This window comes from Panthera pardus, unplaced genomic scaffold (genome assembly GCF_024362965.1).
Source record: "Panthera pardus isolate Hobbes unplaced genomic scaffold, ASM2436296v1 HiC_scaffold_5, whole genome shotgun sequence".
Lineage (NCBI taxonomy): Eukaryota > Metazoa > Chordata > Mammalia > Carnivora > Felidae > Panthera > Panthera pardus.
The window spans coordinates 2,874,628-3,154,781 of NW_026526980.1; the positions used below are offsets into that span (position 1 = coordinate 2,874,628).

Here is a 280,154-nt window from a genome sequence, read left to right on the forward strand (position 1 = left end):
AAGAAGAGACTGCTACTTCTGTCTGAGGACATCTTTCCAGACTTCTTTCTGTGCATACATCCTGAAAAAAAAAAAAAACAAAAACATGTAATATTTTGTGAATGTTTGCTCTTATATAACTGATATTTATACAGTTTCTATGACCCTATAACTTGCTTTTTTTTTTTTTTAATCTAACAATGTGACTTGGTCAAATTAGTGAAATTAATGTGTTCTTTAAAATGCAAGGGATGTAGGGGCGCCTGGGTGGTTCAGTCGGTTAAGCGTCCGACTTCAGCTCAGGTCATGATCTCGTGGTCCGTGAGTTCGAGCCCCGCGTCGGGCTCTGTGCTGACAGCTCAGAGCCTGGAGCCTGCTTCGGATTCTGTGCCTCCCTCTCTCTCTGCCCCTTCCCCACTCATGCTCTGTCTCTCTCTGTCTCAAAAACAAAAAATAAATAAATAAATAAAATGCAAGGGATGTTGGGGGCACCTGGGTGGCTCAGTTGGTTGAGTATCCGACTCTTGATTTCAGTTCAGGTCACGATCCCAGGGTCACGGGATCAAGCCCCACATCGGGCTCTGCACTGAGCATGGAGACTGCTTGGGATTCTCTCTTTCCCTCTCTCTCTGTCCCAGCGGCATGTGAGTGCACGCTCTCCCAATCTCTCGCTCTCTCTCCTCTCTCGCGCTCTCTCTCAAAATAAACAAATAAATAAATATTAAAAAACAAACAGAAGGGGCACCTGGGTGGCTCAGTCGGTTAAGCGTCTTTGGCTCAGGTCACGATCTCACAGTTCGTGAGTTTGAGCCCCATGTCAGGCGCTGTCCTGATGGCTCAGAGCCTAGATCCTGCTTCAGATTCTGTGTCTCCCTCTGTCTCTGACCCTTCCCTGCTCACACCCTGTCTCTCTCTCTCTCTCTCAAAAATAAATAAACATTAAAAAAATTTTTTTAAAGATAGGTATGATTAACAATACTCAACAAATCAGAAAATTAAGTTTCAGGGAAGTAAAGGAACTCCCGACCACCTCACGTGTGGAACGTTTTCCACAATTAGGTGTCGAACGAGTGGAAAGGACTGGTCGGTGGCCCTGCAACTGATCTGAAGCCAGTGCTGGAGCACCCGAAGGTCAGCTTGGTGCCTCTGCACACAGACCCGGGAACCAGACAGGCAGCAGGTGCTCTTAGAAGCTGGCGGGAGGCAGGGGGCAGAGTTCTAATCACCTGCTCTCAGCAGTCCCGGGGAGAGGGGGTGGGGGTTGGGAAAGCGCTCCCTCAGGAGGACACAATCTTCTAGAGCTGATGGGGAAAACACATCAAGCATTCAGTAAACACACGACCTTTGGAAAGGGGCTGCTCGGAACACATGAGCCAATAAGAATCACCTGACAGCAATTTCCTGCAACCTGGTTTCTTATCACACATCTGGCAGTCCGGCCGCCTTCCTCTGTTGCATACATGATTTGTCATTAGCCCTGATGGTGGAGGTAATGTACACTCCAGCATGCGTGAGCGAGCACCATAACCCTTGTGTCACCGAGCCTTGGGACAGCTGCTCGAGGGAAGAGGCGTGCAGGAAAGGGCCTTTCGTGCAGGCTTCACCCAGCACACCCGCTCGGAGGTCTGGGAGCCAGCTCTGCCATGCAGAAGCTGGGCGGCTCCTGGTAAGGCACGTCACCTCTCTGAGCCTCAGCGCTGTTGTGTGGATGAAGGAGGAACTGAAGGGCGAAGGGGCCAGCAGAGGGGCTTGTAAATAACTGAGACACGGAATGGGAAGGGACCTCTCCCCCATGCCTGCAGAGCTCTGCAAAGAAGGGCTGACTCTCGCTCCCCCTTATTCCCATAAATTCCTGTTGTGTTGCAAACTACCCCAAAATTCAGTGGCATAAACAATAACCCTTTTGTTATGCTCATGGATTCTTCGGGTCAGGAATTCAAGAAGGGCACCATGGGGCCAGGTTTGTTTCTGCTCTATGATGTCTGGGGTAGGGGCAGGTGGGGGGGGGGCGAGTGGAGGGCGGGTGGAGGGCAGGGGGGTACTCTTACAGCAGTGGGCTGAAGAGCTGGGTCCCTCCGGGGCATCCCTTCCAACATGGTTTCTATTGTGCACTGAATTGTGTCTCCCCAAAAGATATGTTCAAGTCCTAACCCCAAACCTGGAACATGACCTTATTTGGAAATAAGGTCTCTGCAGATGTAATAAGGCGAAAATGAGGTCATGCTGGATGAGGTGGGCCCTAATCCAGTAATCGGTACCTTCCTAAAAGGAAATTTAGACACATACACACAAGAAAGACGACCATGTGAAGACAGAGGCAGAGATTGGAGTAATGCATCTAGAGGCCAATGACAGCTGACAGCCACCAGAAGCTAGGAGGCAGGCGGGGAGGTAGTGTGGATTGAATGTTTCTGTCCCCCTAAATTCATAGATTGAAGCCCCAAAGCCCAGTGAGGCCGTTTCTGAATATGAAGCATTTATGGAAGTAAGTAAGGTTAAATGAGGTCATAAGGGTAGAGCCTGATGGCAGAGGATTAATATCATTATAGGAAGAAGCACCAGACGGCTTGCTCCCTCTCTCCTTGCCTACACAAAACGCGGCCTCCTGACGACAGAGAGGTCTGCCAGCCAAGAACTTCGTGCTCTCACCAACCCCCAACCACGGTGGCACCTCAGTCATGGACTTCTCAGCATCCCCCTCCCAAACTGTGAGGAAGTAAAGGTCTTTTGTTTGAGCCACGAAGTCTATGGTGTTTTGTTACAGCAGCTCGAGCTGACTAATACACAGGATCCTTCCCTAGAGCCTTGGGAGAGGGTACAGCCCTGGTGACTCTTGATTTTGGATTTGTGGGCTCCAGGAGCTTGAGCGAATAAATCCTCGTTGAGTTAAGCCTTCCCATTTATGGCAATTTGTTACCTCAGCCAGGACATTAATAGTTTTGTTGCCTACGTTTGCAGGGCCTGGAAGGAGGGGTGAAGATCAGATTCACCTAGGCCCACTGACCAGACAGTGTGCACGTGTGTGCCCCCCCCCCCCAGCATGTCGGGGAATGATTACTACCTGAATGATTTAGGATTAGCAATGATTATGGCTTGTAAATTCAATTAATCTTCAACAAAGCAGGAAAGAATATCCAGTGGGAAAAAGTCTCTTTAACAAACGGTGTTGGGAAAACTGGACCATTTTCACACACCATACACAAAAATAAACTCAAAATGGATTAAGGACCTAAATGTGAGACATGAAACCATAAAAATCCTAGAAAAGAACAAAGGCAGTAATTTGTCTGACATCGGCCATAGCAACTTCTTTCTAGATATGTCTCCTGAGGCAAGGGAACAAAAGCAAAAATAAACTATTGGGACCACATCGAAATAAAAACTTCAGCACAGCAAAGGAAATAATCAACAAAACTAAAAGACAGCCTACGGAATGGGAGAAGATATTTGCGAATGACATATCCAATAAAGGGCTAGTATCCAAAATATATAAAGAACTTACACAACTCAACACCCCAAAAACACAAAATCCAACTAAAAATTGAGCAGAAGACATGAACAGACATTTCTCAAAAGAAGACATCCAGATGGCCAATAGGCACATGACAAGATGCTCAACATCACTCATTATTAGGGAAATACAAATCAAAACCACAATGAGAAAAAAAAAAAAACCCCACTACAATGAGATACCGCCTCATATCTGTCAGAATGACTAAAGTCGACAACAGGTGTTGGCAAGGATGTGGCGCAAACGGAACCCTCAGTGCACTGTTGGTGGGAATGCAAACTGGTGCAGCCCGTATGGAAAACAGCATGAAGTTCCTCAAAAAGTTAAAAATAGAACAACCCCATGATCCAGTAATTGCCCTACTGGGCATTTACCCAAAGGATACAAAAATACTAATCCAAAGGGATCCATGTACCCCTGTATTTATTGCAGTATTATCTACAATAGCCAAACAATGGAAGCAGCCCAAGTGTTCATTGATCGACGAATGGATAAAGACGTGATATGATAAATATATATATTTATATAAACATACATTCTGACACACACACACTATGGAATATTATTCAGCCTTTTAAAAAGACTGAAATCTTGTCATTTGCAATGACACAGTTAGAGCTGGAGAGTATAACGCTGAGTGCATTAAGTCGGTCAGAGAAAGACAAACACCGTATGATCTCACTCATGTGAAATTTAAGAAACAAAACAAATGAGCAAAGGGAAAGAGAGGGAGAAACCAAGAAATAGACTCTCAACTATGCAGAACAAACTGATGGTTACCAAAGGGGAGGGAGGTGGATGGGGGAAATACAAGGTGGAGATTTAAGAGTACACTTATGAAAAAAAATAAAAATAAAATTTAAAGGGGTGCCTGGGTGACTCAATCAGTTAAGTGTCCAACTTTTGGTTTCTGCTCAGATCATGATCACACGGTTTGTGGGATCGAGCCCCACATAGGGCTCTGTGCTGATACTGTGAATCCTGCTTGGGATTCTCTCCCCCCCCCTCCCCGCCCCTCCCCTGCTTACGCCGTCTCTCTCTAAAAATAAATAAACTTGAAGTAAGTAGATAAATAAATAAATAAAATTTTAAAAAATAAAAATAAAAGCTTCTCAAAAAAACCTTATAATTGTCATTTCTTGGGTACTCACAGCATGCCAAGGATGATGCTAACTGCTTTACAAGCATTATTCTATTATCCTTTCCAGATAGGGAGAAGTTTAGTTGCAGATGTGAACCAGCAGCTGCTTCTGCCCCCAAGGCACTCAAAACTAGTGAGGGAAACAGGTAAACAGGTCTTGACAACCAGAGTCACAGATGCTCTGATAGGCGGAGTATAGCGGACTGGGAGAGCCCAGACTCTGGTCAACGTGAGCTGGAGGAAGAGGACTCAGGGAAGACTTCCTGGAGGAGGTGACCCCAATGTAGGATTGCCACTGGGTCATAACTTAAGGTAGGACCCTCATGGCCTAACATGGCAGGTCTGTGTCAGGCCTCCTGAATGGAAGAAGGGACAAAGTACTAGGGACCAAGGGCCACCAGCTTCCTGTTAAGGAAGGGTCCCGAGAGTCCTCGCCCGGGCAGTTCTAGCAGGTGGGCGTGGTTACGGCGTGGCGCCGGCCGACGCGCGCGGAGGAGGCGGGGCCGCGCCTGCGCAGGCCGCCTATTATGGCGGCCGCCTGAGCCCGGGGTTGAGAAGGCTCAGCCGGACTCCGTCCTGGTACTCGCGGCGGGTAAGTTCCTGGGAGAGGCGGCCGGATGCGGGGAGTGCAGGGAGCCTCCTGGCAGCGAGCCTGGCCTCGAGACCGGGCTCCCATGAACCTAAAGCCCAAGTCCGCTTGGTCTCAGTGTTCCCTTCCGAGCAAGGGTGTAGGGAGAAGGAGCTCTCTTGTCACGTGAGTTTCTGTCCCGGGCCCAAGCAGCCACCTCGGTTCCGGATTAAGAAGGGAGAGCGAGGCCGAACTATGAGTTTTGAAAGGGTTTCAGGGAGTAGGCAGGACGGAAAGAGCCCCGGGGGAGGAGGAGGTCCCTGGGACCCCTGACCCCAACTCTGGGCGGTGGCCCCTCCAGCTTCCCCGTCTTCACCCCTGGTCTGTATTATCCCACGCCTGGCCACCTACTGTCAGAGAAAGCAAACTGCTTTGGGGGGTAACCCTGACTGGGGAACCGCCGTAGAAAGCATGACGGCGTCTTAGTCTAGCCCCTACAGCTTGTAAGAGCCAAGGACACACTTGTCAGCAGGTGCTGCGGGATGAACCTGCAACCCCAAGGAAGTCGGAGGGGATCCCATCTGCAGTGTGGGTGCCCTTTCCCTCCTCTCCAGTGAGGAGAGCGGGTCGAGGCACATCCATTTGTAGCATTCCCAGACAGATACTCCAAGTCAGCTGTTCCCAAATGGAAAAACTTGTTGCCTTTCTCCATCTCCAAGCATGCTCGTCAAGAATTACGATTATTGCCATAATGACTGATACTTACTCTTTTTCTTTATTTGACCCAAACCTTAAAACTGATCCTCGTCTTGTTTAATCCTCACACAAGCCCCAAGGTATGTACAAGACACATCTATTCCCTCATAACTGATTCTAGAAGAAGCCCTTTAAAGGGGTTCCACTTCCTGGTTCTCAGTTGTAAGGCACATTTCCAGGAAGCCTGGGTAATTCGGCTTTTAAAACCGAAAATTCAACTAGCATTTAAGAATATGAGTATTATTTTGGTCCGTCTTTAAGAAAAGCTGATGTGTAATTGTAATATTACGCTCCTTTGTGGCATGTCATTTTTCCAACAAAATGGCACTATGGCAGGAAACAGCATCCTTTGGTTCAAGTTTGACTTTTCACAGCATCGTCACAGGGGATCTTTTTTTTTTTCTTCCAAAACTATAGGTGGAAGTCCTCAGTTTCCCCCAGGACGTCTTTCAGTGCTGGGAGAGCCACATCTACCTTTAAGACTTTCGGTCCTTTTTGGGGATCCAGCCTAACTTTTCCAGTCCTCATTGGCTGAGTGCTTCTGCCTGAGGATGGGGCATGTCTCCTCCATAACTTCCACTGGCATCATGAAATCATGCATCATTTTACTAGCTTCACAGCCTCCCTTCACAACCCACTTGGCTCTGTCCTGGCTTACACTGTCTTGTGGGAAGAGCCAGCATAGAGACTAATTTAACAAGGTGTCAGCTTTTTCACGAAACAACTTTTGGAAACTTTTGTGAAACTTTGGCTCCCCCACATCAAGTCCTTAAACCGAGGAACTTCTGTTACACGTGCTCAGATTGTGACAGTACGTGCATTCAGATTGCAAGGAGAGCCTGTTTTCCAGTTGAGGAAATGGAGGCCTGAGAGGTTTCATGACATGCCTAACACACACAGCTAGTGCACACACCTAAGCCAGGTAAGAAACAGTCCTGTCGGGGGTTATGGGCAGGTTTGGGCCGAAGGCCTGAAACCACCCCCAGGACAAGGAACTAACAGCTGTGGACCACGGACAATGCTCAGTGCTTTACGCCCCAGGACCCCTGCACAGTGAGAATATAGCTGGAGAAGCAGGTCCAGATAGGTGACGTAATTTCCCCCAGGTCTCATCACCACGAGGTGGGAGACTGGGGTATATACATGGTTCTGCTTGATGCTTTTTGATGAGATGGACCACTTGGTTTGGAGGGGGAGCCTTTCTCTTCTGGCCACTTTGCCTCAGGTGTGGTTTTCCAGACTTCAGTTGTTGCTGTGTTAACCTGCATAATTTCCTCTATCTACATATCACCTGTATAGTGAGCGCCCCTTGGTTGCTTTTCCTTTGCATCTACTCTTTTTTTTTTTCTTTTTTAAATTTAAAAAGAAAGTTTCAAAGCAACGAAGGGCATTTGGACAGCTAGGGTCAACTTCTAGAATAAAAAAAGTAAAGGGAAAATAAATGCAAAGCGCGAATTGAGTTGACTTTGTAAATCCAATACTGTTTTAGGCAAAACCAGCTACGAAATACATTTGCATGAGAAATGGGGATAGTTGACTATGGATGGAGTTTTAAATGATACAAAGGAATTAATCATCTTAGATCTGCTAATGGTCTTGTGGTAATGTAAGAACATGTGTTAGGAGACAGATGCCGTAGAGGAATATAGAGGTAAAATATCTAGAATTTACTCTCAGTTCAGGAGGGCAAAAACCCCAGTAGATCATTTGACCTCCTATGACAAGGTGTTGATGATCATTGGATCTAAGCAGCGGGTATATGCCTGTTTATCATGCTATGCCCTCAGCTTTCTAGTCTCTTTGAAAATTTTCACAGTAGAAGAGTTGGAAATTAAAAGGGAAGGATATCAGTATACATGGAAATTCGGATCCCTTGCCATAAATTAAAGATTACTGTGTGAACACAGTGCAAACAAAATAAAACAATTCTAGCTGGATTCTTTTCCCTCGCGAAGGCCCTTGCAAAGGCCCTGAGACTTTCTCCTTTAGGAAAAATGAAGGGAATTACAAAAGGAAGCATTTTCTCCTGGGGTAATGCAAAGCTGTTTAAGTATTTACACTGTTCCCCTTTGAGACCTGCCATCCCAAGGACCTGATCTTGCCTTCCAGGTGCTCCTGTCCCATGATTCCCGTGGAGCCCGGCCATGGTAGCTGGCCCCCACCCTGGCCATGGACGAGGTCACCTTCAAAAGTGACACTGTGCTGTCAGACGTCCACCTCTACACCCCGAACCACAGACACCTCATGGTGCGGCTGAACGGCATGGGGCAGCCTGGTAAGGCCCGGGTGCGTGTGGAGGGGCCCAGCACCCTGTGGACCCCGTTTTGTTTGCTGTTTTCTCCTACTCCTCTCTTTGGGGAGAAGATTGGGAAGATTGGATCGTTCAGCTGTTTTCACTCCACTTCTTTTTTTTTTTTTCTCCAAGCGTTTATTTGTTGAGTGAGTGAGAGAGACAGAGAGAGAGAGAGAGTGAGCCGGGGAGGGGCAGAGAGAGAGAATCCCAAGCAGGCTCCACACTGTAAGCACAGAGCCCAACACAGGGCCAGATCCCACAAACTGAGATGACCTGAGCCAAAATCAAGAGTTAAGACGCTCAACCAACTGAGCCACCCAGGCACCCCAACCTCACTCCACTTTTTTTTTTTTTTAATTTTATTTTTTAAATTTATCTCCAAGTTAGTTAGCATATAGTGCAACAGTGATTTCAGGAGTAGATTCCTTAATGCCCCTTACCCATTTAGCCCATCCCCCTTCCTACAACCCCTCCAGTAACCCTCTGTTTATCCTCCATATTTAAGACTCTCTTCTGTTTTGTCCCCCTCCCTGTTTTTATATTATTTTTGTTTCCCTTCCCTTACATTCACCTGTTTTGTCTCTTAAAGTCCTCATGTGAGTGAAGTCTTATGATGTTTGTCTTTCGAGGACTAATTTCACTTAGCATAATACCCTCCAATTCCATCCATGTAGTTGCACATGGCAAGATTTCATTCTTTTTGATTGCCGAGTAATACTCCATTGTACGTGTGTGTGTGTGTGTGTGTGTGTGTGTGTGTGTGTGTGTGTACGTGTACCACATCTTCTTTATCCATTCATCCACTGACGGACATTTGGGCTCTTTTCCATACTTTGGCTGTTGTCGATAGTACTGCTATAAACATTGGGGTGCATGACCTCACTCCACTTAAGCGCCCTCTTTCATAGAGTAAACTGTGCTTTCCTGAGCACCTACTTTGTGGAGGGGGAGAGGCACCAGGACTTGATGCTGGGAGTGCAGCAGGGGATGAGCCAAGCCCTGCCCTCAGGGAGCCCGTGGTCCAGGAGGGAGACAGGCTGGGGCTCCCAGTGGTGCCCCCACCACAGGCATTCTGGCCCCCTTCATCGGCCCCCTGCATCACTTGTTCGCCTCCGGCTCCTCCCACCCGGGCTCCCTGGCTTTGCTCTGCACACCTTCCCCCTGCTCCTCTCCCCCGAAGCCAAGGGGATCTTTTGAAAATGCATATCACGTCAGTGCCCTGATGTAGACCCTCCGGTGACTCCCTCTTGCTCTTAGAATACAATCAACTCTTTAGCCTGGCCCGTGTGGCCCAGCCTGACCCAGCCCTTGCCTGTGTGTCCACACTGATCTTTCTCTGCTCCTTTCCATCTTTTATGCTCTGTGTGCACTTCCTCCCTCAGTGCCTTGGCTCTCACCAGTTTTCTACCCAGAAGGTTCTTCCCTCCCAGCCCTGACTCCACATGTCATCTCACACAGGTCCTCCCTGACCACCCTCCCTGGCTTTGATTTCCCTGTATTAGCCTGTCCTTGGGTGCAGTGCTCCCCTTTCTTTTTTTTTTTTTTTTTATGTTTATTTATTTTTGAGAGAGACAGAAACAGAATGCAAGTGCATTGGGGCAGAGAGAGAGGGAGACACAGAAGCAGAAGCAGACTCCAGCTCCAAGCTGTCAGCACAGAGCCCATCGTGGGGCTTGAATTCACTAACTGTAAGATCATGACCTGAGCCGAAGTCGGATGCTCATCTGACTGAGCCACCAAGGTGCCTCTGTAGTGCTCCCCTTTCTTTGTGTCCCGTGTGGATCCTGAACTCAGGAGCCTGGGACTCAGATCGGTGACTGGCCTGGGGTCAGACAGCCTGGGGTGCACCCCTGCCTCCAGCCCCCCTCTCTGGTACCTGTGCTCTTACTGAAACTTGTCCCAGTAACTCTCTAGCCACCAGATGGGGACGGCTACTTGGTGTCCTTGTCCCATCCTCCAGATTTTTTTTTTTTTTAATGTGTATTTATTTTTGAGAGAGAGACAGAGCACAGTCAGGGGAGGGGCAGAGAGAGAAGGAGACACAGAATCCGAAGCAGGCTCCAGGCTCCGAGCTGTCAGCACAGAGCCTGACGTGGGGCTCAAACGCATAAACCATGAGATGATGACCTGAGCCAAAGTCGGACACTTAACCAGCAGAGTCACCCAAGCCCCCCCCGCCCCATCCTCCAGATCTCGAGAGGTGGAACAGTGTAGTGTGAAGGGCAGCAGTTTAGGAATGAGCAGACTCCGGGTTTGAGTCTTGCCTCAGCCATGTCCAAAGCTGTGGGGCCTTGTCAACCCACTTAATTTCTCTAAGCCTCAGTTTCCCCATTTGAAAAATGGAGCTGGTGCCACTATCCTCATAGCAACAGGGAGGGCTAAGATAATGAGAGCTAAGTGTTTTCACGGGAGACGCTCATCACGTGGTAGCTGCTCTCAGTGGCCCCAGCATCTGGGCTGGGTCCAGCGGGCCTTTGCTGTGGGCATTAGGATGCCTCCATCTGGCGTTTAAAACTCTGGGTGGAAATAAGATTTTCTGGAAGGAGGAGACAGCTTGGAGACACTCTCCTTTTGTGTTCGTCTTGCCTTTCAGTTTTCCTGTCCCAGTTCAAGCTTCTGTGGAACCGAGACTCTCGGACAGACTCAGGGCCCGAGGGTGATGGTCGGGGCGCTCTTCTTGCCGAGGAGACGCCGCCATCCGGGCCGGGCAGTGCCAGGCCCCCTCCGGGGAGCGGCCACAGTGACGCCACCAGCCAGGTGGAGCTGGGAACTCGGCTGGACGAAGACGGGGATTTGGACGTGGAGAGGAGACCACCGACTGCTTCGGACCCTGAGCCAGCAGGGCCTCCGAGAGACAAGGTACATCCCACGATTCTAACGCAGGAGGAAGAGGACCCACTGGCAGATGGAGCACGAGAGAGCAGCCCCCGGGATATCGTCAGAATAGGTAAATGCAGGTCCGGTTTGCGCTGTGGGTCGCACCGCAGTGCTGATCACGGCCCAGGGCGTGGGCCGTGTGGGGGGGGCTCTGTGTGCAGGCCCAAGTCTGGGTGCAGTAGGACCAGACAAGGGACCAGAGCCAGCTCCGCGGAAACTGAGAGCAGGTGGTGCCGCTGCCAGTAGGGGGAGCTGTTCAGGACACACAGGTCCCCTCCCCACTGCCCCCAGGGTACAGTCCAGGCCCCTGGGCGTAGCTCGCAAGGCACCGCACACCCTTCTATGCGCTTTCTCGCTGCGGGCCTCTGCTGTGCTCCACCTGCCTCTTGGAGAGCCTGCCCCCAGCCTTTGCTTTCTTAACACATTGCTAGTTGTTATATGTATCAGCTTAGCCATCGCCTCCTCCAGGGAGCCCTGCTTTTACCCCTCTTGCGTCGATGTTCTGATCCAACTCAGTGTGCTGGGGCCACGGGTCAGGGTAGAGTTTGTGGAAAACTTGGCCAGCAACAGGGAGCCATGGGAGATTCTGGAGCTGGAGCATGGCAGGGGGGAGAAGGAGGTGGACCAGAATTAATCTGGAGGAGGCTTGTGGGCTAATCAGACGGCCTGGGAGCTAGAGGCCAGCTGGGAAAGGGGAGGCGGTGACATGGCAGGAGAAGGGAAGGAATGAGTTCTGGCAGGCGTGCAGGGCAGTATCACGTGGTCACCGCTGGGCACGGGCTTGATGACACCAGGATTTCAGATCTTGGAAGCGGGCACATTAGAAACGCCAGGAGCCGTAGGGAGCTGGGGCCGGAAGTGAGCCACTGATGTTAAACACCCGTTGTGTTTAGACATTTTATCTGCATCACTTCGTAAAAAGGAGTCTTGACAGCCCTGCTCTGAGGGTCAGGGGGAGTGTGACATAGGAGGTGACAAGCTGAGGCCATGCAGCTGGGGGCAGTGAGGAGGTTCTGAACCCACGTCGTCCACCTCCACAGCCAGGACTCTTGCCACCCCGACACTGCTTGTTTTGGGGGGAAAGAACTCTGAGTTGAGTCTGTTCGTTGAGGTCCAGGGTCCCACAACCCCTGGCAATGGTGCAGGTTGGGGCCGGAGGGTCAGTTAGGGCCCTCTCAGAAGCAGGGCAGCTCTTCTCCATCCGCGCAGCCATACGACTCATAGTTGCTGAGTGTCTGCTTGGTACGAGGCCGACTGTTCTAGACCGTTCCGTTGGGGGTGATGTGTAATTCACACCAGAACCCTACTCCATGTTTTCCATGGATTACCTCTATTCTTCACAGCCTTTCCAGGGGTGAGCATGCTCATTTCACAGATGTGAGATTTGAGGCTCAGAGAGGTTGAGGAACTTGCCCCAGGTCACACAGCCAGTCAGTGGCAGGATGACGATTCACACTTAGGTCTGTCTACACCACAGCCTATGTTCTTACTCAATGTCACATGATCCGAACATTGGGAAGTTCTGTTCTGGGGAGCTGTTGGCAGGGAGGTTGGGGGGAACGCTACGATGCCTCATTTTGCTCTCACTCGTCACTTAATTGGCTTCCCTGAGCAGAGAGTGGCCGACTTGGTTGTTCATACTGAGGGTTCGGCCTCTGGCGTGTGTGTGTGTTTAACATGCTGAGAATTTACCATCTTGCAAACTGAGAACAAAGTCCCACAGCTAAGGGCCAGTGTATGGCCAGGTTCCCGGCCAGTCCATCTCACGGACCTCATGGCGGGGTCCCTTCCTTTCAGCAAGCGTCATTCGGTCCTACCTGCCCCGAGGGAGGGGAGTGCAAGGCAATTAAATTCGCTTCCAGCAGTAACCTCTTGTTCCAACTGTGACGTAACGGACCAGGTCTTGGACTCTGGCAACCGGCAGAGCTGGGCTTTGACCCCCCACCACCCTCACAAGCCCGGTGATCTTTTTGACAAGTGTCTTGCACACCCAGAGCCTGTTTTTGCACCTATAAAACAGAGTCCAGGATACTGCCTTTTGATGATAATGTAATAAATAATGCCCAGTAAGTGTCTGTACGGGGCCTGGTACAGAGCAGATGCTAAGCTGATGTCGGTCTCCTGACCACCCTTTTCCTCCAAGCCATAAACCAAGTCATTTTTTTCAGGGTGTGGACGTATCTGAGAAGCCGATTAAAAAATACGGAAAGAGAATGGTTTCCAGGTCATTTCAAGGGATTGTCAAAAACTTAAAAACTTTATCCATGGACCTGCTAGGAATCCACAGACCCAAGGTTCAAAGTAAATTATGGCCATTTTCTCTGCTTTATAGGTAAACTGAGACCCAAAGAGAAGAGGAAGAGGCAGGGCTGGAACTCGGGCTGTCAGCTTCTGACGCCTGTGCCTCTTCCCTTGGCCATGTTCCCTTAATCTCTCCAAACTCTATTTCCTCATCTGTAAGATGGGTGTAACCACTTCTAGTTGTGAAGAACGAGGAGATGGCTCGCAAAGAGCTCTTAGCACAGTGCCTGGTCACATCGTTAGCTTTAGTCCCTGGGGTCTGCTCTGAGTGCAGGGAGGGAGGCTGGCTGAGAGAGAGGGAGGTTCCCACAGGTCGAGAGACATAGACGAGACTCTGAAACTTTGTCTCAGCCCATCTGCTAAGCCCAGTTTCTCATGGGCATAGTGCTCAGCATGGGAGGAGGCCCATGGGAGGAAAGACGGGCCGCACCCAGGGGATGGTGCATGGTGGGGGTGCGAAGACTGGGGAGGGGGCAGGCCGGGGGCAGCCGACACCGAGGGTCTGGAGCAGGGCTGCAGAAACAGGACCCCAGGGAAGCCTCTTCCCTGCCACTCTCAGTTCCAGGTTCTTCAGCCTGCCAGAGGGGTCCCCCTGCCCATTGTTCTTTACACCGCGTCCCTGGGCACCCTTTTGGGTCCAACCGCACACCCGCCACTTACTAGCTCTGACCTCAGGCCGTCTGCTTCGCCTCTGTCAGCCTCCTTTCCTCATCTGTGAGATAGCACCCAAGCCCATTCCCCTGGTGGTTTTGAGGGTGAGATGAGAGATTGCCCTCAGAGCGTTTGGCATGGTGCCCGGTTCGGAGAAAAGGTGCTTTTTCCATAACTTTTACAACCACAGTGCTGCGCATTGGCCTCAGTGTGTTCGTCTGTAGGTGGGGTGGTGATGGCTACTTCACAGGGCTGTTGTCAGGATCAGGTACAACCTCGGTGGCCCCTGGCCTGGCTCAGGGGGCATCTGTCCAGTCAGTGTTCAGTGAAGGGACTCTGTTGTTGGTGGGTGGGTACGTGTTGGGCTTTGGTGGCCTGAAGTCCTGAAGGGTGCGTGTCGGGGCTAGAAGTGGCCTCTCCCGAACCACCAGTATCCTGTCCAGCCAAGGTGCCACCAGGCAGCGCATCAGTCATGCGTTCAGGGATCAGATTTTAAGTCTGCATGTCAGGCAAAAATCTTGGGTCAGATTTACCGTGGAGAAGCCCACAGAGCAGCGGCCCCGATTCTCAGGAGGAGCTCACACGACCGGTCTCTCCCCTGGCCCGGGGACAGGTGGCTGCCGCTTTGATTGAGCACGAGAGAGGTTGCCTTCTGTTCTGGACCCCGCTCGTATGCACGGCTCTCGGCTTTCACGGGACTCCCTGAGATGCCGGCACTCAGAGCGCGGGGACCCCCTCGCCTCCTCGGGCAGACCCTCACGGAGGGCGCATGGGGACACATCCCCGTGGGCCTCAGTCCCTGCTCCTGTTGTGAGTGTGTGGTCTGATCTGTGCAAGGCTGGCGGTCACACGGAGCTGCCCCACTGTGTGCATGCCCCCCTGCGCGCGTGCCGTGTGCATTTTCCTCTGGTGGCTGTCACCATCTTGCTTAGAAATATGGCAGCCGCGGGGCACCTGGGTGGCTCAGTTGGTTAAGCGTCCAGCTTCAGCTCAAGTCATGATCTTGCCATCCGGCAGTCGGGCTCTGTGCTGACAGCTCAGAGCCTGAGGCTGCTTCGGATTCTGTGTCTCCCTCTCTCTCTGCCCCTCCCCCACTCACACTCTATCTCTGTCTCTGAAAAATGAATAAACCTGAAAAAAAAATTTTAAGAAATACGACGGCCAGCTCTGATTAACAGCAAGGGTATTTGCCATTTTCCTTTTGCCCTTTGGTCTCATATTTCTGTTCTCTCCCCCTCGCCCCCATACCTCCACCGACTTTAGCTGAATATAGTTTGCGCTTGAGAAGACTTCTTATCATAGTTCAGCTAAGAAAGGATATAAGCTCCAAGTTACATTGTTGACTTCTAGTGTGGTTGTAAGTGTAAGAAAATACTTGGAGGGGCACCTGGGTGGCTCAGTCGGTTAAGCGGCCGACTTCGGCTCAGGGCATGATCTCGTAGTTCGTGGGTTCGAGCCCCGCGTCGGGCTCTGTGCTGACAGCTCAGAGCCTGGAGCCTGTTTCAGATTCTGTGTCTCCCTCTCTCTCTGCCCTTCCCCCGCTCGTGCTCGCTCTCTCTCTCTCTCTCTCTCTCTCCCCCCCTGAAAAATAAATAAATTTTTAAAAATTTAAAAATTAATGGGGCACCTGGGTGGCCCAGTCGGTTAAGCGGCCGACTTCGGCTCAGGGCATGATCTCGCAGTCCGTGGGTTCGAGCCCTGTGTCAGGCTCTGTGCTGACAGCTCTGAGCCTGGAGCCTGTTTCAGATTTTGTGTCTCCCTCTCTCTCTGCCCCTCCCCCGCTCGTGCTCACTCTCTCTCTCTCTCTCTCCCCCTGAAAAATAAATAAATTTTTAAAAATTTAAAAATTAATGGGGCGCCTGGGTGGCTCAGTCGGTTAAGCGGCCGACTTCAGCTCAGGGCATGATCTCGTGGTCCTTGGGTTCGAGCCCCACGTCAGGCTCTGGGCTGACAGCTCAGAGCCTGGAGCCTGTTTCAGATTTTGTGTCTCCCTCTCTCTCTGCCCCTCCCCCGCTCGTGCTCACTCTCTCTCTCTCTCTCTCCCCCTGAAAAATAAATAAATTTTTAAAAATTTAAAAATTAATGGGGCGCCTGGGTGGCTCAGTCGGTTAAGCGGCCGACTTCAGCTCAGGGCATGATCTCGCGGTCCGTGGGTTCGAGCCCCGTGTCGGGCTCTGTGCTGACAGCTCGGAGCCTGGAGCCTGTTTCAGATTCTGTGTCTCCCTCTTTCTCTGACCCTCCCCTGTTCATGCTCTCTCTCTGTCTCAAAAATAAATAAATGTTAAAAAAAATTTAAAAAAGAGAAAAAAGAAAATACTTGGAATGTGTTGTGACTCCTACCAGCTTACGGTTGATCAGGACAACAGGAGTATGTTGTAATGTAACATGCAGTTATCGAGCATCATGAAGTGCCGTGTGCGTGTTTGACGAGGTGGGCCCACGGCCCACGGTGACCCTAGTCTTCAGGCCGTGGGTCCGAGACACCCGGTTTTCTGAGCAGCCTCAGGGCCTGCACTGTGAGTGATGCTCACCCACCCGCTTCCGCCCCGACTGCTGCGTGGCCTGTGTTTCTGCCACTCTCTGGAACACCCGACTTCAGGGCCCATCTGGCCATGTTTGCAGATGCCATGCGCCTCGTCTGTCTGTGTTCTGTCCGTCTGCATTTTCACAGTGGCCCTTTCTCTTTTGGTCTCCATCCTGTCCAGAGCACACCATGGCCACCCCCCTGGAGGATGTTGGCAAGCAGGTGGGTAGGCCCCATCCACTTCCTGTGGCCCTGTGGGGTCTCCCCGGAGCCTCACGTCACCTGTCATTCCTGGTCCGTGTCTCCTCCAGGTGTGGCGGGGCGCCCTGCTCCTGGCAGACTACATCCTCTTTCAGCGGGACCTCTTCCAGGGCCGCACCGTGCTGGAGCTCGGGGCGGGCACGGGGCTGGCCAGCATCATCGCAGCCACCGTGGCACGCACGGTATATTGTACAGGTAAGCCCGCCACCTCGGGCTGTGGGGACGTCGTCTCTTCGCAGGGAGCGTGCTATCAGAAAGGGAGGAGCCGCTGGGAATTGGGCCTTGGCCGCTGTTGATTTTGCCATCCCGTTCTGCTGCTTTCTCCGGCCACACCCATAGTGCAGGACCCCTCACTCCAGGAGGCACCAGCTACCCCCCCTGAAAGCTCCTCTCACACTCCATCACCCTGGGAAAGAGCAGACGTCTCAGAAAACCGCGAGGAGCATGGTTTTTATAAGGCTTGAAAACAGGTTTATGGTTTTTTTCTCAGTTGTAGAAATCTTGCCTACGTGTTGTGGAAGCTTTCTAGGGCAGCAGATACAATTTACTCATTTTGTTACCAACCCCAGATCCATTCAACAGTGTGCAATTTATGCAGCTCTGGCCTGCAGTATGCCAGACACGGTCTTAGATGCAGGAGATCCAGGAGCGAATAGAACAGATGAAGTTGCTGTCTGCAGGGAGCTTTGCGATCGATCATTACATAGTTTTTTCCCTTGTGGTTTGTTTGTTTGTTTGTTTGTTTGTTTGTTTGTTTGTTTGGAGCGTACCTACTCCCAGACAGTAGCTGAGATCAGACTGTGTATTCTGTGCTGTGTGTTGCCAAAAGTGTTGAAAAATGTTTTTCCAAGAGCATTTTCCAAACTCATTAGAAATTATTTATAAATATGACTTTTAATGACCAGGTAATATTTATCTCTGGGCATTTTGGTGGTTGCCATGCGTTTTGGTCTTTTTTGTTTGTGTTTTTCACAGTTGTCCGTTGCACCGTGGTGAGCACGTTTGTGCCCCGTTGTCTCATAGTCCTCAGGCTGGACTCCTAGAAGCGGGCGTGACCCCTTATAAGCTTTTGCTACACATTGCCAAGGGATTTCTCTTTCAGTGTTTTATCTTGCAATAATACTATACCGGCGTGGAAACTGCGAAAATATTACAGCAAATGCCGTGTAGCCCTCACTCCCCTCCCCGCAGTGATGATGTCTTACTTAACCATAGTTCGGCGATGACGCCGGCAGCTCGACGCGGGAGCAGCGCTCTCGGCTCCTCGCTGGCCCACACACCCTTTCAGAGAGTGGGAACCAGCTCGTAAGAGGGCAGTAGCTCATCAGCTAGTGTCGCTGTGGCTGACATCTTCCACGTCTGCTAGGCGGGAAGGGGCATCTGCTGCTGTGGTCTGCATCTCGTTGACGCCCGGCCACCTGCTCACGGTGCCCATCTTTTGCTTCTGAGACAGGAAAGGAAGGTTGGGGGTCGCCTGGGACGGGGCACGCCTGGCAGATACTCTGTATCAGCCACTGCCGGGAGTCTGCGGGGCAGCCCCCGCCTTTGCTCCATCACTGGGTCGTGTCGGTTGCCAGCGAGCGCTTCTCAGAGTCAGGCCATAATGCCACCCGCGGGTGCTCTGCCCTGTGCCTGGTGCCCAACTGCAGGACGTGACCAAGCTGTCTTACCCCTGAGAGGGAGGTTTCCTGGCACAGAGAAGAGAGCTTGCCTCTAGACAGCACGCTGCAGTTTGCACGGCCTCTCGCGTGCTTCTGCACCTGCTTGTACCTTCACAGTGAGCCCGGGCATTCGCCAGGGAGCCGGGCACCAGTCTGTCCAGGTGGGCAGACTAAGGCTAAGGTCGGGTCATACACACAGCTACTGTCATGTGGGGCGCGGGGAGGGTGCCGGTGGTTCATGGAACAGAGTTTTCCACGGAGCAGAGTTGTGAGAGCTCCCTCAGCAGCTGGCAGAGGGATAATTGGGGGCCAGCCCCAGGCCTCTGGTCTACCACCACGCCCCCTCGGCCAAAGCTGCTCTCTTCTGTCCCATTTTCTGTGTCAGAATCCCACACGAGATCTATTTGGACAAGAACTGCCCTAAACACTGACAAGCCGCTGGACTGGTGTGTGCAGTAGTCCCTCGAGCCAGTGGCCCAGGGAAAGGGACAGATGTGTCCCTGTGCTGAGCAGGGCACTTCCCCCACCCACAACCAGGCTCTGCGCGTTCCTTGAGTCCACAGTGAGTGATGGGACAGAGTCTGGGCGTCCAGAGCCGTAGGCCAGGCAGGCGTCCCCAAACGGCCTTCGGTGCCTTCCACACGTGCGTTCTCCTGACGCATGTTAGGGGTTTTGGTAAGTTTTGGTAAAATGCCCACACCCCGTGCCCATCAGGGATGGATGCACTGAGTGTGCCTGGGTTGTGCTGAAATGGTGAGAGACACCGCCTGGTCAGAGCAGTGGGAGGCTCGGGACGCACGACGGCCGTGACGGCGAGTCACGCACGGGAGGGCACCCGCGGCTCGTTGGAACCCGCTGTGCGTCTCGATTCGTCACATCCAAACACCCGCGTCTGTGTCACACGCGCTAACCGCACTGCGAGCCCTCACCCCTTCCCTCTGGAGCGCGCACAGAGTCCGTCCCCACCAGCACCGTCAACTCTTCCCTAAGGGAAAGGTCATCGAGAAGAGCCTCAAGGGGAGCACACTGAACCGCGGCAGTGCGCACGCGGGAGACGCTCTCCTCTTCGTCTTGTGCCTCTCTGCAGTCATGCTGTCGTCCCAGCTCTCTCCAGGCAGAAACGGGGGGATGACAGTGTGGTGACGGCTGGGGTCTTATGGCCTGCCGTTCTGTTGTTCCAGATGTCGGCGCAGATCTCCTGGCCATGTGCCAGCGAAATATTGCCCTCAACGGCCACCTGACTGCCGCTGGAGGTGAGGCCCGGTGGGTCTTCCAGCTGGGGGGAGGGTTCTCTGGCAGGTGGGACAAGCACCTTGTACTGTGACACTGGGAGATGGGGTCTGGCCACTGCCCTTCTGGGCACCGCCCTGGCTTCCCAGAGCTTCACGTCTGATGACTCCGTCCTCATGCCCTGTCCTCCTCCCCGCATCCCCTGCCATGTCCCGCTTCAGCTCGCTCCCTCCTGGACATCGCAGTGGCCCCCACCTGGTCTCCCAGCTCCTTGTGTGGCCCGCCCAAGGTGTCCTCCGGGAAGCATCTAGAGTGACGATGGAAGCCTGACCCCTTAAGTCCCCTCTGAAAAAGCTTCAAGGGTGAAGTCTGAGCCCCTCTGCCTCCCAGCCCTCGTGGGCTGGCCCCTGCCTGCTCCCCCTCCCTTTTCCACTGACTGCCTCACTGGCAAGCAGAGCACTCACGTCGTAAGTTCCTCCCTCTGCCCAGACCGTCGTCCTCCTCCCCCCACCCCTCCCCCCAACCCGCAGAATCCAGTTCATGCGACGGAAGCAGCGGCCACCCTCCCCTGACTGTATGTGCAGACCCTTCCCGAGCAGCCGGGGGCGCTCTCCCACTGTCCGGCCGCTCCAGCCCACGGGCCTCAGGCCCTCCAGGTCTTCCACTGCTGTCTGAGTGCACACCGGACCCCTCTGCTTGTCCCGGATCTCGCTGGGGTCTGGCCCTGCCGTCTGCGACGCCTGCCTCACAGGGCTCCCTCTGTTCTGGTCACCCTAGCCTGTCTGAGGCTCCCCCCCTGGCCCTTCGTGCTGCTGCCCCTAATCATGCTCAGACTTCCAGACGAGGTCCCAGCTCCCTACCAGAGCCTGGCTTCGCCTTGAACCACTGCATTTTGACCTGTGTGTGACTGGGTGACACCCTGCTGGGCCACGGGGCCTGCCTGATCCCCGTCACATTGTTTGTCGAATGCCTAGTCAGCAAGGGTGGCATGGGAGGGGCAGGTGTGACTCACCTTCTTTGGAGCCTTCCCTGACACCCCCGCCTGAACCTGAGCTCCTCTCTCCTCCTCTGCTCGGCTTGTCCTCATCACAGTGCCCTGACCCCTGCCTTGTCGGTGTGTGCCCACCCGCCAGTCTCTCCTGGGCTGACGGTCCCCGAGGACAGGGACCCGTCTCATACACCTTTGTATTCCCCATGTCCGGTGCCAGACCTGATGCTTGGCGCTCCGTGCTGGCCAAGGGATTTTGGCCAAGGGATCCGTGCTGGATGGAGGGATTTCGGCGTAGAATGGGAAGGCTTATCTTCTTCCCCGACTGTTACTAGAGTTTGGACGTTCTGCCTCGTTTTGCTCTTGCAGGCGGTGTGGTTAAGGTCAAAGAACTGGACTGGCTCCGCGACGACCTGTGCACAGGTGCGCCCCCCACCCCCGTCCCAGCGGACTCACAGCCCCTTGGCCTAGCTCCCTGTGGCCTGGGCTGAGCTGCAGGCTCCCAGCTGTGCCACAGCCCCTCGGCCCACGGCCACTTCTCTCCGTCGGCTGATGAGTGTCAGCTCCTGGCACCTTCCACCCGCTCTGTCACTCAGACTGGGAGCGTCCCCGTACAGTAGGCACAGTGGCCCCTGAGCTACAGGTGAGGCCTGACGCTCAGGGCTGAGCGCCTGCCCAGGGCTGGGAAGCAGCCTCGCACACAGCACTCTGTCCTGTCCTAAGGACAGGGCCCCCCGGTGGGAGAGTTTTCTGAATTGATCACCTGGGCTGTGTCAGACCTACATGCTTGTGTGAACTGCCTGCTGTGTGTAAAGTGTCCTTTCCCGTCAGGTGTCAGGTGGGAGAGTCATTGCGTGTCGAGGGTCTGCCCATAGCCCCAGAGCTCCCCAGCCGCCCTTGAGGGCATGTCTAGTAATGCCCACTCCAGTGTGATGCCCTGGGAGGGGAAGCACCCTCTTCAGGGCCGCACAGCAGTTCACGGGGCAGCAGTGCCCGCCCCTCGGTGGGGAGGCAGACCCCTGGCAGCCACACGTGCCGTTGCTGGGTGCAGCCCTGCCTGCTGGTGCCCGCCGTTCCCAGCTGGCCCACGGGGGAAGGGCCGTGCACAGAGTGGCCTCTCCTCTTCCACAGACCCGGAGGTCCCCTTCAGCTGGTCGCAGGAGGATGTCTCTGACCTGTACAGCCACACCACCATCCTGCTTGCGGCCGAAGGTGAGGCGGTCCTGGTCGCAGAGGTGCCCCTGCCCCTCCTCCGCGGAGCCCTCCCAGCCCCCAGGCGCCCGCCGTGCCCGCCTGCGGTTTCCAGCCTGAGCACCATCGCAGGGGCACGTTTCTAGGGACTCGGTGCGGTGCCGGGGGTCCTCCCAGGGGCAGATCTGCCCGTGGTGGTGGGTTTTCCCCTCATGCCTGTTTCCTTCCCCGCAGTGTTTTACGACGATGACCTAACCGACGCTCTGTTTGAAACCCTGTCCCGCCTCGCTCACAAGCTGCAGAACGCCTGCACGGCCATTCTGTCTGTGGAGAAGCGGTGAGCTCCGCACCCCCCTTGGAGTATGCTCCTGTCCGCGCCGGCCCGACGCGCACGCACGGAGCCCCTGCTGTGTGCCAGCCCGTGCTGCCCTCCCACACGTGACCTTGTGTCATCCCCCGGCCCTGTGTGTACCTGCGGCCGCCCCCGCCCTGCCGGTGGAGAGGAAGGCTGAGGGGCGCCAGGGAGCCTGTCACGCTGGTCTGCGAGCAGACGAGCCCTTGAACGTAGCTGCACCATGGACGCGTGGCCACCACGCTGTCCAGGGCCTGTCTCTCTGAGCGTCCCCTCCGGGACGCCATCTGTCTCCTCAGCACCCCAGGCCTCTGTCCGTCTGTCCTCCCCTGATGCAGACGGACCCCTCCACCCGGAAGCCCTGGGGCTCCCGCTGAGGGAGTGGCATGTCATGGTAGAAGCAGACACCTTTCACACGGTTTTCTCCGATCATGTTGTAGACCATAACTTGTCCTGTTTTTTTTTTTAATGTGTATTTATTTTTGAGAGAGCGCAAGCGGGCGAGGGGCAGAGAGCGAGGGACAGAGGGTCGGAAGCAGGCTCCGTGCTGACAGCCGCCAGCCCGATGTGGGGCTTGAACTCACGAACCGTGAGATCATGACCTGAGCCGAAGTTGGACACGCAACCAGCTGAGCCACCCAGGGAACCCTAGTCCACAACTTTTCTGAAGGCAATTCAGGATATGTAGCAAAAGCCATAAAACCTGGGTGCCTGGCTGGCTCAGTCAGTAGAGCCTGCCACTCTTGATCTCAGGGCTGTGAGTTCCAGCTCCATGTTGGGTGCAGAGATTGCCTAAAAATAAAATCTTAAAAAAAAGCTGTGAAACCAAACGTACTTAGTGAGCCAGCAGTCCGGCATCTAGAAATCCGCCCTATGGAAATGACCATGGCTGTGTCCACACCATCCCTCTGGGCATATCGTTCATACCTAAAATGTCCAGGAGCCCCTTTGAGGCACACGTGACCACTGACAGCATGTGGATCCCATTTGGAGACTGGTTTTATAGACCACCCAGGGAGAACGCGAGACCGTCAGGAAAAGTTGAACCCCAACTGAATGTTGGAATGATAAAGAATTATCATTAAATTTGTTTTAGGTGAAACAAAGAAACAGAAGAGGCTTTATGTTTTTGAGATGCTTGTGTCCATCTTCGCGGGAGAAATGCTGTGCTGGCTGGCCTTAGCTATTTAATAATCCATTCTGGGTGTGCGAGGGGCCTCAGCGGCTGTGAGCTGGTGGTGGTGCAAGTGGGGCCGTCCATCACACTGTTGGAAATTCTTCTTAGTAAAAGATGTGGGGAAGCGAAGGGAAAGAGGCAAAGAATTTGAGTTTCAGGTCGAATCGTGTTGCAGGTTGGGGTGGAGAAATGGCCGAGCAGCTGGGCTGGGCGGGCTCTGGAAGGACCCATTTGAAGTCGCCCTGGCCCACCCCCTCCCGGCGGCCTTCGGCGCCCACTGCTCTGAGGCCCCTGCCCTTCGTCCTTTGGTCACATATGCAGCCGTGGGCACCCCACGCGCAGATTCCGTGCTGGGGAAGTGGGGAAGCCGGCAGGCGGTGTTCTGCGTCCGCCTCCTGCACCACTTTGAAGTCCAGGGCGGGGCCCGTCTGTCGGGCGGTGGTATCTCAGGCACCTGACTCAACTTTCCTGAGCCCCGGTTCCCACGTCTGTGAAGTGGAACCACCTCCCGGGCTCCCCTGCAGATTCGGGAAGGAAGCGCGCCCAGTGCTCAGCACCAGTAGGCGCGCGGTGAAGATCCACCGGTGGGGAGTGCGGTCGGGGAGGCGGCGGGAAGGCGAGGCGTGTGTGTGTCGCCTGCCTGTTTGCAGGCTGAACTTCACACTCAGACACCTGGACGTCACATGCGAGGCGTACGACCACTTCCGCTCCTGGCTGCGGCGGCTGGAGGGGCTGGCTGACGGCCGGCTGCGCTTCGCGGTGGAGCGGGTGGAGGCCTCCTTCCCGCAGCTCCTGGTTTACGAGCGCATCCAGCAGCTGGTAGGTGCGGGCTGTCACTGCCGTGCGCGACACCGCGGACCCAGGGCCCCCACACGCGGGCGCCGCACCCCGGTGCTGCCGGGGCAGAGGGGCGGCTGGCACCGAAGACGGCGGTGGGGTCTCCCCATCCTGAGGGGCCACCGTGTCTGCACGTGGGCCTGCGGGCCGTCTGTCGCCCTGGACTTACAGGGCGCTCTTTCCCCGCGGGCAGTTCCTGCTGCGGAGGAAGTGGGCCAAGCACAGGAGGCGGCTGGGGTGCAGGAAGTCCGCCGGGGGGCACGTGGTGGGGTTCTCGATGCAGGAGCCCCAGTGCTGGAGGCCACACCTTCGCCATGGACATGGGCTGGCCTCCCGGACTGGTCAGGCTTGTCTAATGGCCAGTGGCCCTTCCGACCAGGCCCGCTGGGTCCATCAGACTAGGCCTCTGAGGAAGCCTCCCAGTAGTGGTACACGGGCCGGGTACCGGGCCGAGCTCCTTCCTCCCCGGCCTCAGTTGATGCCGAGACCAGGTAAGTCACCACGCCAGGCAGCCACGGAGCTGGGGCCCGGCCGCTTCCCGTTACAGCTTTAAACCCCCCTCATGGAGGAAATCTGAGAAGTCAAAATTACCCTTGATAATAATGACTTACGTAACTGGGAGCTGCAGTCCAAAGGTCTGGGACTAATGTCTTTTGTTCTCCTTGCCTGTTGGCTGTGGGTGCCCCTTCTCCGGGTGCGTGGAGACCAGGTGGAGTTCTGAGGAGGACAGGGGGGAGGAGGGCCAACAGGGAGCCCGCCCAGCAAGCACGGCGCTGAATCCGTGTGGTTGCCGCACGCGAGGAGCCACCTTGTGTTTCTGGCTCCGCTGCCTCCGGGCCGCCCCCCACAGACGGCCAACCGTCCTCTGCCCGCAAGGACGTCGGGTTTCCACCGGGAGCTGGTGTGTGTTTGCACCTTCTCCGCCTGCCCACGGTAGGAGGAGAGGCACGCGGCCCGGAAAGTCAGCGGCCACGGGGCATGGCACTTAAGAGCTCCCCAAACGGGAAAGCGGTGGCTGGCTGACCCTCTTCTGGCCCATCTTGATTGTGTGACGTCCTCTCGTCCGTCCAGCTCCTCGCTCTCTCGTGGCGAGGCAGAGAGACAGAATCAGGAGGCGCTCCCCACCCTTGGGGCAGCTCGTGTCCCGTGTGCTGTCCTCCGTGGTGAATCACTTGCCTCTCTGACGTCGCGAGGTCTCCTTTGCGCCACTCAGGAACCCCCGCTTTCTCTGTTTGCTGCAGGAGCTCTGGAAGATCTTTGTGGAACCGGTGATGTGACCCACCGCATCCCCAAGCACGGCTTCTCGACTGTTCTTAGAGGACATCTCTAATAAAAAGCTCACGAAGTGATGTGCTTGAGATTTTATCGTTTTAAAAATGTGGCGCGTGTACGTTACAGGCCTCAAGACTGTTTTCTGGGGGCCGTTGCTGCCTCCCAGCAGCAGCCGGAGAGCGTTCTTGCTCTGGGCTGGAAGTCGTGTCGTTGCCCGTGTTTTCCGTGCGGCCAGCTCGTCATGCGCACTCCAGGGCCGTGTCGAGAGCTGCAAGCTGGCTTGGAATCAACATTCGCACCTTGATTCCACTTGAGTGGACTACTTGGAGGGCTCCTGGGGGGCAGGGGACCCAGGGCCCGGCCAGGGGCATTTAGTGCCCCCCTCTGTCACCTGCTCACAGATGTGTTTAATGTCCACGCCACACCGGCGGCAATAACACCACGCAGACTGAGGCAAAGCAGCCTCATTTCCTTCCAAGGCTGCCTGTGATCCATTCCTGTCCCTCTGGGTAGGCCCATTCAGAGGAGGCGGCAGGAGCTGGCCAAGTGACCTTTATTTTCTGTTTTAACTCTTTGTAACCGAAATCGTGGGAGCCCAGAACAGAAAGAGCCGCTCTTCCCCACCCTGTGTGGCTGCCCCGGGGTCCGTGCCATGATCTGCACCACAGCCTTCCCTCCCACAGCCCGGCTCCTTCCCCTCCTGCCCTGGGGCTCCCTACTCAGCTTCTATCACAGCAGCACATCTCCGTCTGATTTTTTATGTTTTTCTCTTTGGCCCTCCTGTCTCCACCCCTTCCTGTTGCTTTACAACCTTTCCCACCATCTCCCCCTCCTCCTCCTTCCGGTCCGGTCCCACTTCCTGCTGCCTGGGCCCTCCCTGCACATCCCGTTCCCGTATTGCTGCTCCTGCAGGCCTGGACCCCGGGCCCAGCATGTGTGCCTCCCTGCCTGCCCCACAGCCCAGATTGCTCCTGGCATCTCTCTGGCACCATTCGGGCACCAGATTAACTCACCTCATCCTCCCAGCCGGGACGTGACATTAGTAGTCTGGTTACATCCACCGAACAGTTGAGAAGACATCGGCTCTAAACAGAAAAAATGTCCACAGGTCAGGGCCCTGTCTGGCTTAAATATCCACATATTTCTGGCACACAGTCTGGCCCAAAGTAGGTACTCAACACAAACCGTTGAATGAACAATTAATAGGAACTGTGGCTGGGGAGAGGGTTTCCCAGTTGCAGACATTGTTACCTCCAGGGGCCCTTGGCAGTGTTTGCAAAGGTTTTGGTGGTCACAACTCCGGGAGGTGGGTGCTACCAGTCAGGGATGCTGCTAACATCCTGTAATGCACAGGATGGCCCCCAGGGCGGCAGCGCTGAGGGTCAGAGATCTGGATCAGGGAGAATGTTAGCTTGTTTAGGAAAAAAAAGACGGATCTCAGCTGAACATCTCAGCTGAACGTGCAATGAATGAGTCTCACCCTCCCCTCTGGGAGTGGGAAGGAGATTCACATGCATCATCTCTAAGCCTTACAAAGACCCTAGAGGGCAGGAGTGATCCCCACTTGACATGAGAAGTCTGGAGTTCAGAGCAGTTAAGCCACCTTCCCGACATCACAGAGCTGCCAAATGGCAGCGTCGGGCTCGGAGCCCACACTCTCCACGCTTTCCCGCGGCAGGTTTCCCCGGCCACCGGTGGCAGCAGCCCCAGCCCCAGGCCTGACGCGGATTCTGCTCCTTGACAAGACCCTGGTGCTTTGTGTGCGGTGAGCGGTTCAAGATGCATAGCCTTTGAGCTCTTCCCATTTCCCGAGGTTCTGACACAAAACCCTCCCTGATAAAATTGCCGTAATTAAACAGAGTCGCGAATCACAACAGGATACGTGAATAATGAGTCCTCAAAACAGAGCCCCACGAGACCGAGCCCCCAGCTGGCCCCGTGTCAGCCCTAACTGACGTTTTCCCAGCCCTTGTGGGGACAAGCCCATAAATGTAAGCGGCACCAAGCAATAGAGTCATCGCTCCTTTCACCTGGCACATTAGGGCGAGAAAGCACTCCGCCTGAAAGCTTCCTCTAAGTGGGGCCTGGAATTAATCTTGATCGGCTGTAATTCAAAGCATCGTCAGATTTTCACTTCTCAGAGTCAAAATTCACCCTTCTCACCCTGTTTTTATAGCTTTGCTTGAACCTCTAAGAGCTTGTTTGGCAGCAATATTTCAGAATCATGAAAACATCGAGATGTTCTGCTAGGGAAGTAATCTAGATAGACCTTTGGAGTTGTCTGTCTGTTTGTTTACTTATCTATTTATTTTGCACATTCTAACGTTTCCAGAGAATATACGGCCCCAGGGTGGGGACTTGGTTGGTCAAGCCTGCACGGAAAGGATTTGCTAAAACCAACAAACGTGGCCCCCTCGGTTCTCAAACTACTGTGTACACAAGTCACCCGGGATTTTGCCAACATGCAGATTCTGACTCCAGTCCTCCTGGACCTTAGCGAGCCACCAGGTGACCCTGGTACCGCTGGTCCAGCCACCACTGTGGGGAGTGGGGCTGGGACGCGCCGTTCCTGGTTAGGAGCACAAACTCGGGCTGGGCAGGCCCAGGTTCTGATCCTGGCTCTGCCCCCCAAACCAGCCAGACAACCTTGGATGAGTGGCCTAGCCTCTCTGAACCTCAGTTTCCTCATCTGTGAAATGGTAAGACTCCTGTCTTCACAGAGTTACTGTGAAAATTGTATTAGATAATCCACGTAAGATATACCAGGGGAGTCTTCAGTAGATGCAATACAATTGTTTGGTTTGGGAGCATTTTCAGCTTGTACACTGTGGCCTGGCATCACCACCTGCTAGAGAAATCTTTGTGAGCAATCTGTACCTCTCTCTGGTACAGAGAGGACCCTCTTTGTTCCTGTATCCTGAGGCAGTAGCTGGGCAAAGAGCAAATGTGAAAAGTCACGTGGAACAGGCCTGCCTTAAATCCGGGATCTGCGTTACACACGAGGGTCACCTTGGGGACCTGGAAGGCCCTCAGAGGAACAGGCAAGCCATCCTCCGCACCGCTGACCCCACGTCCAACAAGACATGCCATGGATTGCCAGCAGGGGGAGACGTGCTTCCTGGGGAAGCGACCTCAGAGACCAATTCTGCATACAGAGTAAAAAGAATCCTGTTTGCAGTGAGACCCCTGCACGCGGGGTGGCCTAGACTCAGGGAGCCGTAAGTTGGCGGGCAGTGACGCTGATGTGAAACGTCAGTAGGAGACCCGTCTCGCCGTCCGTGTGTCAAGGTGACCTACATACACCTTGGCTTTCAGCTCTCGCAGCCGTCTGTGCCCACCCGCGAGTGCAGGGGCAGAACAGCTGTGTGCGTGGTCCTTCCAGGGGGATGGCACTTCCGGGCGCATGGCGCTTCCTGCCTGCGTCCTCCCAGAAAGCTAACTCAGTTAGGTTGACACCTAGGCGGCTTGGGAGTAACTGCCAGTTGGAACCCCCCTCCGCCAGGTGGCCAATACACGTGCCCAGCAGACAGCTGCGGCACAGACACTGGAAGCAGCGGGGCTTGCAGCCCTGGATCCCGGCTCGAACCACAGAGACCTTCCAGGTTGTGCTGTTTCTCATGTGGCAGCTCAGTGCAGCGTCCCAAAGCAGGTATCAGCGGGGATCTGCTCTCACGACGTGGGCTAGCGATGCTGCCCAGCAGCGTGGGGCAGCCAGCTGGTGGCCTTTAAATCCGTGACCTCTTAAGGGATGTCACCGCTCTCTCCCGACAGACTGGTATCGGTCTGGTGGTTTTGTGCCTTTCAGCCCTCTGTTGAAGCCACCAAGGGCCGTGTCATATGGGAAGTCAGGGGGCAGGGCTGCCGCCACAGACTCTGGCCTCGGTGATGAAAAGCGCACAGCCCTGCGCTTGGTCGCCACACAGACCCTCCTTCTCATCAGCCCGGTCTGGCCTTCAGTCATGTGATTTCCTGACTGATGGGAAAAAAAGTGATGGGATGAAAGGAAGGTGTGGGTACAGGAAGAAGAAGGGCTGGGGGTGACACCCAGCATTCTGACTTGGATGACTGCGGCTTCTGAAGACCCACCCCTGCCCCCTCCACCAAGGGCAGATTGACCAGAAGGGCATAGTGAGCAGATGATGAGACTTCTGAAAAATATTTATGCTTCAGCATTTAAATGTAATGGAAAATCTTCCTGCTGTGAACATCTACGTCCTTGTGAATTTGGAGACTTGCTTCTCAGGCCGGATACCGGTCGTGGGTGCTAAGGCTGTGCTGGAACTGCCATGAGAGATCACTGCATAAAACCCAAACCCCTTTGCAAAGCCCACCAGACCCTCAAGGTCTAGTCTCCGCCTACCTTTCCAGCCCCATCCTGTCCGCCATATTGAATTCCCTCCTCCTCCCAGAATGCACCATGCTCTTAGCAGCCCCCACCCTCTGAAACTCCTCTCACCCAGTCCCTCTCCTTAGTTTCTTCTTCCCGAAAGCCTTCCCCAGGTGTACACAGCCCCTGAGCCTTCTACAATATGACCCTTTTAAAACTTGGTGTGATAACTGTCTGTTTCCCTGCATGCCTCCCTCATAGATGGTGAGCTCCATGGGGACAGGACTGGATCATTCCCCAGCCTAACACACCTGGCCATTCTGCAGATATTTGTCCACCACTTTCCCCATGCTGGATGTTGACCAGGCTGCCTGGGAAGCAGCAGGGAGCAAGACATCTCACATCCGTGCCCTCCCGGAGTCCAATGCTAGATGAGACAACAGGCAAAAAGTACAAATAAATACATAGCATGCATCACATGTTGGGAAGAACAGTGATCCAAAAACCAGAAGTAAGGCCAGAAGGGGGCTGCACGCTGCAGCATTTGCAAAAGCGCGTTCATGTACCCGACTGGTCTGAGCGCAAGCATTTTGCAGTTCTGTAAACCTGAAGCCACATGATGGCTTCTCTTCTGTCCAGCAGGAAGATAACCCCCAGGGGGACAGTGGTCTTGCCCCGCAGGACACAAACCAAGTCTGTGTCTACTATGGCGAGTTCAGCTTGTCGCTTTTCCCTGGGGAGGGTACACAGCCCTGTGTCTCGTATTCCCTTTTGAACCAGCATTGTCATCCTGCATTGTCCCTCGTTGGCGAATCACGTAAGACCGACACGTGCTATCGGTTTCAAAAGAACTATGTTTTAGTGGTTTCGGCGTTATAACCTGGACAGGGTTGATAAGGGCTGTGAAGAAAAGTAAAGCCATCCTGGGGCCAGGGGAGCATCCACCAGGGGCAGGGGAGGGGGCCCAAGATGGGAGGTAAATCCTGAGGAATGAGCCCGCCCTGCCAAGTGAATGAGTGGATGAGTGAATGAACGAACTGAGCAGAAACACAGTTTGCAGGGTCCTTGCTCGGGGCAGCCAATCGGAGATAGGAGGCGAGCGTGCTTTTGGCTTCCTGTCCGCCGAAGGGGTCTAGGGGTCATTTTCTCCTGGGGGTTGCAAGGTTTGAGGACGTTGGCCCCGTGGGGCGCTTCACCTCAGGGCCGGGTCCATGGAGGACCCTCGCCACGAGGTGGCGCCCCAGCCTCGTGAATTGACAGCAGGAACCTATTATCCACCCCCCCAACCCCCCACCCCCGGGCCAAGGAATTCAGGACAGTCATCAGTCCCCTTAAGCCACTGGCAGCTGCTCCAAAGCACGGGTCCCCAGCGACTCTTGGGGGACCCTAAGTAACCTGCTGCATATCATACATGTTGGCTCTGATTGCCGCCCAGTACCCAGCTAACCCCACACCTAATTCAGATCAAACCCACGTTTTTATTAGGCATTTACATTGATCTCATCTATCAGTATACCAACCCTGAACCCATTTTAGAGGTGGGTCAGCTGAGGCTCAAAAGCATACGTGGCCTGTCCAAGGCCACAGGACTAGGAAGTAACGAGGGAGGGGTCTATACCCAGGTCTGCCCGACGCTGTAATCAGCATTCTTTCTATTGCCTCCTGCCCAGAGTAGGGATTGCTTGAAGACAAGGAAGAGTGGAATGGATTGGAGGCTATGCTGTGCCATTGTCCTGGGGTAGATGGAAGGGTTTGATGTACTGGGGCTGAGACCCAATTCTGCCTTAGGCTTTACGAAGTGACAGTTTCGGAGCCAGGAAGGAACACGTCTTTGGGGCGGGAGTGTCTGGATGAGGAAGGACCGAGCTCAGAAATGGGCTCCAGGGGCAGGTAGTGGTGTTTCCAGCTTCAAAGCTCACTAAGAAGAGAGCCTGGGGCTGATAGTTTGGATGCTGGGGCCACGGACTAAAGGAACTGAGCCTTCCCCCTACATCCCCTCTCAGTGAGGGCCTCTGAGAGGCACTAAAGCTCGGTGCCTCTGCATCGGTGTCTGTGAAATGGGCACGCTAGTGGTACTTACTGTCAAGGTTGTACTTGATGTGCCTGTGAAGGACCTGGTACGTGAGCTGGCTTGGGGGTGTGGGGAGGTGCAAGACACCGTGACTGTCACCGTCACTGTCACCATCACCATCACTATTCTTAATTATTCGCTGCTGCATTGCTATTAACAGCCTGTTGCAAGGGGCGGAACCTCCCCAGCCAGGCACCATGCTCAGCTGCTAATGGCAAAAATGATCTCACTTGCCACACCACTGCGCCTCAGTGTTACTTGACTGACAGCATGGGTTATTTTGAGGAGAAAAAAAAAAAAATCAAACTCTTGAGTGCACCATCTCTGAAAGGTTTCCACGACAACCCACACCTGGCTGTTCCGGCGGGGAGGGGAGGGCGGCCTCCCAGGGGAAGAATCAGAACGAGACTCCAGAGGTGGGGTGGGGGTCCTCCCATTGCTGTTTTTCCAGCTGTTTGTACAGCCCTGGGCAGGACGGACGCTTTACAGGCTCTCTCTCTCTTAAAGCTCTCCACGGCCCCGCTGTGGTTCTCACCCCCACTGTGCAGATAAAGAAACTGAGACTCAACTCAATTGAGAGGTTGAAATGTGCCAACAGCCACTGGGTGATTTGGGCCTTTGTGGGTTTCACTTGTCGCACTGGAGGATCTGGAGGGCGCCTCTCGACCTCAGCACTCTTGACATCTGGGTCCCACTACCCTCGATGGTGGGGCTGTCCTGTGCACTCCAGATGTCTCCCAGCATCCCTGGCTGCAGCTGCTAGATGCTGGACTGGCTCCCTCCTCCTCCCAGTTGTGACAGCCGAACTCCCTGAGTCAGGGGAGGTGCTCAGGAAGTCAGGGAGAAACCCAACTGTCAACGCTCATCCGTTGGGCCAATGCCCCTTGCGGGATCACCCTGTTCTACAGGGCAAGGAAACAAGAGTCAGAGAGGAGTAGGGGCCCCCAGGGGTCCCACAGCCTGTAAGCAACAGGCTGGCTGGGAGCTCACGTGGGTTTGACCCGAGGCCGGCCGGGCGGCTTCCAGTATAGCCTCTAACCAGTCCAGACACCAGCGGTCTCTGTGCACACGGCACGGCCAGCTCAGCTCACTGTGCTGTGTCCCAGACGTGAGGACTGGCCAAGGCAGCCGAGAGCGCGCGCACTCCGGCTCAGGACCAGCACCACAGATGTCAGGCCTTGGTGACACACAGGGAAGTGGCGTGGGGGGGAGGGCTGTCATCTCCCTGGGGTCCAGAGGCCAGCGGAGGGGATTTCAAAGAACGCGGCTTCGATGCAGTGGTCCTCATAAGGAGGACGGGGAGTGAGTGTTGATGTCTCAAGCTCTGAGCACAAGCCACCACTTTCAGTCCCCTCAGCAACCAGCAAGGGGACGCTACCATCTGCCTTTAGAAAGCCAAGGTCAGAGAGGGTCGGAGACAGGCCCAAAGTCACAGGGCTGAGGGGCAGCGGTGGGTCTCGGACTGGAGTTCACCTCCGGAGCTGCTCCCGGGAGCCGGCTCCAGGGCCTGGTACCTTCTGGCAAAGCAACTCCATCTACCGCCTCCGAATTCAGCAGGAGACTGAGCATTTGCATGGACTCCAGGCCTGCAAACTCCCAGGGGGCCCGGGATTCGTTCTCAGGAAGCCTTTTTTGGTGGGAAGGGCCTTTGAAATATCAGTGAAGCAACTGTTTAGTTCCCACAAAGCCTGGTATCTCTGCGGGGTGTTCAGTTTGGAAAGACAGAAAAATAAAAGGAGACTGTTTTCTCTAATTTGTGTCAGCTAAGCACATACTGAGTCCTGCTCTGCGCTGGGTGCTGTGCCTGCCCCCCTGACGCCCCCCTGCCCCATAGATGATGAGTCAGGCCAAGGACCCGTCCCCGAGGAGCTCCCTGGCCAGAGGAGACACCCCCTGGTATAGATCATTTAACAGCCCAGTCCCTGACACAGAGTAAGCTTTCGGCCAACAGTTTTGGTAAGTGTGGGAGAATAGACTACGAGGGAACAGAGGAGTGAATGAGAACTTGAATCCTCTCGTCAAGTCGCGACCCAGCGACTGAAGTGAATGGGCTTGTGAATGCCATGAAAAAGGTGAGCACAGGCTGCGAGAGCACAGGAGAATGGCGTTTTAAAACCTTAGCAGCGGCCAAAGATGATGGTGGTAGAGGAGGAGGGAAGGGAGGAAGAGGAGAAAACTGCCCCCAAATCTGGAACACTGACAGCACCAAATTCTGAATGTGCCGCAACGGGAACTCTTGTTCACTGCTGGTGGAAACGCAGAATGGCTCGGCCCCTGTGGAACAGTCTGGCAGTTTCTTACAGCACTGAACATACTTGGGCCATACGATGATCCAGCAACGGCACCCTTTGGTATTCACCCGAATGAGTTGGAAACTGACGTCCACACAAGATCTGCATACAGATGTTTATAGCAGCTCCAGTCTCTCTCTCTCTTGTTTTTAGAGAGGGGTGGCAGAGAGAGGGAGAGAGAGAACTCCCAGCAAGCTTCTCACTTTCAGCATGAAGCTCAACGTGGACGTCGATCTCAGGAACCGTGAAATCATGACCCAAACTGAAATCAGGAGTCAGACGCTTAACTGACTAACTGAGCCACCCGGGCACCCTTCTGTTGTCTCTCTCTCGTTTTTTAAAGAGTTTATTTTTGAGTAATCTCTACCCCCAACATGGAGCTCTAACTCACAACCCCGATTTCAAGAGTCACACGCAACTGAGCATTGGGGTGCCTCCAGGCAGGCACCCCACAGCAACTCTATTCGTAATTGCCACAAGTTGGAAGCAATCAACATGTCCCTCACTGGGTGGATGGATAGACAAGCTGTGGCATATCCACACCCTGGAATATTATTCGGTGCTTAAAAAAGAATGAGTGACCCAGCCATAACAAGCCATGCAAGAGACTTTAAATGCATATTGCTAAGTGAAAGAAGCCAATCTGAAAAAGCTACGTACTGGATGATTCCAGAAAAGGCAGAGCTACAGAGACAGTAAAAAGATCAGTGGTTTCAGGGCGTTAAGGGGAGAGAGGGCGAGCCGGCAGAGCACAGGGGATTTGGGGGCAGCGAAACAAGCCCGTATGACACTGTAATGATGGACACGTGTCACTATACATCTGTCCAAACCTGCGAGTGTGCAGCACCAGAAGCGAGCTCCCGTGAACACTACGGACGTTGGGTGTTGATGTGTCCGTGCAGGTTCGTCAGTTGTAACAAACATCCCCTCTGGTGAGGATGTTGATGGGGAGGCTGTGCATGTGTGGGGGCAGGGGATGGGTGCATGGGAAATCTTTCTATCTTTTCCTCAATTTTGCTGTGAACCTCTTCTAAAGTCATTTTAAAGGGGAAAAAAAAGTAAGAAACAGACCCTAGCCGTGGTCAACCGGCAACGTTGGTGATGGGGGCGGTGGGAGCAGCCCCCTGCCGATGACCTGGCCCAGCATTCTCTACTTCTTTGCATGCTCGCCTGCCTCCTAACCGTCACTGCCTGAGACTCACCCCAAGGGCTCTCCACAGCCACCTCAGCCTGCCCAACCCAAAAGGGGAGAGCCAGAAGCGCTGGGGAGTTGACACCCTGGGCAGGCAGTCTTCGACCAGTGACTGGTAGTCGTTGGTGCGTGAATGCCCCGGGCCCTAGCCGTTTAGTGGGGTAACTCTGAAGTGAATGCCCTACCCAGCCAGCCCCCAGCACTCCCCAGCGGAATGCCACCCCAGCTGCCCCTGCGATCGCATCATTACCTACTCTTCCTTTCCTGTCTGACTAGCCCACCCCTACTGGCATCGCCTGGGTCACTTCTGTCCTTGTCTCAGGGTCTGTTTCTGGAGGGACCCAAACTATGGGAGTGATGATTCTGATAACGTTCATGACAATAGCTAATCTTTGTGGAGGACTCACTGCGAGCCTCCCGCTCTGCTGCATGATGCAGGGACCTTTCTCCTGTTTCAGACGCACGAGAGCCCGGGCCGGCCAGCAATACAGCCTCATCTTATGGGATTCTTCATTGTCACAGCCGCGATCTCCAGAGTTTGAGGAAATAACAGCCCTACGGCTCTGTCTCCTGATTTTCGTCTTCAGTTGTCTGTAGGGAGGAGAGGGAAGGATGGGGAGGTGTAAGGACTTTGGATCTGCTGGCCCTGGAGAAAGAGTTTGATCTCAGTTTGGTGAGGTTTCAGCAGGGAGTTGATGGACAGCTCCTGGGGGCCAACAGCTCCCCCAGGGAGGGGTGAGAAGAGTCAGCACCTTCCCTCAGCATCCTGCTTGACACTGTCCTTTGCATGCAGTGGAACGGATCAGTATTAATAGAGCACCTGCTGTGTGCCAAGTAGTGTCCTCAGAGATCTCAGAAACGCCATAAATGTCAGACATGCTAACAAAGTCCTCAAAGATCTCAGATGAGACGTAAATGCTTAGTTATTTTCTCCAGCAGTGGAGATGAGTAGGGGAGCCTCATTCCTCCGTCTGGTGCCCTGCAATGCCCTCCCATGTACAGGCAAGAAGAATTGGGGTGAGTGTGAGTGCACCTCCAGCCACAGGAAGAGGGGACCTAGAACGTACTGAGCACCTTGCATAGTGTTGAAACTACATACATGTTTTCCAACACGGGGTTTCTCAACCTTAGCACCAGTGATGTTTTGAGCAGGAGAACTGTTTGTGGTTAGGGGCTGCCTCCGGGAAGCCCTCCAGGGAATGGGAGTGGCACTGGGGGACAACACCATTCCCCTGTCACTTCAGCGTGTCCTGAGCTAGAAGGAGAATCTCACCATTGTGTTTCTTGGGAACTGGCAGCTCTGAAGTGCCCAGTCATGGTAATGCCAGTAGAATAAAGCTGTGACACATCTGTGATGTGTCAGATGCAGCAGCTGGGCGTGGCACACCCACCTTACGGGGTCGGGGTTGGGGTCTGGCCGGTAAAGGAAAGCCAGAGGCAGCCCCTGGGTCTTTGAGGAGACAGGTGCATGGGAATGAGTGCAGGGAAATCCCACCCAGGCCCCCTCTTAGCATTCAGGCCTCTGCACACATGTCATGTCCTTCCAGGTGACCCCACCCCCCCACCCTGGCCATCATGGCTGATGTCCTCGCTCTGAGGGACTTGGTGTCTCTCAAACCACTTATTGTTAAAAATTTGTTTCCTTAGTTCATGTTTGCCTCTTTTATGCTCTGTCTCCCAGCACCAGAATGGAAGCTCCGTGGAGATGGGACCTCAAACCCCCAATGCCTAGAACAGCTCAGGGCCTGGCACAGAGTAGATGCTAAATGCGTGTTTGTTGACTGACTAAATGGAAGAACAGATAAATTACTAAAGGAGGGAAAGAGTGAGCTCTGGGCCAGCCTCGCACAATTGGGCGAGTTGCTTGGTGAAGCCGGTAATAACAACAGCTTCTGGTGTGTGGGTATCCACCAGGGACCAGGAATGAACACCTATCATTTACCCCAAAGGGTGACCTACTGTGCTACATACCTTTTTCTTCTTGTGGCAAAATACACATAACACATTTACCATTTTAGAGTGAATAGTTCAGTGGCATGAAACACATTCACAATGCTGTGCAACCATCACCCCCATCTAGTTCCAGAACATTGTCAGTATCCCAAATAGAAACCCCATACCTATTAAACGGTCACTCCCCACTTTTTCCACCCCCGGCCGCTGGCAACCACTCATCTGCTTTCTGTCTCTGTGGCTTTCCCTATTCTGGATACTTCTTGTGAATGGACCCATACAGTGCATGGTCTTTTGTTTTCAGGATTCACCCACATTGTGTCATATGCCAGTATTTCATTCCTTTGTACGACTCAGTAATACTCCACTGTATGGACATACCACAATTTGGCCATCCATTCATCAGTTGATGGACATTTGGTTTGCTTCCACATTTCGGCCACTGTAAGCAGTGTTGCTATGAACATTCATATACAAGCTTTTGTTTGAAAACCTGTCTTCAATTTTTTTTTTATATCGACCTGGCATTGCAATTGCTGGGTCATATGGTGGCTATGTTTGACTTACTGGGAGCTGACAGACTGTTTTTCACAGTGGCTGCACCATTTTACATTCCTACCGGCAGTGTGTGAGAGTTCCAGTGTCTCCACACCCTTGCCAACACTTGTCATTTTCCGTTTTATTATTACGGCCATCTTAGGGACCGCGTGGTGGTGCCTCAGTGTGGTTTTGATCCGCTTTTCCCTAATGACTGATGATGATAAGCATCTTTTCATGTGCTTATCAGCCATCTGTATGTCTTCTTTGCAGAAAGGTCCATTCAAGTCCTTTGCCCATTTTTTGAATCAGGTTGTTTGCCTTTTGGTTGTTGGGTTGTAGGAACTCTTTATATATTCTGGATGCTAGACTCTTTTCTGATATATTATTTGCAAATGTTTTCTCTCTCTCTGTGGATTGTCTTCTCACTCTCTCGATCATGTCCTTTGATGCACAAAAGCCTTTGAGTTTGATGAATCCCAATTTATCTATTTTTTTTCTTTTCTTTTTTCCTTATGTCTTTGGTGTCATATTTAAGAAGCCATTGCCAAACCCTAAGTCATGAAGATTTACCTCTGTGTTTTCTTCTAAGAGTTTTGTGGTTTTAGGGCTTATATTTAGTTCTTTGATCCATCGTGAGTTAATTTTTGTGTACGGTGTGCGATAAGGGTCCAACTGTCTTCTTTCACATGTGGATGTTGTGGTAGTTGCTTTAATTGTTCAGTTCACAAATGGGAACACAGAGTCTGAGAAGGGGTAAATGACTTGTCCCAACATCACACGACCATTGAGAGGTAGAACTGGAATTCCCCACCAAGTCCCGGGCTGGTCCCCTTTTCCTCACACCCAAATGCCCTCTGTGATATCCCTATACTATTTTGTGAGCAGGGACCGTGGAAAGCACAGACCTGAGAAATAAGGCAGATATTCTAATCTGGCTCCAGGAAGGTTCATCCTTGTCTCTGGACCTCATTTTCCCCCTCTGTACAATGGGTGGCTGATCTCTAAGGGCCTTTCCTGCTCAGACTGCTGGTGCCTTGAGAGCTTCGTGCCCCATTGCCCTCATTTCCCTGCTCAGAGATGCTTTTCTGAGGAGCTCATCCTGGGCCTCAGCCAGCCTCTGGAAAACATTCTCAGCAACCCCTGGAAGACGCCCGCAGCATGGGGCTGTGGAAAATGCAAGGGAAGCTAATGTGAGAAGGGCCTTCACGTGCTGACAGTTTCCTTCACAAGTATCACAATGAAGCTACTTGAGAATCAGCTTGCAAAGCACCTGGCCATAAATATCCCTCTCACAACCCTCCTCAACCAGAAGCAGCTCAGCTCCTCCTGAACACTCAGTACCAAGGCCTAACCCACAGTGGATGCTGTGAATGTTTGTTTCCTGCAATCATCTGAGACCCGGGTTTGGCAAACTTTCTAAAAAAGGGCCAGGCGGTAAATATTTTTGGCTTTGCAAGCTGTGCGGTCTCTGTCAGAACTACTCAGCTCTGCCATAGCACAAAGGCAGCCATAGATGATGCATAGGTGAGGGGGGGTATCACTGTGTTCCAATAAAACTTTATTTATGCACAGTGAGATTTCAATTTCATGTCATTTGCATGTGAAAGAAAATATTTTTCTTTTGATTGCTTCCACTGTTTAAAATATAAAACCCGGGGTGCCTGGGTGGCTCAGTCAGTTAAGCATCTGACTCTTGTTTTCAGCTCAGGTCATGATCTCACAGTCATGGGATCGAGCCCCACGTTGGGCTCTGCATTGAGTGTGGAGCCTGCTTGAGATCCATTCTCGCTGTCTCTGCCCTCCCTGGCTCACGCGTGTACTGTCTCTCGCTCTCTCTCAAAATAAATAAACATTTAAAAAATATATAAATAAAATAAAACATAAAACGAATTTTATATCATAGCCTGCAGGTCATACAAAACAGATGGTGGGCTAGGCTACATTGGGCTTAAACCTTTGCTTTTTTGTTTTTCATTTTAAATATTTTTTCTTAGTGTAGGAGTAATAGATATTTGTTATAAAACAATTAGAAGTTAGCAACATGCAAATAAAGTAAAATTAGAATCATCCATAATTTCAACATACAGCTATAACTATTTATGCTAGTGGGCATTTATCTTTCTACCTCTCTATCTCTCTATATCAATGGTCTCCACTGTGATAGCCGGTAGCCGCATATGACTATTTGACCTGAAACAAAAATTAGATAAAATTTCAATTTCAGTTTCTCTGTCAACCAACACATGTGAATTCTTCAATACCTATGTCTGGCTAGTGGCTACCATATTGGACAGCACAGATACAGAACATTTCCACCCAAAGCAGAAAGTTCTGTTAGATAGCACTGATCTCTCCACATCTCTCTATATAGTCTTAACAAATACAGGACAATACTTCTTTGGTGAATATCCTTGTTCACTTAATATTTAGAGAGGATATTTCCATGCCATTCAAATACTCAATACTTATGTTTTATTGGAGGTATTCTGTTCGTGAAACAGACAGAGTGTCCCTTTAGAGTCTCTATGGTTGTACATTTGCTTCCAGTTTTTTGCCACAATAAACAAAATGATAGTAAACCACTTTATCACTAAGGCTTTGTACCATTCATTGTTTAAGATAAATTCATGGAGACTTAATTTCTTGGTCAAAGAGTAAGCCCATTTGAAAAATGTTTTTAATAGGAATACCCAGTTTCTCCCCAGGAAGGCTTTGACCATTTATAGTCCCATCAGCAATTCATGAAATTGTCTACTTCTTTGAAACCCCCACAAATAATAGTAGTTATAATGATGAAAGTTAGGCCATTTTGGTAGATGGAATTTTCCTGTCTCTTTATCTTGCCTTTCTTTGACAAACTTTATTTCCTCCCATGTTTATTAACCATTTTATTTCTTTGGGTGAGTTACGGGCAATAAAGAGGATTATCTGCATGGCTTAAGTTTTAAGGAAAAATTGCTAGATTTATAACCCTCCCAAAGTTCTGCAAGCAAGGTGGCAGGATTAACATACCAAAGAGATTGGCAAAGCTCTCTCAATTTCAGCAAAACCTTGGATCAATTTTCTGTCTGTTCCTTTGAATGATTCTTATTTATTGTTTCTTTTTGGTCCCTATGGTCATAGACCATACTAGAGGGCAGGTAGGGTTTTTTTTGTTGTTTTTTATTTACTTAGTTATTTGTTTTATATTTATCTTAGTTCCTTGATTTCTAGGAACACAGTCTTCCTTGCCTAACCAGAGACAGGGCAGCTTGGATTGCGGGAAAGCAGAAAGGAGGGACCTCAGGTTTCCGCAAGATATGTGCAGACTAGGGAAATAATTAGTGATCAGGATGAGTAGGGAAAACCAAGCCGTATTCTTTCTTGGCCTTTTAGGGTCTGGAATTTCCATTCATTCAATCACTGTGAGCACTTGGTGATCTCATGTTGTTCTGATGGGCAGTTTCTGTGTCTTTGACTCTACCACTGAATGAATGAATGCATTCTCTCTCCAAATACCTTTAGAAAACTCCTGGGCTATTACTCATTCACACATTAGTATTACCTAGCTTTGATAGGGCATTTTAATTTTTATAAGAGCACCTTCACCACCTCTACAGTCTCATTTGCAGCCATGAAGGAGGTACTACCACTATTGTCTTCATTTACTCTTGAGGAAATTGAGGATTGGATCGGTGGAGTGGCCCGACCTAGATCATGCAGACAAAACCATGGACTTCTAGTCCAGTGCTCTTAGCGTTGCCTCCAGCATGCAGAAGCCATTTGTCTTGCGGAGCTGGTGGGCCAGGAGGTGTTAAGTGAGGTGTTAAGGGGCAGCTCCGAGGGCTGATGGAGAGGGCCCTGAGCGCCCGCACTAGGAGGCGGAGAGGAGCAGGGCATCTTACGGATTCTGACTCTGGATCTAGGGTTCCAGAGCCAGAACGCGGGGAGCAGGTGGGACAGCTACACTCACCCGCAGACCCCAGGATCCAGGAAAGGGGACAGGAGGTAATTAAGGTCTAGGTTAAATCAACCTATGGAGCCGTCCTCCACCCCGCATTCGCTAGGCTCCCCTCCGGCCTGGTGGGGTTCCTCAGCCTCCTCCTCCACAGCCCCAACCCTCGCTCCCAGGCCCTCGAGGTCCCTCCTCCAGGCCCCCGGCTCCCCCGCCCCCGGAGGCCGGACTCTGCCCCCGCCCTGCCTTCCCCCTCCCCCCGGGGGCGGTGGCCCGTGGCGGGCGCGCTCATTGGCTGCGGCGCGAACGAGGGCCGGGGCCGGCAGCGCTGATTGGCCAGCGCGGCTCGGCGGAGCCAGGAAACCCCGCGAGTCGCTGGGGGAAGTGGGGCAGAGACCGGACGCACCCGGAGCTCAGAGCGCAGGAGCCTCAAGTCGGCGCCCGGCACACCGGAGTCCGCAGACCGGAGCCCGGGCCTGGAGGTAAGGGCCAGGCGCCGGGTCGCATGAGGCGGGCCCGTCCACCGAGATGGCGTTGCCCCCAGGGAGCAAAAACGGGGCGTCTTCTCCCAGAAACGGGGCCCTCATCCTCTCCAGACGCGGGTCCCCTCCCCGTAAAAGGAGAGGGTCTTTCACCTCCCAGAGAGGAAAATAGCTTCCAATTCCCAAAAGAAAAGGGCTCTTCCTCCGGGCCCCAGGCTCCAGAGGTAGGATTCCCCTGCTCGGTTTACCCCTTGCAATGGAATGTGCACCCCCCCCCCCAAAGTGGGGTCCAGCCTCCACGCGTATCTAGGGCCCCTCTCATCTCTTCGGAGATGGATGCACCTTCCGCCTCCCTCGGAAACTAAGTTTGGATCTCTTGTTCCACCCTCGCTTCGGAATGGTGGGGGTCTTCTCAGCACGTAGATAACAGGACCCTCCCTCTGTGGAAAACGAAGGCCCCCCCAGATGTGCTGGGAAATAAGCCCCTCCTTAAGACTAGGAAATATGAGGGCAGAGACTCAGTATGTCTCACATGAAGCCCCTCACACCCAACAGGGACCGCCCTGTGTACCCCACTTCCCAAACTGGACTCTGAGATTTGCCTTGGATGTGGAGGATTCCCTCCCCCTCCCCCACCCCGCCCATGGCCCCCTTCCCACCCATGATGGAGACATGGTTGCCTCAGACACCACCACAGTAAAAGCATTTGGGGGAGGTACCCTCTTCCTCCAACAGATGCAAGGTGAGGGCCTTTCCTACTCAGAAACAGGACAAGGAGCTGGCCACCCATCTGGACCAAGCCGCCCACCTGACTCCACCTCCCTCTAACCCTTCCAAGCCACTCCCCGCTCATGAACACCCTCCAGCCACTCTCCCTGCCCCTCCAGAACCCAGTCCTTCCCCGACTGTACCCCCACACCTCACTGCTCCACCTGTTTCCATCCCACCTCCCCTCTCCCACCCACCCCTCCACCCCCTGGGCCAGAGATAGGACCAGAGGATGTTGAGTAAGAATGAAGCCCTTAAAGTCAGGATCCTGAGCCTAGGGGCCCTTTCTAGTACCCTCTGAACTCTGACAGCAGAGATGGCCCCTAAAGGCAACAGGACCACCGCTAGTGTTCAGGATACTCTCCCCTGAGGCAGTCCAGGCTCCCTGGAGAAGGGAGTGTCAGATGCAAAGAGGGGGGCCCAGCTTGCTCCCTGGGGCTCCCCTTCCCTCCAGCTCCAGTGGGCACTGCTCAGTGGAACTCCCTGGGCACTCGGCCAAGGGAGGCAGATGCTGCAGGAACCATCCATTGGGCTGGAGACAATGTTGCCGTTGTTGGGCCAAGGGTCAGGGTGTTGGTGACTTGAGGGGGGCCGGAACCAGCTCTTATCTGGCCGGCCAGGGTGGAGGACAGGAAGGAGAAAGGCGAGGAGCTTTGCCTTACTCCTTACACCTGCACGCAGGATATGGGGTATGGAGAAATGTGTGTCCGGGAGGCCCAAAGAGGTCAGCCCCGGGGGGAGGCAAGTCTGGAGTGCCAAAGCCCCAAAGGGCTTCTTGGTTAAAGATCCGCTCCCTCATTTGACAGTTGAGCAAACAGAGGCACAAAGAGGGGAAGACACTTGCTCAAGGTCATCCGGCCAGTGGGTGGCAAATCTGGTCACAGTCTTTCCAGGGATCGTGGGGTGCTGGGGTCCAGGACACAGGCTCCAGTCCTCACGTTTACAACTGGGCCTGCTGGCACTGGCCCCTCGGCTTGTCAGAGGAGGCGCAGGGGCTCTGAGAATGTCACGGAGGTGGGAAGGAGCAGAGCTGGAACTCAGCACTGCCCCCCCACCCCACAGGCCACCTTGTAGAATCTCTTCCTGGGGGTCTGCACTTCACCGCTCACCCCATGTGATCGTGGCACTGAGCCCACCCTACAGCAGTCTGCTGTCCCCGCTCAGAGCATGGCTGCGTTTCCTGAGCCACCAGATGGGGCAGAAGCTGGAACGGGCAGCAGCAGCCTCTCCAGAACCACCCAGCGGGGCAACAGCGACTGGGTCCCTGCACATGGGAGGGTCTTGAGGTGGGGGCTTCTCTCTCCCCTCCCCCCACCCCCGCCACCTCCAGCTAAAGGGTTGGCTGTCATGCTCCATTTTAGAGCAGGGAGCCAGGTCCAAGGTGCCAAGGCGAAAGTTCAGAGCGTCAAGGGAACTGGCCTGCACAGGGGGCAAGAGATCTGTCTCTGGACCCCTCTTATCTGGGTCTGGAACCCAAATCTGCTCCTTGGTGTGTGATCTTGAGGAGATTATTAATCTTATATCCACATAAAATGAGCTAATCCTCGTCATGTGCGTAGCTGCTACCGCAAATGGGTGGGAGCAATGATTGTGATTTCAAGTGCAAAGTCATAAAACCTTTGTGTTTTAGGACCGCACACCATAAAGTCAGGGGGAGCCAAGAGTTGACTCCTGCCTCCTGTTGGCGGGGGAATCTTGGGCAAAGTCACTCCCTCTCTGAGCCTCAGTTTCCTTACTTCTGAATGAGGTTGTTGGCGGGTAGGCCTCAGAGGAGAGAGAGCTGTAGACCAGGCCTTCTCATCCTCAGCAGTGCTGACACTGGGGGCGGAATAATTGTCAGTGTCAGGGGCTGTCCTGTGCACCGAGGATGTTTAGCATCATTCTTGCCCCTCTAGCTACTAGGTGCCAGTAGAAACCTCTCTAGTTAGGCCACTAAACTGTTTCCAGCCATTGCCAGCTGTCCCCTGGGGGGCAGAATCACGCCCACCCATCCCACTACCGCAGGTGTCTTGCATACCCTTGATGCCTGACTTAAAACACATTCCTTCTCCTTGCTCGGTCGGGCTCCCTTCTCTGCTTTCTGCACGATGGAGGGGGGTGGTGTCCAGCCACTGAGCCTCCCTGTGTTAATGAGAATCTCAGTCCTTCATATTAAATAATACTTTGCTGGGGCGCCCGGGGGGGTCAGTCGGTTGAGTGTCCAACTTGAGCTCAGGTCATGATCTCATGGTTCACGAGTTCGAGCCCTGGAGCCTGCTTTAGATTCTGTGTCTCCCTCTCCCTCTGCCTCTTTCCCACTCACACTCTGTCTCTCTCTCTCAAAAATAAATAAACATCAAAAAAAAAATTTTAAAAGCCCTCTGCTACCTCCAGAGCACCTCCTGTGCATTGCTCTGGGCCTCCCATCTTACAGATGAGCAAAACCAAGCCTCACCGAGGTTACATGGCTTGTCTAAGGGCATTACTCCCTTCCCTGCTAGAGGTCAAAGAAATGTTGATTCCAGCAAGAGTTTCAGAAATAACCTGGTTCTGGAGCCTTCTTTGGAAGGTCATCTGGCCACCTCTTCCAGAACTCAAACTGCATGCCCTTTGGCCCAGCTCTCCTTCTTCTAGGAATGTTCACTCGTGTACACAGGTAGATGGACACAAGAGTAAAAATGAGCAAAGCACAGCACACAGAGGTTGACAGACTTGCTCTAGGTCACTCAGCCGGGAAATACGGGCTTGGGACTCAGGCCCAGTCCTGAAGCCCAGGCTGGGGCCCTTTGCCTTGACCCCGCCGCTGGAGAAGCCCAGCCCCCGGCCCCAGCGTCAGGCACATTTCTGCCTGGACCCGTCCCTTTCTCTGGGGAAAGCACTCAACCAGCAGTTCCAGCTGCTGAAACTCAGAGTTCTGGAGTCTCAGAGTTCTGGAGACAGGAAGCTGAGGCCCCCCCCGCCCCAGGCCCCAGGCCCCAGGCCGAATCTCAGCCTGGGCCTTGAGGGAGCTCTTTCTAAAATTCCCAGTGGGCCTGGGGGTTGGATGAGTGCAGCTAGACTGGGCTTCTACCAGCACGATGGCCTCACTAGAGGTCGTGACCACTAGACCCCTCAGGGTTTCATTTCCCCATCTTTGGCCTTTTCTGCTTCTAAGAATACGTATATACAGGTTTTGGTTTCAGTTCTTTGGGCTCATCAGCCTGGAAGTGAACTCCTCGGTCATGTGATTAGCCACATGATAATTCCTCTTTTGACCTTTTGAGGAACTTCCAAGAGACGCCATTTTCCATTCACACCAGTAGGTGTGCAAGGGGCCCAGTACTTCCACATCCTTACCAACGCTGGTTGTGTTCCAATTATATTCATTATTATTATTATCGTTATTGTTGTTATTATCACTGTTACTGCCGTTCTAGCATATGTGAAGCAATGCCTCATGGTGGTTTTGATTTGCATTTCTCTAGTGACTCATGAGCTGCTTGTTGGCTGTTTGTAGATTTTCTATGGAGAAACGTCTATTCAAGCCCCTTGCTCATTTTTGAATTGGGTTGTCTTTTTGTTGTTGAGTTTTCAGAGCTCTTTATAGACATGAGTGTATTTTTGTGTTGCGCATTTTCCTCTTGCATGGAAACATCTGCTCAGCTCCTGTGGGTCGGGCACTGTCTTGTGACCTTGGGATACCCAGGGGACTACAATACAGTTACTGCCCACAAGGGGCTCACGGTCTAGAGAAAAGCTTCTCAACCTCAACACTATTAACTGTGCTGTGGGGGGCTGTTCTGTGCATGGCAGGATGCTTAGCATCATCCCTGGCCCCTACCCCACCAGATGCCGGTAGTGCCTCCACCCCTGTGTGACAACCAAAAATGTGTCCAGATTTTGCCAAATGTCCTATGGGGGCAAACTTGTTCTCCCTGGTTGAGAATCACTGGTTTAGAGGCTAAGAGAGATCTGCGTATCTGCAATTTCAGTCATATCTCTTGTGCCTAAGAGGGTTCATGGTGGGCGTTTCAGGACATACTTGCTGGATGTTGGGTGGGTGAGTGGATGGGTTGATGGGCGCATGGATGCATGGACCCGACCACTTTTTGGTTGGATAAATTGATGGAGGAGTGTACGAATGTATGGATGAATAAATGAATGCAATTTACAAAGCCCAGACAGGTGCCCGAAATTCTCCTGTGGGCAAACAAAACACTGTTCTTCAAACTGGAATATTCTACCCCTTTCTCTCTGCCTAGCACGGTAGTTCTCACACTTGAGCATAAGAAGCCCAGACAGGTGCCCGAAATTCTCCTGTGGGCAAACAAAACACTGTTCTTCAAACTGGAATATTCTACCCCTTTCTCTCTGCCTAGCACGGTAGTTCTCACACTTGAGCATAAGAAGCCCCTGGAGGGTTTGTTAACACACAGATTGGTGGGCCCCACCACCAGACTTGATGATTCAGTAGAATCGCGGGCCTGGCAGAATGCTCTGAGCCTAGTTTCCATGTTCTTTGACATCCCTGCACCAGACTCCCCAACCTTGCCAATCTGTCTGTCCTCAGAGGTCTATAGGCTTAACTCCCAACGTCTCCCATTTAGGTGCTCACATTTACTGCCTTGAACTATTGTCAGCAGGCTGGAAGTCTGTCCTTTGGCCACACTGAGAATTTCTTCAAAGCTGCGACCCATTGTGTCCTAGCACCTTGCTGCTGAAAGCAAGGTACAGAGCCCAGCAGCATCAAGACATCTGGGTGCTCAGTAGGATGCAGACCCTTGGGGCTCCTGGGTGGTTCAGTCAGTTAAGCACCCAGCTTCCACTCAGGTCATGATCTCACGGTTCCTGAGTTTGAGCCCCATGTTGGGCTCTGTGCTGACAGCTCAGAGCCTGGAGCCTGCTTCAGATTCTCTGTCTCCCTCTCTCTCTGCCCCTTCCCTGCTCACGCTCTGTCTCTCTCAAAAATAAATAAACATGAAAGAAAGAAAGAAAGAAAGAAAGAAAGAAAGAAAGAAAGAAAGAAAGAAAGAAAGAAAGAAGATGCAGGCTCTTGGGCCCCTCACAGGCCTACAGAATGCAAATCTACATTTTAACATTATCCCAGGTTGGCATTCGGTGGGGGTTGGGGGAGGCGGGACTCATGGTCACATTCGAGTTTGGGAAACTTGTGCTAGGACTTCTCTATCGCCCTCACAACTCAGAAGCTAAGCCCGGCGTAGCTTTGCTGATGAGTTACTCCGGCAGCATCTGTTCCAAGGTAAATGGTATCTGGGCCGGAACATCATTCAGGCATTATTGGTCGGTCCTATCTTTGCCTTACCCACTTTATGGCCTGGAATGTCTGAACTGATGGCTTCGTGCAGGGGAAGACAGAGGCCCAGAGGGGTGGTACCTTGCTCAGGGTCGCGACTACGGTGAAGCAGAATGGAAACTGGGGAGGAGCACCCGGAGAGGCTTAGTGTCAACGGTGGTGAGACACAGAATCACTGGGTGGGAAGGCACTGGCCTGAAGCTGCTGGCTTTGCTGTTCCAAAGTGGAGAAATGGGAGATTGCTGAAAAAGTAGGCCAAGAACCAGAATGTAAGTGTATTCTTTCATTTATCCAACAAGTATTAATTGGGTTAGCAGATGCCAGACCCCAGCATCGTGTATATGGTATTGAGCAAAGAGAACAAGGCGTCACCCTCAGTGGCTTCTGCCTAGGTGGGCAGTCTGACGTTCATTCATTCATTAACGTGTCCATTTATTGTACAACTCTCATGTGTCCTGTGCATTACTAGGCGTGTGTGTGCGTGTGACGAGGGAGAGATGGAGACCCAGCTGCTCACTGGAGGATCCTCTAGGCTGGCTGTGGGGAGACAGACCCAGAACGATTGCCATTCAGTGAGATGTGTCCCCGGGGAAGGCTGGGGGCACATAGAGGCTGGAACTCAGAGAAACCCTGGGGATGCTGGGGAAGAAATTTCAGAAAGAAAGGGCAGGCAAGATGTTCTTGACAGAGATAACATGAACAGAAGCTCAGAGACTTTGTGGGAAACTGTTGAAATCTTCAGGGGGAAAAAAAGGGGGGGGGGTAAAACCATGAGTCCCGTGCAGATGCAAAAAGGAACACTTGTTCAAGATTGTTTTAGGCTCGTTCAGTGAGGGAACCGGCAGATGTTAGAACTGGCCCAAAGGCAAAGTCGACTAAAGCACAACTATGTATGTGGAGGAAAGGAATATTGAAATTAACTGCAAATGGCAGGGGGAAATGATTGGACAAGACAGAATTTGCTTGTGTATCCATTTCCTGCAACTTACAAAGCTTTGGGAAAAATAGCTCAAAGAGAGTGAACAGGGCTAGAAATCAGATAACCTGAAAGTTTGTCCTGTACACAGATAATGCATAATACTCCATTGAGGCATACTTTTTTCCCCTGTAAAACCTGTGTTCAGAGGATGGGGGGAGGTCTTTGGTAGAGCACAGCATGGGTGAGTGAGGAGAGGCGAAGCTGTTGGAGGGCCAGAGAGATCGTGGACATCCAGGTGACCCACGACAATGAGTGGACTTGACCAGAGACCAGTAGGGAACCACGGAAGGATGTTAAGCAAGGATGTGACCTGATTTGATTAGCACTGGAGAAACATCCTTCCGGAAGCTGGGTGGAGAGCAGACCCCAACTATAGGTGGCTTTTAACAGAGAAACCTGTTAAAAGATGAGATGATGGGGACATTGCCTAGAATAAGGCTTGGCAGATTTCTTTTGTAAAGGGGCAGATAGTCAATACTTGAGCCTTTGGGGCCATATAGTTACAGTCCAGCAGCCATAGACAATGTAGCGAATGGGGAGTCTATGTTCTAATAAAACAAAAGTGGGCCGGTGGGCCTGGGCCAGTTGTCCAAGAGTGGTAGTTGAGTGGCTAGAGCTGTCCATGGTTTTGACAGGCCTCCTGCGCCTAGATGTTTAGAACCCATTGGCAGCTCTCCTGGGGGAACCCAGGGACACCTTCTCCCATTTGCCTTTAAGCACGAGCTCCCTGAGGGAACCAGACAACCCCTGGGGCAGATCGCTGGCCTTCAAGCAAAAGCTTTTAGGACCTCAAAGCTCCTCTGGGGCAAGGTTGACCCAACAGCCTCTTACAAGCAGCCAAAAGAGCAAGCCACCGTGGCAGGGCCGTTCCTGGGTGGGAACAGAGCCTGCCTCCTGTCTCCTTGGCCAGAGCTGTAAATAGCTCTCTGCTGGCTTTGCAGGCTGAGCGCCCTTCTGGGGACAGGCTGGAAATGAGCACACGAAGGAGCACTTGTGCAAATTACTGCCTGCATGCGGGTTTGCGCGCCTGGCGTCCTTCCCCAGGCCTAAGTGCACAGTCCTCCCCGGGGCCGAGGGCAGGGCTCACAGAAGAGCCACACACACAAGGACATGGGCCTCCTGACCCGGGGACGGGGTCCAGGAGGGATTCAGAGCTGGGCTGTCAGAGTAATGAGAAGCCAGAGGGACAAGAGGAAACATTCAGAGGACCCTGGAACAGAGTTTCAGCTTAGTCTCTGCCCACCTAATGGCAGTCCGTCACCCATAAATAGCAGGCAGCTCGTATTTGCCGAGAATGCAGTGGCTGCTAGGGTTATTCTAAGGGTTTTCTGTGTAGTTGCTCATGTCATTGCGTACAACAACCCTGGAGGAAAGGCCGGTCAGATTGCTGAGGTGGGCAATGCAGGCCCAGAGAAGATGGCACACTCAACCTGGCCCTCAGAGTAACAGCAGCTTGTGTGCGGAGAAACCCAGGCTTACAGACTCCGAGGCCCCAAGCCCTGACTCTGAGCCATGTGGATGCCACTGGATGTGCCCTCCCGATCCCAAGCCCCACCCCATCCTTGCCCTCACCCTTGCCCTCCCCTTCCCTCCCCTCCCCTCCCCTCCCCTCCCCTCCCCTCCCCTCCCCTCCCCTCCCCATGCTCTCTGACCTCTGCTACTTCTCAGTCGAGGGTAATCACAATGTCTTATCACTTGGGGCGCCTGGGTGGCTCAGTCTGTTACGTGTCTGACTTCAGTCCAGGTCATGATCTCACGGTCTGTGAGTTCAAGCCCCGTGTCGGGCTCTGTGCTGACGGCTTGGAGCCTGGAGCCTGCTTCAGATTCTGTGTCTCCCTCTCCCTCTGCCCCTCCCCGACTTGTGTGCGCTCTCTCTCTCTCTCTCTCAAAAATAAACAAACCTTAAAAATTTTTTTAAAAAACAATGTCTTATCCCTTGACCGGCAGTTTGGGGGGACCAGCTGCTGTGTGGCAAATGAGAAAGCAGAATTGAAAAGTCAGAAACTCTGAATAAGACCTATGGTGGGCAGAGAAAGTCCAAAGCACTTCCTTCAGCAGCCACCGCCCACAGACAACTCGGACTATTTGTGGTGACTGATCCCTTTCGGCCACGTGCACCCCCTCGCTGGCCTGCTGTAAGAGCGTGGGTTGAGGTCGGTTTCTTGGTTGCTCCTATGGGGTCCAGGGAAAAGTCACACACTCAGAAAGCAGCTGTGTCGTGCCGGCTTGCTCAGGGTGCTGGAGATTGTGACATCTGGACCTCAGTTTCCTCATCTGTAAAATGGCAGCAACAATACGTCTTGGGGCAGCATGTTGCTGGTTATTGGGGGGATGATAAAGGCGAACATGGTTGAGTGCTCTCTACCTGCCAGACACCAGGCTCCGTTTGGATAATCTCCCTTAACGCTCTCAGTAACCCAGATGGTAAGGTTGTCTTGTGTGCATGAAGGCAGAATCAGAGAGTTTTAAAATCTCTTTACGAAGGTCAGAGGTAGGAAGAGCCAGAAACTGGACTTGATCCCGAGACCTGCCTGGCTCCAAAACCCGTCTTCAAACATGTTTCACTGGAGACCTCCAAGGTTCAGAGAATCAAAATCCCGCATCCCTCTGTTCCCATGCCTTCCTCTGCCCAGTCTCTATGCGCTCGTTCTGTTTTTCTTTTTAACTTCATTTATTTATTTATTTTGAGAAAGAGAGAGAGCGTGCATGCGCATGCACATTTAAGTGGGGCAGAGACAGGGAGAGAGAATCCCAGGCAGGCTCCTTACTGTCAGTGCAGAGCCTGACACGGGGCTTGAGCCCACGAACCGTGAGATCATGACCTGAGCCGAAGTCAGATGCTTAACTGGGTAAGCCACCCAGACACCCCTGTATGTGCTTATTCTGTTTTTAAGTGATAATTAATTCATTTTCCGAATCGGCAAAGTAGCATGTGGTAAAATACTCAAGCGATACACCTCGGTTTACAGAGAAAAGTAAATTTCCCTCATCCACATCTCTTGGGCCCCTTCCTCTCCCTAGAGGCAGCTCCATACTTTACACAAGGTCACCGTTTTGTGCTTTGTTCTTTATCCTTAATATATCATAGTCATTTCACACATGTGCGAATATTTCCATGGGATAAACTCCTAGGAGTGGAATTGCTACATCAAAAGGTGTGTGTGTGTGTGTGTGTGGGTGTTGTTGTTGTTGTTGTTGTTGTTGTTGTTGTTGTTTTCCCAAATACTTTGGAAAGTATTTTGTGTACAGAAGCCAACCCCGAACAAAAAAGAACAGCTCAGTCTTTTTTCACGAAATTGGCAGTCATATGACCAAGAACCAGGTCAGCAAGAAACAGCAAGTTCTTCGTGCCCTTCTCAGTCGTCATCCTACCCCTGTGGTGCCCCTTCCGGTCCCTCCCACCCTTCCTTGCTCTTCCGTAGTTGCACTTGTCCCACCTGAGGATACGTCCTTTGTGGCAGATTAGTTTTGTCTGGTTTTTGCCATCGTGCTCCGTTGTGTCTACCTTCTTTTGCAGACCATGACATCCGCAATCTATCCATGCCGCACCTTGTAGCATCGTCCATTTGTTTCCTTTCTTGGCCAGTAGTCCAGGGTGTACATAGTGGTTTTTAAATTTTCCCTACTTACTGGGGCACCTGGGTGGCTCAGTCGGTTAAGCATCCGACTTGGGCTCTGGTCATGATCTCGCAGTTCATGAGTTCAAGCCCCACATCAGGCTCTTTGCTGACATCTCAGAGCCTGGAGCCTGCTTCAGATTCTGTGTCTCCCTCTTTCTGCCTCTCTGTTACTTGCACTTTGTCTCTCTCTCTCTCTCTCTCTCTCTCTCCCAAAAATAAATGAATGTTAATTTTTTTTTAATTTCCCTGCTTACTAACTGAATTTTATCATCTCTTTTATGTGTTTCTTGGTCATTTGGATTTGCTGTTTTCTAAAGTTAGCCTGTTCATATCTCTTGTCCATTTTTCTTTTGAATTGTCATTTTTTTGATTGCTTTGTAGGAGTTTTTGTCATGCTTGGTAAAATTGTCCCTTTGGCAGTTATAGGTTTTGCAGATATCTCCTACCCTGTGGTGTGATTTTCATTTTCAGTGGTGACTTTTGGCAATAGGAATTTTTAATTTTTATGTAGCTCACATTCCTTTATGGTTAATGCTTTTTGTGTCCTATTTGAGAAACTCGAGGTCATCCATAGTTACTCCCCTCTTATCTCCGAAAAGCTTTCAGATCTATGTCTCCTACCACCCAGGGTTGATTTTTATATATTGCATTAGGGAGGATCACAACACATTTTTCTTCCCATGGGGATAATGCAACCAGCCCAATATCACTGCCACTTTGTCAGAAACCAAGGGGTCTGTTCTTGTATTCTCTGTTCTGTTGCATTGGTATGTTTGTCTTTACCCCACGTTGTCTTAACTACAGTAGCTTTAGAATATGATAGAATGTGCCAGATTGCCCGCCGAAGAGACTTACCAGTCAACACTTCCAACAATTTATCAAAAATGTATGGAGAGCCCAGTGTGGTGCCAGACAGTGTGATGTTAGGGTTATTGTTGTTGGTTTTTTTTTAATGTTTAATTTTGAGAGGGCGAGAGGGAGAGAGAGAGAGAACAAGCCGGAGAGGAGCAGAGAGAAGTGGAGACAGAGGATCTGAAGCAGATTCTGTGATCACAGCGGTGAGCCTGATGTGGGGCTCGAACTCACAAACCGTGAGATCATAACTTGAGCCGAAGTCGGATGCTCAACTGACTGAACCACCCAGGTACCCCAAGGGATATGGTTTTAAGTACAGCTTAAAGAGTGTTGCGGTCTTGTAAGCAGTCAGACATGAGCCAAATAATTGTAGAAACAGAGGTGCCATGTAAATGTGGGGGTGCCACCAAAGGGAGAGGGAGGCCTGTGGGTTCAAGAGTGTGTGAAGAGGGGGATTTCATCTGGTGAGACAGGGTCAGGGAAGGCTTCCTGGAGGAGGTGCATCATGAGTGGAATAGGAATTAAGGAATCAGAAGCAAAGGAAAAGCATTTGGGAGTAGTGGGAACAGCATCTGCAAAGGCTCTGAGGCAGAAGCCTGCATAGGACAGACACTGGATCCAGTTGGCAGGACTCAGAGGGAGGGGAAGGTGATATGCGTGGAGATTAGAACAGTGAGCAGGGCCAGGCCTCCAGGCCTTTGAACTGTGTTCAAGGGCTGGGTTTTATGCACCAAGAACAATTACCCTGAGCAAATAACAAGAGTCTCCTTGAATCTTCCAGATTAAGAGCAGTTCCAGGAGCCCTTTCCGCACCCCTGGGGTGGCTTCTTTACAGGAGGAAATAGTACAGCAACCTCCAGAGCGACAGCTCGGTTCCCTCTAGCCCCTGGCACCGAGCGTCTCGGTTTTGCCAGCCGTGCAAGCCCAGCCCTCCCACGTGGGTCTGCCTGGGTTCTGCCAGCACGGTGTCAGGTCTGGAGCCCTTCTGCCCCCAGCCTGGCAGCCGCGTCCTGCCTGCTGGGCCCTTCTGGGTGCGCCTGGTGCCGTGGGCCGGAATTCTTCCTTCCTCTTGCTCTTCATCATCATCTCTGCTCATCACCCTGGCGGGCGGTGCTATCCTCACTCCACAGATGAGAAAACGGAAACCAGAGAGCTTAAGTCACTTGCCTAAGACCACACAGCATCCAAGGGACAAACATGACTGTTTCCAGCTCTCTGTCAATTTAATTTCTCTTTTTTTGAATGTTTGTTTATTTTTGAGAGAGAGAGAGAGAGAGAGAGCTCAAGCAGGGAGGGACAGAGAGAATGGGACAGAGAATCTGAAGCAGGCTCTGTGCTGACAGCAGCGAGCCCCATATGGGGCTCAAACTCGTGAACTTCAAGATCATGACCTGAGTCAAAGTCAGACGCTCAACCGACTGAGCAACCCAGATGCCCCCAAATTTAACTTCTTAAACCCGAGTGGTACTTTATGTTTCTTTTCAGAATAAGGAGTGGGTCAGACTGATGAGGAAACTCACCTGAGTAAGTGCCACACTGTTCTGAGTCAGGCTCCTTGCCTGGGGCTGCACTGATGGGTTCCTAGGCCTAAGGCCCCTGGTCCTGCTCTTGACACCGATGTTTTAATTTGGTCTCCAGTGTGGGGTTCTGGTTCTTTCTGCACTAAGTCGAGTAATTGAGAGGCTTTTAATCACGAGATATGTCTGCTGGGTTTTTGCAGGATCGGGAGGTGTGGAGGAGATCTGAATACACCAGCACTCAAAATCTCATTAAACGGGCCCGTCCCTGTTTGGGGACGGCAGATCCAGACAGAGCCGACAAGATTGATGTTGTTTTCATGAATCCAGGCATCTGTTGTGTTCCTTGTGTGTTTCCAAGGCAGGAATTTGTTGGCAAGAGAATAAGGAAGCCGGGAGCTTCGGGAAGGTTTCAGAGCCCAGAGAAGATGGTGTAGATTGTGAATACGGATTGGCTTTCCCCTGTGCGGTGGGATGTGTCAGGGGGAATACAGACTGCCCTGAGTCCCTGCCTCTGGCCGACCGTGCTGCCTGCATTCGGCACACTCCGCTTACGGAGCATCTGCTCTGTGCTGGGCAGGCAGTGTGCTGCAAGCACCCTCTCGGGAGCCCCCGGACGACCCTGTGACGTGATTTCAGACTATTTCGTGGAGAAAGAGCCATTACAAAACTTGCACCAGCTCCCCAGAAACCAAGTGTGGGAACTGGGGCTGGAACGGCTTCAGCAGAAGCGCTTTGTTGGTTGGCTCACGCCCACGTGGTATTGCATCGCCTTGGCGGGGGTGATTTGCCTTTGTCCCTTAGGGGGAGGGGACTTCAGGGTGCCTGTGGGGCTCAGCCAGCTGAGCGTCCCGCTCCGGAACTCAGCTCAGGTCTTGATCTCAAGGCTCGTGAATTGGAGCCCCACGTCAGCGAGGAGCCTGCTTGGGATTCTGTCTCTGCCCTTCCCCTGCTTGCGTGCTCACTTGCTCTCTAAATAAATAAATAAATAAATAAATAAATAAATAAATAAATAAGAGGGGATCTCCACCGGGGCAGCTGTACCCCGTCCCTCCCCCCATGCCAGAGGACATTTGGCAAGGTCTGGAGACATGTTGGCTTGTCACAGCTGGGGCGGGGGACGGAAACATTGGCACCCAGAGAGTAGAAGTCAGGATGTTGCTAACCATCCAGCAGTGGACAGGACAGCCCCCACCGCACGCAGCAAAGAATGATCTGGCCCACAAAATCGAGGCTTTTGAGGTTGAGAGACCCTGCTTAAGGGGCACGCCTTTTCCATACCTTTTCTAGAGTTATCTGAGGGCGTTTCTGTTGGGGAGCTCATCTCTCCCTAGCACCTTGTCCCTGGCGATTGCTTCTCACAGGGTTTCTGGGTCTTTCTCTCACTGGGTTGCGGGAACTCTGCCTTGGGAGTCGGTAAAATGCTTTAGGTGACGACAGTAAGGAGAGGGCAGCGGAGCCCGTGATGTTTAGCTCAGTGTAGGTTTTAACTCACCCTTCCGGATCTTCATTCCAGAGCGCTTCCAACGGTACAGACTCGCCCCTGTGTTGTGGATGAGTTGAGAAAAATGAAAAATCCCCCACAGGGACCTGAAACCCTGAGTTCCTGCCACATCGCATTCCTACCCTCCTTCTGGGGACGAGGAATGCTCATCAACTCTGGCCGGGCTGCTCAGCACGGCGGGCCGGAGGTCCTCGCGGTGTTCGTGCAGGGGTGTTGTGTGAACGCCTGTCTGGAGGGAATGAGCAAGCCCGCAAGCCTCTCCGTGCCCTGTGTGTAGGGGTCGTGCTGCTCTGCCCAACGGGAAAAATGCTTTCCCGCTACGGTTAGGGAGAGATTCGCCTGGTGCAGGCCTTGGAAGGAGCGAAAGTTCTGTCGTAGGAGATCCTGGGCTGTAACTGAATTTTCCCCAGGGGCTGGTAATCTTTAACCTGGAGAAGGTTATAAAATGAGGCATGTTCCCCCTCCAGTGCCACAAAGTCCTGCCGAGGCTCAGCTCAGGGCCGCGGGGACCCCTCTCTGCATCCTGCCCCCAACGTGAGTGAGCAGAGCCATGTGCAGGGCTCAGGGGCGTCCGTGCAGGAGGCGCACAGCCCTCGCCGTCGGGTAGCTTCGTCACTGGTCCGGAGGCAGCTCAGGGCTCTGCTTTTCACAGGCAACTAAAGGGCGCACGTAACGCCTTGACTAACCTCCGTTCCTAGTGCTTTACACGTATTGTTATCTAACCCCCAGGGTAGGTCCTGGTCTCATCCACATCTTGCAAACGAGGAAACTGAGGCACAGAGCGCCTAAGTCACTTGCCCAAGATCCTACACGGTTGAAATTTTGAAATTTCCATCTGAAGTGATCAAAGGTTCAAGGACAGCCTGGCCCAGAGGGGCAGCCGCCTCTGGTTTGGGACAGGTCCCCGTCATTCATTCGTCATCACCGGGCTCCCCTTCTCACAGGGGTTTACCCCTCTCTGCTGTAATTCTCCATTCCTCTGTCTCCAGCACTAGACCATGAATCCCATGAGGATACAGGCCTTCCATGTCCCTTCTGTGTCCCCAGCATCGTCCCAGGATCTGGCATAAAGTGAACATGGGGCCAGTGTTGGTTGAATGAATACATGAATACATTATCTGGATTAACGCTTTCGCAGAAGTTCTTGACAGGGTTCTGTGTGTATTTAGGACCCAAATTTGCTCAGAGGGATTTCTTTTGTTTCATCTTTCCTGTTTGTTTTTATTTCCCCCAATAAGCTTTTTGTTTTGAGATCATTGTACATTCACACGTAGTTGTAAGAAATAATAGAGAGATGCCGTGTGCCCTTCACCCAGTTTCCCAGTGGTCGCATCTTGCCAGAAAATCGATATTGACGCCATCCACTGAGCATACTCAGATTTCTTCTGTTTTACGTGCCCCCACCTTGTACGTCTTTAAACAACAATGATTTCCGCCCCCACGAGGGGGATAGTTAAAACCGAAAGGTGACAGCATCTCAGGGTGACTCAGGGCTTGGGTCTGGGATCTTCAGAGCTAGAGGCTGTGGATGGTGAGGATGGGCAACCCTGCAGGTGCCTGGTTACCTGAGATCAGTAACCTGTCCACAGGTTCGAATCCTAGTCTGGCTGCTTCCCAGCAGTGAAACCCTGATTAACCTGTCTGTGCCTCCACTATAAGATGGGGTAATAACATCATATCTTCCTCAATGGTCGCTGTGGGGATTAAATGAGGTAGTACACGGAGACCCTCGGAAGAGTGCCTGACACAGAGTAATTGCTCGGTGGACCCCTGCACTATCATTGCCATTATTTCTTTAAATTGAATTGATTTGCTTTATTCACAGAGTTTTGCTCCCAGGCACCCGTATCCACACACTGATGCAGTTTTAGACCCTAGGATCTGGAGTGACTCAGCAGGTGCCTTCTACCCATGTGTGTTGGGAAGTCACGTGACTCTGAGCCTCAGTTTCCTCCTCTGGAGAATGGGCATGATATTAGAACCCACATGAGATTTTGGTTGTCAAGGACCCTCAAGAGATGGGACCCATTTTTTAAGAGCTAATTATCTAGCTCTTAAAGGTTTTAAATTTGAGATTCCCAGTCGCTGCCTCCACTTTGATAAAAGAGGGGCTCGTGTTCTGGCAGAATGGGCAGTTGGAGGTGGCTGTGACAGGTGCACTCCGGAGGCTGAGGCACCCCCAGAGTGACTTAGGGATCTGACCTCGCATCACGTCCAGGCAGGAGCTCCCAGGCAGAGAAGGAAGAGAAAAACAAGTCAGGCCACCACATCCTGAGTTCCAATTTGGGGACACAGCTCCGTGCTCCCTTCTTCACCCACCTGCTGCTCTTCCCCAACCACCTCCCCGTTCCCGACGCATTGCACAGGAGCACAGGGCCCCGCAGGCTGTGTTCTGTCCGTGCCTGAGCTGAGCCCGAGCCGCTGGGACTGGGGCCACTGGCATCCACCCTGTGACCAGAGCTCTTTGTTCTGAGTGTCCTCAAGCTTTGCTGGGGGATGGCCTTCACCAATAAGAGTGGCATGTTGGTGCCACAGGTTTTAAGAGAAAGTTGCCGAGTGTACATCTCCCCACTTAAGCTGGCACCGTGGCGGGGGCGGGGGGCACTCCTCAGAGATTTCTGTTAGAAGACCGAATGAGAAGCAGATGGTTGGTTCCTACTGGCTGGGGTAAGAGGCCGGCGCCTTGCCGTCATTTCCATTTTCTGCAGGAGCCAAGTGATTATTGAGATGGCACTTCTCCGCCTCTGTGGAATCCCCCCATAGCACTGTGCTCGTGATTCTGCAGAAAAGCCAGGCAGCCAGACAGACGCGGGTTCAAATCCCGGCTGCCACTTATTTGCTACCAGGGTAGGGGTGAGTTTCACCTAAACTTCTCTGAGCCTCAGTTTCCCCATCTGTGCAATGGGAATGAGTCTGGCTTGAGAGGGAGGGATGCTGTGTCTCAAACGAATAGCACTTGCTGTGAGCTCAGGCACAGCAGCTATTCGTGCGGGAGTTTGCCCCAGGGATGTCCAGTTACCTGCTGTTCCTCGGAGCACAGCCGTGGCCCCAGGAGAGCGGGCAATCAAACAGGCACAGAATCTCAGAACCTGCAACCTGGTGGAGGCGGGAGTGGGGGGAGACCTCTGAGCCCATCCAGTCTCCCCAAGCCCCTTCCCTGATGCTCGAAGCCCCTCTCCTGCAGCCTAGAAAGGACGTCCAGCTTCTGTAGCGGAACCCGTTCCAATATAAGAAGCTTTGTTAGTTATGGACCCGACCTCTGCCCATTCCGGTTATTTCTCTCTTGTTTTATAAGTGATCCAAGACGGCCACCCTAGCACAGACAGTACTGGGACTCGAGTCTGAGTCTCACTGCGCAGCTCACGCCCACGACCTCCGGACCTTGTTACCTCTGTCATTCAGGGTCCTCTCGCTCGTTCCACCCTGCCCAAGACTCAGCAGAGGGCCAGTATGACCTTGCAGGGGAATCCTGGGGAAGAAGGCTGCCCTCTGCCCATGAGCTCTCCAGAATTCGGGGAGTCGGAAATCTGACTGTGTCCCTGGGGTCCGGGCCAGCCCGTCTTGTGTGCAGACGCTGACCAGCTGGTGGGACTGTGGCAGGAGAGGTGGGGGAGTAGTGCTCCCAGCAGCCAGCTGCCCTGGGAGGTAGACACAAGAGCACTGATATTGGACAGGCCTCTCTGTGTTAACAAGACCGCCTGCTTTCCCAGAGGGAAGCTGCCTGGATTGAATGATCATTTGTTGACATTAGGTTTCCCTCGTACGAAGTCAGCCTGCTGTTACCATCCCCAGACGGGTGCACATCCCAAGAACTCGGCAACATTCAACACATAATTTATATTGCACACTCACTATGAAATTGAGGTGAACAAGAGAGGTGAAGCGCTCGAGTTCCGGGCAGGAAGACAGCCGCATCCATGAACAAATGAGAGAAGAGTGAGTGGCCACGATGAAAATAACATTCGGTGACGTGTGGTAGTGGGGATCAAGGAAGGCCTCTCTGAGGGAGGTGATATCTGAGCCGAAGGAGGTGCCAGCCATTCAGAGATGGGGGACTAGGGGGCACAGCAGGTGCATGGTGCAGGTTTGGGGAGACTTTGAGCTTAGTGCCTCCAGCAGGCCCCCAGGAAAGTGGATTGCACACGGGGGCCACAGTGGAAGCAGGGAGACCGTTTAGGAGGCTGCTTGGGGCAGAGGTGGCTAGGATTCAGGTAGAGGTGGAAGGGAGGACATCCTGGAATTGTCTGGAGTGGAGTCAGGCCACGAGGGCAGGAGTCAGTGCCTGAGTTCAGACCCCAGCCCGTGTGGTACATGTATGAGCTCGGGCCCTGCTCCCCTTGTGTGTGCGTGTTAAGGTGGAGGACATGACGGTTTGTAGATCGGAGGTGATGAGAAGGGGGCCTCCCGGACTGCTGGAAACATTCTTTGAGATAACACCCTCGTTTCTCAGCGCTGGTAAGCAAAGTACCACCGACGAGGTGGCTTTAAACAGCAGGAGTTTACTCTCTCCAGGTGCTGGAAGCCAGAACTCCAAAGTCAAGTCAGCAGGGCTGTGCTCCTTCCAAAGGGGTGTGCTCCTGCTGCCAGAGGGAGGACAGAATGCTGCTGAGCTCACAGGTCTCCAGCAGTAGCTTTGCCCCCTCTCAGCCCATGGCCCCTAAAACATGCCGTATCATAGTTTGCTGAGAGGGGAGAGCAGGGGGAGGGGGACTGGGCCAGCCAGCAGGGTCAGCCAGAGAGGGGGACAAAGTGGGACGACCTCCCCGGCTAGAGCGTCTGTCCTGAGAACCGCCTGGTAAAGCAGGTATGACCTTTGTTTTAAGGAAGCCGCCTTTCAGTGACCTGCCAGAGCGAAAGGGACGTGACCAGAAGAGACAATATTTGATGCAAAGCTTGCTTACTCTCCTTGCTGTGGCAGGCGGTGCCCCGAGAGCTCTGCCTCCACCGGATGGCTCCCACAGCGTGAGCCTCTAAAATTTAGCGGCTTCAGACAACGAGTGACCATCATCTCCTGCACTTGTGAGGGTTGGCTGGCCTCACCTGGCCCTTTTGGCCTATGGGTGGGGAGTCTCTCATGCACTGCTGGGCCGGGTACACCTGGGGCTGGCATCATCTGAAGGCTCAACTGGGCTGGACCTCCAAGGTGGCTTATTCACCCCCAGGCCTGGCACCACGGTGTGCCTGACCTCTCTCTCCTCATGACTTGGGCTTCTCATGGCTCGAATGTCTCACAGGACATCTGTCATCCCGTGGAGGCAGGCAGAGGCCATGCCTGGACTGGCACCACATCACTCCCACCGTGATACAGCTTGATGGCGAAACAATTCACATACCCTACAGTTCACCCCTTCAAAAGCTTTATGACATTTAGCTTGGGTTTGGCGATATGACATTATCAGTGTTTTTAAATCGTGATCAGATATACACAACAAAATCTGTCATCTTTCAGTGTACAATTCAGCGTCATGAATTATACACACAGTGCTGGGCAACCCTCACCACCACCTGGTTCCCAAACCTTTTCACCTCCCCAAACAGAAATTCTGCAACCAGTAAAAGCTAGAGCTCCAGCTCTAGTAAGGTCTGGTAACCTTAAATCTGCTTGCCGTGTCTGGGACTTTGCCTGGTGAACATATTTCATATAAGTAGACCATACCCTGTCCTTCTGTGTCTGGCTTCCAGTTGGGAGGCCACGGGGGGGGCGCCCTGGGCGCTTGGGCATGAGTGGCAGGTGGGAGTTGGGAGAACTGGGCAGATTCTGGATCTGTTTCCAGGTGAAGCCAGCAGGATTTCTGATGGGTTAGAGGGGATTCAGGAGGGGGGCCATCCGGAAGGATGGGGCAGCCTGGAGCCTCGTGCGGATGCCTGAGTCCCGGTGCCGTGGACCGGCACAGCTCTGTTGCTGTCGCATAATTTCTGCAGGGCCCTGATGTCCATGGCAAGTGATATCCTGCTTTCCAGACAGAATGGTGATGCAAAATCACTTAAATTTTTTTCTGTTCAAATGCAAGATCATTTCAAGGGAAAGGGTCTTACAAGTAATGGCAAATACAGGAAAGTTGAGCAGACTGCAGGTGCCACGTCTGGAGAAACGTGCTCCTCTGGTGTTGCCGACATGTTGGCAGAAAAAGGAGACAGTGTCTGCTTTGGGAAAGCGGCAGGGTGCACGTGTCCCCTTGAAAAACCAAACTCTTCACAGAAGGGAGCGAGGTGGACCGCCGGTTTACCAGGAAAATGGGACAGATCTGTGGCTTTGAGGCGGCAGGTGCCTGGATCGCAGGTCAGCGGCCTGTCTGCAAAGGGCCAGATGGTAAATGCCATCAGCCTGTGGCCCCGCGGTCTCTGCTCTGCTGCTCGCGTAGCCCTTAAAGGCAGCCACAGCAGCCACAAATGATCGTATGTTCCAGAAGACGTTTATTTCGCAAAAGCAGGCAGCCGGCCAGAGCCTGTAGACCCCCATCCTTGAGTCTGAATCACAGGGTGGAGAGCGTCCTCTGCTGAGGCCTTCAGTGGACCCCAGACTCCAAGCTGGAGCTGACTGTCTGGGGGTGAACGGACGAGTCCCGCTCTGCCTGGACTAAACTCCCTGCCCCCGTGTTGACCCACTTTCTCCTGCTGAGCATTTCCACCTGGGGATTGGAACCCAGTTTGACCTGGTTCAGTGCCAGAACACTAATGTACTTTTTTTAACCCATGTGGAAGCTCATCTCCTCTTTCCACACCTTCGGAAACCAAACTGAACACGGATCAATTTTCGAGTGCCTCTGGTTCTCTGTATTAATGCCATGTCAAATTATTCAGCAGTTGTTTTCCTATAATTAAACGTCTAGACGCATTCGGCTGCTGACTGAGGCTGTACCCACCCCTGATATACTTTCTCTGTGCATATTATTGGAGAAAGCCAGAGAGGTATCTCTCCTCCAAACATTTGAATGAACCAATAGTAACACGTCATTGCGATGATCCAGAAAATACAAAAAAGTCGACTGCCACCCCAGAGATAAAAGTGCTGAACAGAAAATAGATGTCTTTCTTTCAGCCTCGCTTCCCCATGTATTGGTTTTTGGTTTTGTTTTCGCGCCTTAACGAGATTATAGCCAGACTGCCCGTGAACCTTCATGGTCTTTTCTCTCTCGTTGCGTTGCTTCAAAAATCATTTCCCTGCCTTTTCAAACAGTTTTCGGTAAATAATTAAGATATCCTATCACAACTTACTTGAGGGATCGTCTACTGTAGGTTTATTGACATTGTTTCCAGTTGTTCGCTCTTGTAAATTACACTCCTGTGGCCCTCTCTGAGGTCCTTTATTCAGGATTATTTGCATTAGCTAAATTTCTGGAGGTGGAATTATTTGGGGTTAAAATATTTGTTATCTCTTGATTCTTTGTGGCTACATCCTTTTCCAAAAAGGCTAGACTCAGATACTCCTGGAGCAACGTCTGTTTGGAGAGCCAGGGGTGATATTCTGATGCTCAGAACCGGAGATCAGAAAGGCATTAGCATAACCCCGGGTTGGTCCGTTGGTTTTTCCTTCTGGGCATAATTTCCAAGAAAGGACATTTACTCCATACCTAACGCACGCCCTTCATTTCACAGAGCAGTTAAGAGAGGCCTCATAGTTCCTGTGGGGAACAGTGCTGTTTCTTGAGTGTAACTGTATACCAGCCATTTGCCCACATTTCTTGGTAGAGCCTCTAGACCCTTTGAGTTAGGACTTTGCACACAGTAGGATATCAGTAACTTAAAAAAAAATAGTTGTGGGGAAGTTTCTTTTCTTCCAAGTCCTCGGGTCTCTTATCTGTAAGACAGGAATAGTAAGAATCCATTCAGCAGACACTGACCGTGGCCGTCTTATGTGCCAGGCCCTGTAATGTCTGCTGGGGATGCACCACATCCCTGGGGAGTGGGGAATGGCATGGAAGGTGTGCATTCGGATGATACACAAATATACACGTGGAAACTGTGGTCAAGTGGGAAGAAACCATAACACAGACCACTCTGAGAAATTACAGTGGATGCTTTTATTTCCATGAGGTTAATAAAGCAGCTTCTCTGAGGAAATAGCATAGGATGTTTGAGGTCTGAGGCATGCACGGAAGTTGGCCAAGCAGGAGTGAAGGAAGCAGTCTAGGCAGCAAGAATAGCCCATGCAAAGGCCCTGAGGCCACAGAGCTTTGTGCTTTCTAGGAATCAGAGGCAGGGGTTGCTTGGGCAATGTCTCAGAGACCTTTTGAAAGCCTGGTAACCCACGCTGAGCTTTGAAGTGCCAAGCCAAGAACGTGGGAGCAGGAAGGGGACTGTCCCAGCAGTAGATGACCTTGGTGGCCTGAAGGAGGCAGTGGAAATGAGGGAGAGAAACGGATGAATCAGAGACCTACTTCAGAGGCAGATCTGGGTTCCCTTTCTTCTCTCTTGTCTGGTTTCATCCTCCAGCTGATGATGAGGTTGTTCTGGTCAAGTTCAAGAAGTCAACACTAAAGTGTGGTAGGCTTTTATGCCAGTTGGCAAAGGGGCAAGAGCGAAGCCTGCATTTCTGCAGCAGCAGCCACGCTGTGGACCAAAAAGCAGGCTGGACTGAGCCAGGAGTCAGGGATGCTGGCAGCTCCAGGGCGTGTATCTCTTGGCGTTTGGCCAGGATCATCCCGGGACCAGCCACAAAGTCGCCACCACCGTCTCCATCCCGAGTGAGACAGCCAATTCTTGTATGTCACAGGTGAGGTCAGATTTGGCCTGAACGGGAGGGGCAAGCAAGGGCCGGCGGGCCATCCCACACGTCAGCCCGTGAAGGAGCAAAGCCACCACTGTGTCTGACAGGGAGCCGCTCTAAGTGGGTAGTGGCCGGACTTGACTGGTCCCTCGAATTCACATCCCATTGGGACCAAAGAAGGCCCTCTGGTGGGGGCATTCGTTGTCTGGTTTGTTATCAATTCTTAAGGTCCCACGCTGGTGCAAAGTTCAGAGTGAGCTGCATACTTTTTAGCTAATGCTTACATGATCTCATGTATTGATTAATCAGGTTGTTTAAAATTAAGTGCCACAAGTCAAATCGTCTTCTCTGGAGTTTAATTTTCACAGACCCGTGTGACTGACGTGTTGTAATAGGATATTCGGCATCTGTCGGCGGCTACGCGAGGGGCCAGGTTTCTGGAAGAACTTTGGTTCCAACGCCAGTGCCTCGGCTAGCTAATCAGCTCTACGATCTTGGGTGTGTTCCCCAAACTGCCTTAGCTTCATGTTCCCCCCGATAGCTCGTAAGAGTACTGCTTCTCAGAGTCGTGAGAATAAGTGGACTTAACATACGTGAAGGAAGTAGCTAGAACAGGCTCAAGCATACAGCAGGTCCTCACTAAATGGCAGCCAATAGCACTAAGGTTTGGACTCATTCCAGCTATCTGTAAGCCAAGCTGCGTTCTCCAGTAAGCCACACGTGGCTTCTGAGCACCTGCAAGGTGGCTAGTCTGCACAGACATGTGCTGTAAGCATAAAATACACATGGGGCTTCAGGGGCGCCCGGGTGGCTCATTTGGTTGAGCATCTGACTCTTGATTTCAGCTCAGGTCATGATCTCACAGTTGATGGGATTGAGCCTCGTGTCAGGCTCTGTGCTGTTAGTGCGGATTCTCTCTCTTCCTCTCTGCCCCTCCTCCGCTCTCTTTCTGTCTCTCTCAAAATAAATAAACTTAAAAAGAAAACTTTGGAGCCAACCATAAGAGACTCTTAAATACAGAGAACAAACAGGGTTGCTGGCGGGGTGTTAGGTGGAAGGAGGAGTTCAATGGGCAAGGCGCCTTAAGGAGGGCACTTGTTGGGATCAGCACTGGGTGTTCTGTGTAAGTGGTGAATCAGGAAATTCTATTCCTGAAAGCATTATTACACTAAATGTGAACTGACTTGGATTTAAATTTTAAAAAAGAAAAGAAAATGAAAAAAAACCCTCATATCATAAATAACAACTAATAAAGTACACATGGGATTTCAAAGAGGTAGCATGACCAAAAAGGAAATACTAAAATTTCATTAGTTAGTTTTCATATTATCTGCTGGAATGATGATATTTTGGATATATCAGGTTAAATAGAACATACAACTCATATTAGTTTCATCTGTTGCCCATTTTTTTGTAATGTGGCCACTAGAAAATTTCAAATTGCTTCTAAGACTCTCATTTATCTTTCTTTTCGACAGCACTGGTCTAGAGGCATGATTTAAGAAAGAGGAATGATTAAGAAGTGGGAAAAGCGTAGACTTTCCAGCCAGAAAGATTTAGGGGCTTATCTGGGTAGCACCACGCTCTGTATGCCACTAGGGAAGTCCCTTACCCTCAGTGCGCCTCAGTTTTCTCATCCGCAAAGTGGGAGCAGACATCCCTACCACAAAGAATTGTTTTGAGGCTTCAATGAAATCATATACGTGAAGTGCTTAGCTCCACCGTCGGCACACAAGAAAGGTGCTCAGATGGAAACAAAGGTCATAGCTTTTGTAACAGGTGCTGGGGGTGTTTAGTATTCAGGGGGGGCTGAGTTGACCCTGGTTTGCCTTGTCCAGCAAGATTACGTTGGCATGCTGTTTTCACCTCCGTTGCCACATTTGACCTTCAGAACGACCCTGGGAGGTACCGTCAGCCCCTTACGGAGCTGGAGAGACGGAGGCATGGGAGCCTTTCAAGGTCTGAGCAGGAACTGGAAACCAGATGCTTTCCTGCCAACCCCGCGCTTTCCTGAAACTTGCAGAGCTTCCCAGAAGCGGGTTTCACTTTCACAGGGCGTCCACCGCTGTCCCCTGATCCAGAGAGAAAACTAATACCTCATGTGCCCCAGCAGCCTGCAGGGCCCCCTTGCCTGCCAGCACAGGCGGGGGGCAGTGCGTCATCGGAGCCGACTTGAAAGGCGGGAAGCGCACCCGTGGGCCTCTTGTTCTCCAGCCTGGTGGACAGCAGTGTTGTGGCTTGAGGCAGATAAGAGGGGGCTCACAAAGCCACGCTCCCTGGACACCTGGGCACCCGCTGACGTCTCAGACCAGCCTGATGCCCAGATGTATGCGCTGCTGGGGGCTCAGGGGACAGTTCACCACACATGCTGCTTTGCAACTTGCTGTAACTTAAGATGTGCAACACTCTCTCTCGTCAGTACAGAGAGAGCTACCTCATTCTTTGTCTCGGCCGAATGTGATTCTGTGTCATGACCCACTGAAATGTATTCAGCCAGTTCCCATGGATGGACATCTAGGTCGCTTTCTGTTCATATCAGTGAGAAAAATTCCTTCAGGTACACCGATGCTGGGAAAGAGTGGTTAGTGCATTTAGAAGTTTGTAGATCTGGGGGCGCCTGGGTGACTCAGTCTGTTAAGTGCCTGACTTCGGCTCCGGTCGTGATCTCAGTTCGTGGGTTCGAGCCCCGTGTTGGGCTCTGTGCTGACATCTCAGAGCCTGGAGCATCCTTCGGATCTGTGTCTCCCTCTCTCTCTGCCCCTGCCTGCCCTCCCCTGCTTGTACTCTGTCTCTCTCTCTCAAAAATAAATAAACATTAAAAATTTTTTTTTAAATATGGGGTGTCGGTTCCCCCACACCATCAACATGGCCAGAGAGTTCATGGTAGGAGGTCAGCGTGGAAAAAGCAGAGGGAGGGTTTGGTGGCAGCTGGGAGGCCAGTCAAGAGGCTGGGGCAGCCATCCAGCTAGGAAACAGACAAGAGCGAGAGAGGAGAGGGTGGAGGCCAGAGCTAGTGTGGAAGTAATACCCAGGACGTGGTCCTGAGCGAGGATGACAGGAGGGAGGAAGCGAGCGCGGGTGTCGGGTTTCCAGCTTCGGCAAATTGGGTCTGTTTACTGAGGTGCTGACACAGGACAGGGAGTAAGCGTGAACCTACTGAGTTCAATATGCAGGACATCCTGGGGACGCCTGGGTCGCTCAGTCCGTTAAGCTTCCGACTTCGGCTCAGGTCATGATCTCATGGTTTGTGGGTTCAAGCCCCGCATTGGGCTCTGTGCTGACAGCTCAGAGCCTGGAGCCTGCTTCGGATCCTGTGTGTGTGTCTCTCTCTCTGCCCCTTCCCCATTAGCACTTTCTCTCTCTCCCTCTCTCTCTCTCTCTCTCTGAAAAATAAACATAAAAATTTTTTTTAATATTCAGGACATCCTGCTGGGGGGTGTTTATACTGGCCTAGGGAGGAAGATTCAGGGATGGTGAATCATTGGTGGAAATCATGAGTGCACATGAGATCTCCCTGCACTGCGTGGATGGACGAGTGAGTGGCTGGCTGGATAGATGGACAGACGGACGGACAGGTGGATGGGCGGGTGGAAGAAAAGATGGATGGGTGGGTGGGTGGCTGGACAGATGGACAGATGGGCACATGGATGACAGACATCTAGACTTGATTCTGTTTCGACTGAACCATATGAAATTGCTCCCTTTGTTTTTCAAAAATAACAAAATACTTAAGTTTACGCAGGCTTAAGTACTCGAGGGGGAAGGTACAACATGATGTCCGCAATTTACTTCGAAATGCATCAAAAAATGGAGAGGATTAATGGATGGGTCACAGGGTCGAGACTGGTAAAATGTCATCGTCAGGAGCTGGGAGGTGGGGGCTGTGGACAGGTATTCAGTGGCAAATTCAACTTTTCTGTTTGTTGGAAATTTGCACAGTAAATTCAGGGACAATGTTTTTCCAAATGTTAGCAGTTCCCCGTGACTTCACTTAATATTTCTCCCTCATTTGGCCAGGAGAACCTTCTGGGTTCCCATCTGTGGATTGGCCTTATTCTTCCCAGAGCTGGGGGCTGGGGGTCAGCGTTTCTCCCTCCCAAAGTTAATGCTGAGTTGCCCTAATGAGGCGATTGCTGCACCAAGTTCGTTGGTATCTGGCTTGTAATAATTATAGATTTCCTCTGCGATTTGATCCCATTGGTTGCCACAGCAACAGCGGTAATAGCTCAACTGAAGTGCTGTCACGGTGATTTAGAACCAACATGTCTCTTGCAGCCTCCGGTCCGGGTGCCCCCACCCCCTTGCTGTCGTCATGGCAACTGAGGAGCAGCACGTGACCAAAAGCTCTGTGTCCCTCCTCCCCCGCCCCTCCCCATCTTGCACCCTTCCCCACTTCTCAGCCCCCTGTGGATAGGCATTGACCCCAGCTTGGGCTATACTGGGGGGGGGGGGACTAGAGTAATCAGTGCTCCAGAACCCCCACCCCGAGAGAGGGTCAGGTGCATTGTCAGAGCCAGAGCCGCCCCCCCTGGCCCCCGGGGGTCTCGGAGATGACTTGGTGGCCCTCAGAGCCCCTTCCTGGCTGTGGCCATGCCATAGGCGGGATCTGCTGGGGCGTCCCCACCGGAGTGCCGGTGGGGGGGTGGGGTTGTCGTTTAGGAATCCAAAGCCTTGGATCTTTGCTTTGTACTCCAGGGGTCCTGAAAGCGAATGAGAGAAAAATCTAGGAAGAGCATCCTGGAAGAAGGGGCGGGGACAGGGACCCCATTTCAGAAGGTCCCAGGTCAGGTGGCTCATTCTTCCGGTCTAAACTGAGCTGGGCTTAAAATGTCTTTTTAAAAAGGCCCTGTTCTATTTTTCTCTGTATTTATCTCTTTTTTTTTTTCCTGTCTCTTTGTTTCTTTGAGGATCTTTTCCTTTCTGTTTCTGTCTGTTCCTATCTGAAAACCTCTTTGTGAGGCTACCTCTAAGCCTCTCACTCATTCCCTCCCCCCTCTTCACCCCCTCTGCATCCCCCTGCCTCCAGCACTTGCTGGGAACCAGCTGAGAGCATCCTTTGCCCAAATCTGCTTTGCTTCTCAGGCTCCTTTCCTTCCTCCCATATCTGAGCCCATGTTCCGGGGACTGGCTGGAAGTCCGGAGCGTCCTCCGGAGGGAGAGCTGGTACCCGGAGGCATCTCTTAGGATGATCCCGGCGCATCTCATCCCTGGGACTCTGCAGAATGGCATAGAGGAGGCGTTTTAAGCAGGCGGGAGCTGGGCTTGCCGCAGGACCCCGACTGCCAGGCACTGTGAGTGCAGACGTGTGTCTGTGTGTGTGCACGTGCCCGTGCACACACGTGTGTGCATGCGATATGTATTTGCACACATCTACTGGTATGTGGAGGTGTGTCTCAACTCGTATCGGTGGCTGTGATCTGTGGTGCTGGGTGTGCAAGTGTGTGCACACGTGTGTGCCCATGCATATGTGTGCAAGTACGCCTGTGTGTGGCTTTTGGTCTGAAGGACATGCAGATGTCCATGACGGATTTTTCAAGGATGCTTAGCCGAGAGAACACAGTGGGATGAGCCCCTTTAAAGTGGGAACAAAATGAACAAAAACGGCACGAAAATGATAAGGGATTTGCTTCTGCCGGTGGGCTCGCAGAAGGACCACCACATGCGTTTGCCTCCGTCCCCAGGAAATGAGGTGAGGGTCACCTTGAAAAAGTATTTCTGCACCCACACACGTGCACACGCACACGCTCGGGAATGGAAGGCTCAGGGGGGTCGCCTTCGGGAGCACCTCGCTTTGCCCTCGTCAAGACCGGACTTTGCAGGGAGAATCTCTCGCTCGCCAGCCCGGATGGCTCGTGCCAAGAGCTGGCCCAAGGAAACTCTGGACGGCGACTCCCCCCCCCCTCGTGTCTTTCACTTCTGTAGTCAATTAGAACTTCATCTTGGGTTTGTTCACGCCCCGAGAGGTGGCGAGAAGGAAGCAGGTTTAGAAAGCGTAATTTCATTTGCAGGGCAAGATGTGGGAACCTGACAACTTGCCTGGCAGCCACGGGGGTCCTTCGTGCTTCGCCTGACCCCGAACACTGGGGGACCTGGTGGCCGGTCGCTTTGGGTGGATGCTAACTGCAGGCTGGGCACGCCCGGGGCGCCTTGGGGGAGAGGACGGGTCTAGACACTGGCACGGCCTCAGGAAGGCTGCAGGCCAAGGATGGCACTCTGTCCCCCGCTACGCCGTGACCTCTGTCTACACCACCTTGGTCCACCTGCCAAAGCCCTCATCACCTTCCAACATCCACTGTCACTGCCTCCGGGAAACCGTTAGTTAACTCAGTCAAGTAGAGGTGACGCTGAACGCCCTCCTCTCCCTGCCCCTGAATACCTCGTACCTCTGGCTTACGCACCCCACACACCTTTCCCCATTTGCCCACGAGCTGCACTTTATTTTACAAGGACTTCGAGAAAAATATCAACCAAGACAAAATACACACAGAGCAACTGGCCCGGACTCTTACAGCGTCCAGGTCATAAAAGGCCTAGCGGCTGGGATACGGTTGCAGGTTAAGAGACAGAGCAGCCGTGTGAGCAGATGCAGCGAGGGGTCCTGGGGTAGCTCCTGGAACACAAAGGACGGCCACGAAGGACGTCATGGGGGCAAGTGAGCGAATCTGAATGTAGGCTGTCTCTCAGACAATAGCATTACGTTAGTGATAAATTACCTGAACATGAAATACTTGTATGTCAGATCATTTGTACTGAGGGCACATGGAACGTCCTTGTCCTTCTGTTGTTGTTGTTGTTGTTGTTGTTGTTGTTAACAGAGGATGCTAATAGTAATTATGTTAGAGGATTGTTCTGAAAATTATAGGTGCCGTATCCTGTGTAAAGAGCATAGCACAGGATCTGGCCCAAGGTAGGTGATCGGTAGATGCTTGCTGTTGCCGTTGCTGGTTACCTAGTGTCATCCTGGCACCCTGCGATGAGTGTGCCAGAAGGGTCTTTCTCTTCTGCACCCAGAACTGCCTTCATGGGTTTGCGACCCAGGTGATCACACAGGACCCATGCTCAGAAGAGCCTCACCCCACGCTTGGTTTAATGCCCTCCTGTTTCCATCTCGAAATTATTTTTTTTAAGTTTATTAATTTTGAGAGAGAGGGGAGGAGTAGAGAGGGAAGGAATAGGGGAGGAGCAGAGAGAGAGGGAGAGAGGGAATCCCAAGCAGGTTCTGCACTGTCAGCACAGAGCCAGATTCGGGGCTCGAACTCACGAACTGTGAGAGCATGACCTGACCCGAAGCTGACACTTAACAGACTAAGCCACCCAGGCGCTCCATCATCTTGAAATTCTTAATCCTTTCTCGACAAGGGGCTTTGAATATTCATCTTCGCTCTGGGTCCCACAAATCACCCAGCCAGTTCTGTCTGCACAGGCTTTTTATCAGACCCCACTGGGAAGAGCTCTTAGACTAAACTCCCTGTTACCGCATCATAGCTCAGGCGGGCCCAGGCACATTAGGCACATTCCAGCCGTGACACCGCGTGTCATCAGCCTGCACCACCCAATACGGCAGCCGCTCCCCACATGTGACAATCAAGCACTTGCAATGGGGATCTAGTCCCAGTAGAGACGTGCTGTGCGTGTAAGAAATTTATACCGGCTCTTGAAGATGTTGCAGAAAAGAAAAAGAGTGTAAAATATCTTATTAATAATCATACTGATTACACGTTGAGATGATTGTATTTCTAGATTGTAGGTTTAAATAAGATACGTTATTATATTACACCTGCTTTTACTTTTTCTTTTTTTAGATTTCAATTTTAAGTAACGTCTACACCCAAGCTGGGGCTCGAACTCACAACCCTGAGATCAAGAGTCGCAGGCTCCGCTGACTGAGCCAGCCAGGCGCCCCTGTTTTTACTTTTTTGATGTGGCTCCTAGAAAGTGTAAAACAACTTCTGTGGGTTGCACTTGAGGCTTGCGTTATATTTCTGTTGGACAGCACTGCCTCCCGCCAGATTACCTGTCATGACTGTCAACCAAACCAAGAGATGACAGCCCAGTGAATCAATTTCCAGGCTTTTTTTTTTTTTAATGTTTATTCATTTTTGAGAGAGAGAGAGGGAATGAGTGGGGGAGGGGCAGAGAGAGGGAGACAGGGATTCTGAAGCAGGCTCCATACTCTCAGTGCAGAGCCTGACCCGGGGCCCGAGCTCAGGAACTGTGAGATCATGACCTGCGCTCAAATCAAGAGTCAGACGCTTAACTGACTGAGCCACCCCGGCACCCTAATTTCCAGGCTTTTAACCAGACTCCAGGCCTGATGCTCTAGCTTTAACCCATATCTCCCCCACCAGAATCCATCAGGCACCTCTCTCTGGGGGGGTCACTGCTGCTGGCCAGCCTTTTTTTCTTTTCCTTTCCTTCTTAAAATGCCCCCAAGATACTTTTATACCCAAAGAGTTGGTCGAGTGGCCTAAATAGATTTGCAAGGCAGCACAGTGGCCCCAGGAGCACTGAACTTGGGATTGGAAAAACTGACTCAGGAATTAAAATCCTGAGGATTTTAAGAGATCAGCTCTCCTTTGTGGGGTGAGCCTGGGCCCTTTGCTTATCTTCCCTGTGCAGGGACACAGAGCAGCCCTCGCTGCAGAGTCTCACAGACCTGGGTTTGCAGCCTGGCTCTGCGTCTCACGAGTCGTGTGACACAGGACAGGCCCCAGTGCCCTGAGTCTCTACGGGCACACCAGAGGAGCCAGCCTCTTGTGGGTTTTTTTGTTTGTTTTGTGTTTCTTTCCCCACCTTAAAAAATTTTTTTTAATTTATTTTTGAGAGGCAGAAAGGGAGACAGAGCTTGAGCAGGAGAGGGGCAGAGAGAGAGGGGGAGACGCAGAATCCAAAGCATGGTCCAGGCTCTGAGCTGTGTGCACAGAGCCCGATGCAGGGCTCAAACTCAGGAACCATGAAATCATGACCTGGGACTTGCCCTGCCCTGAGGTTATAGCTCCTCAGAGTGATCAAAACAGAACCTAGACAGGCAGTGTGTTTAAATTCTCTCGTGGCCCTTTGGTGTCATGAGTGGGATGCTCACACGCTTGAAAAGCAAGCCAGCTGTGGAAGGGTGGTGGTCTCAGTCCTGAGCAGGTGGATGGATCCTCAGCCATCTTGGTGCCCCCCCGCTGTCCCCCTGGCCATAGTGGCCACAGAACACAGGCTGCCTCAGTGGGACCCCGTGGTCGGGCATTCAGCTCCATGGGTGTAGGACACGTTCATGGAGCTTTCTCTGTGTGACATGGCACTAGGCGCTGGGGGTGCTGAGCCACATCGGTCGCTTGCTGTCAAGTTACACTGATGGTCCTCATCACAATGTGAAACTGTCTTATCTCTTGTCGGTTCCTTCCCTGGAAACAGAAAGTAGAGAGTGCTGTCCGGTTCCACCTCCCCCACCTGGTCCTTAGGGTTGAGTACTCTGTCTTCAGGCAGTAGGCAGTCAGGCAATGAATGAATGAATGAATGAATGAATGAATGAATGAATTTCATAGGCTAAAGGGAGAGACAGAGATTGTCACATTACAAGTGAACCGGGAAAGAACATGCATATAAGTTTATGGATAACGTACACATGGTAGGGGTTGGCAGTTGTTGAAAGGAGGCAGTGGGTACGGACAGGTTCATCATGAGTATTTGAAATTTTTTCTTAAAAAAAAAAGTTAGGTGCTGGAGAAATTACAGACGAGTGGCATCTAACCCTGAATTGATGAATCAGGAAAGCTTCCTGGTGGAAGTGGCCAGAGGGGCACTAGGAAAAAGTATGCCAGAGTTAGGGGAATGTAAACAGGAGGTGGGGGGCAGGAAGGACATTTCAACAAACAGTGGCGTGTGGGTGACGACCTGGGCACAGGAAAGAGCAGAGTGTGAGCAAGTCAGTGTCAAGAGGGCAGGGAGGGGCAGGAAAGACAGGTTTGGGGCAGGGAGGACCGTGTGCCCAGCCAAGCAGCAGGCCTTTATTCTGGGAGTAGTGGAGAGCCAGGGAATATTCAAGTCAGAGAGCATCTGGGTAGCTTTGCTATGTGAAACAGTAAAATGGTTTCATTCAAGCCTTCTACCTGTTCCCCCAACCCTTCTCTTTTCCCCTGGAAGATGTCCAGGGTTTTTGTTTGCTTCAAGGAGTATCCTTGTAGAGATCCGCTTTTTTTAACTTAGCAAGATTGTTTTCCCCTAAAGGTATCAAAAAGTCATAAGCGGGGGCATTTTTCTCAAAGGGAAGGAAGGTGGAGACGCCTCCTGATGAGAGTCAGACAACCAGGGAGGTTTGGACACCTGAATGGGTTTCCCCACCATCAAAAGTGCCAAGCCAGGATAAATTACATCACAATTTTATTCACTCCGTGTATTTGGCTCTGTGTGGACAAAACATAGGGAAAACAGTTGTCTTTTGTGCGTTCATTTGGTTTGGGACAAAAGGGACACTTTTCTGGCCTCAAAAGCCCAGCTCTTTCTTTGGTGCCGTGTTGTCCTCTGGGGGCCCCACTCCTTTAGCTCATAAGCTAAAGGAGGCACTGGCAGCTGTGTGGTTAATGGCTCCCGCCGGCTGCCCTCTGGCACCCCTTGAGGAGATGCCAGGCGTCCCCAGGTGAACAGATTACCTTTTCTGTCTCGGAAAAATGAAGACCAGCTGGGGAGGTAGGGCTGGGCATGAGGACTTCCGGAGTCCTTGTTCGGCCGAGGTCACGTGCTTGACGGCCACTGTGGCCACATCAAACGCAAGGGGTGAGCCTGCCTGTGTGGTTGGAATAGTTCTTACAGAAGGTGATGAATCGGGATGCCTTTTCATTACTGTATCCTTGGACCTGCCCTCCCCTGCCTCACCTGTCTAAATATGTTTGAAGAGTTTGCCGGAAAAATGAGGAAACAAGAAAAGGTAGACAAACTCTTTTTCACAGATTAATATTCTAAAAGCTCAGCAAGCCGGGGCACCTGGGTGGCTCAGTCGGTTAAGCATCTGACTCTTGATCTCCGCTCAGGTTTTGATCTCAGGGTTGGGAGTTCAAGCCCCACATTGGGCTTCACCCTGGGCAGAAAGCCTAATCAATCAATCAATCAGTCAATCAGTCGCTCAGCAAGCCTTCTCCATTACCCAGAGCTGTGGTCCTAGATACTTAAGGAACTCTAAAAATTCCAGTTCTTCCACTGAAAGGACCTTCCATTGCATTGGGCTCCTCGTAGAACTGGGGCCTCTGCACCCTGGAAGGGACGGCAGGGACAGGTGTCTGGGCGTAGGGGAAGGGCCAAATGTGGCCTGAGGTTGGAACTGTCAATTAGGGCAATGGTAGGCCCCTACCGATGAGCATGTAGCCAAAAGATGAGAGTCTTCGGGAAGGCTATGGACAGTGGTAACTGTTGGTTTGAAGTTCTTGGTTCCTGTAAAAAATATCTTTATCAGCCTGAGTTGTCTGATAAGATTTCTGGGTGAGGACAGAAGCTACCAACCTGCTAATGTGGCCAGGTCTTGGCCTGCAGGCTGAGCCAGCCCTGGTTCTAACCCAGCTCTGTAGTCTTCAGCTGTGTGTCCTTGCGCAAGTGGCAAAACCTCTCTGAGCCTCCCCCTTACTTGAAAAACAAGAAGAGTACTACTTGCCTTCCGGGATCAGGCGAGACAGTGTGTTGAACCTTGACCCAGGAGGCTTTCCTCTCCTGAATTGTAGCAGATCCCCCCATGCACGTAGAAATGAACGATCCTCTGAATTACTGAAAAGTGAAGACAGTCCCAAGGGATGGTGGGAACAGTGTCAGGTGCACTTTGTAACTCGAATGACCCAACAGCGTCTCCAGGCCGCCCGCCCTGCAGACCCGCGAGGGAACGAAATGGCTCCATTGTTATGTCCTGGGCCTTAGCAGTTCCTGGAGTCCTTAAAATGCTTCGTTTTCTCTGCACAGGAAACGTATCTCCTCCAGTCGTGCTGACCTTATCTGTTTGTCGCTGGTCCTCCCACGGGAAGCGAGAGTCCCGAGAACAAAGCGGGACACAGGTCCTTGTTCCGCATGGCGTCTGGGGCCTTAGCACTTGCGGAAGTGAACAGACATTAAGGGCCGGACCTTTCCCGGCTTTGACCCGCAGTGGCGTCTGCCGTGTTAGCACAAGCATCCCTTCCGACCAGATTCAGTTCCTTCCGTCCTTCCCCTTGGTAGGCTCGGAGACACACAGCAACTCAAACGCTTGCAGACGCTTCTTGACGAATCCTTACTGCCTCCAGAACCAAGGGTCTGCGTCCTCCCCTCCTGGAGGGCTCCGATTTGAAGCCTTGCCTCTTCTTTTTCCCCTTCACCCTGCTCACAGGCTGAGGGCTGCCCGTCTCCCAGCATCAGAGTGTTCATGCCTCCTGCACTTGTGACTTAAGTCCACCTCATCCTTCCTGGTGGAGGCTGGCGGGCGGGGCAGGTGGGCGAGCTGCGAGACACAGGCATGAGGAGGACAGAGGAGGTTGGGGCGCAGACCAGCTTCCCTCTGGTGGAGCCTGGAAGTTCAGGCTCATAGCAGGGCCACTGTCTGTGCCAACAGCTCTTCCTCGCACTTCAGGCTGTGCAACTAACCTTCCCTGCCGGATAGAGTGTTCTTTGGAAGCCGAGAAGGTGGTGTGGGTCCTGTGTGTATCCTTCGGTCGGCCCTCACCAAACCAAGAGCCTCGTGACCTCGTGGGTAGATTTCATTCTTCCCATTTCGCAGCTGAGGAAACTGAGGCCCCAATGAGTCACGCGGCTTGTCCAGAGTCACCAAGCCAGTACATGGCACACCCGGACCCAATTTATGGCTCACAGGACTCTCTCAGCTGCCCCCTCTGTCTTTTGCAAGAGTCAACACTTGCCTGTTCCCAAGAACAGTATTGCCCTCCCCTCGTACAAGTCGCGGAGGACTGTGTGATGCCCCAAGAGGCAGGTTATAGGAAATCACGCATGCGGCGTGCAGAGAGCAAGGGAGCAAGGGCTGGGGCCCACACTGCTGCAGAGGCAGCTGGGGGGGGCTCGAGGAGCTGGATCTTCTGTCCTAGCGTCATCCATCACGGCCCCATGAATGAGGCCCTGCTAGCCATCTGCACTGGCCCAGGGCTGCGGCTCTATTGGTTGCCATGGCGACCCCTGGCCTTGACAACGGAGGCGCCCTTGGCTAAGTGTGTTGTCTTGTCCCACTGAGTCTGCGGAAAAGCCGACAGCTGGGGCTGCAGACAGGAAACGAGTGTCCCACACTTCTGCCTGCACTTTTGTCTTGGCCCTGAGAGCAGACAGAATGAGAGCATCTTTGGGGGCCCCAGAGAGGTCTGGGGGTCCATTTCTAGCCAATGACGCATGCAAAGCTTTCATGCTCACAGGGCCTGTGGGGCAATCTAGTGGAAAGGTGCGTCAGACACCGTGTTCAGGACGTTTATGGAGCACATACTATTGATTCAATGATTCTTGCAGCCAGGTACTGCTCTGGGACTGGGGATACAGCAGGGACCCAAGTCTCGGGTCTCAGTTCACACTCTGCTAGCCCAGAGGTTAGGTTCAAATGGTATGATCCCCATTTTGCAAAGGGGGAAAATGAGGCACAGAGAGGTTGCTTAACATGCCAAGGACACACAGCAGGTCAAAGAGTCCAGTTTCACAGTCAGCGCCCTGAGGGCCACCTCTCCAAACGGCCCTCACCGGATTCTTTCTCCCTGCATTTCTGAGGCGTTTGCCTCTCAAAGTCAGAAACCCTCCGTTTCCGGAGACCTGGGGATGATGCAGGCCTGGGTCAAGTGTAGGGTCCACCATCCACCTCTTATGACGGTGGTTCCCAGCCTCACTTAGGGAGCTTCACCAGCGCCCAGACGACACCGTCTCGCCCAGGAGACCCTGGTTTAGGTGTGGTGGGTGGAGCCCGTCACAGGCGCTGTGGTCCTGGAGGTTCTCGGGAGCAGCCGAGGATAAGCACCACCAGCCTTGAGCTCTGGGACCCAGGAGGAGCCCATCAACCTTCTGAGCCTGCCGTCCTGCAGATGGCTGAATTGCATTTGGAAGCTATGTCGTGTGTAGTAGGTGAGCGTTAAACAGCAGCCAGTGCTTTGATGACTTTTACTCTCCCTCCAGAGCTTTTTTTTTTTTCCTTTCTTTTTTTTTTTTTTTTTTTTGCCCTTTCCCTGCGTTCTGGTTTCCCCATTGATTTAAAACTGCCCTGGCCTCGCCCCGTCCCATCCCACCCTCCAAATGCAAATGGCAGATAAGAGGGAGCTGAGAGAACTAATTAGCATTTTAATTAAAGGAAAGGGGACGGGGAGAGGTGGGTGGGCCTGGAGGGCTGACTGTCTGGTTGCACCAGGGTTTGCGAATTGTTTCCACGGAGGCACACGGTAAGAAACAGCATTTCTTGCAGATGCCTTGCCTGCCGAAACAAAAATCCCCCTCCCTCGCCTTGCACTCGGATAGTTCCTATTCTGTTTAGTTGATGGGTTGATTTAAATTTCTCTTGCACTTCTGATCACGTCAAGGAGGGACGGCCCTGGGGGAAGCTAGCCTGCCTTAACACCGACTGCCGACTGCCGTCTGTCTCCACTGGTGCACGTTGCCCAGGGCGTGGTGGAGAGAGCAGGGAGACAGTTGCTCACACCGCCTCTGGGCAGGACTAGGGGGTCCGGAGCATTGCAGCGAGGAATCCTAGCCCTGGGGTTCTTGGCCACGTGCCTGTCAGATGGTTCTCAGGATCCGAAGGGGCTGTGAAAGCCATGTGACCCAACACGTGGGGAAACTGAGGCCAGGGGAGGGATGTGTCTTTGGAGCCAAACTGGAACAGTGGTGGGCAATCATGTATGTGATGACTTCAGACTTGGTGGGGGGCGGGGAATATTATTGTTAAACTGTTTTAACACAAATTTCAGACCCGCTCCCTAATTTTGTATTTTTAATTTTTTAATTGTTTTTATTTATTTTTGAGAGAGAGAAACAGCATGAGCAGGGAAGGGGCAGAGAGAGAAGGGAGACACAGAATCCAAAGCAGGCTCCAAGCTCCAAGCTGTCAGCACAGAGCCTGACACGGGGCTCGAACTCACGGACTGTGAGATCATGCCCTGAGCCAAAGTCGGACGCTCAACCTCCTGAGCCACCCAGGCACCCCTCTGCTCACTATGTGAGTCCTCAGGTGCACCTTAAAAGGCAGATGTTGCTGTCCGTGTTCCACGGCTCGGATGTGCTGAGTTCACTCGCTGCATATATTGACTGGAGAACTGCTAAACTCTGGGTACCATGAGACGAAAGAAAGGCCTGATTCCCTCTCTCTTGGGGCTTGCATGTTTCTGAGTGGGACTGGAGTGCTCCAGGAAGGAGAGTGATGTGAGATGAATTATCCCTAGAAAGGTCAGGGACCAAGTAGAAAATGATGGAAGGAAAGCAGGAGAGGAAACCGAGAGAACACCGAGCTCAGTGCTCCAGTCCAGGAGGGACCATATTGCTCATGCAGAGCGAAACCCCTGGCACCCAGCTCCCTGCCGTCACCATCAGGGAAAGGGAGCCTTCCCTTGTGACTGCCGAGCATCTGAGAGGCTCCTGAGCAAGTCCCCAGGGAGACTGTGCCCATCTGTCAGGCCCCTTTCCTCAGTGACCCCCAAAACTCCCATGGACGTCAGGCATCGAGCTCTAGACCCGAGGACTGCATCATCAGCAGAGAATACAAAAGACAGGGGCCAGTCAGAGACAGAGGAAACTCAGTTGTCTCAAGAGCCTGTGACCCGCCAGGCTGTTCACATCAGTTGCGCCTAATTCCCAGCACAACCAGGAAGAGAGGCATCACCCTCGAATCCTGTAGATAAGGACACTGAGGCTCAGAGTGTTTTCATGAGCTTTACTCTGTTAGCTACATTAAGACAGCAAGCTTTGGGGCACCTGGGGGGCTCAGTTGGTTAAGCGGCCAACTCTTGATTTCGGCTCAGGTCATGATCTCACTGTTGGTGAGATCGAGCCCCGTGTTGGGCTCTGTGCTGACGGCACAGAGCCTGCTTGGGATTCTTGCTCTCTGCCCCTCTCCCGCTCACGGTCTTCTTCTTCAAAAAAAAAAAAAAGACAGCGAGTTTCACAGCTGAAGCCCAAGCTCCAGGCAGAGCACACACGTCTGTAGCATCCGTTACAGGGCACATGACAGACATTGCTAATGCATCACAGCTGGGTGCGGGTCCCCAGCTCACCTCCAGCACCTACACACGGTGCCTGGCCTGTCACGGGGCACTAAGTGAGTGACTTAGCTAAGTCATTACCTGCTAAGTGGATAACTGAAGCGAGCGGGTAAATGACAAACTGTAGCAGGCAGGAATTCAGACGCAGGCTTGCGTGACCTCAGTGTACAAGACCTTGTCTTGTCCCCTCCCACCTGTAAAAGGGGACAGCCAGCTCCCTAATTCCCTCGTTTGCTTTTTTTTTTTTTTTTTTTTTTTTTTTTTTTACAGAGGTCTAATTCACATAACAAGATTACCCATTAACCAGTATAAGTGAACAATCTGGTTCCCCTTGGCACATTCACCGTGTTAGGCAGACGTCTCCACCAGCTCCAGAACCTTCTCATCACCCTGAGCAGAAACCCCACCATCCCCACTTCCCAGTTCTGCCTACCACTGATCGCTTTCTCTCCCTTTGGATGCACCTGATCTAGAAGTGCCCTGCACATACCATCAGTGTGTGGCCTTTCATGTCTGGATTCTCCCACTGAACATCATGGTTTTGAGGCTCATCTGTGGTCTCTGTCAGTACGTCATCCCTTATTATGGTGGAGGAAGGCTCTGTGGTGAGGCTGCACCCCTTCTGGGTTACCCTTTCGGCCGTTGGTGCTCACGTGGGCTGTGAATAGTGCTACTGTCGATGTGCACGTCCCCGTATGTGTTCGAGCTCCTATCTTCCACTCTCTGGGCTGTACGCTTAGGAGTACAATTGCTGGACCATGTGGGAAAGCTTAACTTTCCGAGGAACGTGTAACTCTTTTTTTTAAATTTTTTTTAATATTTGTTTTTTGAGACAGACAGAGTGCAAGCAGAGGAGGGGCAGAGAGAGGGGGAGACACAGAATCTGAAGCAGGCTCCAGACTCTGGGCTGTCAGCACAGAGCCCGATATGGGACTCGAACTCACAAACGGGGAGATCATGACCTGAGCCAAAGTCGGAGGCTTAAGCGACTAAGCCACCCAGGTGCCCCTCTTTTTTGTTTTTGATGTTTTTTTATTTTGAGAGACAGAGAGAGAGAGAGCAGGGGAGGGGTAGAGAGACAGAACCCCAAGGAGGTTCTGTGCTGTCAGCACAGACCCGATGAGGGACTCAGACTCACAAACTGTGAGACCATGACCTGAGCTGAAATCAAGAGTCAGACACTTAACCAACTGAGCCACCCAGACGCCCCAGAACCCCTAAGTCTTAAAGACTGGAGGTGTGGGAGCTGGTCTCTGGCTCCCTCCCTATCATCCCTCACCCAGAAGGTGCCCTCCCACATGCCTGGGGAGCCTCCCTCCTCAGCTCACGGTGACCCCCCTGCATCGCACTGACATGTTGAGTGCTTGTTCCCTGCCCCCCCCCCACCCCCCACCCAACTCCCGGACCTGGCTGAGCAGGACCCTTGTGAATAAGACAAGAGAGCTGGGGCTCCTCCCCCATAGAGGGGGTCTCCAGGAGGCCCTGCGCCTCATCTTTTCTTCCAGCGCTCCGTGGTCTCGTGTGCTGTTCACCCTCCCCGTGCACCTGACCCTCCCCGTGCACCATTCCACATCTCGTCACACCAGAGCATTTGCCCAGGCCTCACCTCCCCTTTCCTCGGTGGCTACCAAAAATCTGCTCCCCTTTGAAGGGGCAGCTCTGGTGACATCTCACTGGCATCACCACGCACCTGCCAGAACGCATCTGTCCACGTTCCCACAGCGCCTTGCTCATACAGGCAAACGTCGTGATTTCACCCCGTCTTATACAGAATTACTCGCTGACAGCGAACTGGAAAATTTTTATACACATCTCTCACCGGGTTATTTTAAGGATTTATCTCCATGAAAGGGAAAGCAGCCTCATACATTAAATTCTCCCATTCTCCCCCCTCCCCAGTACTCCCCCCCCCCAGCCCCGCCACTGAATCATGAGTTTCAGAAAGAGAGGGGCCTTTTTTCCATCTCAGAACTTACCTAATGCAGTGCCTTGCCCGTAACAGGAGCCTAATTAATTGTCGTTGATTGAATTAGCGGGCTGGAGAGAGTGAGCGCGTGACATAGACTCTTCTGATTGTTGGAGGCGTATCGTGCTAAGAGCTCCCGTCTGATGGAGATCGCGTTTCTGTTATAAGGTCAGTCTCAAGTGCAGGCCACCGAAATGTCACCACCATATATCTCCCGCGGTGACATTTTGTAATTGAAAGTGCTGCAGGTGTCACTCCTACTCTGGCAGAGCTTTCAAATGTTGATACGCGAGTTCTCGGAGATTCTCGCCGTTGCAAACACATGTTTAATGGAAATTGGATTGTGTGCAGCCTTAAGTAGTCCCCTTGGAGACAAATGGTTTTGAACAAGAGTCAGCAACCGCTCTTTCTACACAGTTACCTTGCCGCTAAATCAACAGGCCCGCTTTGAGTTGGACGTGCCAGAATAGATAAAAAGAAGAAAAAACGTCCACTGAGTGATCAAGGAAAGAATGGGTTCTCAGTTAATTTATGGTCACACGGTCCACGCCCGTGCTTTCCTCTGGCGAAAAGCAGCAAAAATTGCCTCTCCGAGCTAGACCCTTTGTAATCATCAAGGCCCAGTATATACTGTGGTCAGGTGTTGTGTTACCCGCTGAATTATTCGATGCTGGAATGAGTGAAAAAGCGAGGGCTTCAGGGTCAGACAGTCTCAGGCATCCCTGTAACCAAGGCCAAGAACATAACCCGTGCGAGTTTCCAGGCCCTCACCTCTGAAATGGGGAGACACCCTCCCTGCTGGATGGTTGGGATTGGAGGGCATGAAGTGCCCTTCAGAGCCTCCCCAGGCCCTCAGACTACTGTCACTGCCACTCTGGAGGCATCCCAGATCCCTCACCAGGAGAGAAGACTTTATCCTAGCCACCCTGTGGCTTAATTCCCGCTGCGGTGCCCAGAGGAGAGACCATCAGCAGTCCCATGCCTCCCAAGATCTGGGGCTCGTCAGTCTGATACTCTAACCGCGCTGTCAGCCAGACTCTGTTTGCAAGCAATAGAAAACCTGGAAACTCAAGCAAGCTAAGGAGAAGAAGGAGGCGGGGGAGGTGGGGTGGTATCTTTCTTCTGGGCTTTGTTACCAAGGACGGGTAGAAGCGAGCCCTTCTCCCTCAGTCCTGATGTTTCCTTCCGAATCCATTTGGCGAGACGTGGATGAGCCTGATGTTCCCGGCCCTCCCCCTCCACACCGGCTCACCCCCAGGGAGAGCGGGGCTCGGGTCTGCCCCAGCACTGTTCAGCAGTGAGTGCCGTACATGTGGCCACACTGGGCTCCAGGCTTGAGATGGAACCAGGGAGCCTCAGCGTCCAGGGTCTGCATCCTGTCTGGCAGCTGCACTCTGTGGCACGTTCGGTCTGCGTGCCCGCTGCCCTCACAGGGTGGAAGGTGGCCGACCCCACCACGCCCAGGACGCTGGCCTATCCTGGTCCGGTGAGCCGCAGCCAGTGGGTCCCACGGCACGGACGCGGCCGCCAGGTCTGCTCCCCTGCAGACAGAGGGGGAGGCTTCTGACGGCGGGGAGGCATGGTGTGCGGAACAGACACCCCAAAAAGTACCTCCTGTGCCCACTTCCCAGAGGGCACCTCCGTTGCCTCGTCTGTGAAGATGATGGCGTATCTCCCGGGGCCCTGAGGTGAAACAGGGTGCTATCTGCAGCACATCTAGGTTCTCAGGGCGTGATGATGCTCGCAGGGCAAGCGCTGCTCCTGACTGATCCCTGTGCCCAGTGCCCAGTGCCCACTGGGCGGCTTGCACAGAGTAGGTGCTCCGTGCATGTCCACAGAATTGGTGCGTCCTCAGGCCAGTGCCATCCGCCTACGCTCCTTTGTTCCGTCTTTGCTTCTAATAATACAGCCCGACGTCCCATTAGCTCTGGGGGCACTGGGTTGGGAGTCCTGCCAGCCCGTCCTCCTGAGCCTGGTGCCAGATGCCCACACATTTCCTCACCCGTGCTGCGAAGCCCGCCTGCCACTTCCAGCTGGCACTTCCTCCACACTGTCATCGAGTTGGTGCTTCGTCGCAGAGTGAATGAGGGACACCTGTGACTCAGTGACTCTGGGGTCACACAGATCTGTTTACAGATCCACTCTTAACCTCTCTGTGCCTCAGTCTCCTCGTCTGCAAAAAGGGGACCACAGAGCACTGTTGTGGGCACTCCTAACAATAACGAATGCTAATTGTGCCGCACGCAGAGCCGAGCGCGGTGTGCAGCTGCAGAAAGGAAACGGGGTCTGCGAGTCGGGAAGGGCTCCATCACTGTTCTGCCTGGGGTGGCCTGGGGTGGGGCGGGGGGAGATGATAAAAGAAAACAAAGTGGGGGGCTTGCTCCAGGCCCACAGCGCAAAGGGCGACTAGCAGATCTAGCCAGGGAGCGCGGGACTGGGGAGCCGTCTGGAGGCAGCCAACAGACTGGTAGCGTGGGGGCCGAGAACCCTCCCTCCGTGGGTTTCAGAACAAAGCCCCGCATCCCGAGAGCCCCCTCCGTCCCCAGCAAACTCTAGACAGTTGGTCACGCTGGAGACATGCACTCCCCAAAACGGACCATCAGATACTGCTCTGGGTCCCAGGATTCCCAGACAGCCCCGGGGAGACCAGTGTTCTGTTGGGGGGCAGGGCAGGGGGGCTCCCAGCTGCTCTGAATCCTCTTCCATCTGAGCCCCACCCCCAATCTCACCGAGTGCAGTTGCTTGTCCCCCCCGTGGATGACGCGCTGAACTTATCAGCTTGCCTACAGAGGGCTCTCAAGCCAGCTCTGTCCCCTTTCTCCAGTTTTCCATCTAGGAAATAGGCATAATGACCCTCCCTGCAGTGTGGCCAGGGTCCCATGAAAACACTTGCGAACGGGTTTGTAGTTCAGTAAATTTCTGCACCCAACGGTGGGTCTCAGACTCGCGCCCCAGAGGTGGAGAGTCACGTGCCAGCCAGGTGCCCCCCTGCCTTTTTCAAGTGTATATTCAGCATGAAAGCAAAGGATGTGATGTCAGAAGCACCTTCTCCACAACGTGGGAAATCGCGGGGCATGGGATTCTTGGCTGCAGGGACGAGCCCTTGGCTGGTCTGACTGTGCATTTCTGTTTTCTTTCAGGGTGAAGCGTGTGCAGGGAGCCTCTGTTCCTGAAGGAGGGGATCATGGCTTTCATGTTGCTCACCCGGCGGCTGGCCTGCACCTTCCAGCACAACTACCGCCTGCTCGTGCCCAGTAAGCCCTGGGGGGTCTTGGCAAGAACTGGCCCTGATGGGAAACACAATCCGGGCTGGGAGAGCCCTGGCGGGTGAAGGGACCAGCCAGTCAACGTTCTGGGGCTGTTCCCTCTCCCCGGCCACACACGCAGTAAAACCGTCCCCATCACCACCACCCCCGTCTCCCATCTCCGCCACATGCTCCTGTCCCTGCGTGGACAGCTCTGGGTCGGGCAGGAAGCTGATGCGGCCTGGAGGTGGTGGCCCCAGCAGCCGGGAGGCTCCAGGCTGCCCTCACAGGGACTGTTGGGGGAAACACAGCTGAGCTTGCTGCCAGAAAAAGGGAAGGCTACAAGCATCCTTGTGACTGACCTCAAGGCAAAGTGTGCTTCCAGGGCCCTGGACAGGAGGCAGCAGCCCCCTGCTGCCCTGTCCCTCACCTCTGCTCACCCGCACCCAGCCGGCCCGCGGCACCGCTGGCCGCATCTCTCCGGGTCTTCTGTTTCTCTCTGCCTCACTGAGTTCAGGCGGCCTAGCCAGGCTGGCCCCATCAGCAGTCGCCCTGCCGGTGAGGTCTCACGATAGACCTCCCTCCCTCCTTTCCACGAGGAAGGCACGCATGAAGCCCATTTTACAGGGGAGAAAGCTGAGGCTCAGAGAGGCAAAGTCACACGGCCACTTGAATGCAGGTCAGTCTGGCTGCAGATGCCGGGCTGTTATCCCTCCTCCATGTGCCTCCCTGGGGTTCTGGGAGACACAGGGGCTGGCCGTGGCCTCCTGTGGGCACCTTGTACCCCCCCAACCGCATCTGTCCCAGCTCTCTCAGAGCCCCGTGCTTTGCCATCACGATGTCTCTTTGTTAGTCTCATCTGCCTTTTGAAGACAGAGTGCTGCCCACAACCTTGGTCTGCATCTTTAATGCTGGGGTTTATATCCTGGGTGGGGTAAAAAAGCAGGCATGCTCTCCCATACACACAGGAGTATTAGCAGGTTTTACTTTAAAATAAACCTTTCAGGAGCACCTGGGTGGCTCAGTCTGTTGAGCGTCCGTCTTCGGCTCAGGTCACGATCTCGTGGTCTGTGAGTTCAAGCCCCGCGTCAGGCTCTGTGTGGACAGCTCAGAGCCTGGAGCCTGCTTCGGATTCTATGTCTCTCTCACTCTCTGCCCCTCCCCTGCTCATGCTCGCTCTCTCTCTGTCAAATATTAAAAACAAACAAAAAAAAAAAACCATAAAAATATTGAAATAAATCTCTTAACTTGGGATGATTTTGCAAGTACAGTGAAAGTACTAAGACAGTACAGACAGATCCCATAGGCCCCAGTGTCCCCCTGGTTAACAGCTTACATCACGAGGATGCTCTTGTCAATAACTAAGAAGCTGACCTTGTACATTATTGCTACCCGAGCTCCAGACTTCTCTGGGGATTTCACCAGGCTTTCCCTTAGTGCCTCTTTCCCTCCCAGGATCCAGTGCGAGTTCCCACAGTGCACTCTGGGGTCCCAACTCCCCGGTATCATCCGGTCGGTGACCGTGTCTGTCTTCCCTTGTTCTTGGCCCTGATCGCCTCGAGAAGTGAGTAGGTTTGAGGTTTTGTTTTATTTTATTCAATTATAAGAGAAGCATCTTAACGCTTACCCATTATTATGTTAAAAATGAACCCAAACCGACGCATGATGCCCAAGTAGTGTGCCCCTAGCGGGAGGGAGAGTCGGCCATAACTAGTACTGCTCACACCCGCTGGGGGCGGAGTGCCGTACTAGGTGCTGGGGACGCTTCACTGACAAGAAAGCATGGCCTGTGGGGCTCCGCCTTTGTAGGTCATTCTCAAGGACATCCCTTCCCAGGGAGACAAGCAGGGGAGAGCCTTGAGTCAAGGCTCCTACACCTGGGCCACATTCCACCCAGTCAGCCTCCCCCACGGGCAGAACTCTGAGCCTCTGTTTCTTATCAGGCAAGTGGGTCTCCTCAGGAGACTGAGGGCAGTGCTGGGGTCCTACTTGCTTCGCACACTTCTCTATCAGAAGGAACAGTTCAGGGGCGCCAGGGCACTCCGATTCTCTCAGCAGGCACGCTTGCTCTCAAAACATAAGTAAATATTTTTTAACAATGCAAACACCCTTCGTTTATATTTACACAAGCATGCATAGAAAAAAAGAGACAAATGACTAATCAGAGTTATCAGGTCTGCATTTTCTTGGCAAGAGTTAAATCTTTTTTTTGGCACACTTGTGCCAGATTTAGAGATAAGAGGTTTTTTTTTTAATTTTTATTTTAACGTTTATTTATTTTTTTGAGACAGAGAGACAGAGCATGAACGGGGGAGGGGCAGAGAGAGAGGGAGACACAGAATCTGAAACAGGCTCCAGGCTCTGAGCCATCATCAGCCCAGAGCCCGACGCGGGGCTCGAACTCACGGACCGCGAGATCGTGACCTGAGCTGAAGTCGGACGCTTCATCAACTGAGCCACCCAGGCGCCCCAGAGATAAGAGTTTTTTAATACTAAACCACGGTGTTGGCAAAGATAGAGGAGCATGTGTGTTCATACACTGCTCATAGGTAAGTAGCAATAAGGAAATAGTTTTTTGAGGTGTGTGTGTGTTAAGGAGGCTCCACACCCAGTGCGGCAGGGCTTGAGCTCACGACCCTGAGTCAAGACCTGAGCTGAGATCAAGTGTCCGACACTTAACTGCCTGAGCCACCCAGGTGCCCAGGGGAAATAGTTTTAAAATGGTAGGTAACGTTTAACCCATTTAGTCCCCTGGGAGAGGAAAGCAGAGACTCAGAGAAATTCCGTAACTTTCTCAGAACCTTGGTGCTAGCAAGTGGCTGAACCTGGCTTTGAGCTAAGCCTGGCTGGCCCCAAAAGTTACAACCTTAACCACTATGTTAGTTATTTATTGCCATATAACAAATAGCCCTGGGGCGCCTTGGTGGCTCAGTCGGTTGAGCAACTGACTTCGGCTCAGGTCATTATCTCACAGTTTGTGAGTTTGAGCCCCACATCGGGCTCTGTGCTGACAGCTCAGAGCCTGGAGCCTACTTCGGATTCTATGTCTCCCCGTCTCTCTACCCACCCCCCATGCTCATGCTCTGTGCCTCTCTGTCTCTCAATAATAAATAAACGTTAAAAATATATGTTTTTAAATAGCCCTAACTTAGCTGGTTAAAATAATGCACATTTATTATGTCACAGTTCCTGTAGTCTAGGAGTCAGGGCTGTGGTCTCATCGGAAGGCTCACCGTGGAAGCTGGGGGTTCCGCTTCCAAGCTCACTCTCGTGGCGCTGGCTGGATTTGGTTCCACATGGACATCTCCACAGCGCAGCTCACAGCCTGGCACCTGTGTTCCCCGGAGGGAGGGAGGGTGCTTCAGCCCACCACCACGCCCACAGTGTTTAGGTGTTTGTGTGGCATCTCCACCCATCGACCGCTGTGGAGCCCTTAGACACGGTGGTGGCTCGTGTATCAGTGCTCCCAGCGGCATTGTTTGTTGCCCCTCCCTCACAATCACTGATAATCTGATGTCAGCAAATAGAGCGCAGAGACTGGGAGACTGGACAGCAAAGCCGTTATGTCCGGGTGGTGAAATTACCGATACCTTCCTCAATGAACATGTTCTCAAAAACTTCAGTGGGGTGCTGCCTCCATGAGAGCAGGTGAAAGAAAGGGCTGGAAGTTTGCTACTCAGTGACGACATAGTGCACAACTCCCCTCTGGCCGTACCGGACCTGCGATGCATTTGGCAAGAGACCCGAACAGCCGAGACAGTTCCCGCCCCCTTTGGAGAGAACAGAGTGCCCAGGAGAGTAACTGAGAAGGAAACCCTGTATCATCAGGCACATCCTCAGCCCGCAGTCTCCCTCCCGGCAGGTGCAGACATAGATTGTGCTGAGCGAAAGGACCGCCAGAGTTTTAGAAGGAAACGAAGAACCACTGGAGATGGACCGTCCCCTACATCTCCATCATCCACTGCGAGGGGCCTGTCTCCTCCTTTCCAAGTCCGTGGCCGTGTCCCTGCTCCAGATGCCTCAGCTCAGGTGAAACGAGATGCCGCCGTCTCCTGAACGACACCAGAATGGAACTCTGTGTCCCGAGGCTGTGGCCTGCGATGTGTCTGAGGAATTACGGCAAGCTCATAGGACAGTGAGGCTTGTCCTTTTATCCGGCCATTACTGCAACACTGTCCTTCTCAGAGCTAACAGAAGGTCTCCAGGAGCCTAAGAAGCGAAGTTCTCCATGGAGTGAGGAAATACCAGGAACAGGGGGACGGCTCCCCCTTCACAACAGCCCCCCTCCCCCAAGCACAAATTTAAAAGGTGAAGACCACCCACAGGCAACAGCTGGTCTGCCACGATTGTCGTTTGCATGGGACAGCCCCTTGGAGAAGGACCCCCACACCCCAGCTGACCAGACTGCACGGCAGCCAGAACCCGCTCCGACATCTGCTGGAATGAGGGAAAACGAGGAGGAAAAACAGGAAGAAGGAGGCTCATGTTCCCAAGAACAGTGACACCAAACAGGATGTGTTTGCCACTGAACCTGCAAGAAAGTAAAAACAGGAAAGCCAGCTGGAGCAGGAAGAGTTACAGCCCTCACGTGGGAAGTGGCCCAGAACAAGAGTGTCAGAGGGGAGAAGTCCTAGAAGTTTCAGTCCTCGGTTTCAAGGAGTGCCCATGGATTCTTCTGAATCTGGGACAAGAGAAACCAGACAGTCCTTCTGGAAAGGATATCTGAGACCCCTACAGAGCAAAACTCATTAGAAACTCCTCATTCTGCTTGTGATGGAGTTGACTCCACCAGTGAGATTGGGAGTCGCTGTGAGATGGTGTCCCTGTATGTGTGGCAAAAACTCACACCTTCACGAAGGGATCAAAGAACTCTTTATAAGTATCCTCAGAGCCAGGAGATGCTGACGAGCCCCCCGAAGGAGCCTTGAGGGGCCCCAAGCCACATCGAATGCCATTCACATACTGGGGAACTTTCCTGTTCAGCAGAGAAAACCGGCCGAGCTTGTATCTGGCAAGTCAGAAGAGCGTTGGCCATGTCTCCAAAGTGAGCTGCCTCCTGGGTACTAAAAGAATGTTGCCCTTTACGCTGGTTCCAGTGGCCACACCATCCGCTGCTACAGTGTTAGGAGAGTGTGTGCAACAGCCTCAGCTACAAGAGGAGTTCTCTGCCTTCGTTCTAGATGGCGAATCCTCTCTGCGGGAAAAGCAGGTGGCACTGTGGTCACCTTCAACCTGAAGAACAATAAATGACTTGAGATCTTTTTTTTAAGGTTTATTTTGAGAGAGAGCGTGCACTCACGCAAACAGGGGAGATGCGGAGAGGGAGGGAGAGAGAGAGAATCCTGAGCGGACCCCACGCTCAATGCAGAGCCCGACGCGGGGCTCAGTCGCACGGACCGTGAGACCATGACCTGAGCCACGATCAAGAATCGGGCACTCAACCTCCGGAGCCACCCAGGCGCCCCACGACTTGAGATCTTTGAACGCTGTGGCCCTCGGGCTGTCAGCTGTCTTGCCACAGTTTAGGAAGGTGCCCCAAAGGTGCTCACGGTCAGGCCTCACATTCTGTAGCATTAAATGCACGGAATGGATTCCTGCTCTGGGTCCTCCGGAGGGCCCCAGCAAACCGAGCTTTGTGCGAAGCGGGTGCATGACCTTGTGTTCAGTGGCTGCAGTCCTGATCAGTCCACCCATGCCCACAGCATCCGTACTGGTGACCGTGTGTGGGTCTTTGAAACTCACGATCTCACAGTGACTGTGTCGGATCCTAGGAACAGCGATGGTGACCACTTGCCTGGAGAAATGTGTCCTTGTCTGTGAGTTACGTTGCCACGAGCAATTGCAAGTTTATGGAGGACACACAGGCAAGACTGTGTGCACGACCTTCCCTGAAAGTATGATTTATACCGGCTGATATGATGCCAGCATTCAGGCTGTGAGGCTAAATCCGCTGCAAAATTTCCACTGTCCGTGGCACGGTTACGCTCTGATATTCAGCGTGTGTAGATCATTCACAACCACATTTGCTCACTGACCACACGAATCCAAATGTTCAAACCCTGATACGTTGCTGGAAGACTTGTGATGCTCTTTCTCGCTGCTGGGAGAGGATCCAAAGAGGATGAACAACATGCTGAGGATATGGGGATAACACAGAACCGGTTCAGGAAGCTTCTGGCCTCCCCCGTCTTGGGAAGAGGGTTCCAGCCAGGTGTGCCTCCAGTATGAGTCTGGGCACCTGTATGGGATGATAGGTTACACTGCATGTTCTTCCTGGAGGTCTATCAGACGTAAACAGATTCTACGGAACGACACTTCTCCGGGACAGCGTGGAATATAGCAATTTAGGCTACTGGTATTCTCCAGATGTTTATTAAAGATACAGATCTTAATTGGTTAAAAAAAAATAAATGGGGTGGACAGCTGGGGAGGGGGAGATTTTTTAAAAGAAGAGCCGAGCACCCAACTCCGATCGAACTTGACCTTGACTTTGGCCTGGCTCACATATGGAGCCCTTGCTGTTTGGGAAAACAGCATTCATTTATTACTCTCAGTATAAAGATCAAGAGAACGTTAAACGCATCTGATGGCTGTTTCTATAGCTTGGAGTTAAACATTGACTCCAGTTGGTCAAGGCCGCGAGGGTGGCCGGCCTCGTTTCAGAGGCAGAGGGCTGGGCTGGACTTCCCCACCGTGCCAGCTCTCCCGGCTGTGCTGCGTCGTTCGTGAGTGAAAATGCCGGATGGTTCAGTATAAACGTTTCATTTCAAAGACCGGCACAAGATGACGTGAACAGTGTCACTTATACTCGGAGCGTCTGGGACAGGAGAGGTCAAATGTTCGGCCTAGCTGCCTACTTGCTGCGTGACCGTGGGCAGATAAGTTGACCTTTCTGGGCCTCAGTGTCTGCTTCCGTAACATGGGAGCAATCACAACATCTACCTCCCAGAGGGGATTCAAGCTTAAGTGAGGCAATCCGCGTGCAGTGCTCAGGACGAGGCCCGGCACGCAGAGTCACATGCCTCTCTCCTCATGTGACTTGATGGAAGTGATCCCAGGGAATTTAAATTGTGCTCTTTCTTCTCATGGCTTACAGCACTATATATTATCATTAAGAGAACATTCTTTGTATTGGAATTTGGCTATTTTCCTCTACAGGAGGTCAAAGTTGAGATAGTGTAGGAAAGGCAAAAGTATTGGACCTGGGTTCAAATCTGGGCTCTGCAACTCACTAGCTGTGTGGCCTTGGGAAAGTCGCTTCACCTCTCTGCTCCTCATCTATAACCTGAGAACCATCACTCGACAGGGCTGTGGATGGATTAACACAGATGGGAGATGGGAGTCTGCCTGCCTAGCACGCAGTGGATGCTGAATCCGTGTTTGCTACCCCGTCTCCCCTTGTTCGATAGCACGAACCCAGCAAACGTACTGGGCTGTGGTTTCCAGGATCTCTGCCCAGAGCCCCTGGGCCCTCTTCCATCCACACCCGCGAAGACTTGGCACATGGAAGGAACCAACGCAGCTCTCGGTACAGACCTGTCTGCCTGGCACCTGGCCCTCAGCTTCCCCGTCTCGTGCCTGACCCGTCCCCAGTCCCCAGGGACGGGTTCTCGCCCTCTCTCCACTCCCCGCCCTGCGTCTGCCCGCAGCCTCGGCATCCCCATATTTGTAGCTGCACAAGACCCCACTCACCCCGTCATTCCCCTGAGACCCTTTCAGCCGCAGCTCCCACTGGGACCTGCTTCCGGGGCCAGCATTTCCATCCTGCAGACCCCGGGACATCTGACTGCCGCCGCATGGCGTCAGGACACTTTCTGGAGAAGGAAGAGAGGACTTGCGTGTCCTCATTGGAGGATACCTTGCAAAGTTTGAACTTTGCACTCTCCCCCTTACTGGAAACAAAGCAGGATCAGCACCACTTAAGAACTGTTTTTATCCAAACACACGTCCCCGTGTTATGCAGGTCTAGCTGGAATCGGTCTTGACCTGTAGCCCTGAGTTCTGGCCAAGGAAGAAATAAACAGCTTAATGTAAAAAAGAAGTCATCAGTGTGTTCCACGACCTTTTAGCTCTCTGCTAATGGAACAGACTCGAGGGACTCCCTTTTCATTTTAAGATCAAACAGAAGACAATAAAAGCCGGCTGCCTCATGCCTTGAAATAAGGGCAGCGCTGGATTTTAACTGGACTTTACGTTCACAGGGTTCCATTGTGTTACATAATTAATTCAAAAACCCTCTTTGATATCCAAAGCAATTATGGAAAATTAAGAATGCATTTAAATAGGTTTTTTCATATCATTGCTTTGTATAGCTTGGCACACTGTGTGTGTGTGTGTGTGTGTGTGTGTGTGTGTGTGCGCGCGTGACAGAGAGGGATGGAGGGAGAGACCTATCCTAGAATGATTCTTCTCTGAGTTTTAGTTTTCTCTCTTATGTAAAGGAAACAATAATACATTGTCTAGTTATTCCCCAGTCTAATGGAAGGTGGCAAGAAAGAGGAAGGAACATTTCCCAGTTGCACATATGTCCTGGGAAGGCCAAAGACGAGCAGGGACGTTGAAGGGATTCTGGGGGTTACTGACGGTTAGTCACCCCACACTTACCATGGTAGGTTCTCCACAGCTGTCTTTCAGTAAGGGATCAAGCCTGGGGGGCGCCTGGGGGGCTCAGTCAGTTAAGCATCTGACTCTTGGTTTTGGCTCAGGTCATGATCTCACCATTCTTGGGAAAGAGCCCTGTGTTGGGCTCTGTGCTGGCAGCTCAGAGCCTGCTTGGAATTCTTTCTGTCTCTCTCTCTCTCTCATTCTGCCCCTCTCCCACTCACACTCTCTCTGTCTCTCTCAAAATAAATAAATAAACTTAAAATAAAAACATTTTAGGGGCGCCTGGGTGACCTTAAGTGTCCGACTTCAGCTCAGGTCATGATCTCACGGTTCGTGGGTTCGAGCCCCATGTCGGGCTCTGTGCTGACAGCTCAGAGCCTGGAGCCTGCTTCGGATTCTGTGTCTCCCTCTGTCTCTGCCCCTCCCCTGCTCACGCTCTCTCAAAAATGATATGTCATTTTTAATTCTTTTTAAAGAGACTTGGGATTAAGACTGCCCTTTACTTCAGCAACATGCTGAGCTCGAAAGCCTTGTGGGTCTAGCCTGGGAACTCCCCTCTCTACATTTATTACCATGCAAAAGTGGGAAATGGATCTCAACCAAGTGACTTGTACCCAACACTTTTTTTTTTAATAAAAAGCATCTGTAAGTGGGGACCACCTGTATTGAGCCATTTGATTATTCACTCCCAGGTGATTTCTGAATGTCACAACTCGGGGCACAACTCAGGGCGAGGTGATGCTGGCATCCAGCCAAACATCCTCCAGGGCACAGGACGACCCCCCAACAGAGTTATCTGGACCCAAATGTCAGTGGTGCTGCTGAGAAACTCTTGTCTCTATGTACTTTTGGATATACACTTGCATACGGATTAAATTTTGACAAAATTTGGGTAGTTTTTATAATCTGACCTTTCACATGCTAATGCCACGGGCACCTTTCCATGTCCATAAATATTCAAACTGCCCACCTCAGTCCCATGAACAGATACCTGATGTTCCTTGTCCACGAAATGGTGGAAGGTGTCATAGTCTGTTTAGCTGCCCTCCACTGTTTTTTTGTTAAAAGATAGTACTAGGTGAATATTTTAACCTACATTTTTGTGTACTGGTCCCATCATTCTCTTAGGATGAACCCTGAAATGAGATGCCTCAGTCGAAAGGAATAGGAAGGCAGCATCAGCTGGTACTCACGCCAACGGGACATGAGAATGCCTGTTTGCCTACAACTTCACTAGCACTGGGCTTTCCTGTTTTTTAGAATCCTCAATGTTTTGGTGGTGCCCAGGTCTGGCCAGACTCTGTGTGTGTGGGTGGTCTGGCTCAGATGGGGTTGAGGTCCTGGCATGGCCTCCGTTGGGGACGTTGGGCATCTGTTAGGGCAGAATTCTCATACCTACCGTCTCCAGGGATCCTCATCATCTCTCTTTACTGCCAGGCTCCAGACACATCAGTCAGGCCGCAGCCAAAATCGACGTCGAATTTGATTATGACGGGCCCCTGATGAAGACCGAAGTCCCTGGGCCTAGATCTCGGGTGAGTTGAGCACACTTGAGTGGTGTTCTTAAGAACAGAGTGAGAAGGGTCCATGAGGCAAGAACACAGCCGAGCTTAGAGACCTGTATTCTTAGCTGCTTTCAGAGAGCTTACCACTAGAGTTCCAAGACATTCTGCCATAACAAGTCAAAGAAGGCTTCTCGGAGGAGATGTATCCGTTATTTGTTGTCACAATACTGCTGTGTAACAAACGAGCACAAAACCTCCGTAGCATACAGCTTGCTGCTGCATCTAGGGTTCACTGGGAGTTAGCCAGGCAGCTCTGGTGGGTCCGTCTATGTGCCCGTGGGATGACTGGCCACTGTGGGATGATCTAGGCTAAGCTTGTCTTGGCCAGTGCAGTGACGTGGCGCTGCTCCATATGTCTCTAGCATCCTCCAGCAAGCAGGGCCGGGCTCGTCCTCACGGTGATGGCAGAGGTGACCGCACGAGGAGTCTCATGAGGTCTAGGCTCCACTCCAGTCTGCCACCACTCCTACCTCATTCTCTTGACCTTGAAACCAAGCCAGATGGCAATGCTAGATGGCGGAGGGCGAGGTAGCAAAGGCCCTTGGTCTTGACCTTGAAGGATAAAAAGGAAGAATTCACCAGAGGAGTGCATTCTGTTGTAGACCCAGTGGAGAGAGCTGTGCAGGGTGACAGGACGTGGCATATGAGACACACTGGGATAGATGTTATTGTGTGAGATGGGAGAGGCACAAGACGAGTCTGATGAGGGAGGCTGGGACTCCTCCTCAAAGATACTACAAAGCCTGCATATTACACCCTTCAGGAGGCTGATTAACCTTGACTCTGTGTTGTGATGTACAATACTGTTTCTAATGTTTGCACCTAAAAAATAGCAGTGTAAACCTTTTTAATACACACTGGCTTTTTTCTCTGCAGGTTTTGCAGATTTTTATCCGCAGTGTCACTTTTTTTTTTTTTTTTTTTTTTTTTTTTACTGTCAGAAGATGCCCCTTTTTGAAAAATAAGATCAAAACAGAGGAAGGCAAACCATAAGAGACTCTTAATACAGAGAACAAGCTGAGGGTTGCTGGAGGGGAGGTGGGTGGGGAGAGGGGGTAAATGGGTGATGGACATTGAGGAGGGCACTTTTTGGGATGAGCACCGGGTGTCCTGTGTAAGCAATCAGTCACTGGGTTCTACTCCTGAAGCCAAGACTACACTGCACGATAACTAACTTAAGAATAAAAAAATTAAAAAAAAAAAAGAAATTCAAAAGAACATGTATATAACTTACTGAGATGAACGTGAGAGTTTAGCAGTTTTGTGGGCACAAAAGTCATTTGGCATCTATATCTTCCAGCAACAAGCAGAAATGAATTTTTTAGAAGATGACAGTGTTAATTATAATTACTATATACTCCTTAACCTACCGTGTTTCTACGTGACTGTCCATTCTTATTGAAACTAACGTAAAAATGTTAGTTTCTAACTAGTGTTCTAACAAGTTTCTAACTTGTTTCTTCCAGTCTTCATTTCCTTGTGAAGACCCCCCATGTCATGTAAAACTTAGATTTGTATGCTTTTCTCCTGTTTAAAAAAAAAAAAAAAAAAAAAGATAGGCCTTTTGTCATTGCAACCACTTTATAAATCCAGAAATCTTTGTATTAATGCAAGTGATTATAGTTGTTTTGATAGTGTTTTGCTAGCAGAAGGAGAGACTTTTTCATGCATATTTCTCTGGAGGAGAGGCAGATTTTCATTTCATAGTGGAGAAGTACCTGGAATAATTTTTTATATTCTTGTCATTGCTATTGGTTGACTTTAGGCTGGATTATTTTTAGAGATTAAATACTTGTAATAGCAAAGCAACTAGGTCCCAATTCCCAATTTATAATTCCCAATTTCTATATGTACATGTGGTTTATGGAGTGTTTAGATTATCATTACAAATCGTTCTTTGATGTGCGAGTTTCTGTTTTCAATTGATTTTATATTTTCTAACAGGGTGTTAAAGCCTTTTTCCCCCCAAAATAAAAGGGGAACCTATGCTTTTATGAGCACCAGATAAACCCCTTGTGCTTAAATTTTTTTGTGTGTTAAATATTTTAGTTTATTTTATTATTATTTTCCAAGTTGCTAAATCCCTGCTATCCTGGTAATGTAACTGGCAGGAATAGTTTCCTGCCAATTATTTATATTAAGCAATTTTTAAATATTTATAATATTGTTGGCTAATTGACTGTGAAGTTATTGGTATAAGTGGTGGGGGAGGGGGAGACGCCCCAAGACCTGGGAAGATATGAAAGACTTGAAGCTAGTTGGGCAAGAGTGTGTCCTTGCTCTAATGCTTTGTTATTCTTGCCTGCAGGAGTTAATGAAACAGCTGAATATGATTCAGGTAAGTGAGGATGAGCTCACCCTCCAAGCTTCTCGGTTATGACTTAGCTGAGAGACACACTTCCTCTGTGCTGGCTCTTTAAAAAAAAAAATGCAACTTTGTTCTAAACCTTTTTTGTTTTTTTGCTTCTAATTTCCCTTGTGAGTTCTTCTTTGACTCATTTGTTACTTATATGGTGTTTAATTTCCACTTTTTGGTAAGCTTCTCCTTTCTGTTACTCATTTCCAATTTCATTCTGTTGTGGTTGGAAAATATATTTTGCGTGAATGCAATCCTCTCACTGAGGCTTTTATATGGTCTGTCTTGGAAGATATTCCCCAGGCACTTGAGGACAACGTGTACTCTACCACTATTGGGTGGAGTGTTCTGTAAAAGTGTCTGTGGGATCTGTCGGTTGAGAGTGTTGTTCCAGTCCTGGTTCCTTGTTAATCTTCTTTTTTTTTTTAATTTTTTAATGTTTATTTATTTTTGAGAGAGAGAGACAGAGAACTAGGAAGGGCAGAGAGAGAGGGAGACACAGAATCCTAAGCAGGCCCCAGGCTCCAAGCTGTCAGCACAGAACCCAGCGCAGGGCTGGAACCCACGAACTACAAAATCATGACCTGAGCTGAAGTGTGACACTTAAATGCCAGAGCCACCCAGTCTCCCCTTCCTTGCTAATCTTCTGCCTGGTTGTTCTATACACTATCAAAAACCAAATATTAAATTTGCCAGCCATTCTCTTATAACTATATTTTTCTTCTATGCTGCCCATTTTTGCTTCCTGTATTTTGGGGCTCTGTTATTGGGTGCTTACATGTTTATAATTGTTATATCTTCTTAGTGGACTTCACCTCCAGAAGCATTTTTGTTTCTTTGTTTTACAGGTGATTTTGTCTAATTAGTATAAACCATTTCAGCTTTCTTAGGATTGCTGTGAGAATCATGTACTCTTCTCCATCCTTTTATTTTTAACATATTTGTATCCTTGAATCAAAAGTATGTCTCATGTAGACAGCATATAGTTGTATCTTTTTATCCAGTCTGACAGTTTCTGATTTTTTATTGGGTTGTTTCATGTGCACACAGTTAATGTATTACCTATACGGTGGTATTTACATCTTCCATTTTACCTTTTGTGCTCTCTGTGTCTCATATTTTTTGTTCCTCTTTTTTTTTACATTCAGTGGATATCTTCTAATGTACCATTTTCATTTCTTTCATAGTTACTATATATTTTTCAGTTTTCTTCGTGGTTGCTCTAATGCTTACCATGTACATCTTAACATCAGAATCTTCTTCAGATTTATATCTGAACCTTCTGTTGCTATAATATATAAAACACATACAGAAAAATTCATAAAATACTAATTCACAGCTTAATAAACCATTATAAAGCAAACCATTCATGTAAGCAACCAAATATACCCTCTGTGTGACCATAGAATGGACAAAACATGGCTTACCTCACCAGTTCAAGCTTCATCCCAAAAGATGGGGAGTCTAGGGGATTGTAGCGATCCTGAACCAGTCTCTACTTTCCCCAAGAATGCAGACGCTGTGCATTTTTTCTGCAATTACGAAGAGAGCCGAGGCAATTACCTGGTCGATGTGGATGGCAACCGGATGTTGGACCTTTACTCCCAGATTTCCTCTGTCCCCATAGGTAAGAGCTGGGAAATCCGCCCTTGGATGTATGTCCTCTCTCTGTTAGTTGTGGCCGTCCTGACTTTAGTTGCTCCCTCCAGCAGGCCCATCCCTGTGTGTTGCCAGACTCTTTCCTCAAGGGCAGAGAAAAAGAACAAGTCATGGGTAGAGGGTCTATCATAGGGACTTTAGATGTCTTCTCTTATTTATTCTTCCTGGAAAACCCGCAAGGTGAGTGTTTATTAATACCCCCATTTTGTTGATAGATAAGCAAAGCTCAGAGAGGGGATTGATGCAGCTTGCGGGGGAAGCATGGCCAGGATGTGAACCCAGGTCTGCGGGACCACAGCCTCCAATGTCAGCTGTCTTAGGTTAGGTCTCTTGGAAGAAGAGCCTGAGGCAGGGGTTCTGTGCAAGTCGCTTATTAAGGGCACACTCTCAGGAGACTGGGGAGGCAGGGAAAGGCTAAGAAGGATGAGGTTTCAGCCAGAGACTAGCCACAGCCTGATCCCACAATGGGGGGTGGGGGGGTGGCTCTGGAACATGAATTGCACCCTAGAGTTGGTCCCAGACTGTGCCAAAGAGGCTGGCCTTTTTGTACCCAGTGCTAGTCAGTCATTGCCCATTAGCTGCCAGAAGGAAGCGCGTGGCTCATCTTTTGGGCCAAGGAGCTTCCATTCACCAAGGGCAGATTTCCAGAGAAGGAGGTGGCTGGAGCCATTCCCGACCCCCACGTGGGCAGCCAGGAGAGGGGTGGCCGCCTAGTCAAGGTGAGCGGTGGGGGGCCACGGCCGCGTCTGCCTCACCAGGCTCACCTCCAGGCTCGCTGCCGGAGGAGGGCACGGCAGACGTGGGGCGCGTAGGGCTGATTCAGACACGCAGGTTGCGGCTGTGCTTAGTGGTCTGTGGGCTAAGCGTCTCGTCTGGTGAAGCCTGTCCCTTGGTGCGTGATGCCAGCCCCTGTTTATTTCCCGTTAAGATGCGATTAGACACTAAGGTGACTTGTTCTTTTTGGGAAGCCCGTCATTCAGAGATGCTTTGGCCTCTGAAGGTGTCTGGGGTTCTGTGATTTGCACAACCTGGTCCGTGCTCTGTGTCGGAGTGGAAGGGCCAGGCTTATCGGCCACGGGCTGCAGGCCATTCTCTTCCCAGCTGGCTCCTCCCTGCCCCCCCAAGCCCCCGAGGGCCTCCCTCACTTCTCAACCCCAGCCGGCCGCCAAACGTGTGGGGTCCTGGGGAACAGGCCGGCACAAGTTGGGAAAATACTGGGAGCTGTGAAAGTTTTCTTGCGGCCATTTTCTTCCCCTATCTCTAGTCTTTGATGGAATTTTTTTTCTAACTGGTCACTACTGGGGATGTGCCAGATGCCTGGCACATTGCTAAGCACCTTACATGTTATCCCGTTAGACCCCTGCAGCAGCCCCATAACATCGGGCCTTTCATCATCGTCTCCACCTTGCCCACGGGGGCCAGGTTTCAAGAGGCCATGGGGTCTGCCCAGCATGTCCAGGGAGCCCAAGGATTTGAACCAAACAGTGTCTGCCTTCTAAGTTTACTCCTGTGATAGCCACCTCGCAGACGGCCACCCCTGCCCTGCAGTGCGGGGGTCCCACGGCTTTGAAAGCTCAGGCGTGGATTTTCCTGATCCATATGGACTGGCTTTGCTCTCATCTCTCCTTCTGAAGCCACTAAGACAGGCTGCATCTGTGACTTAGTAAGATTTCCCTGGAACTGGCTTATCTACTGAGGCAAGAAAGTCATAAACACCCAGGCAGCACAATAAAGAACCAGAACTGAAGGCCTCTGGCCACAGTATGGCTGGAAAAAAACCCACAGAAGCCTGCTTCCTTGACTAACAGACACCCTGCAGCTGTGGGCCCAGCAGGCCAAGAAGTTGGGTGGGAGATCAGAGAGGCTGCTCACAGCTCTGTCCCCTGGGACACCAGGTCCCCTCCCCCCCCCCCCCGGGGGCCCACCCTCCTCCCACCAGGCAGAGTGAAACCACAAGGCTCTTCAAGCCCCTTCACTCTGCGATGCCGCAGAGGAGAAAGTCTGCCCGGGGTGACACTGGGGCCTCCCCTCCCCTCTGAGCTTGCTAGCCTCCTCTCCTCTCACAGGCGAGAGCAGGCCCCAGGCCCAGAGCCTCGGGCGGGCCTCTCTCCTTTCAGAGCAAGTGTATTTAAACTAAAAAGTGAGTTGGTTTAAAGAAAATAGGTCTCTCCTGTTGCAAAGGTTCCAGGCTCTCGCCGTGTCACGCACAGATCCCCACGTCATTATCGTTCACCTGGTGTCCTTTGAGCGGCACATTTGGCCACTGCCTTGGAGGGTCTTCCAGTCTGGTCTCCTGACCTCTGTGGCCCCCGCGCCCCCCCACAGACTTGGCCATCCCGTGGGAGTCACAGCCAGCGTTGGGAACGAGGAACAGAAACTCGAAGCACAGGCTTTGAGGCCGGGGCGCTCTGGCCCCAGTGAGTTTCCCTCCTTTCCGATAAAGGCTCCCGCTGACAGAGTATCGCGGGCTTTCTCTTGGTTTAGGGCTTCTGGCGCGTGTTAGGTTGCTTTTGGGCCTGGAGATATTGAAGCGTCATGGTTAAGATTTGTGCATTGGTCTATATTCGCGTGCGGAGGGCGAATTCATAGCAGGGCAGTTGCTGAGTCAAGGGGTATCCTAAGCCCTTTCGTGCTGGGCAGTCAAGACAGCAGGGCTCCAGGAAGCAGCAAACGCACGAAGGGTCAGGCGTGCATGTCACGGGGTTGCAGACTGCATCATTGACGTGCTCGGTTCCTGAGCAAACAGGTATTGCGATTCGACTCTAGCAGCGGCCCTGGGAAGAAGGTGAGGGCCACGGTTCATCACACTGGCCCGGGGAAGAACTCCCAGCCCCGGTCCTGAATGTGCCTTAACCTTGCGTTCACTGCCTTGTCTGGGGTTCTAGCCCGGTAGGGCTCACACCCGGGTTTCAGGATCGACGAGAGAATTTGGTGAAGGTTTCTGGCGGCAGCCTGAGTGATTCTAAGTCCAGAGGTCTGGGTGGACCCGAGGAGTGGGTCTTGTTGTCTGCAAGAGATAACAGGGCCCCTTGTGAAGGGAGGGGCAGGCTGTGGGGGAGGGGCACAGGGACCCTGTGTGCCGTGCGGGCCTCTAACCAAGACCCTAACCGTGCCCCCTCTCTGCAGGCTACAGCCACCCCGCTCTCCTGAAGCTGGTCCAACAGCCTCAAAACGCGGTGAGTCCCGGGTTACACAGTGTTCATGGAGATCCAGAGTGTCATTGGGCAGCCTTGGGAAATACCCCATTCGCTCACTCATTTATTCATTCATTCCACAAATGTTTATTGAGCACATACTATATGCTAGGCACTTGAAATGCTTGGTGAGCAAAGCCACACAGTGCCCACTCCCACAGAGGCAGTAGGTTACCACACAGGTAAGTAGCGAATTGCATCCATATTAAGTGCTACAGAGAGAGGCAAACAGTGCTGTGTGGGCACGAAACAGTCACGGTGGTGACAACGGTGGACATTTTTTGAGAGCATAATATGTGCCAAACGCCATGTTCACCACTTCACAGCTGTGATGTTGACAAGTCTGCGAGGCAGGTTGTGCTGTTATCCCCATCCTACAGATGAGGACACTGAGGCACAGAGAGGTTAAGTATTTATCCAAGGTCACACAGCAGGAGGAGGTGCTGGGAGTTAAACCCACAGGAGCTGAGGGTTTGGGGGATTGCGGGGGGCGAGGGGGGGTAGGGAAGGATTCCGAGGAAGTGACCTTTGAGCTGAGATTGAAGGAGGAGGTGCCTCCAGGGCCCCTGCAGGGAGAGGGGAGAGGGTGGGAGAGCAGCTTCGAGGCTGAGGGGTAAAAGAGGACAGCGTGGCCAGAGCCAAGCCGGAGGGACCTGACAGCGTGCAGATTTAGGGACCACACAGGCTGATGTCAGCCTCGGCACTGGTGATGGTTACAGAGGTGGTTCTCTGCAACGGTGGGGGGCCTCCAGTGCACCTGCTGGCCTCACCTGCTCGGTGCCAGCAGCGTCCCCTCTTCAGCTCTGAGAAGCAAACCTGTCTGCAGACATTGCCAGGTGCCCCTAGTGGAGCGGAGGGGGTGGAGGGGCCCCGAGGCGAGCACCCCTGCAGGAGAGGGGCAGGAAGCTGCTGATCAGTCACACTGGATATAACCCGCGCAGAAGCGCGCATCCCCTCCAGCCCCGAGCGCACTGCTCAGTGAATTGTCTCCCTTCTGCTTTGTTATCACTTCCTTAAGGAGCCCTTTTAGACACAATTTTCCTAATTGTTCCCGCCGTCACGCAGTCTTAATGCCGCCACATTTCCTGTTACTACCGTCGCAAATGACCGCCGGCTTAGAGGCTTGCAACAACACCCGGGTATCTTGGCACGGATTTTGTGGGCCAGGGGTCTGGCGGGCTCTGCGTAGGGTCTCACAAGGCGCACAAGAAGCTCTTAGCCGAGGCTCTGGGGCAGAATCTGCTCCTGTGCTCATGCAGGTCCCTGGCACCTCGTTCTCATGGTTTCCGTGTGGTCCCTCCGTCCTCCAGCCAGCAGTGGCCGGTCCTCTCTGCCTTCCTCCTGTTTCTGCTCTTAGCTAAGGGCTCATGTGGTTGCACTCAACCCACCCTGAAAATCCAGAACATTGTCCCCATCTGAGCTGATCAAGAACCTTAATCGCATCTACAAGTTCTGGGTCCCGGGATGGGCAGAAATTGTGCCATCTAGAGCACCCCTCTGCAATATGGTAAACGCATACCGTGTAGACAGTTGTGCTCCCCACACCACAGGGGGGGAAGCGGTTTCTCACCCCAGTTGGGAATGCATGAATTGCACCTGGTCTCCCCACCATGCACCCCTGCCCGGATGCCCTTCCCCTAACGGCAGACGTGCGTTTTCTCCGTTCTTTACCCGCGTACATGGAACCATAGCATGCGTGGTCTTTAGCATGCCCAGTGGCTTGTTTCCCTCGAAGTCCGTCTGCGGGGTCCATCCTTGTGTGTGGCCGCAGACCGTGCACTCTCAGGGCTTCACGGCCTTCCATTGTGTGCACGCACTGCCAGGGACCACTTCATCCTACTGCCGACGGGCCCTTGGGCTGCATCCTTCTAGAACGTCGGAGCACGTGTGCTCCAGGGAACACGTGTGCTCTGGGGAACACGTGCATGCACGGCCACGGGACTCAAGGCCAAGCCACCCTGCTGCCCATGGCCGTGCGCGCACGAGAGCGGCTTCAGCGGCTCCTGCCAGCGTCCCCAGCTGCTTGTGGATGTTCCTGCCCCCAGTAGCGTGTGAGTTCGTTGCTGCTGCACATCCTCAGCCACACCGGGTGTCCTACCCAGGGTGGCACAGGGAGTGTGACTCCTAAAAAGAGGAATCTAAGACAGCAGGGATTGGGGGGGAGGGGGGGGAGCGGAGCATTGGGAGCCCACTCCCCGAGCTTAAAGCCCCTTCTAACTGGCAGAGTTGAAAAGAATAGGAAAGAGCTACATTTCCCTTCTCACAAACGGCTGTGCCCCGCTGGGGAGGGGCTTGGGGACGCACAAGTTCAGGAGCTGCGGGAGCAGAAAGGGCGTCCCCCTCTGAAGGTCCCCCTCTGAAGGTGCCTGGCGAGGCCGCTGGGGCGCGGGTGTGTTTACATCCAGAGCCTGGCTTTGTTTCGAAACGTTGTGCGGATCCCAGATGCCTCGGCAGTTGGTGCTGGGAAAAATGTGTCAACAAACATGTCACACACATTTGCAGTGTCAGCTGCCTGCAGAGGCAGAATCATCCCTGAAAACACGTGACTTTGGGGATTCTGATTTCAGGGATGCCCTGCCCCCACCTGTCTGTGCCAGGAACCTGGGAGCCGCTTCATCCTCCCTTCCTCCCACCCACCTCTCAACCCTCACCCTGTCGGGACCTGTCGTGACCTTGCGTCTTCCCAGTGGCCCCTGTGGACCAGCCCCCCCCACCCTGTCAGGCCCACGCTCACTGCCTCCAAACTGCACCCGTGGCCCCCAGAGTGCGCCCCACCTCCCCCGCTTCAGATGCAAAGCCCTTTGCGGTCTGGCTCCTGCTGCTTCAGCCTCGTTTCTTGACATTTGTTCAGTCATCGATTATTGATTGAATACCTACTGCGTGCCGGGCACCGTTCTGGGTGCCAGTGAGGTCACGGTCTAGATGGATTGGGACCACAGTCCCTGCTGACGTCATTCTGCTGCAGAAGTCTGGGCTTGGGCAAGTGAAAGGAGTCCCCCGGCACGGTCTTAGAGAAGCCGGGTGCACCCCGGGCATCAGGCTGGGGGACCATTGGCCGACATGTTGCGTCTTGCAAATTCTTGGCTAGGGGTGCACTCACTCGGTGATGATGGTAATTTGCAAGTGGAGGGCAGGGTCCTGCCAGTCCCGTGAAGGGGCTGATCAACCCATTTGTCCCCCAACCACACCACCCTCATACTCCAACATAATTATTTCACGTGGCTGCAAAAATGAAGGCACGACCCCTGGATCCAATTTCTGGGCTCCAGTTACAATTTCTTATGTCACCAGGGTCACTCGTGACAGTGCCCACAGTTTGCACAGTGATCATTTATCTGTACGATGGTCAGTGCACAGTCATTGCGCTGAGTGATGGGTGCAGTCTGACGTCCGTGACATGGGGGAGTGTGGACCTGGTCAGGTAAGACACGTGCCATCACCGTGACCCCCAGGCCTTTGCGCCTTCCTGACCATTCATCTAGACTAAGTTGCTGCCTCAGCTGCTCTGCCGTCTCACTGGCTGCCTACAAGCACCAAGGGAGGAGCCCGCATTTTGGCAGATAAGGACTGTGAAGACCAGAGAGGTTAAGTGAGTTGCTCCAGGTTGCACAGCCGCTTCAACCAAAGCCCATCCCCTTCACACTGCACTTCAGGACTGCTGAGCCTGACAGCAGAGCTTCTAGAAACCTGTCCTTACTGGATCCCACTACCCAAAGTCCCAGATACCTTCTGTTCTTAATGTCACACTTTGTCGAACAGGAGCACCACCCCCACATCTTCCGCGGTCCCAGATAGGCAGTCAGGCGGCCAGCCCGCCATCCCAGCCGTCCCCTCCATGAGCTGCTTCCCCCGGAACCGGTGCTGGCAGTTCGCCTCGACCCTGGTCTCACAGTGAGCTAGATTTCTCAGGAGCCGCAAGGAGATGCCTGCAAAGGCCCCCAGAGGCCAGCCAAGTCTCTGGGTTGCACCAAGCAGACTCGGATCCAGATCCAGCATCAACATCTACAGGCGGATGCTGCCTGCAGGTCGGGCAGAGGATGGAATCTGAGGTCAGCAAGCCCGCTTGGAGCCATGCTTCTGCCCCTTCCTTGTCTGTGTGACTCGGGGCAGGTAGCTTGACCTCTCTGCTCCTCACTTTCCCCAGTTCTACAGCGAGGAGGGTTACCGCCCCCCGCTACTTACCCTAGACTCACCCATGTGGTCACAAAGCAGAAAAAGCAGCATGAGTCTGCCCCAGTTTCTAGCAGTCCAAGGCAAGTTCCAAAGCCACCAAGGAGATCGCATTCTGGGGCCTTCTGATGCAGTGAAGCCGCTGTTCGGATTTGCACTGGGTTTACTGCACTGATTATGTCCAGGAGAGAGGTACCCGAGCAGTCCCTAGGCCCAGTCAGTCCCTCCCACTTTTGACGGGCGATTCGGCTGTGGGCTAGTTTCAGATTCACACAGCAGGTGCAGAGACAGTTCCCACCTGTCTTTCCCCAAGTTCACCCAGTGCCCATACCGCCCTCTCCACAGCACCTTTGTCAAAAGTAGGACATTAACGAGGGCACGTTATGTGGTACAGACCGCATTCAGATTTCCCCACTTTCCCCAGTAATGCTCATTGTCTGGTTCCAGGATCCAGTCCAGGGTGCCACATTGCGTTTGGCACAATCCGTTCTCATAACCAAACCCACCTGCTGGTGATCTTCCTTGTTTTTTGTTTTGTTTTTTTAAGTATTTTATTTATTTTAATTTTTAATGTTTATTTTTTATTTTTATTATATTTTTATTTCTTTTTAATTTTTTTAAATTTTATTTTATTCCCCCCCTCCCAAATTTGCATCCAAGTTAGCCACCATGCAGTGCAATAATGATTTCAGGAGTAGACCCACCAACGCCCCCCACCTATTCAGCCCATCCCCCCTCCCACAGCCCCTGCAGCAACCCTCTGTTTATTCACCATATTTAAGAGTCTATTATGTTTTGTACCCCTCCCTTTTTTGGTATTATTTTTGCTTCCCTTCCCCTATGTTCATCTGTTCTGTGTCTTAAAGTCCTCATATGAGTGAAGTCATATGATATTTGGCTTTCTCTGACTGACTCATTTCACTTAGCATAATACCCTCCAGTTCCATCCATGTAGTTGCAAATGGCAAGATTTCATTCTTTTTGATTGCCGAGTAATACTCCATTGTGTGTGTGTGTGTGTGTGTGTGTGTGTGTGTGTGTGTGTGTATGTGTGTATACACACCACATCTTCTTTATCCATTCATCCATCAATGGACATTCAGGCTCTTCCCATATTTTGGCTATTGTTGATAGTGCTGCTATAAATGTTGGAGTGCATGTGCCCCTTCGAAACAGCATCCCTGTATCCCTTGGATAAATGCCTAGTAGTGCCATTGCTGGGTTGTAGGGTAGTTCTACTTTTAGCTTTTTGAGGAACCTCCATACTGTTTCCCAGAGTGGCTGTACCACATTCCCACCAGCAGTGCAAAAGAGATCCTCTTTCTCCACATCCTTGCCAACATCTATTGTTGCCTGAGTTGTTAATGTGAGCCATTCTGACAGGTGTAGGGTGGTATCTCATTGTGGTTTTGATTTGTATTTCCCTGATGATGAGTGATGTTGAGCATTTTTTCATGTGTCTGTTAGCCATCTGGATGTCTTCTTTGGAGAAGTGTCTATTCATGTCTTTTGCCCATTTCTTCACTGGATTCTTTGTTTTTTGGGTGTTGAGTTTGATAAGTTCCCTATAGATTTTGGATACTAACCCTTTATGTGATATGTCATTTGCAAATATTTTCTCCCATTCCGTCAGTTGCCTTTTGGTTTTGCTAATGGTTTCCTTTGCTGTGCAGAAGATTTTTATTTTGATAAGGTCCCAAGAGTTCATTTTTGCTTTTGTTTCCCTTGCCTCCGGAGATGTGTTGAGTAAGAAGTTGCTGTGGCCGAGGTCAAAGAGGTTTTTGCCTGCTTTCTCCTTGAGGAGTTTGATGGCTTCCTGTCTTACATTTAGGTCTTTCATCCATTTTGAGTTTATTTTTGTGTATGGTGTAAGAATGTGGTCCAGGTTCATTCTTCTGTATGTCGCTGTCCAGTTTTCCCAGCACCATTTGCTGAAGAGACTGTCTTTATGCCATTGGATATTCTTTCCCACTTTGTCAAAGATGAGTTGACCATACGTTTGTGGGTCCATTTCTGGGTTCTCTATTCTGTTCCATTGATCTGAGTGTCTGTTTTTGTGCCATCCTCCTTGTTTACCATTGTGCAGACCCCTCCCAGACTCTTCCTGACCCGTGCCCAGGGCACTCTGGGGGAAGACAGCTCTAGTCTTATTCCATCTGTGCTCCCATCTGTGTCTTTTCTGGAATGATGGACACATGTCATTATCCATTTGTGAAAACCTGTAGGATGTACTCCACGAAGAGTGAACCCTTATGGACAGCTGTAACCTTTTTAAAAAACACCATTTTAGGGCCACCTGAGTGGCTCAGTTGGTTAAGTGTCTGACTCTTGACTTCAGCTAAGGTCATGATCTCACAGTTGTGTGGGACCGAGCCCCATGTTGGACTCTGCTCTGACAGCACAGAGCCTGCCTGGGATTCTTTCTCTCCCTCTCTCTCTCTATCTCTACCTCTCCCCAGCTTGCACCCGCACTCTTTTTCTCTCTCAAAATAAACATAAAAAAGAAACCCACCATTTTATACTCCTGAAACCAATACTACATTATATGTTAACTAACTTGAATTTAAATTGAAAGAAAGAAAGAAAGAAAGAAAGAAAGAAAGAAAGAAAGAAAGAAAGAAAGAGAAAGACTATTTGACTAGCCGCAGAACATCTCTTGAGTTAGCGTGCTTCAGTTTACTTAACCTGATGTTGGCATTTTGAGTGTTTCTCCTTTTTCAGGCTACCTGAATAATTAGATGCATAACCTTTGTCCATGGTGGAAATTGTTTCTTTAGAGGAGGTGGAGAAATGAGCTTAGCCGGGTCAGAGTATAAAATGCTGGGAGCCTCACCCCACTGAGGTCAGCATCTCCAGAATTGAATGCTATCCTTCAGCCTCGCTTTAAAGCAAGTATTTGTGCACCAGCCCATGGGGAGATTTGGAGCCCTTGATCCTGCGTGGGCCTCTGCGTGGGCCCTGTCGTGTGGGCAGCCAGTGGCCGTGCCTGTGATTTGAAGCCAGCAGGCAGGGCCCGGTTCTCTCCAAGAACGCAGCTACCTGAGTGTGGGACTGCCCCTTGGCCAGAGGCTATTTTAAGGTAATTTCGGCCAGGGCCACCTGGGTGGCTCAGTCAGTTAAGCATCCAACTCTTGATTTTTGTTCAGGTCATGATCTCACGGTTCTTGAGTTCGAGTCCCATGTCAGACTCTGCACTGTCCACTCGGAGACTGCTTAGGATTCTCTGTCCCTCCCTCTGTGCCCCTCCCCTGCTCGCTCTCTCTCTCTCTCTCTCTCTCTCTCTCAAAATAAATAAATAAATAAACTTTAAAGAAAAAAAAAAGATAATTTTGGCCAGCATTTTAAAGTGAGGTGATTTCCCACTAAAAGCTGCATTTCCCTTTTCAAATTTGGAAGCCCTGGCTCCCTTGGCCCAAGTTTCTGCTCTGAAGTGACAGTAAGGGCTGACCGACCCTTGGCCAGCTGGACAGGTTGACCTCAGTGGCCACCATGCCCCCCTCCCTTTTGGGTTATCAGAAGCAAGTGTCCATTTAGAATCAGGCGTGCACTGTTGATTTCCTTGCCGAGGGAAATACATCTCTGGACCCACATCGATGAAAATTAGAATAAAACATCAACATGTAAGGAGTCAGGTGATCTTTCTAACATTGCTTTTCTCACACTCAACCCATTCCACTTCTGAAGGGCTGCAGCTGGCTCCTTGATCAGACTGCTCTCCTAAGCCCTGCTCTGGGTAGAAATTCCAGAGCCACCACTGCCTCTTAACGCGCTTTTCCCCATTTTTTTTTCAAATAGAATTCGCATGCAATAAAACACATCCTTTGTGCTGTATAGCTCTGTGGGTTTCACCAAACACACAGTCATGTAGTCACTGCCAAAATCGAGGCACACCCAGACACCCGCATTCACAGCAGCACCGTTCAGTCACTGGGAAGGTGGAAGAAACCAGAGTGTCCATCAGTGGATGGAGAAATAGATTAACAAAGTGTGATCTATCCATGCAGTGGAATATCACTGAGCTCCTAGAAAGGAAGGGCATTCTGACACCTGGTACAACATGGATGAACGCTGAGGACATGATGCTCAGCGAAAGAAGCCAGTCACCAAAGGATAAATGCTGTGTGATTCCACTTTTATGAGGCACCCGGAGTCGTCAGACTCACAGAGCCAGAGAAGTAGAGGGTGGTTGCCGGGGCTCGGGGGAGGAGGGAACGGAGTTAGTGGTTAATGGGAACAGAATCTCAGTTTTGCAAGATGACAAGGTTCTGGAGATGGATGGATGGTTGCACAACAATATCCTTAACACTACTGAACTGGATGCTTAGAAATGGTTCAGATGGTGGGCGCCTGGGGGGCTCAGTCAGTTGGGCATCCCACTTCCACTCAGGTCGTGATCTCACTGTTCAAGAGTTCAAGCCCTGCGTCAGGCTCTGTGCTGACAGCTCAGAGCCTGGAGCCTACTTCAGATTCTGTGTCTCCCTCTCTCTCTGCCCCTCCCCTGCTACTGCTCCCTCTCTCTCTCTCTCTCTCTCTCAAAGATAAACATAAAAAATAAATAAATAAAAAAGAAATGGTTATGGTGGTGGGGCGCCTGGGGGCTCAGTCAGTTGAGCATCCGACTTGATTACAGCTCAGGTCATGATTTCACAGTTCAGGAGGTCGAGCCCCGCAGCAGACTCTGCTCTGACCATGCGGAGCCTGCTTGGGATTCTCTCTCTCCCTCTCTCTCTGCCCCTCCCTTGCTTGCACATGCGCATTGCCTCTCTCGCTCTCTCTCTCTCTCTCTCACTCTCTCTCTCTCTCAAAAATAAATAAACTTAAAAAAAAAAGAAATGGTTAAGTTTGTTAAAATTTTATGTCACCTGTTTTTTCTTTTAACCACAATTTTTAAAAATATCCAAACAGCAATTCATCACCCAGACATTACCCCAAGCCCATTTGTACTCAGTCCCACCCTAGCCCCTGGCAGCCAGGAGCTGTTGTCTGTCCCTATAGTTTTAGCTTTTTCAGAATGTCCTATGAAGGGGACCATACAGTGTGTACTCTTTTCCTTTTTTTAATGTTTTAGTTTTATTTTTGAAAGAGAGACAGAGCGTGAGCGGGGGAGGGGCAGAGAGCGAGGGAGACACAGAATCCGAAGCATCTCCAGGCTCCACGCTGTCAGCACAGAGCCCCACGCGGGGCTGGAACTCACAAACCCTGAGATCGTGACCTGAGCCGAAGTCGGACGCTTAACTGACCCAGGCGTCCCCAGTGTGCAACTCTGATTCTGGGCGCTTTCACGCAGAATCGTGACCTTGAGACTCCCGTGTTCGTCCACGTCACCGCGTGTCAGCGGATTGTTCGGTTCCGTCGCTGACTGGTGTTCCGCAGTGTGCAGGGACCAGTTTACTTATCTTTCCCCCAGCAGAGGGACATGTGGTTTGTTTCCAATTTGGGGCAAATAAAAATAAAATCCACTGTAAACATGCACGTACGTTCACGGCTTTGTGTGGACGTGTGCTTCCAAAGTTTCGCGTGGGTAAATACCTCGGAGGAGAACTGCCCAGTGATGGGTGTGTGTGTGTGTTCATCGTTGTAAGAAACAGCCCTGCCAGCTGCCTCCCAGAGCCAAACTTGGTTCCCTCCGGCTGTGACCGGGGTTCTGGCGGCTCTGCTCCCTCACCCATTCCTCCTGTCGTCCACTTTTTGTTTTTTAGCCATGATGATGGGTGGGCTGTTAAAATGATCATTATAGTTCGGTGATAAAATAATACTATAATTATAAAATTCTAACTGAATCCTAATTCACAGGAAGTTGCAAAAAATAGTACGACGTGTACCCCCCCCCTTCCCCCAGTGGTAGTATCTGTAACTGCAATGCAATATCGCAACCAAGAAACGTCTCCGTCTGGGGCGCCTGGGTGGCTCTGTCATTTGAGCGTCCGACTTCGGCTCAGGTCATGATCTCACGGTCCGTGAGTTCGAGCCCCACATCAGGCTCTGTGCTGACAGTTCAGAGCCTGGAACCTGCTTCCAATTCTGTGTCTCCCCCTCTGTCTGCCCCTAACCCACTCACATTCTGTCTCTAACTCTCTCAAAAATAAATAAACATTAAAAACAAAAAAAAATTAAAAAAAAGAAAGAAAGAAAGAAATATCTCAGTCGTCTTTTACACCCAGAGCAAGCCCAGGGGATTTCTCAGGAGAGTGCGGGGAGGTCGGCCGATCCCACCCCCTAGGAAACACCATGAGCCTGTGTGAACACACCCGCTGTGAAAAGCTTGGTTGGTCTTTGGTCGACAGGGAGTAGTCACCTGTAGTAGTCGGAGAAGTCACCCTCGGTGTCCTACCTTTTTGCAGAGCACTTTCATCAACCGACCTGCCCTCGGAATCCTTCCCCCGGAGAACTTTGTGGAGAAGCTCCGGGAGTCCTTGCTCTCGGTGAGTCCCCGGGAGCAACCCCATCCCCACCCCCCCCACCCCCTGCCCTCCAGCCCTGCGGGAAGGCCAGCCGATCTCAGGGAGGCAGTGCCAGCACGGGGAAAGGAAAGGACCGAGATCCATAAGGGTAGAGGATGCCATGTGTCTGCTTGGGTCTTGTTCTTGTGCTGTTTCTTTCCTGAAGAGTATTTTCACTTTTCCTTTCAAAGGAAAGGAAGGGACTCCTTGTGCGCAGGAACAAAGGATCCAGGGGAAATGAATATTTGCTCCACGATAGGAGCATTGCGTGTGATTCATCCCTCCCCTACGGTTCGGTTTTAGTTGTTATGATGATTCAAATCCTCCTGAATCTCAACTTCCTACCTGTAAAACATGGGCACCTCGGGGGACGGTGGTTGCACCGGGCAGGACAGTCTGGGCTTTTCTTCATGCTGTTCTCCTCCGTCCCCTCCAGCCCCAGGGCCTTCCTGGGCTTGTCCTCCACCCCCTGGAAGAGCCTCCGTCCACTCTCCCCAGTCCCGCTGCTCTGGGGGACGGTCCTGGTTCCCCCCCCCCACCCCTGCCCAGCCTCCCCCAGCCCAGACTGTACCCCTGTGAAGGCTCAGCTCCTGCTTGGGCAAGCGGGAGTCCAGATGGAGCGAGCCGACCGCCGTTTCCCTCCCTGCAGGTGGCTCCCAAAGGAATGTCCCAGCTCATCACCATGTCCTGCGGCTCCTGCTCCAACGAAAATGCCTTTAAGACCATCTTCATGTGGTACCGGGTGAGGTTTGGGGCATGATCATGTGCACACACACATGCACGCACACACACGCGCACACGCGCCCAGCCCCCAGCCACACACTCACCCCTTGTCCCGCTGTTCACCCCGCCTGGCCACGGTCAAAATCCAGAGAGGGCCACCGCCTGGACAGGGCTCTCCAGACGACCCCTGGCGTGTGGTGCAGAGAGCCGTCACCCGATGCGATGACACGGGTTTTCCTTGGCATCACAGACCCCATCCTCGCAGCCCTGGGTTGTTGTGGACAGAGTAATAGCACACCTGTGTATCCGTGCACTTACTTTGCTGCAAGCCTGCTGAACAATCTCACGTGTTAGTACCCAAGCGGAACGGTCGGCATCTGCAGTCAGCCTTGAGAGAGCACTTGTGGGGGTTCTGAGTGCAAAGTGGAAGCCCCGCGTCCCCCGGAGCGACTCAGATTGTGTCTCTTCTGTTTTGTCAGAGCAAGGAAAGGGGCCAGACGGGTTTCTCCAAAGAGGAGCTGGAGACGTGCATGATCAACCAGGTAAGGGCAGCGGGCCCTTTGGTCTCAGCTGCGGGGGGTCAGTCACCACAGTCCCTCCAGCTGGCCCTGGCTGGCCCTGGCCTTCTCAAATAGGAGGGGTCTTACGCAGCTCGGTGCCGGTAACCAAATTCCGCACCCAGACTGGGCGGCTTACACGACAGACATGTATTTCCTCGCGGTTCGGGAGGCTGGAGTCCAAGGTCAAGGTCAATTTGGTTCCCTGGGGCACGCTCTCTGCCTGGCTTGTAGACGTTGCCTTCTCGCTGTGTCCTCACGTGTGTGGGAGAGAGAGCGAGAGAGCAGGAACTCTGGGGTCTCTTCCTGTAAGGACACTGATCTCATCACAGGGGCCCCACCCTATGACCTCATCCAACCCTCGTCACCTCCCAGAGGCCCCTCTTCCGAACACCATCACACTGAGGGAGAGGGCTTCAAACTGGAAAGGACACAGTCTGTCATACAGAGAGGTCCATTCCCCTCATGTCAAGGCTGAGGGGAGCCCTTCCTGACCAGCACTCCTCAGTTTCCCAGGACAACTGCCTGACTTGGACTGTTTAAGGAGCCTTTAGTGTATTCTCTAGAATAATTCAAAATGTCAACACAAAGGTATGTACCAGGGTGTTCACCCCACTGGTGTTTATAGTCGTGATAACCAGAAAAGATTGGAAACCCGCCTTTACAGCCAGTAACAGGGAAAGAGGACTTAAGTGTAGGGGTTCCAAATGGAACCCTAGCAGTTCACAGAGGCAGCAAGGCGGCCAATGCCGGAGGCGAGGGGTCGAGGTGGGTACATCCCAAGCTCACCAGCCAGCAGGCCTGTCCTCCCGCTTTCAGCGAGGGCCCCTCCCCGCTTATGATTTAGGCAGAAATGTCTGCTGCTTAAAAAAAAAAAAGAATCAAGAGCCACTGAACTCAGGTACCCCCCTGCATGCATCCACAGTATTGTGCAGAAATAGTCACAGAGGGTTTTTCTTGGCCCGGAGACACGCATGCCGTAATTTAGTGAAAACAGGAGAATGTAAATTACACGGACGCTGTGCTGTCAACCATGTAAATAAATGCACAGATTACTGGAAGAAATCCCGCTCACATGTTTACAGGCCTTGCCTCTGGGCGGTAAGGTTGGTTTTTTTTCATGCTTCCTTAAATGTTTTTGTTCCTAATCCACCTCTTTCGGGCAAATCTACCCAGCCCTTTCTCTGTGTTCATACAGACCTCCGTACACTTAAGTATTTTCTTTTTTTTCTTCTGGCCATCTTTAAAAACAGTGGATGGTGCCCTCCCTCCTTCTCATCTGATACCCGCGGACATCCTAGTCCATCAGCACTTTTAGACCCCATTCCTCACTTTGAGTGGCTGCATTAGGGGACAAACAAGGAAAATGACGGCGGGGGGGGGGGGTATTCCAGAGTTTGCTGGGGCTGGGGGTCCTGGTGCTTCTCCCGGGGGCGTCTCAGGGACCTAGAGGAGATCAGCCAGCCTGAGAAAACACTACGTGAGCCTCCCAGCGCCTCTGGGCCCCGTGGTTGCCTCGGCGGTGGTGTCCCTGGTAGTGTGCCTGAAGCAGCTGAAAACCCATCTGATTCCCTGGCCAGGTGGAGGGTCAGGAAATAATGCAGCTGTGCCATTCGCTGGGGAGTCCCTGCGTCCCTCCTGAGCCCAGGGGCAGCCGCTCCGGCCCCAGCCCCACAGACCCCTTCCAAAGCCCTGGGGCATTTCCAGTGAGACGGCTGGTCCGGCCTCCTGTCCCAGGAGGCACCAGGCCCACCTGGAGCAGGGAAGTCAGGGCAATCTGCAGGAGGAGGAGTTTGCAGAGCCCATAGACAGGCTGAAAACTCAACAGCCCCAGCAGGGCCGAGAGATGGGGGCCGAAAGCTCAACAGCCCCAGCAGCCCAGGCAGGTGACATCAGGGCAGAAGGCGGGTGTCAGGCCCTGGGGCAGCCCGGCTAGACGAGCCTTTGTGTTTGACTACAACGGGCCCAAATTATGTGGAATTTGTGAGAAGGCAGAAGTTTGGAGAGTTCAGTGAAATCTCTTGATTAAAAAAATTGGGGGGCACCTAGGTGGCTCAGTCAGTTGAGCCTCCGACTCTTGATTTCAGCTCAGGTCATGATCTCACTGTTCCTGAGAACAAGCCGTGAGTCAGACTCTGATGATGGTGCAGCCTGCTTGGGATTCTCTCTCTCTGCCCGTCTCCTACTCGCATTCTCTCTCTCCCTCTCTCTCTCTCTCTCTCTCTCTCTCTCTCGCAAATAAGAAAAACATACACATATAAAAAATTAAATTAAAATTTTTAAAGAATTTTACTGGAGCACCTGGCTGGCTCAGTCAGTAGAACATATAACTTTTGATCTTGGGGTCGTGACTTCAATGAGCCCCATGTTGGGTGTGGAGCCTACTTAAAATTAACAAAAGAAAAAGTCAAAAAAACCTTTACTTTATTGACAAAACAAAACGTCTGTGGGCTGGACGTCTCAGGACCCGGTGTGTAACTTGTCTGTGCAAAGGGACTGAGGTTCTTCTGATGGACTTCTGTGGGTGTGTGGGGACCACAACACGGCCCTCCAGTCCTCACAGCGGTGACTGATGTGACCACTGTCTCTTGGTCCTAGGCCCCCGGCTGCCCCGAGTACAGCATCCTCTCCTTCATGGGCGCGTTCCACGGGAGGACCCTGGGTAAGGAGGGAGCAGCGTGACCCCGAGGTGGCTGTTAGATAAGAGCAACCACAGTAGGCGGCTTCGATCTTCACCTTGGCAGTTTCCACCTAGCGTCTCTCACGGACTCCACTCTATTCTCTGAGGGGGGAGGATTGTTAGTCCTGCTCTGCAGACACGGAAAGGGAGGCCCAACAAGGAAGGAACATTCTAAGGCCCTCCAGGGGCAGAGCCAGATTCGAACCCTGGCCCTGTGCCTTCGCAGCCCGTGCTTAATCTGTGATGAATCAGAAAGTCAAGGGCGCACGCATGCACACACAGGTTCACGGGGTCAGCTTCGGGACGTTACAGGAACTGCGGGCAGCGGCTTCCCTGGGTGTTGCGAGACGTGGCCTGAATTGCCCGTGATCCCCTTTTCCAAGACTGTTCCTCCTGCTTCCCTAGGGTGCTTAGCGACCACGCACTCCAAAGCTATTCACAAGATCGACATCCCTTCCTTCGACTGGCCCATCGCACCGTTCCCACGGCTAAAATACCCTCTGGAAGACTTTGTGAAAGAGAACCAGCAAGAAGAGGCCCGCTGTCTGGAAGAGGTAACAGCGGACCCTGCAGATTTCCCCTCCCTGTCTCCTTACCCCCGGCTCCCCACCACCACCGCAAGGCTCAGCTCAGGGGAAGAAGAACACAGGGTTTATGTGGGACCCGCGTGGTGCTCCCTGGGAGGGTCGTAGGGACAGAGAGGCACATCAGGAAAAGTAAGGGGGCACCTTGATTTTTCCACCTGGCGTCCGTCACCCCATCTGTGGTACTGATGTCTGTATTTAGGTTTCTTTGGGGGCAAGCTTCACTGACTGCAGAATAGGAGGGAATTTATGAGAATATGAGGCAGCCCGTAGGAAAAGTGCATCCACAGGACCCTGTTGTCCACTGCTTCTCAGCCTCCTTCCAAGTCCTGGGGCTCCCTGGGGGCTGAAATGGGGCCAGGGGAGGGACTGGGGACAGGGAGCCCCCTCTTGCCATGCCTCAGACACAGCTAGCACCCCTCCTTTCATCTGTTCCAAATATTGGGGTTCCGTGTTAGACACTGGAGGATTCTGTTGCGGGGAAAAGAAATTGGAAGCTCTTCAGGTCTGGAATTTGAGCTCAAGTGAGGCTGGTTTGAGGCTGGTTTGCCTCTTAGACACATCATCATCCTTTTCAATCAATTCATGGTTAACACCTACAGGGGGTCTAGTACAGACCTGTCGAACAGAGATGTGAACCCCATGTGTGACTGCAGTGTATCTAGTAATCACATTTTTGAAAAGTGAAAGGAGGGGCCCCTGGGTGGCTCAGTCGGTTAAGCATCCAACTTCAGCTCAGGTCATGGTCTCGCGGTCCGTGAGTTCGAGCCCCGCATCCGGCTCTGTGCTGACAGCTCAGAGCCTGGAGCCTGTTTCAGATTCTGTGTCTCCCTCTCTCTCTGATCCTCCCCCGTTCATGCTCTGTCTCTGTCTCAAAAATAAGTAAATGTTAAAAAAAATAATAAAAAAAAGTGGAAGGAAATGGGTAAAATTAATTTTAATAACATTTTTTAACATTTATTTATTTTGAGAGAGAGAGAGAGAGAGTTTGAGTGGGGGAGGAGCAGAGAGAGAGAATCCCAAGCAGGCTCTGTGCTGTCAGTACAGAGCCCAACATGAGCCTTGATCTCATGAACTGCGAGATCATGACCTGAGCTGAGATCAGGAGTCAGACGCTTGGGGCACCTGGGTGGCTCAGTCCGTTAAGCATCCGACCTCAGCTCAGGTCATGATCTCAGGGTTCGTGGGTTCGAGCCCCATGTCAGACTCTGTGCTGACAGCTCAGATTCTGATCAGATTCAGCTTCCGATTCTGTGTCTCTCCCTCTCTGTGCCCCTTCCCCGCTCACACTGTCTCTCTCTCTCTCTCTGTCTAAAATAAGCAAACATTTTTTTAAAAAGGTGCTTTTCTGAGTACCCTGTCACTGTTTAGTTAATTATTTTTAATTCACTAACACATCACTTATCTACCACCAAGTGCACTCATTTTAGTGTCTAGTTCAAAAAGCTTTACCAAGCAAATATACCCATAGAACTACCACCCTGATCAAAGGCCTCTTATCACCCCACAAAATACCCTCAGGTCAATCCAAGGTTCAACCCATGACCCCCACCCCCTACCCCGCTCCGTGACATGACCGATTAGATTCCTATCATGAGAGGTGACTTTTGCAACAGTTCTTTTGAGCAAATACACGCCTCAGATTCTGCACGGAAAGGACTCTCCCGCCAACAGTAATATCACACTAAGGATACAGCGATGGCATTACCAGCAACGGCCACAGCTACGCCGTCCTGCACGCCGGACCCCATGCTGCATGGTTTCACTCATTCGCTCTGTGACCCGAGCCCTTAGTTTCTGTCCCACAGGTGCAGCAGCAGGCCCAGGTAGGGCACACTCCCACCCACAGGGGCGGCCCCGAGTGGACACCACAGTCCTCACCGGAGTGCACACGAACACATACTCAGCATCGTTTCAGGGAGTCGTGGAACCCACATCCCCATCGGCGGATGCCGCTCTAGGGCTCCCGCCAGCTATGGTTACTTCCCCCTTGGGAATGCAGGTAGAGGATCTGATCGTAAAATATCGGAAAAAGAAGAAGACGGTGGCCGGGATCATCGTGGAGCCCATCCAGTCTGAGGGCGGAGACAACCACGCATCTGATGACTTCTTCCGGAAGCTGAGAGACATCTCCAGGAAGGTCAGTGCACAGGGCCGGGGCTGGATGGGGCCATGGGCTGTTTCCAACGGTTTTCCCAGAGCAAAGTGTTAGCCGCGGGGTCCTTGTACACGTCCAGGTGGTCAGAGGCTGCCTGGTGGCCTCACAGGTAGAGGCATCGGAAAGTAGGGAAGGAGGAAGGGAGGGAATTTCTCCCTAAAATCTCACTGCAGAATCAGCCTCCACCCTGCAGTGTTAGCTGGGCACTTTCCCACTCAAGAGATGCCTGGGAAGACCTCAGCCTCCTCCCTGTTCTCTCTAGAGAGCCCACCTCATCTCTCAGCCACACCCAACAGACACTAGTGAGCACACGTTGGTGCTTCCGTGTGTGTATTTCAGTTTGTCGTGCACACGGAACGGGCACGTCCGGCCAGTAAGATGGGAGCTGCTCTCAGCACAAGTGCTCGGGAACTAGCATTGGGGTGGGGGGGGCGGTGACAGAACTGGCAGACAGGACAGCCGGGGCCTGGGAGGCACGTCTCGGCCTCTCTGCTGGGACAGCAGGCCGGCGGAGGAAGTCAGCCGGCCGACTCCAGCCTGAGCCGAATGCAGTGTCGCTGTGCTCTGGGGTTCAGGGCGTACCTGACGTCACGGTTCTGTTTCAGCTCAGCAGTCTGAGGACAAGTTGAAGCTCAGACCTCAGAGCCGCCCAGTTTCGCTTCGCACGGCCCCGGAACGGGGGCTTGGTCACAGAGGCGGGCTGGGTGCGGGGTTCCGGGCTGGTTGGCGGTGGTGGGTGTTGACTTCCTTCTTCTCTCCCATCTTGGTCAGCACGGCTGCGCCTTCTTGGTGGATGAGGTCCAGACAGGAGGGGGCTGCACTGGCAAATTCTGGGCCCACGAGCACTGGGGCTTGGCTGACCCGGCGGACGTGATGACCTTCAGCAAGAAAATGATGACAGGAGGCTACTTCCACAAGGAGGAGTTCAGGCCCAACGCTGTGAGTAGCAGCCCTGCCCTCGTCTCCTCGCTCAGGACCGCTCCCTTCTCCAAACCAGGAGCTGAGTGGACACCGGACGGGTCCCAGAGGTCTCCTGACGCCCGCTGTTTACCAGTGTAACTAGCCAGCGGTAGTGGTCGCCCAGCTCTCTGCAGGGCGGCTTCCTAGCAGCTCACTGTCCGTCTCCTGATTTCCCTGTGCACCTACAATGATAGAGCTCATCGCTGCTGCTGTGGACCGAGCCTTTGCCATGTCCTGGCCCAGTTCTAAGTAGTCCTCGTGTACTTGTAACCCTCACAACAGTCTAACCCAGTAGATGCTATTTTTTCTCTCCTAGTTTAGTAATGAAGACTCAGGCACAGAGAGGTTAAGTAAGTTGTCCCAGGTCACACAGCCTGTTCGGTGACAAAGCTCAAACCTGGAGCCCATGCTCTAAACCACTACACTGCACTGCCAGATACACATAGGAATTCACACACACACACACACACACACACACACACACACACAGTTACCAGGGCCCTGGGATCCTTTCTTCTACCAATCCTGCATGTAGTTTCCCCCCTCAAGATTGCCTCATGATCCACAATCACTGCTGGAGCTCTGGCCATCACATATCAATTCTAGGCAGTAGGAAGGAAAAAGGAAGGAAGGACAAAGTAGCCCCCTTCTTGTCTTTATAAAGCAGCCTTCCCAGAAATTTCACAACATTTCTGTTTCTAACACGCTGACTGAGATTTGCTCAGATGGCCACTCCTATCTGCAAGGGGGAGCTGGGAAGTATGTTTTAGTTGGCTGCACTGACACCCCGAATAATTGAAGGAGGGATATATAGGGTGGTCATTGTGGGTCAGCCTGCCCTCAATCCACTCCTGACTCCACTACCTACGGGCTGTATTTTTCCAGGACAAATCACTTAACCTCTCAGAACCTCGGCTCTTTCTCCAATTTTAATATATGTGCTGCCGAAGCGAGCACCCTCGGCTCTTTCCCTATAAAATGAGGATTGTAGTAGTTCAGATCCAGCTGTCTCGGTGTCCCCAGGACTGAGGGACTGTCCCGGGCATGGACCAGCTTGGTCTCCCTAATGGCAGTGCCGGGCTGTGGGGTAGCTGTTGTGGAAGGAATGCACTGAGCTGCCGTGTGGTATCCTCCCTGGCCCCGGGAGATGCTCCCTGGGTTAGTTTCTCTCCTCCTAAGCGGGGGACAGGGTGTGTCCGGGCGAAGCGGGGCCCCTCCAGGGTGCGCCTGCGTGCGACCCTGCTGACGCCACGCGCCTCCTTCTAGCCGTACCGGATCTTTAACACCTGGCTGGGGGACCCGTCCAAGAACCTGCTGCTGGCCGAGGTCATCAACATCATCAAGCGGGAGGACCTGCTGAACAACGCGGCCCGCGCCGGGAAGGTCCTGCTGACGGGGCTGTTGGACCTCCAGGTACCCCTCCCAGACCCCCACCCATGGTTCCCCACACACCCCCAGGGCAACATCTGAGCCTTGTTTCCGTGGACCCCGCACCACCCCCATCCCCAGCTCCTGAACACCTGGCTCTCCTCTGACACCAGGTTCCGACATTTGTCCTTTGAGAATTCTCGCAAACACGCCCCACTCACAGCGTCCCCGATGCGTCCCTCTTCCCTTGTGGGTCCCATCCTCCATGTACTGCCCCCCCCCCCCCGCAAGCAGCGCTGTGCAGTGGGAGACTCTGCAGGCCTCCGAAGGGACTTTAAATGTTCTAGCAACCAGACTGAAAGTACAAAAGGAGGCAAAGCTAGTAATAATGTAGTTTACTTTAACCCCTTCTATCCATACTACGATTTCAGCCTGCCACCAATAGAGGAAATAATTAATGTGGTTTTTCATGTTCCCTGCTTTTTAAAAATTTTCTTAAATGTTTATTTACTTTTGAGACAGAGACAAAGACACAGCATGAGCAGGGGAGGGGCAGAGAGAGAGAGGGAGACACAAAATCTGAAGCAGGCTCCAGGCTCTAAGCTGTCAGCACAGAGCCCGACGCAGGGCTCGGACTCACAAACTGTGAGATCGTGACCTGAGCCGAAGTCAGGTCAGACGCTCAACCCACGGAGCCACCCATGTGTCCCCATATTCCCTCGTGTGCACCTCAACTTGGACTGGCCACGTTTCAGGCCACGTGTGGATCCCGCATGGGACAGCATAGCTCTCAGTTATAATCAGGTGTCTTCGTACTTTTATTCTGTCTGCCTAACCTCCCCCCGCCCCACAAATCACCCCAACCCACACGCACGCCTGACTCTCCTAGACGGGGTGCAAGCTGTCGGGAGCCATGGTGCTTCCGGGACTGGCCAATCCAGCCCAGGAGTTGGAGGACAGATGACCTTCTTCAGATGGTTACAAAGAGTCCTTCTGCCGGGGATCTGGAGGATCCCATGACCTGAGCAGAACCGCCAAGGGGTGGTGACAGTGGTTGGCAATAGTAACAGCTTCTAATTATTGAGCGCCTGCTGTATGCCCTGCCTTACCAGGGGCTGTCATACACTCGGGTTACGTCCGGTAGTGATACTGCGAGTGTAACCCCTGTTGTCCCAATTTTGCAGATGAGGCATCTGAGGCATGGAGCGGTTACTAGCTTGTCCAGAGTTACACGGCTTCCATGTGGTGGCCTTCGGGTTGGAACCTGATTCTGGTGGACTTCAGAGTCCATGTTCTTTGCCAGCATTTACCTCCCTGATATGATCAATGACCTAGTAATTATTATTTCCATTAATTGAGAACTTGCTAAGTCTGAGGCCAGGTGGGGGTGGGGAGGGGCAGGCACAGGACATGGTTCCAGACACAGAGCAGTGGCAGGAGCTCTGGGGACAAACCCCACACCCCAAGATAGGGATGCCAGATTTAATGAATTACAATACAGGGCTCTCAGTTAAATTTGAAAAACGGCAACGGATTTTTTTTTTTTTAGTATAAGTATATCCTGTGTGCCATTTGGGACATACTTACACTACATTATGAGTTGTTGATCTGAAATTCAGATTTAACCGGGTGTCCTGTATTTGTTCTGGCACCCCTAGCTCAGAACAGTTTGAAATTAGGAAAACATAATTATCCTCATTTTCTGCACTTGATCTTAGCCCAAAGGCTGAGAAATGATGTTTATCCTCATTTTCCGGATGAGAAAAGGGAAGCCCGGGGAGGTGAGCAGCAGCAAGGAGGCCAGGCTTTAACCCCAGTTCCGCCTGATTGCAAAGACGCTGCAGGGGTCAAGTGTGGCTGTTAGAACAGCTGAGACCTCCCAGTGGCTGTGGGTGCGTGTGCTCTGCGTGGAAGTTTTTTCTTTCTCTTCTCTCCGTCTGGATTTACATTTAAATTGGGGGTTGGGCAGAGGCCAGGGATAAACGGCAGACGTGGTCGTCTGCCCCTGGGAGTGGCGTCTTGCCACCCCAGCAAAGCGAGGCCCAGGGCGGACAGAGCGCCAGAAATGTTTTCTTTGTAGGTCTCTTAAATGTCCCAATTAATGCCAGCCATCCTTAGTCATGAGAGCAGGTCCTAAGCACCAGGCAACTCGAAAGGCCCTGGACTAAGGCCCCTGGCTTTGAAAAGGGGTGTGGATAGTATTACCCTAAGCGGCTTCCAGATGCGAGACAGTGCCACAGCTGAGGGTTCTGGGAGAACAACACCCCATTGCCAAGCCTGGCACGGTGCCTTGGGAGGCCCGACTGGTTCATCTCAAGGGATGCAAACGGTCAGGGGTCCCTAGCAGGGCCTTACAAAGCTACAGGCGAGGAGGAGTTCAGATTACAGGATCCCCTGAAAGAGTGGGTGAAAGAAAAGGATGCCTGTAGGGGTGGGGCAACAGTCGAGGCCCCACCATGAGGAGGGGTGGGGAGGGAGCTCCACGTCCTGCGCCGCTTAATCACGTCAGCGGTCACCAGACACACGCATGGGCGTGTGTGTCCGGGTGTCTGAACAGATGAGACCTTGTCCCCAGAGACAACACTCTGGTTAGAAGGGAGGAGTATGTTCAAAGCACAGGCTCCCAGCAATCAGCAGGGGCCAGACCAAGCAGAGGAACTGCTGACGTGACTTCCGAGCCTCAGATCCCCCCCACCCCGCGGACACCAAATACTCCCTTCTCCGCTGGTGGAATGAGAATTCAAGACCATGCGTGGCACGTATACGGGCCTCTATTGCCACCAGAATGTGGCTTTGTCTCCACTTTCTACCACGGGTCTGCAGGGAGATGACCTTGGCCCCCCGGGCTCTGCCCCCACTGCCCTGAGATCATTTGGGCTCATCCAGCCCTGTTCATTATCCTTTGTGCGAACGATGGAGCGGAGGAGGACCACAAGCTTCCACACCAAGTGACTATGTTAGCTTCCTCAGGCTCTGGAGCACATGAGCACAAACTGGGTGGTTTAAACCATTCTCTTACTGTTCTAGAGACCACAGGTCTGAGATCGAGAGAGCAGCGTGGGTGTTGACTCTTGCTGCAGGCTCAGGGCAGGGGTGGGGGAGGGCCCATGCCACGCTTTCTGTCCCAGCTTCTGGTGGTCCGCAGGCCTTGGTGGCATCCAAAGGATTGTGGGTGCCCCTTTCCGGCCTCTGCCCCCAGTGTTCCCCTGTGTGCCTGTGTCTCTGTCCAGATTTCCCTCTTACATGGACACCTGTCCTTGGAGTTAGGGCCCACCCTCGTCCAGCATGATGTCCTCTTCACCTAATTGCATCAGCAAAGACTCGATTTCAAAGTAAGGTCACCTTCGCAGTGTCCAGGTTGACATGAATTTGGGGAGGGGGGCACCGTTCAGCCCAGGACAGCTCCCAGCCTCAGGCCCTGCGGTGAGACTGAGCTGCTGCTTCTAGAAGAACCACCGCTTTTCTAGAAAAGGAAAGTAAAGATGGCCGGTGTCTCCCAAGCACCTGCCGAGTACCAGGCCCAGCACTTGATGCAGGAATCTTGTCTCACTAAATTCCCACTGTGGCCCACTGGGGGCAGTAGCATTTACATCTTTCAGTTTGCAGAAGAGGAAACTGAGGCTCAGGCCACTTATGTGACTGGCCCACAGGTGTCCAAGGAGAAAGAGGCAGAGTGGGTTTTGAACCCAGGACTGGAGGTCTCCAGGGCCCGAGCCCGTGACACCGCAGCCGTCCTGGCTGGTCCTGCAAAGGCCGGAAGGCCAGACCCAGGGGGACATTTGAGGAAGCTCCCAGCTGCTGCATGGGTGCCGGGCTCTGACGCCGGCCTGTCTCCCCGCTGCAGGCCCGGTACCCCCAGTTCATCAGCAGGGTGAGAGGACGAGGCACTTTTTGCTCCTTCGACACTCCCGATGAGTCCATACGGAATAAACTCGTTTCAATGGCCAGAAACAAAGGTAAGTCCACCAGGAGTGGAAGCTGAGCTCCATCAGGGTCCTCCCCACCCCGTCCCCCGTCACCTGGGACGGGCGCTGTGGGGCAGGGGGCGGCAGGGGGACTGGACAGCGTCTGAGTGTTCTTTCTCAAAAGAGAATGTGGGCAGCAGGATTTCTTTATGCACTTATTCACTCGGTAGATACGCACTGAGAAGGTGAGTTGCAGTGACACAGGAGAGAATCGTGGTCGTGAACTAGACCGTCGGGGCCTTGCCTTCATGGAGCTCCCGATCTAGCAAGAAGGGGGCATGGAAGACAGTTTTCATAAACCATCGGTTGCAGTTGTGCACCCTAGGAAGCAGGAAAAGGGGCTAAGGATGGAATAGCTGGGGGAGGTGTCGGGAGGAGGAAATCAGGGGAGGCATCCTTGAGGAGGAGGCGTTTTACCTTAAGTGTAGCCGCGTGAGCAGGGTTGGCCAGCTGAAGGTGGGGAGGGGCATGTGGGCAGAGGAAGGGATGGGCGCAATTACAGGAGGCAGGGTGGAGCCGACAGAGGTGCGGAAGCCTCTGGAAAGGAGCGTGAGGAGGGGCGTGAGGAGGGGCTTCCAGGCGGGGAGGTCAGAGGGCGGATGTGTGGCAGGCACTCTGCTCCGTGTCGGGATCCCAGAGGGGCAGGGGTAACTCGCCTCCTGTTCCCCGTGAGAAACGGAGTTTCAGAGGCGCCACGAGACCTTGACCAGGGCGCTTTGAGATCAGCAGGTCCGTCCCTCTCGGGTGACAGTCTGCCCCTCGCACGAGCTGCCCGCCTGCACTTCTGCGTTTACCTGTTTGCCGCTTTCCGTCCTGGCTCCTCCACGAGCTCCTGGAAGGCAGGGGCTTTGCCTCGGGACTTAGGTCTCAGTGGGCCTCGCCCAGGGGCAGCAGAGCAGGTGTTGGAGGTGGGAGGGAAGGAGGGAGGCAAGGACAGATGGACGGACGGGAGGTGCCCCGTGTGCGGCTCTGAGCCCAGGCGGCTGACCTCCCTCCTTCGTCCGCTTTCAGGCGTGGTGCTGGGAGGCTGCGGGGACAAATCCATCCGATTCCGCCCCACTCTGGTCTTCAGGGATCACCACGCACACCTGTTCCTCAACATCTTCAGTGACATCTTAGCAGGCTTCAAGTAAAGGAGCCATCTCCCCTGCGCTCTGAGAAAGCCCCGATCTCAACAGTTGTCAAATTGATTAGTTTGCCTAATTCATGTTTTCACTTAAAGGATCAGAGGCGAATGCGTGACCTGTAGGGTTCTTTGCAGGGAGGGGATGTCTGTGGTGGCTTGGGGGGTGGGGGGACGGGCGGGAGGGGCTGGCTTTGATTCTCCTCCCTGCAGAGCCAATGATGTACATTGGTGTAAGCCCAGAAATTCTGCTTGAGCCCTGGACATAGTCTCAGGCAGGGCCATGAGGGTTCTGGCCATATATCTGCCCACCTCAACCCCAACCGTTTCTTTGGAAGCCAGGCAAGGGAATGACAGCTGCTCGCGGGACTTTTGGGCTCCGGTCCCTCTCAAGTGCCATATTCTGTGACCGAGGATGCTGACACCCCTCGCCCTGGCAGACATGCTCTCCCCTCCCACCCAGCCCTGGAGCTCTGAGCAGGTGCCGTGCACAGTTCATTGACGGACGGGACAGATCGTACGGGGGCAGGAGAGCAAGGACATTAGGATTGAGCTGTGGTCTGGGAAGGGGTCCTGTGGCCTCCTTACGTACGACTGGGGCCACCCTGCTCGGTGCATCTGGGGACCCTCTAAATTGTGAATTCTGTCCTTGACGGGCTGTTGCCTTGGAGAATCTCTGTGCCATTACTGGCACTTCTTACTCACCAACCCTCTGTTCCCCACACTCTGTTCCCTCTGTTAAATGTGAACCCAGACGTCGGTGGCGGGGGAGAGGGGACGGGACTGCAGCCCGAGCATCCAAGGGGACACACAGGAGCCGGAAGGTCAGAAGCACAAGCCGGTCTCCCAGGAGCGGCAGAGCCACGTCCTCCTGTCTCCCCGGGGCATCTGGGGTCTGACCTGTGGACCCCTCGCCCGGGGGGCTCTCTAGCTTCTCCTCACCCACTCCTGCTCCACTTGTGCGCGGCCCTTGCCGGACTCCATCACAGGCAGTCAGTTGCTGAGCTAGGTGTCTTCCTCAAGAAGCACCGAGAACACTGGGTGCCAAAACTCCCCCAGAAACCAGATTGCCCGCTGGTTCAAGGTGGCATCCTCATACTGGGCACTCCAGAGGACAGCTGTTCCTGACATGAAAGGGCATGTAGATTTCCAGGCGGAGGATACTGGAATGCTTAGTCGGCCTGTGGCTGAGGCTCAGGGGCCTCTTCTGGAGGCCAGGCATTCTTGGGACTCGTTGGACTTCAGATGCCCCTAAAAAGAGCATCTGGCTGTCCTGCAGCCGTGCAGACTCGGGAAGCCTGGCTGTCCTCCCGGCCCACCCCCTGCTGCCTGGCCGGCTGGCTCGGGACAGGGGCATATCAAGGTTCCCAGTTCGGCACTTTGTTCTTTCAATAACTAATCATCCAAAGACCTCAAAGCGGTTGTTTTTTTGGTTTTCTGTCGTGTGTCAGGCTATCTGCTCTGCCAGCAAAATGGAGGTGTCTGCTCCTCTCTCTGCTGGATGCCACTCGTCTGTTCACTCGTCCCTTTAACCGGTCACTCCTTCATGGGACTGTCCTTATGTACCTGCTCTGCCCCAGGCCCAGTGCAAAGCCCCAGGAATACAGAGGGGAAATACAACATGGTCCCTCCTCTCGAGGGATTCACATGTCATCGGGGACAACAGACTCTTAAGTCAGTAGTCAAAGCAGAGGGGCAAGTGCTGTGCAGAGAGGAATGTACGGGAACGTCAGGAAATCAGAGGGAGTGTCCGTCAGGGGCGGGGGTTTTCAGGGGGCAAGTGACCTTTGAGCAGGGTTTTGCAGAACAAGCAAGAGTTCTCCAAGCAGACAAGGCAAGGAAGAGTGTCACAGGAAAGGGAACACACTTTCAAAGGCACCTCAGCCCACAGTCTCGCACCTTTCGCTGGGGATCCAGATTCTCAATATCCCAAGGCAATATCCCAAGATTCAAGGCCTTATTTAACAAGCCAGATGCAAACCAAACCATAATTCATGTATTGGCACAAGGACGCTTTCTCTGGAGGACTTTAACGTTGGGTGCAAACATTCAGTAAGGTTCCTGGGGTCCCAAAGGTTTCCGAGCCAGGGCACGACCAGAAACTGGGCTCTCTTTGGTGGAGAGAGTGGCCGTAGACATTTTGTTCTCTCCCACGGGGCAGTCATAGAGGAATGAAATCGTTTTATCTGGGAAGTCATGTCCAGACTTACTCCCTCCTTACCAAGGGAAGTTACTTCTCGTGAAACTTTTTAAGCCATTTATCAACACGTTCTTGTTGGCTCAGGGCATAGTCGGAGTTCCTGAGGCATCTTCTTTTCAGGGTGGGGGTAGAGCTGGAAGGACTTCAAAGCAGAGGACTCTCGGCAGGGCTCAAGATGGTAGAAACTGTGGAGAGGGGGGTAACAACGGGGAGCCCGGCCGACAGGTTGCTGTCCAGGGCTGGGCCCGCGGAGCGCTTCTGTGGCCGACGGTCTGGGAACGAACCCATCTCCCATCAGTGCTGTAGACTTTAGTAACTATCTCTAGGAAGTCTTTTACAGAAAGCAAGGTCCTGTAATAGCAAGTCTTAGCACATCCTCACTTTTATTGTAAATGTTTTTTTATAATTTTTACTGACAGTAACCATGCAAAATTGTGCACATTAAAACATCTATATATCTATACCTATCTCTATACATATATATATAAATGTATACATATACCAGCTCATGGTAGAGAAGCATAGCTAGGGAGCACCGCCCACTAATGCATTCAAATCTTGTTTACGGCATTCTGTTGACAGTGCGAATAAATGATAAAGAAGTTAACACGTCACAGTGTAACTGATGACCATACGCACAATTCCGTGAAATTAAATGTTTCCTGTGTTAATCGGTATTCTTAAATTTAAAAAAAAAAAAATTTATAATGGAAACAGAGTGAATGTGTCCTTTTTGGGTTTGGAAACAGTTTTGTTAAATAATTGTTTGACAAGCACACATTAAGCACCTACTCTGTACCTCTTAGGGAGGTCTTGGGGGGTTATACTCTACCTGCCCAAGTCTGCCTGTACTTAGGACATACTGTGAGGCCACTATTTTCACCAGGCTTCATCAAGGACTTACCATGTGACGGGGGCACAGGGATGGACAAGGCGTGGTCCTTACGCTCAGCTCATCTTTGGTGGGGCAGAGGTCACAGCGACACGGGTAGACCCTGGACGCTGCACATTAACAAAGGGCGGGCCCCGAGCTGGGGTGGAAGTTGGTCCCTGAGTTTCATCTTCAGGGTCAAGCAGGAACTGCACCAGTGACTCGGAGGCAGGATGGAGGGCATTCCAGACCCCGGACACAAAGGCAGGGTGAGGGCAGGCATCCCAGGGTGTGGATCAGAGAAAGACCACAAGAGTCAGAGACCAAACAGGCAGGACTGGGCCCCAGAGGGGCTTTGGGGCCACACTGCGAGGCAGGGGATTTCCACGCAGGGGTGCAAGAGGTGCAGGTTCGGAGCAGGGGGGAAATCCAACATGCCGAGGACATGAGGGACGGAGAGACCGACACACCAGTCAGGAGTGTCCAGGACCCAACCTGGACAGGGACCGTGGGCTCCTGCTCCCAGCTGTCAGTGACCCCGGTGTGGCTCTGACTTTTCTCACCTGCAAAATGCATGGTTTGGATTGCATGGTTTCCCAGGTTCCTTCCACCGTGGACACTCAACGCGTCTATAAGATTATCGTCGAAGGCAAGGTTTACTATTACATGTATTGTTTAGGGGCGCCTGGGTGGTGGCTCAGTTTAGTGTCCGACTCTTGGTTTCGGCTCAGGTCACGATCTCACAGTTTGAGTTTGAGCTCTACGTTGGGCTCTGTGCTGACCCTGGGATTCTCTCTCTCTCCCTCTCTCTGCCCTTCCTCTGCTCGCTTGCTCTCAAATAAATAAACTTTAAAAAAATTTTTTTAAACAAAACAAAACGTATTTTAAAAATAATCACATATTGGGGCGCCTGGGTGGCTCAGTCGGTTAAGCGTCCGACTTCAGCTCAGGTCACAATCTTGCGGTCCGTGAGTTCGAGCCCCGCGTCAGGCTCTGGGCTGATAGCTCAGAGCCTAGAGCCTGCTTCCGATTCTGTGTCTCCCTCTCTCTCTGCCCCTCCCCCGTTCATGCTCTGTCTCTCTCTGTCTCAAAAATAAACGTTAAAAAAAATAAATAAATCACATATAAACGGGGCACCTGGGTGGCTCAGTCGGTCGAGCGTCCGACTTCAGCTCAGGTCATGATCTTGTGGTTCGTGGGTTCGAGCCCCGCATCGGGCTCTGTGCTGACAGCTCGGAGCCTGGAGCCTGCTTCGGATTCTGTGTCTCCCTGTTTCTCTGCCCCTCCCCCTCCCCGCTCGTGCTTCATGTCTGTCTCTCAAAAATAAACATTAAAGAAAAATTTTAAATAATCACATACAGTAACAATTATCGTTTGTTGACCATCTCCTATGTGCAAGCATAGGCTGCAGGTGCTTTATAATTTTCATGACAAACCTATGAGCTGTGCCTACTTTTTTTTTTAATGTTTATTTTTGAGAGTGTGAGTGGGGGAGGGGCAGAGAGAGAGGGAGCCACAGAATCCGAAGCGGGCTCCAGGCTCTGAGCTGCCAGCACAGAGCCCGACGCGGGGCTCAAACCCATGAATCGTGAGATCATGACCTGAGCTGAAGTCGACATCTAACTGAGCCACCCAGGAGCCCGTTGTGTGCTTACTTGTAAGATGAGGAAACAAGCTCAGAGAGGTTGGGGGAACCCGCCCCAACCATTCAGCTCGGGAGCTAGGATTTGAAACCCAGACGTAGGAATTATGGCACACTAGCGTATCAACAGATGCGTGTGTATGCGCGCACAGCCAGCTTTGGATCGGGTGAGGGCAGGGGCTGTCCGCCACCCCAGGACCTTTCTCACAGCCAGCCTGGCCGCCAGACTTGGAAGGCCCATCTGAACTGGTCAACATCAGTGTGAGCTCTTAGCATACCTTCTTAGAGCCGGTGGGTGATTGGAAGGCACCGAAACCTCAAATACTCCTCGTTACGAATGGTCACTGTGGGGCACCTGGGTGGCTCAGCTGGTTGAGTGTCTGACTCTTGATTTTGGCTCAGGTCACGATCCCAGGGTCGTGGGATGGAGCTCCGTGTCAGGCTCTGCACTGGGCATGGAACCTGCTTGAGAATCTTCCTCTCTCTCCCTCTCGCTCTGCCCCTCTCCCCTGCTCGCTCTCTCTCTCTCTCTCTCAAAACTATAAATAAAGCCAGGCACTGCTTCCTATTTTCTGTTCTCCTTCCATGCTGGGGAGGCAGTGGAATGACCCGACTCTGCTACTTTCTAGCTGGGTGGCCCATCACCCCTCTGAGCCTCCTCTGTAATGCTATCCTGCTAGCCTAGCACGTATCAAATGCTTCCCTGGACCAAGCGCTATTTTAGGTGGATTCCAGGTACTAAGTCCATCGTCCCAACCCCCTTAGGTGGGTACTTTTATTGCCACTGCTTCCCCGATGAAGAACCCAAGGCACACGGAGAACTTCTCTGGCCACAGCCACAACGTGGCAGGGCATAGTGCCTCCCATGATTCCACACAATGATACATTTCTGTCAACCTTCCAGTTCCTGCTCACAGCAGTAAACGTACTTCCCAATGCAGATACAAGCCCCACGGAGTCTCGGAGTCTCGGAGTGTATCTCAACTGTTAATCAGTAAAATGGATGTTTTGTCTCCAGAGTTGGTAAAACATGGCCCTGCCTGATTAATCGGACAGGATTTTACAGTTGAATGCCACGGGAGCAAAACAAAGCCATAAAAGTTGGACTCTGCCTGGGACTCAAAGGGACCCTGTTACTTTCCATTTGGGGACTCACAAGTCCTGAAGTCACAGAGCAGCAGTGAAACGAAAGCCCCCAGCCCTGGCCATCTGGGCAGTTTTCCCCCGGCTGCCCCCACCCCCACAAGCGGCTAAGTCCCCCACATCGGCTCTGGGGAGTGCATTCAACATGGTCGCTGAATGGTAGATATGCGGCCCTGTAACATGGAAGTCTCATCTTTGATCACCAGTGCAGGTAGGACACCAGCTCCCAGCTGTGCACACCGCAGATGTCCCCAGCTAGAGCTGACCTCCCCGCGGTCTGGGGGACCATGTCTCAGTCTGCCCAGGGGGCTATGACAGAATACGAATACCACTGCTGGCCTACAACCCACTCGCGAGCTCCCTGGGTGCAAACTGAGACTGGCTCCCATACAGGGAAGGCAGAGAGAGGCTGGAGAGAGAGGAGGCCGCTCCAGTGGGCAGGCGGCAGGACTCACTAATACCTGCAAGAGGACTTAACTCACGAGGGGCCTTAACTTACAAGGCTTGTCTTGGGCGGCTGCAAGATAAGGCCTCCACACCCACCTGCCAGAATCTGAGTTTATGTGGAGGCCTTAACTGGGTTCAGGCATGTCTACCGTGCAGATGGCCTCAACCCCACATCACTGTTTCAAGACTGTGTCCTTGGGCAGCTTCCGGAAACAGAGAAGCCAAGTAGAACCTACATTCCAAGGACAGGGGAAGGGGTGGGGAGCCTCCGATTGCCCAGGGCCAGCCTGAGGGTCAACTGGCAGTCATGCCTTCTTGATGACCTCCCCAACAACCATAGACTGGGCAGCTTAAACATTAAACACAGATTTCTCACAGTTCTAGAGGCTGCAAGGCCATGATTGGTTGGTGAGGCCCCTTGTTATGTCCTCATATGGCCTTCCTTGGGGCACGCGCGCACACACACACACACACACACACACACAGAGCCTCTTTATTCGTACAGGCCCTGATCACACGAAGGGGACCCTAATCACCTCCCAAAGGCTCCACCCCAAACACCATCACATTGGGGGTTACGGTTCCAACACAGGAGTTTTCAGGGGTGGGGGGTAGATATACATGTTCAGTCCACAGCAAGTACTGTACAAAAATGGACATAGCACAGACCACGCCATTCCCTGCAGTTAAATTCTACACAGCCCAGGGCGTGCAGGCGGGTCTCAGCGGACAGGCAGGAAAACCACTCTAGAAGGGACAGGCATAGCCATGTCACCGATGCTCTCCACAACGGAATGATTCCTAATGTCAGCCCAGCTTCCAAGGCCAGCATGGGAATTCACGGTGGATTCACCTAAAAAGCTGACTTGAGAGATCTCGAGCTTTTTACAGCATTTTTCACTTGTTAAGACAGACAAGATGTTCATCATGAATACTTAAAAATAGTATTGGAAGGTTGTAACGTTGAAGATGGGTATCTTCCCTCCATTCCACCCCCCCCCCACACACACACACTTCACCCTCTCCCCAGAGGTAACCACTGTGAACTTGCAGTGTATGGGGGTTTTTACAAACACAAGACCACACAAAACTCTATTGGTTCTGTGACTTGCTTTCTCTACTGATCGCAGTTGCCATGGTTACCTTTCCACATCAGCAGATACTGTTCAAGCTCATTCTTTTTAAGGGCCATGCAATATTCCATAGTAAGGCTCTACCGACATTTATTTAACTGTGTCGCCTACTAATGAAAACTGTTTAGGGGCACCTGGGTGGCTCAGTCGGTTAAGCTTCCGACTTTGGCTCAGGTCATGATCTCACGGTTTATAGGTATGAGCCCCACATCAGGCTCTGTGCTGACAGCTCAGAGCCTGGAGCCTGCTTTGGATTCTGTGTCTCCCTCTCTCTCTCTGCTCCTCCCCTGCTCACATTCTGTCTCTCTCTCAAAAATAAATAAACCTTAAAAATTTCTTTTAAAAATGTTTATTTCCAGTTTTGTCATTGCTGTTTGTTTTGCTATTAGGAACACTCAGTGAACATCTTCGTATGTCTCCTTGGGTATTTCTATTAGATTATTATTTTGGATTTGTTGTCAAAGTGGGGGAATCACCCATATATCCATCACCTGAATCTGAAGACCACTTGCATTTTCCGAGACACTGCTTTCTCATCTGCTGCACGGCTTTTGGGAAGGGTAAATCCCACGCAGGGATTCTCAAAAGTCAGGGTGCTTTGGAATTACCTGGGAAGCATAAAGATTCAAACTCCCCAGCATCTACCGGAATCCGTCCTTAGGGACTCAGCACAGGTTTTGCTAGTTTTGCTGGTGTTGACCCGGGGAGTCTGGGCGGCTCCCAGGGACCGCCCTCGTGGTGCTGCTGAAGTCCCGCCGCGGTCAGGTGGAGATCGCGATTCCGGCTCGGAAATGAACGCATGCATGATGCCTTTGCTGTGTGTGCCCTCTGCTGGTACCGTGTGAGCAGACACACATCGCAATGGAGGCTCTCTCATGCCACAGCTGGTGGGCTGGTGAGGACGGGGTTTTCACCTCCCAGGGTGGTGATACTACGGAGCAGTGACTGGCAACCCAGGCTACAGGTAAGAATCGCCCGGACAATGGCAACGGCTGGTCGTGGGCCTGGGCAGCAATATTTTTAAAAAGCTCCCCAGGTGATTCTGCACACGGAACCAGAGCTGAGAATGTATTCTTTAAGGGGGGGAAAAATTGGCCAGGGAACACAGAGTCCACAGAGGCAGGAGTTACTCTGGTGTTTTCTGTCTACTAGAGTCTGTTTCAGAAATAGACTGAAATAGACTAAAATTCCAGCCTGGCTGCATTTCAGAATTGGCTTCGAGACTGTCAAAAATACAGATTCTGGGGACCCACCCCTGACATAACTAAAATCTCTGGGGGTGACGTTCACTCAGGTTAATAGCTTAGAACTAGACCGACACCAGGGACTATTTGAGTTAATTCTTATCTTTAATGAGGTCAAAGTCAAATCGTTAATACCGCCTGAGACATTTTATAGGCAAAGACTGTCTTTGGGGAAAGGGGTTCACAGTCTTTGAAGGAGCTGGTAAGCGGGTGAGGGAACAGTATGGAAGGAAACCAAGAGCTACATGTAATTGCTATGTAACTGACTCTTCTCTATACAAGTGAATCTTCACTAACAACTTCTTGAGCATAAAGAATACCTGTTATACAGAGAAAGAGGGGAGGGGAGGGGAGGGGAGGGGAGGGAGGGAGGGGGGGAGAGAGCACACATGCCCAAGAGTGCTCTATACAGACATTGGGGAGAAAGGTTTCCAGACAGAGGGAACTGCCAACGCAAAGACCCTGAGGCTGGAGCATCCTTGATTACTGAAGGGACAGCAAACTGGATATGACTGGCAGTGGTTGAAGACAGAGCTGTGGATAAGACACAGCTGGGGACAGGGGTGGACCCAGACCACGTTAGACCTTGTAGGCCACGGTGAGCACTTCAGTTTTTACTGCAATGCCGTGGTTTGTTTGTTTGTTTATTATCACTGGCTGCTGTGAGAACAGGCTCTAGATGGGTAAGGATAATAGAAGCAGCAGGCTGCAACAACCCAGGGAACATACGAGGGCGGTGTGGATCAGAATGGCAGGAGGTGGACAGGGTGAGAGGTGGTCAGCTTCTGGTTGTAGTTTTAAAATAGAGTCAGCATTGGGGTGTCTGGGGTTAAACATCCACCTTCACCTCAGGTCACGATCTCACAGTCTGTGAGTTCGAGCCCCGCGTCGGGCTCTGTGCTGCCAGCTCAGAGCCTGGAGCCTGCTTCGGATTTTGTGTCTCCCTCTCTGCCCCTCCCCCCGCTCATGCTCGGTCTCTCTCTGTCAAAAATAAGTAAACATTAAAAAGAAGTTGTTTAAATAAAGTCGCATAAAACAAGTCAATGGAACCACATGCCATTTACCTTGAAGAAAGAGGCCCCGGGGACGCCCAGGCTCTGGGTCACTGCTCAGTGGGGGTTCTCCTGTGTGCAGAGCCGTTGTGTCTGGGAAAACCATAGATATGCCCAGGCAGTGGGTGCCCAGTGTCCCCAAACATCTGAGGGACACAACCACACACTCCCCAGACTTCAGTCTCCAACCACAGGAATGAATTCACACCAGCTGGCATTTAAGAGAGAATTCAAATCCATGATCCTACCACCTTTCATTTGCATCTTTAACTAAAACTGAACACAAATTAAACAGTGCTGTTTTCAGGGCACCTGGGTGGCTCAGTGGGTTGAGCATCAGGCTTTTGATTTTGGCTCCAGGTCATGAGCTCATGGTTCATGAAATCGAGCCCCACGATGGGCTCTGCGGTGACAGTGCAGAGCCTGCTTGGGATTCTCTCTTTCCCTCCCTCTCTGCTCCTCCCTTGCTCACACTAAGTAAATAAATTTTAAAAAGAAAATAAAAAGTGAAGGACCAACCACATCCACTCGGTGGAATATTTTGCAATTTCTGAATTTGTTTTTGCATAAAGAGTATGATTTGAATGAGGGGCGCCTGGCTGGCTCAGTCAGTAGAGCGTGCGACTCTTGATCTTGGGGAGTTCGAGCCCCACGATGGGTGTGGAGTCGACTTCAAAAAAATAAAGGACACCTAGGTGGTTCAATCGGTTAAGCATCTGACGTCAGCTCAGGTCACGATCTCATGGCTTGTGAGTCCAAGCCCCACATCAGGCTGTCTGCTGTAGGCACGGAGCTCACTTCAGATCCTCTGTCCACCTCTTTCTGCCCTTCCCCTGCTCGCTTGTGCACTCTCTCGTGCTCTCTCTCTCTCAAAATAAAGATTTAAAAATATTAAAAAAAATAAATACACAAATTAAAAAAAATTTTTTTTAAGGAGGATTTGGGGCTCCTGGGTGGCTCAGTCAGTTAAGCACCTGACTTTGGCTCGGGTCATGATCTCGCAGTCTGTGAGTCTGAGCCCCGTGTCAGGCTCTATGCTGACAGCTCAGAGCCCAGAGCCTGCTTCAGATTCTTTGTCTCCCGCCCTCTCTCCCGTTACCCACTCACACTTGGTCTCTCTCTCCAAAAATAAATAACTTTCCCCAGTTTTACTGAGATAGAATTGACATATAACATCGTATCAGCTTAGGATATACAACATAATGATTTATGCACATATATATTGCAAAATGATTATGACAAGGTCAGTTAACATCAGGCATCTCACATAGTAATGAGGTATTTTTTTTCTTGTGACAGAATATTCTTAATGTGTTTACAAGTAAGATAGCTATGTTACATGAAGCAAAAAAAAAAAACCAATTCCAGGTACAGGATAACATCTATGTTTTTAAAAAGCCTGAAAGCACGGTAAGATACCACCTCCTGCCCATCAGGAGGATGTGGAGAAGCCAGAACCCTCGTGCATGGCTGAGACGGGTAAAAAAGGACATGGCGGCTGTGGGAAAGTTCGGCGGTTCCTCAAAAACTTGCACACAGTCACCGTAAGATCCAATATTTCCGCCTGTCCGCCTGTCGGCATCCAGGAGCCCCAAAAGAAGCGACAGCAGGGACTTGTGCGCCAAATCTGACAGCAGCACTGTTCCCAACAGCCAAAAGGTGGAAACTATCAAAATGTCCATCAACAGACAGATAAGCAAACTGTGGTCTACACTGTGGTTATCCAGCCACGAAAAGCAATGAGGCTCTCACACAGGCTACAGCATGGATGCACGTTGGAAACATCATGCCAGGTGAAAGAAGCCAGACACAAAACCACAGTGGGCGATTCCGTTTACGTGGAATGTCCAGAAAAAGCAAATCCACGGAAACAGAAAGCAGATGACTGGTTACAAGGCCGGAGGGAGGGGGAGATGGGAAATGACCGTTTAATGGGTACAGAGTTTCTCCTTGGGATGATGAAAATGTTCTGGAAATGAGCAGATGTGATGGCTGCACAACGTTGTAGGCGCCCTTAATACCACTGAAGTGTACATTCAAAAATGGCTGAAGGAATACATTTACATGATGTGTGTTTTAACACAATAAAAGACTGGAAGTCCCCACAATAAAGCATCTAGTCACTGACTTCTGAGTGGTGGAACTGTTGACGATCACCTCTTCCTTCCTCTTTATTTTGCTACAGACTGTGAAACAAACATCTATTACTAACCACTAATCGTGCACACAACTAGCTTTAGCTTATAAAAGAACGCACCAGAACACAGCTCGCCTGGTTTTATCCACCAGAGCCTTCGGACAGGAGGGCCCCAGGCCACAACCTTGGCAAAGGGATGCTGCGCTCGCCTGGCCAGCACCCTCGGCCGCGGTCACACGACCCGCCTCTACCTGGGCTTCTTCCCGTCCTTTCCTGCTGCTGAGGCCCCAATGGGGGCGGCACAGGCCTCGGGTAAGCCCTACTGACTGCCTGGAAGCTTTTCGGCACACGTCACCTTTGTACTGACCTTGACATTTACCGTTTATTTTCACACCCATGCCAGGAGACAGGATTTTTCCCTTTCTCAGATGTGAAAACCAGGGTTGAGAGACACGGGGACTCCAGGACAGGCAGTCGAGAACTGACAGCACCCGCGTCTGCTCAAGCCACGTCCTGAGCTTGCTCTGCCTCACCTCCCTGACTTCCGATTTCGCAGCACTGCCCTGCCTGAGTGAACCGGACACAGCTTCCTCCGAGAACCAGCTGTGAACTTCTGGCCGTTATCTGACTAAATGTCACACAAATGCAGTATGGATTGGTACCAAGGGCCTCTTTCCAAAACGCGATCACTAGCTTCTGTCTTAGGACTCTGTGCATCCCAAAAGACGGGTGCCCAGAGGCCCTGCCGAAGTCTTCAGGTGCCCGATCCCCTGTTTCATCCTCGGCCTTCCTGCTGGAGACCCAGCTCCCAATTCACTTGAGGGAGTCCAGCGTCCCAAACACCTGCGCGAAACGCTCTCTGTCCACGATGCGTCCATAGCGAAGGGTGAGGTAGAAGGTCTCCTTCCCACTGTACTGCTGGATACGCACAAACAGCTCCTGGGCCCGGTCCTTGGTTTCCGTCATGGGGATCACGTCGGCCACGGGGCAGTCCGTGTCCTGCCGCCGGCCCCAGAAGGTCAGGTGCGCCACCCGCAGCACAGTGCCCGCCTCGTTCACATACAGGATGCCCACCAGCCTCCGGAAGAAATAGCTCATCCAGCAGAGCATGGCCAGGGCAAAGCCAGCCACCCCGCCCGCGACACACAGGGAGCCGAGCGTCACGAAGCCCTGCGAGTACCAGTAGCAGCCAGGCGGGAGTGCCAGCACCGTGAGGGCCGTCTGTGCCACCTTCAGCCGAGACAAGTACCCGAAGGCTCTGATGGCGTCAAACCGGTAGACCATCTGGAAGTTCTCTGTCTCCGCGCCTGCCGCTTTCTCCTTCAGGGTGGGGCATCCGCTCCCCACCCACCTCCCCGGATCCCGGCCGGTGACTGTGCGGCACCACAGCCCGCAGACAGGCCTTCTCCACAGGGCCGGGCCGGGCCGCCGAAGCACAGCGCGGAGGAGGGCAGCCTGGAAGGGAGAAAGGAGACCACTGCTCTCAGGGAACTCAGCCGTGCTGATCACGCGACGAACGTTTGCAGAGCATCTCACCCACAAGCTCCCGCCAACCCTGCGAGGTTGCCTTTACTGCCAGAGACGGAGGGACAGAGAAAGCCAGATGCTTTAACTCACGTGATCTTCATACAAGCGGTGCAAGACAGGCGCTCCCTGCGGTTGACCCTTGAACAATGGAGGCGTGAGGGACGGCCACCCCCATGCAGTCAAAAATCCACATGTAGCTTTTGACTCCTCAAAAACCTAACTACTAATAGCCTACGGCTGACCAGGACCTAAACCAATAAGTCGATTAACACATATTTTGTATATTGCATGTATCATACGCCGTATCCTTACAGCAAAGTCAGCTAGAAAAAAGAACGAGATTACGAAAACCGTAAGAGAAAACACATTGACGGAGCTGTACTGTATTATCCAGACCATTCAGTTTACGCTGTTCACAAGATGAATCGTCTGTCAGTACATAAATCATAACTGCCTTACAGGATACGAAACATCAACAGGTGTTTTGTTACCTGCCAACACTAGACACAAAAATAGAAAGATAATAAGGGAGATGCCTATTTATTTATAAGTAGGATGATTCAAGGACTGATAACAAAGACGCACTAGTAGGATCCTTTGATGGTGGCCTAGTGTAACCCTGTGTAACCATACGGCTGTTTCACAGGGGCCTCGCCTATACACTAAGGAATGAATGGTTAGAAAGTTTTCGTGGCCTACCGTGTCCCAGTTGGATTCATAATACACACTACCGGAAACACTGTTTTTTAAAAAACCACTTAGCTGTGACGATAGACTGATATGCCGTCTCTCCAGTTAGGAGAGGGGGGCATACTGGACCCCAACGTAACTCTTTGAGAGCAACGTGACAAAACAATAAGACACATCATTAATTTTATATTAAATTATCACCCACCTCATGCCTCTAAGGACAGGCCATCCACTTGCGGGCGAATCTTGCATATGACGTCCTACCCAATGAATACCCAGGCGATGATGCAGTCCTACACAGTTCCTGCCGTACAGTTACCAGATTTTCACACGGAGACACTCGCGCGCGCACACACACACACACAACAGGTCAGTTTAACCGTACGGCATGACGACTATTTAGTATTCATTACGTGGAAGGGGTCTTTGTCCTCGTCATCTTTATGCTGAGCAGGCTGCGGGCGAGGCAGAGGACAGGCTGGTCTGGCCGTCTCGGGGGAGGCGGAGGCAGAGCTAGAGGAGGTGGAAGAGGAGGCAAGAGGGGCAGGCACACCCGGTGTAACTTCACGGACACACCTTGTAACTTCCGTTTGACTTCTCTGCCTTTTCATCTCTCTGAAAATGTTTCTATAGGGTACCAGCCCTTCTTCCACCACTTGCTTTAGTCTCAGTGCCCGTATCACAGAAGGGTCCATGTTGTGAAAGAAGTCAAAAGCCGTCCTGAATAATCGAAACCCTTCTGCCAGGTTGTCTAACGTCAACTTGTTTTCTGGCGCCGCTTCTCGCGCATCTTCATCCGGCACCGGTCCGGAAGCTCTCGCCTCCGCCGACTCACCCTCTGTTAACTCCTCTGGTGTGGTGACTCTGGGCGCCTGAGGTGGCAACTCATCTACTGCCTCTTGGGCGGGGGAAGCTGCTTCCCCTGCTATCTTGACATTTTTTAAGCCAAACCTCTTTCTGAAATTATCAAACCATCCTTTGCTGGCACTAAATTCTCCAGCCTTGGATCCTTCACCTTCCTTTTGCTGTAAGTGGTCATACAATGACTTTGCTTTTTCTCGAATCGTGTTAGAGTCTATAGGTATGCCTTTCCTATAGCGATCCTGCACCCACGTAAAAGCTGCATTTTCAATACGAGATAAAAAGCTGTCTCGCAGAAAGTGCAATGTGCTCGCGCCTGCTGGCGTAGCTGCCGCCACAGCCTCACGGATTTCCTTTTCCTTTTTTACAATGGTCGTTACGCTGGATTCATTCATCTTGAAATGACGGGCCACTGCAGCCGCAGACCTTAATCTACGGTACATGTCAAGCAATTCGACTTTTTCTTGTAATGTCGTGACCTTTCTCTGCCTCTTGGGAGCGCTTCCAGAATCACCAGTGGTGTTTCGTATGGGTCCCGTGGTGTTATTCAAGGTTTACAGTATTGCACTAAACATGATGAAAAATATGCAAGAACCACGGGATCACTTTTTACAGCCATTTGAAATTTACGAGTGACGAACTGATCTCGCAGAGAGGATTAGCAACACACAGTTTTAAGCTTGGAAATCACAACACTTGAGATCACCACAGCAAGAGGAGGTGGCTATGATATTCTTACAGTCGTAGAGTATGTACTGCAGTTAATTTTATGGAGTTATTTAATAGTGCATCTTTGTTTCCATTTCTCTCAACTATGAATGATGCCATGTACAGTCTGTACATTTTGATAAACCTTTTTGTAACAAACTTGTGTATTATACTTCATGGAAGTAAATGATAAACTAGCATCTACATATATTTTATGCATTCGTGATACATCTTTTTTTTTTTTTTCCAGTATTCCTAGGCTATGCAGTTCATCTGCTGGTTTTCTCAAATTGGAGCAAATCTCCAAAAAAAACTTCACAACATATATATTTTTTTAAATCTGCGAAGAAGTGGGCCCACACAGTTCAAACCCGCATTGTTCAAGGGTCAACTGTACTTTACCACGGAGAAAACTAAACCCAGAGAAGGCTAGAAACATACCCAAAGACACACACCCGGTGAGTGTGGCAGAGTCTGACCCCCAAACTGGTCCTATTTCCTTCAGGGAGTTCAAAGAGGTACAAGAAAGGCGACACAGCCTCCATTCATTCAGCACGTATCTAGGGACGACCAACTCTGGGCTAGGCACTGAAGACGTAAGGCTATATGAACGTTTTCCCCAGCAGGAAGCCAAACAACAAATGTCCAAATGGGTAACAAATCTCTGCGATACTTATTCTGTCAGGTTAAAGCACCATCTTCGGTGCTGAAGGGAACCGCTGATTTCTTAGCCCTGTTTGGGGGAGGGGGAAGACCAGAGCAGGCGGGGATGGGAGGCGCCAACCCACAGCACAAGGTTTTTATTAGGTGCGCCGTTCTACACCCTGAGTAGGGCAGCGACAGATGCTTTGGACTTGGGGGCCAGTCACTAGCTGTAGCTCCTTGTGTAAGTTACTTCACTTCTCTGGGCCTCGGTTTCTTCCCCTTTCACAATGGGGGTTCACAACATACCACAAGAGATCATGGTTTCAAAGCTCTCAAATGCATTCAATGGACCCCAGGTTTGTGATGATCGGAGAGTGCCCTGTCGGCCCACGTGGCCCGGGCGTAGAAAGGCGCGGCACAGCAAGCCTTAACCCACGCCGGAGCTCCCTCCCGCGGATCCTCCAAATCAGAACCCCAGAAATCCGCCTGCCTGCCTAACCTTGACCACGACCCCCAAGGCGCTTCACCTCCCGTACTTCCCCTCACCCGCCTCCTTACCATCGCGCGGATACCTGCCGCCGGAAGTGATTCCCCCCGCCCCCGGAACCTCTAAGAGCGCCTGCTCGGCCGTAGGAGGTCGGCGTGTGGACGCATTGCATTCTGGGATTTGTGGTTCCTAAAGACCAACTGACTCTAGTCCCAGACACGTGGGAATGGATCCTCCTTCTCCCGGCGTGCCCTGTGGCACGGGGGCCGAGCCCGGAAGTTCCGGGCCGAGTTCCTGGTTGCCAACGAGTCTCATCAAGTGCGGCTGGAAACGGGGGACATGGCGGCGTCTGGCCCGGCGCTATGCCTCTTCGACGTGGACGGGACCCTGACCGCCCCGCGACAGGTAGGCGGCACCCGGCCGGCTGGCGGCAGCGGGTGCAGAGCCGCCTGCTGCTCACATTTGGGGCCGACGGCCGCCCAGGGTGGGGGTCGAGGGGCGGCTGAGGGCCGCCTACCTCCTCGGCAAGGCTGAACTCCGTTCTGGGTGCCTTCCAGGGGTGAAACGGAAACTCGAAACACATCCCCAAGACCTCAGGGTGCTCGGAGAGATGAGACGGGCTGAAAACCCTTGAAAGCAAACAAAGTGTATGGGGTTGGAAAACGCAGTTTTGGACTCTCACCGCATGCCCTGAATTTGAACCCCAACTCAGCCCTCTTACCAGCTATGTTCCCTCCTCAGTCCTGTCACCTATGAGCTGCATCTTGCATCCTAATAGGAAAAACATAGGTTTCCAGGTCAAACAGACCTAATAGAGTCTCAACTTCACTCTGTTGACAGCTGTCTGACCTAGAGCAAATCACTGAACCCCTGAGTGGTTTTTTTGTTTGTTTTTGTTTGTTTTTTATTTGTTAATTTTTAATTTACATCCAAGTTAGCATATAGTGCAACAATGATTTCAGGAGTAGATTCCTTAATGCCCTTACCTATTTAGCCCATCCCCCTGCCACAACCCCTCCAGTAACCCTCTGTTTGTTCTCCATATTGAAGAGTCTTTTATGTTTTGTCCCCCTCCATGTTCCCGAAATCCCACATCCCTCCCCTTCCCTTGTGTTTATCACTTCTGTGTCTTAAGTCCTCATATGAATGAAGTCATATGATATTTGTCTTTTCTGACTGTCAAATTTTGCTTTTCCGCTTAGCATAATACCCTCAAGTTCCATCCACGTAGTGGCAAATGACAAGATTTCATTCTTTTTGATTGACGAGTAATACTCCATTGTATATATATGCCACATCTTCTTTATCCATTCATCCATCGATGGACATTTGGGCTCTTTCCATACTTTGGCTATTGTTGATAGTGCTGCTGTAAACATTGGGGTGCATGTGCCCCTTCGAAACAGCATCCCTTTATTTCTTGGATAAATACTTAGTAGTGCAATGGCTTGGTCGTAAGATAATTCTATTTTTAATTTTTTGAGGAGCCTCCATACTGTTTTCCAGAGTGGCGGCAACAGCTTGCATTCCCACCAGCAATGAAAAAGAGATCCTCTTTCTCCACATCCTCGCCAACATCTGTTGTTGCCTGAGTTGTTAATGTGAGCCATTCTGACAGGTGTCAGGTGGTATCTCATTGTGGTTTTGATTTGCATTTCCCGGATGATGAGTGACGTTCAGCATTTTTTCATGTGTCGGTTGGCCATCTAGCTGTCTTCTTTGGAGAAGTGTCTATTCATGTCTTTTGCCCATTTCTTCCCTGGATTCTTTGTTTTTTGGGTGTTGACTTTGATAACTTCTTTATAGATTTTGGATACTAACCCTTTATCTGATTTGTCATTTGCAAATATCTTCTCCCATTCCGTCGGTTGCCTTTTAGTTTTGCTGATTGTTTCCTTCGCTGTGCAGAAGCTTTTCATTTTGATGAGGTCCCGGTAGTTCATTTTTGTTTTTGTTTCCCTTGCCTCCGGAGACGTGTTAAGAAGTTGCTGCGGCCAAGGTCAAAGAGGTTGTTGCCTGCTTTCTCCTCGAGGAGTTTGATGGCTTCCTGTCTTACATTTAGGTCTTTCATCCAGTTTGAGTTTATTTTTGTGTCTGGTATAAGAAAGTGGTCCAGGTTCATTCTTCTGCATGTCGCTGTCCAGTTTTCCCAGCACCATTTGCTGAAGAGACTGTCTTTATTCCATCGGATATCCTTTCCTGCTTTGTCAAAGATGAGTTGACCATACGTTTGTGGGTCCTTTTCTGGGTTCTCTATTCTGTTCCATTGATCTGAGTGTTTGTTCTTGTGCCAGTACCATACTGTCTTGATGATGACAGCTTTGTAATACAGCCTGAAGTCCAGGATTGTGATGCCTCCTGCTTTGGTTTTCTTTTTCAAGATTGCTTTGGCTTTTTGGGGTCTTTTCTGGTTCCATACAAATTTTAGGATTATTCTAGCTCTGTGAAGAATACTGGTGTTATTTTGATAGGGATTGCATTGAATCTGTAGATTGCTTTGGGTAGTATTGACATTTCAACAATATTTATTTTTCCTCTCCAGGAGCATGGAATATTTTTTCTTGTGTGTGTGTGTCTTTTTCAATTTCTTTCATAAGCTTTCTGTAGTTTTCAGTGTATAGATTTTTCACCTCTTAGGTTAGATTTATTCCTAGGTATTTTATGGTTTTGGGTGGCAATTATAAATGAGATCAATTCCTTGATTTCTCTTTCTGTTGCTTCATTGTTGGTGTATAGGAATGCAACCAATTTCTGGGAATTGATTTTCTATCCTGCCACTTTGCTGAATTCATGAATCAGTTCTAGCAGTTTTTTGGTGGAATCTTTTGGATTTTCCATATAGAGTATCATGTCATCTGTGAAGAGTGAAAGTTTGGCTGATTTGGATGCCTTTTATGTCTTTGTGTTGTCTGATTGCTGAGGCGAAGACTTCCAATACTGTGTTGAATAACAGTGGCGAGAATGGACATCCCTGTCTTGTTCCTGACCTTAGGGGGAAAGCTCTCACTTTTTCCCCGTTGAGGATGATATTAGCATTGGGTCTTTCATATATGGCTTTTATGATCTCGAGGTACGGTCCTTCTAGCCCTGCTTTCTTGAGGGTTTTTATCAAGAAAAAATGCTGTATTTTTTCAAATGTTTTCTCTGCATCTGGTGAGAGGATCATGTGATTCTTATCCTTTGTTTTACTGATGTGATGAATCACATTGATTGTTTTACAGATATGGAACCAGCCCTGCATCCCAGGTATAAATCCTACTTGCTCGTGGTGGATACTTTTTTTAATGTATTGTTGGAATTGGTTTTGGAATCAAGGTAATGCTGGTTTCATAGAAAGAGTTTAGAAGTTTAACTTCCATTCCTATTTTTCGGAACAGCTTCAAGAGAGTAGGTGTTAACTCTTCCTTAAATGTTTGGTAGAAGTCCCTTGGAAAGCCATCTGGCCCTGGACTCTTGTTTTTGGGGAGATTTTTGATTACTAATTCGATTTCTTTACTGATTATGGGTCTGTTCAAATTTTCTATTTCTTCCTGTTTCAACTTTGGTAGTTTATATGTTTCTAGGAATTTGTCCATTTCTTCCAGATTGCCCATTTTATTGGTGTATAATTGCTCATAATATTTTCTTATTTATTTCTGCTGTGTTGGTTGTGATCTCTCCTCTTTCATTCTTGATTTTATTTATTTGTGTCCTTTTTCTTTTTGATCAAATTGGCTAGTGTTTTATCAATTTTGTTAATTCTTACAAAGAACCAGCTTCTGATTTCATTGATCTGTTTTTTGTTTTGTTTTGTTTTTTGGTTTCAGTAGCATTAATTTCTGCTCTAATCTTTATGATTTTCTGTCTTCTGCTGGTTTTGGGTTTTATTTGCTGTTTTTCCAGCTCTTTAAGGTGTAAGGTTAGGTTGTCTATCTGAGACCTTTCTTCCTTCTTTAGGGAGGCCTGGATTGCTATATACTTTCTTCTTATGACTGTCTTTGCTGTGTCCCAGATGTTTTGGGGTGTGGTGTTATCAGTTTCATTGGCTTCCATGTACTTTTTAATTTCCTCTTTGACTTCCTGGTTAGCCCATTCATTCTTTAATAGGATGTTATTCAGTCTCCAAGTGTTTGTTACCTTTCCAAGTTTTTTCTTGTGGTTGATTTCGAGTTTCATAGCGTTGTGGTCTGAAAATATGCACAGTATGATCTCGATCTTTTTGTAATTGTTGAGGGCTGATTTTGTCCCAGTATGTGATCTATTCTGGAGAACATTCCATGTGCACTGAAGAAGATTGTATATTCTGCTGCTTTAGGATGAAATGTTCTGAATATATCTGTTAAGTCCATCTGATTCATTGTGTCCTTCAAAGCCATTGTTTCCTCGTTGATTTTCTGATTAGATGATCTTTCCATTGTTGTAAGTGGGGTGTTGAAGTCCCCTACTATTATGGTATTATTATCTATGAATTTCTTTATATTTGTGACTAATTGATTTATGTATTTGGGTCCTCTCACATTTGGAGCATAAGTGTTTACAATTGTTAGGTCTTCTTGGTGGGTAGACCCCTTAAATTATGATATAATACCTTTCTTCATCTCTTGTTACAGTCTTTATTTTAAAGTCTAGATTGTTTGATATAAGTATGGCTACTCTGGCTTTCTTTTGTCAACCAGTAGCATGATAGATGGTTCTCCATCCCCTTACTTTGAATCTGAAGGTGTCTTTAGGTCTGAAGTGTGTCTCTTGTAAACAGCATATAGATGGATCTTGTTTTCTTATCCATTCTTTTGCCCTATGTCTTTTGATTGGAGCATTGAGTCCATTGACATTTAGAGTCAGTACTGAAAGATAGGAATTTATTGCTATTATGTTGCCTGTAGAGTTGGAGTTTCTGGTGGTGTTCTCTGGTCTTTTCTAGTCTTTGTTGCTTTTGGTCTTTATGTATTTTTTTTAGGGTTTGTTTTGTTTTGTTTGTCTTTTCTCCCCTCACAGAGTCGCCCTTAAAATTTCTCGGAGGGCTCATTTAGTAGTCACAAACTCCTTTAATTTTTGTTTGTCTGGGAAACTGTTTATCTCTCTTTATATTTTGAATGACAGCTTTGCTGAATAAAGAATTCTTGGCTGCATATTTTTCTGATTAAGTACATTGAATTTATCCTGCCACCCCTTTCTGGCCTGCCAAGTTTCTGTGCATAGGTCTGCTGCAAACCTGATCTGTCCTCCCTTGTAGATTAGGGACTTTTTTTTTCCCTTGCTTCTTTCATGATTCTTCCTTGCCTGAGTATTTTGTGAATTTGACTATGATATGCCTTGTTGATGGTTGGTTTTTGTTGAAACTAATGGGGGTTCTCTGTGCTTCCTGGATTTTGATGTCTGTGTCTTTCCCCAGGTTAGGAAACTTTTCTGCTATGATTTGCTCACATAACCCTTCTACCCCTTTTTCTCTCTCTTCATCTTCTGGGACCCCTATATTTTGATGTTGTTCCTTTTAAATGAGTCACTGATTTCTCTAATCCTTAAACCTTGCTCTTTTGCCTTAGTCTGTCGCTTTTCCGCCTCATGCATCCTGCCGCCCTGGATCCATTCGAGATTGCAGCTACCTCAGTTACAACATTTTTTATTTCATCCTGACTAGCTTTTACTTCTTTTATCTCCACAGAAAGTGATTCTAAACTATTTTCGACTCCAGGTAGTATTCTTATGATCGTGATTCTAAATTCTGGTTCAGACATCTTGCTTGTATCTGTGTTGGTTAATTCCCTGGCTGTCGTTTCTTCCTGCTCTTTCTTCTGGGGTGAATTCCATTGTTTCCTCATTTTGAAGGGAGAAAGGGAATTAATGAGGTTAAAAAAACTAAATTAAAAAAATTAAAATTAAAAACAACACACACAAAAATCAAATAAATGATGCTAGATCCTAGGTGTGTTTTGGTCTGGGTATTGAATTGTACTTGATAGATTAGAAGAAAAAGGGGAAAGAAAAAAAAGGAAATCGTTTGAAAATTTGAAAAAAATGAATACACTGAAATGGAATAAAATGAAATGATGAAAGTAAAATAGAATTAGAAAAAAAATTACACAGAAGTAAAAAATACAGTAGAAAAAATTAACGAAAAATATTTTTAATAAAAATTGAAAATGAAGTTTCTCTCTGCTGAGTTCTGTGGTTCAGGTTGTGCAGGGTGTTGTATTAATCCTCAAATCGGTTTTCGAGTTGTGCAGGATAGTTTAGTGTTGATCTGGCTGTGTTTCATGGATGCAAGACACAAAAAAACTTACATGCTGTTCCGCCATCTTGGCTCCTCCCATAACGCCCCCCCAACCCGAGTGGTTTTAAATGGGGGCATTCCCAGTTCCATATGGTGTTGGTGAGGCTCGAATGAAATCGAACAAATTCACTGAAGTATCTTGGCTACGATAGGCTGGGTTCAGTAATAATAAATAGTAGCCGCTAGCACCCCTCCCCTCTCCACCCCCTTCTCCAGTAGAAGTGATCAAGGAGGCCCAGATTTTTGCAGACTGCCTCCTGAGAGCCTCCTTGGACTCCCGGAAGCTTGCTTCCCACTTCCTGATTTTGCTGCTACAGGCATGGATAGGTTTCAGTTAAGGTCTGCGTTTGTGGTGAAGCTCACTCTGACCTCCTCCTTGCACAGACTGGTCACTGAAGTGACCTCACTATCTTCACATTGTATCCCTACCTTCTTGATTTGGGCTGAGTGGTGGCAATGGTGTGCTCCACATTTCCACATTAAATGCATGTGGTTTTAGATCAGTTTGCCTTTCTGGCCCGCAGGTTCAGTGGATCTAGTGGTGATACTCAACTGCCTTGTTCTTCAAAGGCTCCTTTTGACACAGATTCAGCAACCAGCCTGCACTTGTGGACAGCTACAAGTTCTTGCTGGTCCAGAGCCAGAGTCAGCATTTCATTGTTCCTAAAGGGTCAGATAGCAAGAATTTTTGTCTTTGACAGCCATGTGGTCTGTAGTAACTAATCAATTCTAATGCAAAAGCAGCCATAGACGACAGGTAGACCCGCTTCATTCGGTTCCAATAAAACTTTACTGATTTGTTATGAAAACAAACAGCTGCTCCATTTGGCCCATTGGCTGTAATGGTCTATGGTTCACATTCCAAACCTTTTTAGAACCTTCTCCCTCTCAAGCCGTCTCCCTCTTTTACCCAAGTAGGATTTTTTTTTTCTTTTTTTTGAGAAAGAGCATGAGCCAGGGAGAGGGGCAGAGGGAAAGAGAACGAATCTTAAGCAGGCTCCCTGCTCAGTGTGGAACCTGATGGGGGCTTGATCCCACGACTCTGGGATCCTGATATGAGCTGAAATCAAGTCAGACACCCAACTGACTGAGTCACCCAGGCACCCTCCAAATAGGATAATTTTTGTTACCATTTTAAATAAAGGAAACTGAGATTCAGTGAAACCATGATCTCGATTTGTCACAGCAAATCTGGTACAAGTTTCTGGTCTACTGGGCATTGTTCTTTGCTAAGTTTCCCATTTTCTGCCATTGCTGTAAGACGGATGCTGTTCTGGCTCCTGGTTCTGCCATTCCAGAAGGTGCTTCTGACTCCCAGAAGGAATCAGGATAGATAAGCGTGCAGTATGAAATAGCAAAGAAACCCACAACGTATTCCCTTAAAATACCTGAAATATGATATTCTTGGCAGCAAACAATTTTAACACTGAAAAAAAAAGTCTTAATTTAAAAGAAAATTGTTTCTGTGTGCTGGGTGCTCCAGGTAAAAACAAATATACTTTACCAACAGATCTATTCATTATACAACCTTTCCCTTCCTCAATACACATATTCTCCAACACTGATAAGCACATTACAATCCGGAAGCAGAATAGGTTATCTTGCAGCTGCTAAAGGACGGTATGATGCAAACAGGTAAAATCTAGTTTGAATGGAGTCCAGAGCCTTGCACATATCACTGTTTAAGTAGAATCTTCTTGGGGTGAATACTTTCCTAAGGACTGCCACACCATCTAAAAACAGTTGAGGGGCACCTGGGTGGCTCAGTCGGTAAGCATCTAACTCTCGGTTTCAGCTCAGGTCATGATCTCACGGTGTCATGAGTTCGAGCCCTGCATCGGGCTCTGTACTGACAGTGGAGAGCCTGCTTGGGGTTCTCTCTCCTCTCCCTCTCTCTCTGCCCCTCCCCCACTCACACTGTCTCTCTCTAAATAAATAATTTTTTTTTATTTGAAAAAAAGAACTAAACATAAAAACAAAAACAGTTGAGACTCAGAATAAAAGTCTGTGAAAAGAAGGGAGGCACAAGCCTGAATGGGAAACAGTTGTTTCCCAGCTGTGTGTTAGAAAACATTCAGGCACCAGAACCACTGAAAAACTAGTATACAGCCATATCCCCACCACTTAAATTCAACACTGATTGACATTAACTGTCTTTCTACTTGTTTATTCCGCGCTGTACCACTCCTTAAGCCATAGTCATCATGGTGCTTCACCACTAAATTTTTCATCCTGCATCTCTTGAGGACATCTGTGGTGACCACAGGGGCCATCGTCACACCTGGGAAAATTATCACCAGTTCCCTCATCTTATGTAATGCCCCAGTCCAGCAGTTGGCAAATGTTTTTCTGCACAAGGCCAGATGGTAAATAACTCGTTGAGACTGTGCAGGCGATGTGGTCTCTGTCACAACTAATCGACTGTGTTGTGGTGGCCACAGGCACTACACAAATGAATGGATATCGCTGTGTTGCTGTCGTACCTTGCAGAACTAGGCAGCGGGTCGGTGCTGGCCGCTGCGCCCTATTTTGCTGAGTCTTCTTTGCTGCCGTCGGTTTTCCTTTCTTGTCCCCAAAAAAAGTCTCTCATAGTTGGTTTTTTCAGAAGGTGAATTTTTTTTTATTAATTTTTATTTATTTTTCTTTTTTAATTTTTCTTTTTTAATTTACATCCAAGTTAGTTACCATGTAGTGCAACAATGATTTCGGGAGTAGATCCCTTCATGCCCCTTAGCCATTTAGCCCCTCCCCCCCTCCCACAGCCCCTCCAGCAACCCTCTCTTTGTTCTCCATTTTTAAGAGTCTCTTCTGTTTTGTCCCCCTCCCTGTTTTTATATTATTTTTGCTTCCCTTCCCTTATATTCATCTGTTGTGTATCTTAAAGTCCTCGTATGAGTGAAGTCATATGATATTTGTCTTTCTCTGACTAATTTCACTTAGCATAATAGCCTCCAGTTCCATCCACGTAGTTGCAAATAGCAAGATACCATTCTTTTTGATTGCCGAGTAATACTCCATCGTATAAATATACCACATCTTTTTTATCCATTCATCCATCGATGGACGTTTGGGCTCTTTCCATACTTTGGCTATTGTTGATAGTGCTGCTGTAAACATTGGGGTGCGTGTGTCCCTTCGAAACAGCACACCTGTATCCCTTGAATAAATACCTAGTAGTCAGAAGGTGAATTTTTAACAGTCTTTGACCTTAATCTCAAGCTTTTGAATCTTTCTCTGTTTATTTTGTCCAGGGTGATTTATAAAGAATTCCTTGTAATTGTCAACACAAGAGTTATTTGGGAACATCACAACAACTTTGGTGTGTGATTATTTTGCTCTAAAGATGTCTCCTACAATGGGTAATTGAGATGCCTGTTGTGGTCACAAGCAGCTGGGTCTTATTTCCTGTCAAAAAAATATTTGCTGCCACTTGGAAGTGAAAGGGTGTCTTCTACAACCCATTCACATTGCAGACACATGTCTGATGGCCACAGTGCCTTGGAGCTCATCACTGTGCACAGGGGTTAAGATCACATAAATTGCAGCTTCGGGCTTCTGTTTGAAGATGGAAGTATTGCATTTTTTTAAAATTTATTTTAACATTTATTTATTTTTGAGAGACAGAGACAGAGCATGAGCTGGGGAGGGGCAGAGAGAAAGGGAGGCACAGAACCTGAAGCAGATTCCAGGCTCCGAGCTGTCAGCACAAAGCCCAACACGGGGCTCGAACCCACGAACCCCGAGATCACGATCTGAACCGAAGTCGGACACTTAACCGACTGAACCACTGAGGCGCCCAGAAGTATTGCATTTTTAGTATTTTGCAATCCAGGGAGTCTTCCCCCACTTCTGCCATTCTGACCTCAGGTGAGAGTAAGCCAGTTGGCCCGGGGTGGGGGGTGGGGGGGTGGGTCTAGGACCCATTTTCACAGTCACTGACTCACAAAGGCCACCAGTGCAGTTCTACATTGTGTGTGACACATCAAGATTCCCCTGAAGATACAGAAAAGACTCTGTTACAAGCCCTCTGTGCAATTTGGTTAGTCCTATGTGTGGATTACTCTAAACCAGTTTGTTTTGTTTTGTTTTTAAGAAAAAGAGAAGATGGAATTCCAGATGTTTATGTACTGAATTTAAGTCATTTTTATTTTTGTTTTTAATTTCTGGTAACTTCATTTCTAAAGATAGAACTGTCAGGGGCGCCTCACTGGCTCACTCCTGTGAGGGGTGCCTGGCAACTCTTAATCTCGGGGTCATGAGTTCTAGCCCCATGTTGGGGGCAGAGTTTATTTTAAAAAAATAAAAATAAAAATACCCATGTGAATGTACAATTCAGATTGACAAAAAATAACAAAATAACTTTTTTATTTTATTTTTTTGCATTTATTTATTTTTGATAGAGACAGAACACAAGTAGGGGAGGGGCAGAGAGAGGAGACACAGAATCCAAAGCGGGCTCCAGACTCTGAGCTGTCAGCACAGAGCCTGATGCGGGGCTCGAACTCACAAAGTACGAGATCATGACCTGAGCCAAAGTTAGAAGCTTAACCAACTGAGCCATCCAGGAGCCCCTAACAACATTACTTTTAAAACTTAATTGTGATTTGTCTTAACAGAGATGTCTTTTCATGTGACTTTCTAATTTCTTTTGAATTAGTGCACAGTTTGGATTTTAACCAGCATAAAATTATACTGTTGTGACCACTGTTTATACATAGGAGCTTTTCTTTTAGGAGAGACTAAAAAAATCTAGTGATTTTACTCTCATGGCTTTTGTTTTTGCTTTGGTTTTGTGTAGTTATAACAAATCAATTCTCAACGTCCTCTTTAATTGTGTTGTGTTATTTTCGTTAAAATCAGTCACCTACATTCGTAAGTAGAGCGCAGGGTAACATTTGTAGGAAGTGCGCTAGTCCGTGTCCATTGGTTTGGAAAAATCACCACTTAAGGCTGAAAAAGCGAGTCATTGCACAGGACTTAGAATGAGTCTACTCGTGTTTCCAAAAACAAGACCTATTTATTTTTCTGCATACAAACAAGCCTAGAAATGCAGAGAGGACTAGCCAGAACAGCACACACCGGCTGTTTATGTGTTACTTGTGTGTTTTAGGTAGAAATAAGTAAACGTTAACAGGTTTTTTCTGGTGAAAAGCTGATGTACTTGGACTCGTCTACAGACCTAGAGCCTGAATTGGTTTGTATGAACGTAAGGATTGTGTCCCTCCAGGTTTCGTCTCCTGATCACTTTACCGCTCACGACTTTTTATTTTCCTTCTTGAAACGTAGAAAATCACCAAGGAAATGGACGGCTTTCTCCAAAACCTGAGACGGAAGATCAAGATTGGAGTGGTGGGCGGGTCCGACTTTGTGAAAGTGCAGGAGCAGCTGGGAAGTGACGGTAATGTCGACATTGCTGATTGCATTTGGTAGAAGATTAACTTCTTAGGAGGCAGTTAGGGCCTGTCGCTGTTAAGTGTCACCGGCCCGAGGCCTCCTCCCCACATGATTCCTTGTTGGGGGGATCATTCTCTCTGCTTTCTCTTTCCTGTTTTTAATCCCATGAGTAAATTTCTGGAGTCGGTGGTGGACCTCTTGGTACTCAGACGCGTGGGGCGTTTCCCCAGAACTTCCAGTGTCTGTGTCATTGCCCAGAATGCTTATGTTGTCCGCGTCCACTCTCCCAGCTCTGCTCAGACCCTGTCTCCTGACTGTCCTTCTCACCCGGGTGTTGAGGTGCCCTCTGGGTGTGGGGGCCGTCTGTTGCCCTAACACGGTGTTTCCCAGAGTTCCCTATTCATGAGTCACCCAGGCTGCTCCCCTTCTTTTGAACCAGACTCTCTAGCACAGGACCCCAGGAAGCCGGGCATACTTATTGGCCCCTTCACTGGAGACTATGAGGTCCGTGGGGCCTGGGAATCGTATTTCAGCTGCTCCCCCCGGATGGCCTCATGCATAGCCCCCCTAGCGCCACACTCCATGCTTGTTGGAAACTGGCTGCTTGTCTGTTTTTCTTGAAGACTAGGACTATGGATTATTCATCTTGCAGCCCGTGTCTCTAGGGTGCCTGGACTGTAAGAAATAGAGGATGGAGAGCTAGATGAATCGATCATCTTTTGGACACTGTTGACATTTGGGCCAGGTCCTTCTCTCTTGTCGAGGGCTGTCCTGTGCATTGTAGGGTGTTCAGCAGCATCTGGGCCTTCACCCGCTTAATGCCAGTAGCCCCTCCACCCCCAGTGTGACAACCAGAAATGTCTCCAGACATTGCCAAATGTCGTCGAGGGGGCAAAATCATCCCCGGTTGAGAACGAGCATTTTGGCTGTAATATCTTACAGTCAGCATCTGTGTAAGCTATATTTACAGGCTCAGTCACTGTAAGTATAATCTGTGCGTTCTCTTTAAAACCCTGTTCTGCTTATACTTAATTTTTCCTGTAGATGCCTTACTTAGAAAGCCTGTAAACAATTTAACAGGGGCACATTAAGCCCCAGAAATCCTGTTACCTGGCCCTGATGGCCCTTTCTGCCTCTGGCCAGATTTTAAACCACAGGCTCGAAGAGGTTTTGTGTCAGGGTTGGGCCCTGTCTGTATATTTCAAAGACTGTAAGTCAAAGCAACAGAATCAAAACATCCACAAGCTGGAGAAAGTTGACGGTCCAGCCGTATCAGAATCACTGGGGAACTTGGTAAAATACAGATGTGAGGGCCCCACCCAACTCATGGTACGCAGGAATCCGCACTTTAACAAGCACCTGAAGTTTGAGAGCCCATTTAGATTTGCATGAGTGGTCTCCAAATCTGACTGCTTGTAAGAATCACCCAAAGACCTTTTTTTAAAAAACAATCTGATTTTAGCCTCGCCCCTGCATATTCGTGATCAGAAATCCCGAGAACAGGGGCACCTGCGTGGCTCAGTCAGTTGAGTGCCCAACTCTTGATTTCGGCTCAGCTCATCCTCTCACGGGATCTTCATAGGATCAAGCTCCACTGTCAGCATAGAGCCTGCTTGGGACTGATTCTCTTTCTCCCTCTCTCTCTGCCTAGCGCGTGCATGTACTCTCTGTCTCTTTCTTTCTCTCTCTTTCTCAAATAAACTGTCAATAAATAAATGTGAGCAGATCCTGGGAATCTGCGCATTTCCATTGCCACCCCAGTGATGCAGATCCACAGTGAGGCTTGAGGGCTGTCACGGACGCCCATCTTCCCGTGTACATAAGAGGGGGCTGAAGGCAGAGATGTGAGAGGGCCCACCACGTGTGCAGTCTCTAGCCTGGCCACTGTCTTTTGCGTTTGTAATTGAGAGTCTTCTAAAAAAAAAAAAACTTGAGGAGCTCTTTCCCCACTCGCCCAATCTGTGACGACGAGGTATTCTTTTACAGTCCTTACTAGAGTTCAGCAATCTTATTGGTGATGCGTGTTAAGAAATAGAGGAGTGCCTGGCTGGCTCAGTCAGTTAAGCGTGCGACTCGATCTCAGCTCAGGTCTTGATCTCAGGGTTGTGAGTTCAAGTCCCATGTTGGGCTCCACGCTGGCCATGAACCCTACTTTAAGTAAAAAAAAAAAAAAAAAAAGTGGGAGTGGCTCAGTCAGTTGAGCATCCGACTCTTAGCTTCAGCTCAGGTCATGATCTCACTGTTGGTGAGTTTGAGCCCATCTTCGGGCTCTGTACTGACAGCATGGAGCCTGCTTGGGATTCTCTCTCTGCCCCTCCCCTGTGCATTCGAGTGCTCTCTCTCAATAAATAAACATTAAAAAAAAAAAAAGGGAAATAGAAACACAGCCTTCAGTTCATCACGTGCTGTTTTCTTTTGTTTCGGTTGCAGTGGTTGAAAAATATGATTATGTGTTTCCAGAAAATGGCCTGGTAGCATACAAAGATGGGAAACTCTTGTGTAAACAGGTACGTTCTTGAATATGCAAACAACTACATGCTACTGTTAAAATGTTTTCTAAAAGGATATTTGATGTTGAGTGCTTCTGGGGAGATGTACCTGGGAGGTGAGGCACAGGGAAGGAATGAATCTCCACCCCGTGTTTTTTGTATCTTGCATGTTGAACCATGCGACTCGCATATTCCAAACGGTTAACTGAATTTTCGTAATTGTTTTTTTAAGGATAGCTAATCGAATATTTTCATTAGTGATAGCACAGAGTAAGGCAGGCTCCCTTGCTACAAGCATTTTTGGAGGCACCGTGTAGCTCTTTGTAATAAGATCGTCTGTTCAGACATAAGAGAAGGCCAGAGTGGAACAACAGTGTTCTCTGTCAGCGTCTGTAGATATTTTAATTGGATAAAAGCAGCAGTAGTGTACTCTTTGGGCCTTCCATGAAGCATTTGAAAGGTAATGAGTACAAAAATCTTGAGTAATGAGACAGAACATGCTTTAATTAAAGCCCCTCAGGGTTTGCTTATACGGGAAAGAAGGAAAAAGGCAGCGTGGGTGTGTCACCCCGGCCGCCACACCAGCCTCGTGACCCTCAGCGGTAGTGGCTGAAGACCCGGGTTTGCGAGAAAGTAATTTTGAAAATGGCCTGTCTCTGAATCAAGTAACCCGTCTTTCCTTTGTCTAGAACATTCAGGGTCACCTGGGGGAGGCCCTGATCCAAGATTTAATCAACTACTGCCTGAGCTACATTGCGAAAATTAAGCTCCCGCGAAAGAGGTGGGTTTGCTCTCAGCAGACAGGCTGAGCTAGAGGCTGAACTAGTGTCCTTTGGGGGCATGGTGCCGAGTCAGTCCCCGGCCCTGTGCTTAGGAGGGAACTGCTGGAGACCTTCCAGCGGAAGTGAGGACAGAAACGATGGCATCTGCACCTGGTGGAAATCTGACACCAGGTGCTTTCCGAGGCTGTGGGGAAGGCCTGTGAAATAGCTCCCAGACGCACGAGTCACCTGGGGGCCCAGCCAGACCCCGCACGTGGCCGTGTTTGCTGGGTCCATGGTGTGAAATAAAATCTGAATCAGTTGCTGTCATTTGGACACCCGAGCTCACATGCTAAAGTGCCTGCACTTCCGGCTCCTGTGGTGTCTGGGGCCCGCTCCTGCGCGGCGGGAGCCGGCTCAGCCACACTCCCCCCACCCTCACCCTCAGTCTTTCCCACACCCCTTCCCTCCTTGTTCTGACCTCAGCAAGCATCTGATTTGGGGACTTACCTCTCACCCTGGATACTGTGCTCACCTCCATTCCCATTTTTAAATAATACCAACAGTAATGTTACATGCCCGCAGTTAAAACACTGGCAGAAAATGAACCCATAGGCTAACAGTGGCTGTTGCTTGGTGATGTTATGGGTGTTTTCTTAGAAATACGTTCATTTTCTTTTCAGTTTTCTGCCCTTAATACGTAACACCTTGATGATGAGGGGGAGAAACGTTTTTTAAACGGCAGCTGAATTTCAGGGCATGTGCTTTGGGAACTGCTCAAAACCACCAGAATCCATGAAGCCAGTGCCCCTGCCCAGCACCTCCACTCGGGGCAAGGGCCTTCCCTTTTCACATCTCCCAGAAGGGCCTACGGACGAGACAGGCTGGGCCCAGCGTAGTCCTGGCCACAGCTGGGTAATGGCACGTGGGACTTCGTTTTCCTGTTCTGTATGCTTTTATGTATCATGGCAATTCTCCATAGTAGAAAGTGGAAATATAACGTATCCCAGGTCAACTCAGGCTTTCCTTTGGGTTAAGCATTAAGAGAGGCTTAAAAAAGAGGAAAGGATAAGGCATAATCCTGTCCTCAGAGGGGTTGTCATCCCAGTGAGGGAGACCCACGTGCACAGCTGTCATTCCACTGACGCAGGAGGTGCCCCCTCGATTGGGGAGCAGGCCTGAGACCACCTTGATCAGCATTTGCCCACCCCTCCCATCAGCGCTGCTGTATGCCCCATGTGGGTCACGTGGGTGCAGTAAGACTGTACAGGAGTCCAGATCTTCGGGGAGGAATCGCACACCAGAAAATGTGCCGTAATCCTGGCTTTTGAGAACAGAAGCCTTTCTCAAATGCATCAGCCTCCCTTCCGTGGGAATGAGAGGGATACTGTGTCCTTGAGTTGGGGACAACTCATTGAGCTCTTTGACGTTTAGGACCCACAGCTCTAGGGTCACCCCTGGGAACGATTACCAGGGTACACGTAGCAGATACAGGCACAAGGCTGGTCTGTACCAGCTCCAGGATGTATGGCGGGGGAGGGGCGGGGGGGCTGCTGGAGGAAGCATCTTAGATGCACGTGTGTGGTTATGTCATTTGCCTCCTGTGCAGTTTGAGCACAGCCAGGGAAGGGATGCAGTGATGAGATTTTGCCACATTGACTTTATGCGATGAGTATTCATTGCTTCCCAGCTTGCAAAACCTGGCCATCTGATTTTCTCGGGACCCCTTAGAGGTACCCACAAGGACTGCCTCAGCCCCTTTGTGAGGCTCTGAGAGGCACCCTGAGTCACATAGGGTCTCAGGAGGCAGCGCTGGCCTTGAAACAGCCCTCTGCTCAACACTGGGCATGTGTCCCCGAGATTTACAGGTGGCTGGTTTCTCAAGATCAGGGCTGTGCACAGAAAATGGAAAGGGTCCGGGGAAAAGGTGTCAGAGGTTCACAGGCGTCAATGTTTAGAACTGGAAGTCATTTCAGAGTGCACGGTTTGTCACAGAACACTTAAATTCCATCCTAAGAATATAAAAGCTCATGGGTACTTGATTTTCTAAGAAACTATCTTGAGATGGAAATTGGAAACATGGTGGGGGGAAAATGGGGTTTTTTAAACATCTTTATTCAAAGTAACTAAAGTTACTAAACAACCATTTAATAGCAGTTGGCCACGGGTGACCCGTGTTTCCTTAGCTGATCACTGAGGCTCACTGGGCAGTTCTCAGAGCCTTTTCCCATAGGTTTGCTTGGTCAGATCAGTGGGTTCAACGGGTCGGTAGCAAAGGTATCTGATACATGAATTTCCAGACTCCTTGGGGGACTTGAGAGATGGTAATCATTTTCATAGCTCTTTATTAACGGTGAAATTCACTGTCCAACAGAAATCACATGAGTCACGTGCAATTTTAAGTTTTCTGTAGCCACTTTAAAAAAAAAACAAAGGAACAAGTGAAATTAATTTTAATCATGTTTTACTTAACTCAGTATATCTAGAACATAGTCATTTTAACATATACTCAGGATAAAATATTTCCAACGATGGTGACATTCTCCATCTTTGAAATCTAATCTCAGCTGGGATTGGCCACACCTCAGGGCTTGGTGGCCCTGCCATGTGGCTAAGCACAGCCTGTGAAATGTTGATCACACCAGCCTCTGCCTTCTGGAATTCCTCACCCGTTCTTCCATCTATAACATTGCCCAAGTATAACGTATGTCTGGCCCTGTCTTCTCTAGAGGCACTTTCATTGAGTTCCGAAATGGGATGTTAAACGTGTCCCCCATTGGAAGAAGCTGCAGCCAAGAAGAACGCATGGAGTTTCATGAACTCGATAAGGTGAGTCCCCCTGACCCCGCCTGGACTGATGTGCAGCCGTGTGGCCAGCGGCTAAAGGGTGCCTTCTTCTAAACTGCACTACGATAATCGGTATCTCCGTTTTTCTCAGAAAGAAAACATAAGACAGAAGTTCGTAGCAGATCTGCGGAAGGAGTTTGCAGGAAAAGGCATCACGTTCTCTATAGGTATCATGCATGCGGACGGGCTTCAGGAGCGGGTAATGTTTCCTGTGGGATTGCCGTGGGCCAGCGTGCTCTTAAAATAAGACTGTGCCCAGTTTGAAGGCAGGTGGGAGGATTTCGGGAGCGGTCCTTCGACAAGGAGAAAACGGCTCCTGTGTGATCAGCCCTCACGGCGGCTTGCCCGGGCTGCTGGGTTTGGTTATGAATTCTCACCTGGCCGGACCCTCCCCTCGGCCCGAAATAGAGCGATGCTGGGTAGATTCTGGAATATAGTAAATTTGAGTATCAGGGAACCTTGGCAATCAGTAGGGTTGGTTTTACAAATCAAGAAACCCAGGACCTGGAAGGAAACGGGACTTGTCTGAGCTCACACAGGTTTTATCTACACGGGCAAACTGGCGTGCGAGCGTTTCTGGTGTCTGATACAGAGTTCTGCCTGTGGCGCTGGTGTCTTGGCCTTGGGTTTTGGTGGGATGCGCCCGTCAGAGGCTCTAAGGAAACGATTTGCTGGCACTCGTGAGTCATTACTTAAAGCCCCCTCATTTTACCACCTCTTGTAGGGGTACAGCTTTTGGAAAACTGGAATTGCAAAGGGATTATGTCTGATAGATGAAGGGGTAGGTTTTTTAAATATCCTTGAGGTGTGAGCTGTTCGTCTCCCTGACAAAGGTCTGACGGGGCTTTCGTTGCCCTCAACACTGCCTGCAATCCCCGTCCACGTGCTTTTCCTTTCTCCTGCAAGATGATCTACACGCCGTCTGCTTCTGGGCACTGTCCACCGAGAGCGAGCGCCTGTTAAAGCTCGAGTTAAAAGCTGAATTAAGCTGTTACCGGTTCTTTCGCCAGCTTGCTTCACTCAGACCCACACGCTTGGCGAAGCACTTGAACACAGATGCGTGCCTTGTTCTGAGCTGGCAGTTTGTCTCCCTTGTAGATTTTAGGTGAAAGCATGTTGGGAAAACAACATGTCGCATGATCTAGAACCTGTCCCTAAGTAGCAAACAAGGGTGGTAAAAATCAACCTTGGCCGTCCAGTTGCTGCTGAGTAAACAGCATGTTCTTTTCAGGGCCGGGCCCTTAGCCTCCTTTCTACCTTTAGCTTTTGTGTTTCTGGCCCTACAGGAGGCCAGATCAGCATTGACGTCTTTCCTGATGGATGGGACAAGAGGTACTGCCTGGGACATGTGGAAAAAGACGGCTATAAGACCATCTATTTCTTCGGAGACAAAACCATGCCGGTAAGTACCGAAGTGTTTTTTGGGGTTCGACTGTCCGGGTTTGGCTGGACAAGGGCACGCGCACAAGCAGGCTTCTTTCTCTCCTCCGCCTTCCACGCTGATCCAGCTCACACCCGGTGACGACTTCCGTCCTACGTGAGGGGTGTGATTAACCGCCCTCCCCTTTGTGCTCGGACACGGGACGCCTCGATGGAGGCAGAAATTGAGTGGTTTTGAGTTCAGTACTGCTCGTTTCACATGCCTTCCAGAACACCTGCCCCAGAGCCACTGTCCAATCCTTTGTGCGTTTCAAAGCCCTGGGCTTTGTCATTTTTCCACTGCATTTTCCTGCCAGGGACGTGCGTTACGAGTTGGGGGCAGGAATCCTAAATGGTAGGAAGACAGGGACTCTCATGCGTCTGAAATTCAAGAAATAGCGCCAGGGATGGTTTAGAGCTGGGCATCACAGAGGTTTTGGGGAGCCACCCGGGGCTATGGGAAATCCCGGGTCCGGACTGAATCTAAATCAGGACCGAGAGCAGTCAAAGGCCACCACCAGCAGGAGCAGCACGGAGGAGGGTTTCCCCAGAGCCACAGTGGCGGCAGGACAGGTGGGCCTCGAGGAGGGCAGAGAGGTGTAGAGGCCCCAAGAGAAGGCTCAGCACCGGCCGTTCACTCCCCAGCCCCAGGCCCCTCTATGGACACCTCCCTTTCAACCCCTGTCCTGCTCTGTGCCCGTCTGCGTCCCTGTGCCGCCCGGTTATGGGAGTCTCCTTGCCTGATACCAGAGGTCCTGTTTCGGGCTCTGTGGCCATCCTGCACCCAGCCAGTGCCTCACAGATGCTGCATATGTGGAGGTTTTATCCCTGTGGTCCCAGGTCCAGAACACTCGCTGCTCTGCTGAGGTTTTTCTGGGATGGACCTCCTGCCTTTTCAGCAAGGCCCCCACATAGTTTTCCAGTGTGCTTCTGGGCAGCACGGTCTCGCGTCCATCTTTCTAAATGATAAAAGTGGGACTCAGAGTGTCACACGGCTAACGACCGAGCCAGTGGCACCAGAACAAACCTCCTGCTGTTTAGGCCTGTGGGCTTTCCGGTCCAACGAGCTGCCGCTCCGTCAGGGTGCAGGTTGTGCAAGACGCTGTCCTGGTCCCAAACCACATGGCGCTGCTTGTCGGCAGCTGTGCCCTCTAGCCCGGTTCTTAGGGACAGAGAGGCGTGGCTCATGACTTCTTTTGGTGACGTGCTTTGGACATAAGCTTTGGAAAAAAGTCTCTGACTTCGACGTGTTCGGAAAAAGCAGGCTCGCGAAACTGCACGTAGGATCTGAGGGGGGGCCGGGGGCCTCTGCAGCTGTGCAGCTCGGTGCCACTCCGTGCACCCCAGGAAGAGAGCCGTTCGGACAGGTTCTCATTAGCAGTGATGCTTGTGCTGTGGGCGTGGCCATCCGAGGCATCGGGACTTTGCTGAATGGAACCCAGGTCTTGAGATAACCGGGAGCGTGCTTTCTTCGGGGAACCCTTCATTTTCTGTTCCGTTGAGCTGCTGTGCTACCACACCTCAGTTGTGCTTGCTTGGTTTTTAATCCCATCTACTTTTTAAAGGTGGATACTATTTACAAAGGTATTTTTCCCCCCTCGATTCTTTTTTACATTTACACCCAAGTTATCATAGAGTTCAAAAGTGATTTCAGGAGTAGATTCCTTAGTGCCCTTTACCCATTTAGCCCATCCCCCCTCCCACAGCCCCTCCAGCAACTGTTTGTTCTCTTTATTTAAGAGGCTCTTATGTTTTGTCCCCTTCCCTGTTACATGATTTTTGCTTCCTTACTTTTATGCTCATCTCTTTTGTATCTTAAATTCTTCATATGAGTGAAGTCATGTATTTGTCTGTCTCTGACTAATTTCGCTTAGCATAATACCCCCCCGTTCCATCCACATAGTGGCAAATGGCAAGATTTCATTCTTTTTGATTGCCGAGTAATACTCCATTTTATACACACACACACACACACCCCACATCTTCTTTATCCATTCATCCATCGATGGACATTCGGGCTCTTCCCATATTTCGGCTGTTGTTGAAAGTGCTGCTATAAACATGGGGGTGCACGTGCCCCTTTGAAACAGCACACCTGTATCGCTTGGATAAATACCTAGTAGCACAATTGCTGGGTCATAGGGTAGTTCTGTTTTTAATGTTTTCCGGAACCTCCATGCTGTTTTCCAGAGCGGCTGTACCAGTTTGCATTCCCACCAACAATGCAAAAGAGATCCTCTTTCTCTGCATCCTCGACAACATCTGTTGTTGCCTGAGTTGTTAATGTGAGCCATTCTGACAGGTGTAAGGTGATCTCATTGTGGTTTTTGATTTGTATTTCCCGGGTGATGAGTGATGTGGAGTATTTTTTCATGTGTCAGTTGGCCATCTGGATGTCTTCTTTGGAGAAATGTCTATTCACGTCTTTTGCCCATTTCTTCACTGGATTCTTTGTTTTTTGGGTGTTGAGTTTGATAACTTCTTTATAGATTTTGGATACCAACCCTTTATCTGATATGTCATTTGCAAAATATCTTCCCCCATTCCGTTGGTTGCCTTTTAGTTTTGCTGATTGTTTCCTTTGCTGTGCAGAAGCTTTTTATTTTGATGAAGTTCCAACAGTTCATTTTTGCTTTTGTTTCCCTTGCCTCTGGAGACGTGTTGGGTAAGAAGTTGCTGCGGCCAAGGTCAAAGAGGTTGTTGCCTGCTTTCTCCTCAAGGATTTTGATGACTTCCTGTCTTACATTTAGGTCTTTCATCCATTTTGAGTTTATTTTTGTGTCTGGTGTAAGAAAGTGGTCCAGGTTCATTCTTCTGCATGTCGCTGTCCAGTTTTCCCAGCACCACTTGCTGAAGAGACTGTCTTTATTCCGTTGGATATTCTTCCCAGCTTTGTCAAAGATTAGTTGGCCATACGTTTGTGGGTCCATTTCTGGGTTCTCTATTCTGTTCCATTGATCTGAGCATCTGTTTTTGTGCCCTCACTTCTTAATTAATATACCGTTATCGTAGAGCATTAGAAAAAGTGTGAGGGGGGGCGCCTGGGTGGCGCAGTCGGTTAAGCGTCCGACTTCAGCCAGGTCACGATCTCGCGGTCCGTGAGTTCGAGCCCCGCGTCAGGCTCTGGGCTGATGGCTCGGAGCCTGGAGCCTGTTTCCGATTCTGTGTCTCCCTCTCTCTCTGCCCCTCCCCTGTTCATGCTCTGTCTCTCTCTGTCCCAAAAATTTAAAAAAAAAAAAAAAAAAAGTTGAAAAAAAAAAAAAAGAAAAAGTGTGAGGGAACACCTGGGAAGCTCAGTGGGTTGAGTCTGACCCTTGATTTAGGCTCGGGATGTGATCTCACGGTTTGTGGGATCAAGCCCCTCATCGGGCTTCTCGCTGACAGCAAGGAACCTGTTTGGGATTCTCTTTCTCCCTCTCTGTGCCCCTCCCCTCCTTGTGCACGTGCTGTTTCTCTCTCCCAAAATAAATGAATAAACTAGAAAAAGAAGAAAGAAAAGGAAGAGAGAGAGGAAGGAAGGAAGAAGGAAAGGTAGGTAGGTAGGTAGGTAGATAGGGTGGGTGCCTGGGTGGCTCAGTCCATTAACTGTCTGACTTCGGCACAGGTCATGAACTCGCGGTTTGTCTCTTTGAACCCCGTGTCGGGCTCTGTGCTGACAGCTCAGAGGCTGGAGCCTGCTTCAGATTCTGTGTCTCCCTCTCTCTTTCTCCCCTCCCACACTCACGTTCTCTCTCTCTCTCTCTCAAAAGTGAATGAACATTAAAAAAATAATAATAATTAGGGGTGTTTGGGTGGCTCAGTTGAGCTTCCAACTTTGGCTCAGGTCGCAGTCTGTGAGCTCGAGCCCCATGTCAGGCTCTGTGCTGACAGCTTAGAGCCTGCTTTGATTCTGTATCTCTCTCTCAAAAATAAAAAATAAAAAACATTTTAAAAAAAAAACTTTTTTTAAAATGAAGAAAAAGTCTGAGGAAAGAAGAAAATCTAAGTCACCTGTGACCACAGCTGACCCATCTTTCCTCTTTGCAAGAATATGATCCCAGAGCTGGAGTCTGCATGCTCATGGTTCAATTTTCTGCTTTTGTTCTCAGTGCATATTTTATTTCCCCGCGTCCATGAATGTTCCTTGGAGTTTTCAGGGGCTGTGTGACCTTCTACCAGGGAGACATAGTTCATTTGCCCTTTCCTCAGCACACACACTGGGGCCGTGGGGGCCGACGTAGCCAACGCTGTGGGGACGTTCTTGCTCCATTGTCTGCCCTCTGACGCAGTGATTCCCTGGAAATGGACATTAGCAGTTCGGCCATCTAAACCTTTCAACACAGCACATCAGCTCTTGGAACTTTAGGCACAGAACAATCCAAATACTAGCTCTCAATTTCTTCTCCTATTCTGTGTCTCATGACAGTCATTTGGAAAGCTGCTTTCTTTCTCTGTATCCAGGCAAGTGTTTTTGCTGGCTTCTAGGGAAACGGCTTTTCACAGACAGCTCTGGGATCAGGTGCTGTTCCCCAGCCCAGGCTCAGAGGCCTGCCTAGCAGCCACCGCCATCTGATGGGATCTGGTGTCACACGAAGCCCCCCTCGCCACCTGCCCTGCTTGGAGCAACCCCAGAGAGCAGGGGAGGAAATGCGACGTCGGCCTTTGCTTGTCCAAATGTTGACAGTCCTGGGGAGCCCTCCCTCCTGCCCATCAGCCCCAAAAACCAGGGTCTGTTAAAACTCAGCTGCGAGTGCAGCCTGGCGTGCCATGGTCTGCTGCAGGGAACGGGATGGCCGGGGCCCAGAGAGACCTACCCCACAGCCCTCTGTGAGGCTTCCCCAGGAGGCTGTGCTGCTGAGCCCTGCCCAGCCTTCCCGAACTCCCAGGGAGACAGCTCGTGCTGGCTTATCACTTCCTGGCTTCGGGGCAGCTGGAGCACGAAAAACTTGATGACTTTATAGCTGGGCAGATCCATGCAGGTGATGGAGTCGTCTGTCCGCTCCTGTACGTGGGAAGGGCAGACACACAGCGGCAGGATGGGGAAGAACCCTGCCCACCTGCAGGAGGGGACTGACCACAAGTACACGGTGGTCCGTCCACACAGCAGAACACCCTACAGCTGTGGAAATAGCGGATGTAGACCCATCGCTGGGATTTTTTTCTCAGCTGAGCCCAGTAAAGTATAAAACAATGCAAGTAATAGTTTTGTCTCAAGGGGGTAATAATGTCTCCACACTTGCTTGTGAGTATATAAAGGGAATGTCAAAAGACACCCAAAAACGCAGATTACAGACCTCCTGAGGGGTGGGAACAGGGATGAGAGAGATCTTACCACTGTGACAGTGAGCTGGTTTTAAATTTTGAACTACGTGAATGGGCTGTTGAAAAATAAAGCTTTAAAACACCAAACTGAGAAAAAGAAAAAAACAAATCTTTACTTTCTAAAGCACTTTCTCAGTGTCAGACGCTGAGCCGGGCACTTGGATGTTATCTCCTCCAGTCCCTGGGCAGTCTGGCAGGGACGGGCACAGGGTCAGCAGCCTAGTGGCTTCCAAAAGCCTCTCTCATCACCCTCCCACACTGCCTCCAAAATGCTATTAAATCGTGCAACACTCCATTTTCCACAGACGTTAAAAAGGAAAATGTGCCCCTAAGCTTAAAAGAAGGCCCCGCAGTGCGGTGGGACGAGGCAGCGGGGCTTTGAAACCCAAAAGGCCCAAATCTGGCCCCTGCTGCCCGCACAGTGACCACACACGTCTCTGGGTGTCCATGAGCCACCGTGCCCATCAGCCCCATGGGATGCGGTTCCTCTGACACAGTGAGAGGAAAGGGAGGTCCTCGAGCGGAGGGTGGCTACCCCAGGGCCGGCACAGGACAGGTAGCCCGACTGTGTCTCTCCCAGCAGGGGAGGCAGCCAACCAAGCGCTCACCTGGCATGAGGTTGCTCGAAGAGATGGGGGCCTGCAGGGTGGGCGACGCCTGTGAACCAGCGAACCTCGAGTTCCCGGTCCGGCTTCAGACGGTATTGCCATGACAGTGGACTTTGGCCGTGGCCTGGGCGTCCTCACCGTGCCTGGCATCTCCAGTGCTCTCCAGATGCCAGAGGGCTGGTGAAGGCACAGGATGTGTCCTGTGCATAGACCTGCCCTACTGCTCTCGTGTTTCAGTGTGAGATCTGAGATCCAGGTCTCAGGCAGGCGTGGGTTAGCATGGGGAGGGGAGTCCCTCGCGCCCAGAGGGGCCCCAGGAAAACTGCTGCTCCCTGAAGTCTGATGAAGGAAGGGGGACCGGGTTATGGGTTCTCTACCCAGATACAGAGGTGGCACCAGCTTTCCTATGGGAAGAGAGGAAGCAGGACATTGGGCAGGGGCACCACAACTGCAAGCATTTGTTGGGGTCCCTGCTCACCTGCCTGCCTTCTGGACACCAGAATCTGTGGTCCTGTTGCCCCTGGGGACACAGCCCCTGGTTGGATGAGCCCTGAAGGAGCAGCAGCCCCTGCACTGGCTCTTCTGTTGAGGGGGACAAGGTTCCAGGCCCCTCAGGTGTGTCCCCCGATACAGTCACTGATGTCTGCAAAGGCCGAGTCTCCCGCATGCCCTTTTGTGCCCAGCCCTGTCACACAAGTCTCAGCCCCATTTTGTGGGTGAGGGGGTGGACCCGAAGACCCTGAGGGTCACCCTGGGGGCATGGGCAGGACAGCGAGCCCACTTTCCCCTACACCCCAGGCTGTGGTTAGTCACCAGATTCTACCCCGCCGGATCACAACCTGGAAGTACATGGGAATCTCCTGTTTTCAAAACATCGTGACCACGGGGCCAGGCTTTTTTTTTTCCCTCCTTTTAAGCATAACTGTTAACTCTTGTAGGAAACATGAGTACAGTTATCTAAGGGCACATGTTTTTTCAAATAGATCTGACCGCTGTGACTGTTTCTATCCCCTCTAATCATTACCCCATGAGAAAGCAGCCTCATACCGGTCAGGTAGCGTGCACTCGCATCCGTCTGGCTTCCCGTGCTGTGGCCCAGTGGCCCTGGAGGTATTGATGAAGCTCCCGCAGCAACGGTCACCCCAGCCAGGGAGCGCTGCTGCCCCAGGTCTCTTAGAGCAGAGCCTTTGTCGTGTTGGCCTCTGTACCCATGGGACCTAGAAATCTGATCCGTGCTTGTTAAACTGATGTGCAGCAGGGTCCGGTCTGTCGCCACCACCGATGGGCCTTCACAGCAGAGACCCCGGGGAGGTCCAGCCGGCTCCGCCCCGCTTCCTACAGAGTTGGGCCCGCCGCCTTGGACGTTCTTGATCCGTTCCCTTCTTCAGCTGCAACGTCAGGATAATCGGGGTTCACCACGACGGTCCACGGCGTGTGCAGAAATGGGGCTGGGTGGCTTGGAGACCAGACTTGGACGGAACGGGGCAGGCACTGCCTTCTGCTTTTCTGTATCATCCTCCAACCTTGGCCCTGGAGGGATTTAAGTACTAATGGGCTGTTTGCACTCAGCTGTGGCCTCTCTTTCGGGCTGTCAGGTGACACTGTCTTTTCATCCCTTCCTGCTTTGTTCCTTTGTCTTCTTTCAGAAACTGGTCTGGTCCTGGAGCCCCGGGAGAGGCTGGGCCTCCTCAGCAGGAAGGCCTGTAGTGCCAGTACGGATCCCCGCTTGGGGTTTCCACTCCTCTGGAGCCTGTTTCAAGTTTTTCTGTTTGAGAAGAACGTGTCCATGGGGGAGGAGCAGAGAGAGAATCCCAAGCGGCTCCACACTGTCACTGCAGAGCCAGACGTGGGGCTCGAACTCACGAATCATGAGATCGTGACCTGAGCTGAAGTTGGTCTCTGAACCCACTGAGCCACCCAGGGGCCCTGAGCCTGATCCTAGAAGAATTGTAGCAATTCTAGCACACTAGCTCAGTGTTCCACTTCTGCTTCTCCTGACCTCCCTCTGACGGGTTTGCAAGCTCTGTGCTGCCCCCAGGGAGGACCCCCCCACCCCCTCATACCTCGAGTCACAGAAGAGGCCGCCAGGTCCCCTACAGGAGAGGCATTGAAGTCCGGAGCTTGGTGTTGGCGCGTGGACGCTCCTGCCGGCTTCGCTGAGCCGAGGTGGCTGGGAGGGCCGGCGTGCTCCCGTGGTGTTGTGACTCTGGACCTGGTCCCATCGGGCTACTTACGCAGCAGCAGGGCCCGTCCTTCCACTCCACAGACGTCTCCCTCCCCCACCGGCAGGGCCCCTGGAGAGTCGCCAAATTAGCCATCTGTCAAGTGCACGTACTGCCCCGCGTGGATGTGGTCTCTGAGGAGGGACCGACGTGGCAGCAGCAAACCCTCCGGGCTCCAGCGGCCGCTCCCCCAGGCAGTGGCGTCCGCCCGCGAACCCTGGCTGTGTGGCCTCCCGCCTGCTGTGCTTCCTCTTCTGCGCCCTCCTCTCCCATCCGTTCTCTGGCAGGAGAATCTGGAAGGTGACCCGATCGTGTCCCCAGGTTGCCGCTTTCCGGGTGGCTTCACAGAAAATCCCGAGTCCTCACCTCCACCCCCCGGGTGGGCCACAGGCCACGGAGCCACCTTCCCAGACATGGCTCGTCCCCTCCCTTCCTTCAGGCCAATGCTCACGGGGGCCTCCCTTGTCACCCAGGTTCCCTTCCCCTCTCTTCTCTGCCCTACAGGCTCCATCTCCTGTCCCCTCCCGGCCCCAGCTGCGAAGGCGACGGGTGTAGGTGCTCCCCAGGCTTGTTGGGCTCAAGTGTGAACAGGGACTCCTCTCACGTGAGTGAGCGACAAGAGAGCGAGCGTGTCCCAGGTAGATAGTTGGTTTTTCTGGATGGCGCCCGAATCTGTACTGTGTCAGCTTCTTCACGCTGGTCTTTACCTACCGTGCTGGTCCTGAGGAGAACGGGACTGACTTTAATGCTAAGAATTCCACCAACCGGTCTCGCGTGGACTTGCTGGAGTAGCCCATGCTGCTGTGAGGTCAGCCATCTGAGCGATCCGGACCCCTTGACGGCACCCGGGTTGGCAAGGCGGGCGCAAGACCCCGGCAGGTCCCCCCGTCGGCACTGGGCAAGGACAGTCCCTAACGTGGCCCCAGGGCCTCCTCACGTGCCGCTTCTGCCTGGCGCGCTTTGGGCCCCGGCAGCAGCCCCTCCTGCAGCCTGGGGGAAACGAGCGCAGGGGTGACCTCGGTGTCCGTCAGTCCTTTAAAGGGAGGTCAGATTCTCCTGTACAGTCTTTATGAGAAAAAGCCCTTTTTTCTCTCCACTTGTTTTCATCAGATTATAAACTAAGTGATTTTCCTAGGTTTTGTAGACTGTCCAATGTCATGAGGAAAATGGAGGAACTTGCAGGAGAACAAAAGCAGGGGCTTTCCTGCAGCTCAGGGAGGGTGGGAGCGGCTGGACTACGGGGGGGGGGGGGGGGGGGGGGAGGAGGGAAGCAGTGGGGGAGGGGGCGACCCACAGCACGGGGCCCCCTAGCCTTGCCCTCAGCTCCTAGTGGCGCCCCAGGCGAAGCAACACGTGGACGCCTAGGGCCGCAGGAGCCCCAGGCAGCTGCTGACCTGGTGACCGCCCCCACTCCCCACCATTCCAGCAGACGGGGGGGGGGGGTGGCAGGGCCAGGCCAGTCAGCAGTGCAGCTGACCCCCAGTCAGCAGTGCAGCAGGGATCTGCACCCGGGCCTGGCTTTCGCTCCAGCCACAGGCACTGTTGAAGTTTAAACGGATCGAAGTCACCTGAACCGAGTTCCCCCGTCGCCCCGGCCACGTGCCGCCCAGTGCTCAGTTGTCACCTGTGGCTGCTGCAGGCTCGGAGACGGGCGTGTCCACGTGGTCCCAAGTTCTAAAGGCAGCACCGCTGTGGGCTGTGTGTCCTTGTGACCTGCGAGGACAGCTCAGGCACGGTCCGGGCAAAGGACGGCAGACGGCGTGCTGTCACCCGTGCTTGCTTTACAGAAAAATAAGCCTCACATCTGCCCCGGAGCATCGCGATTCCTTTCAAAGGCATAATTACACGTTCCAAGCTAGACTGCAGTTCAAGAGGAGGTGACGAACCCCTTCTCGGCAGTGACGGTGCTCATGCTGTTCCTGTCCCGGGAACCGGGGACTGCCGTGAAGGAGGCCCGTCCCTTGTTTCTCCCGCAGCCCACGCCCGGCGGTGCCCACATCTGCCTTCCTGTCTTTGCAGGGCGGGAACGACCACGAGATCTTCACTGACCCGAGGACCGTGGGCTACACGGTGACAGCGCCCGAGGACACCCGCAGGATCTGTGAAGAGCTGTTCTCCTAGCGCCCTTCCTCCGAGGGAGGGCAGGGGTCCTGCCGACAGGCCTCCCTCACATGCCAGGCTCCCCACACGGTCCGGCCTCGGGTACCCCCGGTCCTGGCGATGCCGGAAGGAGCCAGACTTGTCACGAACGGCCTGAAGGAACACCGCCAACCAGATTTCGCCCCCAACCCCGAGACTCAGACCCTCCATCCATGCGATCATGGTACTTACGGTTTTCTGGGGACACTTGCCCATCATCCTAGGATGATACAAAGAACGGATGTGCCCGGCCCCTCCCTCTCGATGGTCTTGTGCAAAACGTACCAGGCGTTACTGTCTGGACCCCCGGTGTCAGTACCGCAAGGGGGATTTGGTGGTGGGAAAGGACAGGATGTTTACAGCCGTCCCACCCCGGGACTGAAGTTGAAAATCACCTCCCGGAAGTGAAGCTCCTGCCCGGGGGTCACCTGGGGGTGGAGGGGTGGCAGGGGAAGGGGGGGTGTTGAACCAAGGGCTCCATGGTGGCCGCTAAGTGACCGCTGACCCCAAGGGCCTCATACCTCAGCTGGCCTGGGGCGCAGGGGAGCCCGGATTCACTACACTCGGGGGAGCCCACGGCTTCTCGGACTTTTCCAGTGCGAGGGGGACGGGAAGGGACAGGCGGTCCTGCCCCCACGTGCAGGCCCCGGGCTGGGCTGAGAAAGACCAGCCCCGGGCATCCTACTTCTCCCTGCTGTGCCCGGCAGGCTCCCCAGGGGCCTTACCTCGACTTTCTCAGGGATCACAGAAGAGCCTGGAGGGTTCCCGGAACGCGAGCGGCCTGCTTCTCTGCAGATCTCATGAACCTGCATGCCCGCTCTCCGGCCTCCCCCACACAGTGACCTGAGGGGTGGGAACAGCCCGGTGGTTGGGCCCGTGACCCTCACCCCTGCTTTGGACTTCAAGTGGAAGGCAGCCCCAGGGCCCAGCGGAACAGGCCCTTCCAGGGAAACGGTTCACATGTCACCTTTTAGAACCTGGACGTGTCAGGACCCACAAACCCTCAGTCCACTCCAGTCCACGGCACAACCTCTGCACGGGGCCCGCAGACCTGACCGGGCGTCTGCACACACACACCCCCACCCCCACCCCCACCCCCGCCAGGTGCTTTCATCTCCACCAAAGCGGCTTCCGTCCAAGCCTGCTGGGGACCCCCGAGGCCTGTCTCCGCACAGTCCGGTTGGGGGCAGTCTGCCCGCACAACCACACAGGGTGACGTGGCACAGTGGTTCCCAGGACACAGCTACCCCGTGGCACCTTTTGTTGAATTTTGCAAATGATATTGTAATGACCTTTCACAATGAAAAGAAGCAAATTAAAGTGATTTTATTGTTTCCTATTTCTCATTCTGATGACTTTTTCTTCCTTTGTCACACGAATGGCGAAGTGAACGCTTAGCTGTGGTATCCTCTCGGATTCAGGAAAGAAAGCCCAGCCCGTGCAGATCCAAAAGCCACCGTTTGTGACACTCTGGTTCCCGGTGTTTCTGCAGGGGCAGGGCTTCGCGCATCCAGGCCTGCCGGCATGAGCTTTCCTGCCCAGGGGTAAGGACCCACGATTCCCTGGAAGGTCCCTTAACTTGCTACAGCAAAGCGAGACAATGGAGTCTCTCAAACTTGTCCTAACCTTTTTAACTGGAGAGTCCTGCCCGGGTGCCCTGAGGCCGGCAGCTGGGCCCTTCACCTCCCAGGCCTTCCCTCTGCACTGCCGCCTGCCCTCCCAATGCAACGGGGACACATAAGGCAGAACAACGCGTGCACGTCGCTGCCGGGACTCAATCCCTGGCTGTGCCGCAGACCAGCCGGGGGACTCAGGACCGGTTCACCCCAGCTCGTCTGCTCGTCTGTCAGGTGGGGTGCAGCCCTACCTCTGTGGGAGACTTAAAGTACCTGCAGCCGAGCTACTACTAACTGAACTAGCCCCCAGGAACCCTGCAGGGCAGGCACTGTTAGTCCCCCCCCCCCCCCCACCCCAGGGCCGGGCAGGGTGGGGAGGGGGGTCCCTCAGCAGGCAGGACGGACACCATCACAACAAACCCACATCACAGCTGAGTGTTGAGCAGGAGGGAGGCAGAGGTTGGCCCTGGACTCAGCGGCCGCGAGGAGGGCACACTCGGGGCTACTGGAGGGAGAACCCCCAAGAAGGCCGTCCTCGCCTGGAGGGAGGCGCCAGCTCTCCATCCCGAGGGAGGGAACGCGGGTCTCGGGGTCCGCAGGATGCCCTGCGAGGTCTCTCCAGCCAGCCGGCAGGCGGCCCCTGGACGACAGAGCTGGGCCCATCTTGCAGATTCGGGCAAAGCGGCGGAGGCCCTGAATCACTTCCTCTCCAACCGCTGCTTCCTCCTGCTTAACCACTCTTGTCCTTGGCCCGTCGGGCCACTTGCCCCCCCAGCCAGGCCCCGGGCTCCCTCCCACCACCGCTCAACCCTTCACTCGGAGCTGGACTGGGGCACCCTCTCCAGGCTCAGCACCCCCGTCCGATGTCGAGTGCGGCGCTGGGACACGTCTCCTTGTTGTGAATAAATGCCTACTTCAACTTCTCCCTACCCAGGTTCAAGGGGCTGACTGGACGTTTCCCCAGTACACTTTGAAAATCAGTACCACAGTAAAAACATCCACTTCTGCACTAATAAAAATGATCTACCCGCCCTTTGGAGACGCTGGCCGGGCAAGACCGTCCCAGCCTGACCCAAAGTCCAACCCAGAACGGCCCAGCCTCCGCCCGTGGCCCTGCATCTCCCCGCTGCGCTCCCGGACAAGGAGACCACAGGCTTTCGCACCTCCTGCTTCCCGACTAACCTTTGTCCGCCGGCCCTGCCTCTCCCTGCTCCTGCTCACGCGGGAGACATCCAAATGCATCAACATTTAGCCACAGCTGACGCAGTCAGTGGCATTTTGCTCACGCAAAGCCACCCTCTGCTGCTAAGCCGCCCTACGCTGGAGAATGTGATGATTACAGAAAAGGGGATGATCCCACTCTCTTATTCAGCAGCCACAAAAGCCAGATGGTGGAGCAGGGGGGTCAGCCTCGTTTGGGAAGACGCCCTTACCTGCTGGCTTCAAGAAGCCGGCCTCCACCCTCACGGACAACACCCAGCCTTGCACAGAACACACTTTATTGAGACAGAGGTGGCAGGCGGGAGGAGAGAGGGAAGGACTCCCGGACGCCACCCCAGCTCGTCACCGGCACCGGCACCAGGCTCCTCCCAGAGCTTCTTGTAAATGGAGACTCTGTGTCCGATCAAGAACGAGAACGCGTCCGCCAAGAGCCCCGACCGCCAAGGCGAGGCCAAGACCAGGGACACCCCCGGGGGTGGGGTTTAGACGCAGGCTCTCGACCTCTGGGAGCCGGAAGGTTCTTGGCAGAAGTGGTTCAGGAAGTGTGGTGTCTCCAGGGGGCCTGCTGGAAACAGGCTGGAGGGCAAGGGCCACCCTGGACCCAGCAGAAGGCAGAGGCAGCAGACCGAGGACCCTTCGAGGGGCACGACAGGCCAGGAAATGGCAGATCCACCGCTGACCGCAGCAGGCTGTTCGCATGCACACAGCCAAAAGCTATTTGCCAATTTTCAGACAGCTCCCACCGGTCATGAGCAAAAGAGTTCTATCTTGCAAAGGAAGCCATTCCTACGCTTAAAGACAAATCCATCCACAGACCGAGGCACTCGGCCTCGCCTCTTCCACAACCCATCGGCCGCCCTCCCTCCTTTGCAACATCGCCGTCTGCTTCCAAGCCAGCTTTACAGGGTTCACTTCTCTGCAACTGACAAAACGGACCTTTCAGTACACAGAAGCCACATATTTCAAAACATTATCACCCACCCAGCTATTTCTATTTTTACATCACCCTTAGAGCCAAAGCAAGCCACCGCAAAGAAAATCCTCAGGACTTGTGTATGGAAAATATCTACAAGGGTTCGAAATGTCGGCAGCCAAGTGCAAACAGGGTTGGCCCTGGGTAAAAGCCTTGGTTATTAGAGAAGAAAACAAACAAACAAACCCTCAGCTTTTCTTAACACCAGTTTTCAGGAAAACCCCACCACCAAAGGGGCATTTTCTCCTCCAAGTTTTGACTTTACCAGGCTGTTGAGAAGCGAGCCACCACGACCGACCGACTCTGTTCCGGAGGGTTCTGGACCGAGCTCTGATTTTAAACAAAGACCCGCCCTTCTCCCACCCCCACCCCGACCCACCCCCTAAACGACCACGGCTGTGAACTGTCTGCTAAATTGAGGGTAGGAGGAGAGAGGATTCAGCTGAGCACGGCATGGCCGAGGGGAGGGCTCAGGGCTCCTGGGGAAACTCTTTTCCCAGGCACCCAGTTGGGATTCTTCCCGCTGCAAAGGCACCAAAGACCCCCGCTCTCGTGCCGTGCCCCCCCCCCCCCCCCCGCCCGGTGAGGCCGGCTCCCCTAGAACAAACCAAACAGACCAAGAGAAAAGATCCCGCTTTGCTGAGGGCCAAACACAGACACATGGAGGGTAGGCGCAGGTGGGAAACGCATAGGGCCTCCCGTCAGCCCCCGGGGCGGGCTGGATCTGGGGATTCTGAGCCTCCAGCCCAGGGGCACAAGGACTCTGTGGGCTGGGGAAGCGCCCACCTGACCCACCCCCAGGGCTGGGGTTGGACCATCCACTCAGCCACCAGCGGGCACCCCTCCTTTTTCCATGCTTTTAATGCTTTTCAGATGGTGAGAGGCTGTCGGAACGGTCCGAGGCTGTGCTGGTGGCCGAGAGCACGCCAGTGTCTGTCCCCATCGCCCCTTCCTCTGGAAGATGCTTGAAAGGGACCGTGCTCCCCGCTCTGAAGCCCCATCTCAAGCGGTAGACCGTCATCTGCAGTTTGGTTCTGCCTCCTCCTCCCCGCCAGAGTCTCCCGCGAGCCCAGGAGAAGGGATGCTTCCGGCATCTCCTAGGAGCTGACGACGTGGCCGGACCAGGTCTCGTGCTTGGTGCCCGGGGCCAGATGGGTGATGACCACCTCCACGGCCTGCAGCTTCTCGTTCTTGGGGGGGATGGAGCACATCTTATAGGTGACCTCGTCGCCTTCCACGGGGACATACTCCCCCTCCACGCTGTGGGGGCAGGGAGACAGCGTTCAGTGCCCAGCGCCCACAAAAGCCTCACTCAGCTCCGTGCTGCACCCAGGACCCCAGCCCGAGCTTTCGGAGCACCTGCCCCTCCTGCCCTGCCACCAGGGAGCCACCGTGTCTCTGCATGACCAGGTCCCCCCAGCCTCCCCGCACGCTGAGGCCCAGACCGAGCTCTGCCTCTGCAGGAGCTCATACTGTCCATCGCATGGGTGTCACGGGCCTGTGGACACAAGAGCAGGGAGAGCCGGTCTGGGCCAGAGAGAGAACAAGGCCGTCAGCGTCACGGTTGAGAGCCACCCTGGTCCCAAGGGAGCCCCGGGACCCCAGCTGCGTGCGTCTCTGCCCTCCCGCTTCCCAGACACCCAGCAAGCCCGAAGGCAAGTCCCTTCCGTGCTGAACGCGAGTTCCAGGAGGGTCCCCTCCCTGTGACCGTACTCCCTATGGGACACAAGTCACCATCTCACCCACCCTGGTGAGATGCCCCCCGAGGACACCTCCAGCAAGAGGAAAATCCCCTTCAGATCCTGGAACTGGCTTGCCTTGAGGGAAAGCGCACGTGGCCAACGGTGCTTCCCTCTTTGGTCGGGCCACCAGGATGCCGCATGTCCATCTCTCTGACTCGCCCCCGCCCCCGCCCCCGCCCCCGGTTTTCCTTACTGATTTTTCATGGTGCACTGCGAATATCCTTGTAAACCACTACAGATCCCTTCCGGAAAGAGGCGACATGAAGACACATTTTCACAGCCACATACGCATTCACGCACCCATCAGATGCGTGGCTTTAACACCCTTCTGCTGTCTGTACTCTCCGGGAGCCTGTGCGAGGCCTGACGTGTAAGGACTTTGGGGGGGCAAGAGGTAAAGGAGGGATAATTCTCCCCTCACAACAGACATTTGCAACGGTACCCTATCTCCAAAAACGGGGTGTTTATATATTGCCCGGTCTGCCGTGTGGCGTAGGACTCGGCCTGCCACAGACTAAAAGATTGGGGGTGCAGAGGCCAAAGAACGGGGCAGGGGCAAGGCGGTGCCCGATTCGGTCCCCACATAGCTGAAGGCTGACTGGGGGAGGGAGCGAAGCACGGGCCGCTGGATGCCTTCCAGCCTCAAGGCCGCGGACGTGCGGGCCCCGCCTGAGCCTCCCAAGGGTTTCCAGACACTCAGGAAGGAAGGACGTCAGTGAGCAAGTCGCAGGAGAAAGGGTCCAGCTCCAAACTTCCTTCCTGGAGCAGAGGGGCTGGGCAGCCCCCAGCCTCACTGAGTGGCTCCCCCAAGGCAGGCAGGAAGCCAGACTCTGGGTCACACGCACTCCGCAGCTCAGTGACACCCCTCCCATCCACCGGACCCATCCCATGGTTCTCAACAGTCTCTCCCTCTCTCCCTCTGTCTCGCTCTCTGTCACATACACGTGCAGACTGTCACCTGCAGCCTCCCACAACGCCCCACCCCCGAACAGTCACACACAGGTCACAGGCAGAGGCTCACGCCCTCACACGCAGCGCCCGTCAGTCACACACTCCCCCTGCCTCCTTGCCCAGCCCCAAACCGCCCAAACCAGCCCTGACTCACTCAGAAATGTGCAGGAAGATGTCGGGGCCACCATCGGCCGGGGTAATGAAGCCGTGGCCCTTGGATCGACAGAAGCATTTGCAGACTCCTTTGTAGACAGGACCTTGCGAAGCCCGCACCGTCCTGAAAGAGGGGGGAAAGTGTGAGTGGGGGCCCCTACCAGCCCTCCAGAACAGCCACCCACTCTCCTGAGGCATACCCAGCTCATCCCAGTGCCCCCTTAAAAGCCGTGCCCCGGACAGTAACCAGGGCCATTATGTACAGCTGTGCAGGTTGTGCACTGCACAACTCTGGGAGCCATTCACAAAGACTCTAATAAGAGCGACTCTCTGATGACCCCAGCAAATTTTCTCAGGCCTCAGTTTCTCTATCCAAAAAGCAGGTTAGACTAAAAGCTCTCCGAGCATCCCTCTGAAGACTATTAGTGACAGCAGCAGCCTCTACAACTTGGGCCTGAGATCTACAGCTCCCAGGCACGGTGCAGGTCCTTTGCAGCACTGTGCCCCAACCTGCTGCTGTCCCCATTTTGCAGCTGAGGAAGTCAAGGTCCCACAAAGGAAGAGGTTTGTGCGTGGTTAAAACCCATTGATTTAAGACCCCAGTGATTTCCTACTTGTTATGAACCCCAGCCTGCTACAGGCTCAAGGGGCCTGGGGCATTGTCCTCCAGAGTTTACAGGGTGCCTCACCAGTCCTTACCCCAACCCAAGTCTCCCCATGTGACAGACCAGGACACTGAGTCACAGAGATGGTCAGATACAACGACTCTGGCCCTGGGCAGGAGGCTAGCCTGAGACTCACGCCGAGAAGGTCCTCGTCCGGCGGGTGGGCAGCGGGCTCGGGACCACGTTGCCCCGGAGAGGGGATGGTGACCGATCTCGGGCCCGCTGGCTGTCCAGCAGCCCGACCGAAGCCTGGTGTGTTGGGGGCTGTGGCGGTGGAGGTGGCTCAGATGACATGGCTGACCTAGGAAGACACCGAGGGCTCTCAGGGGCTCATGCCCTGCAAGGGGGGACCCCGGATGCAGCCCACCCCCGTGTCTGACAGTCTCCCATCGGAGACCCACATTCTCGGCTGCGCAATGCAGGCGCGAGGCTCACTCGGCGTGGAGGTCACCTTATCCGGCAGCAGGCCAGGCTCGCCCCAGCTGGGTCAGGTGCCTCCTCGGCTCCCGCGGCAGCCGCGGCCTCCCTCGGGCATCGCTCTGCCAGGAAATGCCTGCTCGCCCCACATCACGGATGCCATCAGTCCCCTCTGTGCCCCCGGGAGGCAGCACAGACCCCGGCACACTCAGGGCACTTAGTCAATACTCGTGAAAGGGAGGGAAGGAAGGGGGCGGGGAGGGAGGCAGGGCAGGCGGGCAGGGATCCTTTACTGCCAGCTACCTAGGTCACACTCCAGCTACTCAACAGCCTTGACCTGCTAAGTCAAGCACTTAGCCAGGCACTGTGGTTCCGGAAGGCGGAGGTAAAAGAGGGCAGAGCACACAGCATTCCCCCGAGAAACTCTGGACACACACCTGAGAGGCAGAGACCCCAGGTCTGGATCCCCCAGGGGCCGTCACAAGCTTGCATCTAGGACAGTGGGCCTGAGGGACCCTCAGTGGCAGGACCATCGCCAAGACAGCCATATCCACCAGGCGCTCAGTCAGTTTGCACCCTGCCTGGGTCACTGGCCGCCAGGAACTCCAGTTCCCTCGGTGACCCTTAACATGTATCAGAGGTGGGATCAGACCCGGCTGGGGTCTGGGGGGAGCGGACTCTGGCACTTTTGCCAAGAGCAGGACGTGGCCGTTGCACTGAACACGTGACCGACTGCCAAGGCACCCGCGCTACCTCGGCCTGGGCTCAAGGTCACCAGGAAAGAAAGCAAAGCTCAGGAGCCAGAGGAGCTTGGGTAAGTCCTTTCCACTCTCTGGGACCAATTTCCCCATCTGCAAAGTGGGGCAGCCGACTGGGCGTCCCCCGACACCTGCAGAGGACACGAACCAGACAGAGCAGGGCCCCGTGGCAGGGATGGCAGGGGAACCCCGAACTCCTACTTCACCCAGGCACGCCACAGTGGGACGGAAGCAGGGCCGATGGGCTTATGTGGCTCACACAGGGTTTTCACACCGAAAACATCCCAACCCAGGCTTCCCACTACTCTTGGAAAAACAAAACTCGAAGCTCTGACAACCTCGAACCCCCGTTCGCCACCCCTGCTTCCCTCATTTATACGGACTCAGTAGCCCCAGAGCACTGGGGTTTCAACCTACATCACCCAGCAGAGCTGCCTCTGCCCGCAACCCAAACCCCCCAAGGAACAGGCCTGGTTCCTCCCCCCAACCTGTCCCCCTCCCCCTGAGTCTCTCCTCAGTCCCCCACACAGCCGTCTGGCCTTAGTTCTGCCTGGCTGGGAAGGGAGAAGGCCGGCTGCCTGCCTGGAGGAAGTGACATAGTTACCTCCTGACCCTTCTCTCAGCTGCAGCCGCCGCCAAGGAGGACGGGGGAGCCCCCACCTCATGCAGGCCCCGGCTGCTCGGCTGGGGGGTCAGGGCTCCAGCACCACCCACCAATACAGGTCATAGAGTCCTGGAATGTTCCAACGCTTGGGGTTCTGGGAAGGGTGCTGACCCAGAGAAGGGAGCACCTTGCCCAGGCCTCCCAGGACAGCAGATGGGACACCAGGGGGAGGGAACAGCCCTCTCTTCTTCCGTCCAGTCTCCTTCTCCTCCTCTGGAGTCAGGCACATCTGACCTCACACCGCGGCCATGAAGTTGAAATGAAATACTACACGCTAAGCACTCAGCACGCTATCTACCCAGAACAAGTGAGCAGGGCCTATCAGCTAGGACTGTTATAAATGCCATCATAAGGTCATTCAACAAACAGGTGATCAGTGTCAGGCCCTAGTTCATGGCACTAGAGACACAGGGCCTGAGTCTGGAGTCAGAGAATAAACAGGTAAATAGACACATGAATGAGATCGCTACAGATTCCCAGAAGGGCTGGTAAGAAATACACAGGGAGACAGAGTACCAGGGTGGAGATGATTCTCTAATGAGGGGAAAGCTGGGTCCTGAACAGTAGAGTCAACCTTTCAAAAAGAGAGGGAGGCTCTTCCAGGCAGACAGAACAGCCTATGCAAAGGCCCTGTGGTTGGCAAGAGCCCACCCAGGTGTGGCTGAAGGCCAGCAAGGGGGCAGTGTGGTGGGCACCAGGGACAGAGAGCCGGGAGAGGGCCGGCTGAGGAACTACAGGGATCAACAACATTGTGTGCGTCTTCCTCTCCTCACACCCATCTGTCCATCTGTCAGTCCCATGCCCCTTACCATACCCACCTCCCCCTGAATTAATGCAACAGGCTCAAATTAGGGGCCCCTTTCTCTCCATCCCAGCATCCCCGAATCCCCAAATACACCCAACCCTCAGAGATGCCAAGAGCAGCCCACAGCCTTGGCGGGCAAGGAACCTGAGGGCTGCACAGGATCCCTCCACGTCCCTAGGGCCCAGAGCTGGGGCCGGCATAGAGCACGATTCTCTCCTTAAATTCTTGTTTTGTTTTGTTTTAATTTTCATTTTCATTTTGAGAGAGAGAGGGAAAGCGTGAACGGGAGGGGCAGAGAAAGAGGAAGAGAGAATTCCAAGCAAGCTCTGTGCGGTCAGCACAGAGCCCAATGCGGGGCTCGAACCCACAAACCATGATATCATGACCTAAGCCGAAATCAAGACTCAGATGCTTAACCTCCTGACCCACCCAGGCGCCCCGAGCAGGGCTCCCTTCTCAACCAGCCCCAGAACCAGGAGCATCGGCTGGCGGCCACTGTGCGCTCGGTGTGCTCCAGCTGGCACGGTCCAGCGGGGGTGGGGACCGTCCCGCTCACCTGGCAGTGTTAGAAACCGGGATGGAGGGGTGCGGGGAGATCCCGGGGCCTTCACCACCCCCTGCCTGCCTCTCTCCGGCCGTCTGAGCTGGAGGAGAACAGCTGGGGCCTGGCCAGGAGCCAGCCCACCCCCAGGGCCCAGCAGTGAATGGCCTCTGTGTGGGGGAGGTCGGGTCAGAGTCCAGCTGTAAGGAAAACAGCTGGGGGAGGGGGCAGCCAGTCACCCAGGAGCCAACCCAGCAGCCGCTGCTGCCCCCCCCAAGCACAGATGGGGAGAGGGGTCCCGAAGCCCGGCCCCACACCCCCCAGCACAGCCCAGGGCGGGAGGAGGCAGGGCCGCGCTCTGTGACCAGCGCCCTCCTCTGTGACCAGCGCCCTCCGTGAGCAGCCCACACACTCAACTCCCCCCAGCAGAAGCAGGGTGCAGACAGGTGCCCGAAGCTCAGACCTGGGATGGGCCTCCGACCTGCAGCAAACTCGGACCAACGTCCCTCCTGCCAAGGCACATCACAGCCACTGTGCTGTGTGCACGTGTATATGTGTATATGCACACGTATATGTGTGTACACACACACGGGCATGTCACTGCCTGTGTGTGCACACTAGTGGACCAGCGGGGGCCGCACGTGCCCCCCTACTCCCCGAGCACACTGGCCACTTAGGGCATCAGAGGAACAGGGCACCTGAGGACGAGGACGGACGAAGGCTGCATCCTTTCCAAGTAACAGTTACTGGGCCCCCCACTAGCACAGGAAATGGAAACCAGGACAGCTAATTCCTGCCCACGGGAGCTTGGGCTCAGGGACTGGAGCCCCACAACCACCAGGACAAGAAGAGTGTGCTGCAACCGGGAAGTGCTCACAGCACTTGACGCATCACAGCTCATTCATCTCCATTTCACTGATGGCAAAACCGAGGCACAAAGTGTCCAGTAACTTGCCTGGGTCCCCCAGCTAGTAAGTAAACTAGTGAAACCCACAGTATGTGGGACAGTGAAAATGTTATGGAGAAAAAGCAAGCAGGGGAGGGGGGCGGGAATGAGGGTTTGCATTTCAAAGCAGGTGGTCTGGGGGGGTGCTCCCCTCCCACTCCCCCCCCCATCAGCTCCGGCCCCAGGTCCTCAACAATGCTCAGCCAGGGGAGGGGGGACCCAGGGTCTAGAGGTGGGGGAGTCAGGAAGCCACGCCCACCCTGGCTGCCCTCAGGGAGGGGTATGTCAGCAAGGCCTCCAACCAGATCCCAGGAAAGGGTGGAGCAGGGGGCCTCAACCCAAAATAGCCTGGGAATTTTCCACAGGCCAGGCAGGTCCTCCTCTTAGGTTGTCAGAGTTCAGCCAGGCACCAGAATCGGGCCTTCCCAACCCGCCCCCCATCAACCCCCTCACGTATCTGGGGGCTCCAGATAACCCTACATTAGCCCCCACCTCCTGCCCTCTTGCCCTGAGAACCCAGCAACCCATCAAGGATGAGTCAGTCTTAAGCCAAAGAGCGGGGTGCTTAGTCCAGGGAGTGGAGCCTTGGCAGTGTTTTCAACCATTCACACTTTAGTGAGAGGGAGTTCGCAATTCATTTCCCAAGGCTCCATTCTTGGTAGCTTTCACACATCTGAGGGTAGGAAGGTGGAGATGTGGGGGAGCAAGACCTGGGTCCAAGTGGCATGCTTCGTTCTGTGTGGCTCTTGGCAAAGCCAGACCACACCAAGCTTACACCGGAAAGCCTTGTGTGGGTTTCTGGCTGGGGGGAGGCAGACACCCAGCTGCAGGGCCAGGCCACTGCTGCCGCGTGGGGAGGGCTCCAAACTAGTCCACACAAAAGGAAGGGGGCAGGGCACTGGGGCCAGGCGGAGTAGATGCGTCCCCACATCCCCGCACAACAGGGGGAGGTGCTTTTATCATCCCCATTTTACAGGTGGGGAAACTAAGGCACAGAGAGGTGCTCACACTTTAGTGTCCCCACAAGTCTCTGGGGAGGGGGACAAAATGCAGAATCTGATTCTGAAGGTCGAGGATGGGGCCCGAGACTCTGGAATTCAAAAGTGCTCCGGGTGAGCCAGGTGCCACTGGTCCACAGAAGGCACAGGAACCCCAGAGTTGGGGGGGCTGACGACCTGCCCACCCTCACAGCCAGTGGGTGGCAGGGCCCCGGCTGGAACCAGGTGGGTGAACGGGAAACTGGGGGCGGAAAGGGGTGAGGTTCTAGATGAGTCAGCCAGTTACTCCTTTGTCAGCCCAGGTTCCTCCTTTGTAAACTGAGGCTGAGACCCGGGGACTCCCCTCCAGAGCTCCAGTCCAGCTGGGCCCCAACGTGGGGGAACTGAGGGGCAGGTCAGCTCGGCTGAGGCCCAACAGAAGGGTCCCAGGAACCAAGAGAGGCCCCAGGAGGGGGCCTGAGGCTGGCCTCCGCCACATTCCCTTCCATTGTTCGGGAGAGAGAGCTCCCGCGGGGGAGGGAGAGGATGGAGGGGATGCAGGGGAGGGGCGGGGGAGGCAAGGGGAGCTGTAGGGGAGGGGCGGGGAGTGCGGCCGGGGGGCAGGGTCGGCCTCTGCTGGAGTGCCAGCAAGCGCCCGGGGCCAAAAGAGCTGGCTGCAAAGACAAACACAAACAAGGCGGAGGGTGCCGCCCGCCCGCGGAGAGACGCGGCCCCGGAGTCCCCTCCAGGCCGCGCCCCTCCGGGAACTGCTCTCCCGCACTCCCCCCGCCCCCCACCCCCGCCGGGGGCCCCAGAGTGCCGGGAAGAGGCCGGAAACCCGAAGGACCGGCGGCCCCTCCAGCATTGCCCGCCCCACCCAGGAGCACCCCGACGGCCTCGGCAGGACCAGCACCCCCCACCCCGGAGAAGGTCCCCCAGCGCCGCGCCCCGCCCCCACCCCCGGGCCCGCCCCAGCTCGTAACCAGAACCCCATCACCCCCAGGTCACGTATTCCCACACGGCATCCTTGCCTCCACCCCACCAGCCAGCGGCTAAGGCTGCCGACCCGAGTCTCGGCCTGACTCTACTCTTTGCTCCCCTATGTGACCCCTGGCGAGAGACCTCACCGCTCCATGCCTCAGTTTCTTTATTTGTCAAACGGGAGAGTAATGCAGCACCCCAGGCCCGCGAACGTGGCGCAGACGGTGCCAGCTACAAACGGCTCAGCCAACAATAGTTGAGTCGCTAATGGTGAAACTGTCGGGCATGGGGCGACCTAGAATAATCCCTCCCATTCCAGTCCCTGCTGATGGCACACAAACGAAAAGCCCTGACTCTGCCACTCCACGGGACAAAGGAAGACCGTCCGCCTCCCAGGAGAACGCACCCTCGGCCGTGCCCCAGGGCCCCCAGGGCCCCGCTGGGTCTGGCTCAGCTCCACGACGCTACAGGACCCAGCTCTTGCCCTGGAGGGGCTCCGGCGCCACTTGGGGGAGGTGGGGGCGGGAGGGCAGACAGGCGAGCACTGAGAGCCCGCGGTCACCAAGGCCGCCCCGAGAGCAGGAGCGCAGATGGGGAGGGCCCTGGCCGAAAACCGCCGGAGGGCGGGGGGGGGGGGGGGGGGAGGGGGGCTCTGCGTTGAGTCTTAAAATGATCACTTCAAGACAATGGGGCGGGGAGCTCATTCCTGGCAGGGGAACTTGCAGGGGCAAAGGCCCTGGGGGAGGAAGGTCGCGGTGGTGGGTACCAGAAAGTCCTGTGGACAAGTTTGGGACTTAGACAATTAGGGCCATGAGCCCGTGATTTCAAGCCAGGGGGGTGATTTGAACCGATGGTTTTTACAAGTTCCCTATGGCTTCCGAGTGACGAAAGGGCAGGAGGAGCAAGAATGGAGACAGGGACAGAGAAATATCACAAAAGCAAGTAAAAAATACGACGGTAGCCGACATTTCTCCCGGGACTGGGTTAGCCTCCTCCTTCTACTCTCTCGCACCCCGTTATGAGAGGGAGAAGTTATACCACCGGTCTACAGGTGGGGAGACTGAGGCTCCGGGAGGCCTCCTAGTTGGAGACAGCTCCACCAGGGGGAACCGAGGCCCTGCGTGGAACCGGCTGATCCCCGATCCGCCCACTCCACACACACATCCACGCCCAACCCCAGAGAAGACGTGGGGACCGGGGGCTTCCTTTTAAAAAATCAAAATACGACGTTGTATTTCCGGCCTGCAAACGGGCGGCCGGCGGGGCCTGCGGGCAGGGAGCCTGCGGGCGCGGGTGAAGTTCTTCTGCTCCGCCCAGAGGCCCCCCATCCGGGCGCAAACGCTCCGCGAGCGGCCGGCGGCTCCTCCTCCCCTAGATGCCGCCAATCGCACGGCGCCAGGGCGGCTCCCCCCGACCGCCCCCGCCTGGAGGGCTGGGGTCCCCCCCCCCCCGCCCTCCCCGCCCCGCCCGGCTGGGAGTCGGCGCCCCCTCCCCGTGCCGCGCCCCGCTCCGGTCCGCGGGTCCCCCACCCACGCTCCAGCCCACAGGAGAAGGAGGGGGAGGCATTCACTGCACGCCGCGAGCGCTGCCCGACGCCAGCCCCCAATCCCTCCCGCTGCTGCCACACCCGCCCCTTCCCGGGCATGAGTAACCTGCTTTCCCCAAACAGGCCGCGGCGGCCGGGCATTTCCTGGGGGCCCAGAGACCCAGCCCGGAGCCCCCTGCCGGCGGCCTGGAAGACCCTGCACGAGGGGCCTGAATGCGGGCCGCGGCCGCAAGGAGGCCGAGGTCGCGTCCCGGCGGCTCCTGGGGCCCCGGGGTGGGCACCCCGCCACACCCCTTCTGGGGGGCCCGGAAGAGCTCCCTACCTGCGACCCGCTCCGCTCCGCCGGCTTCTCGGCTCCGACTGCAAGAGGCTCGCTGGGGAGGGGGCGTGTTCCGCGGGGCTGGCCCGCCGAGGCTCCGCCTCCACAAGCTCCCAGCCAATGGGAGCCGGGGCGCCGGATGGCCAGGGGGCGGGGCGCGCGGGGCCAGCCCCGACGGGACCTTTGTGTCCGCCCGCGGGACTGGCGGGAGCGCGGCCCCTCGTCCCGCGCGGGAGCCGGGAGGATGCCCGCCCGTGCTGCACCTACGGTCGGAACATTCCCCTGAAAAGTGGAGGTCCCGTTCAGGTCCCTCCCCTAACAACCCGCGGCAGGTCCGGGCCTAGCTGACCTCTGCTCCAGGATCCGCCAGGCCCGCGGCGCCTCCGTTTCAGCGGAGAAAAAGAGCTCCAGGAACGATGAGAAGGAATAAAAAGAGAGGTAGAACGGAAGGGAGGAAAAGAAAGGGGGGGGAAAAAGGGGAAACTGTTCATTTGTTCTCTTGTTTTGTTCTTAATTTGCATTCCCTCCTTGAGTCCTCTGTGTCTGCAGAAAATTGACAATACTCTCCTTTTACAGGAGAGGAAACTGAGGCATGGAGATAGGTGACCACACCCCGTCCCCTGCCTGGCCACTGCAAGTCCCTGCAAGAGGAGCCCCTAAAAGCCAGCCCAGCCCTGGACCGTGGCTCAGGTTGGTGGAGGGGCAGGGAGGAAACCCCTTAACTGTCCTGGGCCTATAGTCGCAGGGCTGGAAGTGGCACTGCTGGAGCCCACCAGCTCTGCTTGCCTCTCAATCTCTCCCTCTCCCTCCCTCTTTTCCCCTCCCCACGTGCAAAGACACCACTGAGGACACAGCAAGAATACAGCTGTCCCCAAGCCAGGAAGAGGGTCCTCCACCAGGAACCAAATCTCGGGCATTCTGAACTTGGACTTCCCAGGTTCCAAAAACGTGAGAAGTCACTTTCTGTTGCTTACGCCACCCAGTCTGGTGTTTTGTTATGGCATCAGGAACAGCCTTCTCCTCAACTAACCACAGAATTTTTTTAATTTTTATTTTTTTAAGTTTATTTATTTTGAGAGAGAAACACCACCATTGGGGGAGGGGCAGAGAGGGGGAGAGAGAGAGAGAGAGAGAGAAAGAATCCCAAGCAGGCTCAGCACTGTCGGTGCAGAGCCTGATCCAGGGCTCGAACTCAAGAACGGGAGGTCATGACCTGAACCAAAACCAAGCGTTGGACACTTAACCAACTGAGTCCCCCGGGCACCCCAGCCTCGGAGAATCCCACACCTGAGTTTGGTGCAGTTCCCGTCTGCAGTCATTCACTGGGGTATCATCGGTGCCAGGCCTCCGTTTGCGGTGCTGAGCATCCAGAGTAAAAAGTGCCCACCCAGTTCCCGCCCTGGATGGCAGGCAGGTTGATAAGGTAGGGTGTCAGGTGGTGGGCTGGATAAGCATCCCTGGCTCAGTGAGTGCCCTGCCCTTGGCCCTATCAGAGAAGACGGGTCCGTGGAGAAATTCTTTCTCCCAACTTGCCACAGCTTGAGCTTCCTGCAACCAGAGACATCAGCCCACTATCATGGCCGCATCTCATGGCACTGGCCTAGTGGCCAGACTTGAGCCAGCAGCAGATGAGAAGATCTGGCCTAACTTTTCCACCCAATAAAGACCAATCATCTGTCCAGCCATGTGACAAATAGTTATTGCACATGAGCTCTGTTCTAAGCCCTAGACTAAACAAAACTCGTGTTCGTCCTGTCCTGCCACCCCCCGTCCCCCAGAGGGTTACAGTCTAATTAGGGGAAGCAGATGTTAAACCAGTAATCACAATGGTATAAAGTCCCGCTGTATCCATAGCAGGGACAGCATCATGCTGGAGAAGCCAGGAGAGTCTTCTCTGGAAAGTGCTGGTTGACCTGGGGTCTTCTGGAAGACCAGGAATTGAATAGACAAAGGAAAGGACATTCCTGAGGAAGGTTAGCACACGTGCAAAGGCCCTGAGACAGGAGTGTGGTGGGGCTAGGACACGAGAAGCGACGTGGACAGAAGTGATATGGCCAGAGCCAGAGGGGGCTAAGTGGATGGGTCTCAATTACAGAGCTTCACTTTAAGAGTGACAGCAGCCTGGTAAGGTCTAAAAGCAGGGATGAGAGGGAGACTCCTCCCCCCAAAGTATAACTGTCCACCCATCTGCCCCCCATTCCTTCCCACCATGACTTGGTCCTCTACTGTCTCACCAGAAGCAGTGGCCTCCTCCCCTGCCTTATGCCTCCCTTGATATCCGTGACCTTGCTTGTTTTCTGTGCAGCAGCCAGAGTGAGCTTTCAAAAGTATAAATCTGACTGTTGCTAAAAAAAAAAATTATTTCTGACCCTTGCTGAAATGGTAAGACGGACTTTGTTCAGCACTGTCGCGATAGGGACAGGGGCCCCTGCAGTGGGGTTTGCATTCAGGGAGAGAGATGGGGCTCACGTCCACATACAGGGAGGAGAAGATGTGTAGCCACAGAGCAGGGTCCGGGAGTGTGAGACTGCTGGGAGGAAATAGCAGGGGGAAGGGGGGGGTCTGGCTAAGCTGGCCTGGCAGGATTCTTGCGGAAGACATGGGCGGTCACACATCCCCTGGGAGGAGGCAGGGGATGAGGAATTTGGTCAGACCTAGAGGGCAGGGAATTCTGGCTAAACCAACTTGTCAGGATTCTTGCCAAAACTGGACTCTTACAGGGACAGGGTGGGAAGCTCCAGCTTGTGCCCAGGCGAGCCGAAGGCTCAGAGGAGCCCAACTAAAGTCTGGTCAGGGAGAAACTCTCCGTCACCAGGTCGTCCTGCCCCTGCTCAAAACCCTTCAGTGACTCCCTGTTGCCCTTTTAATGAAACCCAGACTCATGTGCTGTAGCACTTAGGATTGACTTAACATAAGAAAACTCCAGTAAGGAGCATCACCAAGTTGGAGGCACACGTGTCATGGAAAAGACGACGGCAGGGGATACGTCTGGGGTGGATACAGCAGGTCTGGAGGCCCTAAGGATTGGGTCCCCACATGCTTTAACTCTCAGCAGGTCCCCTCTCTTGGCACCTCGGTTTTTTCATCTGTAAAATGGGGACAATGTCAGCACGTCTCTCAAGGTTGCCGTGTTAAAGTGAGAGAGTGCATGAATGCTTAGGCACGTTGTGAGAATTATTTTTTTAATGTTTTTTAAATGTTTATTTTGAGAGAGTGATAGCGAATGGGGGAGGGGTAGAGAGAGAGAGAGAGAGAGAGAGAGAGAGAGAGAGAATCCCAAGCACTGTCAGCACAGAGCCCGACGTGAGGCTCAAACTCACAAACCGGGAGATAATCGCCTGAGCCAAAATCAAGATGCTTAACCAACTGAGCTACCCAGGCGTGCCTAAATGTTTGTTTATTTGAGAGAGTAAGAGAGTGCACAGGAGTGGGGGAGGAGCAGAGAGAAAGAGAATCCCAAACAGGCTCCGTGCTGTCAGCGCAGAGCCCAACATGGGGCTCAGTCTCATGAGCCACGAGGTCATGACCTGAGCCGAAATCAAGAGTCCGACGCTCAACCGAGTGAGCCACCCAGGCGCCCCCAGAGAATTATTATGATTATTGTTACTTGCTTTTTAAAACACCACTTGCTTAAATCTAGGTGTCGCCCTTAGCAATGACCACAGCCACCCAGTTCTGCCCCCTACAATGTGCCAGGCACACTGGACACCTTCAACTCTGAAGACCAGCACAGGTTGACTTCTGAAACCCTCGTCACAACCCAGAAGAACACGCTCTGGGGACGGGGAAATGAGGCTCAGGTCAGCAATGCGACTTACCCAAGATCATGCAGCAATACCTGGACAGGCCAAGATTTGGACATTGCTGTGTCACACCCCAAGGTGCTCCTTCCCTAGGTGACTTAGACTGAAGTCCCCTCCCCAGGATGTGTCGCCCCAGTCTGCGTCCCCAAGAGGGGCCTCCCCAGGCTAGAGCAGGGATGGGAACACCAGCTCCTCCCTGCCTGGTGCTCTTTGTGTCTTTTGGGCCACCACTTTCTGGAGAGTCACTTCCCCGTTCTTGGTCTGCCTCCAGCCACTGCCCCTCTGCAGCAGCCCCAGGAGGTCTCATAACATGCATTGGATCTCAGCACTCCCTGCCCAAGCTCTGCTCACTCCACTGCGGCCCTAATGGGCCCCCAGGGCCTTTGCACATGCTGTTCCCTCAGCTGGGAACAGTCTTACCCCACATCTTCCCATGCTGCCTCTTTCTAGTCATTATGCCTCAGAAGAGGTGCCCACCTCTGCCCACCCTGAACCAAATGTGGTACCCGCTAAAATGTGAGCTTTCCAGGGCAGGTACCTTATCTGCGTCCCATGGTTTTTTATGTCTGACTTATAGTAGGTGCTCAATAAACACGTTGAAGAAACAGGGGCAGCTGCCATGTGATGGGAGGGAACAAGATGTGTCCAGGATGAGGGGCCTGACAGATAACTCGATTTCCCCTTCTGTAAAATGGCACCAGGAGAGCCTAGAGTGGAGAAGGGGTTGGGTGGGGCACCCAGGGAAGGGACTGAGCCCCTCAGGCAGCTCTTGAGGCTGAAAGCACGAGGTCCAAGTAGGCTGGCCAAGCCCGCGGGCTGAAGGAGGAAAAGACGGACCCAGGAGCCACCTATGCGGACAGCCCACACACTCGGATACCCAGGCCGCGCACCCCTGCCACCTAGACACACACAGACACCCAGACATGACAAGTCCCACACACAGCCCACCTGAGAGGCAGGGACACACACACACAGATACGTCCACGTGCAAGCCTGCACCACACACACCCTGTGCCGATGAGCACACCCCCTGACCACACGAGACCCCCAGCACAGCTACACCAGCACCCCCCACCACACATGCACACACTCCAACACAAGTCCGCACAGATGGAAGGGTGCAGAACCACAGCTCCCGGGGCTCTTCTCCGTCTAGAAAGTCCCCCTCTCCTCCAGGCAGGCCTCGGGGGGGGGGGGGGGGGGGGGGGGGCTCTGTCCCAGAGTTCTGAGGACAGGGGATGGGTGGCAGCCACCAGGGAAGAAGTAACCGTGTCACTCGCTCATCTGGGTCCCCGCTGATCAGTGAGAGGACCTTCGTGCGTGCCCAGGGCACAAGAACCACCCCCCTCCTGCCACTTTCCTTTCCTCGCCCAAGTAGGGAACGGAGCTTAGGGTGCACCCCACCTCACACTCTTCCAGCCCCCACCTCACCACAGCCTGGGCAGAAGAGGTGACAGGGAAGTGGCACAGCTGGAAAGTCAGCCCAGAGAGGTTAGGGGGTGACCCAATTTGACTCAGCAAGTCCCCACCCAGGGCTGCAGGCTCCCCACCACCCAACAGATGGAGTCAGGGGGAGCTCCAGGGAAAGCCCCGCCCCACACTTGCACAAGAGTGACAGTTAGAACTCATTCCTCCAGATTCCTTTCTCGTCACCTCATCACCTCCGAGCCCTTCTGGGAAGAGAGGCTGGGCAGGAAGCAGATGGGGGGAGTCCCATTGCCTTTTTCCTTTAAGCAGCCCCAGCTGCAAAGCCTTATTGCTCAAGAAGATAGCATAGCCCAGAGAGGGGGAGTGAGATGCCCAGGGTCACACAGCGGGGGAGGACCTCAGCGGAGGCAGGGGGTGGGGCTCCCTGGACCCTCAGCTGCCAAAACTCCAGGCTCATATGTTCCTAGGATGGCCTGCCTCCCACCTTGGCTTTTATGACTCTGCTTATTTAATGTATTATTGTCTTGCTTACTAATATTACTAATTGCTAACTCATTGCAAGCTTTCAATATGCCAGGCACAGAGCTAAGGACTTCACACAGATTTCTTTCATTCATTCATTTTTCCTGCAACAAATCTCGATTAAGCATCTACTGTGTCCCAGGCACTGTGGTAGGGTCTGGGGGAGACACGTGTGAACAAAACTGATGAGTTCTGGGCTCTCACAGAGCTGACATTTTAGGAGCAAAACACAATAATCAAGTAAACTAATACACGAACCTGTTAATTCCAGACAGAGGTAACTGTCGCCAAAATCGAACCATGTTGGGGCGCCTGGGTGGCTCAGCCGGTTGAACATCCGACTTCGGCTCAGGTCATGATCTCACGGCTCCATGAGTTCGAGCCCCACGTCAGGCTCTGTGCTGACAGCTCAGAGCCTGAAGCCTGCTTCAGATTCTATGTCTCCTTCTCTCTCTGCCCCTCCCCTGCTCACGCTTTGTCTCACTCTGTTTCTCAAAAACAAATGTAAAAAAAAAAAAAAAAATTAAAAATCGACGCGGGTGGACTCGTAAATAGAACAAACAGGGCTGCTGGAGGGGTTGTGGGTGGGGGATGGGCCAAGTGGGTAAAGGGCATAAGGGAGGACACTTGTTGGGATGAACACTGGTTGTTATCCACCGGGGATGGGTCACTGGAATGTACTCCTGAAATCACTATAGCACCATATGCTAACTAACTTGGATGTCAATTAAAAAAGTAACTGATTAAAATAAATAAATAAAAGTTGAACCAGGTGGTTATGGTAGAGGGTGGCTGGGTGCTCTGGCAGGGGTCCACAGCAGCCTTCCGTGAGGAACGGCTTATGAACTGAGAGTTTGATGATGTTGATGAGCCATGGGGTAGCTCATGGGAAGAGCATTGGGGGGCAGGGCGGGGCAGGAAGGGCAAGCACAAATGCCCCCGGGGCAGGACAGAACAGAACAGAAAGTAGGCATGCACCAAGGATCAGCCAACAAGATAAAACTGTCTCATGAAATTTCCCGAACTCTCTTGGCAGCAAGGGTTATCATCAGACCCACTTTGCAGAGAGGTGCAGATGCCCTCCCGGGGTCACACAGCTGCGAGTGACAGAGCCCACACTTTAACCACTTCCTCCTCTATGGCAGGCCTTGTTTTGGAGATGCAAAGTTTGGAACCAGACAAACACCAGTTGTCCGAGAGCCCTGAGTCTAGTGGAGAAGTGATCCCCACAGAGAGGTCCCCGAGGAGCCCAGCCAGGCCTCCGGGCTCCCCTGTGGGACCCTGTGTATCCGTGCCAGCTCCACCACAGCCTTCTGTGTGGCCTCGGCTGGCCTCAGGCCCTCTCTCATGCTCGTCTCTCCTTCCAGCCTGGTCTGGACAGGAGCTCGCGGCACCGGAGCAGCCTCGGGGGGCACCCCACAAGCCCCAGATCCTGGCCCCAGAGATCCAGAGGGAGGAAGCCAGGCTGACTCGTGCAACCTGGTGCTGCCCCCTGGTGGCGGTGGCCGCAATGCGCCCCCCTCCCCCCCGCCCTCCCCCCTCCTCCCGAGAGCACTGCCCCTCAGCTGCCTCGCTGATTGACCCTCAAGAGGGCCCCAGCCAAGATCCCAACCCTGCGGGAGGGACACCGCCGGCCTCAAAATTCCCAGAGAAGGAGGCTGTCCCCAACCCCATCCGGAGATGTGTAACCTCAACTCTATACACAGACTCTGTTTCTTGGGGTGGAATATCCAGAGGATTTTAAGTCACGTGGTGTGGGCTGGGTGACTAGAGCGCACAGCTCGTTCATTCATTCGTTCATTCATTCGTTCATTCGCACATTCAACCTATATTAATTGAGCACCTTCTGCGTGCCGGGTGCTGAGGGATGCAGCAAACATCAAATCTCAGATGCCAATACATACAGGGGTGTGGACAGGCTCTGGGATGTGCCCCCGACCCTGCCCCGGAGCACAGGAGAGGTAACGGTGGGCTGTCACCAAGTGGAGGCAAAGGAGACCAGGCACCTGGGCAGGTGGCCCAGGAACTGGAGGTTTCAAGAATCTCGGGTGTGGGTGCCACAGGTACTGGTAAGAGAGCAAGAGAGAGGCATTAAGTATCCCACTTTGGCTCAGGTCACGATCTCACCGTTTGTGAGTCTGAGCCCCGCGTCCGGCTCTGGGCTGACAGTTCAGAGCCTGGGACCTGCTTTGGATTCTGTGTCCCCCTCTCGCTCTGCCCCTCCCCCGCTTGCGCTCTGTCTCTCTCTCTCTCTCTCAAAAATAAACATAAAATAAAATAAAATAGAAAATACAATAAAATAAAGTAGAATAAAGTAGTTGGAGTTCTTTTACAGTCTGGATACCTGTACTGCAAATATTGTCTTCCTGCCTGTGGCTAAGCATTTTTTCTTCCCCTTTTGAAGAGCCGGTGCTTTGATGAAGCGGGTCTTTCAAGTTTTCCCTTTATGGCTTGTGCTCTGTGTCCCGTGGAAGAAATCTTGATATACAGTCACATTTGTTTGTTTTCCGTTGCTTTCCGTTTTTCGGTGTTGCTTTTTTCTTTTGCATGTGCTTCCTTTTACACTAGTAACAATAATGATATAGTTCCAAAGTCAAACCTATAAAGCAAGGCTTATTTAAAGAGAAAGTGCTTCCACCCCATCTCCCTCAACATCAACCTTTAGTTTTTAAAAAAATTGTTACGGGGCACCTGAGTGGCTCAGTCCGTTAAGAGTCCAACTTTGGCTCAGGTCATGATCTCGCAGTTCACGAGTTTGAGCCCCACGTCGGGCTCTGTGCTGACAGCTCAGAGCCTGGAGCCTGCTTCAGATTCTGCGTCTCCTCTCCGCCCTTCCCCCGCTAGCTCTGTCTCTGTCTCTCAAAAATAAATAAACATTAAACAAACAAAAAAAGAATCGGGGTGCCTGCATGGCTCAGTTGGTTAAGTGGCCGACTTCAGCTCAGGTCATGATCTCGCGGTCCGTGAGTTCGAGCCCCGCGTCAGGCCCTGTGCTGACAGCTCAGAGCCTGAAGCCTCAGATTCTGTGTCTCCTTCTGTCTCTGCCCCTCCTCTGCTCACACTCTGTCTCTCATTCTCTCAAAAATAAATAAACATTAAGAAAATTTTTTTCAAAGAATTTAAAAAATTGCTCCTTTACTTCATCTTGGAAATTATATACATCCTTTCCCATTTCTTTTTTTTTTTTTTTTTTAATGTTTATTTACTTTTGAGAAAGAGAGCACGAGCAGGGGAGGGGCAGAGAGAGAGGGAGACACAGAATCCGAAGCGGGCTCCAGGCTCTGAGCTGTCAGCACAGAGCCCGACGCGGGGCTTGACCTCAACAATTGGGAGATCGTGACCTGAGCCGAAGTCGGACGCTTAATGGACTGAGCCACCAGGTGCAGCCCAGCCTAGATTCATATTTTTAAGGCTCCAGATTGGTCCCCACGCCCCCGCCCTCAAGAACCCAGGGCTGGTTTCGGCTCAACCCGAGAAGGACAGTGGGAGAAGGGTTGCCTCCAAAGGGTCCTCAGGCTGGGCCACGGGAGGGTCCCCCCTCCTCCTGCAGGGAGGGCATACAGAGCCCACACCTCTGGCCCCTGTGAGGATGCACATCACAATGGCTGTTCCACCTGAGCCAGGCCCTGGGAGAGGCACCAGGCAGGCAGGCACTCTGGCCCAAGGACACCCAGGCCTCGCCATGGGGACTCCAGATAAGCACTCTGCTGCTCAGAGCTTGGAACCCGCCGCTGCTGGGATACCGTTGCTGGAACAAAACACGTCCAGGACACCAAGATGGAACCATCCCCAGGGTGAGAGTTCCCCCCCGCCGCCATCCCGGTGACCAGTTGACTTTGGCGCCCATGGGAAGCAGGAGAGGAGACTGGGGGTCCCCTTGCCTGGCTGGGGGCTGAATCCAGTACTCCACCGTCATGTCCTGCTGTCCCCCACCAACTCGGGGACTGTGTGACCCAATGGGGACAAATCAGGGCCTCCCGACATCCTGTGCCCTCTCTTAAAGTGTTAAAAAGAAGCCAAGAAAGAAGCCGAATGACTCTCTGGTATCAGGTGCGGCCTGTCCCTCCCATCCCCAGCCTCACCCCCGTGGCCAGACACAACCCAGACTGGATGGGGCGGCAGGGTGGGGGGGTCCCAGCTCTGCTGATGAGGTTTGGGCCAAGTCACCAATCTCTCTGGATCCGTTTTCCGTCTGGAAAACGGCTGAGAGGATTAAGGGATGGTCGGCGTAGGGCTGACGGCTGCTAACTCGGCTGGGTCGGGTGAGTGTCAACCAGGCAGCGGGCAGCTCCAGGCCACATACTTCTTTTCTGGCCTTGAGTTTCCTCACCTGTAAAATGGGTACTAAAACCAGCCTCAGGTGGGACACCTGGGGGCACCGGATGGGTATGAAATCTCTTCCTGTTCCCAAGAGTCTAGACTTGAGGGCAAAAAACGGAGAGCGGCTTCCTCTTTCCTGGCCGCCCCCATTGTGGGAAGAGGCACGGGGTGGGGGTGGGGGATCCCAGGCAGCTCCAATTATGCCACGAGGCCCCTCACCTGGGAGGGGCAGGTCCCCATGGTTCCCCATAGAGACACATGTGGACCCCCATCCGTTGACCACAGTCATTACGATTATGGGGCTCTCATCCGCCCACCTCCCAGACCACACACTGGGTTTCCAGATCCCAGAATTCCCTGTCCAGACAGCCTTGCACCTGACTCCAGGGCTGGCATAGGGCTCACCACTGGGAGCTGGGGGGGGTGGGGGGGTGGGAGCAAGCTGCACGTGCACACGGCGTGACAGTCCCCTTGTGGGGCAGGAGGGAATGAAGGCTGGGAGGAATGCGAGAGCGCTGTGGCCCCAACTGTCCTTCTGGGATGGAGCAAATGAAGCGCTGCCACTCTTGGAGCCTTGGAGCTCCTTCCTCCTTGGGAGGTGGGCATCCTCAATTCACATACCTGCTTGCTGGGGGACCTCAGGCAAGTTGGTTAACCTCTCTGAGCCTAGTGTCCACATCTGCAAAATTGGAGTAATACCACATGGTTACCTCCCTGGTGTTTTCACCAGAATCCATGGAGCCAGGTGTGTAAAACGTCCGGCACAGAGTCTGACACGTAAACAACAAATGCTCGATGTTTTGTTTCTTTTAAAGAGATCATGGGCCCCGTGCTCTTTTTACGTCCTCAGTTTCCTGGTACTGCCTCCCGGAAGAGCTTTCATTCTAGGACGTGAGGACACAATTGGGGTCCGAAACGTCTGTGTTCAAACCTCAGCTGCTCCATCTATGCTACGCAAGCCTTGGCATTCGTTCCTCCAGGCTTGGCTTTCCCTCCTGTAAAATGGGTGATACCCCCAGGCTGGCAGGCTGGCCACCTTGTCAGCGCAGCGCCTGGCAAGTGGCGGGACTTTGGGTCTGAGGCTGTGTTTCCTTCCTCTCTCCCAAAGAGCCTCCTCATCCTCGTCCCCCTCCTCCTCCTGGTCCTTGGCCTCCAAGAGTTCAAGGGCCCCCTCCAATATATGTCCAAGGCCCCCCGGCCATTCACCCGGGTGAGTACCTCTGTTCCTTCCCCTTCGGTTTTCCTGGGCTCAGGCTGCCCTGCCCCACTCTTCGAGATTCTGCCCCAACAGCACCTCCTCTGAAAGTCCTTCTCCGCTGCCCCCCGGGAGCCGTGTGACCCCCCCAGGGCTGGCCACAGCCCCTCCTCTCCAACATGAAATGAGTGGCGCAGGGGCTGGTCTGCAGTGGGCGCTCAGGGCAGGCTCGTGGGGCAAACCCCCTGGACTCCGCAGTGCGAGGCACCGGCCGCAACCAGAGAAGCGGAAGGTGGCCCCTGCCCAGGGTAGGGCCTGGGCTTCAGGGGGTTTTTACACAACCCCGTTAAGGAATGCAGAATACTCGAGAAAGGTCTCAAAGGGTCAGGAGCTGCAGGGTTGTTCTGCACATTCCCAGTGGGCAGAATGGAAAGGCCCGTAGGGACACCCATTCTAGCCACAGAGCTTTCCTTAGCTCCGTGCTAAACTGGGGATTCTGCGTCCCGCACATCGGGGCTCCGTCCATTCCAAATCCCAGCACCCCTCACCCACCCGGGACCCCAGAGGGATCAAGGCCTGCGAGGCCCCTAAGTCCCTCCTCACGGCTGCAGACTAGACCCTGAGCCTTTGGCCAGGACACTAAAACTCGTGGGAATTGTTTTCTTAACCACAAACTCAGCCACCACCCAAGCCCCCCTTTCTCCGCACACCCGAGACTGCGGACGTGGTTGCAGGGCTTAGATAGCTAAACACATTTTTTGGCCCCGCTGTACAAACGCGAGAGGACGACACAAGAACGCCAGCAGGTAGATTCTGGATTGTACCGTCTTCACCAGGGCATCAAAGCTTTTGACTGAGAGCATCCAACAGACGCCCCTAAAAGGGGCTGGATGAGTATGCTATCCTGGGTAGCTCGCTGAGCTGAAGGGGCCCAGTTGAAACCTAGAGATGCTTCCAAATTCCCTGGGTCTCTCCTGACCAGCAAGAGGCCCCTGAGCCCTGCAGGCCAGCAGGAGCAGGAGTGGGGGAAACGGGGTAGGGAGAGGGAGCTGGAGCCCACCCTGGGGTCTTGGGCGTGCAGGGGAGCGCGGAGAGGCTGCAGGAGTGCCAGGAGAGGGCCACGGTCTGAGCTGCGCCGCGCCCCCGGCGCCCCCTCCCCGTCCCCAGCTCTGTTCACCAGAATGCCTAGGATGGGCCCTGCCATCCCGGTACAGTCCATATGTCACTACTGTGGGAACCGCATCATAACAGTGACCACCCTGGTCCCAGGGGTTCTCACCTGGCTGCTGTGTACAGGTCTTTTTGTGTTTGGGTGAGTGGCCTCCTGGGGGGCGGGGGGGGGGCCCGGGCATCAGCGGGGGTGGGGCCTGCTGGGCTTGGGGGACGGGGCGCGGGAGGGGGGCGCTGGCCCACACCCCGCTGCTCCTGAGGCTGCAGGTGCTTCCTGGGCTGCTGCTTCCTCCCCTTCTGTATGGACAGCTTGATGGACGTGAAGCACACGTGCCCCGTGTGCCAGCAAGAGCTCTTCTGCTACCACCGCCTGTGAAGGTCCACCAAATAAACGTCCACCGAGTGACTTCCGCCTGCTCACGTCTGTCCTGCTGGGGTCCCTCCTGGCCCAGGGAGGGGGTGAAGGCGCCTGCCCTCTGTCCTCCTGGCACAGCTAGGGGGCTGGGTCAGCATCGGACACATGAATGAATCGTGGGGAGCGGGACTCCCCACACCAGCTTCTCAGGCTCCCTGCCTGCCGTTCTGACCCCTCAGAGACCTCGGCGTGGTACCTCCTGCTCTCCTGGCCCCTTCCCCTCAGCTCAAGCTTCAGCATCTGAAAACATCTCTGTACCTCCAGCTGGGGGCAGGGTGGGGGGAACACCTCACTCCCCATTATCCACAGCCTCGAATATCCACGAGAATTTGGTCAACGCTTGGGACATTAAAAGGCCCCAAGCTGACGAGGACCAGGATCCCCCCTGGGTTAACATGGGGTCTGCTGGGGATGAGGTGGGGGGGAGGGGAACCCTGGGAGGGGGGGAGGAAACTAAGAGAATTTTTTTGTTTCTAAAGATTTTTAAGTAATCTCTACAGGCACCCCCTAAGGGATTTTTATTTTGCAAAACAAGATGAATGCTATTCACCCACCTTTTCAATTAAAGTGAATTTCCTACAGAAGGGGGGAAGAATGCAGGAGAATTAGGAGACAGAAAAGAAAGAGAACCAGGTGCCTGGCTGGCTCAGTCAGAACTGACTCCTGATCTCAGGGTCGTAGGTTCCAGCCCCATGTTGGGCATAGAGATTACTTTAAATTTGCACTAAATTTGCTGTGATGTTCACCCCTCCGCATCCTATAGATGCGGAAGCCCAGGCAGGAGGGTCTCCCTGCTCCAGGAACTGGAGGCAGCAGGGCCCGGCTCCCTGAAAAGGTATGGAGGTAGGTTGTGTGTGTGTGTGTGTGTGTGTGTGTGTGTGTAGAGCAGTTTACCAGTCAGCAGGCAGAGAAGTTCCCCAAAGCCTCACAAGGTCAGGGGAGAGCCCCTCTGCATATAGCCTGCTGGGACAGATTTCTCTGGATCTGAATGTCAGCCCCCTGAAGATGCCAGGGGAAGGTGGCTTTCCGCCCACACCCCAGATGCTATGGAGAACCAGGGAGAGCACCGACCTCCGACTCAGTGCTAGCTACGGGGTCGGGAGCCTCCATTTCAATGCCTAAATGGACCCATCTTAGCAAGGTGTTGAGGGTTAGAAGCCAAAGCATCTGGGGTGCCTGGGTGGCTCAGTCGGTTACGCATCCGACTTCGGCTCAGGTCATGATCTCACAGTCTGTGAGTTCGAGCCCTGCGTCGGACTCTGTGCTGACAGCTCAGAGCCTGGAGCCTGCTTCGGATTCTGTGTCTCCCTCTCACTCTGCTCCTCCCCTGCTCGTGCTCTCTTTCTCAAAAATAATAAACATTAACAAAAAAAAAAAGCGGAAGCATCGGACCCAATAGGGCCCCTGGACCCAAGAGCCAGTCTATTATCTGTGATACAGCAAGCCGGGACAGGGGTGCCAGGTGAACCCGGGGAGACAGAGAGGCCCAGGTAGACAACACAGGTGGCCACCCACCTGGGTCCACGCCTGAAGGAGACTGTGCCAGCTCAAACACGGCAGGACATGATCCCTGAGAGGCCAGGGCAGGCCTCCCGGCTGCCAGTACCCAGGGGACGTCTTCACCGGGACCGAGCCAATCTCCGGTTCTGGGGAGCTCTGCACCTGCGCGGAGGCACCCAAGCCACATGGGGATGGTCACCGGCGCACCTGGCTCTGCTGAGGAAGCCAAGACCCGTCTTGAGCCAGAACCAGATGCATCTGGTGAACTCGCCTCGAGGCCCTTGTTCCGATTCCACGGATTCCACGATCACCGGGGCACTTGCTGGTTTTGACTGTGATTCCCAGATGGGTCCCGACGGGAGCATCAGTCCCAGGACAGGCACCTCTCGTGGCAAACACACTGCTCGCGGTGCGTCAGAGGGTGCCGGTGTTCGGGCCTCCTCCGTCAGCCTGGCTCAGCCCCCACAGTACTTTTCTTTAAAGGCGGTGGGTCCCCGGGATGCCCTCGAGGTCCCGCACGGCTCTGGCCGCCTCCCGACTGTGACATCACAGACCAGCCTCCGGTCCTTTCTGACTCAGACTGCCTGCCCACCGTAAGAAAATGTCGTTCAGGGACTTGACTGGCAGACTCACGATGAAAATCCAGACTTTCCGACTTCTTTTAAAACCTATGGGGGACCCCTGGGTGGCTCAGTCGGTTGGGCATCCAACTCGGTGCAGGTCCTGATCTTGTGGTTTGTGAGTTCGAGCCCCGCGTCGGGCTCTGTGCTGACGGCTCAGAGCCTGAAGCCTGCTTGGGATTCTGTGTCTTCCCTCTCTGCCCCTCCCCCGCTCATGCTCAGTCTCTGTCTCAAAAATGAATAAATGTTAAAAAAAATAGTAAAAAAATAAAAACCAAACCTATGATGGTCCAGCCGCACGGCACCCTCCAGCAACCGTTGGGCTAAGTGCTGTGTGACTGCGCCTCGCCTCTCCCCACTGGCCTCGTGTTCCCAGGGCCTCCACACTCGCCGCCTTAACGGGAGCCCCCCCAGCCACACTCCTGTTCCGAGATCTCGCTGAAGGTCAGGCTGGGGTGTGGGGCCCCGAGGCCTCACTCTCCCAGGGCACACCTTTCCCGGAGGGCCACCTAGGCGGCGTGGCCGGAAGGGCCCAGGGCTCAGAGGGAGGCCCCAGCCTGGGATCCCACAGCCCCGCTCCTTCCACCCAGGACGGCCAGCTGGGAGGGCCTGGAAAGCAGGATGCCGAGGCCAGCAGAGTCTGGGTCTTGAGGCCAGCTCTCCAGCAGGCGAGCCCAGACCCCAGCCAGGTGGCACAAACTGTCGAAGTCCCCTGGCTACTCCAGGCGGCCCAGAGGCAGCAGGGCAACAGTGAACGGTGAGGGTCGTTACAAGAGCGCCTGAGTTTTCTTAGCTTCCTTCGCCCCCAATCTGGGCTAAAGCCCAGAGACGGGACGGGGACCAACCCCCCCGCCCTATCCCAGAACCAGGCCGCAGGGCGTGGGGCTTCTTGGGCGTAGTCGGGAGGGAGCTTGGAGCACTGGAGGGGGGGGCGCGGGCACCCAGGCGAAGCCGTGCTGTGCGCGCAGGGGCAAGGAGGGCCAGGGGCGGTGGTGGTGTGGAGAGGCCTCAGGCTGAAAGCGGCTGCAGATGCGGCTCAAACGCGTCTGTGCCGCCTGCCTGACGCAAGGCGGACTTTGCAAAGCGAGCCTGAAGGGACAGGCTCTTCGGTGCCAGCAAAGCGGGCAGATGAGCACCGTGGGGGCTGGGGGGTGGCTTTCCCTCCCAACATCCGATCACGTCTGTGAACATGAACCGACTGCGGCCAGATCGCGGCGTCAGCACCCACAGGCCCACTCCTGGATCCACCCATCGTCGGCGGGTCAGACGCGTGGGGGCCCTCCCTGCGTCTTGCCCGGACCGCTCTTAAAACCCCCGCGGGCCTGGCTTCAAAGCCTCCTCAAAGATAAAGGCGGGAAGGACGGGTCCGCACAGGCTCTCCTTCCCCCGGGGACAAGGCAAAGGCCTCAGGAAGCTTGGTCTTTGACTTTGCTCCCATCCGGTAAATGGATCCAGCAAGAAAAGGCCAGGAAAACCTGCCACGGTTTTCTACGTTAAGTCCAGGCTCCGCGTGAGCCAGTCACCGGAACGACCCCTACCGAACCGGAGGAAAATCGGCTTAGAGCGGCTTTCTCCAACAGGGTAGACGCTTGGCCACACGCGGCTACTTAAGGGAAGTTACGAATCCGCCCCCTCAGCCGCTTCGGCACATCTTGGGCGTCCGGCAGGGATGCGTCGTTGCGGCTACCCCTCTGGGCCACGCACAGAACCTTCTGCCGTGGCAGGAGGCGCTCTTGGACAGGGCCGGGCCAGGACAGAAACGGCAAGACGGAGGGAAAGGCGGGAGCCCTACACAGAAGTCCGTGGGGCCCTCGGTTCCGGCGTGCTGACGTCCGAGGTGCGTGTCCGCGTTGGCAGTGTTTTCAGGCAAGGCCTGGCCCCGGGCTCGTGGTCACGCGGCCTCTCCGACGGCTCCTTCCCCCCTGGACTTGTGCCCCGGACGCTGCCGTGCTCATCTGCTCAGGTATGGCACGAGGCTGCTACCAGGCTCCAGCAGCAGTGCTCGGTAACTGTCCCCGAGACCACCACGGGGCCCCCGGAGCCATCTTCTCCCACGCCGCGGCTTCTCGCTGGGGACTCCAGCACGACGCTCATGTGTCCCCATCCTAAACACCAAGCAGACCACGACCGCGTGCCTCCGAACAAGCACAGAGCCGTGCAGGGGGGGGGCCCCGGACGAGGATCCACCACGCAGTCCCAGGGATCCGGTCTGGGGTCCCCCACCCCAATGGACTCACGCTGCGGGGGGCCTCACCCCAGCATGGTGTCACGCACCAAAGCCCCAAAGCCACACCTCTCAGCGCCGTGCACACAAGACTCCGCTTTTTACCACTCTGGCAACACGCAGGAGACGCGCACCCCTTCCTGCTGGAAGTGGGGGTCCCCGAGGCAGCAGACTTGCAAGTTCTTAGAGAAAGGCGACTGGTCCCCCAGCGGGAAGGGCATGGCTGCCTACAAAGAACAGCCGTTACAGAAAATGGCACACGCCGTACCCTGGGACGCTCGAATTTTTCTCTGCACACGGCTCCCACGTACGGGTCCCGTGCGATGGCCATGCCCCTCATTCCGGTCGCGTTATGGTTCCCAAAGGACTCATCCTTCTGCGAACTCTGATGGCTGTCAATAGATGGGAACATCCTCGGGGCTTAGAGTGAGCTGTTTGAAAGGCTGGGTTCCACCCCGTGCCCCAAAATCAGTTTTAGGAGCTCAGACACCGAACCCTGTAGCTCGGAGGGAATGGAGAGGTAAAAGCATAGCGTATGTCCACATCACCAGTCTTTCCGACAGGCAGTCACTCGGTAACTTAAGGGAGAATACCGATCCAGCTATCCTACTAGAGCCAACCCACGGCCAAACCTCAAACAAAAGACCAACTCTTTCATGCTCAGAGTCAAACACACGGTGAAAGAGCCTCGCCGGCCTGCCCAGATTCCACTCTCGCAGGGCACGGAGGGGGCAGGTCCCGGGGGAGCGGAGACGCGCACGGGGCCATGGAAACCTGCAGACAAAGTCGTGCCGGGCTGACTCCGGCATGCTTCTGGTCCTCAGATGTGGGCAACAGTTTCCTCCTGGGAAACCTTCCACTGCTCGAGCTTGACCATGACTGGAAGAGGCGAAATCCAACCCCCGGAAGACCAGGACTATCCACGAGCAACCCCGACAGCAGGGGGAACACAGACCTCCAGGGGGAGCAGAAGTCTCCCCTTGACCTCCACGTCACTCACTGATTTCCAGTTTTTATAGAAAATTTTATTCAACATACAACATTTTCCAGCAAAAAGGCAATATACAGGAAGAGTTGGTATACACTGATGCTACAGAAAGAAAGGAAAATCCTGGGAAAGGATGAAAAATAAGTGTGATTTGCTGATTCTATTTTACTGCACTCAAAACTAGACACGCAGCCGGCATTAGCTCCAAAATAAGAGGAAACGAGGCTGGGACTGAAATAAAACTACACACAATGAATATCAACATCAGTGAAGAGTCACTTAGATGCACCCAACAAAAAGTCACCTCCTCCCAGCGGTGAATTATACATGTTCACTCATTAAATATACAATTTCATTTCTCTGGTTTTTTTTCTTTTTTTTTGTTTTTCTTTTTGTTTTTTTTTGTTTTGTTTTGTTTTTTTACAAAGTCAACAGCGTACTGACCACTAGTGAGCATGCCCTCTTTGCTAAAAGGCTCTCCTTTTCTTGTTCCGTCTGTTCCGTTCCGAGGAAACTCTACTGAGAATTCTTTCACCTGCTTGTATGAACTGCTGAGATTGTGGAGTCAGTCTGCCCACAGGCAGCAAGCCTGACAACTCAATTGTATCGAACAGCGTTTTCAAGCGAACCAAAGGGGCCCGGGCCGTCCGCCAGGACCGTGCTCACACTCGGGGGCGTCCACGCTGCACACGGGCTGAAGGACGGTAGCGGCTGGCGGACTGAGACGCGTTTACCGAGAGACCCGGGCAGCGGGGGGCAGGGGAGGGGGACCGAGGAAGGGGGACAGTACACGCAGTGAAGGAAAGAGCTCTATTTATTAGGTTGTGAGTTTCTCGGTTTTGCCTTTACAGATGCACACAAAAGGTTGGAAAGTAGAACTGAGGGGAAAACGTCAGACGAGCCTCAACGTAAGACCAGCTGCGGGGCTGGCGCCCGCGACCCCAGGAAGGCAGCCGGGCAGGCCTCTGCCAACTGGACACAGCCCAGAGGCCTCGAGCCGGAGCCGCGTGGCCCTCACCTCTTCTCCCCCGTTACGCTGACGGTTGCCTTGCGCTGTGGTTACCATAAAATAACTCTCATTGGCATCCAAGCTTTATAAAAACACCTTCATTTTGCTCAAAAAGGGCAGTCAATAGATACAGAGAAGCCAAACGGAACAGCCTCAACAAAATAAAATTAACATCAGCAGCAAATCCTCTTGCTGAAGACTTCAGATGGTGCGCGTGTACCAAAGTTCTAGGCTGTTAAAAAGGGGCACACACCCACGCACGGCCCCTCGCCTCGCACGCACTGGGTGAGGAAGTCAGTTATGGATTTTAATGGCCTTTTCCAGGTAGGTGTAGCGACTCCTCTTTGGGGCTTTGTTGAAGTGGTCAAGCCCTAGCCAAGGCCGAGGGTGAGACATGTTACCTGGCGGAGAGAGAGACGCAGGGCTGAGGGCCGAGGCTAGACGGCGAGGAAGCGGGGCCGAGCCCAGTGCAATGCCCAACCCCCCCCCCGCCCTTCCCAGCACACGCCGGAGAGCCACCGACACGCCAACCCTGAATGCGTCTTAGAGGAACCCATGGGTCACGCACTGCGCCTCCCTGCCTCGCAGAAGGAACTGGGACCCAGGGCTGCCCGCGTCTCTGACCACGGGAGGGCTCTTACCAGGCTGGGGCTCAAAGTCTTTCAGGTTCACTTCATACTCGTCCTCGTTGATGTACTGGTGTCGGCCCATCATCACAATGGCAAATTTGAACTGAAAGACAGAAGGGCCGCTCCTCCGTGAGCCCCGGGGGCCAGCAACCCCCCCCCCCCCCCCCGGCCAAAGTCCGGCCGCCGCGGGAGCCAGGATTTCGGCGTGCGGCCCGGGAGTCCTGCCTACCTTTTCGAACTCCTTTTCCTGGATGTCCAGCAGGCTCTGAATCCGCTTCATGACTTCTCTGAAATGCTCGCCCTACGAAGGGTAAAGGACACGTGTGCGCACTCCCCCGCGGCAGGAGCCCCGGCGTGGCGCCCGGGACCTCACGTCTGGCGGCGGCCCTCAGCCTACCTCCCCGGCCTCACCTGGTGGATCCTCAGCAGAAACGGAATCCCGAACGTCCCGAACACCTCCTTGTGGAAGTGCGCCACGGTGACGAGCATCTCGCTCTCCTTGTCTATGTCCACCTGGTCCAGAGGGATTTCCTGGGACGCGGGGTAGTGGGGGGAGCGCACACTGAGCCGGGCGGTGCAGTCCACGCAGACACACACTGCGTCTGCCCGCCTCACTGCCCATCAAGGCCGCGGGGTCCCACGCCCGCCCAGCGCCGTGTCTGGGTCTCGTTAGAACCAGGGAGCTCAGAGCTGGAAGGGATCTCCGTGTCGGCAGGAAACTCTGGGGTTCCAGCGACCAAAGTGCGTGCGACTCTGGTCACTGTGGACACTTCAGCTGCTCCACACTGGGCAGGGAGCCAGAGCTTCTGAGCAGACCTGCCTGGGGGCCCACATCGAGAATTCCCATCTGGGGACAATTCCCCTAGGATCCCCTGTGGACGGGCACCTAGAGGCCAGCCCCCAAGGGGAGGGCAGGTGGGGGGGAGGGCGGAGCTGCACGTGAAGGGACAGCGTCTCAGCAGAGTGGGCCACCAGGCAAGTGTGACGGGCAGGGAGGGGCGCTCAACGCGCCAACGGATTTCCAGAAACCGAGCCGTATGCACTTCCCACGACTACCGCGAAAAAGCACATTGTGTGTACTTTCTCACAACACAACGTTAACTTCTCAGCAGCCGGAAGAACAGAACCAACTGCAGGGCTCACTTCTCCCAGCGCGCAAAGCTGAAGCAGCATCCGCCGCCAGCGGCCGTCCCACCACCCCACGACCCCGCGCCGCGCCGAGGGCCCGTTACCTCTATTCGAAACGTTCTACTCGTTGCCGGAGACAAGCATTCCAACAGCTCATCTTCTTGGTGCACGCCGATAATCTTGTAGCTTACGATTTCTAGCAGCCTGCACAGAACGGGGGGGGGGGGGGGGGGGGGCACGGAGTGAGCCACACCAATCCACGGGAGAAATGGGGCTGATGAGCAGTTCCCCTACAGAGAAATTCTTTATTACGAAGCTATCAACATTTGCTTATGGTTTTCCTTGTTAAAAACTGGGAATGTCCCAAGCAGGCGTCCTCAGGGAACACGGCACATAATACTAGTCGGTGGTCCCCCTGGAGCGTGTGGTTCAAGGAAAGGCCGGGGGGGATGCTCCGGTTGGAGGGGATGCGGCCGCATTTGGGCACAGAGAGGGAGGAGACCAAGTCTCCCCAAACCAGGCACATCTTTCCCGCAATGGTTCCAAGTGGGGCCAGACTTGCGCTCTTTCTCTCTCTAGCTCGTTAGAGAATAAAGATCTCATTCTTTTATTAACATCACTGAGCAAACATTCCAGGAACCAAGTAGCCCCAAGGGCTGTTTTGTCCTGCGAGCGCCTGTCCGGCCCCATGGTAAGAACGGTCAACTCTCTGAAACGAACACTGCTCGTCAATCGGGGGCCTCTGACTTCAGCCTCAACACCGGCTACGTGGCTCAGAAGCGCCCTGATTCCTCACGCACAACCAACAGCAGTTCTGGCTGATCCGTTTGCACCCTTTCCTTACCGAGTGGCTTTTCCACCTGCATCTCAAGTTCTTCCTATAGCTTAGTAATAATCAGGAGACAGGGAAAGAAGAAAATATGGCTCAGTGGTTGAACATCTGACTTCGGCTCAGATCATGATCTCACGGTTTAGGAGTTCGAGTCCCACATCGGGTGAGCACAAGCCCCATGTGGGCCCCACTTCTTTCTCTCTCTCTCTCTCTGCCCCTCACTCACTTGTGCTCTCTCTTGCTCTCCAAAGAAAAAGGCAGGGGGGGGGGGGGCGTCCCATCATGAAGGGTCTACAAACTGCCACAGAAGACGGGCTGAAAGCCGGTGTGCAACACTGTACACGGGTCCCAGTGTCGGGTGGCCTGGTGACGCCCCCGCGGCCCGCCGGCAGCTTCAGGAAATACTTGCCTAAGTTTCCCTGACGCTTTCTCCCCGAGCTCGACAGCCTTTTTACATTCTTCCAGCAGGTCCCGGACACACCCGTGCTTGTCGGGATATAGTGTTATTTCCTAGGAAAGGACCGGAGGAAATCGATGCTTTCAAGAAAACGGAAGAGGTCTGCGACAACACGTCCATGTTGCTCGAGGAAGGAAAAAACGGCAAGGGACGTTCTGTCGTCTCTAGCTTCCCACCGCATCACCGACACCCCACCCCGAGGGCTCCAGATGCGTGAATTGTGCCCACCTGCCCAAACCGGAGATGCCCACCCCACCCCAGAGGTGTTTAGGACCCGATAGGAGTTTAGGAAACAACGCTGATACAGAAAGGTCGCCCTTCACAGGACAGCTCCTCAGGAAACCCCACGGAAAGCCACCCCCCTCCCCCGCCTGCCGGATCCAGCACGGTGACGTGACAGACAGCCCAGACGAGGCCCAGAGGAGGCGCGGAGTAGCTCAGCCTGTCAATTCCACCAGAGGACCACGCGTACAGCACGTGGCCTACATGCGCCTTCAAGACTGGTGGAACTACAAAGGCAAAAACACCGGGGTCCAAGCCGGGCCAGACTCTCTAGAACCACCACGTGCAGGCGGGCTGGGCCTGCCTTCCGTGCAGAACCGGCCTCAGCAATGGCAGACCCCAGCACCCGCCCCACCTGAGGAGGCCCAGAGGCAGCCGGGGTTCCAGAAGGATACTGCCTTGGGCCAAGCAGCTAGAGCTCCGACTGAAAATGCTCCAGTCGTGGTGGCTGGAGGGGACTGAGGGCCTCGGACACCCTCCTTTTGTTGTTTTAGTTTTCGAGGGCTAGAAAGACAGAAACATTAAACGCCAATAAAAGCAAAACTTCCTACTGTTAAAAAAAAAACGTACCTCTTCCCTAAACTGGCTGTTTAACCATATACACTTAAAACTTCGTCTGTTTTCGAAGTCTGTGATTTTCATCTTCAGCTGGTAAGAAAAGAGAGACCGTCAGATGTGCTTCCACGAAACCCAAACCTTCTCTTCATGACCCACAGTTACATGAATTCGGGCTCATACCTGCTGATAGTAAAGTTTCTTAGGTTGTCTAGGCTTGAAGAACTGTAGGAGATCTCTTAAAGTCCCTTCATAATTATGTCTAAGAGGATTACCTGGGCCGTCCCTATAACTGCACAAGAAAACAGCACATAAACAAATGCCTTGTTGGTTATTTGCCTACACCAAATCCCCGTGAGCGTGAGTAAAAGTAAACCACCGGCCTTCCGCCTACACCTGAACTTGGGCCTGGCACGGGGCCTCCCTTGATACTCCCGTTTCCCGAGGCCCACGTCCCTCTGGCTGTCCCACCGGCACGCACAAGCCTGGCTGGGGCAGCCCAGCCGGACGCGTGGGAGATGTGCTGACAATGTATCTACAGTGAGTCTGGCTTTGGACGAGGCCGCCAATTAGTCTGACGTCCAGGAGGAGTCCGCACGCACGTCCAGACCACAGGAGGAGTGTGGTCAGGACGTGCGTGCGGACGACTCTATTGGAAACTAAGTGAGGGCATGTCAGGTGTTAACCTATCAGAGTTAGTTCCACGATGTCTGGACGGACTAGGGACGGCATGCGGGACAGACAGAACAGCGAGCAACCGCGGCTTACCCTTGAGACTTGAAAAACTGGAGCAGCATGGGGTCGGTGTTGAGCCTCTGTGCCACTGTCTTTGCAACCTGGGAGGAGGGAAGGGGCCCACAGACAGAAAGGAAGTCTCCTTCAGGGATGAACTGAGAATTGCGTATACACCTTACCACTGAAACCATTTACCTGATGTTTTTACGCAAGTATGAAACGAACACCCTGAACTTAAACGGCCTGAACCTTTGACACCTACCAGGAATAAATGATACTCCCCAGTGTGCCCTCATGGGGGGAGCACACTAGTGAAGTTAGCTGTTACAGGGTCTTTCCCCTTTTTTCTTGGTATGTTTATTTGAGTAAACTCTACACCTAATATGGGGCTCAACTCCTGACCCTGAGACCAAGAACCACTTGTTCTTCCAACTGAGCCAGCCGGGCGCCCCAAGCTCTTAACTTTTAATGGTGAGGTCTACAGGTTTATTTTCCAATGGCATGTTGTAACTGAAGCAAAGATGCTGTTCAGACTATCATCTCTGAAACCAAACTGTGCCGGGGTGGGCGCAGGGTCGGATGGGTGCAGCGTGGGGTGGGGTGGATAGAAGGGATGTGGGGCAGGTGTGGGGAGGATGTGGGGCAGGTGTGGGGAGGGTGTGGGGGGAGCAGGGCGGGGTGGGCCTCGGGAAAGAACAGCCGCTGGCCCGGGCCAAGCCCCTCAATCAAGAACTTCCTCATTGCAGGGCTGAGGCCCTCCTTCCAGAACCAAATCCAATAGCCTTCAACAAGCGCGGTTTTAAAAACAACTTGGTCTTTCTGCTGTAGAATATGAAGGGAAAAGAGCATTTATCAAATACCTGAAAATAATTCATTCGATTTGATAATGTAACCACAAATCCAGGATCATTAGGGATTGTTTTATCACAGAAAATGACATCAACACGGTGGTAGAGGTCTCTGAAATATTCTTTTGCAGTGGGTAACTCGCTGTTATCATTTTCAGGGTCATCCCTAGTGGGAGGAAAAAAACAGTTTGCAGACTAAATCAAAGTCCAGGCCAGGGGTATTGGTTAAAGGGGGGGAGGCATCATCTTCCCAAACCACAGTGACACAGACAGAAATTAGTGTAGACATAAATTCTGACTCGCATTTTAGGGTGCCACAGTCTGTCCCGGGCACCCCGGTCAGCAGCCAGGATGGCACAGGAGGGGTGCCCTGAGTCGGCTCAGTGCTAGTGCTGGCTGCCTTCTGCCCCTCGTCTCAATACAGAAATAACAGTGGACTCGGGGTCAAGCGCCTCAGGGCAGAGCCTCCTCTCTGACCAGAAGCGGACGGGACGGGCGACCACTCTCGGGCTCCAGCAGCAGGGCTGGGGAGTCGCTAAGTCTAGGTTATTTACTGCCTGGCCCTCCAAACAGAAGGCTTCAAGAGCAGTTTTCGGGAAAAGGCTACTTTCAGACCAGGGATCACGACAGCAGCCCAGCAGCCCCAAGGGTTTTAATGCACACCGATTTGAACGGATTATCCACGCAGGTGCACACAGGGGAACCTCATGCTTTAAGGGAAGGAAAACCATCGTGCAGTTCCGTAAAGACTTCTGCCACCCCATTAAGAGCTACCCTGCTCTACGCCGTTTCTTCGGAAATAAAGCATTCGTTAAATGAGGAAGAGGTTCACTGCCCATCGTCCCCAAACCAAGAGAAGGTCGGCCTCTATCCACAATCTCAGATACAAATTTAACTTGGGGTCTAGATGCAATTTTGTCTCCTGGTTCTAGGGCTTATGGAAAAACCTCAACGCCCATACAAAGTAATAAAAGTCCTTCAAAAAGTACATACTTCTGGAACACTATAATGTCACCATCCATTAGTTCATCGAGGGCTTTATCAAGAGACACGTCATAGTCCTGAATTCTCTCTGTTAAATTCGGTTTAACTTCCTACAGGAAAAGAGATGAATGGTTACAATTCAACATCTCCTTATGTGTAATATGGCCAGACACCGCCTGCACTTTCTGCATATTCAGTACTCTCAGCCCTACATTTTCCATAAGCGAAACGCTAAGGGAAATACTAATACCCATAAAAACGTAATCATCACTGGGCCTAAATGAGGGAAAGTCACTTCCCTTCCACACCACCCGAGGCCCCCACCACTGAGCTGCACACTTCACAGAACAGTGAACTCAGGGCCAGCAAAATGAACAAAGATAGCCCTCCCCCAACCACCCAAGATACGTGGATTATGGAAAAACACGCCGTCCAAACCTCATAGAGGATAAGGCTAGTGTCCTGGGTAAATCCCGCTCTGTCGCACATAACCGGGAGCAAATCACCTGGGTTCAAGAAAACAAAGAATCCGAGGCTGTAACATGCCAGCACGCTAACAAAAGCAGCTCCGAGGTCGGCACAACAAGGACTTACGGATTTTACAGGATATTGGTGTGTAGATGTGCCCACAGTAATTCAAGCTCCGCGTTTTGGGGTCATACATCTTCAAAAATAGCATGACATCATCTATAAGATTAACAAACAGGTTTTGTTAGGATCTTAACACTCGGGACAATGTTTTAAAAATGTTAACAGTAAGCCTAGTGGCATCCTAAAGGAAGGCTTATAGAGCCTAAAAGCAATTGTTTCAGGTGAGGGTTAGCCCCGTTCCCAGGTCAACAGCATCATTCCAAACAGGCCCCCGGGTAACACTAATCTGAAGCAGTGAGGCTGGGAGCCAGGGCAGTGAACTCATCAGGAATCTCACACTTCCAGAACAGGTATAACTAGCTGGTTGAGCGTTGCCATGGAAATATGCTAATATGGTGTCTTCGCCGGAAGGGACAGCCTGGTCTGTAGCAAGAACCACCCAGCATCTTACAGGCACCTGCTGTGTAAACCTACGGCCAAACTGTCCATCCACACACTCTCTGCGGCCGCTTCAGGGCGGCACAGGCCGCGCGGGTCGCAAAGCCCCAACTATTAAGGACCGGCCCTTGGCGGAGAGTCTACAGGCCCAGCGCTGTCACAGCCCCTGTCGGGCACGTGGCAAACCATGGGCCCAGACAAAAGTGAAACAGGAAGACTCAACGCGGCCGGTGCCTTCCAGCCACCGGCGGCCGGTGGGGCCCACCCAGCTTTGCCAAGAAGCACGAACACAGGAGGGGGCCGAGGGCCGGTTTCTTTGCCAGGGAAGAACGCCGGACCCTGTGTGTCCAGACGGTGGTCCAGGGAGCCGGCTCTGCGCTCCAAGGACACTTACGATCTTTGTCAAACTTGGGTAACGTGGCTCCGCTGGCGGCCAACTCCGGATCAACGGTTTCCAGGAATATCGTCCAAGGGTTTTCATTGTCACTGAGCTCAATCATCTATTTCCAAAAGAGAGGCTGGTTTTAGACCGTGTCAGCGGCTGTGTGAGGGTGAAGAACACGCCCACCACCCACAAAGTGGGCCGGAAGCAGGTAAGGCACGCTGGCGCGCAGGCCGGGCCTCCACAGACCCCCATCAGGACAGGCGGCACCCGCGACACTCACCGTCTTGTTGCCGTCTGCCTCGTTATCCAACATCGCTGGCCGTTTGGTTCCATTGCTCCTTGCCTGCATGGGCCATAATCGGATTTGATCTTGTGGAAACCCCTGGGGGGGGGGGGGTGGGGTGGAGAAAAGCAAACCAAAGTAATTAAAAGCAGCTCACATTTTAATTCCATACGGGGGTGTCCGGGTGGCTCAGTCGGTAAGTGTCCGACTCCTGATTTCAGCTCAGGTCATGACCTCATGGTTCCTGAGTTCGAGCCCCACATCGGGCTCTGTGTGGACGGGGTGGAGCCTGCTTGGGATTCTCCCTCTGCCCCTCCTCACCTGCCCATGTGTGCACTCTCTCTCAAAATAATAAAAATGTAACAAAAAATTCGATATGAAAGTGCTGATTCTAGGATTATATTACAGTTACAGCTCTCCCTGCTGATGTGGTCCAAGACTCACCCTTCAGGGCTCCTAGTATTCCAGGGCTTGGGTGCCCGATCTGATCCCGTGCAGTTAAATAAGCAAGGGAGGAGAACGTGGGAGAACAAAATAACCACCCCCAGAACGGGTGGCACTCACCATGGTCTGAGAGAGGTTCTGGACAAATTCAGCCAGTGAGGAGTTTTTCAACACTTTGAACACAGTATATTTCACTTTTTCTTCATCATACATATCATTGCCTTGGTGGCCACAAAACTGGTCCTCGGCAACTATCTGAAAAGCCACAAGCAAACACAACACTTTCCACACAATACATAAATGCCACGCGACCACCCCAGCCAAAACAAAGTTCCAAGAGTAGTATGCTGAGAACAGCTAGTCTTTTGCTCCGAAGAACCTTCTTCAGAAGACCCAAGGAGAAAAGCATCAAAGTGACCGGAGGAAATCAGGGGTTTCATCAGAATCGAGACGCCTCCGTTTCCACACAGCCGCTGCCCACTGACCGTGAGCACCAGCGGGAAACCCGCTTGCCTGGCAGTCTCCGTACAGCATACCGCCAGGATATGCGAGCTGGTGGCTTTTTCCCGGCAATCAACTCGCTAAAAGGAACGCCCGTTTCCTGGTATCACAACCAAACCATGAGCCAACACCACCCGGAAATTCACCTCTCCGTCCAGCCCTCTTTTCTGTCCCCACCACTGGCCAAGCTTCTCCACGGCCTGGAGGGCCACCTCCCACTAGGAGCTCGCCCGCCTGACGCCGTTCCCCTCTGACCCCTCGGTGCTTCTCATCCACCCCCTGGCCCAGTGTCTGGGGGTCTGAGTACGTCTAACATCAGCCCTCAGCCTGCGCTGGAACGTATGCCCCATAGGGCCAGGGAAACTGAGCACACGTGCCCAGGTAGCAGTCCCCCCGACGAGGCCACGGCGTTCCGGAAGCAAGGCCTAGCGCGGGTCCCGCCCGGGGAGTGGGGGTGCTGACCTGCACTTGCATGTAGAGATGGGCTTCCTGCCGTTCCTTCCGCTTCTGAGCCTCGATCCTCTTCTCCTCCTGCAGTCGTTCCACCAACTGCTGAGGGATATCGTGGTCGGTGACAGCTTGTAAAACCTCACCTGCACGACAAATGTGCCCGCGTTTACCTCTGCGCGGGTTCTAGGATCCCCTCCTGAGAGCGCCCCCATTCAGCGTCGCCATAAATGGAGCGGAACTGATTCGGGGGAAATGACTTGGTACCGTGAGCCCGCATCAAAACCCACACGGCCCCGTCCAGCTTGCTTGCGAAGGTCGGGAGTGAGGCCGCACAGGCAGAGCGCGGAACGTGCTGGGGCAGGTGGCACAGCTCAGGGTACAGCTGTCAAGCTTCCCAGGTAACAAGCCGGCTACTCACTCAGCTTTGATTCCCTGATGTAAACCAACATGTACGCGTTCGTGCAGTGCCGCACCGACAGGTCGTCGTCGTGACCCCCGTAATTGTGCTCGATGGCCTCCTCTTTCGTACACCTGGACACCACGTCGTCGTCGAACTTACACCACTGGCAACAAGACGCAGCAGAGAGAAAGCACTTTGAGAAGCACACAACCGGAGAGGCAGCGTTTACCTACAAGTGATGCAGGGAGGTGCCGGGCCAGGCGCCACCTCGGGCCGCCCTCTCAGGGAAGAGGCCGGCCAGCACCCGTATTCTGGAGCCACTGTGAGTTTGTCCCTTGGCAATTCCGTCACATGCTCAAATGGCCCACTTCGAATCAGATTCGATCTCCCGACAGTACAACTCTTTGCAGATCTGAGAAAATCATACCGAGTACACCTGACTTCGTCGGTAAAACTGGAGATTTTACGGTGTGGTTATGAAATTCAATGGGACATTTGACAGGATATGTTATCGCAGCAAGAGAGGGCCTGGCTTAAGAAAAGGTCAGCAGAGTTGTACAGAGTACTTCTCTTCTGATCTCCTCATTGTGGGTCGAGGTGTTTTAAATGGCACTAACTCTTGCAGGGAAAGGTCCGTCGTGGTCTGGTGCTGTGTGAGCACCCCCTGCCCAAGTCTCCTCACATGAGGGAGGTGGGCTCGGCCTCCGCTCTGTTCTGCACTGGCGCCACGATCCTGGACACAGACCCTGAGGACACCCTCACCCCTGGGGAACACCAGGAGACGCGACAGAGCATCACGCAGCACGGACAAGCAGGCGCGCAGAACGTGTGATTCATCCAGCCTCCCCTGCCCAAGGATTTTTCTTTCTTTCTTTCTGTCTTTTTAAAATTTACATCCAAATTAGTCAGCATAGAGTGCAACAATGATATCAGGAGTAGATTCCTTAGTGCCCCTTACCCATTTAGCCCATTCCCCCCCCCACAACCCCTCCAGTATCCCTTAGTTTGTTCTCCATTTTTAAGAGTCTCTTGTGTTTTGTCTCCCTCCCTGTTTTGGTATTATTTTTGTTTCCCTTCCCTTATGTTCATCTGTTTTGTCTCTTAAAGTCCTCATATGAGTGAAGTCATATGATATTTGTCTTTCTCGGACTAATTTCACTTAGCAAAATACGCTCCAGTTCCATCCACGTAGTTCCAAATGGCAAGAATTTATTCTTTTTGATTGCCAACTAATACTCCATTGTATAGATATACCACGTCTTCTTTACCCATTCATCTGTCAATGGACATTCGGGCTCTTCCCCTATTTTGGGTATTGTTGAAAGTGCTGCTATAAACATTGGGGTGCATGTGCCCCTTCGAAACAGCATCCCTGTATTCCTTAGATAAATGCCTAGTAGTGCCATTGCTGGATAGTAGGGAAGTTCTGTTTTTAATTTTTTGAGGAATCTCCGCACTGTTTTCCAGAGTGGCTGCACCAGCTTGCATTCCCACCTGCCCAAGGATTTCTTAAGTGGAGAGCAAGTGCCTCCCATTAGGTATGCAATAATAACGGTCCAATGTTCAAGGCTACTTCAGTGCATACGTCAAGTGCAAGCACTCATTCACTATCACCTTTAAGGTATCAGCCATTCATGCATGGGAACACAGATAAATCAGAGCCCAGGGTGGAATCCTGCACTATTCAGGCCATCGGGTTGGGAGAGGAAAAGGCGAAGCTGAGCGCTAGGTGAGTGCCCCACACACCATGACATCTGACTCCGCCCCCTGCCCGGCACTTACTTTGCCGTCCCCTTTGGGGTTTAGATAAACCACGTAATGTCCACCATGATTATCTCCACTGTGAACCAGGACTGCGTGAAGAATATAATTTGCAGGGTCCTTAGGATCTGTTTTTTGCAAAAATTCATCGAGTGGTAACTGTTCTGGGAATTCAAACCTATTAAAAAAACATTTTTAAAGAAATCCAGGTTTCACTGACATGTAAAATATTTCATGTGGAGACTTTATTGCTAGACGTTCTAATTTACTGGCTCGTCTTTATTTGGAAAGAGAAGTATCACTCTGACTGGGGAGGCCCTCCGAAGGACTTCTGTGGCGGCTCCTATTCATTAGGACAATTATCCACACATCAGTACAAAATGTGAAGCTAGGTATGAGAAAAGACATGCCCAACGCATGGAGACACCCAACAGATTTCTAAGCTGAGGATGTCACACAACAGCCAGTCTCAGGACAAACACACACAAGGACTTGTCTAGGATGTGGATGGCTGCAAATGTATTAATGAATGATTCCGACTGTCCCGGACCAAGACCACTGAGGACACGCTGCAGGTTTGAGAAACCTGGAGGGATCGAATCTGACAGGGGACACACTTGAGGAAGGATCCCGTACACCCTGGGATTTCGGGAGACATCTGAACTTGATTTGTTTGTAAATTACTGGATCCATAAGCATTTTAATAACAGGGTCACGATTAATTACTAGGAGGGCCTTGAGAGACAGGAAGAAGGGCAGGCAGCTCGGCGAGGACGCGGAGGAGAGTGGCGCATGGAGTCTCCAGGGGCAGCCGGCTCGGCGCCCCCGGTGCTGCCCTCAGCAATTCTGGCTGCGCTGCCACATGCTCTGAATTCCTAAAAGATGCCAGAAATCTGGGCTTTTATGTGAAATCTCAAGGTTTCGATCTGTTTTGTTTTAACGTTGGCAACTAATTCCAAAAGCAGAAACAAAAGCAAGGTGAGGACCCAACGACACCCACCAGCAGGTGGGGCTTAGTCTGCACGCTGCCAACGTGTGAGGTCTGGTGGAGACGGTTTCTTTACTACACACTCCACGACCGTGGACTACGATGAGCCAGCAAAGACCCAGCTGGTGGCAAATAATCGGACTGGGTCCACTCTCACTCCAGTTTCATGGGGGGACTGACCAACCACTCTATCCTGAGCTCAAACTAACCAGGACAAAAATAATGTATTCTAAACCAGGTAAGGGTGTGTGTACTATCATTCCCTTTTATCTGGAATTTTGAAAACACTGGCAATAAAGCACACAAGTCCATCTACATCCTCTTCTAGAAAATTCCAACACGTTCTAGAAGTCGATAGGGAGAGTACAAAATAAGACGGGAACATCAAATCCCACTCCTGAGCAAACAGCTAAGCTACATCGGGTGGAACAGAAAGCACCCTCCCCCCCCCCCACCTCCCCAGGACGTCCATCCGCCACAGCACAGAGGGGGGCAGGGTTCCGGTAGAGGGAGTTATGGGAGGAGCAGCCTCTGAAACTCTTAAAGGAAATTATCCCTTTAAAATTATACTTCTTGGGAAACTGAGGCACAAGGGAACTCCCAAGTAGATCGGAGATGAACTGACATTATAAAAAGACAGACAAAGCATGGAGACTGACCCCCCGAAGTCAGGTGACGATTCAATCTTAACTTTAACACCCCACAATAGATTACCTATCATTGATCTTGATATTTTGGTCCGTCTGAGGGTCATACATAAATCTCATCAGCTGTAGATGTAACACTGGTGGCAAAGTTAGGAACTTCACACCTTTCTCTGCTTCCTGAACATTGGAAAAGAAACCAAGTTTAGTTGGGCCCTACTTTGTCCCTGGAGCAAGGGCAACAATGGCGGCTGGCAAGACGGGGGTGGGGGTGGTTTATGGGATCCAAGGTGGGGGTGCTTTGGAAATGTTCAGGCCCATAAGCAGAGAACAAACGGGTGGTTTTCGGTGGGCAGGGGCTGGAGGATGTGACAAAACAGGTGAGGGGGATCGAGAGGCACTAACTTCCAGTTATAAAATAAACAGGTCACAGATTCGAAGTACAATGTAGTGACACTGAGAACGCTATGTGGGGACAGACAGCCACTAGGCCTGTCGTGGTGAGCATTTCATAATGCTCAACACCAAATCTTACATGGCACACCTAAAATAAAATACTGCATGTCAACTACATTTCAAGTAAAAAATAAAAATAAAATAGGGCCACCTGGGTGGCTCAGTCTGTCGAGCGTCAGACTTCGGCTTAGGTCATGATCTTGTGGTTCATGAGTTCAAGCCCCACATCATCTCCTCTGATGTCAGCACAGAGCCCACTTCAGACCCTCTATCCACCCCCACTCCACCTCCGCCCCATCCCCCCCACCATCCCCACTCACGAGTTCTCAAAAATAAATATTTAAGGGGCACCTGGGTGGCTCAGTCGGTTAAGTGTCCGACTTCGGCTCAGGTCATGATCTCCCGGTTCATGGGTTCGAGCCCCGCGTTGGGTTCTGTGCTAACAGCTCAGAGCCTGGAGCCTGCTTCGGATTCTGTGTCTCCCCCTCTCTCTGCCCCTCCCCTGCTCATGCTCTGTCTCTCAGTAATAAATAAACATTAAAAAAAAATTTTTAAATAAAATAAGATGCTCTACTTAGACCTTCACCGTTTCCGCTACCAAAAACTGAGACCATGCTGCAGCAGCTCGTGTGTGAGGTTTATTTTGGGTTATGTTCTCTCTGAGGCCCAACCACAGGCAATAGCCAGGTGAATGGGGGCTTAATCATGCTGCCATGTTATACGCTCATTAAACATGATGGAAAATATATGGAAAAGCACAGAAAGTCATTAAATGGAGAGGCAGAAGCCTACGATTACAATTCTGTAAGGTTCGAGGTGTCCACAGACACCTGGACAGAACAGGCAGAGGCACAGACAATCGTGCGCCGGGAGGTCTAGACTAGATCAGCTTCCCTCACCCTGGACTCTCGGGACCTTCGCGTCAGAGCGCGCCCTCAGTGCTCAGTCCAACCCGCTTCTGAAGACTGTCCTCAGTACCAGCAACTCAGTCTCTGTGCTGCGGGACTCGCCCGCTCCTGAACGAGGCCCCCCCCTGCAGGCCCGACTCCGGTTTGCTCACTAAAATAAGCCTCTGTGGCAAACTCAGCCACCAGCAGGCCACCGGGGTCCTGTCACAGCTCCACTTTCAATTCAGACCTTGCTTCTGGGCTATGTCCACCCGGAGGAACGGGGCTGTGACAAGCCACAATGTTCTCTGATGCTCAATCAGTGTGCTTACGAGGACAAGGTTTCTCTGGAAAGAAAAATGAAAACCTGGGAACCTCTTGCCACACAAAGGAATGGCGTGGTTTTTCTACACCTTGAAAGAATCAAAGAATTGTTCCCCCACCACGGTCCATTGTGACTGTGATTCTAAAATACTATGTACTGCTCACCCAGACCCCCAAACCCACTGTGGACAAGGCAATTCTCGTGAGTTGACTGCAGTGCTCCCTGAGCACGTCTAGCTGCGTGTCTGCAACGTGACTTTCTGATCCACAGTGCAGCATCCCTGAGTGGCCTGACCAAGCAGGAGAAGAGCAGATCCGAAGCCCATTGAAACAAGGGGCACATCAGCACCATGAATTATAAATCGGCAAGCCTGGCAAGCAGGACGGTCTGAGAAACTGGCAACTGGCTGAGCCGATGTGTCCGGGTTAGGAGTCTGCAACAAAGACCCTGGATGGCTGCGTCTGCGAGGGCGCTGCTGGCCCCACCGATCGTGCCCCAGGCCGTGTCTCTCCACCTGACCGGTCACCGGTCCACAAGGCTCACTGCTCTGCCAGAAGCTTCGGGTCCCTGCGGGGCCTTGTGGAAGATAAGCAGGGACAGCACGTGTTCACAGAACCAGGACAGAAGACGCACTCCTTATCCTCTAAGTCACGACCCTTTCAAAAACTAACTGCACCCCACACATACACCCCTAAGTGGAGTCCGAGCGACAAGGTCCACCGCAGCCGGAGAAGCGGAGGAAAAGCTCTACGTGGGCAGCACTGAGGCCAGGAGCAGGGGGGAAGGACACAGTGAGAAAACGCCGTGTGCTGGGTGAAAGGCCTACCTGAGAAACGAGCTGCACCTCCCCCCAGCCCCCCCCCCCCCCCCCCCCCCCCCACCGTGTGATCGCAGCTCCCAAGATGTAATGGCTGCACTCAGAATTCAAATCCTTTGAGCTCTGGGTCTGAGCAGCTTATGAAAAGCTCCAAGTGACTGTTTGGTCCACAACTGAGGCAGAGCATCGTTCCCGCGTTACCCTGCAAGCCGTGCTCCCCCGCGTCGTATTTATTGTCGCCGTCTAGTTGTTCCACGGCCACGTAATCCACAAATGATTCAAATACTTGAGAGAGGGAGAGAGAGAGAGGGAGAGGGGGAGGGGGGGGGAGGGAGAGAGAGAGAGAGAGAGAGAGAGAGAGAGAGAGAGAGAGTGAGAGTCAGCCAATGGTCTCACTAAAGGCCTTCATGATGGCATGGCTGCCCCATGCGCTCAAGCTTGCCAGGGAGGACACCAGTGGTGGCCTCCAGCCCCTGCCCCGGACGGCCACCAAGCCCCCGCTGCTCCATGAAAACCCGGACCCCTGAGAACACTGACACGGTTCCTTGAGGGTGTTTGAAGCTATAACACGGAATCAAGTGTTTTAATAGCTTTACCAAAATCAAGTACCATTAAAGTACAAAATCTAACCCAAACATAGAGCTGTAAGAAAGACCGTGTAGATAGAGCAGGAACGTGGGGTCAAGGTGAAAGGGTGCAAACTTCCAGCCGTCAGAGAAGGACTAAGGACCTAACGCAGAACACGGTGACAAGGGCTCAACATCCTGTTGTCTAACTGAAGTTTGCCAAGAGTGCAGCACCTAAATATTCTCTCTCATGCACATGCGCGCGCGATGAAGAAGGGACATGTCAAGGTGGTCACTGGGAGAGAGCACTCCTTTCACAGTATATCCGCAACGATCACAACATACACTTTCAATATCCTACGATTTTGTCAATTTAACCAAAATAAAGCTGGGGGTGGGAGGTGTAGAATTTGCTCAGGGAGAACCAGTGGACCAGAAGCAGAATCTAAAAACAAACCCACACAAATATGAGCAACTGGCCGCTAACAAAGGTGCAGAGCAACGCGGAAAACGTGACGGGATCACCTGAGACCCACAGGGGGAGGGTCGGTCTTGACATCCTACCACATGCAAAACACCACTGTGTGGGGACTATAGACAAACAGAAAAGATAAAACAGTAATAGATCAGAGACGACCTTATGACTTCAGGACAGATGTTCTTAGGACACAAAAAGCAAAGAAAAAATCCGGTGATTTCACTAAAATTCTGCAATTCCATTAAACACGTGGCAAACTTAGAAGAGTGAAAATAGGTGAGCCCCACAGAGGGAGCAGCTCAGCAACACAGCCGGGCCAGTGCCCAGAGCACTGAGAACGGCTCCTGCCCGGCTCCCTGCCCCTGTCACGGCTCCCTCGGGAAGGAGAGGCACCAGGCACACTCTCCTGCGCTGGACAAGGACCCCGGGACTGTCCATCCAAAAGAGGTTTCAGGCCCGGGAAAACAGGCGGTACGGGACCATGATGGGTAAGAGCGGTTCAACTGTCCCAGCTCACCGTGTGGGAGAGAAACCCAAACAGGGCCCACAGCAGCTGCCATCTGCAGCGCAGAGTGCCCAAGAAGAAAGTGGCAGCTCTCCCAGAGCCCCCAGGGAGGGCTGACCAGCAAGCAGGGTGAAGACTTATCTGGGGGCAGGGAAAGAACCACCCAGAGGCCAGGGGTAGAGCCCCCAGAGCACACGCGAGCCTGGGAACACTCTGTGCTCCCTCCAGCCACGGTGAAAAACCTCCTTGTACACGGAGCTCCGGGCACGGCCTCAGGTGGGGGCCCATGTAGCGCTAACCACAAACTGCTGTGCTCCCACTGGACAGGGCGTAAAAACAAGCCTCCAAAGAATCACATGGCGTCCAAGCAACTCCAACAGGTCCCAGAACAAAGGTGAAGAACGTCCATACCCGAACAAGGTAAAAATCAAAATGGCAGGCATCCACTAAGAGGACCAGACATGCGAGGAAGCTGGAAAATAGCCCCTGATGAAGAGCAAAGTGAATCAACAGAAACCAACCCAGAAATCACAGGTGACAAAACTGGCAATCAAGGACATCAAGCTATTATTAACTCCATCCGAGATGTTCAAGAAGACATCCAAATTGCCAGTAAGCAGCCGGAAAGGTGACCATCTCGCTGACTTTTGGGGAAATGCATACAGACAGCGAGAGTGCCACACTCTCACCAAAATGTCCAGACTGCTGACCGGTGGTCCCGCTGTGGATGCGGAGCGATGGCCACTGTCACACATGGCTGGGGAACACAGATCAACAGACTGCTCTGGGAGCCTCGCTGGCCTCACCCACTGAATGTATATGCGTACCCTTGGAGCCTACAATTCCGCTCACCATGAACGCAGAAGGATGCGTGCCGAAGACGGGCACAGCAACGGGAAAGGAACCTTATGTCCAAGCGCCACACACTGAAAACGCAAACATCTACCAAGGAAAGAGTGGTTCCCAAAAACCTGCGGCATCCTCCTCACGTGGAGTAGCGTAAAGCAACGAAAACCATCAAGTTACCACCGCTCCTCGCGACATGCACGATGCACAGATGTGGCGCTGGGCAAAATGAGAGAAGCAGGGGCTGTGTAGCCTGTATGATCCCATCTCTATAAATACTTAAAACAGGCAAAAATAACGGGGGAGGGGGGGGTGTTAAAAGGCCCAACAGTGGTTCTCCTCTGAGACGAGGAGGTCGTGGCCGGGAAGAACCAACATATGGGCGGCAGGCGTCGTGATGCGTGACCCGTGTGGGGCCGCGAGCCTGCGTTCACTTGGGAAGCTGTTCGCTCATCACTCGGGCGGGGGGGGGGGGGGGGGGGGCTCTGTCTGCGCTAGATTTCAATGGAAATCACCGGGGTCAATGAAGCATGAAACCAAAACAGAAATGAGCGGAAGGCCAAGATTATGTACACGGAACTTACTGTTTTTCTTTCCTTTTATACTTAGCTGGATATCGTAATAATCTTCTCTCCTATCGGATCGATAGTCTACTTCTTTACACTGGATATAGGACTACAAATAAGGAAAACAAGAGGCCTTAAGTGTTAATTGTCGCTATCGTAGCGTTCTTAAATCATCTTAAAATCATTCTCTAAAGCTGGCAGCCACATACCACCATTTTGCCTCTGAACAATTTAGGTATGGTGCCTTCCACACACGTGCCCTTCATCTTGTTTTCCACATTATCAAGCAGCTGGAAGAGAAAGTTTGGGCTTTAAGAAAATGCGATGCTTCATTAACAGGCAGTAATTCGAAACTTGACTAGGAAATTTCAATGGTCAAAGAATTTCTAGACTATGAATATTATGACCTCCAGCATGCAATTATGAAAACATACAAAATCTTCGTCCTCGGTTGGATATTTACAAAAATATCTACATGCAACAGTTGAGATTAACCTCTATACAGCCTTTGGAATGAATTAGTAATCTGTAGTGCCTTTAGAAGCATTTTTTATATTCATTTTACCTCTGTGGAAAAGCATGTAAATTGAGCACTAAACTTAACTCGTATTGGTCCACACCAAGAGATAAATGAGGTTGAGCCTGTCAACAGGATTGACTGGTTTGTCCATGGATATTTAATGAACTGGATTCAATCCAGCTAGTGCTGCAAAACAGAAAACACACCTTGCCCAGCCAATCACCTTGAATAGCCGTTTCATGTTGTGTATGTGTGTGACTTTATGTGTGTCTGTGCATCTTTGGTCACGACTGGAAGGACGGGAATTTGCTAGTGACTAAAGATGGTTTGGGGGAGAATCACCCGCACAGAGAGCTGCCTCTGTTAGAACTTCTGTGCAAAGGACAAGTCTGGGCGCTACGGAGTAACAGGAGTCCCTAGTCTACGGCGAAACAGGGCGGCCAGGACAGCTACGTCAGCCAATCTGTGGTTTCTCCGACTGGTAACTAGGGCACATGTACCAACGGCAGATTTAAACCACACTACCTACCACTACCGAAATTCAAGTTTCCCCTCACGCTGCCCTCTCCAAGAACAATTTTGTTCTCATTCTCTCTGGCTTGTAAACTAGACAGACGCTGCCTTTCCTTCCTGGCCTGGCTCTGTCCTGAACAGAGATGGGCACACCTGAGTTGCACTGGCGCGAGGCAGGTCTGAGGTTGTACTTGCTACCACGTCCGACAGTGCTTTACAGCAGTCAATGTTAAGTAGTGTGCGGTTACGGCGGAGAACTTACCACTCGACACAGCTCCTGAACGTCGTGCTGCATGAAGCTATCTAAAGTTTCCCACCTTGGAAAGAGAAAAGGAATGTTTGTATTTATTTACACTTCCAGGCTTCAAGTAAGAGTAAACTAAGCAACTCAGACTTGAAAACCGAGCTGTAGGGACAGGCCACTATTCGTCAATCCATCTTCTAAGGGAATTATCTTTAGGGGTCCCCAATTTAAAGACCACTGAATTCTATCAGGGCCCCGACATCTTCACAGCTCTGTCCTGTTCTGAACGTCCTGCGGTGCATAAGAGGACGTCGTTAAGTGGTGAATTATTTCTCAGGCCAAATTCCAAACCACAGCCTTTTATTACGGAAAGGACAAACCAAATCCAGTGATCGAAACACCCAGGCGCACTGAAATGCCTACACTGCGCTCTGGATTCTCCTACTACGCGCTCACCCATCCTTGCAGAAGGAAGGAGAAGGCGAAGAAGGCAATACGATACATACCCGAAGGACTTCGTTAGCTTTTTTGTTCCTACAGGCTTATCGCTGTGCTGTAATTCGTAGAACACTCTTTGTAATGCTAAGGGGACGCTTTTGGATGAATCATCACCCTCTGTTGGCATCATGTACACAGCCTAAAATAATCGATTAAGAAATAAAAATGGAATTTTATGTGAAAGTATCATTTCCAATATCACAACGGCTAAGGTAGTTGGTAGGGCTTCTAACTATCCCTCCAAAATAGCTCAGGAAACTTTTTTAAAAGATCCTCAAAGTCTGTAGAGGCAACATAAAAACCATGAGAAAGCAAAAAAGAATTTAAAAATTTACGTACAACTCGCCATCCAAAGAGAACCACTTGTATTTCACACCTCTTGGAACAACACTTTTTAGCTTCACATCGCTCGTGAACAAAAGGTGTCACGAAACCTAAGTGCCCCTGGGATGATCCGCACCCCCACCCCCGGTCCCGACTATACCGTTCTGTCGTGGTCACTACAGGGCCAACGTAACAGGAAAAGCCAGCAGAGCAGACCAGCCAGTGCCTGCCCCCCGCCCCCAACCCGGAGTCCGTGTGGCCTGCACCCTCGCATGGCCTTCCGAAAGGACTGCCGACTAGCTAGCCTGTACCAGACTCAGGGGGTGTCTGCGGTCTTCACTATTAGCGCTCTCGTGAAAATGACCTTTACCTGTATGTGAAATTAGACTTCACAGCCGGTGGCTTTGCAATTCAATTTTAACATAAAAAACTTTTCAGATGTTGCTGCTAATGCCTTTCATATTTAAAAAAAAAAATTTTTTTTTTTAGTATCTCTAGCCCAACAAAATTAGGTTAGCCAGCAAACTTTTGATCATCCAAGTTAGTTTCACAAGTGTCCAAACACGGAGGAATAAAGATACGCATAAGATCCCAGAGGGGCCCCCGTCCGGAGACAGCACTGTGGTGGTACCGGGAGAGACACGGCAAAGTCCGCCGACAGGACTCTGCTTGTCCCTTAAAACTTGAGAAGAGGGTGGGCGGGAGGTTGAGGGAGAGAAATACCATCCATTTACCTTTCGTAGTTGATTTGTGAAAAATAAAGTCTGCAGCAGGCTGTTCATGTAACAAGTCGCTCCCTGATTCTTTAAACCGACATAGCCCGTGTGCTTCTTTGAATCCCACCTACAAGACCAGTTCGAGGTTGAGGGAAAACCGCACAGGACACCGCCTCGCTTCCGCAAGTGCGTGTGGAGCGTGTGGCCGCCACACTGCTGTGCACCACCGCCTGTCTCCCGCCATCCTGACGTGGGAGCGACTGCCACGCACTCCTCACCGCCAGGCCCCTGCCTGGGCACCAGGGCCCGGAGTTCTGGGCACAATCATGGGCTCAGTTCACCCACGTGCACGAACCCAGCGCTGGAGAAGCAGCTTAATGCCGCCGACGGCAGCGCTGTCCTCGTCTACCGAGATCGCCGCTCGCACGTACTGGCTGGATTCTATCAGACTGGCTCCCAGTGTGGCTCTCCTGCATTCGTATTAAGTCACGTGTGGAGTCAGCAAGAAATGCCAACGGCTGAAACCCCTCTTTTCTGCAGACTCATACACACGAGCGAAGCCAGGCATGTGTACCGGGGCAAGCTGAGCTCAGACTTCTGAACTAGCGCTCTCTCTCTTTAACCTGCTAGGCTGGTGGTCTTCTCTGAGCAGAATGGGTAGGTCTTCTCAGAGCTGGCGGTCCCCACTGCACGCCCCTCCCCCAGCCCATAGTGACAGGAAGCTCGAGGGAATACCAGTCAAACCACCCCCCGGGCCCATCCCCATCTGCACATAACATGAAGACAAGAACGAACACTTTCGCCACTGAGCTGTGGTCAACACCAGACCAGGTGTCAGGGTCAACAGTAAGTGCTGATTCCAGGGCTCAGTCCGTGACCTTTCTGACACACTTGGGTATACCACACGGCCCTGGTTACAGTATGTGCCTATCTGTGGATCATTTTAAAAATTGGCAAGAAAAGGCAAGAATCCTAAATTATAAATGGTTATTTTAAAATCCATAATCACAAAGATTTAGGTGATAATGCCTGAATAGGTTGTGGTAAGTAACACTAAGCCAAGAAATCAGTTTTGATTGGTAAGGCTGAAAAACCCAGCCCACTTTTTTAGTCAAGAAAAGTAGATCATAAACATAGGGAAAAGGTTTTTAAAATGGGGGGGAAGGGGGGGGGACAAACCCAAAAAACTGAGTTTTCTTGTTTTTTGCCTCCACCCCTGCTACAACTCAAGCCCTGAAAAGGCTGCTCAAGAAAAGCTGGATCCCTCCTGTACTTGCCCTGGCCACGTCAGCCAGGACCCGGGCTAAGTAACAGCTCCTCCCTGGCTGCCCCAGAGTCCCTGCCGGATTCCACCCAGGCCAACCACACCCTCCTGCCAGAGCGGGGCCGCATGAAGACACACAGGTAGGGGGGAGAGCCGGGCGCCCGCCACTCCACTTCTTCCCAGACCGTGCTTCCCAGCCTACCCCGTCCCCAGCCCTGAAAAGTCAGCAGGTCCCCATGGCCCGGCGCACCCACCTCAACTCCCGCCCCTTCCAGATGCGCCACCCAACCCCACACTTCGCTGCCGGTGCCTTCACTCCTGGTGTTCTCCCTGCCCCAACCCCTTAACCTCCTTAACATGTAGCCCAACCCCATGCTCTCTGCAAGGCCAAGCACGGCTACACCTCCCTCACCCTCCCGCCCGCCACCCCTCCACCATCACACCTGCCACTTCCAGAACTGGTAGGAACTGCCCCCTCCCCGCCACAACAGCCCCACCAGTCTGTGTGTTCCTTGGGGACAGAAACCCGTGGCTAACTGGCCGACCAGAATTACACTCCTAGTGCACAGCAGTGTCTGGCATACAAAAAATGCTCAATACATGTGTCAAGTGAAGGGGTCAATGTGAAGCTGGGGAAGGTGTGTGTGCCTAGGGGCAAACACAGGGAGGGTGCTTATCGGTTAAATATATGCACTGTTAATATGCTGATGTTTCTTTCACTACAGCACAAAAGGCATTTCTTAAGAGCGCCCAATTAAAGAAAAACTTACGCAACTCCATGGGGAGCATCCGCCTGTACAAAGACTTCAAAAGTAACTTTGTCATCATCTATAAATCCTTTCTCAGGATCAGTCACTTCCTATAAAAAATAAGAATATCCAACTTGCATAAGAACACACGGACGCGTGCTACATTCCAAAGAGACAATTACCCTCACACCCTCTGCATGTTAGAGGAAAAGACTGCTTTCTCAAAACACCCAAATCATGCTTCTGGTTTTGCAGTGTTTTGACTGGTTTTAAATAGTGTCCTCTGAACAAAACCAGCAAAAGCATGGTTCCTCTTGGAGGCATCTGGGAAGTCCCGGGGAGCCCCTCGCCAGGGCACAGGCTGGAAGGAACGCGCACCTGCTCACAGGAGCAGGGCCTGGAGAGCCCAGCAGGACGCCCCCTTAAAAACCTGCCCTGGTTTCCACTTCTGCAAAAAGCAGCCAAGGGACACCTGGCTGGCTCAGTCGGTTAAGTGTCCGACTTCAGCTCAGGTCACGATCTCAAGGTTTTTGAGTTCGAGCCCCACAGAGGGCTCTGTGTTGACAGTTTGGAGCTTGGAGCCTGCTTCGGATTTTCCATCTCCTTCGTCCTTTCTCCCCGTCCCTTGCTCGCGCTCTCTTTCTCTCTCTCAAACTAAGTGGGGAACTGATGAGGGTACATGAAACCAGGCCTGGCTCAGGGAAGCGCCCCCTTTTAAAGGAGATTCGGCCTGTTGGGAAAGCTAGGAACTACCTTACGGACGTCCGACAAAGAGCTGAGACTCAAGCCCTGTCTGCTGGCTGCTTCAAAACCTCAGCTTGCAAACTGGAGAGATCACATTTTCACAGACACCTGTTCACCTGATAGAGCAAACATTCTCACTGCGAACAGAAGGATCTGCAGAATGAAGAAGGAACGCTGCTCAGGTCAGTCAGTGTAATGGCACGGTTACTTACGCTCCAGGCCATGAAATTGGAGAAGCCCCAGTCATTCTCTTTGTGGAAGAACAAGTGGCTGATGCGTCGACTGAAGGACTTCTCGTCGTCTCTGTAATTTATTATCTTCAGCACAGCTTGTGCATGGCAAGACCACGACCTGGTCAAAGAGAACCTAAGCCTCAGGTGACCCACTTAACTGACGTTTACACATTGTTTCAAAACAGAGCATGTGAAAATTCCCACATTTTTTCCCGTCCTTCTATTTGGGGAGGTGGGGTGGGGGGACACATTTACCTTTAATGAAGAAAGAAGCTAAAAGGGGTCGAGGGAACCCCCCCCCCCACCCAGTGTGGACTGTACTGATTTGACCCATGGGTTGTTTTTGTTTTGTTCTGTTTTTTAAGTAGGCATTGAGCTCAACGCAGAGCTCAATACAGAGCCCAACGCAGGGCTTGAACTCATGACCCTGAGATCAAGACCTGAGCTGAGATCAAGAGTCGGACGTTTACTGACTGAGCCACCCAGGTGCCCCGAGCCATGGTTTTATTTTAATTTTTACAAGTTCTTTTTTAGGTCAGTTTTTTTTTTAATTGGTATCAATAAAATACAGTTTCTGAACTTTAGATACTGGCCTTTAGAGTCTGTAAGAGACTAGCTTCTGGTCAGACAGTGGTTCTGGTATCTGGGTTGGGTGTTGGGTGAAAACACAAGAGCTCCCCTCCAGGAGCCCCCGGAAGCTCTGAGCAGGGGCGCCTAGTCACAGCCACAGCCCAACTGTCCGGGCTGCAGTCAGGCTGGGGGCGGGTCACAACAGAGCCTCTGGATCTGTGCATAAAAACCAAACGGACGCAGCCCTTTAAAGGGCCACTGGGGGCTCGGAGCCACAGCAGAGCCACACACAGCAGAGTTTCCAGAGAGCTCTGAAGTGACGGCAGTGCAGGCCCAGTATGGGCGCTCCTGTCTGCCCAGGCTGCCTGCTCCGGGGCCGGACGGCTCACCGCGTTCCCAAACTACTGTCAGGCCCAAATTGTCTGTTAGGCTAAAATGTAGCCTCAATACTCACCGGAAATCAGATCAGAATGTGAACACAGGAAGGAAAATTTTAACCTATATACAGGCCCTGGCTGCAGCACAGAATTGGCCTGGCACTTCTTAAACATCCACGTAAAAAAGAAAAATGTAACGGACTGTGTTCCCTGGAGCTCGGACAGAGCAGCCAAGGCCAGTGCCCTGTGGCCCTCTGGGGACCAGCTTTCACTGAGAGGTCTAAAGGGCGACAATCTGGGGGTGGCAGGGAGCCTGGACAGATGTGGGCCAAGGAAGCAGCCTTCTCACAGATTCCTCGATATGGGAGGAGAAGGACACAGTGACAAAGTGATCTGGGACCCTTTCAAACAATGTCAACTAAGCTTCTGATATACGCTGACCGGTGACAGTTTTTAATTAAGGGAAGAACCAAGCTATTGAGGATCTATCAATAGGTAGAAAACGTGAAGCCTCTGATCTTTGTTTTCATCTGAATAAAGGGACCATAAACACTTTTCCTAATTTGAAGACATTTTACTACATATTTCTTTTTAAGAATTGTAAGAACAAAACAGTTTCTCTAAAATAAGCTGGGGAGGCCCATGTGGTAAAACCCTCAAAGGATGTTTTAATCCAAACTCTCTGAATAACACACAGGAGCTGGTTAACACAACAATGCCCAGGCCTCAAGACCTGAGGAATGTTCCTCAGCTACAGTTTTCCCCTCAGGCACTTACTGGTAGAATAAGGAAACCTGGTAATCCAGTAGTCAGCTAGTCCAGATGGACCCTGATTCCGTGTTCCCTGGGCTGGCAGATTCTAGTACCTGAACCTCAGTGTCTTGTTTGCAAGAAAAACATATACTTTTCTAGCTTGGAGAGAATACCTACCGTTGAGTTTTAAAGAGAGAAATGTATTTCATCGAATGTAAAATCAGAGGGCTATGTAGAGGCAGCAAGGAAAGGCAAAAGTTTTAAACTCAAAGAGGCCGATCAGACTGAGCCTCCAATCACGGAGCATAACTATTTGTGGGTTCGTAATGGCATCATTTAAACTGTCTTACGTGGAATCAGATTCAGCATTGCACTGGAGAAAGAATCCTACGCTTTTTTGGTGTGGTCTGTCTGGATAAAAGCGTGGCATCACCATAATCTTCCACGGCAGATTTCGCACAAAACACGGAGGGCTAAGGACCGACTCACTCAGTCTGCTGAAGCGCTCGACAGTGAACTGAAAGGTTGCCTCGGAGCGCCAACTCGTGTCTGCAAGAAAAGGCCGTGTCAGTCACAGGGCTCGGGCGTCGTGAGACCACACCTGACAGCCGACAACCGTGGGACCCGCGCGGGACAACCAACCACGTCGGGGAGCCGTCCGCACAACTGCGACCTAACTGCTAGAGCCTAACTCTTGGGAAAATGAGAGCATGGCACCTAGAAGAGGGAGGGGACACGCCATTTGTGTGTGAATGAAATCCAAATCCCAGAGGGCTACCGACACACCCCTGCCTGCCCTCCTATAGATTCCAGAGCTGGGCCTGTAAGAACGTCTACTCTACCCTCGAGCCCCGAAATTGCCAAGTCCTCCCTGGTGAGTGGACAGGCTCTGCAGAGAAGGCCCGGGGCGGCTGTGGGACAGCTGCTCAAGGTCAGGGCGCGCGGAGGAAAAGCGGAGGGCAGACTCAGGCCGAGTCAAGTCTGGAGAAAGGAAGGGGAGGGGGCATTGCACCCGCAGGCTCACCAGGCCCCGAGGGGGCAGAACAGTCATTCCCGCTGTTCTAGAGACAACACTGCTGAGAAGTTAGCCCCAAACAAACGTTAACATCATCAGTTCACAGTTTCTGTGAAATACCAGCCTGGACTCCCTAGGGGGAATAATTTATAGAGAAAGAAACCGGTATTCTTCTCAACACGAATGGTAAAAATTGTTCAATTTACTCAACAAGACGTGAAGGCCATGTACAGAACTAAGGTTTCCTCCAATAGAAAGCAATATATCGCTAGAGTGCCTCTTAGCAGACTTTCAATTACACGTCACAATTTAGAATTCCACCCTGTGCCACGGTGACTGTTCATTTACAAGTGACTCAGGCTGCCAGGAGATCTGCGGCCCCCCGCCCCCAACTGCTGTCTATATGGTGCTTCTCAAACTCTTGGGGAGTGGCAGCCTCCCAAGGCTGCCCCGCCACCCTTACTGACCGGCACTTTTACGAGACATCAGAGAGCTGCCACAGCAAGGTCAAGTTGCCATACAAGCTTCTAAATGCTTTCTCTCACTTTCGGTGACTATCTGGTTGGAGACGGGGTACAGTTCACAGGCTGGCAGGGGAATGAGGGCCACGATGTGAAAAGCCACCACTGGCGTATGCAAGAATCATAGGTGCGTGGAAGGCTTTTTCTGGTGTGGCAGCGGGGGCTATTTTGCCATCCTTGCCCCCCAGGCTCCTGACGCACAAGAGGAGACTCTCGGGCTCGGGGAAGGGCATGTTCGGAAGAACAACATGCCGCCTTCCTTCACCCTTCTGTCTCCTAACTTCTAAGACAACCAAACGCTCAGGACAGAGACTTCTCAGGGTACAGAGACTGCTTGCGTTTGTGACTGTCTGAATTTGTTCCTAAGAAAACATGTCCATCAATCCTCATGAGAGGGTAGTATTCTTTACCAAAGAAATAAGAACCAAGAGGAAATGCGACAGTTAGCACTGACACCTTCTTTTCACACTCTTCATCCCCAACTGTTCTGCTACACACAACCCTGCTCAGCAGACCGCAGAGGCTCTCTGGGAGGAAGAGCGGCTGAACGGGGGCGGGGGTGTGCGTCTGAGAGATGCAGTATTTACTCCAGCTTCTTGAGGTGGCAGATATGACCCTAATCCCTCTGAGGGACCAAAGTACCAAAAAGCCAAGAAATGTGTTCTAATGTCTTGGAATGGCGCAGGAAATACGTGGGCCACTATTTCAAAGACACAAATCACACGTGAGCAGCACTTAAATCCTGCAAGATAGGCAAGGGCAGGGGTTCTAGAAGTCCCACTTCACAGATGAGGAAAACTGAGGCTCGCTGAGATTACGTGGTTTTATCTTATCTGAGGTATTTTACAAAATGACCACAGTGGGTTTCAGTACCCATGATCTGAGCACCCTGAACAGTGACCTAGCCTCTGGTTTGTAAAATGCCATATTCTGAAGTTTAGCATACCCCCCGCAAGGCAGAGCACAAAACTGGGCTCTTTGTGGAGACCAAAGAACTGCAATCAGCCAAATAAAAGTCACCAGAGGCCACACACTCATGGGACCTAAAGAGTTCAACTTCACAAAGTCCTGCCTCTCTTGTAACTCACTTACTTGTTTTCAGAAACAATTCAACCCATTATAGGATTAGATTTTTATACAGTCAAATTGGAAACGCATCATAAATGCCTTCTCCATCCCAAACTTCAGCCCAAATTCGAAGTTGATCTTAAATACGCAACAGAACCAACCAGAACTCTGCATGGCACTGAGACTGCAAGATGGCAAGCCCTTCCTTCAGAGGCAGAAGGAGCAGCCAGGAGCCAGTGCCTGCAGCCATCCTGCCTCACAGAGCTCAGCTCACACGTGCATTTATACACTCCATGTGAGATTCCGCCTCGCATTCAAGGCATATCCTCAGGACAGACGTGTTTCTGAAATATGCTAGGAGACTTCATGAGAATAAAAATGTTGCCCTGTGGTTCCCAACTCTTCATAACCAATTGAATGAATTGAAAAACTACATTATATACCAAAAGATAAGGGCGGGGGGGGGGGGGGTCTACAAAAGAGTAGAGCAGACTTGAAACCCATCTCTGGCAGAAAGGCCTGGCCTGATGACAGTCCCATGAGGAATTAAAGGAGACCTAAATGTCTTCACCCGAGAAGACAGGTGAAAAGTACTCAAAAGTCCTATTTTTGCAACTTCCCTGTGTCTATAATCACTTCACGATTAAAAACATGTTTACATGGGGCGCCTGGCTGGCTCAGTCGGTTGAGCGACCGACTTTGGCTCAGGTCATGATCTCGCGGTCCGTGAGTTCGAGCCCCGCGTCGGGCTCTGTGCTGACAGCTCGGAGCCTGGAGCCTGCTTCTGATTCTGTGTCTCCCTCCCTCTATGCCCCTCTCCCGCTCATGCTCTGTCTCTGTCTCAGATATAAACATTAAAAAAAAAAAAAAATTAAAAACATGTTTACAGCAGTGCACTTGGGAATCTGGACGGTGCCCCGCATCCTGCAGAATTAGTTTTCGTACAGGGACTTTGTAACCCGCCTCAATGCCGCCGTCAGCGCATTAATGCATTACTGCGCATCTCCGTTTACTGTCAAGGACAGGACGACAAAGCTCCCGCTCCCTGCTGTCATCACACCTCCTCAGCCCGAAAACCTGGGAAGCCATCACCTCCACTCGTGCCTCCCACAGCAGCACTGGCTGTCATCGAAGCGGCCACCACGCCCATTCGTACCCCAACCTTAACTTCACAGGGCAGAGGCCTGGGGTACAACTGCATGAAAAAGGTAGAGGAAGGTACAGGACTTTGTTCTGTTTTGTTTAAATCAGAAGGCTGGCCTACGGAGTCCCCAAATGGCGCCCTTGCGGTAAACTTATCAAACCTCAATTTTTCATTTTTTGCCAAGTCCCAGTTAATACCCAGAAATTACTTTTGTTTCACGGGTACCAACAATCTCTATTTGCAGAGGCTGTATTTGCTCTAAAACTTCTTGCGGTCATCTATGGAAAAAACTAAGCAAGAAACTAAAATCAAAGTAGAATATGTAGGTGTAACCAGAAAATGATTCTAATTCTTGTCCAAGTTCCACATTAACATGATTTTTTTTTTTTTTAAGATTTTATTTGGGCGGGGGGTGGGGGGGTGGGGGGAGAGAAAAAAAAAAGATTTTATTTTTGAAGTAATCTCTACAGCCAACGTGGGGCTCGAACTCACAACCCCGAGATCAAGTGTCGAACATTTTCTAAGCCAGCCAGGGGCCCCTAACAGGATTTTTAAATGCTCTTTGTCTCAAGCAAACACCTGTCCATCTGTGCTGTCAGCCACTCAACTTTTATATAGGAAACCCCCCCTCTGCCCAGTACATCACTCTAATCCAGCGTTTCCCAGATTGTGTGCCCCACTTTACGATGTTAGAAGGAGATTCCGGAAAGGGGGTTCTAAAGTTCAGTCTTGGGGAATCATTAGCAAATCTTCTGGAGAAAGATGTTAGGGTGCTGACGGTCCGGAGGTCCTCTACAATGCAGACCCTTGCTTGGCCCAGCGCCCCTGCAAGTTACTGGACTCAGCCCCTCTCACCACATGCTAACGTCCTGCAGAAGAGGGTTTCAAAGCAATTATCACAACTGGGAAAATGCTGCCCTAAACTAATTCTACTCCTAGAACCAGAACCATCTCCCTCCCACTCTTTACCATTAAAGAGATACAATCTTTTCACTCTTAGCCTGGACCTTTCAAAACACACCTCAAATCCCCAACTGGGAAGGCCGTGCAACTGAAGACCACACTCTGCTTTCTCCTGTAATGTTCCCAAGTGGTAACTCACCACAGCAATATTTCTACTTTTAGGTTCTATGGTTTGGCACCATTATTTACTACCACTAATTTAGTAGTAAAATTTGCCTCAAAAGGAATGGGGTTTTATGTACGGTGTGGAGACCGAGGCAATCCGGCAACCTGGACTTCCGGAGACATCTAGCAATGCAGAGCCGTTTCTGGTTGTCGGGGCTACGGGGAGCGAGGATTATGGGTGGGATGGCACTGGCATCCTATCACACAGAGGACTGCCCCGCAACAAAGAATGATCGGCCCAAAAAGGCAACAGCGCCACCAAGGTTGAGAACCTGCCCTTCATCTACATCTGCACCTCCTCCCAAGCCCTCCCCAAAAACACTCGCAGAAATAGTCATTTGGAATTGCTCTGTGGAACTAGACAGGGAGCTCGCTGCCTGGGGTGGGCCAGTAACCGCTCTGCAAGTGACTGGAACCCACCTCTAACTCACACCTGGCACATCTGGCCTGGTCACACCTTCCCAACTGCGCTCACAGAAGCACTTTTGGCATCTCAGGTGTCTGAAATTAAACCAAGAGCCCAGCAACCAAAGAGACCACACCCACACCGTTGCCCTTGATCTACGGTGGAAAGCGCACTCCACAGGTAACAAAGCAGCGGGGTTCAGACCACGCCTCTTTACCTTCCTCAGATATTGCCTCAGCCAGCTGCCAGGGGGTAAACCGCACTGTGAGAGAACTCTCAACTACGGCTGCAGTTTCTCATGGAGGCTGAACTTTTGGCAGGAGGTCTGAACAGCAGTCCTTCTGGTGGTGCAGCCCGTGACTGACGGTTTCTTTCAACTGCCCCGTTACTCCCCTGGGAAGGACACAACCCTCATGAGGATTGATGGACATGCTTTTGACAGAACATGGTTTCATATTACACTGCAAGATTCCAGGGACTGCATAAAGTGATTACTGGCTGCTACCGTCTCATGATTTTGACCTTGCAAATAAAAGTATAGGTCACGTATCTGACAAATTATAAAGAAGAAATAGCCTCGAAAGAAATGGATTTCCTGGGCACAAAATGTCCATGCATACACATATGCAAACGCTTTTTGCATAGAGGATATAGACCAAAAGTTAGTGTGGGAGAATGAAGCCCAAAGCTGGATTCTGATTTTCACACCTATTGGGAGTAGGGAGGGATTTTCGGCTACAGACAACTGATATACACACTACAGTAAGAATGCAATGGAAAGCCAAGTTCCAATGTCTAGAAGTATCTTGCTGCAAACAAAAAGGAAAGGAGAGTAAGGTACACTAAGATACACTTGTTCTGAGCGCTAACGGTGGTGGGGAAATGGCAAGCCTGAGTAAATACCCATCTATCACAAACTTCTGTACTGAAACCTTCTCTCCTGGGCTGAGGAGAACCAACTTACCCTGAAATTTGTAGGTCGTCTTAAAATTCAAAACCAAAACAGGTTCCTCAATTTTCCTCAGATACAAACCTCCTGAAAACTAGCTACTCCTAAGAAACTCACAAGTACTCAAGGAAGAACTCTATAGCACATCCAGTTGTGTTTCTGCCCATTGCAAGTAAACAAACCACATGTACTCACCATCCTCCATATCTTCCTCTGTGTTGTTGTGCCCATCACTCATGGCTACATTCCCGTTGATAACAGGGTTTTGAGTAATTCTTGGTGGATCATCTGTATCTCCAGCTTTAAAGAAAACAAAGAAATTCCATGGTTTTTACCCTCAAATCTGGGATTAAAAACACATTTGTACTTGTGATGATTGTCAGTCACTAGTATGTTCCAAGTGTGCCATAATAAACATACTCTAACCCAAAAGGTATTTACTAGTATGTTTACTAAATAAATATGAATTTTGGTTGTTTTCAAAATGCTAAATGGGATGCAATCACTATACCACATTTGTTCCATTTGCACTATGTTGAAATAGCCTTCATACTCATTAAAACTCAACCCCAGAGAAAATACTGTTGAGCTTACTAAATATATACACAGCAGTGTGCATTAGAATGTTCTACCACATGTCAACGCTTTAAAACATCAAATTGTGTCTCTCAAAGTGTCACAGGGCAGTTACTGTAATAATTAAAAACTATAAATCCACACAAAAACCAGAACTGGAGGGACTGGAAGTTGGGGGAGGGGGTAGAGGGTGTGTGAAAGGGGGTCCCTAGAAGGACTGGCATTTATAAAGAGTCTGGAAGGGATTGAGAAACACATAAAAAGGTTTTGTCATTCTAAATGCTTGCTGAAATCTGGCTTGACAAACATTTACACATAATCAAAGGCACGGATGCAAAACTTCGAAGCAAGGAGGGGCAAATATAGGGTTTGTAAATGCCAAATGTAACATTCTCATCACTATTTATGCACAATCTTCTTACTTTGACATAGGTCCTTGTCTTAAAAGAAAAAAAAAACACTATGTCAAGATTTGGGATTTAAATAGCCTCCACTGGCCAAAAGGGTCATACACCATGTGTAAACCCTCTCCATCCTCCACATGTCATGTCACTGCAACTAATGCGGGCCCCCATATGTTGCCTATACACGTTCTGATCGAAATTAGCAGTCTCAGCTACAAACAGGAGATGTGGTTTTGAAAAGCGCTACTTAAGTGTGTCCTAGTCTTGCGACAGGTCTCCCCCATCAGCGGGCAGTCTGATTCAGCACCACGGACAGCACCCTCGCCATTCCCCTCTAGACACTCTCCCAAACCCCCAACTATCCGATTACATCCGTCAAAGAATCTCTGGATATAAACCATGCTTTTCCCCTTACACATCTCAAAGCACACCTTCAAAATCCTTGGAGGCCAAGAGACTGATATTACCACCCAAATCTGTATCACTTCAATCCTGATATTCTTTAACTATCAATATATATACACTTCAATTAATTGTGCTAAAGGTATTTTTAAAAACAAACACATATACATTTTTAAACTGGTCTCGACCACCACACCCTGACAAAAACCTGGGATGGGTGGGGGAGAAGGACAAATTCTTGTTTGCTCTTGCTTATAATTACCTCAAAGTCTAAAAACTCTTAAAACATTTGTGCTTAAAAATCAACATGAAAAACCAGGTACTTTGAAACGTCTTTCATCCCACATTTATCCTCCTAAATTAACATCTAACCATCATTAAAAACACTGTATGAGGAAAAACCCCTATGAAGGCCTATGAAATAAATTCTGGCACATTCTACTGACAGAATATTATACAGCAGTTTTCTTTTAAAGGTTCTCAATGTACCTAAATGTAAAGTTCTCTAAGCTATGTTAAGTAAAAAAAAAAATTTAAAGATACCAAGCAATAAATCTTACCACACACAACCTCAGTTACAAAAGAGACAGTCTGTTGGAATAAGAACGGATAAATTCTCATTTCCCCTTCCATGACAAACACTGGAAGGACACACAAACACACAACTAGAGGTCCTGCAGGAGGAGCAGCAGTGGGATGTGCGCGCGCACACACACACACACACACACACACACACACACACACACATCACACGAACGCACTATCTCACAGTAACTTGCTCCACGTATGCCTGCTATTTTAATTCAGTTCCTTGTTTCAAAACCTGTCCCACTACAAGTGCCTTATGTTTTTAATGTTTATTTATTTTTTAATATTTATTTTTGAGAGAGAGAGAGACAGACAAAGCACAAACAGGGAGGGGCAGACAGAGAGAGAGACACAGAATCCCAAGCAGGCCCCAGGCTCCGAACTGTCAGCACAGATCCCGATGCGGGGCTCGAACTCATGAACTGTGAGATCATGACCTGAGCCAAAGTCGGCCTCTTCACCAAATGAGCCACCCAGGCGTCCCTAAAATAAGATTTTTAATGCACAAAAGCACAAACAAATCATCTCTGTATACAAAACAGAGCATCACACCTAAAAACTAGGGTGATGTGTAAATATAAGCAGTCTGCACTACTGTAGGTCATAGAATTCGACAACTGATTCATAATCCCAAAGATTCTTTTTTTTTTACTTTTTTAAAAAAAATTTTATTTATTTTTGAGACAGAGACAGAGCATGAACGGGGGAGGGTCAGAGAGAGAGAGGGAGACACAGAATCTGAAGCAGGCTCCAGGCTCTGAGATGTCAGCACAGAGACCACCGATGCAGGGCTCGAACTCAAAAACTGGGAGATCATGACCCGAGCCGAAGTCGGACCCTCAACCGACTGAGCCACCCAGGCGCCCCAATGATGCCAAAGATTCTGACATCCAAACGAATTCAGATTATAGCTGAAACAAGGTATCTTTAAGGGTTTTGTGACTTGAAATAAGAGTATTTCTCACCAGAAGTTATGGCAATGATAAAAATCAAGATCAAGTCAAAAGATCTATGGCTTACCTCCACAGCACTTTACTGTATGTACAGTGTGGGAAGATAAATAAATCGGGTCACAGTTTTGCAGAAGCAGGATTAACTACAATGCGACAACTGATGAAAGGCTAGTAATCTATAAACAAGGGATCCCATCCTAGTGTTAGCAAGATGGGATTTCTCTGCCATAGGCCCCTAAAGGCAAAGTAAATAGAGTTCTACTTTTGAACCAGGTTCTCCTGAGCAGTACACCTCACCTTTTTACACACCAAGTTACACATTTGTGCTGGGCTGACCCACTTGCTCTTTTCCACCCTCCAAAAGCATGGAGATGCTAGTCTAAGCCAGTGGCTGTGAAATGACAAAAAGTCCCTGGTTGGTCCACCATGTATAGGAGAAACTTGACCAACGACAGGCCCCGTGAAGCTCCCAACCAAGTGCCATGGGGCCTTAGTAGAAAAAGTTGACAACTCAAGTCTAGCTCCTAAGGGACTGAATATATCCAGTTAAAAAAAGCTCCTCATAAATGAGCTAGTTCAGCAAGAGGATTAAAAATTTAATTAAGACACAGTAAATCCCTGGACCTGAATTCAACGATGAAAGCAGCCGAAGCCCACAAAAACTCTATACTAGGCTTCCAGAATTATCTTAAATACTAAGTCTGCTTTCATTATCATCAAAGAAGTTTAAGATTGGGGTGTGTATCTATTTATCACCACGTATAAAGTGATCCTGTTCCTGAATTTTAGATACCATCTAATTGGAATTTTCCCTTATGTGTCAACTCTCATTTGGCCAAACATGAACTACAGCACTAATTTTTTGACAGACATGGTCTCAAATAACATTGGGGACATGTGGCAAGCACCAATGACAATATGGAATGCCTCAAATAGAAAGACAAAAGTTCCCTAATGTGCCAAATATCTGTAGGGGTGCGGTGGGGTGCGGAGGAGGAGTTATCATTTGAAAATGTATTTTTGAGACTCAAATACAGTCAAAGATCATTTCCATTACTTGTGACTGGTTAACCTTGCTATGACAAACCCTGTGGTAAGCACCCAAGGCACAATTTATACATATACATGTACATATATTTTAATATGTATAAGAAGGGGCACAAAATGCCTTTTCTAAAGACTAGAAACACACAGAAGGCTAGCTTGGCTGGTTACGAAGCCTATATATCTCCTCCTGCTACTGAGGAGGCCATGCTTGTACTCTGCGTCCCTTCCCACAGACTTCCACTTGTGAGGTCATAACACAGGATCGCTCAACAAAGAACACTGGCCGATTGCTATGGAAATGATGTGGTGCTAACTCAGCATCTCAATCTCACTCCTGGATGAAGTAACAGACAAAGCAGAATTTCAATTTGTCGTTTTTGACATTTTCTGTCACCTCACAAAAATTACTCAAGCCTCTCCCCAAAAGGGGGGGGAGGGGGGGCAGAGAACCACCACAGTAAGACCTCAGAGCCTTCCAACTAAGAGGTGTATACTGCCACCAGGTGGTGCGTCAGCCACAAAGATGGAGCCACACCTCCGATTCAGTCTCCGCTCAGGCCCCAGATTCCCCCTCAAACTTTTCACCTAGTGATTACAACCCAGTGAGCAAAACCACAGCACAGTTAAGAGGCCAGAATATATGGAGTGCCAACGCAGAGCACACGCTCTCAACTCCGGGCCCACTGGTTCACTTGGAATTCCAAGGCAAAAGCCATCTGGTTTCTGCTTAGTCCGCCTCCCCTCATCTCCTCTCCAGACCCTGAACCCATTTTAAAGATTGTTACTGAAGCAGAGGTTATCGCGGTAAATGAGAACACGGGTATCTTTCTGCATAATGATTTCTTAATTAGCAATCCCCAATGTACTTCAGAAGGACAGTTTAGAAACATTGGTACTACTGGTTCTAGAAATCCATCAGCATCTAAAGATCCCCATCTGAACTCCCAAGTCACCTTCTTGTCCAAGCTTGTGGTTCCCCGCCATGTCCGCATGGCTCAGCAGCAGAGTCTGCTGGGGCTGGAGCCAGGACGGTTCTCTCATCCACATCAGAGTGATGCATAGAATCTCTAGGAACTCTACCTCAACATTCTTTTTTTCAAAGCCCCTCCCCCCCCCCCCCAATTCTTGGGTGTCGGACAAGGAACATATTCAAGAAACCTCATCAATTTAGAGAATCACTCCCAAAAGGTAATGAGGTCCAGAAATAAAAAGCGGGTGTTAATGGGAAAAAAGGAAGTCTGGAGTTTGGTTACTAGTTCCTTAGTTGCTGACATGGGCACACCGTACACAAACTACATCTTTCCTGTAAATCTAAAATTAATCCAAAATTAAAAGTTCACTTGAAAATAGACAAAACGGGGGCGCCTGGGTGGCTCACTCAGTTGGGTGTCTGACTTTGGCTCAGGTCATGATCTCACGGTACGTGAGGTCAAGTGACACATCAGGCTCTGTGCTGACAACTCAGAGCCTGGAGCCTGTTTCGGATTCTGTCAGTCTCTCCCTCTCAAAAATAAATAAACATTAAAAAAGAGAGAGAGAGAGAGAGAGAGAGAGAGAGAGAGAGAGAAAATAGACAAAAGAGAAGACCCGTAAGCCTAAGAAGCAAGGAATGTAACTGATATTAAAGATATATGCGGGAAATTTCAGCATGAAGCATCCACACCAGCATGCCAGAGATTCTCACACAATGAAAGACAGAAAAAGGTAGCCTGGAAGGGAGCTTGGGTCAGTGCTGGGGCAGGACCAGCAGAAGAAACAGGATCTGAAGTTTGATGCAAGGGCGCCTGGGTGGCTCTGATGGTTGAGCGTCCGACCCCTGATTTTGGCTCAGGTCATGGTCATCGTGGCCCCAAGATGGGCTCCTCGCTGAAGGTGGAGCCTGCTTAAGATTCCCTCCCTCGGCCCCCTCTCCCATGCCCGCACATGCACACTCTCCCTCCCTCAAAATACATAAATAAACGCGGGCCCAGAGCAAACATTCTCAGGTGAAGACCAGAAGTCGTCTTTAGCAATGGACCCACTGGCTTCGGGTTACAGCTGGATGTGAGGGGCACCGCTGCTAGGGGAACCCTGTCTGCATTCTCTGCTTTTCCTCCTCAAGACTGAGTCTGCCCACGTGGTCTGTCCTCAAGGAGAAATGCTCACCCCTTAGACAAACTAAAAGTTCACTGGAGCCCCCAAATGAGCCCAGAGGCACCAGTCAAGAAGAAATAAAGGAGGAAGAGGTCCTGAATAAAGTAAGACAACGCTATGGAAAGGCTGAATTTTTTTTTTTAATTTTTTTTTTTTAACATTTATTTATTTTTGAGACAGAGAGAGACAGAGCATGAACGGGGGAGGGTCAGAGAGAGGGAGACACAGAATCCGAAACAGGCTCCAGGCTCTGAGCCGTCAGCACAGAGTCCGACGCGGGGCTCGAACTCACAGCCCTCACGGACCGCGAGATCATGACCTGAGCTGAAGTCGGCCGCTTAACCGACTGAGCCACCCAGGCGCCCCAAGGCTGAATTTCTTTATGTGGTTTTTTTAAGTGCCTACTCTCAACATGACCCGTACTCCTGCAAATTTCTATCAGATCAGGCTGATTTCATTCCTTATTAAACATACTGTGAAATTACAGAGTCACAATTACTGTAAAAATAATAGAGATCCAGGGCACCTGGGTGGCTCAGTCATTTAAAGGCCAACTTTGGCTCAGATCATGATCTCATGGTTCGTGAGTTCAAGTTCCGCACTGGGCTCTCTCCTGTCAGCTAGGGAGCCAGCTTCCAATCCTGTCTCCCTCTATCTGCCCCTTGCCCACTCACACTTGATCGTGCTCTCCGTCACACACACACACAAAAAACAAACATTAAAAAAAATTTTTTTTAGGAGTGCCTGGGTGGCTCAGTCAGTTAAAAGTTTCATGATCTCACAGTTCGTGGGTTCAAGCCCACATCAGGTTCTGTGATGACAGCTCAGAGCCTGGAGCCTGCTTTGGATTCTGTGCCTGCCTCCCGCAACCCCCCCCCCCCCCCCGCCGCCTCTCCCGGCACTCACACTCTGTCTCTTTCTCTCCCCCAAAAACAAACACTAAAAGTTAAAAAAAATTTTCTTTGATAAAAAAAAATAAAATAAAAAGAAAGAATAAAGATCCAATTCCCTTTACCCAGTTTCCCCTGGTACCATTTTGCAAAATCATAGCACTATGTAATTCACAACCAGGACACTGGTGCTGAAGCAACATGCTAATCCTGTTCCTGTTCACTTGCAGTCGTAAGACACAAGTAGGTCTACGTGTCCATGAGTCAAGACAGTGAATGGGTCCCACACAAGGACCCTTGGGTTGCCCTTTCATGGCCACACCCAGCTCCCAGTGTGCACCCCCCCTCCCACAACCCCCCGGCAACAACTAATCTCCATCCCCATATTTTTGTCATTTCAAGAATGTTACATAAATGGACGTGGCATACAACCTTTTGGAACATCTTGTGTCACTCAGCATAATTCCCTGGAGACTCAGGTCACCAACTGGTTTCTTTACATCGCTGAGTAGGATTCCGCGGCAGGGACATACCATCTGACCTGCAAACAGCTGGGTTGTTTCCAATTTGAGGCTATTGGAAATAAAGCTGCTATAAACATTTTTGTGCAGGTCCTGGTTCTATTATTTACTTTTACTTTTGGGTTTCAAAGAATGAAATGCTAACAGCACCAAGGCAAGCAGTACAGGATGAAGATGGGCAAATAAGGACTCCTCCACTTCACTCCTAACATGAAGGAAGCCACTGTTTCATGCGCCCCCTTCCAGGTTTCAAGGTTCATATACATGCACGTGCAACAACGTACGTGAAATTCTTCTGAACACAAAATGGTATTCACAGGGCACGAACAAACTAGAGCTACCCCAAGTCGGTGCACATAAATATGCGTATTAATTTAATTCTGAATAGCACCATACCATATCACAATTTATTCAACCATTCCCTGACAAGGACTGCCTCCAGTCGGGTTTTGTTTTTTGCCATTGAATGGTGCGACAATCTGTACTGTGACTTTTGTTGGGCTACGATTTAACACCAGGTAGTCTTTCTCAAACTCGTGGGACTCCTCCCCCCAAGTCATTATCCAAGCTCTTTCCAATGGCAATTAGTAACACATTAATCCTACTCCTGTTCACTTTCGCTAAGACACGCGTAGGTCTGTGTGTCCACCAGACACACGGACACACCAAGACCCACAACGCTGCCAATTAATGCCCAGCAATACATCAGAACACCTGCGTCCTGCACTACGCTCACACGCTGTTCCGGAGAGCTCTTCCAACTCAGACACAGCTCCTTCACTCTTGCTTTGCAGAATTCAACTACAATTGACATCTTGACGTCCTGGTCCACAGCATGAATCCTAACGTACAGAACCTAGCTCTAAGTTCACCCGGAGGAGCAAAATGACAGCTGATAACTCAACAGGCAGACACAGAGGATGCACTCAGCACGACTGAGACAGAGAGTGCAGCCGCTGAAGGCTGGCTATACAGGGAGACAGAGCAGGTGACTCATCTGTGGGATCCAGCAAGTGGGGGTGGGGGTGGGCAGTCCCAAACAGCCCCCCTGTGTAGGGGCTGGGGAGGCGGGTGCTCCAAGGACATCCCCGGAATCAGGGACTCACAGGCCACGGTGAGATGGCATACTCCCTAAGAAACCGGAACCCCTAAGACCTGGCTAAGAGTCTGGGCAAACATGCAGCACCGCGGGAAGCCTCAGCTGCTGTGGAGTCAATGCCAGGCCCTGTGGAGGATTCTTCTAAGGCAAGGCTGGGCCTCAGGCAGAACCATGGACCATCTCCAGGCCTTGAACAGAACCCGGAGGTCACAAGGGGGTGGCAATCAACCAAGGAGACAGTAAAGGTGAGGACGGTGGGCCCCAAGAACTCTGCAGCTGCAACTGGCCTCCTCTATTCCAGGACTCAGTGATTTCTAAAGGGAACCCCCCCCCCCCCCACAGCCACTGAGTGGAACGAGGCGGGTACTGACCAGGAACACTGGCTGTTGACTATGCTCACCTCCCCAGTTACAAAGACCACATGCCTGGGGGCTGTGAGAAACACAGATGCTTTCCTGTCACTCTCTGTGCCTGGGGAGGAAAGGGAAGCCTCTCAGAAGCAGTTTCCAGGGCGCCTGGGTGGCTCAGTGGGTTAAGCATCTGACTCGGTGGCTCAGGTCATGATCTCACGGTTCATGGGTTCGAGCCCCGCGTCAGGCTCTGTGCTGACAGCTCAGAGCCTGGAGCCTGCTTCAGATTCCGTGTGTCCCTCTCTCTCTGCCCCTCCCCTGCTCGCGCTCTGTCTCTCTCAAAAATAAATAACCGTTAACAATTTTTTCAAAAAAATACAAAATTAAGGCAGTTTCTGAATGCGGTCCTAGTTGGAAAACTTCAACTGTGCTTCAAAAAGATCCTTTCTTTCTTTCTTTTTTTTTTAATGTCTGTTTCTGAGAGACAGACAGAGACAGATACAGACAGCGAGAGAGCAGGGAAGGGGCAGAGAGAGGGAGACACAGACTCCAAAGCAGGTTCCAGGCTCTGAGCTGTCAACACAGAGCCTGACATGGGGCTCGAACTCACAAACCGTGAGGTCATGACCTGAGCCGAAGGTGGAAGCTTAACAAACTGGGTCACCCAGGTGCCCCCAAAAAGATCCTTTCTAATCCATTATCATGACATTACCCAGGACTCAACATCTCTCCCTAGAACACAGGCAGGCCCTGTGTGCCTGCAATTACAGTAACTACTAACTAAGACAATGTTTTAATTACTTCTTTGCTGAACGCAGGAAGAGCGGGAAGAGCTCGAGAGGTAAGGGCATCCATTTCTGGGGGGGCTGGGTGGAGCCAGCACCCAGTGAGCCAACCTGCTTATCAAGTATCTCATATGTGCCAAGCGCTGGGTTGGGCCTTGGAGGGAGCACAGAGATAAGCCCCCCACCCCCACCCCGGTCTCCTGGTGCTCCTTTCTTGTGGGAGCAGACAAGAGGGAAGAATTCCAACAGAGGGGGAAACAGAGTACAGGGATGGAGCCGCGGGACCATCAGCCTTGAAGGAAGGGATGACACGTGGGTAAAGACCACGGAACGAAAAGGAGCCGGGCTGTCAGACATCCTAAAGAAGCACACTATTCTGGATTCAGCGAACAGGGTCAAGGGCAGTGGGCCACGGAGAAGGAGGGCAGGGCCAAGGCCATGGAGGGCCCTGAAGGCTCCGCTCCGATAAGGACTCTGAATTTCTTTCTCCTATGTTCCCTGCTGCGCAGGCTGTCGGTTCCTGCTACTCAGCCCACTGCTCAGGCCAGGTCTGCTGCCGCGGAGTCGAGACTGTCGGTCCCATGACCGTCAGAAGCTCCTTATTTCCGTCAGAAGTTCCTCTGCCAAGCCACCGAGGATGGATGCGGAAGAGGGGGTTTTGTTTTGTTACTGGTTTTTACTAGCTTGCCCCTTGGGGCTAGCCTGCCAGGCTGGAGGTATCGTTAACAATGAAACCACGGCCGAATCAATACCACCACTCCAAAGTGCTCGGCTTTCATTACTTTTCTGATTTTATACACAATGTGGCTACACCCATCCCCCATGAGGCTGGCCGGGAGCCCATTTCCAGATCACGGTCCTGGCCTACTAACCAGGGCCTGCTTTGGTCCTCTGCCGTTGGCGGGCCACCGCAGGGGCCAAGGCCAGTGCCCGCACAGCTTGTAAGTCACAGAGCCTGAAGGTTCAGAGCAGACCCGCTGTGTTGAGACCTGACAGTTAGCTTCACGCTCTGAATCCTGATTTAAATTAGGAGTATGAAAATAAAAGCCCCAAAGACGGCCACATATAAATTCGTGTACCTTAAATAAAAATATTTGTTTGGGACCTCCAGGTTAGCGTGATTATGTAAAAACCATCCTTTCCCTAGAGGATGGCCCTAACTGCCAGTCACGTCCCACATTCTGCCGGCCGGCGTGCATACTGGCTGGCGCGGAGAGGGGCCTGCGATCTGCACCACCGAAGAGCTTAGAGTTGCGGCACTAACTACTAACTTGTATAGCACAGACCACTGGCGGGAAAGAAAAGGTGAGTCCCAGCAGGCCCAGCAGAGACCCAGCCTCATGGAAGCCACAGGACAGAGGCAGGAAGTATTTGCGTCACACACGGCCAAAGGATTAACAGCCAGAATACACACACAGTTCCTAAAAATCAAGAACAATCAATCCAACTACCACAGAGGAGAAATTCCTATAAACTACAAATGATTAATAAACATGCTCGACTTCCCTCACTAACATGATACCATTTCCATCTAACAGCTTAACAGTGAAAAATACTGGAAATGCCCCCTTGATGCTGTGGGTCTCACAAAACGAGTGGGGTCAAAAGGCTGTCAACTATCCGACCTAGGGGCTGTATTTATTCAAACCAAAATGCCAAATACCCTTTTACTCAAATGTCATTCCTAGGAACCCATTCCAAAGAAAACTAGCATCCATGCCCAAAGATCTCCACAAGCATAGGCTTTACACTGAAGCACCATTTTTTACAGAGAAGTTAATGGCTCTATTTTTATGAAGTGTCCAGAACAGGTAAATCTACAGAACGGTGATCAGCGCTCGCCCGGAGCTGGGGAGATGGGGAGGTTGGAGGGGTCGCAGCTCAGGAGTGCAGGGGCTCGTGTGGTGTCAGAATCTTCCCAAACTGACCGTGGTGATGGTGCACAACTGTAAATACACTAAAAGCCACGGAGCTGCGTGCAGTGAATGAATGACCTACAGGGCGAATTAGAGCTCGATAAAGCTGGATGCAAAAGACAGAGACAAGATCTTAACAGAAACGGGCTATTCTGTGTGGGGGCAAAACAGTTCCAGAAATCACAAAGGTCTCTGAGGCTACGCAGGGTCAGTGGCGTGCACAGTGAACTGAGCCACACCAGCTGGAGCGGAACTGTTCGGCTTCCTGCAGCAGTCCTCTAAAATGAATATGCAACATTTTGGTGTTTTAAATGTTCAGTGATCTACAAAACTGACTGATGTGTGAAGTCCGCTCTACATTCATGTAGGTTTAAGGAAAGTAAAACAGTCACGAGGGGAGATGCCCACCAAGAGACGAATCACCGAGTGGGTCACCAGGGTGTCCTTACACAATGAGTAAGGCTGTGTGTGTTACCTGGGACAGAAGACCCACCACACGCTATGTGCACGTTTACTTCCATGGAATCAGGCGCTTTCTCCTTGCCTTCTGGCTTCCGTGTCATTTCAATGGTTCCGAGAATATGCACTACCTCATCCAAAAGTAAAAACACAAGAGGCGCGTGCACCACACACACACACACACACACACACACACACACACACACACACACACAGCAAAGCAAACCATGGTGCAAAAGGTACAACCCAAATACTTCCTAAGGCAGGACACCAGTCCAAGAGTCCTTAGAAAACACACCAGAGAAGGAAAAAGACACACTAGTTGCACACGTGGAGTCAGGAGGGAATGGAGTCCTGAAAGTTCTCTTTACACCGTGGCAAATGGCAGCATCTACTTAAATGTGTGGGTTTTCCTGAAGAACTGGTTACAAAGAAGGCAGTCTAGGGGCTGAGGATGAGTTCAGACACGGGGTGAGCAAACTCTTGATTGTGCTAATTAAAACTTTTTAAAAGCAGTCAAACACAACCAATTTCAAATGGGTTCATTTATTTGAATAAAACCACCAACAGCAACTTAAGAAGGGCACCTGGCTGGCTCAGTTGGTTGAGCATGTGACTCTTAATCTCGGGGTCATTAATTTAAGTCCCATGTTGAGTGCAGAGCAAATGTAAGAAATAATAAGTTAATAAGCAAAAAACAGCAACCTAGAACAGAAGACTAAATTGTTTGATTTCTTTTACACATTGATGCAGGCCGACCACCATTCACCACACCTTCTTCTCATCTTCCTTTTGAGGGGACCCATCAAGGCTATCAATAAACAGACAAATCCAAGACCTTTTAAAACACTAGTGGCCACAGAAATTGTTTGATTTCGGGGGTGGGGGGTGGAGGGTGGTGCCTGGTTGGCTCAGTTGGTTAAGGATCTGCCTCTTAATTTTGGCTCAGGTCATGATCTCATGGTTCATCACTTTGAGCCCCGCATGGGGCCTGCTTGGGATTCTCTGTGTCCCTCACTCTCTGTCCCTCCCCAGCTCTGTCTCTCTCTAAAAACTAAATAAATAAATAAATTCGTGAGAGGAAGACTAGTTTCTCAGAGAATAACGAAGGAATTCTGGTTTTGTTTAAAAAGGTGGGGGGGAAGGGGGACACTTCAGTCTACAAACCAGTGTAGACCTTGACCATCTGCTATGCACAAGAAACATCCCCTGGGAAAACTGGACTTCCAAGAGGTAAGATCATTAGAACCGGAGGCATACCATGTTCATGGACTGAAAGACTCCGACTCAAGATGTCAGTTTTCCACAAATCTGTCTTTGTGTTTGAACACAATTTCAATCAAAATCCCAAAAGGATTTTTTTTATACTTACAGACAAGTAAAAAGTTTTCATGGAAAGATGAATACAGACAATAAAACCATTTTGGAAAGAACACAGTCCGAGAAATTACACCTGATTCGACTCACTCCAAAGCTTCAGTAATCAACACGACAAGCAAAGTAATCATAGTGTTGTATTAGCAAAGAGATGAGCACACAGATGCATGCAACTGGGGAGTCCAGAAACAGACCCCCACACAAATGTTACTATTTTTGAGAAAGTTGACCACGGAAAAGGGATAGTCTTTACAACAAATGGTAAAGGAACAACTGGACGTCCACAGGCTAAAACAAGGAACCTCAACCCCACACCTTACACAAAAATTAACTCATAATGGACCTTAGATACAATTATAAAATTTAACAATGTAAGGCTTTAAGAAGAAAACACACAGTGTGGGGCAAAGAATTCATAAAAGAACATTTCAACAAATAAGACTTCACTAAAACTAAGTTTTGCTCCAGAAAGATACCATTAAGAGAAAAGACAGCTACGGATTAGGAGAAAATGCATGTGCAAGTTGCCTCTCTGACAAAGGACTTGTGTCCCAAATACACAAAGAGCTCTCAACATTTGACTGGAGTAAAACAACCCCGTACTTGAACACACACTTCCAACAGGGTGTAGGGATGGCAAATAAACACGTGGAAAGTTGTTTGACCGTCAGCTCTTAGGTGTGTGCAAATTAAAACCACAGTGAGAGGGGCACCTGGGTGGCGCAGTCGGTTAAGCGTCCGACTTCAGCCAGGTCACGATCTCGCGGCCCGTGAGTTCGAGCCCCGCGTCAGGCTCTGGGCTGATGGCTCGGAGCCTGGAGCCTGTTTCCGATTCTGTGTCTCCCTCTCTCTCTGCCCCTCCCCCGTTCATGCTCTGTCTCTCTCTGTCCCAAAAATAAATAAAAAACGTTGAAAAAAAAAATTTAAAAAATAAAAAAATAAAAATAAAATAAAACCACAGTGAGAGGGGCGCCTGGGTGGCTCGGTTGAGCGACGACCGACTTCGGCTCAGGTCATGATCTCGCAGTTTGTGAGTTCGAGCCCCGCATCAGGCTCTGTGCTGACAGCTCAGAGCCTGGAGCCTACTTCAGATTCTATGTTTCCCCCTCTCTCTACCCCTCCCCTGCTCACGCTCTGTGTCTCTCTGTCTCTCAATAATAAATAAACATTAAAAAAAAACATTAAAAAAAAAAAAAAAACCACAGTGAGATACTACTGCCATTAGGATGACTAAAACCTAAAACACCGACAATATCAAGTGCCGACAAGGACGTGGGTCAGCTGGCTCTCTCGTACACTGGCATGGGATGCAGGATGGCAAGCAGTCTGGGTAAGAGCTTCTGTAAGGTTAAGCATACTGTGCCATATGGCCCAACAACTCTGTGTCTTACTCTAGACAAAGGAAAACTCATGTCCACACGAAACCTGCCACTAATATTTAGAGTGTCTTCATTCATAACTGCCAAACATAACTGGAGGCAATGCAGATGTCCTGCAGTGGGAGGACGGATAAACAGTGGTACGTCCATACACCGGAAGGAAGACTGCTCGGCAATAAAAAGAAATGAAGCGCTGACACACCGAACCCAGATGCTACACCCTGAAGAAAGAAGCCAGTCTAAAAAGTTACATGCTGTGCGATTCCATTTACATGAGATCTGCAAAATGACGAACCCGCAGGGGACGGAGGACACAACAGTGGTTGCCAGGGGTCCCATCAAGTGGAAGATGCGACTGCACAGGAAATACTTGAGGGGGGTCATGCAGTGAGTGAACTACTGTGCATGTTGATTGTGGCAGTGGTGACACAAATCTATACAGCTGTTAAATTCGCAGAATCCCCTCCCCAAGTCAATCTTACTTTACAGTAACTTAAAAAACCAAAAGGGAAAAAAATCACCTGCAGGGCAGAGAGAAGAAATAATTTACTGACTCTTTAAATACTCCCTTGATGTATGGTTTCAGATCTCTTAACTCTTAGGGAAGAGAGAAGTAAAAGATTTTATAGAAAAGATGGAGAGTCTAAACCTTCTTTGCCCCAAGACCTTCAGATGGTCTTCGACAAAGCAGTACACCATTGTTTGCATCAAAATGTATTCTTCTTGGGGGAGAGGGAGCTGCAGGTGGCAAGGAACCAGGGAAGCGGGAGGTCAGAACAGAAGTGAAAGAAAGTATCGACAGAAACACTGGTTTCCTAACACGCACAAACTATGCGCCAATAAACTGAAGCACATTTAACAAGGTGTGCCGTTTTACGAGCAATGTTTAAATCCAGACTGATTTCCCCAAGAATTCCACACAAGCTCTGTTCCACACAAGCTACTGGAAACTGGAGGAAGTGGGGGAGGGAGATACAAACAATAAATATTAACAAGTGGAATGGTCGCCATTATGACTAGGAAGGAAAATAATCAAAATCACAAGTTGTTTTTGGCTTAAGCCCTCCCTCGTTGAACGCTCACGAAATCTGTTGTTGATCATAGCAGCATCATCTTGTATACACCTTTAAGTAGGGGGAAAGCTGTTCTGGAGTCCACTCCCCAGTCAGGGTGCTTCCACATCGCGTGAGGGGCGGGGGGGGGGGGGGGGGGGGGGGGGGCAGGGACACCCACTCCTGCCTGCTCCTGCCCCATGGCATTAGCTCATGCGCACACAGCGGCCACCCAGCCACCCTAGTTACCACCCAACCTTCTTCACCCACTCCGCCGAAAAGTATTAAGACTTTTCATACACAACAAAAAGCCACTGCCCTCTTTGTCTGGATGAGCTTCCTAGAACTCTAAGGACAACCCTGTTCCCAATTAGGTAACAGCAAGGCACAAGGGCATAAGACATGAATGGGTTATTTTATGCATTTACACTCAATGTTTTATTTATTTTTTTTAATGTTTATTTTTGAAATAGAGAGAGACAGAGCATGAGCGGGAGAGGGGCAGAGAGAGGGGGAGACACAGAATCCAAAGCAGGCTCCAGACTGTCAGCACACAGCCCAACGTGGGGCTTGAACCCATCAAGCGAGATCATGACCTGAGCAGAAGTCGGATGCTCAACTGACTGAGCCACCTGGGTGCCCCCCTCAATGTTTTGTTTTGTTTTGTTTTAATCTTTTTAATGTTTATCCTTGAGAGAGAGAGAAACAGAGACAGAGTGTGAGCAGGAGAAGGGCAGAGAGGGAGACAGAGTCTGAAGCAGGCTCCAGGCTCTGAGCTGTCAGCACAGAGTCCGACGCGGGGCTTAAAGTCATGAACCGCAAGATCACAACCCGAGCCGAAGTCGGACGCTTAACTGACTGAGCCACCCAGGCGCCCCTACGCTCAATGCTTTAAAATGCAGCTGCACAATGAAATGTGTCAACATTTACAAGACCTGGACAACTCAGTGAATCAATATTTTCCAAATGAGCACCGAATGGCATAGAACAGCTCCATTCAAAGTACAAGACAGAACAGTGAATTTTAATGTAACAGAAAAGCGATCTTCAGGGTTTCGAACTGGCACAGTGCAGTCAACTTTAAAAAGCTACCAAAGTTGGGTGTGGTACCAAAGAACTGCTACGACTATCTGAACAGGCTGTTAACCTACTGTCCCCTGTATTAACTAGACGCCTCTGTGAGCCTGGCTTTTCTGCTTCTGCCACAATACATGCAGCAAGTGACAGAAAGCAGAAGCTGAGAGAACAGAGAGAGCACAGAACCCAGCTGCCTTCTATTAAGCCAGACAATAAGGACATTTGTAAAAATGTAAAAATAATGCCATTGCTCATTGAATTTGGTTTGGGAAAATATTTATTTCCTGTAAAACATACGTTATTCGTGTTGCCACATAATGGTTTGTTATTCTTAAATGAGCAACGAAGACGGGTCATAGGTTTCGTTTCTAATATGGCAAATGATGACAGACACAACCCACCTACTTAAAGCCCTTGGGGGTTTTCATCTCTTTAAAAAGCGTAACAGGATCCTGACAGCAAAAACAGTTTGAGTCCAAAGACCAGACCGAGTGGGGGATGTGCGCTGTGCGGGGCTAGCGAAACTGGAATCACAAGCCCTACTCTGCAGAGCTCCCACCTGGGAGCCACCACACCCGCAACCTGGAAGGCAAGGCGGCGGTCAAGGAGCCCACATTCCTTCATGCCTGGGGGTTTCTCGGCCTTCTGGGCCCTTCCGGAACGGCACCTGGAAGCGGCACCTGGAAGCGGTGAGAGGCCCACAGGGGTGTGGTTCCAGCTCGGCCTCACTCACCCTGCTTCCCATTCAACTCCCCTCAGACCCCACGCCCGGTGGACTCCAGCACCAGATCCCTTGTCACCAGATGGTCAGCGGCGCCCACAGTTGTGCATGGTAAAATCTAACCAACCCCTCATCTCCGCTGCTGCTCTGACCGAACCCTCAAATGACACCGAGAGCCCCACCCTGCGCCACCCGGTTCATTCATTTAGTAGTGAAGCACATACACAGCCACAGAAAGGTTCCAAGTCCCCTTAAAACATACTGAATAAGGGGCGCCTGGGCGGCTCAGTTAAGAGTCCAAATTCGGCTCAGGTCATGATCTCACGGTCTCTGAGTTCGAGTCCCACGTGGGATTCTGGGTCTCCCTCCTTTTCTGCCCCTCCCCACTCGTATTCTGTCTCTCTCGCTCGCTGGAAAATAACCAAACCCTAAAAGGAAAAAGAATTTTTTAACGTATCAAATAAAACCTACTGCAGATGACAGAATCATGGGAGCCCGCACATCCTCTTGCTCCAACAGAAATCACGGTGAGGTCCCATTCGATGGAGCACTGGCCCATCTACAACACGAAAGGCCTTGAAGATGAGATAGTCCGTGCAAGAAGCTGGACACAAAAGACCACACACAATGCAGGATCCCATTTATACCAAAGGCCCAGAAGGGGCAGATCTGAAAAAAAGGAGCCGGACGGCTGCCTAGGCTGTAGGGAGATGGGGAGTGTCCCTAATGAGTACAGGATTTCGTTTCGGAGTAATGAAAATGTTCGAAATTTGGGGGTGCCTGAGTGGCTACATCAGACGGGTGTCCAACTTTGGCTCAGGTCATGAGTTTGTGACTTCGAGCCCCACATTGGGCTCTGCGATGACAGCTCAGAGCCTGGAGGCTGCTTCAGATTCTGTGTCTCCTTCTCTCTCTGTACCTCCCCTGTGCACAACTCTGTCTCTTTCTCTCTCAAAAATAAAAAACATTAAAAAAAATTAAAAATCATGATGACTAGGGGCACCTGGGTGGCTCAATCGGTTAAGCATCTGACTTGGGCTCAGGTCATGATCTCGCGGTTTGTGAGTTCGAGTCAGGCTCTGTGCTGACAGCTCGGAGCCTGGAGCCTGCTTCAGATTCTGTGTCTCCCTCTCTCTCTGCCCCTCCCCTGCTAGTGCTCTGTCTCTCTCAAAAATAAACAAACATTAACATTTTTTTCAAATCATGGTGACTAACACGTTTTATCAAAAAGACTTACAAAAGGGCAGGTGCAAATCTAATCCTCTGTTAACTGTTACCAAAGCAGGTAAAATTAAGAGTTAGCAAATATTGTGGCGTGTTCCCATCCGACTGAAACTAAAATACAAAAATGCAGTGCATTTTTTGTACTACTGATTATTTGTACTACGTGGGAAAGAAACTGTGGATGGAGGCACAGCAAATGACCCAGACTCTTCCCTATTCCCCTGATCTCAAAGTCTGATGGGGAGAAAAGGAAAGAAACACCACGCAGTGTGTTAATTATACCACAAAGAACATATCGGGAAATACAAAGATGCCTCTATTTTCACCTACTGGAAGCCTTGCCTCTGGCTCTCACCTCAAATTCCCTGGAACTCAAACCCTAACCACCCAGCCAGCCCTCCTACCCCACTCTCCACACCACTGTACCAGACCTCACTGCTTCCCCCACAGCCAACGTAATCTTTCTCTTCACCTCCAGAGCCTTATCTCCTCACCTCTTGTGGCATTCATCACTTTGTATCCTGCACGAATTCTGTGCTCATGGGACCTATCTACATCCTGCTGACTTTCCTTAAGCAAAGACATCTTATCACCTCTTCATCTTTGAGAAACCACCCCTATCCCCAGTGCCTGAGCAGTGATTCCAAGATTACCAGCAAGTATGCACTATGATGAGCTGGTTTGGGGAACCTTCTTCCTAAGTAATGACAGAAGAAAATGCTCGGTTTCCCATTATTCTAGATGATCCTGTTCAAGGCAGTGTGCACTAGAGAGGCAGAGCTAAAATCCAGTCCACAGGTTGGGTCCAGAGCATCCCTGCCCATCAAATTTCTGTGCTAATGGAGATGCTCCATAGACAGCTGCGCTGTCCAATACCAAAGCCACGACCCACATGTGGTGGCTATGAAGCCCTCGAACGACAGCTCGTGAGACTAAGTAACTGAATGTTTAATTTTACTTAATTTTTATTAGCCTAAATCTACTCACTCAGTCATGAGTGAATACCGGCTACAACACTGGGCAATGTGAATCTAGAAACCATTCCATCCCTCAGAGCCTTGGTTTCTTCATCGGTAGAGCAGGGGCATGACAGACACTTTCTGCTCTAACGCACAATCATACGACCAAATGGCTTCTGATAACATACCGAAAATGAAAAGAGTACTTCAAGAAAACCAAGAGACCTTCAAATAATTGATCGGACCAGGGTGCCTGAGTGGCTCAGTCAGTTAAGCATCCAATTTCAGCTCAAGTCATGATCTCACGGCTCACGGGTTTGAGCCCTGCATCAGGCTCCCTGATGTCAGCCCAGAGCCTGGTCCCGCTTTGGATTCTGTGTCTCCGTCTCTCTCTGGCCCTTCCCTGATCGGGCTCTGTCTCTCTCTCTCTCAAAAACAAATAAACATTAAGAAACAATTTTAAAAAATGATTGGACCTAACTTCATCAAAATAGAAATTAGATTTTAAATAAGAGCCTCTGATTTCCAAGGAACTACTGACCCTAAAACGTTTAGATCTGCAGTGCTAGTTCTCCCCTTCCCCATATACACTCCAAGGTAATTAACAACGAAGTGAATCGTCCTGAAGACTTAAAGGGGCAGGAACCGTGCTTTTCACATCACCCCACGGCAATGGAGCGGAGCTAGCAACCAAGAGGACCACCAGCGCCCACCTATGGTTGGTGGGAGCGCACGGCTGTGTCCAAGATGCAAAGACTTGCATGAAGCCATGTTAGGGTTTCTTAAAACTATTCTATAGACGTTGACTGCTGCAATCACTTTCCAAACTAAACATGCTTCCCAAAGCCTACAAATTGTGTGTGTGTCTGTGTGTGTGTGTCTTTTTTTTTTCTCTCTTCGCATTCCCTGTCAGGGGAAGAGGGCTCCCCCCCAAAAAAATATTCAATATATGCCATAAAAGCAATGCCACACGGCTAGGTGGTGGCTATGAGGCAAGGAGGATGGCCTCTTAGGTCACCCTGTTTCTTTCAGCACCCACCTGGTTAAGGAATCTGGGTCTCTGGGATGCCTGGGTGGCTCAGCCACTGAGTGTCCAACCGGCTCAGGTCACCATCTCACAGTTTGTGAGTCTGAGCCCCACATCGGGCTTGCTGCTGTCAGCGCGGACTCCTCTTCTGATCCCTCTGTCTCCCTCTCTCTGCCCCTCCCCGTCTCTCTGCTGGCATTATCTCAAAAATAAACAAACATTAAAGGGGGGGGGGCGCCTGGGTGGCTCAATTGGTTGAGCGCCTGACTTCGGCTCAGGTCATGATCTCAGGGTTTGTGGGTTCAAGCCCCGCGTCGGGCTCTGTGCTGATAGCTCAGAGCCTGGAGCCTGCTTCGGATTCTGTGTCCCTCTCTCTCTGCCCCTTTCCCACCCATGCTCTGTCTCTGTCTCAAAAATAAATAAAAACATTAAAAAAAATTTTTTTTTAAACTTAACAAAAAAATACTAAACAAAAAAAAGGAAAAGGAATCTGGGGCTCTGGTACCCAGCTCCACAGAATCAGAAACTCTGAAATGCAGTATGTTTACGTCCTGAGCCCCTGCTAATAAACCTTCTCAACTTTTCACCTCTCCATATATGCAGAGTCCCAAATGGTTTGCTTTAGGGATGATCCATTTCAGCTAGGGATCTCAGTATGTAACAGTTACTGAATACCCGACTCAGTTACTTCAATTCTATTCTCGCAAGGAGGGAGGCACCTGCCCTGAAAGCACATAATATTCTGCTCTGTATGTTCTTGACCCACACATCCACTTGCTGAGCTGTACACGTGACCCCAACCACTTCTGGCAGTGAGCTACTTTCTATATTCAAAGCGTGTGGTGAACCACACAAAAACGCTCAACCAGGAAGACAGACTGCAGCACACCATTCAGGGTTGGCGAGGGAAGGAACGCGGGAGAAGGCAGCAGAGGTGTTTCAGCTAAGAAGCAGTAACCACGTCTTTCACGACCCACGGGGTCTACTGGGTTTGACGAATCACCATCGGCTGTGAGGCCAGACTGCACGGGTTCAAATCCCATTACTGACCCTGAGTAACTCGGTGTCTTGTTCTGCTTTGCTATGAAGCAGGGATGATGATACAGCCATCTCGGAGAGCCCGCACATCACGTGGCCCAGAACAGAGTGAGGGGTCCTCAGTGAGGGTGGGCAGCCTCGCACTCATCAAGCTTCACCAAAGCCCCCTACAGGTTCAAGGCCAGCTACAAATATCGGGCACACACCTGCTCCTCACCCACCTCCCTGGACCGCTATGACTTTCAGATGGCTGCTGGAACTTATTACTATAAACTTAGTGGCCTAAACAACACACCCTTATTCTTTGCTCTGGAGATTAGAAGTCTGAAAACTGGGCTCCTTGGGCTGAAATCAAGGTGTCAGCAGGGCTGTGTAGCTTCCGCAGGCTCCAAAGGAGAAATCTATTTTCTTTCTTTTTCTTTCTTCCCTCTTTCTTTCTTAAAGTTTATTCATTTTTCAGAGACAGAGCATGAAGGGGTGAGAGGGGCAGAGAGAGAGGGAGACACAGAATCTGAAGCAGGCGCCAGGCTCCGAGCTGTCAGCAAAGAGCCCGATGCAAGGCTTGAACCCACGGACTGGGAGATCATGACCTGGGCCGAAGTCAGATGCTTAACCTACTGAGCCACCCAGGTACCCCGAGAAATCTATTTTCTTGCCTTTTCCAGCTTCTAGAGACCTCCCCATTCCTTGGCTCCCCTTTCCATCCTCAGAGCCAACAAGGCCTTCCCACCCCACACCACCCACACGGCAACCTCAGGACCCTTAGGATTACACCAGGCCCACCTGGGCAGCACTGGATACTCTCCCCATGAGGGACACTTACCTTTGCAACGTAAGGCAATACAGTTGCTGGCTCTGGGGATTAGGACAGGGACATCTGTGGGGGCCATTATTCCACCTACCACAGACCCTAAACCACGGACACAGACACACAGGTCCCGATCCGACCAACCCTGTTGTGCTATTCGACATCTGCCTCCGACCACTCCAGCGCAGCGCCCCCTTCTCAAAACCGGTCATGTGCCCCCCCTCAGGAAAGCCTCTGCTGACTCACCCTTCCCAGGGGAGCCAGTCCCGTCCCTACTATGTGGCACGGCCACCTCCTGTCCACCACCCCTTCGGAGCCCTTCACGGAGGCCCTCCCATGCACATGTGCACCTGGCACCTGAACTCCGGCCCTCCGTAGGCAGGACATGTCTGGTACACAGGAGCCCCGCTAACCAGGCTCTGTGAGAACCACAACAGATCACCTCTGCTGCTGCGAGAATGCAAGCCTCCATTCCTGGTCCCTCTGGAAGCCAGACAAGAAGACCAAGAGGACAGGGCTAAAAACGAGAAGCCCTGCACAGGGTCGGCGAACAGGTGCCCCTCTGTGCACCTAACCACAATGAAGATCGAATGTAGGAACTTTCCAGTGATGTGACTTTCCCACAACACCCAAGCAGGGGCCTGTCACACCGGACCACATTACACCCTGCGAGACTTCAGAGTTCATTTGTTAACTGCAACCCCAAAGTAGATATGATCCGCAATCCACTTCTTTGAACAAAAGAGAACTTAGCTCTGAGCTTATAAGACACAGCTGAAGCTGTCCACAGAGAAATTCTAGAAAATCACTTTAAAAATCTCCCCCATTCTCGGTGTACCTCTCTAGCACTAAATTCGCAGGAGTATTAGCAAAACAGAGAAACACTAGGGATAAACATCAGCCCCCATGAGCAGCAGAAGCGAGATCATTTGTTACTTTAAGAACTACACATGGAGGCTCTCGATGTGGGGGTTGCGACTTCACACAAAGTCGGGTTTGGTTACCAGAGCGGACCGACGGGCAGTTACCAGTGTAATAGGGTCTCTCTACACTCATGGTCTAGACACACACTTTCAATGAACACAAACGGTTTCTGTAATTTTCTTTCTTAGGATGTATGTTTGTTCTAATCACTGATTTCAACGGTTAACTGTACATTTGTTGAATTAATAATAAACCTGGGCTTGTATTTTGTAGGTTTACTTGTATTTCACTTACATCGTTTGTTGGCACTGTATTTCTACAAAATACAGTCTAGAATGTCCACAGTGGACTAGAAATTAAAGAAAAAACCTGGTTCTTCACCACAAATAACTGGAGAAGCTAGCTCTATAGGGTTTGCCCAAGAATTATTTTATTCATTTTAACTGAGCTCTCCCAGAACACTTCCCAACATTCAATGTGATACCAATGCTTCCAGAAACACCACCAGCCAAGGATCCAACCAGATCATTTAGGCCAGCACCGGCCACTAACACTTTCTGCCGTTGCCAGAAGTACCCTGTACCTGCACTGTCCAACATGGTGGCCACCAGCCACGTGTGGTTATTCATCACTTGAAATGTGGCTAGTAAAAACATTTTTTAATATGGCAAGTCAGTTAAGGAATAGGATTAATTTAAATTTTTTTAATTTTTTAATATTTATTTTTGAGAGAGGCAGAGCATGAGTGGAGGAGGGGCAGAGAGAGAGAGGGAGACACAGAATCCAAAGCAGGCTCCAGTCTCCACGCTGTCAGTACAGAGTCTGATGGGGGGCTCGAAACCACAAACTTCGAGATCATGATCTGAGGCAAAGTCAGACAACTCAACCAACTGAGCCACCCAGGTGCCCCTAATTTTTTTAACGTAAACTCTACACCCAACAACGGGCTAGAACTCATGACCCCCAGATCAAGAGTTGCATGCTCCATCAAATGTACCAACCAGGCGCCCCAATTTTATTTTAAACCTAAAATTGCAGGGCTGGTGGCCACTGTAATGCACTGCACGGGTCCTTATACCCATGTGGCATCTCCTCCCCCCCCCCCCCCGCCCCCATATGAAAACAAGTGGATTTCTGGAGAAAGATGGGCCTAAGAAGGAACCTGATCTCAGTTTGTTCTCATCAGAACCAGGAGGAGACCTGGAGTGCTTCGGAGAAATGAGGAATCCTGGCTAGGACAGCACCCCACTCCAGTCCAACCCAGGACAGGCAACCCCTCAGCCACTACCGTTCCCAGTCTCGAGTGGGAGAGTCAGCCCAAAGGCTGGGGCTCACAAAGGGGCCACAGCAACCCACGCCCCCACCAGCTGCTTCTGAGGGCATTCTGCGAGTCAGGCTTTTCCACCCGATTTGTGCATCCTCTTAATCCTTACACACTCAGCATAGAAGAGAGAAAGGCTGAGAATCTTTGGGGACAATTCTTGTAAATGTCCATGATGGAGACAAAACAGCACTATGGACTGAGGAATGTTTTTAACCACTTCACATACAGTTTCTTTGACTGAATAATGTCTCCTCCATGGTGATCTAAACCACCGAATGCAAGAAGCAGGCACTTCAAAATCATCCACCCAACACTAAGAGAAGCTAGGCTGCTTAACCACACCGACAGTTAAGAACTGTTACACGCACTCGTTTCAAGACAGCCACTGCACAGGGTCAATTAAGAGCCTTGAAACAGAACCTATTCCTGAAAGTCGCATTGATGAAACATACTTCCAACTCCAGGTACGGGGCCCATAAGTCCTTTTATAAGGGACCCCGCAGTGATGGGGTTTGCTCAGCCAACACATTAGAGCCACTGGACAGGGTCTCCCCCGGAAAATCCCCCATCAACTCCTTCTGAAAGTACTATGAATCGGGTGGCAGGAGGGGTGGCCAAGAGAAGTTTTAGTTCCACCCAGACACCTGTGGCTACACCCTGGAGCGTATCACACTCTACAAGACAGGCCACTCTCGTAAACTCAGACCAGAGGCCAGTTTAGCAACTTACTGTGAGAGCAAGGCCTTCCCCAGGTGGATATGCTGAGGGCTGGCACACGATACAAGAGTCCTACCAGTATCAGGATGTCAGGAAAACCAATTTAGTCACTGGCACGGAATCAAAACCGGAGGACCTAGGCTTTGAATATTCTATGCCAGGCAGGAGAATCACACAGAACCGCTGTGGTCACACAAGGGAACCTCCTCCTCCCTAGCTTTCAGACTCTCAATGACCCCCTCCCCCACACCCGACCAAAAAAAAAGGGATCGACCTGAGCCACCCTGAGACTCTGACCACTCACGTGGCAAACGGTGGACTAGAGCTCCCTCAGGCAGGTAACCTGTTCTCTTCCAAAGGACACGGGCCCCCCTGGGCATGTGTGTCCACATTAGCAGCGGTGACCTGCGCAGTCTCCACACCTCCAGGCTGGCCTAAGAACTGAGCTGGCGACAAGCAGCACAGGGGCCAGGGAGGGCCCACCGGGCGGGGCGAGGAGCACCGTGCTCCCTGTTACCCCCAGAGGCCTTCCAACCCCAGCTCTTGCCACCCCAACAACACGCCGTGCCACCACTTCTCAGGGTGCAGCCCTCGAGCTCTCCCTCCCCCTTCTCCTGCTCGACTCCCACTTAGCCCCGTCGTCCCCATGTTCTGGAAGCATTCAGCTCTTGCCCAGGTCCATGTATTTCCTGACTCTCTCATTACCCCCATTCCCAACTTCCAAGTTCTAATTCACCAACCCTCAGAAGTAGGCCTGCTTCTCTTCAAGAGAATTTCAACACGTCTGACTTCTCATTAGCCAAGGCATGTGTTAACTTACTAGAAAAATGGCATAACTGACTTTCCTGCCTACGCGTGACACTTAAAATCCTGCTTCCTCCAACTTTCTTAAGTCCAAGTAAGTTCAGGACAAGTTCACGAAGCAGGTGACATTGAACAGTCAACTCTGTCACGGTACGTGTCAAGAAGTGCCTCGTTACAACTCTTTGTCTCCAGAGTAAGATCCCTTTGCCTTGGAAATCAAACAAAAAGACTCAGGCTACATACTACTCATCCAAAAAACCAAAAGAGTAACAAAACCAAATTTTAAAATACTCAGAAGAAACAGTCAGTAATTTATATAGACCCGTCAACACCCTGGTCTGGAAAACAGAAATGAGCTCCTCCTTCCAAAAGGATCAAAAATGCCATCTGAAGCAACTTACGTTAAAAGCAATAAAACTGAATTAGCAGCTATCAAAGCAACATCAGTTTATGGCTTCGGCTTTCTCTTTCACACACCACCTTGCCAGCCAGCCGCCTCCTGTTGTACCGTTTAGCCTTAGAATTGCTTTTTCCTGCATGAATATCCCCCACGAGTACATTGAACAACAAAACAACAAAAAAAAGAACAGGAGACGGTCACCTTCCACACTAACAAGCCAACACTGAGGAAGAGAGGGGTATGCGAGGGACAACCACGGTCTACGGGACTCCAGCGCAAGCCAAACAGCCGTGGCAACCAGAAAGGTTTAGGGAGAAGGTGGCATGGGAACAGGTTTTGAACCACTGTCCTGGGGTATCCATCCTGTGCGCATTCCCAAAAGAGAAGCCATCGGTGTCTATGCAAGGCCCCAAAGCCGGGGCTGCACCCCAGGAAGCACCAGCCTGTGTGTGTTCGGACCCCAAAGCACAAAGAAGGCCAAGGCCAATCCTGAGGACTCTGATGGCCTACACGGGACTGTGTGACTCCCCACATACAGCACACCTGCGCCCCCCTAAAGCAGGGCGGTGAAGGGGCCAAGCGGTCCTGCGGGCAGTCTACTTTCAAAGAGCTGCACGAGCCGTGTGAGGTTCGGGAGGGATGGAAGCAGACACCAGCAAGAAGGCTATTGCAAAGTCCCAGCATGAGGCAACAGGGGCCTCATTTAGGGTGGTGGCTGAAACCAAAGGGCTTGGTAACAGGATGTGGGGATCCAGAGAGAAGAATTCAAGGCCAACTCCCGAAGCGTGGAGACTGGGTGACCTGATTCTCAACCTCAAATCATCATTACATGCTCTAAAACTTTTCCCAGAACAGGAATACTCTTTATCACAGGGCTACTGAGCTGAGCACACTTCAGTGCCCGTGTGTCAGCGCCCCAAGTCCACTCGTGTCCTCTGTCATCCACAGATGTTTCTTAAAATATTATACCATTAACCTTAAGTACCTCTTTAGGCATCTCAAGCCCAGAATTCCATAATGCTGCTTAGATTGAGGCTGGTCCTGTTTTCTTCCTAGTCCACACTAGGACATAATCACCGTAGGACATTTCTGCACACCACGGAAAATCACAACCTGCCCTACCTGTGTATGCCATGCTCTGGTCCTAAGTCGATCGCTTCCTCCCGTGCAAGGCTCCACTGTCCCAGGAACCCCACGAATTGAACATCCACACTCCCAGTTCTCTGCACAGTACTTTACAAGAGCTCTGTGCTCTTGTCACACAATTAAATGGCAAAGTCCACACTCAAACTCAGGCCTGGCCCAAAGCCTGTGCTCAAGCCACCATACTGCCACACCACAAGGAGCTGGAACTCAGCGGCCCCTTTCTCCCTTTCCACCAAGCTGACTGCAAAAAAATAAAAATAAAAATAAAAATCAAGGAGGAAGGTACTCACTTTCTTCCCATATTTGCTGTTAGCAAGCTTTTATTTGTTCCCAGATCATCAAAATCAGCAGCCTGAGAAAATCGAAAGGGTTGATGCCTGTGGGGAGTAACTTCCAATCCTACCAAAACCTGCCAGGCTCAGAGTCAGACATTTCCAGGTTTGGCCTAATTTTTTTCTGTATTTCTTCTGGGTTCTCTAAGTTGACTTTCATCTTGTAGCTTCGCGGTTGTTGTACCAACCAAGGCTAACGCGAGAGAAAAATAGGGATTCCCGTGATTTTTGTCTTGTTACAGGGCTATCTGAAAAGGCAACTTGCATTTTAGACAGAATAAAATGTGCCCGGTTTGGTTTATCTGGGTGCGTGTGTGCAAGGAAACTCCCTTTCACTCCCAAACCTGCCTTAGCACAAGGGTAACTCGAAACTCCACCTCCCCACGAAAGTTTGAAAGAAAAAGAAATCCACCAGTGCTGCCTCTTCCCAACCAAAAACACTGAAGTCAATGATCAATTCTTTGCAAACTGCAGATGACTCATTGATTTGCTCCCAGCTTGGTGTCCCAACGGCAGTGGTCTGAGTGTTGTACCGAGGTCAAACAAAACTGTCTGTCCCCAACAGTCTAAGAGATCACACTCTGCAACGGAGATTGCTCACAGGGGCCGAAGAAGCAGGGAACAAACATCAGGGTATTTACATTTGTGCTGGCCCGTCTATGCAGCAGAAGCAAGGGCCTTGGGAAAACTTCCTGTTGACTGGACAGGGCACAGCACTGACCAGATGATCACCGCTCCAAGTACTCAGAGGGCAGAGGCCTGCGCAAGTTGCTCCTTCAGGCCCTCGGCCCGCACCTCCTCTGAGTTAGACAAGGAATAAACTGCTAAGTGAATTCCTTCCTGGCCAGACCGAATAACACCACCGCCACCGCGTGTGCCTCCCCACTTGAAACGTGTGATCAACTGCTTCGGGACCTAGAGGAGGCATGGGGTCCGACCCCCACGAACTGCCGTCCTGTCCCTCGTCTCTTCCCTCTCTGCCCTTCACCCTTTCTAACTTTCGCAACTGCTCAGAACAAGTCATTTTTAAAATAACGAAGCGTGAGCATTGTTATTCTACGGCAGATACGCAAGGACCGAGCAAAGTTCCGTCAAAAGCAAATGCAATCCCAGAGAAGTGGAGTGAGAAAGAGAGCAAACTAACACTGACCTACTGATAGGAAAGAACAACCGACCTAACCAGTCTCCCAAGCTCCTCCGAAACGGCCCTGCCCAGGAGGGGCAGGTAGGATGCTCCTCATTGACAAAGCCTTCCCTTCCTCAAGCTGATCAGAACCCTAACTGCTACCAGCTGCCAGTTCTATTGGACTCAGGGCAGGTTCAAGGCACTAGCATAACCTGGCACGTGAAGCCAAATGGAGTTGATTGTCACTAAATCCCACCCTGCTGGCTTTTTAGTAGGAAGGATTCTTCCCCTCTTCCTGATCCTAAACTACAATATTTAAAGCCAGCACATTTCAGGAGTGGGAAGCTTAATAAAGGCTGATAGATTGCCTAAGACACAGGCAGCTCTGTGGACCACACACCTGTCGGTGCTCACAGGGAATTGACAATCCCAAGTCCTACAGAGGCAAGGTATCGGTGGGATAATGAATTTGGGACAGAGATCCACTCAAAAGAAACAAGTTTTCTCAAGTTTTAGAAATCAGCATTAATAACCGCAACCTTCCCCTCCAATTTTGAGATTCCAGTAAATTCGCAGATTAATGATTTCAGGGGTGACCTTTCCAATACGAACTTTGATATGAAAATAAAACTCCATGAGAAAAGGAAGTCATCTTGCAAGCATAGAGTGTGTGGATTTCTTGGAACTGTGGATTTCTGAAAATTCTCCCAGTACCCTTCAGCACTCTCCAATCTTACAGAAAAGTCCGCAGAACTCGGGGCATGACAATTTCCCCAAAGACGGTTCTGCATCAGAAATAGGTCCTTCAGTGATGTCCATCTTTACTGCTTCTCACTACTATTTTAAAACACTTGGAAAAGCGGTAAAACGACATATAGGGGAAATCAGGATGCTAGCACTGTTGGATTTTTGTCTTGATGGAGCGCTATTCAAAAAAAAAAGGGGGGGGGAGGGACTGAAAAGCAACCTGTTTGGTTATGTGGCATAAAAGGAATACCCAAAATTGTCTCAGCAACATATTCCTGCAACTAGCTGGTTTAATCACACATGCCAAAAGCTTCGTGAAGCTACTGCCTTCCTGAAGCCAAAGGAAATACATAGCCCGGTCCTTGGCGCGGACTCTGCTCTCCTGTTCCCCACGACTGCCCATTGTTAAGTACCACTGGGAAGTGCTTTCTGCAGGCATTTCCACCACTTTGCCTTTTGCAATCTGGCAAGCCATTTTTTTCAGTGAACATCCAATTACTGGCAGTACGTCATTCACAGGGGAACACCAGTCATGGTTAAGTGTTCCCACCAACCAGGGTGGCAGGCAGTGCCCCACACGTGTAGCCACCCGACAGGACAAATGTGGTCCTTTGCCTCAGCTTCCTGAGCAAGGTTCCATTCATTTATGCAACCCGAGATCGCTGGCTAAAAGCAAACTAAGAACATTCAGTGCCCACTTCACTTAGCTACCCCCTTTTTTGGCTCCTGCCGGTCTGACCCCTCATGTCAGGTAAAAAAGCTGTTTTTCCAGACTACTTTGACTTTGCTCTTTTAAACACTTGGGGCCACGAGAACTAAAAGATGCCTTCCAATGGTCAACTTGCCCGAAATATGTAAACCAAAGACTCTTGACATCAAACCTTTATAACCAAGACCCCGTATCTGGAAGTACCTGAGGAAACTGCTGCCAGAAGGGCAGAAAATTAAGTTACTTTTGGAGTCAGGATTGATTCGGCTGTAGGTAGCCATGTGCGGCGGGGCTCTCGCGCAGTTGCAAACACACACCTGGCCGGATGCTGACTGCACCGCACACAGTCGGGTAACCAAACTCTCCCCTCCCCGCCCCCCGCCCAAACAGGTAAGTAGAAACAGAGAGCGTCCGGCTCAGAACTCGGGGCCAGTCCCAAGGCGGAGAACATGTGCCTTCCTTGCAGGTGTTGTTCCAAAATGAAGCCCGACGCTAGGAATTGCCGTTTTAAAGGGATCCGGGGGAACGCCTCGCAGCCCCGGTGGGCGCTCCGGGGGAGCGCACGCGAGCAGGTGCGGGCGAGCCCCGCGTCCACGGAGGGCGAGCGCTCCCCAAGCTCGCCGGCCAGAACCGGGCCAGGCGAGGCAGATCCCGGGGACGCCCGCCACGGGGCACGGCCCGCCCCCACCCACACCCCACCTTCTCCCCACCCCCCACCCCCCCCCCCCCCCCGGAGCCCGGCTCCCGACCCGACGGCCGCCAGCAGCCCCGGAGCACGCCTGCGTCCCTCGGGCGGCCAGGGCGCCCTCATTCACAAGCCCGGGATCCAGGCGCTTTGTGCCGGAAGGCGCCCCGGACAATGAGCCGGGCAGGGGGCCGCCGGCCGCCCCCAGCGCGCGCGGGCCCGGCATGACGGTGCAGCCTCGCCCGGCCCGGCCCAGGCCCAGGCCCGCGGCCGCCGGGGCCTGCTTAAAGATGGCGAGCCCCTCGCGTGGCTCCCGCGGCTCCCCCCGGCCACAATGGAAGGCGCCCCCCGGCCCCGCCGAGGCCGGTCCGCGGGCCTCACCTTCCATCTCCATGTCCTCGGGCTCGCTCAGCTGCTGCTCGCCCGCTTTCTGCTGCTGCTGCTGCTGCTGCTGGTGGTTCATGTCGGCCGCGGCCTGGGCCTCGCCTGCGGCCGGGAGCCCGGGCTGCGGGCCCGGCGGGCGGGCGGCGGCGGCGGCGAGCCGGGGCGGCGGCGGCGGCGGCGGCGGCGGGGCGGCCTCCTCCTCCTCCTCCCGCGCGTCGTCGGCGGCGGCGGCGGCCCCGGGGCGGCCCGCGGCGGGCGGCGGCGGCGGCGGCGGCGGCGGCAGGGAGACGCGCACGTACTTGCTCGCGATTCGCCCAATCTCGGCGCCGAGGCGGGCGGGCGGCCGGCGGGCCGGGCCGGGCGGCCTCGTCGCTCGCTGCGGCCGCCGCCGCCGCCGCCGCCGCCGCGGGGCCCGCCTCCCGCCGCCGGGGCCGGGGCCGGGGCTGCGGGGCCGCGGGCCGGCCGGGGGCGGAGGGCGGCCGGGCGGGGGCCGCGGAGTCAGCCCCGCCTCGGGCCGGGCGCGGCGGGCGGGAGGCCTGGCCGGCCGCGGCGGGCCTGCGGGGCCTGGGGCCGGCGGGAGCGGCGGCGGCGCGGGCGGGCGACTGGCCGGCCGCGCTCGGGGCGCTGCGGCCTCCGCCTCCTCGGCGTCGTCGTCGGGGCTCCGGCAGCGGACGCGGCGCCCGGCGGCTCGGCTCGGCTCGCTCTCAAAATGGCGGCGGCGTGAAATGTCACATCCGCATGGGGGGCCCGAGAGCGAGCGAGCGAGCGAGCGGAGAGCGGGCGGGAGGCGCAGGGAGCGGGCGGGCGGGCGGGAGGGCGCCGAGCAGGAGGGCGGAGCGGGAGCGGAGGGCGGAGCAGGGGAGGCGGAGCAGAGAGCGGCCCGCCCGCCGCTGCCGCCGCAGCCGCCTCGGCCCGCCCGCCCGCCGGCTGCGGCTCCGGCTCCGGCTCCCGCTCCAGCCCGCGTCGCACCGCGCCCCCCGTGCCTCCCACGCCCCCAGCGCCGCCCGGCCCCGGGTGCCTGCCCCTGAGTCCCGGGACGCGCCGGTGCGGGCCCCCCGGCACCCCGACCCTGGAGGGTGAGAGCCCCGAGCCCGGCCCAGCGCAGGGGCCTTCCCCCCTCCTCCCCATACCCTGGGGCCCTCGGCGCGGCCGTGTGACCTTGGGCGTGTAGCTGACCGGGCTGCTTAGAACAGGGTCTGGGACAGAGCCGGGGGCGACGCGTACCACCAGTGCCTATGGTCAGCAGTAGTAGTAGGATTGCTCTCCACCCTTAACCGAGCTGTGTTGTACGTGCCCAATACCCTACGTGGGAGAACTTATTTTCTCATTGTAGTCCAAACCAGAAAAGTTAAGTCCCTCAGAACTGACCCCAAAAGCTCTTCGTGTGGCATTTAACCTGTTCCCCTCAAATCAGCACAGACTGGTGAGTAGCGTCTCAGCTTTTTTATGGTAACCGAGGCAGCGCAGGTGAATAAATAGGCAAAAAGGACATACATCTCTGTACATCTGTCCCCATCTAAGGGACCGTCTCAAAGGAGAATGTAATTTTGCCCCCTAAAATGGCCAGGAAGTTGTGATTCCCACCCCACTTTCCATCTCCGTATTTCCTTTCCCTGCATTTTTCTCCAGTTTAGTTAGGATCGCATCTCCACACCCACAAAAGAACGTTTTGTTCACTGTGGTGTCCCACGTGCGTGGGACATTGCAAGGACTCAATGAATATTTGTTAAATGAATGCTTGATTCAAATGTGACTGCCCCCCCCCCCAAGCATTTCATATATGCGAAGGTTTCCCACCAGCGGAATTTCTTGCTAGACCAAGGAAGGCAGCAAATGAGAGGGAAGGAGTGACTTCACCAAGAATCGGTCCCAGTCCCTGGGTCACCCCCAGATCCCGAAGAGGTGTTGTTATTCACACAGATTCTCACAAATGCTAATGAACTGTTCTCAGATGCAAAGGAATCCTCCCCTCCAGCTCTGCAGAGCCTTGGGGAGGGCAGAAAGGACCTTGGGGGGGGGGGGGGGGGCAGTTGGCAGAGAGCAATACACAATGCCTACTAGGTTCCACACCGCCCAACCTTATTTTTATGACTGGGTTCAAAGCCAACCTGGGAAATATATGAGGAGTTAAAAGGATACCCTGCGTGGTGGATAAAATAAATGTGGTATAGCCATCCCATGAAATACTATTTGGCAGTTAAAAAGCATGAGGCACTGAGACATGGTACCCGTGGATACACCTTGAAAAACACTGTGCTGAGTGAAAGAAGCCAGACACAAAAGACCACATAGTGAATGATTCCCATTACATGAAACATCCAGCGGGCAAATCAATCTATGGAGACAAAGTAGATTGAGGGGTTCCGGCTTTGAGCAGTGATGGCTCCTAGGCCAGGGGTTTCTTTGGGGAGGTTATGAAAATATCCTAAAATTTGATTCTGGTAATGGTGCGAGTATGCTAAAACCTTCGGAACTGTCCACTTTAAATGGGTGAATTGTAGGATACGTGAATCATACGGCAGTAAAACTTTCTTTTAAAAAAAGGGTATCTTGCAAAGGCCAAGAATGAGTGAGGAAGACCAGAAGGGAGGCTGGTCACAGTCTAGAGGAGAGATGGAGGTGAGCTAGACAGGTGTAGTGGACCTGGAGAAAAAGAACAGGTGTAGGTGTGTTGACAGGTCAAACTGGCTAGACTTGCTGATAGGCTGGAGTTTGTGGGAGAGGAAGAAATGTTGCTTTAAGCCTCTGAGTTTGTGGTCACTTATGACACAATAATAAAAAAAATGAATACACACAAATAATATGTCTCCAGTCCTAGAAGCATCTCAAAGGGAAGAAACTTCACAGCTGTATCCTAGCACGGTGCCTGGTACATAGTAGATGCCTGATAAAGCCTGATGGAATGGTTTCGCCTCAGCTAATGTTTATTAATTGCCAGGAGCCAGGGTCTGTCTGGGATACAAAAGACTGCCTGCTTGCTTTAAAGGCTTTTAGTAAGGATTCAGTTACAGAACTTCTTTGCAGCTTCCTGCCTTTCACCTAGGAGTAGAGGATGGGGGGCAGGGAGGAGGCCTCATTTCAAGGCCGCCTCAGCTACTCAAAACAGCAGTACCAGTGCCCTCTGAGGCCTGCGAAGAAGGTCCAGACTCAGTTATCCCAGAGGCCTCTGCTAGCCTCTGCATCTCCGCCTTGGGGAATCAGGTCTGCATTAGCTGTAAAGCCCATTTGCTCACAGAAGGAATGTGTAGGGAAGAACACTAAAGACACCAATCAGCTGAGTAATGCCTGCTTCCTGGGAGCTGGAATGCCAAGATGCCTCCAAAGGACCTAGAGCAATAAAGGGCAAGGCGACTTACTAGGGCACCATTTCTAATCATTGCCAATTCTTAAAAAATTCACACCCCTGTACCCTGGTTCAGAAACCGGGGACCTAAGAAAGACGGGAAACCGGGGAGACAGGAACTGCTAAAGCAGCTGACTTGTCATTAGGTAGAGTCAGTAGGTGCAGGGAGGGGCCACCCTATCATTACTCTCGGAGCAAAACATATTTTTGCTGCTCCCAGGGCCAGAGCCATGACTTGGCATAAACAGCCGGTTGGGTTTTCTTCTTAAGAACCAAAATATTTATCTACCTGGCAGCTATGTGGGCCAGGGTCTAAAATGATTTGATGTAAGTGTCAGACAAAAAAGAAGGGATTAACGGGAGCTCTTTATTTTTCAGGATAACTAAATTTGTAGATAATCCATGTCTGGAAAGATGACCTAACCCCACAGCCACAGGGTTAGTGAGGAGGGTCTGAGCTTAAAAGAAATAAGGCGGAGGGCGCCTGGGTGGCTCAGTCGGCTGAGCATCCGACTTCGGCCCAGATCATGATCTCGCGGTTCGGGAGTTTGAGCCCCGCATCAGGCTCTGTGCTGACGGCTCAGAGCCTGGAGCCTGCTTCGGATTCTGTGTGTGTGTGTGTGTGTGTGTGTGTGTGTGTGTGTGTGGGCGCGCGCGCCCCTCCCCCACTCGTTCTCTCTCTCTTTTTTCAAAAATAAAATAAAAATGGAGCACCTGGGTGGCTCAGTCAGTTAAGTGTCCAACTTCGACTCAGGTCATGATCTCACAGTTGGTGGGACAGCCCATGTTGGGCTCTGTGCTGACAGCTCAGAGTCTGGAGCCTGCTTTGGATTCTGTGTCTCCCTCTCTCTCTCTGCCCCTCCCCCACTCATGATGTTTCTCTCAGTCTCAAAATTAAACATAAAAATTTTTTAAATAAAATAAAAACATTTAAAAAAAATTTTTTAATAAAATAAAAAAATAAAGAGGGATAAGGCCAAGGTCCTGCAGCTAGAAGCTGTTTGGAGGGTAAAGGGCTTCCCAAGTCAGAACCAAATGACCTAGGTTCCACAGGAGAGGTTCTGCAAAGTTGAACTTGGGAAGCTAGTTGCCTTAACCTCTTTGAACTCAAGGTTCTTACCCGAGAAATGAGGAAGACAGTTTCTACCTAAAGGGGGCCTTTGGAAATCAAATGAAATAAGAAAACTTTACTTAAACACGTCATGGTCCAGAGGTTGTGAGACAGTTATTAGAAGGGCGAGGGCAGAATGACATGAGACCCCAGCCCCAAATTCCCCGCCCACCTTTCACGAAGAACTGTGGATTGGTTGACTACCTGCTGTGTGCCAGAGACTGGGCTGGGGGGGGGGCGGGGGGGTACAGGGAATGAATGGCAGAAATGACCAAAGGGTGTCTCAACACAAAGTCACGTGACCAACATTTTCCTGGGCCGGGTTTTGGGAAGGGAGAGGCAAACGTTAATGCAAGCTCTTTGCTAGAGTGACTACTCATAGTTGGCCACGAATGCATGTAGATTTTAGGGTCTTGTTTTTATTTTTTGAAAAAGAGCTCACAAAGATCCTTTGGCTTCAGTGTGACCAGGCTGACTCCAAAAGAGGCGGTGGAAAGAGGCGGTGAGAACCTGGCGGACAATGGTGCTTTCTTTTCCTTGTTTTAAATTTACGTTTTGTTGGTTTGTCTGTTTGTAGGAAAATTAATCAAACCATTAACCACTCCTCTTGGTCACACCCTCTTTTTTTTTTTTTTTAATTTTTTTTTTTAACGTTTATTTATTTTTGAGACAGAGAGAGACAGAGCATGAACGGGGGAGGGTCACAGAGAGAAGGAGACACAGAATCCGAAACAGGCTCCAGGCTCTGAGCTGCCAGCACAGAGCCCGATGCGGGGCTCGAACCCATGGACCGTGAGACCATGACCCGAGCCGAAGTCGGACGCTTAACAGACTGAGCCACCCAGGCGCCCCGGTCACACCCTCTTAAAAGGGTAAGAATATGGAACAATGGGATATTTCCAATTAGATGGTTTTGGGAGAGAAAAAACAAACTCAGTTGAAGAACACTTACTGGGGCGCTTGGGTGGCTCAGTCGGTTAAGCGTCTGACTCTTGATTTTGGCTCATGATCTCACGGTTCATGGGTTTGAGCCCTGCATCAGGTTCTGCGGTGACAGAGGGGGGCCTGCTTGGGATTCTTTCCCTGTCTCTCGCTCAAAAAAAATAAAATAAAATAAACAAATAAACATTTAAAAATAAAATAAAGAGCACTTACTGTGAACCAGAGACTGTTTATTTTTTTTTTAATTTTTTTAACATTTTATTTATTTTTGAGAGAGACAGAGCGTGAGCAGGGGCGAGGTAGACAGAGAGGGAGACACAGAATCCGAAGCAGGCTCCAGGCTCCGAGCCGTCAGCACAGAGCCCAACGCGGGGCTCGAACCCACAAACCGTGAGATCATGACC

At 52.0% G+C, this 280,154-nt stretch overlaps 8 protein-coding genes and 1 long non-coding RNA gene across 34 annotated transcripts; 5 read left to right on the plus strand and 4 right to left on the minus strand.

The window, feature by feature from the left end:
• Positions 1-5,112: 5,112 nt before the first annotated feature.
• On the plus strand, positions 5,113-25,651 carry METTL22 (methyltransferase 22, Kin17 lysine). 4 transcript variants are annotated; one of them, XM_019468534.2, is made up of 12 exons: positions 5,113-5,223; positions 8,065-8,230; positions 10,842-11,195; positions 16,783-16,823; positions 16,913-17,057; positions 19,705-19,776; positions 21,111-21,164; positions 21,873-21,953; positions 22,167-22,269; positions 24,112-24,280; positions 24,678-24,789; positions 25,540-25,646. In XM_019468534.2, the coding sequence occupies exons 2-12, from the start codon at positions 8,125-8,127 to the stop codon at positions 25,626-25,628; spliced, it is 1,326 nt and encodes a 441-aa protein (XP_019324079.1). In that variant the 5' UTR covers positions 5,113-5,223; positions 8,065-8,124; the 3' UTR covers positions 25,629-25,646. The 4 variants fall into 4 exon arrangements, with proteins under 4 accessions (XP_019324079.1, XP_053750354.1, XP_019324083.1 ...); XM_019468538.2 differs by lacking the exon at positions 24,678-24,789 and having other exon boundaries at positions 5,114-5,223; positions 25,540-25,651; XM_053894379.1 differs by lacking the exons at positions 16,783-16,823; positions 16,913-17,057 and having other exon boundaries at positions 25,540-25,647.
• Positions 25,652-42,239: 16,588 nt separating this feature from the next.
• ABAT (4-aminobutyrate aminotransferase) lies at positions 42,240-129,180 on the plus strand. Of its 3 annotated transcripts, none has more exons than XM_053894417.1 (16): positions 42,240-42,360; positions 86,858-86,971; positions 97,004-97,101; positions 99,440-99,469; positions 100,997-101,114; positions 104,273-104,322; positions 114,852-114,932; positions 115,600-115,692; positions 116,153-116,215; positions 118,829-118,892; positions 119,316-119,464; positions 121,497-121,634; positions 122,424-122,591; positions 123,879-124,025; positions 127,825-127,936; positions 128,957-129,180. In XM_053894417.1, the coding sequence occupies exons 2-16, from the start codon at positions 86,902-86,904 to the stop codon at positions 129,076-129,078; spliced, it is 1,503 nt and encodes a 500-aa protein (XP_053750392.1). In that variant the 5' UTR covers positions 42,240-42,360; positions 86,858-86,901; the 3' UTR covers positions 129,079-129,180. The 3 variants fall into 3 exon arrangements, with proteins under 3 accessions (XP_053750392.1, XP_053750394.1, XP_053750393.1); XM_053894419.1 differs by lacking the exon at positions 42,240-42,360 and adding an exon at positions 70,536-70,873; XM_053894418.1 differs by lacking the exon at positions 42,240-42,360 and adding an exon at positions 83,798-83,885.
• A 1,862-nt stretch (positions 129,181-131,042) lies between these two features.
• On the minus strand, positions 131,043-146,088 carry TMEM186 (transmembrane protein 186). Of its 6 annotated transcripts, none has more exons than XR_008419341.1 (3): positions 145,927-146,041; positions 143,360-143,667; positions 131,043-132,768 (listed from the first exon to the last, which is right to left on the minus strand). XR_008419341.1 is itself a non-coding variant. In XM_019468546.2 (2 exons), exons 1-2 carry the CDS (start codon positions 145,927-145,929, stop codon positions 141,751-141,753), a joined length of 645 nt encoding a protein of 214 aa, XP_019324091.2. In that variant the 5' UTR covers positions 145,930-146,038; the 3' UTR covers positions 137,835-141,750. The 6 variants fall into 6 exon arrangements, 1 of the variants encoding a protein (XP_019324091.2); XR_008419338.1 differs by having other exon boundaries at positions 143,360-144,582; positions 145,927-146,028; XR_008419339.1 differs by lacking the exon at positions 145,927-146,041 and having other exon boundaries at positions 131,043-132,299; positions 132,703-132,768; positions 143,360-145,393.
• Positions 146,089-146,119: 31 nt separating this feature from the next.
• On the plus strand, positions 146,120-176,624 carry PMM2 (phosphomannomutase 2). 2 transcript variants are annotated; one of them, XM_019468545.2, is made up of 8 exons: positions 146,120-146,260; positions 157,392-157,503; positions 159,930-160,006; positions 160,678-160,769; positions 163,479-163,578; positions 163,688-163,795; positions 164,883-164,998; positions 175,166-176,624. In XM_019468545.2, exons 1-8 carry the CDS (start codon positions 146,195-146,197, stop codon positions 175,218-175,220), a joined length of 726 nt encoding a protein of 241 aa, XP_019324090.1. In that variant the 5' UTR covers positions 146,120-146,194; the 3' UTR covers positions 175,221-176,624. The 2 variants fall into 2 exon arrangements, with proteins under 2 accessions (XP_019324090.1, XP_019324089.1); XM_019468544.2 differs by having other exon boundaries at positions 146,123-146,260; positions 163,688-163,763.
• On the minus strand, positions 162,844-175,166 carry LOC128774867 (uncharacterized). Of its 8 annotated transcripts, XM_053894420.1 has the most exons (5): positions 172,988-174,402; positions 171,403-172,454; positions 170,925-171,101; positions 169,809-169,996; positions 162,844-163,165 (listed from the first exon to the last, which is right to left on the minus strand). In XM_053894420.1, exons 2-5 carry the CDS (start codon positions 171,589-171,591, stop codon positions 163,084-163,086), a joined length of 636 nt encoding a protein of 211 aa, XP_053750395.1. In that variant the 5' UTR covers positions 171,592-172,454; positions 172,988-174,402; the 3' UTR covers positions 162,844-163,083. The 8 variants fall into 8 exon arrangements, 2 of the variants coding, with proteins under 2 accessions (XP_053750395.1, XP_053750396.1); XM_053894421.1 differs by lacking the exon at positions 162,844-163,165 and having other exon boundaries at positions 169,536-169,996; XR_008419347.1 differs by lacking the exon at positions 169,809-169,996 and having other exon boundaries at positions 170,925-172,454.
• A 3,106-nt stretch (positions 176,625-179,730) lies between the features above and the next one.
• CARHSP1 (calcium regulated heat stable protein 1) lies at positions 179,731-190,663 on the minus strand. 4 transcript variants are annotated; one of them, XM_019468549.2, is made up of 4 exons: positions 190,564-190,663; positions 182,743-182,907; positions 181,943-182,065; positions 179,731-180,355 (listed from the first exon to the last, which is right to left on the minus strand). In XM_019468549.2, the coding sequence occupies exons 2-4, from the start codon at positions 182,898-182,900 to the stop codon at positions 180,193-180,195; spliced, it is 444 nt and encodes a 147-aa protein (XP_019324094.2). In that variant the 5' UTR covers positions 182,901-182,907; positions 190,564-190,663; the 3' UTR covers positions 179,731-180,192. The 4 variants fall into 4 exon arrangements, with proteins under 4 accessions (XP_019324094.2, XP_019324095.2, XP_019324096.2 ...); XM_019468550.2 differs by lacking the exon at positions 190,564-190,663 and adding an exon at positions 185,807-185,932; XM_019468551.2 differs by lacking the exon at positions 190,564-190,663 and adding an exon at positions 184,386-184,504.
• A 109-nt stretch (positions 190,664-190,772) lies between these two features.
• LOC109278299 (uncharacterized) lies at positions 190,773-195,444 on the plus strand. Of its 3 annotated transcripts, none has more exons than XR_002085583.2 (4): positions 190,773-190,998; positions 191,137-191,250; positions 191,397-191,508; positions 194,201-195,444. It is a non-coding gene; the product is annotated as an uncharacterized LOC109278299 (long non-coding RNA). The 3 variants fall into 3 exon arrangements; XR_008419349.1 differs by lacking the exon at positions 194,201-195,444 and adding an exon at positions 192,054-192,241; XR_002085582.2 differs by lacking the exon at positions 194,201-195,444 and having other exon boundaries at positions 191,397-191,528.
• A 4,283-nt stretch (positions 195,445-199,727) lies between these two features.
• On the plus strand, positions 199,728-203,404 carry LITAFD (LITAF domain containing). Its single transcript, XM_019468553.2, has 4 exons — positions 199,728-200,107; positions 201,742-201,843; positions 202,996-203,140; positions 203,266-203,404. The coding sequence occupies exons 1-4, from the start codon at positions 199,903-199,905 to the stop codon at positions 203,372-203,374; spliced, it is 561 nt and encodes a 186-aa protein (XP_019324098.2). The 5' UTR covers positions 199,728-199,902; the 3' UTR covers positions 203,375-203,404.
• Positions 203,405-208,760: 5,356 nt separating this feature from the next.
• On the minus strand, positions 208,761-274,521 carry USP7 (ubiquitin specific peptidase 7). Of its 3 annotated transcripts, none has more exons than XM_053894575.1 (31): positions 274,352-274,521; positions 242,467-242,571; positions 236,391-236,589; positions 234,320-234,458; positions 233,385-233,473; positions 231,369-231,477; positions 230,319-230,449; positions 229,831-229,885; positions 228,745-228,825; positions 228,554-228,644; positions 225,776-225,859; positions 223,160-223,268; positions 221,479-221,635; positions 219,715-219,859; positions 219,309-219,439; positions 218,466-218,600; positions 217,899-218,000; positions 217,628-217,733; positions 216,799-216,891; positions 216,643-216,710; positions 216,214-216,314; positions 215,233-215,386; positions 214,406-214,473; positions 213,821-213,929; positions 213,653-213,730; positions 212,753-212,853; positions 211,616-211,715; positions 210,795-210,914; positions 210,613-210,684; positions 210,396-210,486; positions 208,761-210,155 (listed from the first exon to the last, which is right to left on the minus strand). In XM_053894575.1, exons 1-31 carry the CDS (start codon positions 274,431-274,433, stop codon positions 210,049-210,051), a joined length of 3,312 nt encoding a protein of 1,103 aa, XP_053750550.1. In that variant the 5' UTR covers positions 274,434-274,521; the 3' UTR covers positions 208,761-210,048. The 3 variants fall into 3 exon arrangements, with proteins under 3 accessions (XP_053750550.1, XP_053750551.1, XP_053750552.1); XM_053894576.1 differs by lacking the exon at positions 274,352-274,521 and adding an exon at positions 247,195-247,307; XM_053894577.1 differs by lacking the exons at positions 242,467-242,571; positions 274,352-274,521 and adding an exon at positions 241,540-241,693.
• Between the last annotated feature and the right edge of the window lie 5,633 nt (positions 274,522-280,154).

What these genes read in the sequence shown, in the direction of transcription:
- METTL22 (XM_019468534.2), top strand. Translation starts at nt 8,125, where the DNA reads ATGGACGAGGTCACCTTCAAAAGTGACACTGTGCTGTCAGACGTCCAC. An exon ending in GAACGGCATGGGGCAGCCTG is followed by an intron (nt 8,231 to 10,841) that starts GTAAGGCCCGGG and finishes CTTGCCTTTCAG; the next exon opens with TTTTCCTGTCCCAGTTCAAG. An exon ending in CCGGGATATCGTCAGAATAG is followed by an intron (nt 11,196 to 16,782) that starts GTAAATGCAGGT and finishes CATCCTGTCCAG; the next exon opens with AGCACACCATGGCCACCCCC.
- ABAT (XM_053894417.1), top strand. Translation starts at nt 86,902, where the DNA reads ATGGCTTTCATGTTGCTCACCCGGCGGCTGGCCTGCACCTTCCAGCAC. An exon ending in CTACCGCCTGCTCGTGCCCA is followed by an intron (nt 86,972 to 97,003) that starts GTAAGCCCTGGG and finishes CTTTACTGCCAG; the next exon opens with GCTCCAGACACATCAGTCAG. An exon ending in AGGCCCGCTGTCTGGAAGAG is followed by an intron (nt 119,465 to 121,496) that starts GTAACAGCGGAC and finishes TTGGGAATGCAG; the next exon opens with GTAGAGGATCTGATCGTAAA.
- PMM2 (XM_019468544.2), top strand. Translation starts at nt 146,195, where the DNA reads ATGGCGGCGTCTGGCCCGGCGCTATGCCTCTTCGACGTGGACGGGACC. An exon ending in CCCTGACCGCCCCGCGACAG is followed by an intron (nt 146,261 to 157,391) that starts GTAGGCGGCACC and finishes CTTGAAACGTAG; the next exon opens with AAAATCACCAAGGAAATGGA. An exon ending in TCGGAGACAAAACCATGCCG is followed by an intron (nt 164,999 to 175,165) that starts GTAAGTACCGAA and finishes CTGTCTTTGCAG; the next exon opens with GGCGGGAACGACCACGAGAT.
- LOC128774867 (XM_053894420.1), bottom strand. Translation starts at nt 171,591, where the DNA reads ATGCGGGAGACTCGGCCTTTGCAGACATCAGTGACTGTATCGGGGGAC. An exon ending in GGTGTCCAGAAGGCAGGCAG is followed by an intron (nt 171,102 to 171,402) that starts GTGAGCAGGGAC and finishes TGCCTTCACCAG; the next exon opens with CCCTCTGGCATCTGGAGAGC. An exon ending in TTCGAGCAACCTCATGCCAG is followed by an intron (nt 169,997 to 170,924) that starts GTGAGCGCTTGG and finishes TCCCACGTACAG; the next exon opens with GAGCGGACAGACGACTCCAT.
- CARHSP1 (XM_019468548.2), bottom strand. An exon ending in CGGACGAGGACCTTCTCGGC is followed by an intron (nt 182,066 to 182,742) that starts GTGAGTCTCAGG and finishes CCCCTCTTTCAG; the next exon opens with GACGGTGCGGGCTTCGCAAG. An exon ending in ATCTTCCTGCACATTTCTGA is followed by an intron (nt 180,356 to 181,942) that starts GTGAGTCAGGGC and finishes CTGCCCCCACAG; the next exon opens with CGTGGAGGGGGAGTATGTCC.
- LITAFD (XM_019468553.2), top strand. Translation starts at nt 199,903, where the DNA reads ATGCACATCACAATGGCTGTTCCACCTGAGCCAGGCCCTGGGAGAGGC. An exon ending in AAGATGGAACCATCCCCAGG is followed by an intron (nt 200,108 to 201,741) that starts GTGAGAGTTCCC and finishes TCTCTCCCAAAG; the next exon opens with AGCCTCCTCATCCTCGTCCC. An exon ending in CCCCCCGGCCATTCACCCGG is followed by an intron (nt 201,844 to 202,995) that starts GTGAGTACCTCT and finishes CCCCGTCCCCAG; the next exon opens with CTCTGTTCACCAGAATGCCT.
- USP7 (XM_053894576.1), bottom strand. Translation starts at nt 247,288, where the DNA reads ATGTGGATGAGAGAACCGTCCTGGCTCCAGCCCCAGCAGACTCTGCTG. An exon ending in CCAATTTCATGGCCTGGAGC is followed by an intron (nt 233,474 to 234,319) that starts GTAAGTAACCGT and finishes TATTTTTTATAG; the next exon opens with GAAGTGACTGATCCTGAGAA. An exon ending in CTAGCCTTATCCTCTATGAG is followed by an intron (nt 216,315 to 216,642) that starts GTTTGGACGGCG and finishes CTTTTCCTGTAG; the next exon opens with GAAGTTAAACCGAATTTAAC.